The 288,358-nt window shown below is 45.7% G+C and overlaps 7 protein-coding genes, 1 long non-coding RNA gene and 2 pseudogenes across 9 annotated transcripts in view; 7 read left to right on the top strand and 3 right to left on the bottom strand.

Moving 5' to 3' along the window:
- The window catches only part of LOC135507544 (ninein-like), a 29,351-nt gene extending 28,966 nt beyond the window's left edge, over positions 1-385 (top strand). The window contains exon 15 of the mRNA XM_064927050.1: positions 1-385. This exon is cut by the window's left edge and continues 92 nt beyond it. Coding sequence (XP_064783122.1) covers positions 1-124 — 124 coding nt within the window. The 3' untranslated portion in view covers positions 125-385.
- An 18,174-nt stretch (positions 386-18,559) lies between these two features.
- Positions 18,560-36,452, top strand: LOC135507543 (protein salvador homolog 1-like; annotated as a pseudogene).
- A 14,568-nt stretch (positions 36,453-51,020) lies between these two features.
- On the bottom strand, positions 51,021-72,172 carry LOC135507445 (atlastin-1-like; annotated as a pseudogene).
- Positions 72,173-77,867: 5,695 nt separating this feature from the next.
- On the bottom strand, positions 77,868-82,415 carry LOC135507541 (atlastin-1-like). The gene is made up of 2 exons (XM_064927049.1): positions 82,382-82,415; positions 77,868-78,145 (listed from the first exon to the last, which is right to left on the bottom strand). Exons 1-2 carry the CDS (start codon positions 82,413-82,415, stop codon positions 77,868-77,870), a joined length of 312 nt encoding a protein of 103 aa, XP_064783121.1.
- Positions 82,416-87,366: 4,951 nt separating this feature from the next.
- On the top strand, positions 87,367-89,744 carry LOC135507444 (uncharacterized). The gene is made up of 5 exons (XR_010450667.1): positions 87,367-87,739; positions 87,818-87,853; positions 87,952-88,506; positions 88,788-88,899; positions 88,994-89,744. It is a non-coding gene; the product is annotated as an uncharacterized LOC135507444 (long non-coding RNA).
- An 8,942-nt stretch (positions 89,745-98,686) lies between these two features.
- map4k5 (mitogen-activated protein kinase kinase kinase kinase 5) lies at positions 98,687-213,297 on the top strand. Its single transcript, XM_064927048.1, is given in 33 exon segments — positions 98,687-98,858; positions 99,738-100,022; positions 105,271-105,328; positions 114,882-114,972; positions 119,398-119,462; positions 121,413-121,468; positions 122,155-122,202; positions 125,452-125,494; positions 125,602-125,674; positions 126,695-126,826; positions 127,417-127,479; positions 130,736-130,809; positions 131,168-131,292; positions 135,103-135,181; positions 140,381-140,439; positions 145,784-145,851; positions 155,157-155,201; positions 155,293-155,335; positions 155,499-155,633; positions 157,403-157,478; positions 162,690-162,778; positions 163,875-163,916; positions 168,108-168,192; positions 168,431-168,510; positions 172,258-172,318; positions 182,429-182,558; positions 183,707-183,821; positions 187,003-187,180; positions 188,544-188,612; positions 192,946-193,038; positions 194,451-194,521; positions 210,499-210,554; positions 212,054-213,297. Coding segments are annotated over 32 exon segments (2,598 nt in total). The 5' UTR covers positions 98,687-98,858; positions 99,738-99,914; the 3' UTR covers positions 212,142-213,297.
- Positions 212,450-220,332, top strand: LOC135507539 (uncharacterized). The gene is made up of 7 exons (XM_064927047.1): positions 212,450-212,471; positions 214,260-214,454; positions 214,598-215,036; positions 215,380-215,551; positions 215,683-215,986; positions 216,172-216,437; positions 220,075-220,332. Exons 1-7 carry the CDS (start codon positions 212,450-212,452, stop codon positions 220,330-220,332), a joined length of 1,656 nt encoding a protein of 551 aa, XP_064783119.1.
- A 1,273-nt stretch (positions 220,333-221,605) lies between these two features.
- Positions 221,606-248,972, top strand: cdkl1 (cyclin dependent kinase like 1 (CDC2 related kinase)). 2 transcript variants are annotated; one of them, XM_064928785.1, is made up of 11 exons: positions 221,606-221,736; positions 222,792-223,078; positions 233,092-233,213; positions 243,100-243,172; positions 244,288-244,378; positions 244,948-245,148; positions 246,736-246,818; positions 247,179-247,235; positions 247,401-247,553; positions 247,643-247,738; positions 247,873-248,972. In XM_064928785.1, the coding sequence occupies exons 2-11, from the start codon at positions 222,911-222,913 to the stop codon at positions 247,972-247,974; spliced, it is 1,146 nt and encodes a 381-aa protein (XP_064784857.1). In that variant the 5' UTR covers positions 221,606-221,736; positions 222,792-222,910; the 3' UTR covers positions 247,975-248,972. The 2 variants fall into 2 exon arrangements, with proteins under 2 accessions (XP_064784857.1, XP_064784858.1); XM_064928786.1 differs by lacking the exon at positions 247,643-247,738.
- A 1,358-nt stretch (positions 248,973-250,330) lies between these two features.
- Positions 250,331-253,610, bottom strand: dmac2l (distal membrane arm assembly component 2 like). The gene is made up of 5 exons (XM_064928787.1): positions 253,546-253,610; positions 252,981-253,100; positions 252,551-252,759; positions 251,475-251,646; positions 250,331-250,891 (listed from the first exon to the last, which is right to left on the bottom strand). The coding sequence occupies exons 2-5, from the start codon at positions 253,088-253,090 to the stop codon at positions 250,777-250,779; spliced, it is 606 nt and encodes a 201-aa protein (XP_064784859.1). The 5' UTR covers positions 253,091-253,100; positions 253,546-253,610; the 3' UTR covers positions 250,331-250,776.
- A 47-nt stretch (positions 253,611-253,657) lies between these two features.
- l2hgdh (L-2-hydroxyglutarate dehydrogenase) lies at positions 253,658-282,464 on the top strand. Its single transcript, XM_064928788.1, is given in 12 exon segments — positions 253,658-253,914; positions 268,396-268,511; positions 268,772-268,831; positions 268,834-268,940; positions 270,846-270,890; positions 270,893-270,967; positions 272,702-272,864; positions 272,966-273,000; positions 273,127-273,336; positions 274,443-274,600; positions 275,468-275,599; positions 278,902-282,464. Coding segments are annotated over 12 exon segments (1,386 nt in total). The 5' UTR covers positions 253,658-253,825; the 3' UTR covers positions 279,098-282,464.
- Positions 282,465-288,358: the final 5,894 nt, after the last annotated feature.

The following is a 288,358-nucleotide window of genomic DNA, read 5'->3' as shown; positions in this document are numbered from 1 at the left end:
ACAGGAAATATCAGAGAAGAAGAACTACCTACTGGAAGAGAAGATCTCCAGCCTCAACAAGATAGTCAGAGACCTGAGTCCCTCACCCCTAGCCCCCATGCCCTATCATTTCACCTGTTCCTAATACTACGCTTTGACCCCTGACCCCAGTAGCTGGACGGAACATGGATCTAATACTACACTTTGACCCCTGACCCCAGTAGCTGGACGGAACATGGATCTAATAATACACTTTGACCCCTGACGCCAGTAGCTGGAAGGAACATGGATCTAATACTACACTTTGACCCCTCACCCCAGTAGCTGGACGGAACATGGATCTAATACTACACTTTGACCCCTCACCCTAGTAGCTGGACGGAACATGGATCTAATACTTCACTTTGACCCCGTAACCCTAGTAGCCCTTTTCCCCCCTTGCCCTACATTAACATTCCACCTGAGCCCCGTAACCCTCAGTCCTCCCTACCACTAACAGTTGAGCCCCTTAACCCTCAGTCCTCCCTACCACTAACAGCTGAGCCCCTTAACCCTCAGTCCTCCCTACCACTAATAGTTGAGCCCCTTAACTCTCAGTCCTCCTACCACTAATAGTTGAGCCCCTTAACTCTCAGTCCTCCCTACCACTAATAGTTGAGCCCCTTAACTCTCAGTCCTCCATACCACTAATAGTTGAGCGCCTTGACCCTCAGTCCTCCCTACTACTAATAGTTGAGCCCCGTAACCCTCAGTCCTCCCTACCACTAATAGTTGAGCCCCCCTTAACCACTCCCCTTAACCCTCAGTCCTCCCTACCACTAATAGTTGAGCCCTGTAACCCTCAGTCCTCCCTACCACTAATAGTTGAGCCCCGTAACCCTCAGTCCTCCATACCACTAATAGTTGAGCCCCTTAACCCTCAGTCCTCCCTACCACTAATAGTTGAGCCCCTTAACCCTCAGTCCTCCCTACTACTAATAGCTGAGCCCCTTAACCCTCAGTCCTCCCTACTACTAATAGCTGAGCCCCTTAACCCTCAGTCCTCCCTACTACTAATAGTTGAGCCCCTTAACCCTCAGTCCTCCCTACTACTAATAGCTGAGCCCCTTAACCCTCAGTCCTCCCTACTACTAATAGTTGAGCCCCTTAACCCTCAGTCCTCCCTACTACTAATAGTTGAGCCCCTTAACCCTCAGTCCTCCCTACTACTAATAGCTGAGCCCCTTAACCCTCAGTCCTCCCTACCACTAATAGTTGAGCCCCTTAACCCTCAGTCCTCCCTACCACTAATAGTTGAGCCCCGTAACCCTCAGTCCTCCCTACCACTAATAGTTGAGCCCCTTAACCCTCAGTCCTCCCTACCACTAATAGTTGAGCCCCTTAACTCTCAGTCCTCCATACCACTAATAGTTGAGCCCCTTAACCCTCAGTCCTCCCTACTACTAATAGTTGAGCCCCTTAACTCTCAGTCCTCCCTACCACTAATAGTTGAGCCCCGTAACCCTCAGTCCTCCCTACTACTAATAGTTGAGCCCCGTAACCCTCAGTCCTCCCTACTACTAATAGCTGAGCCCCTTAACCCTCAGTCCTCCCTACTACTAATAGTTGAGCCCCTTAACCCTCAGTCCTCCCTACTACTAATAGCTGAGCCCCTTAACCCTCAGTCCTCCCTACTACTAATAGTTGAGCCCCGTAACCCTCAGTCCTCCCTACTACTAATAGCTGAGCCCCTTAACCCTCAGTCCTCCCTACTACTAATAGTTGAGCCCCTTAACCCTCAGTCCTCCCTACTACTAATAGCTGAGCCCCTTAACCCTCAGTCCTCCCTACTACTAATAGCTGAGCCCCTTAACACTCAGTCCTCCATACTACTAATAGCTGAGCCCCTTAACCCTCAGTCCTCCCTACTACTAATAGTTGAGCCCCGTAACCCTCAGTCCTCCCTACTACTAATAGCTGAGCCCCTTAACCCTCAGTCCTCCATACCACTAATAGTTGAGCCCCATAACCCTCAGTCCTCCCTACTACTAATAGCTGAGCCCCTTAACCCTCAGTCCTCACTACCACTAATAGTTGAGCCCCGTAACCCTCAGTCCTCCCTACCACTAATAGTTGAGCCCCTTAACCCTCAGTCCTCCCTACCACTAATAGTTGAGCCCCTTAACCCTCAGTCCTCCCTACTACTAATAGCTGAGCCCCTTAACCCTCAGTCCTCCCTACCACTAATAGTTGAGCCCCTTAACTCTCAGTCCTCCATACCACTAATAGTTGAGCCCCTTAACCCTCAGTCCTCCCTACCACTAATAGTTGAGCCCCTTAACCCTCAGTCCTCCCTACTACTAACAGCTGAGCCCCTTAACCCTCAGTCCTCCCTACTACTAACAGCTGAGCCCCTTAACTCTCAGTCCTCCCTACTACTAACAGATGAGCCCCTTAACCCTCAGTCCTCCCTACCACTAACAGCTGAGCCCCTTAACCCTCAGTCCTCAGTCCAAACCTCTACCCTACTGTCATACCCAACCACCAACACTGCTGTCTATGGTGACCTCTACCCTACTGTCATACCCAAACACCAAGACTACTGTCTATGGTGACCTCTACCCTACTGTCATACCCAAACACCAAGACTATTGTCTATGGTGACCTCTACCCTACTGTCATACCCCGAACACCAAGACTACTGTCTATGTTGACCTCTACCCTACTGTCATACCCAAACACCAAGACTACTGTCTATGGTGACCTCTACCCTACTGTCATACCCAAACACCAAGACTACTGTCTATGGTGACCTCTACCCTACTGTCATACCCAAACACCAGGACTACTGTCTATGGTGACCTCTACCCTACTGTCATACCCCGAACACCAGGACTACTGTCTATGGTGACCTCTATCCTACTGTCATACCCAAACACCAAGACTACTGTCTATGGTGACCTCTACCCTACTGTCATACCCAAACACCAAGACTACTGTCTATGGTGACCTCTACCCTACTGTCATACCCAAACACCAGGACTAGTGTCTATGGTGACCTCTACCCTACTGTCATACCCAAACACCAGGACTACTGTCTATGGTGACCTCTACCCTACTGTCTATGGTGACCTCTACCCTACTGTCATACCCAAACACCAGGACTACTGTCTATGGTGACCTCTACCCTACTGTCTATGGTGACCTCTACCCTACTGTCATACCCCGAACACCAAGACTACTGTCTATGGTGACCTCTACCCTACTGTCATACCCAAACACCAAAGTACCGGAGCAAGTTGATGACAAAAGTCGTCACTGATGAAGTGTTCTTTCTACCATGACATTAAACCAGAGAACATTCCTGATTCTGAAGTGCACTTCAGGGTTCGGGGTCAATTCCATTTCAGTTACATTTTCCAAATTGAAAAGCATTGAAGAGATTTGGAATGTCAGTGTACTTCATGAATGGATTGGAATTGATCCCAACCCTGATACAATTGGTTGTCTTTAAGCTCCCTGTTCAACACTATGGGAATCAATACTGTCACTTGTTTTGTTTTGTTATTATAGCCGGATAAAGAGGGTGTATTTAAATGCACAATAAATGGTATAATCATGTATACAAACCACTTTGTAAATTGAATAAACTGTGTGTGTTTTGTTACATATGGTTGTCAGTGTCACCAGTTTTATGTAACAGACAGAAAGGGAAGTATTGTGTCCAAAGTTACGTACTTAATTGTATATGAAGGACAACACATTTTTTATTTTACCTTTATTTAACTAGGCAAGTCAGTTCAGAACAAATTCTTATTTTCAATGACGGCCAAGGAACAGTGGGTTAGCTGCCTTGTTCAGGTGGTAGAACGACAGATTTGTACCTTGTCAGCTCGGGGGTTTGAACTTGCAACCTTACGGTTACTCGTCCAACGCTCTAACCACTAGGCTACCCTGTCGCCTCTACACTCTAACCACTAGGCTACCCTGCCTCCTCTACACTCTAACCACTAGGCTACCCTGTCGCCTCTACACTCTAACCACTAGGCTACCCTGCCGCCTCTACACTCTAACCACTAGGCTACCCTACCTCCTCTACACTCTAACCACTAGGCTACCCTGCCGCCTCTACACTCTAACCACTAGGCTACCCTACCTCCTCTACACTCTAACCACTAGGCTACCCTACCACCTCTACACTCTAACCACTAGGCTACCCTGCCGCCCCACATACTACTTATGTGAATGGAATAAAGGGTATTTCAACTGCTGCAATAACAGATACTTGGCTAAAGGGCTCATTCCCGGATAAGGATATTGACATTGCTGATTAGAACATCATCATTACAACATATGTTGAAATCAACTCTTGTGGCATCCCCCCAAAAATGTCAGATTTTGGATATAGATGTGACCATAAGCCAAAATACAATTTTTGGGCCTTACCACCCCCCCACCCCTCCCCAAGAAAAACTGACTCTGTAACTGAGTGGCAGTATTTCAGGCTATTGAGAAATAGATACACTTCCTCAATAACGAAATCTGAATCTAAAAATTGAAATATAGAAATATAAATATAGAATCTGAATCTAGAAATCTGAACCAAGACAGATAAATCTAGAAATCTGAATCTAGAAATCTGAATCTAAAAATCTACATCTAAAAATCTGAATCTAGAAATCTATCTAAATATAGAATCTGAATCTAGAAATCTGAATCAAGACAGATCTAAATCTAGAAATCTGAATCTAGAAATCTGAATCTAGAAATCTGATCTAGAAATCTGAATCTAAAAATCTGAATCTAGAAATCTGAATCTAATCTAAATCTGAATCTAAAGAAATCTGAAATCTGAATCAAGACAGATAAATCTAGAAATCTGAATCTAGAAATCTGAATCTAGAAATCTGAATCTAGAAATCTGAATCTAGAAATCTAGAAATCTGAATCTAGAAATCTGAATCTAGAAATCTGAATCTAGAAATCTACATCTAGAAATCTAAATCTAGAAATCTGAATCTAGAAATCTGAATCTAGAAATCTAAATCTATCTAAATCTAGAAATCTAGCTACTTTATAAGTTCTATCTCAGATTGCTGGTGATTGCTCTGTATGTTGGAAAAACCGTTAATGAAGTGTGGAAAATCCTCTGCTTTCCCTGCCAAAGCAAGTTGTGCCGAACTCTGGCATCATCACTGAGAAAAAATGAGAAGTGACGCTTTTAATCAGCATTTTATCTCGCCAGGGGTTTTATTTGAAAGAAATGGTGGTTTAACTGACCCTGGTCACAGCCAGTCGATTGCCTGCCCTGATTGTGGAATCATTAACATGTATTTTTAACCTTCAAATGAGTTCTGGTACCATCATGGGCATTAATATGCAGTTGGTCCCCCCCCTTTGCTGCTATAACAGCCTCCACTTTTCTGGGAAGGCGTTCCACTAGATGTTGGAACATTGCTGCGGGGACTTGCTTCCATTCAGCCACGAGCATTAGTGAGGTCGGGCACTGATGTTGGGCGATTGGGCCAGGCTCGCAATCGACGATCCAATTCATCCCAAAGGTGTTCGATGGGGTTGAGGTCAGGGCTCTGTCCAGGCCAGTCAAGTTCTTCCACACCGATCTCGACAAGCCATTCATGTATGGACCTTGCTTTGTACACTGGGGCATTGTCATGCTGATACATGAAAGGGCCTTCCCCAAACTGTTGCCACAAAGTAAGAAGCACATAATCATCTCGAATGTCATTGTATGCTGTAGCGTTAAGATTTCCCTTCACTGGAATAAGGGATATACATATACATACACATATATCTACTCACATATATACACACATGTGTCCATTTGTGTCCATTTAAATAACATCAAATTGATCAGAAATACATTGTAGACACTGTTAATGTAGTAAATTACTATTGTTGCTGGAAACGGCATATTTTTTATGGAATATCTACATAGGCGTACAGAGGCCCATTATCAGCAACCATCACTCCTGTGTTCCAATGGCACGTTGTGTTAACTAATCCAAGTTGATCACTTTAAAAGGCTAATTGATCATTAGGAACTCTTTTGCAATGATGTTAGCACAGCTGAAAACTGATGAAAAAAGCAATAAAACTGGCCTTTAGACTCGTTGAGTATCTGGAGCATCAGCATTTGTGGGTTTGATTACAGGCTAAAATGGCCAGAAACAAAGACCTTTTTTCTGAAACTCGCCAGTCTATTCTTGTTCTGAGAAATGAAGGCTATGCGAGAAATTGCCAAGAAAATGAAGATCTCGTAAAACCTTGTGTACTACTCCTTTCACAGAACAGTGCAAACGGTCTCTAACCAGAGAAGAAAGAGGAGTGGGAGGCCCCGGTGCACAACTGAGCAAGAGGACAAGTACATTAGAGTGTCTAGTTTGAGAAACAGACGCCTCACAATTCCTTAACAGGCACAGTCTCAATGTCAACAGTGCCTCCAGGATGCTGGCCTTCTAGGCAATCTCCTGAAGTGGCGAACAGGCAGCTTCATTAACGTAGTGACCCGGATGCAAAGGCAGAGTTCCAGTCTCAACGTCAACAGTGAAGAGGTGACTCCAGGATGCTGGCCTTCTAGGCAGAGTTCCTCTGTCCAGTCTCAACGTCAACAGTGAAGAGGCGACTCCAGGATGCTGGCCTTCTAGGCAGAGTTCCTCTGTCCAGTATCAACGTCAACAGTGAAGAGGCGACTCCAGGATGCTGGCCTTCTAGGCAGAGTTCCTCCGTCCAGTGTCTGTGTTCTTTTGCCCATCTTAATCTTTTCAAATCAAATCAAATTTTATGTCACATACACATGGTTAGCAGATGTTAATGCGAGTGTAGCGAAATGCTTGTGCTTCTAGTTCCGACAATGCAGTAATAACCAACAAGTAATCAACTAACTTCCTAAACTACTGTCTTATACACAGTGTAAGGGGATAAAGAATATGTACATAAGGATATATGAATGAGTGATGGTACAGGCAGCATAGGCAAGATACAGTAGATGGTATGAGTACAGTATATACATATGAGATGAGTATGTAAACAAAGTGGCATAGTTAAAGTGGCTAGTGATACATGTATTACATAAGGATGCAGTCGATGATATAGAGTACAGTATATACGTATGCATATGAGATGAATAATGTAGGTAAGTAACATTATATAAGGTAGCATTGTTTAAAGTGGCTAATATATTTACAATTTCCCATCAATTTTATTAAAGTGGCTGGAGTTGAGTCAGTGTCAGTGTGTTGGCAGCAGCCACTCAATGTTAGTGGTGGCTGTTTAACAGTCTGATGGCCTTGAGATAGAAGCTGTTTTTCAGTCTCTCGGTCCCAGCTTTGATGCACCTGTACTAACCAACGCCTTTTGGATGATAGCGGGGTGAACAGGCAGTGGCTCGGGTGGTTGATGTCCTTGATGATCTTTATGGCCTTCCTGTAACATCGGGTGGTGTAGGTGTCCTGGAGGGCAGGTAGTTTGCCCCCGGTGATGCGTTGTGCAGACCTCACTACCCTCTGGAGAGCCTTACGGTTGAGGGCGGAGCAGTTGCCGTACCAGGCGGTGATACAGCCTGCCAGGATGCTCTCGATTGTGCATCTGTAGAAGTTTGTGAGTGCTTTTGGTGACAAGCAAAGCCTCCTGAGGTTTGAAGAGGCTCTGCTGCGCCTTCTTCACGATGCTGTCTGTGTGAGTGGACCAATTCAGTTTGTCTGTGATGTGTATGCCGAGGAACTTAAAACTTGCTACCCTCTCCACTACTGTTCCATCGATGTGGATAGGGGGTGTTCCCTCTGCTGTTTCCTGAAGTCCACAATCATCTCCTTAGTTTTGTTGACGTTGAGTGTGAGGTTATTTTCCTGACACCCACTCCGAGGGCCCTCACCTCCTCCCTGTAGGCCGTCTGGAGTTGGTAATCAAGCCTACCACTGTTGTGTCGTCCGCAAACTTGATGATTGAGTTGGAGGCGTGTTTAACGCAGTCGTGGGTGAACAGGGAGTACAGGAGAGGGCTCAGAACGCACCCTTGTGGGGCCCCAGTGTTGAGGATCAGCAGGAGATGTTGTTACCTACCCTCACCACCTGGGGGCGGCCCGTCTGGAAGTCCAGTACCCAGTTGCACAGGGCGGGGTGAGACCCAGGGTCTCGAGCTTGATGACGAGCTTGGAGGGTACTATGGTGTTGAATGCCGAGCTGTAGTCGATGAACAGCATTCTCACATAGGTATTCCTCTTGTCCAGATGGGTTAGGGCAGTGTGCAGTGTGGTTGAGATTGCATCGTCTGTGAACCTATTTGGGCGGTGTGCAAATTGGAGTGGCTCTAGGGTGTCAGGTAGGGTGGAGGTGATATGGTCCTTGACTAGTCTCTCAAAGCACTTCATGATGACGGAAGTGAGTGCTACGGGGCGGTAGTCGTTTAGCTCAGTTACCTTAGCTTTCTTGGGAACAGGAACAATGGTGGCCCTCTTGAAGCATGTGGGAACAGCAGACTGGTATAGGGATTGATTGAATATGTCCGTAAACACACCAGCGGCCCGTCAGGAAGTCCAGTACCCAGTTGCACAGGGCGGGGTCGAGACCCAGGGTCTCGAGCTTGATGACGAGCTTGGAGGGTACTATGGTGTTGAATGCCGAGCTGTAGTCGATGAACAGCATTCTCACATAGGTATTCCTCTTGTCCAGATGGGTTAGGGCAGTGTGCAGTGTGGTTGAGATTGCATCGTCTGTGGACCTATTTGGGCGGTGTGCAAATTGGAGTGGCTCTAGGGTGTCAGGTAGGGTGGAGGTGATATGGTCCTTGACTAGTCTCTCAAAGCACTTCATGATGACGGAAGTGAGTGCTACGGGGCGGTAGTCGTTTAGCTCAGTTACCTTAGCTTTCTTGGGAACAGGAACAATGGTGGCCCTCTTGAAGCATGTGGGAACAGCAGACTGGTATAGGGATTGATTGAATATGTCCGTAAACACACCAGCCAGCTGGTCTGCGCATGCTCTGAGGGCGGCGGCTGGGGATGCCGCCTGGGCCTGCAGCCTTGCGAGGGTTAACACGTTTAAATGTTTTACTCACCTCGCTGCAGTGAAGGAGAGACCGCATGTTTCCGTTGCAGGCCGTGTCAGTGGCACTGTATTGTCCTCAAAGCGGGCAAAAGGTTATTTAGTCTGCCTGGGAGCAAGACATCCTAGTCCGTGACTGGGCTGGATTTCTTCCTGTAGTCCGTGATTGACTGTAGACCCTGCCACATGCCTCTTGTGTCTGAGACGTTGAATTGAGATTCTACTTTGTCTCTGTACTGACGCTTAGCTTGTTTGATAGCCTTGCGGAGGGAATAGCTGCACTGTTTGTACTCGGTCATGTTACCAGACACCTTGTCCTGATTAAAAGCAGTGGTTCGCGCTTTCAGTTTCACGCGAATGCTGCCATCAATCCACGGTTTCTCGTTAGGGAATGTTTTAATCGTTGCTATGGGAATGACATCTTCAACGCACGTTCTAATGAACTCGCACACCGAATCAGCGTATTCGTCAATGTTGTTATCTGACGCGAAACATGTCCCAGTCCATGTGATGGAAGCAGTCTTGGAGTGTGGAGTCAGCTTGGTCGGACCAGCGTTGGACAGACCTCAGCGTGGGAGCTTCTTGTTTCCGTTTCTGTCTGTAGGCAGGGATCAGCAAAATGGAGTCGTGGTCAGCTTTTCCGAAAGGGGGCGGGGCAGGGCCTTATATGCGTTTATGGAAGTTAGAGTAACAGTGATCCAAGGTTTTTCCACCCCTGGTTGCGCAATCGATATGCTGATAAAATTTAGGGAGTCTTGTTTTCAGATTAGCCTTGTTAAAACCTCTTGGAACTCCCCATCCCGGATCCGGGATCGTGACTAAAGCCTCAGGCTCATTAGCATAACGCAACGTTAACGATTTCTGAAAATCGCAAATAAAATGAAAATAATGCGTCTGCTCTCAAGCTTAGCCTTTTCTTAACAACACTGTCATCTCAGATTTTCAAAATATGCTTTTGAACCATAGAAATTGACTAATTTGTGTAAGAGTATGCAAAGCTAGCATAGCATTTTGAGTAGCATTTAGCACGCAACATTTTCACAAAAACCAGATAACCAAATAAATAAAATCATTTACCTTTGAAGAGCTTCTGATGTTTTCAATGAGGAGACTCTCAGTTACATACCAAATGCGCAGTTTTTCCTGAAAGCGTCTGTGTGTAGGAGAAATCGTTCCGTTTTCTACATTGCGTCTGGCTACCCGTTCAGTCACCTACAACGTAAAACTTTTTCCAAATTAACTACATAATATCGACCGAAACATGGCAAACGTTGTTTGGAATCAATCCTCAAGGTGTTTTTTCACATATCTCTTCATTGATATGCAGTTCGTGGAAGCTTGCTTTCCTCTCTGTATCCCATGGAAAAATACTGGCAGCTGAGTTTTGCGCACCAATTTCGGCGCAGGACACCGGGCGGACACCTGGTAAATGTGGTCTCTTATGGTCAATCTTCCAATGATCTGCCTACATATACGTCACAATGCTGCAGACACCTTGGGGAAACGACAGAAAGGGCAGGCTCATTCCTCTCGCATTCACAGCCATATAAGTAGACAATGGAAAACAGAGCCTCAAAAATCCTGCTCATTTCCTGGATGCCGTCTCATCTTGGTTTTGCCTGAAGCTCACGTTCTAGGGCACGCACAGAAAATATCTTGGTAGTTCTGGACACGTCAGAGTGTTTTCTTTCGAAAGCTATCAATTATATACATAGTCGAGCATCTTTTTGTGACAAAATATCTTGTTTAAAACGGGAACGTTTTTCATCCAAAAATGAAATAGCGCCCCCAGAGCATCAACAGGTTAAAATCCCCAGCAACAATGAATGCAGCCTCCGGATAAATGGTTTCCAGTTTGTAAAGAGTTAAATAACGTTCGTTCAGAGCCATTGATGTGTCTGCTTGGGGGGGATATATTCGGCTGTGATTATAATCGAAGAGAATTCTCTTGGTAGATAATGCGGTCTACATTTGATTGTGAGGAATTTTAAATCAGGTGAACAGAAGGATTTGAGTTCCTGTATGTTTCTTTCATCGCACCATGTCTCGTTAGCCATAAGGCATACGCCCCCACCCCTCTTCTTACCAGAAAGGTGTTTGTTTCTGTCGGCGCGATGCGTGGAGAAACCCGTTGGCTGCACCACTTCGGATAGCATCTCTCCAGTGAGCCATGTTTCCGTGAAGCACAGAACGTTACAGTCTCTGATGTCCCTCTGGAATGCTACCCTTGCTCGGATTTCATCAACCTTGTTGTCAAGAGACTGGACATTGGCAAGAAGAATGCTAGGGAGTGGTGCACGGTGTGCCCGTCTCCGGAGTCTGACCAGAAGACCGCCTCGTTTCCCTCTTTTTCGGAGTCGCTTTTTGGGTCGCTGCATGCGATCCATTCCGTTGTCCTGTTTGTAAGGCAGAACACAGGATCCGCGTCGCGAAAAACATATTCTTGGTCGTACTGATGGTGAGTTGACGCTGATCTTATATACAGTAGTTCTTCTCGACTGTATGTAATGAAACCTAAGATGACCTGGGGTACTAATGTAAGAAATAACACGTAAACAAAAAACTGCATAGTTTCCTAGGAACGCGAAGCGAGGTGGCCATCTCTGTCGGCGCCGGAAGTAGTGTTTTATTGTTATTGGCCAGTGTGAGATATGGCTTTTTCTTTGCAACTCATTATTCAACCACTCCACAAATTTCTTGCTAACAAACTATAGTTTGGGCAAGTCGGTTAGGACATCTACTTTGTGCATGACACAAGTAATTTGTCCAACAATTGTTTACAGACAGATAATTTCACTTATAATTCACTCTATCACAATTCCAGTGGGTCAGCAGTTTACATACACTACGTTGACTGTGCCTTTAAACAGCTTGGAAATTTCCAGAAAAGTATGTCATGGCTTTAGAAGCTTCTGATAAGCTAATTGACATAATTTGAGTCAATTGGAGGTGTGCCTGTGGATGTATTTCAAGGCCTACCATCAAAAAGCGTTCTGTCTCCTAGAGATGAACGTACTTTCGTGTGAAAAGTGCAACTCAATCCCAGAACAACAGAAAAGGTCCTTGTGAAGATGCTGGAGGAAACAGGTACAATAGTATCTATATCCACAGTAAAACGAGTCCTATATCAGCATAACTTGAAAGGCCGCTCAGCAAGGAAGAAGCCACTGCTCCAAAACCGCCATAAAAAGCCAGACTATGGTTTGCAACTGCACATGGGGACAAAGATTGTACTTTTGGAGAAATGTCCTCTGGTCTGATGAAATAAAAATAGAACTGTTTGGCCATAATGACCATCGTTATGTTTAGAGGAAAAAGGGGGGGGGGCACTTGTAAGCCGAAGAACCCAATACCAACCGTGAAGCACGAAGGTGGCAACGTCATGCTGTGGGGGTGCTTTGCTGCAGGAGGGACTGGTGCACTTCACAAAATAGATGGCATCATGAGGAATGGGAAAATTGGTGGATATATTGAAGCAACATCTCAAGACATCAGTCAGGAAGTTAAAGCTTGGTCGCAAATGGGTCTTCCAAATGGACAATGACTCCAAGCATACTTCCAAAGTTTTGGCAAAATAGCTTAAGGACAACAAAGTCAAGGTATTGGAGTGGCCATCACAAAGCCCTGACCATAATCCTATAGAAAATGTGTGGGCAGAACTTAAAAAGCGTGTGCGAGCACGGAGGCCCACAAGCCTGACTCAGCAACTGTTCTGCCTGTGGCTCTGGAAACCTTGTCCTGTTCACCGGACGTGCTACCTGTCCCAGACCTGCTGTTTTCAACTCTCTAAAGACAGCAGCAGCGGTAGAGATACTCTGAATGATCGGCTATGAAAGGCTAACTGACATTTACTCCTGAGGTGCTGACCTGTTGCACCCTCTACAACCACTGTGATTATTTTGTATTTGACCCTGCTGGTCATCTATGAACATTTGAACATCTTGGCCATGTTCTGTTATAATCTCCACTCGGCACAGCCAGAAGAGGACTGGTCACCCCTCATAGCCTGGTTCCTCTCTAGGTTTCATCCTAGGTTCTGGCCTTTCTAGGGAGTTTTTCCTAGCCACCGTGCTTCTACACCTGCATTGCTTGCTGTTTGGGGTTTTAGGCTGGGTTTCTGTACAGCACTTTGTGACATCAGCTGATGTAAGAAGGGCTTTATCAATACATTTGATTGATTTGATTGAGTTACATCAGCTCTGTCAGAAGGAATGGGCCAAAATTCACTCAACTGATTGTGTGAAGCTTGTGGAAGGCTACCTGAAACGTTTGACCCAAGTTAAACAATTTAAAGGCAATGCTACCAAATACTAATTGAGTGTATGTAAACTTCTGACCCACTGGGGATGTGATGAAATAAATAAAAACTGAAATAAATCCTTCTCTCTACTATTATTCTGACATTTCACATTCTTAAAATAAAGTGGTGATCATAACTGACCTAAAACAGGGAATTTTACTAGGATTAAATGTCAGGAATTGTGAACAATTGAGTTTAAATGTATTTACATTTACATTTAAGTCATTTAGCAGACGCTCTTATCCAGAGCGACTTACAAATTGGTGAATTTGGCTAAGGTTTATGTAAACTTCTGACTTCAGCTGTATATATACAAAGCAGTCAAAAAGTTTGGACGCACTTTAAGAAAGTTCTTGACATTTTCTGGATTGACTGACCTTCATGTCTTACTGTATTGATGGACTGTTTCTCTTTGCTTATTTGAGCTGTTCTTGCCATAATATGGACTTTGTCTTTTACCAAATAGGGCTGTCTTCTGTATACCACCTCTACCTTGTCACAACACAACTGATTGGTTCAAACGCATTAAGAAGGAAAGAAATTCCACAAATGAACTTTTATCAAGGCACACCTGTTAATTGAAATGCATTCCAGGTGACTATCTCATGAGGCTGGTTGAAAGAATGCCAAAGGTGTGCAAAGCTGTCATCAAGGCATATTGATAAGTTAGTTAGACATTAAGAATTAAAAGTTAGTTAAGGAGCAAGTCCTATAGAAGATAATCAAATGTTTTCAGTTTAAACTTAAATGATGATAAATGACAGATTTTGGGGGGGACAGGAAATAAAGGCATTTTGTGAATACAGGGAAGCTATTTGGTTTGAGTGAATCTCCTTTTCATATTCAGTGTTTGGTCGATGTTATATTGTTCCTGTACAGAGGTATGGTAGACTGTGGGCAAAGGCCCTGCGATGGACGAGCGTCATATCCAGGGGGTGTACTTGTACATCATGCTGCCTCGCACTGGAAACAGGAGATAGACCCCTGCTCCTATGAGCTGTTCTCATCAAGCTGCCTCAGTACAGAAACAGGAGATAGACCCCTGCTCCCATGAGCTGTTCTCATCAAGCTGCCTCAGTACAGAAACAGGAGATAGACCCCTGCTCCTATGAGCTGTTCTCATCAAGCTGCCTCAGTACAGAAACAGGAGATAGACCCTGCTCCTATGAGCTGTTCTCATATCCTCAGTACAGAAACAGGAGATAGACCCTGCTCCCATGAGCTGTTCTCATCACAGTCATAGACCCTGCTCCTATGAGCTGTTCTCATCAAGCTGCCTCACACTACAGAAACAGGAGATAGACCCCTGCTCCTATGAGCCTTTCTCATCAAGCTGCCTCACACTACAGAAACAGGAGATAGACCCCTGCTCCTATGAGCTGTTCTCATCAAGCTGCCTCACACTACAGAAACAGGAGATCCCCTGCTCCTAAGCTGCCTGCCTCAGTACAGAAACACTGTTTTTTTTCTATATCAAATTGGCCCTCATGTCAGATTACTGATTACTATGGAGACAGATTACTATGGAGGCAGATTACCATGGGGACAGATTACTATGGAGACAGATTACTATGGAGACAGATTACCATGGGGACAGATTACTATGGAGACAGATTACTATAGAGACAGATTACTATGGGGACAGATTACTATGGAGACAGATTACCATGGGGACAGAGTACTATGGAGACAGATTATGGGGACAGATACTATGGAGACAGATTATGGAGACAGATTATATAGAGACAGATTACTATGGGGACAGATTACAGATTACTATGGCAGACAGATTACTATAGGAGACAGATTACTATGGAGACAGATTACATGGAGACAAATTACTATGGACAGATTACTATGGAGACAGATTACTATGGAGACAGATTACTATGGATTACATACTATGGAGAGATTACTATGAAGACAGATTACTATGGAGACAGATTACTATGGAGACAGATTACGGAGACAGATTACTATGGAGGCAGATTACCATGGGGACAGATTACTATGGAGACAGATTACTATGGAGACAGATTACTATGGGGAGATTACCATGGGGACAGATTACTATGGAGACAGATTACTATGGAGGCAGATTACATGGGGACAGATTACAAGACAGATTACTATGGAGACAGATTACTTACTTATGGAGATTACTATGGAGGCAGATTACTATGGAGACATTACTATGGAGACAGATTACTATGGGGACAGATTACTATGGAGACAGATTACTATAGAGACATTATTTGGACATGCAAGCCATGTTATATAAATGCTTCTAGTCTATTTCATCATAGATCATGCTCAGTAAAATGTGTGAGAGCTTGGGAATCAAATCGCATATCGGCTGCTATCTGAACAGGTCTATCGAACAATCTTCTTGGGCCACTAAAACTAGAACTATTTTGACAATAGGATTGGTCCCCTCTACCACACGGAACCCCAATAATCTATTTACGGAAACGCACGGGGTGGCTAATAACAGACCTCCATCCTATGCTAGCTTGCTACCCATGGCCCGGCTAGCTGTCTGAGGTCTTTGAAAGCCAAGTTAAAAAACAGATCACCAACCATTTCGAATCCTACCGTACCTTCTCCGCTTTGCAATCTGGATTCAGAGCTGGTCATGGGTGCACCTCAGCCACGCTCAAGGTCCTAAACGATATCATAACCGCCATCGATAAGAAACATTACTGTGCAGCCGTATTCATTGTCCTGGCCAAGGCTTTCGACTCTGTCAATCACCACATCCTCATCGGCAGACTCAACAGCCTTGATTTCTCAAATGACTGCCTCACCTGGTTCACCAACTACTTCTCTTATAGAGTTCAGTGGGCCTGTTGTCCGGGCCTCTGGCAGCCTCTATGGGGGTGCCACAGGGTTAAATTCTTGGACCGACTCTCTTCTCTGTATACATCAATGATGTCGCTCTTGCTTGCTGGTAAGTCTCTGATCCACCTCTACGCAGACGACACCATTCTGTATACCTCTGGCCCTTCTTTGGACACTGCGTTAACAACCCTCCAGACAAGCTTCAATGCCATACAACTCTCCTTCCGTGGCCTCCAACTGCTCTTAAACGCAAGTAAAACTAAATGCATGCTTTTCAATCGATCGCTGCCCGCACCTGCTCGCCCGTCCAGCATCACTACTCTGGACGGCTCTGACTTAGAAAACGTGGACAACTACAAATACCTAGGTGTCTGGTTAGACTGTAAACTCTCCTTCCAGACTCACATTAAGCATCTCCAATCCAAAATTAAATCTAGAATTGGCTTCCTGTATCGCAACAAAGCATCCTTCACTCATGCTGCCAAACATACCCTTGTAAAACTGACCATCCTACCGATCCTTGACTTCGGTGATGTCATCTATAAAATAGCCTCCAATACTCTACTCAACAAACTGGATGTAGTCTATACAGTGCCATCTGTTTTGTCACCAAAGCCCCAATCACTACCCACCATTGCGACCTGTACGCTCTCGTTGGTTGGCCCTCGCTTTATACTCGTCGCCAAACACACTGGCTACAGGTTATCTACAAGTTTCTGCTAGGTAAAGCCCCACCTTATCTCAGCTCACTGGTCACCATAACAGCACCCACTCGTAGCACGCGCTCCAGTAGGTATATCGCACTGGTCACCCCCAAAGCCAATTCCTCCTTTGGTTGTCTTTTTTTCATGGGCAGCAGTTCTCTGCTGCCCATGACTGGAACGAATTGCAAAAATCTCTGAAGCTGGAGACTCACATCTTCCCTCACTAGCTTTAAGCACCAGCTGTCAGAGCATTTTACAGATCACTGCACCTGTACTTAGCCTATCTGTAAACAGCCCATCTATCTACCTACCTCATCCCCATACTAGTATTTATTTATTTTGCTCCTTTGCACCCCAGTATCTCTACTTGCACATTCATCTTCTGCCGATCTATCAATCCAGTGTTTAATTATTATATTGTAATTACTTCACCACCATGGCCTATTTATTTCCTTAACTTACCTCATTTGCACTCACTGTATATAGACTTTTTGTTTTCTTTTGTTCTACTGTATTATTGACTATATGTTTTGTTTATTCCATGTGTAACTCTGTGTTGTTGTATGTGTCGAATTGCTACGCTTTATCTTGGCCAGGTTGCAATTGCAAATGAGAACTTGTTCTCAACTAGCCTACCTGGTTAAATAAAGGTTAAATAAATTTTAAAAAGCAAGGGGAACAACTACTTCAAGGTCTCAGAGCGAGTGTAGTCACCAATTGAAACGCTATTAGCGCGCACACCCGCTAACTAGCTAGCTATTTCACATCGGTTACACCTTGCTCAAGAGCACATCGGCAGATGTTTCACCTAGTCGGCTCAGGGTTTCAAACCAGCAACCTTTCGGTTACAAGCCCGACAATCTTAACTGGATGTCTAAAGTAGTGCACTATATAGGGAATAGGGTTCCAGTAGTGCACTATATAGGGAATAGGGTTCCAGTAGAGCACTATATAGGGAATAGGGTGCCAGTAGAGCACTATAGGGAATATGCATAGGGAATAGGGTTCCAGTAAAGCACTATATAGGGAATAGGGTGCCAGTAGAGCACTATATAGGGAATAGGGTGCCAGTAGTGCACTATATAGGGAATAGGGTTCCAGTAGAGCACTATATAGGGAATAGGGTTCCAGTAGTGCACTATATAGGGAATAGGGTTCCAGTAAAGCACTATATAGGGAATAGGGTGCCAGTAGAGCACTATATAGGGAATAGGGTTCCAGTAAAGCACTATATAGGGAATAGGGTGCCAGTAGAGCACTTTATAGGGAATAGGGTGCCATTTCGGAATCACACTGTGTTTATATTATAACCTTTAGTTACCAAGAGCACACTTCTCACTCAGGTTACACACTAAGAATCAAAGCTGTATGGATTCATTGTGCACTTTCTTATGTTCAATGCATCTCAGTGTATGTTCAATGCATCTCAGCGTGTGTCCAAAATGGCACCCTATATAAGTCCTGGTCAAATGTTGTGTAGTATAAAAGGAGTAGGGTATCAGTTGACACATCCCTCAGCAATGATAGGAAGCAGAAATAAAACAACACAACAACCTTCCCATGCTAATCCAATGGGTCTTGACCTTGTGACTGTTTGTCCCAGCTTTGAATGACAGCCCAGTCTCATACGGTTGGATATTTTTAGGTTTGTTTTCAGAAGGGGAAATATCTTTTAAAACTAACTTTGAGAAGGGGTTGTTGGGCTTGCTTTGAACCACTGGTTAATTTGGAAATGCTTCAAATCACAGAAGAAGGGGACGAAGTTAGTAAGTAGTTTATATGTTTATTCAAATTTTTGTTCAAAATGTGAAACTCTACCCTTGACCATTCCCATCCCACAACCCTCGGCGGGCTGGCTAGAATGACTTGTAGAGGCGTTGAGCAGTTTTTGTGATGTGATGACATGGGCTGGGTGCTGAATAAACGCACTGAATAGGAAAAACAGCTGACTTCAAGTGCCTTGGAGACAATTTGTGAATATTTTTTTTAACTGGGCGAAAACAGTTTACTTCATAGTAACTGGCTAACGTTACATGATACACGCAATCGTTCTGTTTCGGGTTTTTTTGTCTAAATTACCAGAAAATAACAAGTGTGAAACTATCTAATCAAGTCCCTAACCAGCTAAAATGTACACGCTGCAGATTGGAAGGGCCTCTGGTAGTTTTGGGGGAACTTTGTACGAGTTTCTCACATTGCATTGATGTCTCCTTTTTTTGTTTTGAGTTATGCTTCCAAGAAAGAAACGTGAAGACGAAGCGTCGACACCAGCCGAGGCACATGGAAGATCTGTGAAGGAGACATTACCACCCCTGAAAAGTACGTTGGGTTAAGTAGCTAAATTCGCTAGACAGTTGGTTATCTAGCCAAATTGAAATTGTATTGGTCACATACACATATTTAGCAGATGTCATTGCGGGTGGGTATAATTTGTGGAACATTTCAACAGGAATCTGTTCCAAAACCGTTCGTAAAGTAAGGTTGTCAACAAACAAACGCATACAAAAGTGTCATGATTAATTCCCCTAACATGAGCTAAATAACGACCGAATAGACATCAACTCACCACGTAGTTAATTCTTAATGTTTGTCCATAGGCTCCCAGAGTAAACATGGGGAGTGAGAAACGTAGTTAATTACCCGATGTCTTATTCTGCCGCTATACAATTTTCTATATGCGTTATTTGTTGGAAATCTTGTTTTTGACCCAAGTTTTTTGGGGGGGAACTAATTCCTGTTGGAAAGTAACACACATTATACCCACCAGCGAAATGACTGTGTTCCTATTCTCAGCAGTGCAGAAGTATTACATATATAAATATTAGGATGAGCAATGTCGAAATTGTATAGACTAAAATACACTAACGTTATACATATGAAATGAGTAAAGCAGTAGGTAAACATTATTAAAGTGACCAGTGATTACATGTCTATGTAGATAGTATAGGGCAGCAGCCTCTAAGGTGCAGAGATGAGTCGCCGGGTGGAAGCCGGCTGCTGCTAGCAATGTCTCTTCATAAAAACACTTTATACAATTCACACGTTTTAGGTCATATGACGATACCCAAGCATAACATGTTTGGTAAACTGTATTCTACTATCTAATAGTTATTATGGCTGACTAGCATCTTGCTTGCTAGCATTAGCCAAAGTTGAGATGTAGCTAGTTCTGGTCCGGACTGTTACATGTCCATTGAGCCTTCTCAAAGCCCTGTAGCTCTACATTCATCCATCCATCCATCCATCCATCCATTGTGGATTCTCCCCCTGTAGCTCTACATTCATCCATCCATCCATTGTGGATTCTCCCCCTGTAGCTCTACATTCATCCATCCATTGTGGATTCTTCCCTGTAGCTCTACATTCATCCATCCATTGTGGATCTCCCCCTGTAGCTCTACATTCATCCATCCATTGTGGATCCCCCTGTAGCTCTACATTCATTCATCCATTGTGGATCCCCCCTGTAGCTCTACATTCATCCATCCATTGTGGATTCTCCCCCTGTAGCTCTACATTCATCCATCCATCCATTGTGGATCTCCCCCTGTAGCTGTACATTCATCCATCCATCCATTGTGGATCCCCATTGTGGATTCTCCCCTGTAGCTCTACATTCATCCATCCATCCATTGTGGATTCTCCCCCTGTAGCTCTACATTCATCCATCCATTGTGGATTCTCCCCTGTAGCTCTACATTCATCCATCCATTGTGGATCTCCCCTGTAGCTCTACATTCATCCATCCATTGTGGATCTCCCCTGTAGCTCTACATTCATCCATCCATTGTGGATCCCCCCTGTAGCTCTACATTCATCCATCATTGTGGATCCCCCCCTGTAGCTCTACATTCATCCATCCAATGTGGATCCCCCACCCTGTAGCTCTACATTCATCCATCCATTGTGGATCCCCCCTGTAGCTCTACATTCATCCATCCATCCATTGTGGATCCCCCCTGTAGCTCTACATTCATCCATCCATCCATGTGGATCCCCCACCCTGTAGCTCTACATTCATCCATCCATTGTGGATCCCCCCCTGTAGCTCTACATTCATCCATCCATTGTGGATCCCCCCTGTAGCTCTACATTCATCCATCCATTGTGGACCCCCACCCTGTAGCTCTACATTCATCCATCCATTGTGGATCCCCCCCCCTGTAGCTCTACATTCATCCATCCATTGTGGACCCCCCCCCCTGTAGCTCTACATTCATCCATCCATTGTGGATCCACCCCCCCCTGTAGCTCTACATTCATCCATCCATTGTGGATCCCCCCCCCCCCCTGATTTTGTTATGTGACAGGCTTCAATTTACTTTTGTTACCCACCAATGTAAAGATGTTGCTGGAGTGTTGAATAACCTTGTTGTTTCTCTATGTGCTAAGTGTTCATAGCATACTAGCCGTCTAAATGTCAAAATATGGTTTGTTGTGCTACATGCTAAGTTACCTGTAGAATAGATGTATTCTGAGTCAGTGTAGAGAACATGGACATATTTCTGGAAGGTTGCAATATTTTTCATTAAAATCAATAATCAGATTTGGTGTATTGGTCAGTTATTTTTTATTTATTTAACCAGGTAGGCCAGTTGAGAACAATTTCTCATTTACTATTGCGACCTGGCCAAGATAAAGCAAAGCAGTTCAACACAAACAACGACACAGAGTTACACATGGAGTAAACAAAACATACAGTCAATAATACAGTAGAGGAAAATCTATATACAGTGTGTGCAAATGAGTTAAGATACGGGAGGTAAAGGTAATAAATGGGCCATGGTGGCGAAGTTATTACAATATATTGTAGAATAATTAGTCATCTTTTGGACGATAGTTAGTAGCATCCTTTTGTCTTGACCTACAACTGTTGGTCCTGTTTCAGATCTCATGCCCTCATTCATCCGACATGGACCCACTATCCCCAGACGCCCCGAGGTCCCTCTGCCGGAGCCTGGCTCAGCCTATCCCGTGGGGCCTGTGTTGGCCGGCAACAAGAGCTTCCTACGCTCCCCCCCTGTGCAGAGGTCACCCCACGAGGCGGCTCTGCGGGAACACCATCGGATGTCAGCCCCGTCCTACCTGGACCTGGAAGCCACGAGTACGGAGGCTCCTCACAGTCCTTCCTCACAGAGGTGAACGCCGTGGCTGAGAATGAGGATGCTGGGCTCTACTACCACCCCCTGACTCCGGAGCCTTACTACGACAGCCAGCAGCAGCAGCAGCAGCAGAGACTGCCTCAGCCACACCAGCACCCCACAGCTCCTGACCACTTTCATGAGGGCTATAGATACTATGAACAGAGTGAACATCAAAGCCTACCACCACGACAACACACTCCCCCGGCCCCCAACAGACCGGCAGCAGGTGAAACATAAACCAGTCTTACTCAAGTCAATATCCGTAGTCAAATCAGTGGAATCAACTTTAATATGGACGAGGTGTTCTTATAAGAACTCATTAATTAGATGGAATGGAAGTTCAGTGAACAAACACAAAATGATGGCAAAAGGTTTGGAATTGTCTTTAGAATGTGGTTTTGTTAATGCCATGAAGGTGGTTCCGGTAGGGCTCTACACTTGTGCACTACGAGCCTTGGACAAAAGTAGTGGCCTATCAAATTTTAATAGTCACAGGCACCGAATGTGAAATGCTTATGAGCCCCTAAACAACAATGAAGTACGAATAGAAAATTAGAAGTAACAAGTTATTAAAGAGCAGCAGTAAAATAATAAGAGCGAGACTTTATACCAGGGGGTACCGGTACAATGTGGAGGCTATATACCAGGGGGTACCGGTACAATGTGGAGGCTATATACCAGGGGGTACCGGTACAGTGTGGAGGCTATATACAGGGGGTACCGGTACAGTGTGGAGGCTATATACAGGGGGTACCGGTACAGTGTGGAGGCTATATACAGGGGGTACCGGTACAGTGTGGAGGCTATATACAGGGGGTACCGGTACAGTGTGGAGGCTATATACAGGGGGTACCGGTACAGTGTGGAGGCTATATACAGGGGGTACCGGTACAGTGTGGAGGCTATATACAGGGGGTACCGGTACAGTGTGGAGGCTATATACAGGGGGTACCGGTACAGTGTGGAGGCTATATACAGGGGGTACCGGTACAGTGTGGAGGCTATATACAGGGGGTACCGGTACAGTGTGGAGGCTATATACCAGGGGGTACCGGTACAGTGTGGAGGCTATATACCAGGGGGTACCGGTACAGTGTGGAGGCTATATACCAGGGGGTACCGGTACAGTGTGGAGGCTATATACCAGGGGGTACCGGTACAGTGTGGAGGCTATATACCAGGGGGTACCGGTACAATGTGGAGGCTATATACCAGGGGGTACCGGTACAATGTGGAGGCTATATACCAGGGGGTACCGGTACAATGTGGAGGCTATATACAGGGGGTACCGGTACAATGTGGAGGCTATATACAGGGGGTACCGGTACAGAGTCAATGTGGAGGCTATATACAGGGTATTACGGTACAGAGTCAATGTGGAGGCTATATACAGGGGGTACCGGTACAGAGTCAATGTGGAGACTATATACAGGGTGTTACGGTACAGAGTCAATGTGGAGGCTATATACAGGGGGTACCGGTACAGAGTCAATGTGGAGGCTATATACAGGGGGTACCGGTACAGAGTCAATGTGCGGGGTCACCGGTTCGTCGAGGTAATTGAGGTAATATGTACATGTAGGTAGAGTTGGGGCTTTTATAGGTAAAACGTGGTGCCAATAGGGAGGTAGCCTTGCTTATTGGATGTGGTGACTAGGCTACATATCCACGGGTTCATTCCTGGACTGCTGCTCCTCGGTATGAGTATGAAATGCGTTGGCTATAGTTTAACCAGTTGAACTTCTCTTCGGAACCGGAGTTAAAAGGTGTTTGTTGCTACCCTGTTTCCGGCTACTCGACTAACAGATCCTTGTTTTTAGTTTGGATAGAGCCTTAGGCGAAAGGGGTGGTGCCGGTTCAATCCACCTCACTGTTTGTGTCTTCAAAAACAGTCTCGCTACAAACTAGTTATTGGAAGATGGGAGTGGGACTGCCTCAAGTCACATGACTAAATCCCCAGACTGGTTCATGTCATCTGTTGCCTTTTGCCTGTCTTCTGTGTTAAACACATGACATTATACACATGTTACTTCAATAGACTCTACAATGTGAGTCTTGATGTGAATTCCCACTGGTGCATCAGGAGGGATGTTGGTGGTGTTTTCAGTGTTGAGAACATGGACACATTTCTGCTAGAGCTGCCCTGGCCCTGCTAGAGCTGCCCTGGCCCTGCTAGAGCTGCCCTGGCCCTGCTAGAGCTGCCCTGGCCCTGCTAGAGCTGCCCTGCCCTAGAGCTGCCCTGCTAGAGCTGCCCTGGCCCTGCTAGAGCTGCCCTGGCCCTGCTGCCCTGCTAGAGCTGCCCTGCCCTAGAGCTGCCCTGGCCCTGCTAGAGCTGCCCTACTAGAGCTGCCCTGGCACTACTACTAGAGCTGCCCTGGTCCTGCTAGAGCTGCCCTGGTCCTCCTAGAGCTGCCCTGGTCCTACTAGAGCTGCCCTGGTCCTGTAAGTGCTGTTATTGTGAAGTGGAAACCTCTAGGAGTAATGACTCGGCCTCGAAGTGGTAGGTCACCCATGCTCACAGTACGAGACCGCTGCGCGCTAAAGAGTGTGAAAATCGTCTGTCCTCGGTTGCAACATTCACTATCGAGTTCCAAACTGCCTCTGGAAGCAACGTCAGCACAAGAACTGTTTGTCAGGAGCTTCATGAAATGGGTTTCCATGGCCGACCAGCCGCCCACAAGCCTCAGATCACCATGCGCAATGCCAAGCGTCAGCTGGAGTGTTGGAAAGCTCGCCGACATTGGACTTTGGAGCAGTGGAAATGGGTTCTCTGGAGTGATGAATCACGCTTCAACATCTTGGCAGTCCCACGGACAAATCTGGGTTTGGCGGATGCCAGGAAAACGCTACCTGCCCGACTGCATAGTGGCAACTGTAAAGTTTGGTGGAGGAGGAATAATTGTCTGGGGTTGTTTTCATGGTTCGGGCCCCTTAGATCCAGAGAACACTACAGCTTAAAATGACATTCTAGAAGATTCTGTGCTTTCAACTTTGTGGCAACAGTTTGGGAAAGGTCATGTTGGAACAGGAAATGACAAGACCTCCCACGTGCACAAAGCGAGGTCCGTATAGAAATGGTTTGTCGAGATCGGTGTGGGAAAAACTTGACTGGCCTGCACAGAGCCCTGACCTCAACCTCCATCGAGCACCTTTTGGGATGGCTCTGGGATGAAATGACTTAAATGTAAATGTAAATGAATCGAACGCCAACTGCAAGCCAAGTGTCCACATACTTTTGATAATGTATAAGTACTGTGGTGGGCCAACGTGGGCTTTTGGCCTATGCTTCCAACAACCCAATGTGTTTTTATTGTGTGGAAAGGCGTGCACACTTCAGGAGAAGGGACCGATGCTCCGGTTGAATTTGAGCTCAGATTTCTGCCCCCGCTTTCCTGTCCGTTTTCAGTACATGTACTCTCCCATTTCCTACCATTCATCAAGAGAGGTGGGTCACACATCGCCGCGTGTCAGAGAGGGAGTAGTACATCTAGAGCCGTGTTGTTAAAAAGGGATCAGCAGCAACGCTCTGTTTCAGTGTTTGTACAGTCGGTGTGTCAGAATGTCTCTTTTGTGAAATGGGAGTGGATGTGTGTCCTCCTGTAAATGGGCGCTGTCCCCAGAGGACGTGTGTCCTCCTGTAAATGGGCGCTGTCCCCAGAGGATGTGTGTCCTCCTGTAAATGGGCGCTGTCCCCAGAGGATGTGTGTCCTCCTGTAAATGGACGCTGTCCCCAGAGGACGTGTGTCCTCCTGTAAATGGGCGCTGTCCCCAGAGGACGTGTGTCCTCCTGTAAATGGGCGCTGTCCCCAGAGGACGTGTGTCCTCCTCTGTAAATGGGCGCTGTCCCCAGAGGACGTGTGTCCTCCTCTGTAAATGGACGCTGTCCCCAGAGGACGTGTGTCCTCCTCTGTAGATGGGCGCTGTCCCCAGAGGACGTGTGTCCTCCTGTAAATGGACGCTGTCCCCAGAGGACGTGTGTCCTCCTCTGTAAATGGACGCTGTCCCCAGAGGATGTGTGTCCTCCTGTAAATGGGCGCTGTCCCCAGAGGATCCTCCTGTAAATGGACGCTGTCCCCAGAGGACGTGTGTCCTCCTCGCTGTCCCCAGAGGACGTGTGTCCTCCTGTAAATGGACGCTGTCCCCAGAGGACGTGTGTCCTCCTCTGTAAATGGACGCTGTCCCCAGAGGACGTGTGTCCTCCTCTGTAAATGGGCGCTGTCCCCAGAGGACGTGTGTCCTCCTCTGTAAATGGGCGCTGTCCCCAGAGGACGCCTCCTGTAAATGGACGCTGTCCCCAGAGGACGTGTGTCCTCCTCTGTAAATGGACGCTGTCCCCAGAGGACGTGTGTCCTCCTCTGTAAATGGACGCTGTCCCCAGAGGACGTGTGTCCTCCTCTGTAAATGGGCGCTGTCCCCAGAGGACGTGTGTCCTCCTGTAAATGGGCGCTGTCCCCAGAGGACGTGTGTCCTCCTCTGTAAATGGACGCTGTCCCCAGAGGACGTGTGTCCTCCTCTGTAAATGGACGCTGTCCCCAGAGGACGTGTGTCCTCCTCTGTAAATGGACGCACTCCCCAGAGGACGTGTGTCCTCCTCTGTAAATGGACGCACTCCCCAGAGGACGTGTGTCCTCCTCTGTAAATGGACGCTGTCCCCAGAGGACGTGTGTCCTCCTGTAAATGGGCGCTGTCCCCAGAGGACGTGTGTCCTCCTCTGTAAATGGACGCTGTCCCCAGAGGACGTGTGTCGTCCTGTAAATGGACGCTGTCCCCAGAGGACGTGTGTCCTCCAGGAAGATGGATGCTGTCCCCAGAGGACGTGTGTCCTCCTCTGTAAATGGACGCTGTCCCCAGAGGACGTGTGTCCTCCTGTAGATGGACGCTGTCCCCAGAGGACGTGTGTCCTCCTCTGTAAATGGTGGCTGTCCCCAGAGGACGTGTTTCCTCAGAGGCATAGTGTATATAATAGCAAAGAATAGTCTAGAACAGACATGCAGACACCCTAGATGAGAGGCTGACCGCAGCACCGGGTCAGGTATGGGTCAGGCAATGAGAGTTGGCTATAGCCGTACCAGGGCCCGGCAGCAGGGTTTACTACAGGACGGTACCAGGGCCCGGCAGCAGGGTTTACTACAGGACGGTACCAGGGACCAGCAGCAGGGTTTACTACAGGACGGTACCAGGGCCCGGCAGCAGGTTTTACTACAGGACGGTACCAGGGACCAGCAGGGTTTACTACAGGACGGTACCAGGGACCAGCAGCAGGGTTTACTACAGGACGGTACCAGGGCCCGGCAGCAGGTTTTACTACAGGACGGTACCATGGCCCAGCATGGTTTACTACAGAACGGTACCAGGGCCCAGCAGGGTTTTACTACAGAACGGTACCAGGGCCCGGCAGCAGGGTTTACTACAGGACGGTACCAGGGCCCGGCAGCAGGGTTTACTACAGGACGGTACCAGGGCCCAGCAGGGTTTACTACAGGACGGTACCAGGGCCCAGCAGGGTTTACTACAGGACGGTACCAGGGCCCAGCAGGGTTTACTACAGGACGGTACCAGGGGCCCAGCAGGGTTTACTACAGGACGATACCAGGGACCGGCAGCAGGGTTTACTACAGGACGGTACCAGGGCCCGGCAGCAGGTTTTACTACAGGACGGTACCAGGGACCAGCAGGGTTTACTACAGGACGGTACCAGGGCCCGGCAGGTTTTACTACAGGACGGTACCATGGCCCAGCATGGGTTTACTACAGAACGGTACCAGGGCCCGGCAGCAGGGTTTACTACAGGACGGTACCAGGGCCCGGCAGCAGGGTTTACTACAGGATGGTACCAGGGCCCGGCAGCAGGGTTTACTACAGGACGGTACCAGGGCCCAGCAGGGTTTACTACAGGACGGTACAAGGGGCCCAGCAGGGTTTACTACAGGACGGTACCAGGGCCCGGCAGCAGGGTTTTACTACAGGGTCGGTACCAGGGCCCGGCAGCAGGGTTTACTACAGGACGGTACCAGGGCCCGGCAGCAGGGTTTACTACAGGACGGTACCAGGGACCGGCAGCAGGGTTTACTACAGGACGGTACCAGGGCCCGGCAGCAGGGTTTACTACAGGACGGTACCAGGGACCGGCAGCAGGGTTTACTACAGGACGGTACCAGGGCCCGGCAGGGTTTACTACAGGACGGTACCAGGGCCCGGCAGCAGGGTTTACTACAGGACGGTACCAGGGCCCGGCAGCAGGGTTTACTACAGGACGGTACCAGGGCCCGGCAGCAGGGTTTACTACAGGACGGTACCAGGGACCGGCAGCAGGGTTTACTACAGGACGGTACCAGGGACCAGCAGGGTTTACTACAGGACGGTACCAGGGACCGGCAGCAGGGTTTACTACAGGATGGTACCAGGGCCCGGCAGCAGGTTTTAATACAGGACGGTACCAGGGCCCGGCAGCTTGAAGGTTTAGTTTTTTTATATATATATTTTTTTTAATACATTTTAAATTTTACCCCCTTTTCTCCTCACAGCGGCATCCAACCCGGGAGCCGGCACCAATGTGGGAGGAAACACCGTGCACCTGGCAACCTTGGTACCAGGGCCCGGCAGCACAGGGTTTACGATGATACAATGACATCCCTACCGACCAAACCCTACCTAACCCGGACGACGCTGGGCCAATTTACGTGGCCCCGGTTGCGGCCGGCTGCGACAGGCCTGGGCGCGAACCCAGAGTCTCTGGTGGCACAGCTAGGCTGCGATGCAGTGCCCTAGACCACTGTGCCACCCGGGAGGCCAGGTTTAGGGTTTTTAAGGGTTTGTCCCAAGGGCACCCTATTCCCCATAGGGTTCTTGTCAAAAGTAGTGCACTACATGGGGAATATGGTGTCATTTGGGACTCAACCATTTGTTTGACCAGCCAGCCATCCTCTGAAGGTTTAAGGTATCTAACTCCTCCCCTCAGGTATCGGTCGAATGCAGTCCAAGTCTCTGGGGAACCTGTCCAGTCTGAGCTAGAGGACCTCTCCCTGCCCCGTGGTTGGACGGTAGACTGGGACCATCCGAGGCAGGAAGTACTACATCGACACAACACCAACACCACCCACTGGTCCCACCCCCTGGAGAGAGGGTCTGCCCCCTGGCTGGGAGAAGGTGGAGTCAGCCGTTTGGACCCTACTACGGGACCACGTCAACAAGAGGGCTCAGTATAGACACCCCTGTGCTCCTAGGGAAACTGTAGAGACAGAGATATTCCACCCCTGTGCTCCTAGGTAAACTGTAGACAGAGATACCCACCCCTGTGCTCCTAGGTAAACTGTAGACAGAGATACTCCACCCCTGTGCTCCTAGGTAAACTGTAGACAGAGATACTCCACCCCTGTGCTCCTAGGTAAACTGTAGACAGAGATACTCCACCCCTGTGCTCCTAGGTAAACTGTAGACAGAGATACTCCACCCCTGTGCTCCTAGGTAAACTGTAGACAGAGATACTCCACCCCTGTGCTCCTAGGTAAACTGTAGACAGAGATACTCCACCCTGTGCTCCTAGGTAAACTGTAGACAGAGATACTCCACCCCTGTGCTCCTAGGTAAACTGTAGAGACAGAGATACTCCACCCCTGTGCTCCTAGGTAAACTGTAGAGACAGAGACCTCCACCCCTGTGCTCCTAGGTAAACTGTAGAGACAGAGATACCCCACCCCTGTGCTCCTAGGTAAACTGTAGAGACAGAGATACTCCACCCCTGTGCTCCTAGGTAAACTGTAGAGACAGAGATACTCCACCCCTGTGCTCCTAGGTAAACTGTAGAGACAGATACTCCACCCCTGTGCTCCTAGGTAAACTGTAGAGACAGAGATACTCCGCCCCTGTGCCTGTAGACAGAGATACTCCACCCCTGTGCTCCTAGGTAAACTGTAGAGACAGATACCCACCCCTGTGCCCTAGGTAAACTGTAGACAGATACTCCACCCCTGTGCTCCTAGGTAAACTGTAGAGACAGATACCCACCCCTGTGCCCTAGGTAAACTGTAGAGACAGAGATTTGCTCCTAGGTAAACTGTAGAGACAGAGATACTCCACCCCTGTGCTCCTAGGTAAACTGTAGAGACAGAGATACTCCACCCCTGTGCTCCTAGGTAAACTGTAGAGACAGATACTCCACCCCTGTGCCCTAGGTAAACTGTAGAGACAGAGATTTGTGCCTGTAGACAGAGATACTCCACCCCTGTGCTCCTAGGTAAACTGTAGAGACAGATACTCCACCCCTGTGCTCCTAGGTAAACTGTAGAGACAGAGATACTCCACCCCTGTGCTCCTAGGTAAACTGTAGACAGAGATACTCCACCCCTGTGCTCCTAGGTAAACTGTAGACAGAGATACTCCACCCCTGTGCTCCTAGGTAAACTGTAGACAGAGATACTCCACCCCTGTGCTCCTAGGTAAACTGTAGACAGAGATACTCCACCCCTGTGCTCCTAGGTAAACTGTAGAGACAGATACTCCACCCCTGTGCTCCTAGGTAAACTGTAGAGACAGAGATACCCACCCCTGTGCTCCTAGGTAAACTGTAGAGACAGAGATACTCCACCCCTGTGCTCCTAGGTAAACTGTAGAGACAGAGATACCCCACCCCTGTGCTCCTAGGTAAACTGTAGAGACAGAGATACTCCACCCCTGTGCTCCTAGGTAAACTGTAGAGACAGAGATACTCCACCCCTGTGCTCCTAGGTAAACTGTAGAGACAGATACTCCACCCCTGTGCTCCTAGGTAAACTGTAGAGACAGAGATACTCCGTGCCTGTAGACAGAGATACTCCACCCCTGTGCTCCTAGGTAAACTGTAGAGACAGATACTCCACCCCTGTGCTCCTAGGTAAACTGTAGACAGATACTCCACCCCTGTGCTCCTAGGTAAACTGTAGAGACAGATACTCCACCCCTGTGCTCCTAGGTAAACTGTAGAGACAGAGATACTCCACCCCTGTGCTCCTAGGTAAACTGTAGAGACAGAGATACTCCACCCCTGTGCTCCTAGGTAAACTGTGAGACAGAGATACCCCACCCCTGTGCTCCTAGGTAAACTGTAGAGACAGAGATACTACCCCTGTGCTCCTAGGTAAACTGTAGAGACAGAGATACTCCACCCCTGTGCTTGAGACAGATCCCACCCCTGTGCTCCTAGGTAAACTGTAGAGACAGAGATACTCCGCCCCTGTGCCTGTAGACAGAGATACTCCACCCCTGGCTCCTAAAACTGTAGAGACAGATACTCCACCCCTGTGCTCCTAGGTAAACTGTAGAGACAGAGATTTGTGCTCCTAGGTAAACTGACAGAGATACTCCACCCCTGTGCTCCTAGGTAAACTGTAGAGACAGAGATACTCCACCCCTGTGCTCCTAGGTAAACTGTAGACAGAGATACAGTGCTCCTAGGTAAACTAGAGACAGAGATACCCCACCCCTGTGCTCCTAGGTAAACTGTAGACAGAGATACTCCACCCCTGTGCTCCTAGGTAAACTGTAGAGACAGAGATACCTCCTAGGTAAACTGGAACTCCACCCCTGTGCTCCTAGGTAAACTGTAGAGACTATGTGCTCCTAGGTAAACTGTAGAGACAGAGATACTCCACCCCTGTGCTCCTAGGTAAACTGTAGAGACAGAGATACCACCCCTGTGCTCCTAGGTAAACTGTAGAGACAGAGATACTCCACCCCTGTGCTCCTAGGTAAACTGTAGAGACAGAGATACCCACCCCTGTGCTCCTAGGTAAACTGTAGAGACAGATACTCCACCCCTGTGCTCCTAGGTAAACTGTAGAGACAGAGATACTCCGCCCTGTGCCTGTAGACAGAGATACTCCACCCCTGTGCTCCTAGGTAAACTGTAGAGACAGATACTCCACCCCTGTGCTCCTAGGTAAACTATAGACAGATACTCCACCCCTGTGCTCCTAGGTAAACTGTAGAGACAGAGATACTCCACCCCTGTGCTCCTAGGTAAACTGTAGACAGAGATACTCCACCCCTGTGCTCCTAGGTAAACTGTAGACAGAGATACTCCACCCCTGTGCTCCTAGGTAAACTGTAGAGACAGAGATACTCCACCCCTGTGCTCCTAGGTAAACTGTAGACAGAGATACTCCACCCCTGTGCTCCTAGGTAAACTGTAGAGACAGAGATACTCCACCCCTGTGCTCCTAGGTAAACTGTAGACAGAGATACTCCACCCCTGTGCTCCTAGGTAAACTGTAGACAGAGATACTCCACCCCTGTGCTCCTAGGTAAACTGTAGAGACAGAGATACTCCACCCTGTGCTCCTAGGTAAACTGTAGAGACAGAGATACTCCACCCCTGTGCTCCTAGGTAAACTGTAGAGACAGAGATACTCCACCCCTGTGCTCCTAGGTAAACTGTAGAGACAGAGATACTCCACCCCTGTGCTCCTAGGTAAACTGTAGAGACAGAGATACTCCACCCCTGTGCTCCTAGGTAAACTGTAGAGACAGAGATACTCCACCCCTGTGCTCCTAGGTAAACTGTAGAGACAGAGATACTCCACCACTGTGCTCCTAGGTAAACTTTTAGAGAGAGATACACCACCACTGTGCTCCTACAGAGAGATACACACACACACACACACACACACACAGTGTAAGATGAAGTTGCCCTTTAACTCTGATCTTGGGTCAGTTATTCACTAATGGTTAGGATTGGAGCAGGGGACACCTATCCTAGATCTGTGCCTAAGGGAAACTCACCCACATTTTGGTATTCAGTCTTTTTAAAAAGTGAGAATTTTGTTCAGTCGAATAACTTTATTCTGATATAGTAACTTGACTCCTAGCCTCTGCCAATACTACGCTGAACCAAAATATAAACGTGACATGTTGGTTTCATGAGATGAAATAAAAGATTTCAGAAATGTTCAATACGCACACAAAAAATATAAACAAACAAATTTGTTTACATCCCTGTTAGTGAGCATTTCTCATTTGCCAAGATATGCCACACCTGTCAAGTATAGAAGCTGATTAAACAGTATGATCATTTACACAGGGGAACCTTGTGCTGGGGACAAAAGGCCACTCTAAAATGTGCTGTTTTGTCACACAACACCATGCCAAAGATGTCTTAAGTTTTGAGGGAGAGCGCAATTGGCATGCTGACTGCAGGAATGTCCACCAGAGCTGTTAAGCCCCATTAGGGAATTTTGTAGTACGTCCAACTGGCTTCACAACCACAGACCGGCGTGTAACCACGCCAACCCAGGACCTCTACATCCGGCTTTTTCATCTACGGTCTGAGACCAGCCACCCGGACAGCTGATGAAACTGTGGGTTTTGCACAACCGAAGAATTTCTGCACAAACTGTCAGAAACCGTCTCAGGGAAGCTCCTGTGCGTGCTATGTCTTCCACTAGATGTCAACAGTCTTTAGAAACTTGTTTGAGGATTCTACTGTGAAGTGGGACCGAATGAGACCGGAATGAGTCAGATATCTGTCAGAAACCGTCTCAGGGAAGCTCCTCTGCGTGCTCGTCGTCCTCACCAGGGTCTTGACCCGACTGTAGTTCTGCATTGTAACTGACTTCAGTGAGAAAATGCTCACATTTGATGGCCATTGACCTCGCTGGAGAAGTGTCCTCTTTATGGATGAATCCACGTTTCAACAGTACCGGGCAGATGACAGACAGAGTGTATGGTGTTGTGTGGGTGAGCGGTTTGCTGATGTCAATGTTGTGAACAGAGTGCCCCATGGTGAGGTTATGGTATGGGGCAGGCATAAGCTACATCATTTTTTTTATATCAGTGACCAACAGATTCATATCTGTATTCCCAGTCATGTTTAATCCTTAGATTAAAGGGCCTAATGAATTTATTTCAATAGCCTGATTTACTGAACTGAAACTCAGTCAGACTTTTCTTCATTGTAACCCTCCTTCTATTCCAGTGTTCCTCACTATGACCAGCCCACTCCGGTTGTACACTGACAGTCCGTGAATTTGTAGTCCCTTTAAAAACAAAGAAGGGAATACATTTAAAAAATATATATAATTCTATTATTTGTACTTTTCCATTTCCAGCGTGCTCCAATATGACCAGCCCCCTCCCGTTGTATACCGGCCTCGCCCAGCCGAGCGGGACCATCCGGTACTGGTACCAGCCAACCCCTACCACACGGCAGAGATCCCTGACTGGCTACAGGTGTATGCCCGCGCCCCACTCAAGTGAGTAGGCCGTACCTGGCATTTCTCACATATACTGGCTCATAACTTCAGAGGTTTGATTGATTTGAAAAATAATGTAATAATATAAAAAATGAAAATAATGAACGGTATTGGAGACGGTGTTGCATTTTTAAATTAAAATGGACCTTTATTTAACCTTTATTTAACTACGCAAGTCAGTTAAGAACAAATTCTTATTTTCAATGACGGCCTAGGAACAGTGGGTTAACTGCCTGTTCAGGGGCAGAACGACAGATTTTGTACCTTGTCAGCTCGGGATTTGAACTTGCAACCTTTCGGTTACTAGTCCAACGCTCTAACCACTAGGCTACCCTGCCTCCTCTACACTCTAACCACTAGGCTACCCTGCCGCCTCTACACTCTAACCACCAGGCTACCTGCCGCCTCTACACTCTAACCACTAGGCTACCCTACCTCCTCTACACTCTAACCACTAGGCTACCCTACCTCCTCTACACTCTAACCACTAGGCTACCCTGCCGCCTCTACACTCCAACCACTAGGCTACCCTGCCGCCTCTACACTCTAACCACTAGGCTACCCTGCCTCCTCTACACTCTAACCACTAGGCTACCCTGCCTCCTCTACATTCTAACCACTAGGCTACCCTGCCTCCTCTACACTCTAACCACTAGGCTACCCTGCCTCCTCTACACTCTAACCACTAGGCTACCCTGCCGCCTCTACACTCTAACCACTAGGCCACCCTGCCTCCTCTCCACTCTAACCACTAGGCTACCCTGCCGCCTCTCCACTCTCACCACTAGGCCACCCTGCCGCCTCTCCACTCTAACCACTAGGCCACCCTGCCTCCTCTACACTCTAACCACTAGTCCACCGTGCCGCCTCAACACTCTAACCACTAGGCCACCCTGCCGCCTCTACACTCTAACCACTAGGCCACCCTGCCGCCTCTACACTCTAACCACTAGGCCACCCTGCCGCCTCTACACTCTAACCACTAGGCCACCCTGCCTCCTCTACACTCTAACCACTAGGCCACCCTGCCTCCTCTACACTCTAACCACTAGGCCACCCTGCCTCCTCTACACTCTAACCACTAGGCCACCCTGCCTCCTCTACACTCTAACCACTAGGCCACCCTGCCTCCTCTACACTCTAACCACTAGGCCACCCTGCCTCCTCTACACTCTAACCACTAGGCCACCCTGCCTCCTCTACACTCTAACCACTAGGCCACCCTGCCTCCTCTACACTCTAACCACTAGGCCACCCTGCCTCCTCTACACTCTGACCACTAGGCTACCCTGCCGCCTCTACACTCTGACCACTAGGCTACCCTGCCTCCTCTACACTCTGACCACTAGGCTACCCTGCCTCCTCTACACTCTGACCACTAGGCTACCCTGCCTCCTCTACACTCTGACCACTAGGCTACCCTGCCTCCTCTCCACTCTGACCACTAGGCTACCCTGCCTCCTCTACACTCTAACCACTAGGCTACCCTGCCTCCTCTACACTCTAACCACTAGGCTACCCTGCCTCCTCTCCACTCTAACCACTAGGCTACCCTGCCTCCTCTACACTCTAACCACTAGGCTACCCTGCCTCCTCTACACTCTAACCACTAGGCCACCCTGCCGCCCCTTATTAACGGTATAATAAGTGAATTGTTTCACCTCAGCCAAGATGCTTCGGTGTAACCTGCTAAAATAGTTTACAGATCTAAAGTATTTTGTTATCTACACTAGCTCTGTCGTGTCTCCAGTTTTTATATTTTACCATTGTGACATGCAGCCATGTTTGGTTGTAAAATAAACAAATCTGTCTTTCCTTTCTGCTCCAGGTATGACCACTTCCTGAAGTGGGCGCTGTTCCAGCTGGTGGATCTGGACACATACCAGGGCATGTTGAAGCTGCTCTTCATGAAGGAACTGGAGCGCATCGTCAAGTCCTACGAGGCCTACCGTCAGGCCCTGCTGTCTGAGGTGGACCAAAGGAAACCGCGGTAACAGTGGTACACTCAGGGGCCCAGCAGCACTCTGGGCCCAGGAGCACTCGGGCCCAGGAGCAGCCGGACAATAACTTCACAGGGAAGTAGGCCCTATTCACTAGGAAGCAAACAAGACAAAATGATGATGATGGTGGTGGTGGTGGGGGGGGGGTGGTTCCAGGAGCAGCCAGAGCACTCGGGGCCCAGGAGCAGCCAGAGCACTCGGGGCCCAGGAGCAGCTCAATAACTTCACAGGGAAGTAGGCCCTATTCACTAGGAAGCAAACAAGACAAATTGATGGTGGTGGGGGGGGGGGGTGTACACTAACCAATATGACCCTGAACTGACTGGACAGAGGAATGGAGCCTGTGCATAGCTGGACCTGGGACTTCAACTGTTCTCTTCCTACATTGTTCCTATGAAGTTCTCCCCCTGAAGCTGCTACAGGACAGAGCTCCACCCGTCTGAGGTTTCTACAACAAGGAAGTCCGCCCCTTTAGAGGTTTCCGCCCTGCCCCAGTAGGTCAGGGTTCATCTCCCCATGGACCTCCCGGTTGCGGACGGCTGCGACAGAGCCTGGGAGAGCACCCAGAGTCTCTGGTGGCACAGCTAGCGCTGCGATGCAGTGCCCTAGACCACTGTGCCACCAGGGAGGCCAGGTTTAGGGTTTTTAAGATGTCTCTTTTTATGATTGACCTCCTTATTGCCGTCTCCTCGTCACCCAAACGTCTTCGTCTCCCCAGTTTTTATATCAGCCAAATGTCCAGATGCTGTTCACATCATGTGGTCACGCAGGTCCCCCTCCCTTCGTGATGATTGGGACCGATGACGAGCCACTATGTGAACGCTCCAATGAAGAAAGAAAATGATTCTCCAGCTGGAGAGAGAGAGAGAGCGAGAGATGTTTACACTAAAGTTGCTTACAGAAAATGTCATCTGAGAACTGGGTCATGTTCATTAGGCAACAAATGGAAGAACAGACTGCAACATGGACTACCGGGACTCTTGTTTTTCCAGAAGGTTTTGCTACAGTGTGCCCCACTGAACACGTCCCTGGGTTGTTGTATGGAATCTGTTTTTTTTTATTTTATAGAGACTGAAGACGAACACAGGGTCTTATGGACATTCAAACAATAAACAGGTCTTTAAGTGATTCTAAGATTTACCTCACAGGAACAGCACCTGTTTTATATTGCGCTTTGTAAAATGATGTCACTTTTTTTTTTTTCTTAAGTTGGGAGAGAAGGACTGGCAGCTTCACCTTTTTTTTTTTAAAATAAATGTATGTTTCCAGATAACATTTATGGAGCAGAATTTATCATTGTATTTCTTTGTAAGCATTTGTAGCCCCTAAAACTGAAGATTTCTTTAACAATAAAAAATGTGATCCATTGTTTTTTGTTTTTTTTTCAACTTCATTATTTCTTTTAATAAGACAATCCTCTAAAATGTGTAATTCCTGAAATGTATATTTTTTGATGTGTACGGTCTTTTATTTTGAAGACTTGAAACTGTAGGAAAAATCATCGTATTTGATGGTAGTCATTGGTGTGACTCAGGGTTGTCTGCATCACTATACATAATAATAATAATAATAATATATCCCATTTAGCAGACGCTTTTGTCCAAAGCGACTTACAAGTCACTGGGGCCACTACTTTTACATATGGGTGGCCCTAGCGGGAATCGAACCCACGACGCTTGGCGTTGCAAGCGCCATGCTCTCCGACTGAGCCTACATCAGGAATATCTTTATTATAATGGGATTTGTTTATTTTTAACAGACGTCCTGGTCCAAAGACGTGTACTATATAGGGCTCTGGTCTAAAGTAGTGCACTATATAGGGCTCTGGTCTAAAGTAGTGCACTATATAGGGCTCTGGTCTAAAGTAGTGCACTATATAGGGCTCTGGTCTAAAGTAGTGCACTATATAGGGCTCTGGTCTAAAGTAGTGCACTATATAGGGCTCTGGTCTAAAGTAGTGCACTATATAGGGCTCTGGTCTAAAGTAGTGCACTATATAGGGCTCTGGTCTAAAGTAGTGCACTATATAGGGCCCTGGTCCAAAGAAGTGTACTATATAGGGCTCTGGTCTAAAGTAGTGTACTATATAGGGCTCTGGTCTAAAGTAGTGCACTATATAGGGCTCTGGTCTAAAGTAGTGCACTATATAGGGCCCTGGTCCAAAGAAGTGTACTATATAGGGCTCTGGTCTAAAGTAGTGCACTATATAGGGAATAGAACCCTGGTCCCTAGTGCACTATATAGGGAATAGGACCCTGGTCTAAAGTAGTGCACTATATAGTTAGGACCCTGGTCTAAAGTAGTGCACTATATAGGGCCCTGGTCCAAAGAAGTGTACTATATAGGGCTCTGGTCTAAAGTAGTGCACTATATAGGGCTCTGGTCTAAAGTAGTGCACTATATAGGGCTCTGGTCTAAAGTAGTGCACTATATAGGGCCCTGATCCAAAGAAGTGTACTATATAGGGCTCTGGTCTAAAGTAGTGCACTATATAGGGCTCTGGTCTAAAGTAGTGCACTATATAGGGCCCTGGTCCAAAGATGTGTACTATATAGGGCTCTGGTCTAAAGTAGTGCACTATATAGGGCTCTGGTCTAAAGTAGTGCACTATATAGGGCTCTGGTCTAAAGTAGTGCACTATATAGGGCTCTGGTCTAAAGTAGTGCACTATATAGGGCTCTGGTCTAAAGTAGTGCACTATATAGGGCTCTGGTCTAAAGTAGTGCACTATATAGGGCTCTGGTCTAAAGTAGTGCACTATATAGGGCTCTGGTCTAAAGTAGTGCACTATATAGGGCCCTGGTCCAAAGAAGTGTACTATATAGGGCTCTGGTCTAAAGTAGTGTACTAGATAGGGCATGGTTAAAGTAGTGCACTATATAGGGCTCTGGTCTAAAGTAGTGCACTATATAGGGCCCTGGTCCAAAGAAGTGTACTATATAGGGCTCTGGTCTAAAGTAGTGCACTATATAGGGAATAGAACCCTGGTCTAAAGTAGTGCACTATATAGGGAATAGGACCCTGGTCTAAAGTAGTGCACTATATAGAATAGGACCCTGGTCTAAAGTTTTATAGGGCCCTGGTCCAAAGAAGTGTACTATATAGGGCTCTGGTCTAAAGTAGTGCACTATTCAAACAATAGAACCCTGGTCTAAAGTAGTGCACTATATAGGGAATAGGACCCTGGTCTAAAGTAGTGCACTATATAGGGAATAGGACCCTGGTCTAAAGTAGTGCACTATATGGGCCCTGGTCCAAAAAGTGTACTATATAGGGCTCTGGTCTAAAGTAGTGCACTATATAGGAATAGGGCCCTGGTCTAAAGTAGTGCACTATATAGGGAATAGGACCCTGGTCTAAAGTAGTGCACTATATAGGGAATAGGACCCTGGTCTAAAGTAGTGCACTATATAGGGCCCTGGTCCAAAGAAGTGTACTAATAGGGCTCTGGTCTAAAGTAGTGCACTATATAGGGCTCTGGTCTAAAGTAGTGCACTATATAGGGCTCTGGTCTAAAGTAGTGCACTATATAGGGCTCTGGTCTAAAGTAGTGCACTATATAGGGCCCTGGTCCAAAGAAGTGTACTATATAGGGCTCTGGTCTAAAGTAGTGTACTATATAGGGCTCTGGTCTAAAGTAGTGCACTATATAGGGCTCTGGTCTAAAGTAGTGCACTATATAGGGCCCTGGTCCAAAGAAGTGTACTATATAGGGCTCTGGTCTAAAGTAGTGCACTATATAGGGAATAGAACCCTGGTCTAAAGTAGTGCACTATATAGGGAATAGGACCCTGGTCTAAAGTAGTGCACTATATAGGGAATAGGACCCTGGTCTAAAGTAGTGCACTATATAGGGCCCTGGTCCAAAGAAGTGTACTATATAGGGCTCTGGTCTAAAGTAGTGCACTATATAGGGCTCTGGTCTAAAGTAGTGCACTATATAGGGCTCTGGTCTAAAGTAGTGCACTATATAGGGCCCTGGTCCAAAGAAGTGTACTATATAGGGCTCTGGTCTAAAGTAGTGTACTATATAGGGCTCTGGTCTAAAGTAGTGCACTATAGGGCTCTGGTCTAAAGTAGTGCACTATATAGGGAATGGTCCAAAGAAGTGTACTATATAGGGCTCTGGTCTAAAGTAGTGCACTATATAGGGAATAGAACCCTGGTCTAAAGTAGTGCACTATATAGGGAATAGGACCCTGGTCTAAAGTAGTGCACTATATAGGGAATAGGACCCTGGTCTAAAGTAGTGCACTATATAGGGCCCTGGTCCAAAGAAGTGTACTATATAGGGCTCTGGTCTAAAGTAGTGCACTATATAGGGAATAGAACCCTGGTCTAAAGTAGTGCACTATATAGGGAATAGGACCCTGGTCTAAAGTAGTGCACTATATAGGGAATAGGACCCTGGTCTAAAGTAGTGCACTATATAGGGCCCTGGTCCAAAGAAGTGTACTATATAGGGCTCTGGTCTAAAGTAGTGCACTATATAGGGAATAGAACCCTGGTCTAAAGTAGTGCACTATATAGGGAATAGGACCCTGGTCTAAAGTAGTGCACTATATAGGGAATAGGACCCTGGTCTAAAGTAGTGCACTATATAGGGCCCTGGTCCAAAGAAGTGTACTATATAGGGCTCTGGTCTAAAGTAGTGCACTATATAGGGAATAGGGCCCTGGTCTAAAGTAGTGCACAATATAGGGCTCTGGTCTAAAGTAGTGCACTATATAGGGAATAGGGCCCTGGTCTAAAGTAGTGCACTATATAGGGCTCTGGTCTAAAGTAGTGCACTATATAGGGCCCTGGTCTAAAGTAGTGCACTATATAGGGAATAGAACCCTGGTCTAAAGTAGTGCACTATATAGGGAATAGGACCCTGGTCCAAAGAAGTGTACTATATAGGGCTCTGGTCCAAAGAAGTGTACTATATAGGGCTCTGGTCTAAAGTAGTGCACTATATAGGGAATAGGGTGCCATTTGGCGTAGTTTATATACAGTGCAAAGTATTCAGACCCCTTTCTCCACATTTTGTGAGGTTACAGCCCTATTCTAAAATGGATGGGGGTTTTTTTTCCCTCAATCTACACACTATTAAATAATGACAAGGCAAAAACAGTTTTTTATTTAACTGAAATATCATATTTACGTAAGTATTCAGACCCTTTTACTCAGTACTTTGTTGGACGCTCAAGTACATTCAGAGACTTGTCCCGAAGCCACTCCTGTGTTGTGGGACGTTACATAGACAGGTGTGTGCTTTTCCAAATCATGTACAATCAATTGAATTTACCACAGGTGGACTCCTCAAGTTGTAGAAACATCTCAAAGATGATCAATAGAAACAGGATGCACCTGAGCTCAATGTAGAGTCTCATAGCAAAGGGTCTGAATACTTAAATAAGTTCTGTTTTTTTTTTTTTTTTTTATTAAAACAAAACTTGCAAACATGTCTAAAACCTGTTTTTTGGTTTGTCATTATGTGGTATTGTTTGTAGGTTGATGAGGAAACAAATGTATTTATTCCATTTTAGAATAAGGCTGTAACTGAAGCAAATGTGGGAAAACGTCCAGGGGTCTGAATGCACTGTACATCACTAATGGTTCAGATGCCTTATCTTTTCCAAACAACCGAAGTGCATTTTCCTCTGTATGTAGATGGACTCTGGTTACGTCCCACATGACACCCTATCCCATAGTGCACTAGTCCCATAGAGTTAGTATAAAGTAGTGCACTATGTATGGAATAGGGTGCCTATTGGGATGAACGCTCCGATAACTGGTTATTTTCTTGTTGCGGATTTTTGTAATGCCTTGTTTTTAATGGACTGATAATGTCTCAGCTCTGTTCCTGGTGTGACCGTCGCTACTAAGCGGCGTAAGAACGGCTAGCTCCAACCCATCGGTTCAGAATGACGTCACCGTAGGGCTAGCTCCAACCCATCTGTTCAGAATGACATCACCGTAGGGCTAGCTCCAACCCATCGGTTCAGAATGACATCACCGTAGGGCTAGCTCCAACCCATCTGTTCAGAATGACATCACCGTAGGGCTAGCTCCAACCCATCGGTTCAGAATGACATCACCGTAGGGCTAGCTCCAACCCATTGGTTCAGAATGACGTCACCATAGGGCTAGCTCCAACCCATCTGTTCAGAATGACATCACCGAATGTTCACATCACCGTAGGGCTAGCTCCAACCCATCGGTTCAGAATGACATCACCGTAGGGCTAGCTCCAACCCATCTGTTCAGAATGACATCACTCCAACCCATTGGTTCAGAATGACGTCACCGTAGCTCCCAACCCATCAGTTCAAAATGACGTCACCGTACGGCTGGTATTTAACCCTTTGTGGAGTGCATATCCAGGACAAACACAAAATCTGCTGTGAAAAAATAATAATATATGTTTCAAGCCTGTGAAGAGGGCCTAAAAATTTGACTTTTCCTTCAAAACCCCCAACTATGTAGCTACTCCTCAAACGATTCACACAAACCACTTATTGGCTGTTGTCATTTACTATTCTGTTCTTGTAAACATTTGCTTTTGGAAAAGCAACTATGAATAAATAATTTAATCCTCGTTTGGAGATGATCCTGGTTTCATAGTTGTTTGTAACACCATACTGGCAGGTACATGTACTAAAACTGACCAATATCTATTCGGGTTTTTTTTTTCTTCACAAGTCAATACGTGGGTCGTGCTCCGTAACGTTTTGCAACGGAAAACAACAATGAACATTTTCTTATTCGACAATTGCAGCCTGCAGGTCGCAGTTCCTCCCCTTCCTGGTTCAGGCACGGCCCCAGATGTACAGCAGGGATATTTTGACGTTCTCCTTTCATTATTCAATCACTGTGTATATTGAAGCTCAGACAACAGAGACAGTTTTTTTTTTGTTTGTTTTTTTATTTAAAAAAAATGATGCCGATGACTTGTTGTGAACGATGACGTTATACTGTAGTGTGGAAGAAACCACTGATGCTGCTGTGTGTTTGTCTGTGTCCGTCCCAAACGGCATCCCTACTCCCTATGGACCCTGGTCAAAAGTAGTGCACTGTCAAGGGAATAGGGGCCATTTTGGACTCAAACCTGGGCTAGCGTGTTCATGGCTCTCTGGGAGATTGTTACAGGACAAACCTCTTCGGTCAGACCTTTTATAGACATCCTGCTTGACACGTAACCATAACAACAACCTTACAGGTTACATAAAACATGGAAACAACTAAAATTACCCCGCCGAAAAATAAGCTGTTTTATATTTTTGCGTATACAATAACTTTTGATAGATTATCCTTCAAATGTAGTAATATACACATGCATCGTTGTTTTTCTCATCAAATTTAACACAATCTACACATTTTAACAGTCCACCAAGCCCACTGATATATTGTTTGGCGAACACGAAAAAGCGTTGCCAACAGCAACCAGATAACTTGCCTGAATACTCTAAAATATACTTCTATCTTAGGAAGATAACCTTGAAATGGTTAAGTCTAACTGACTCAACAACCAAAAACACATACTGTATTAGCTTTTCTTTGAATCAGTAAATCCAGTTATTTCTGTTTTGTTTATCGAAGTCCCTGGCTAACTCATTGATCCCGTGTTATAGTACACCCCTCTGGTTCTTTACCATGCAGTAGTACAGATAGACGCACAGTGTCACAGTGGCATGACATTGACCATGGGAGTTGGTAAGACCGCACAAATGGATCTAGGACCAGGCTAGTAAGAAGGGGGCCGACACACCTGAACATACTTAATAGGATAGAGGACAGAGAGAGTTTTGTTGATGCAGAGAACATAATGTATAGGTTTTTAAATAACATTCTTATAATGTACTTTGAGCATTACTAATGTTTTATTGTGTTTTTTTTATGGAAACGTTCTGAGAACATCATTTTAAATAGGACCATAATGAAGTACTGAAATTCCCACAGAAGAACGTTGTTTCTTAACGTTCTCTGAACGTATTGAGAACATAACTTTAAATAGAACCACGAGGAACCCTGTAGAAAATGTTATGCTGGGCCTCCTAACTGGCTCAGTGGTTCGAGTCCAGGCTCTGGCGGCGCACAATTGTCGTCCGGGTTAGGGGAGGGGTTTGGCCCGGCAGGGATGTTCTTGTCCCATCGCGCACTAGCGATTCCTGTGGCGGGCCGAGGCGCAGTGCACGCTGACACGGTCGCCAGGTATACGGTGTTTCCTCCGACACATTGGTGCGGCTGCCTTTCCGGGTTAAGCGAGCAGTGTGTCAAGAAGCAGTGAGGCTTGGCTGGGTTGTGTTTCGGGGGACACACGGCTCTCGACCTTCGCCTCTCCCCAGTCGGTACAGGAGTTGCAGCGATGGGACAAGACTGTAACAATTTGGATACCATGAAAAAGGGGTATAAAAAATAAAATAATGTTATGCTGATGTAATGACATTCCCACATAGGAAAATAGGGTTCTGGTTACTATGAGCTAGCTGGATACCCTGTACCATTCCCAGAACACTGTGGGAAGGTTTTATGCGAAATAATTAGGACAAGACAACGCTCTCACCAAGATCTAAGAAACATATGGTTCTCAGACCGTTATGTGCTAGCTGGGAATGGTCTCACTCTTCTTTCTGTACAATGGACTAACATCTATCCCCCAGCCCTCACTATCTACCAACATCTATTACCTCACTATCTACTAACATCTACCTCACTATCTACTAACATCTATTACATCACTATCTACTAACATCTATTACCTCACTATCTACTAACATCTATTACCTCACTATCTACTAACATCTACCTCACTATCTACTAACATCTATTACCTCACTATCTACTAACATCTATTACCTCACTATCTACTAACATCTATTACCTCACTATCTACTAACATCTATTACCTCACTATCTACTAACATCTATTACCTCACTATCTACTAACATCTATTACCTCACTATCTACTAACATCTATTACCTCACTATCTACTAACATCTATTACCTCACTATCTACTAACATCTATTACCTCACTATCTACTAACATCTATTACTCACTATCTACTAACATCACCTCACTATCTACTAACATCTATTACTCACTATCTAATAACATCTATTACCTCACTATCTACTAACATCTATTACCTCACCTACTCACGAGCCAGCCCGTCACACTCACCCAGCCAGCCCGTCACAACCTGCTCACCTAGCCAGCCCGTCACAACCTACTCACCTAGCCAGCCCGTCCAACCTTCTCACCTAGCCAGCCCGTCACAACCTACTCACCTAGCAAAGCCCGTCACAACCTACTCACCCAGCCAGCCCGTCACAATCTACTCACCTAGCCAGCCCGTCACAACCTGCCACCTAGCCAGCCCGTCACAACTACTCACCTAGCCAGCCCGTCACAACCTACTCACCTAGTCAGCCCGTCACAACCTGCTCACCTAGCCAGCCCGTCACAATCTACTCACCTAGCCAGCCCGTCACAATCTACTCACCTAGCCAGCCCGTTACAACCTACTCACCTAGTCAGCCCGTAGCTCACCCCAGCCCGTCACAACCTACTCGCCTAGCCAGCCCGTCACAACCTACTCACCTAGCAAAGCCTGTCACAACCTACTCACCTAGCAAAGCCCGTCACAACCTACTCACCTAGCAAAGCCCGTCACAACCTACTCACCTAGCAAAGCCCGTCCAACTCACAACCTACCCTACTCACCTAGCCAGCCCGTCACAACCTACTCACCCAGCCAGCCCGTCACAACCTGCTCACCTAGCCAGCCCGTCACAACCTACTCACCTAGCCAGCCCGTCACAACCTACTCACCTAGCCAGCCCGTCACAACCTACTCACCCAGCCAGCCCGTCAGCTCACCTAAGCCTGTCACAACCTACTCACCTAGCCAGCCCGTCACAACCTACTCACCTAGCAAAGCCCGTCACAACCTACTCACCTAGCCAGCCCGTCACAACCTACTCACCCAGCCAGCCTGTCACAACCTACTCACCTAGCAAAGCCCGTCACAACCTACTCACCTAGCAAGCCTCACCTAGCAAAGCCAGTCGACCACATCCAACTCACCTAGCCAGCCTACTCACCTAGCCAGCCCGTCACAACCTACTCACCTAGCAAAGCCCGTCACAACCTACTCACCTAGCCAGCCCGTCACAACCTACTCACCCAGCCAGCCTGTCACAACCTACTCACCTAGCAAAGCCCGTCACAACCTACTCACCTAGCAAAGCCCGTCACAACCTACTCACCTAGCAAAGCCCGTCACAACCTACTCACCTAGCAAAGCCAGTCGACCACATCCAACTCACCTAGCCAGCCCGTCTCACCCTACTCACCTAGCCAGCCCGTCACAACCTACTCACCCAGCCAGCCCGTCACAACCTGCTCACCTAGCCAGCCCGTCACAACCTACTCACCTAGCCAGCCCGTCACAACCTAGCAAAGCACCCTAGCCACCCAGCCAGCCCGTCACAATCTACTCACCTAGCCAGCCCGTCACAACCTGCTCACCTAGCCAGCCCGTCAACCTACTCACCTAGCAAAGCCCGTCACAATCTACTCACCTAGCCAGCCCGTCACAACCTGCTCACCTAGCCAGCCCGTCACAACCTACTCACCTAGCAAAGCCCGTCACAACCTACTCACCTAGCAAACCACCCAGCCAGCCCGTCACAATCTACTCACCTCCAGCCTCACAATCTACTCACCTAGCCAGCCCGTCACAATCTACTCACCTAGCAAAGCCCGTCACAACCTACTCACCTAGCCAGCCCGTCACAATCTACTCACCTAGCCAGCCCGTCACAATCTACTCACCTAGCCAGCCCGTCACAACCTACTCACTCACCTAGCAAAGCCCGTCACAACCTCACCTAGCAAAGCCCGTCACAACCTGCCACCTAGCCAGCCCGTCACAACCTACTCACCTAGCCAGCCCGTCACAACCTACTCACCTAGCCAGCCCGTCACAATCTACTCACCTACAACCTGCTCACCTAGCCAGCCCGTCAAATCTACTCACCTAGCCAGCCCGTCACCTACATCCAGCCCGTCACTCACCTAGCCAGCCCGTCACAATCTACTCACCTAGCCAGCCCGTCACAATCTACTCACCTAGCCAGCCCGTCACAATCTACTCACCTAGCAAAGCCCGTCACAACCTGCTCACCTAGCCAGCCCGTCACAATCTACTCACCTAGCCAGCCCGTCACAAGCTACTCACCTAGCAAAGCCCGTCACAACCTACTCACCTAGCAAAGCCCGTCACAACCTACTCACCTAGCAAAGCCCGTCACAACCTACTCGCCTAGCCAGCCCGTCACAACCTACTCGCCTAGCCACCCGTCAACCTACTCACCTAGCAAAGCCTGTCACAACCTACTCACCTAGCAAAGCCCGTCACAACCTACTCATCTAGTCACAATCCTACTCCACCTAGCAAAGCCCGTCACAACCTACTCACCTAGCAAAGCCTGTCACAACCTACTCACCTAGCCAGCCCGTCACAACCTACTCATCTAGCAAAGCCAGTAGCCAGCCCGTCTCACCCTACTCACCTAGCCAGCCCGTCACAACCTACTCACCTAGCAAAGCCTGTCACAACACTCACCTAGCAAAGCCCGTCACCCTAGCCATCCCCCTACTCACCTAGCATCCCGTCACAACCTACTCGCCTAGCCAGCCCGTCACAACCTACTCGCCTAGCCAGCCCGTCAACCCTACTCACCTAGCAAAGCCCATCACAACCTACTCGTCCAGCCCGTCACCCTACTCACCTAGCCAGCCCGTCACACCCTACTCACCTAGCAAAACCTACTCACCTAGCCCCGTCACAACCTGCTCACCTAGCCAGCCCGTCACAATCTACTCACCTAGCAAAATCCTCACCTAGCCAGCCCGTCACAACCTACTCACCTAGCAAAGCCTGTCACACCCCCGTACTCTACCACCTAGCCAGCCCGTCACAACCTACTCACCTAGCAAAGCCTGTCACAACCTACTCACCTAGCAAAGCCCGTCACAACCTACTCACCCTAGCAAAGCCGTCACAACCTACTCACCTAGCAAAGCCTGTCAACTCAACCTACCCTACTCACCTAGCCAGCCCGTCACAACCTACTCACCCAGCCAGCCCGTAGCTCAAGCCAGCCCGTCACAACCTACTCACCTAGCCAGCCCGTCACAACCTACTCACCTAGCCAGCCCGTCACAACCTACTCACCTAGCCAGCCCGTCACAACCTACTCCTAGCCAGCCCGTCACCCTAGCCAGCCCGTCACACCCTACTCACCTAGCCAGCCTGTCACAACCTACTCACCTAGCAAAGCCTGTCACAACCTACTCACCTAGCAAAGCCCGTCACACCCTACTCACCTAGCCAGCCTGTCACAAAAGCCTACTACCTAGCAAAGCCTGTCACAACCTACTCACCTAGCAAAGCCCGTCACAACCTACTCGCCTAGCAAAGCCCGTCACAACCTACTCAGCCAGCCCATCACAACCTACTCACCTAGCAAAGCCCGTCACAACCTACTCACCTAGCAAAGCCTGTCACAACCTACTCACCTAGCAAAGCCTGTCACAACCTACTCACCTAGCCCCGTCACAACCTACTCGCCCCAGTCACAACCTACTCACCTAGCAAAGCCCGTCACAACCTACTCACCTAGCAAAGCCAGTCGACCACATCCACTCACCTAGCCAGCCCGTCTCACCCTACACACCTAGCAAAGCCCGTCACAACCTACTCACCTAGCAAAGCCTGTCACAACCTACTCACCTAGCAAAGCCCGTCACAACCTACTCACCTAGCAAAGCCTGTCACAACCTACTCACCTAGCAAAGCCCGTCACACCCTACTCACCTAGCAAAGCCTGTCACAACCTACTCACCTAGCAAAGCCAGCCAACCTACTCACCTAGCCCTGTCACAACCTACTCACCTAGCAAAGCCTGTCACAACCTACTCGCCTAGCCTGCCCGTCACAACCTACTCACCTAGCAAAGCCTGTCACACCCTACTCACCTAGCAAAGCCCGTCACACCCTACTCACCTAGCAAAGCCTGTCACAACCTACTCACCTAGCCAGCCAGTCACAACCTACTCACCTAGCAAAGCCTGTCACACCCTACTCACCTAGCCATCCCGTCACAACCTACTCACCTAGCCAGCCCGTCACAACCTACTCACCTAGCCAGCCCGTCACAACCTACTCACTGGTCCATGTCTACTAAACTATCCAGTGACTTACTCTTAATCTCATCCCGGGTAGTCAATTTTGTTCCAGGCTAAATGTGTGACCATAGAGACACCATAGGCTATATCGGCCCGATTCAGAGAACATGGACTTAAATCAGCATATTTTTTTTATTTTTTTAAAGTCAACTTATCTCAAGTCTGAAATATAGGGTCCTATTTGAATCTGTGTGTATGACACTCTGACATCATGGACGCAGACTAAGGGAGCACAGACAGCTGACCCCACCTCCCCAAACCAAAACAGGGGTATGTTTTATAGACCATAGACAGTGGATGATTGCGTTCTGCTCAACGCGTGGCATCATTATGCAGCAAGACGTGTGAGTGCTGTCGTAGCTATATTAAACTGTAGTCACATGACATGGGCACGCAGTACCTATATTACAAAAAAAAAAAGTGCCAGGTCAAGGTCAAGCCCTAAACATGTGAAATGTCAAGAAATACAGCGCACTGAAGATAAGCTTGGAGAGCCTAAAATGGTAGACACTGATGATTTACCATGCTGACAAAAATAGGTATATTTAAACAAAGACTTTGCACGTGTCCCTAATGACATCCCATTCCCTATAGAGCACATTGGGCTCCTGAGTAGCACCGTGGTCTAAGGCACTGCATCTCAGTGCTAGAGGCGTCACGACAGTCCCTGGTTCGATTTCAGACTGTATCACAACCGACCGTGAGTCCCATAGGGCGGCGCACAATTGGCCCAGTGTCGTTAGGGTTTGGCCGGGGGTTAGACAGTCATTGTTAAAAATAATTTGTTCTTAACTGACTTGCCTAGTAAAATAAACTGACTTTTAACCAGAGCACTATGTGCCCTGGTAAAAGAAACAGTAGTGAACTATATAAGAAAGAGGGAGCCATTTGGGGCAAAACCATTGGTTTTGAAACATGGAATAATTTCCTTAGAGAAGCAGCACTTAACCTGATAATCAATATACATGGACCGCGATTCTGTTATAAGTCAAGAGGTCAATTTGATTTAAACTTCTCCTCAACGGCATACTCAGGAAATCTTCCATTCATGAAATCCGAAGCATTGTCTTCCGGAACACATAACATTCTAAAGTGATGGTGATGATGATGACCCGTCGGTGCTGACGGCCGTCACGCTATCTCACGTGACACAATGAAATCAGTGGTGAACTGTAACTTACTGCACCGCCGTCCAGACAAACTGCAGAGAGGAATTTGCATGGGGTGTGTGATCTGTACTCCTCCTTTCCTGCTGTTCTGCTGGAATTTACAGATGTCTTTTCTTACAAACAGATAGAAAAGGTTGAATGTGGTTTGTGAAAAACAATGATACGCGAAATGCCCATTATTTGAAGGCAACAGGCCAAGCAACCCAGTTCAAAGGGAGATTATGCCACTACCTCCGGGACATTACAGTTGTCCGCATATAGATTTAAAATAGTGAACGCGTCGCTGGAATGTTCCAGCCAATACCGTAGTAAAAAGAGTGTCCAACGGGTGAGGATGCCTCCCTCCTCCTTCCTGCTTCTCCTCCCTCTCCTCTATCCATCATGCTACTGAAAAGATACCCAGCAGTCCCTGCTGTGCTCTGGCCAATCAGGTCAGTTCCTCTTCCTGGTGGGTTCCTGGTGGGTATCGCTCGTCTCTCCAGGGGCCTGGGGGCCAGGGAACGCATGGTGGTACAGGTGCCTGTGACTGGCTGCAGCAGTATACAGCTTATATAGAGCCTGGAAAGGTGAAAGGTGAATAGGAGAGGAGAGGGGAAAAGAGGAGAGAGAGAGGGAGAGGGAGAGGGAGAGGGGTCGTCACTATCTGGCTAAAAAAAAGAGGGGTGGAATTCTACATATTAACCATTGTCAGAATGGTAAAGATAATTTGTTTCAAATGTGCAATATGGCGAAATACAGACAGGGTACATCCTAGGTCAAATGTAGACTTAGACAGAGCCTGAACAACAGCAGAGCAAGAGGTTGCATTTGGGACTTTAACCATTATTGGAATGCTAAAGATAGATAGGGAAACACACAATAGTCCTACATTGACACAACTCATCCCCCCGTGTACTTACCTCATTTGTGCTTCCCTGTTGCAAAACATATAGAGCAAAAACAACAACAACAAAAACACAGTCTTAGACAAATAATAAAAATATCAAGTGTAAAATAAATATGAAAACTCTAAAAAAGGCTTTGATCATTTCCAGACGTTGTATTGTTCAACGCGGTCATCTGGGTGTATGTCGCCACCTAGTGGTTTGGAGGCCCTATAAATACATGTCTCTAAGTCAGGGGGTCTTTTCTACCATGAGAGCTAAATTAACTGCTGATTTTTTTTTTATAACTTTCAAATAGGAACATTCTCTTCTCCCTGCAACTCTTCCCCTGGTCCTTAGTGTACAAGAGGAAGTAGTTCACTATGTTTTCTGTCAATATACCTGGTCAAATAATGGTTCATAAACAACTCTAAGAGGGGGGCTCTAAAATCTAAGATTTTTTTCACCAAATTATGTTTTATATTTTCCCAAATTATATTTTCTCAGATTTAAAATTACAATAATTCATAGAGAAACAACAAAATTGGATGTTCTGAGTCCATGTCAATGCTTAAATCACAACAGAATACCATTTTGGTCTGGAACAAAATGAACACATTGTATAATTCCCCCATAATTGTGCATCTAGCCCCTTAATTGCACATCTAGCAGGTGAGGAATGTTCTGTCTAATGTGCCAGTCTAACAATGGTTCTGTAATGCTGCTGCTCATTCCGTGGCTAAGCTTGCAAACAGGTAAGGTAAACCTACTATATAGTTAACATTGACGAGAGAAAGTGTTGGGGAAAGTATTTCTGTCAACCCACAAGACCGTTATCACATCAACTGACTACACACGGAGAGATCGACAAAACGCACGCACCACACAGACAGACGGGCAATATTCCTGGAAATGAATTGGCAATTATTGTGTTAAGTTTGGCTTTTTAAGCTAACCAGGGGTGGGATAATGTTGATTAGATAGTAGCTGAGTCTTAAACCTGTTCGTGACAGTTTGCAGTGGAACAAGTGAAAATTGCATGTACTTTCATAATGATCTGAGTGGGCATTCTATGTTGGATGTCTAGTTTGTCTATTTCTATGTCTGGCCTGATATGGTTCTCAATCAGAGGCAGGTGTTCGTCGTTGTCTCTGATTGGGAACCATATTTAGGTAGCCTGTTTTGTCATTGTGTGTGATTGTCTATGTTAGTTGCTTGTGTCAGCACAGTTCTTATTATAGCTTCACGGTCGTTTATTGTTTTGTATCCAGTTGCTTTCTTTAATTAAAATATCGTCATGAACACATACCACGCTGCATTTTGGTCCTCCGATCCTTCCAACTACTCTTCCTCAGACGAGGAGGACAACGATCGTGACACAGAACTGTTTGGCGAGCTACTCATAGTCTGCGTGCTACTGGTAGCAATCAACCTGTTGGAGTCCCCTGGTCTAGGTAAAACTGGGGCATTCCTTTGCCCTGAGATGTTTCTGGGTTACCATGTGGTCTAGGACTCTCCAAATCTTGAACCACTTTACCTGTATCTTTCCCGATACCCAAAAATCGTCTTTTCATTTATCGGCCTTTCATTCATCTGCAAGTCCAGCCCTTATATTTACCCTCACAATGAAGTGTTTAAAAAAAAAAGTACAAACAGTTGACTTCATGAGTTTTACTGACAAATGTCAATAACATAAGCTCTGCCAAAGCAACAAGCTGATAAAAATGAATTTACATGAACGCTGTAAGTACAGAAATTATTTGCTCAGTGAGAAATGAATATCCAACTAGTCAGTGACAACTGTGTGGAGTTTGTGACAGCAACAATGTAAGCTTATTACAGTATTATAGACACTATGACCTGGGATTTACTATGATCTTCTATGTAGAAAAACCCCTTACAGTATTATAGACACTATGACCTGGGATTTACTATGGTCTTCTATGTAGAAAAACCCCTTACGGTATTATAGACACTATGACCTGGGATTTACTATGATCTTCTTTGTAGAAAAACCCCTTACAGTATTATAGACACTATGACCTGGGATTTACTATGACACTATGTTCTACTATGATCTATGGAAAGAACCCCTTACAGTATTATAGACACTATGACCTGGGATTTACTATGATCTATGTAGAAGAACCCCTTACAGTATTATAGACACTATGTCCTGGGATTTACTATGATCTATGTAGAAGAACCCCTTACAGTATTATAGACACTGTGTCCTGGGATTTACTATGATCTATGTAGAAGAACCCCTTACAGTATTATAGACACTATGTTCTGGGATTTACTATGATCTATGTAGAAGAACCCCTTACAGTATTATAGACACTATGTTCTGGGATTTACTATGGTCTACTATATAGAAGAACCCCTTACAGTATTATAGACACTATGTTCTGGGATTTACTATGGTCTATGTAGAAGAACCCCTTCAATTTTTTTTTTTTACCTTTATTTAACCAGGCAAGTCAGTTAAGAACAAATTCTTATTTTCAATGACGGCCTAGGAACAGTGGGTTAACTGCCTGTTCAGGGGCAGAACGACAGATTTGTACCTTATCAGCTCGGGGGTTTGAACTTGCAACCTTCTGGTTACTAGTCCAACTAGGCTACCCTGCCGCCCCTAATCACTCTTGTGTAGCTTGTGAGTATCATAGAAATGTTATAATAATTTGTAGCTCTAACCAATCGGACTCTACGGTCTTTTCTGCAAAAAGACCCGCCCCCCGAGCCCTTTCGGGGTCCGCCCTTGTCACACAACCCTCTCTTGCTCAGCCACCATTAATCACACAGACTAATTGTTGGTATCTACGGATGCAGAAGAAATAGACGAATCCAACGCTATAAACCAATCACACAATGTTTAAAAAGAGGTTGGGTTAGGAGTCCAAAATGTGCCCGCCGTTATGGTGAGACTCATTGGGTTAAGGTACACATTTAAAAGATAACACCGTAGAGTATGTAACCGATGTGAAATGGCTAGCTAGGTAGCGGTGGTGCGCGCTAATAGCGTTTCAGTCGGTGACGTCACTCGCTCTGAGACCTTGAAGTAGTTGTTCCCCTTGCCCTGCAAGGGCCTCCACTTTTGTGGCGGGATGGGTAACGATGCTTCGAGGGTGGCTGTTGTTGATGTGTGCAGAGGGTCCCTGGTTCGAGCCCAGGTAGGGGCGAGGAGAGGGACGGAAGCTACACTGTTACAAGTGCATGGTCAGAAATAAAATACCGGATCGACTCAATTAGAGGTGGAGTAAGGTGACAATGTCCTAAAATGGACACCTTATCCATTTTGACACTGAACTTTCCCCTTGGTAGAGTTCTAGGATCAGCTTCCTTTCCCCCAATTGTAACTTTATCCATTAGTGGGGAAAACTATAAACTGAACCAAGATCAGGGTCTAGGCGCAACTTCACACTACTAATCCTGGCCATATATAAGGCCATATATAAAGTAAGTTCTGGGACTTACCTGGTCCCAGAGGGCTCCAGCCACCTGGTCAATGACCTGGCCCAGCTCTCGGTACTCCCCAGAGTAGCGTATGTAAGCCCAGGTACACAGGGTGATCAACGCCAGGCCCAGAATCATATTACACACGCTGGCGACGATGTCCACCCCCACGAAGCCTGTGATGCCCGCCACCACGTACATGCTGAAGATGACCACGAACAGCGTGGCCGGGGTGCGGGCAGCGTGGAAGATGTTCTTGGAGTCGTTGTGCTTGATGTATTGAACGAACACCTCGTCCACCTGAAACAAGGTTGGTTATGTTTAGATTTGCAAAAGTCGAGTAAATGTCCGGGTTTTTCAGAAATCTGCAATCCTTCAACCAGGATTTCTGGAAAACCGGAATTCTGGCAAAGCAACACGAGTTAAGGTGATTGGTTCCACTTCCCAACTAGCACATTTGGTTCCTAGGAAGTTGTGGGAATGTACGTTTTTGGTTTCTCATTGGTCCTGAGAACGAAAGACATTAGCTGACGGGTAAAACTGAACTTTTTTATATTCTGAGAACGGTAGTGAAAACTTTGCCTGTTCTGGGAACATACATTCTTAGGTTGCTGAGAGGTTCTGAGAATGTTTTACTATGGTTCCAGGGAGGTTCTGAGAATGTTTAACTATGGCTCCAGGGAGGTTCTGAGAATGTTTTACTATGGTTCCAGGGAGGTTCTGAGAATGTTTTACTATGGTTCCAGGGAGGTTCTGAGAATGTTTTACTATGGTTCCAGGGAGGTTCTGAGAATGTTTTACTATGGTTCCAGGGAGGTTCTGAGAATGTTTTACTATGGTTCCAGGGAGGTTCTGAGAATGTTTTACTATGGTTCCAGGGAGGTTCTGAGAATGTTTAACTATGGTTCCAGGGAGGTTCTGAGAATGTTTAACTATGGTTCCAGGGAGGTTCTGAGAATGTTTAACTATGGTTCCAGGGAGGTTTTGAGAATGTTTTACTATGGTTCCAGGGAGGTTCTGAGAATGTTTAACTATGGTTCCAGGGAGGTTCTGAGAATGTTTTAACTATGGTTCCAGGGAGGTTCTGAGAATGTTTAACTATGGTTCCAGGGAGGTTCTGAGAATGTTTAACTATGGTTCCAGGGAGGTTCTGAGAATGTTTAACTATGGTTCCAGGGAGGTTCTGAGAATGTTTAACTATGGTTCCAGGGAGGTTCTGAGAATGTTTAACTATGGTTCCAGGGAGGTTCTGAGAATGTTTTACTATGGTTCCAGGGAGGTTCTGAGAATGTTTTACTATGGTTCCAGGGAGGTTCTGAGAATGTTTTACTATGGTTCCAGGGAGGTTCTGAGAATGTTTTACTATGGTTCCAGGGAGGTTCTGAGAATGTTTTACTATGGTTCCAGGGAGGTTCTGAGAATGTTTTACTATGGTTCCAGGGAGGTTCTGAGAATGTTTTACTATGGTTCCAGGGAGGTTCTGAGAATGTTTAACTATGGTTCCAGGGAGGTTCTGAGAATGTTTTACTATGGTTCCAGGGAGGTTCTGAGAATGTTTTACTATGGTTCCAGGGAGGTTCTGAGAATGTTTTACTATGGTTCCAGGGAGGTTCTGAGAATGTTTAACTATGGTTCCAGGGAGGTTCTGAGAATGTTTAACTATGGTTCCAGGGAGGTTCTGAGAATGTTTTACTATGGTTCCAGGGAGGTTCTGAGAATGTTTTACTATGGTTCCAGGGAGGTTCTGAGAATGTTTTACTATGGTTCCAGGGAGGTTCTGAGAATGTTTTACTATGGTTCCAGGGAGGTTCTGAGAATGTTTAACTATGGTTCCAGGGAGGTTCTGAGAATGTTTTACTATGGTTCCAGGGAGGTTCTGAGAATGTTTAACTATGGTTCCAGGGAGGTTCTGAGAATGTTTAACTATGGTTCCAGGGAGGTTCTGAGAATGTTTAACTATGGTTCCAGGGAGGGTCTGAGAATGTTTTACTATGGTTCCAGGGAGGTTCTGAGAATGTTTAACTATGGTTCCAGGGAGGTTCTGAGAATGTTTAACTATGGTTCCAGGGAGGTTCTGAGAATGTTTAACTATGGTTCCAGGGAGGTTCTGAGAATGTTTTACTATGGTTCCAGGGAGGTTCTGAGAATGTTTTACTATGGTTCCAGGGAGGTTCTGAGAATGTTTTACTATGGTTCCAGGGAGGTTCTGAGAATGTTTAACTATGGTTCCAGGGAGGTTCTGAGAATGTTTTACTATGGTTCCAGGGAGGTTCTGAGAATGTTTTACTATGGTTCCAGGGAGGTTCTGAGAATGTTTTACTATGGTTCCAGGGAGGTTCTGAGAATGTTTAACTATGGTTCCAGGGAGGTTCTGAGAATGTTTTACTATGGTTCCAGGGAGGTTCTGAGAATGTTTTACTATGGTTCCAGGGAGGTTCTGAGAATGTTTTACTATGGTTCCAGGGAGGTTCTGAGAATGTTTTACTATGGCTCCAGGGAGGTTCTGAGAATGTTTTACTATGGTTCCAGGGAGGTTCTGAGAATGTTTAACTATGGTTCCAGGGAGGTTCTGAGAATGTTTAACTATGGTTCCAGGGAGGTTCTGAGAATGTTTTACTATGGTTCCAGGGAGGTTCTGAGAACGTTTTACTATGGTTCCAGGGAGGTTCTGAGAATGTTTAACTATGGCTCCAGGGAGGTTCTGAGAACATTTTACTATGGTTCCCTGAACGTTTTCCTGGGAGGTCTTATTAATGTTCTGAGAAGATAGTTAAATAATGTTCTGAGAACTTTTAATAACACTGCTAGCATAGGTTATCTGATTTAAACTCCAAGCACAGATAAAACATTCAATTGCGTTTCTTTTTTATTGTGGCATGGCATCAGTGAGATTCAAGACTATGATCTTCTGTTCTCTATCCATGGAATGAGTCATCTGTGCCGCCAGGATGAAGCGAGCTTGCAATGTTTTTTTTATTCATACAAATTTGAGTCTATTCAAACAGACCCCATTTCAAAGGAAAACAAGCACTCATTAATTAAGATGAGGTGTGGCCAACGCACTTGAACACGCTTAAAGAAAGATAGAGGATAGAGAGAGTTTTGTTGCTGCCTGAGAACAGAATATAACTGGGTATCTTGCAACAAATACCCATAGGCTTTCACCAAACTCTAAGAAAAATATGGTTCTCAGAACGTTATGTGCAAGCTGGGTTGCCACTTGCCAAATATGTATTTAACGGGCGGGTTCAGGGCACAGATTAAGTCCTTAGTCTAATCTGTGTCCGGGAAACCGCCCCTCAATGTTTATGTATTCAGGTTGATTGTTTGAAATGGCGAATGAAGCAGAGGTGACTCAAGACATACACTCTCGTGATGAGGGGAGAATGCTGGGCGAATGCTGGGACGAATGCTGGGACAAATGCTGGGGCGAATGTTGGGGCGAATGCTGGGGCGAATGCTGGGCGAATGCTGGGACGAATGCTGGGACAAATGCTGGGATTAATGTTGGGGCGAATGCTCGGGCGAATGCTGGGGCGAATGCTGGGGCGAATGTTCCCATCGACTCCGTAAGGCCAGCAGGCTTTTCTTCTTTCTTTTATGTAATGTTTTGTTTTTTTGTTTTCTTATTTCTTACTATTATTATTTTTATTGGTGCGTAACTGTTATGAAAGTTGCATTGTCCATTTTGTTTTGTATTTAAACGCCACTTTAAATGTGTACATGACACTGCACCAAAATGTCCCCATGGGGACAATATAGTCAGTAAGTGAGGTAGCCTTACTTCTTTGAGACTTAAAATCGGTGTCGCCTGACCCTCGACCCAGAGGGAATTTCCGTAATCGGACTAACGGTTATGAAAGATATTGGTTTCCCGAGCGGAGAGACCGCGGTGACGTACTTCTCCCTCCAGCTGTAGCAGGTACCGTCGGCTGAACTCCTCCCCTCCCATCTTCTTGACCCCCCGAAACACCTGGAGGGCTTCCTCTCTGATGTCACTCTGTCTGGCCTGGAGCTCTGCCGGGGCCAGGAAGGGCCGGTCCCCACCACACACCTGGAGAGGGAGGGAGGGAGGGTTATTTGATACCTTCACCATAGTGTGATAATAGAGCAGTGGTTCTTAAACACCTCCATGGGGGACACCCAGACGTTTCACAACATTGTTCTAGCCCTGAACTAGCTCACCTGGTTAACCTGGTCAAGGGCTTGATGATTAGTTGACAAGTTGAATCAGGTGCGCTAGCTCTGGAATAGATCAAATACATGGAACGGCTGGGTGTCCCCCGAGGAGAGGTTTGAAAAACGCCTGAAAACGAGTATTAACTCTTCCGGAGAACGACTATTGGCTGGGGGGGAATGACTATTGGGGGGGGGTGACTATTGGGGGGGATGACTATTGGCCGGGGGGGGGGGATGACTATTGGCTGGGGGGTGACTATTGGCCGGGGGGGGCCGGGGGGATGACTATTGGCCGGGGGGGGATGACTATTGGCCGGGGGAATGGGGGGGGGGGGGATGACTATTGGGGGGGGGATGACTATTGGCCGGGGGGGGAATGACTATTGGCCGGGAGGGGAGGGATGACTATTGGCCGGGGGGAAACAAAATTTCTGGATCCGGGAGGGACAACAGAAGCTCTCAATATGTCTCAGGAAGGCAACAGCATTTGAATTGGAGGTAAGTATAGAAACAACCTTCTTACAGTACCTGCTCCATCTTCCTGTTGTACAGGTCCCTGGCTGCTGCCACTGCTGCCAGGTTGTTGGCCTCTGCTGTGGCCTGAGGAAAGGCAACAAAACACAACAGAACACATGTTAAATCTTTGTCGGGTATATATATATATATATATATATGTGTATATATGTGTGTGTGTGTGTGTGTGTGTGTGGCATAATGCATTGTAATGTGGTAAGCCTTGGCTCATAGGAGCAGGGGTCGATCTCCTGTTTCTGTAGTGAGGCAGCATGATGAGAACAGCTCATAGGAGCAGGGGTCTATCTCCTGTTTCTGTAGTGAGGCAGCATGATGTTCAAGTACCAGCAGCATACCACTTTGCATCCCACTGTTGGTTTGCCTCTGAAGCTAAGCAGTGTAGGTCCTGATTGGTCCCTGTATGAGACCAGATGCTACTGGAAGTGGTGTTGGAGGGCCAGTGGGATGCACTCTTCCCTCTGGTTTAAAACAAATATCCCTATGCCCCAGGGTAGTGATTGGGGACATTGCCCTGTGTAGGGTGCCATCTTTCAGCTAGGACGTTAAACAGGTGTCCTGACTCTAACCTCGGTGTCCATGGCTAAATTCCCAATCTGGCCCTCATATCATCAAGGTCACCTAATCATCCCCAGCTTACAATTGGCTCATTCATCTCCCCTATAACTATTCCACCAGGTTGTTGATGTAAATGACAATGTGTTGTCAGTCAACTTACCGGGTAAAAAAACCACCAACTGGACATGACGCTAACCCTTTCTTTGTTCCACATTTTGTTGTGTTCACACCCCTGCTGTCCTATATACATAGACTTAGAATCACTGGTCACTTTAATAATGGAACACTGGTCACTTTAATAATGGAACACTGGTCACTTTAATAATGGAACACTGGTCACTTTTTAATAATGGAACACTGGTCACTATAATAATAGAACACTGGTCACTATAATAATGGAACACTGGTCACTTTAATAATGGAATCACTGGTCACTTTAATAATGGAACACTGGTCACTTTAATAATGGAACACTGGTCACTTTAATAATGGAACACTGGTCACTTTATTAATGGAACACTAGTCACTTTAATAATAGAACACTGGTCACTTTAATAATGGAACACTGGTCACTTTAATAATGGAACACTGGTCACTTTAATAATGGAACACTGGTCACTTTAATAATGGAACACTGGTCACTTGAATAATGGAACACTGGTCACTTTATTAATGGAACACTAGTCACTTTAATAATGGAACACTGGTCACTTTAATAATGGAACACTAGTCACTTTAATAATGTTTAAATTATGTTACATACTGCTTTACTCATCTCATATGTATATACTGTATTCTATTCTACTGTATTTTAGTCAATGCCACTCTGACATTGCTCAATCTAATATTTATATATTTCTTAATTCCAATTATTTTACTTTTAGATTTGTGCGTATTGTTGTTAATCGTTTTTTGATACTACTGCATTGTTGGAGCTAGGAACACAAGCATTTCACTACACCCGCAATAACATCTGCTAAATATGTGTATGACCAATAGAATTTGAGTTGATTAGTATTTGCTACATGTTAGAATCACCTTTGGTAGTGATTACAGCTGTGAGTCTTTCTGGGTAAATCTCTAAGAGTTTTGCAGACCTGGATTGTACAATATTTGCACATTATAATTATTGTCATTCGTCAAGCTCTATCAAGTTGGTTGTTGATTATTGCTAGACAGCCATTTTCAAGACATGCCATAAAGTTTCAAGCCGATTTAAGTCAAAACTAGGACACTCATGAACATTCAATGTCGTCTTGGTAAGCAACTCAAGTGTATATTTCGCCTTGTGTCCACACAACTACTGACCACTACTAAAACTACAACTACAACTCCCATGTCCACCGCAACATACTGTACACAATCTACTGAACCTGTTGTACACAACTACTGGTGTGATATTAAATTCTGTCAAAACTAATTGCATGGACTATATTAAAATAGAATACACACAACTATTAAAATCTTTCAGATCATTTCACAATTACACATACAACTACTATACATAACTATTGAATCAAACCATGTCACCACAACTAGCTTGAACCACACTAACTACTGACCACAACCACACTATTTCATCAAAAGTGACCACAGCTTACTTTGCTAGTACCACATGGGAACCACACCACTGTACATTATGATGTCCACAAAAGCACAATTGAATCTCAATGTAATACACACAACAAACACACAATCAATAATTCTGATCAGCCACAACCACACAACTACTGATGAGTTAAATCCACACAACCACTTACCCAACTACTGATAGCAACTACTGACCTGTTTATTTTCAGCCACACAACTACTGACCACAACCACACAACTACTGACCATCAACTCCGAGAGAGAAAGAAGGGAATCCTCCCACTTTGAACACAGCACACTGACCCAACTAAAGTAAGAAACTGACCACAACTACTGAAGCAACATACCATACAAAACTTTGAATTACCAAATGTTTTTGTTGGAATTGTGCTACTGACCACAAAACATTGTTGCTAATGAAGCCAGCCTCCCTGTTAATCCCTCGAACAAGCCATCGATCACAACTACTGTGTCTCATTTAACCACACAAAACATGACCACACAGGAAGGGCCACACAACTTTCTTTCTTTCTGACCACTACAAACCACAACTACAACTACTGACCACAACCACACAACTACTGACCACAACCACACAACTTCTGACCACAACTACTGACCACAACTACACACTACTGACCATAACCACACAACTACTGACCACAACCACACAACTACTGACCACAATCACACAACTACTGACCACAATCACACAACTACTGACCACAACCACACAACTACTGACCACAACCACACAACTACTGACCATAACCACACAACTACTGACCACAACCACACAACTACTGACCACAACCACACAACTACTGACCACAACCACACAACTACTGACCACAACCACACAACCACTGACCCAACTACTGATCACAACTACTGACCACAACCACACAACTACTGACCACAACCACAAACTACTGACCACAACTCACAACTGACCCAACTACTGACCACAACTACTGGCAACAACCATACAACCACACAACTACTGACCACAAACACACAACTACCAACCACAACTACTGACCACAACCACACAAAACGTGACCACACAACTACTGACCACAATCACAACCATAAAATACTGACCACAACCACACAACTACTGACCATAACTACTTGACCACAACCACACAACTACCACCACAACTACTGACCACAACCACACAACTACTGACCACAATCACACAACTACTGACCACAACCACACAACTACTGACCACAACCACACAACTACTGACCATAACCACACAACTACTGACCACAACCACACAACTACTGACCACAATCACACAACTACTGACCACAACCACACAACTACTGACCACAACCACACAACCACTGACCCAACTACTGATCAAACTACTGACCACAACCAACAACTACTGACACAACATTGTGCCCCCATTTTATGTCTTTAATATGACTCCAGTATTTACCACAACTATGACCACAAACACACAACTACCAACCACAACTTTCCAATCTCAGGGCAGACCACACAACTACTGCCACAACTACTGGCCACAACCATAAAACTACTGACACAACACTATAAGCTATAAGACAAGGACACAATTGTGTACAACTGCCCACAACCACACGATGGACAACCACACAACTGTGGCAGCTCCTCACCCAACTGGTAGATTTTGATACTGACCACAACCATACAACTACTGACCACAACCACACAACATCTGACCACAGCTACTGACCACAACCACACACTACTGACCATTCCAGGGTTTTTACTATATTTGTACTATTTTCCACACAACTTGTAGAATTAATAGTGAACAACCACATCAAAACTACTGATCACAAATAACACATATGGAATCATGTAGTAACCAAAAACTGTTAAACAAATCAAAATATATTTTATATTTTTCAAAACTACTGACCACAAACACACAACTGCCTACTGATGACAGCTTTGACACACTCTTGGAACTCTCTCAACCAGCTTCCATACAACTACTGACCACAACCACACAATGCATTTCAACCACACAAATACTGACCACAACTACACAACTACTGACCACAACTACTGACCACAACCACACACTTCTGACCACAACCATACAACTTTCCTTCTTAATGTGTTTGAGCCAATCAGTTGTGTTGTGACTAGGGTGGTGTCCACAACTACTGACCATCACAACTACCCCACATTTGTTAAACCACAAATACTGACCACAACCCATATTATGACAAAAACAACTCAAATAAGCTAAATAAAATACTGACAGTTCATCATTACTTTAAGACATGAAGGTCATACAACTACTGACCACAACCATACAACTACTGGCCACATTTCTTCAAACCACACAACTACTGACCAAAAACCATCAAGTGCTGACCATGACCACAACCACACTACTGACCATAACCACACAACTACTGTCCACAACTACTGACCACAATCACAACTACCAACCACAAATACTGATCACAACCACAAATTACTGACCACAACCACAAATCTGCTGCAGAGGATAAGTTCACAATTAACCACAATCAAATAAAATACAGCCCAACCAAATGCTCCATAACTTTACAACAGACACATGTCAACATCAACTGTTCAGAACCAGACTACTGAATCCACACAACTTTCATGGTAAAACTGGCTGCAAACCACACAACCACACACCTACTGACCACAACCACACAAATACTGAAGGGACTTGACCACAACTTGGGCCAACCAAAACTACTGACCAAACCAGACATTAGACCACAACTGGAAATCTGTCCTTTGGTCGGAAAACTGAGTGACAATAACTGCACAGCATTGTGTCCAAGATTTTTGGTTCCAACCGGCATGTCTTTAATATGACTCAGTATTTAGTATGACTCGGTGAACAGATTTTCTCCAGGGCATGTGTGTATCCACTGTTTGAACATGGAGGAGGAGGTAATTGTGATGGTGTGGGTGTGGCAGCTCCTCACCCTGGTGATTTTGACTGTCTGTGAAAGAAAAAAAGATAATTTACAATTCAAAAGGGACACACCTAACCATTCCATGGCTTTTCACAGCATTTTCTGCATTGTGGAATATCAAAACCATCCCATCTGGAATTAGTAACAAAAAGTGGGAAACAAATCAAAATATATTTTATTTTTTCAAAATAGGACAATGACCCAAAACTTTGCACACTGTGAAGGGACTATTTGGGATGAGCTTCATGCTGGTATGACAAAAAATGCATTTCAATTAACAAGTGCTCTTAAAATATGTGAGAACTTTCCTTCTTAATGACTGTTGGAAAATCAGTTTTTATTTTACTAGGTAAGTTCTCATTTGTTAAAAGACAACAACCTGGGGTAAATAAGTTAAGAGAAATGAGTCAATTACTTTAAGACATGAAGGATGATTACAGTGGATCACAATATATACAGTATCATATAGATGTAGATACAGATTATGAATTTAGCCAGGGCACTGGGCTTAATACACAGTATCATATGAAAGACAGCACCCTATCATTTGGCTGTGTACATACAATAATATAGGTTTTTTTTAATGGTCCAAGGAATGGGATACATCCTATCTGATATAGATACATACAGTATCCATACATTATCTATAGATACATACAGTATCATATAGATGTAGATACATCCAGGGACTGACCAGTATCACATACCCATACAGTATCACATAGATGTAGCAAGCCAGCAGTGGGGTGCAGGGTGGTATGCTGATACATACAGATCATATAGATGTAGATACAGTATCATTAGTACATATAGTATCATCTCTTCAATCAAAATCTCTGTCTAACCTTGAAGTACTCCAGCAGGCCTCTGCAGGTGATGTTGCTGCCGTTGATCTCCTTGACATCCAGGTTTCTGGGACTCAGCAGCCACGGGACCAGCACCTGCAGGTTGTTGATGAACTCACGGTCGATCTCTGCACACAGGTTAGGGAGAAGGTTGGATGGGTCGTTATGTATAACCGTAGTGCTGATAACCCTGAGCTGGGCGATAACCAGCGACCCTCTGCACACAGGTTAGGGAGAAGAATAGTCGGCCTATAGAAGAAAAAAAATCCTACTGGTGTCCTTCTTGTCATGGTGTGACAAATTCATAATTCCTTGAACCTTCTCTATAATATGGGGCGGCAGGGTAGCCTAGTGGTTAGATCGTTGGACTAGTAACCGAAAGGTTGCAAGTTCAAATCTCTGAGCTGACAAGGTACAAATCTGTCGTTCTGCCCGTGAACAGGCAGTTAACCCACCCGTTCCTAGGCCTAGGTCATTGAAAATAAGAATTTGTTCTTAATTGACTTGCCTAGTAAAATACAAAAAAAATGGAATTTGATCAGACAGTTACTGTATATTTTTTGTAGGAAACAAACTGCTGTGTGTATTAAGACCGGGTGATCGTGACGTATAGTTTACCTTTGAGTCTGCCGTCGAAGTTAGGGTTGGTGGCCACTTTGAGTCCGGGGTGGGGCATCAGGAAGCAGGAGATGTTGGTGAAGCAGGAGTGGATGTGTTTACGAACGTTCTGCAGCTCCTCATGCTGATTCTCAGAGATCTAGAACACAGACACACAACCAGACAGACCAACCACAGACAGACAACCACAGACACACACAGACAACCAGAGACACGTACAACCACCAATCAACCACAGACAGACACCCACAGACAACAACCACAGACAACAGACACACAACCACAGACAGACAGATAACCAACCACAGACAAGTACAGCCACAGACACACACGACCACAGACCAACCCCAGAAAGACACAGATACAACCACGGACACAGACAAACACAGACAGAGACACAACCAAACACAACCGCAGACCAACCCCAGAAAGACAGATACAACCACAGACAAACACAGACAGACACAACCACAGACACAAACACAACCGCAGACCAACCCCAGAAAGACACAGATACAAACACAGACAAACACAGACAGAGACTTAAATTGGGATTTTATTTTAGGAATAAGGCCTGTTTTTCTTTTGAAGCCAGAAGGAGGCGAGTCTGAGCTACATTTATGTCTTTACTAGACTATGGGGATGTTTTATATATGAATGCTTCCGCTCAGTGTTTGAGATCAATTGACACCCTTTACCAAGGCACCTTGAGATTTATTTTAAACTGCAAAACCCTTACGCACCACTGCACGTTGTGTACCAGGGTTGGCTGGCCTTCTCTAGTCACTCGTAGGCTCAGTCACTGGTATACTTTTATTGACAAAGCCATTTTGGGTTTACTACCTTTTTATGTGTGCATTTTAATTGTTCAGAAATGTGGTGGGTCGTCTCTTCGTTCGCTGGACTTTATCTGTTCTGTATGTTTCTTCGGATGAAAGCATCTGCTTATATTATTATTATTATTATTATTACAGCTTCCATAATTATGTAGAATAAATAGCATCCCTTTTAGTTTTCAATGAATGACAAACTGTTAATATAACTTGTTGTTGTTTTTATCTTTAGATGAACCACGAAAAATCATCTGTGACCTCTGACCTTGAGCCTCTTCTCCAAGAACTTCATGCCTCCTTCCTGTCCGTAGGCAAACTCGTAAGGGAAACTCCAATCCCGGACCAGGAATATCATGGACTGAAACGACACACAGGTTCACTAGGTTACCACGCAGTAGGAAGTAAACAGCAGGAGCTGATGTACCCCTTAAAAATGTATGTAGAGGTGCGCTGACTAACAGGGAGTAAAGTGTATCAAAATAAACACGGCAAGTTTGTGACAGCAAGATGCAACTGTAACGGATGTGAAACGGCGAGCTCAGTCAGCGGTGGTTGCAGCGCTAAATAGCGTTTCAATCGGTGACGTCACTCGCTCCGAGACCTCGAAGTCGTGGTTCCCCCTGTGCGCTGCGAGGGCCGTGGCTTTTGTGGCGCGATGGGAAACGATGCTTTGTTGGTGACTGTTGTTGTGTGCAGAGGGTCCCTGGTTCGCGCCAGGGTATGGGCGAGGGGACAGTTATACTGTTACACTACCAAAGTAGAGAGGATGTACAGTTTCTTCAGAATGTGTTCCCGCCCCTTGACTTAAAAATATATATTTTTTTCAAGATTAAATTGAGATTGTGTCACTGTCCTATACACAACACCCCATAATGTCAAAGTGGAATTATATTTTTAATAAATGTTTACACATTAATTAAAAATGAAAAGCTGAAATGTCTTGAGTCAACGAGTATTCAACCCTTTATGTCATGGAAAGCCTAAATACATTCAGGAGTTAAAATGTTCTTCACAAGTAACATGTTGCATGGACTCTGTGTGCAATAAGTGTTTAACATGATTTTTGAATAACTATCTCATCTCTGTACCCCACTGCTCAGTTTGGGCAGGTGGCCAGCTCTAGGATGAGTCTTGGTGGTTCCAAACTTCCATTTAAGAATGATGGAGGCCACTGTGTTCTTGGGGACCTTCAATGCTGCAGAAATGTTTTGGTACCTTTCCCCAGATCTGTGCGTCGGCACAATCCTGTCTCTGAGCTCTATGGACAGTTCCTTCGACCTCATGGCTTGGTTTTTGCTCTGACATGCACAGTCAACTGTGGGACCTTATATAGACAGGTGTGTGCCTTTCCAAATCATGCACAATCAATGGAATTTACCACAAGTGGACTCCAATCAAGTTGTAGAAACATCTCAAGGATGATCAATGGAAAAAGGATGCAACTTTGCTCAATTTAGTCTCATAGCAAAGGGTCTGAATACTTACGTAATTCAGTTTTTTATTTTTAATAGATTTGCAAACATTTAGTTTTTTGCACTATAAATGAGATATTTCCTTATTTCATCTTCAATAAATTAGCAAATGTTCTAAAAATATGTTTTAACTTTGTCATGTAAATGGATGAGAAGAAAAAACAACAACAATTTAATCTATTTTGTATTCAACACAACAAAATGTGAAATAGGTCAAAGGGGTCTGAATACTTTTGACGGAAATGTAAATAGTTCCTGCTCTGGAAAACTGAATTATTTTGTAAATAATTTGTTTTTGTTTAAGTAGGCAAGTCAGTTAAGAATGACAGCCTGGGAACAGTGGGTTAGGGGCAGAACAACAGGTTTTTACCTTGTCGGCTCGGGGATTCGATCTCGCAGCCTTTCGGTTACTGGCCCAATGCTCTAACCACTCGTCTACCTACCGAACGCCCCAGTTAGCCTTGTTAAACCAGCCTTATTGCGTAAGCTCATAATTCTGTTCCACAGCATTCAGCCTGGCTCATAGAGGTAGATAGAGGGCATTTCTTTGTATCTGTGTGATAATGGCTTCTGTGACAGGATGGGCAGTGCCATTAGGGGAATTCTCAATTTTAAAATAGTCAATTTCTTCTTCTACCACTTGTATGAGTCAGTAAACAAACCGAAAAGGTGCATACTGCCCCCTGGAGGGTGTTGTCTGAACAGGTATAAAGACAAGATTGGTGATTTACTTCATCCTGCAGTTATGGAATGTTTGCGCAGGAGTTACGTTCATTGGCTGATCTCTCCCGATGCGATCCATAGGAAGTCCCACTCAGTTGATTACTTCAAACTGGTGAAAGTCTTCAATGGCGCTGTCCGTGCTAAAACAGGCGTTTGGGTCACTAGAGATGTCTATCTAAGTCTATGGTCCGGTTGCACAAGGCCAGAACGGAAGAACAGGAAAGGGAAATGTCCTACCTGGAATGGCTTGAGGAATGTCTCCTCCATGGCCAGTCTACCATACTCAGTGAAGAGCTACAAACAGGAAAAGACAACATCGATCACAATCAGGAATTTAAAAGTAAAGTCAATTTATTGAACATGTTCGGAGAAACAGTTAATTTCTGTGGGGTGGGGGTGGGTGGGTGGGGGGGGGGGGCTGGGGGGGGTCATCCTCTATCTAAACGTCTCCACAGTAAAAGACCTCAGTGATACCGTAGGTGATGTAATCAATCCGTCTACTGTACCTGCAAGTGTTGAAGATCATCCTCCTGGACATTCTGGGAGATGTTGTACACCTGGGAAATATAACATAGTATATAAGAAGAAGAAGAATATAACATACAAGTGTTTGAAAGTTATTACATATTCTACATTTTAAAAAATGGGGGGGGCTAAGAAGGTAATCCTGGATAGCAGAGAAGATCTACCGTCGTCAAGGTCTCCAAGAAATGTCATTATTTATGTCTCTAAGAAATGTCATTATTTATGTCTCCAAGAAATTTCATTATTTATGTCTCTAAGAAACCCTCATTATTTAGGTCTCTAAGAAATGTCATTATTTAAGTTCGGGTCTCCAAGAAATGTCATTATTTATGTTCAGCTACCCTCGTCAAGGTCTCCAAGAAATGTCATTATTTATGTTCAGCTACCCTCGTCAAGGTCTCCAAGAAATGTCATTATTTATGTCTCTAAGAAATGTCATTATTTATGTTCAGCTACCCTCGTCAAGGTCTCCAAGAAATGTCATTATTTATGTCTCTAAGAAATGTCATTATTTATGTTCAGCTACCCTCGTCAAGGTCTCCAAGAAATGTCATTATTTATGTTCAGCTACCGTCGTCAAGGTCTCCAAGAAATGTCATTATTTATGTTCAGCTACCCTCATTAAGGTCTCCAAGAAATGTCATTATTTATGTTCAGCTACCCTCGTCAAGGTCTCCAAGAAATGTCATTATTTAAGTTTGGCTACCGTCGTCAAGGTCTTCAAGAAATGTCATTATTTAAGTCTCTCCAAGAAATGTCATTATTTATGTTCAGCTACCCTCGTCAAGGTCTCTAAGAAATGTCATTATTTATGTCTCTAAGAAATGTCATTATTTATGTCTCTAAGAAATGTCATTATTTATGTCTCTAAGAAGTGTCATTATTTATGTCTCCAAGAAATGTCATTATTTATGTCTCTAAGAAATGTCATTATTTATGTTCAGCTACCCTCGTCAAGGTCTCCAAGAAATGTCATTATTTATGTTCAGCTACCCTCGTCAAGGTCTCCAAGAAATGTCATTATTTATGTTCAGCTACCCTCGTCAAGGTCTCCATGAAATGTCATTATTTATGTTCAGCTACCCTCGTCAAGGTCTCCAAGAAATGTCATTATTTATGTTCAGCTACCCTCGTCAAGGTCTCCAAGAAATGTCATTATTTAAGTTCGGCTACCGTCGTCAAGGTCTCCAAGAAATGTCATTATTTATGTTCAGCTACCCTCGTCAAGGTCTCCAAGAAATGTCATTATTTATTCGTCTCTAAGAAATGTCATTATTTATGTTCAGCTACCCTCGTCATGGTCTCCAAGAAATGTCATTATTTATGTCTCTAAGAAATGTCATTATTTATGTTCAGCTACCCTCGTCAAGGTCTCCAAGAAATGTCATTATTTATGTTCAGCTTCAAAAAATGTCTGTCAATTTGGTCTCCAAGAAATGTCATTATTTATGTTCAGCTTAGTTTCCCTCAGTTCTGTGCTCTGTGTTTGTATGTTAGGTCTGTGTATTCCAAGAAATGTCATTATTTATGTTCATTCTACCACCTTTTGGATTTGCCATTTTTGTATTTAAGGTCTCCAAGAAATGTCATTATTTAAGTTTGGTTAAGTGACTGTTTCTCACTCCGGAGACCCAGGTTCGCAACGGGTCCTGACAGAAACAACATAAGGTCAAAAAGGTCTTCAAGAAATGTCATTATTTAAGTTCGGCTACCGTCGTCAAAGGTCTCTAAGAAATGTCATTATTTATGTCTCTAAGAAATGTCATTATTTATGTCTCTAAGAAATGTCATTATTTATGTCTCTAAGAAGTGTCATTATTTATGTCTCTAAGAAATGTCATTATGTCATTATTTATGTCTCTAAGAAATGTCATTATTTATGTCTCTAAGAAATGTCATTATTTATGTCTCTAAGAAATGTCATTATTTATGTCTCTAAGAAATGTCATTATTTATGTCTCTAAGAAATGTCATTATTTATGTCTCTAAGAAATGTCATTATTTATGTCTCTAAGAAATGTCATTATTTATGTCTATAAGAAATTTCATTATTTATGTCTCTAAGAAATGTCATTATTTATGTCTCTAAGAAATGTCATTATTTATGTCTCTAAGAAATGTCATTATTTATGTCTATAAGAAATTTCATTATTTATGTCTCTAAGAAATGTCATTATTTATGTCTCTAAGAAATGTCATTATTTATGTCTCTAAGAAATGTCATTATTTATGTTCAAATACAGTGGGCAAGAGCTATTGTACCTGCATGGAGCTGATCATGGTGCTGAGTGCGAACACGGTGGCCGAATCCCTCAACGTCGACTGGCTGTCGAACGTTCCCTGAGTGTCCATCAGTAGAACAGCCACCTGAGGGACGAGACCCGGAGAACGTTAAAGTCTTCACTCAACACCGGTTAGTGTCGTTGCAGTTTCACAGAGCTCACAGAGGATTTCACAAGGGATATTCTTTAAGAATCAGTCGGTGTGTACCAGGTAACTGCCAAAATGATGAACACACACACACACACACACACCGACATAAAGTGGCTTAGGAAAAGTGATGGGCCACCACGAGTCCTATATAGTGCACTATATAGGGCTCTGGTCTAAAGTAGTGCACTACGCCCTGGTCTAAAGTAGTGCACTACGCCCTGGTCTAATGTTGTGCACTATGCCCTGGTCTAAAGTAGTGCACTATATAGGGCTCTGGTCTAAAGTAGTGCACTATATGGGGCCCTGGTCTAAAGTAGTGCACTATGCCCTGGTCTAAAGTAGTGCACTACGCCCTGGTCTAAAGTAGTGCACTACGCCCTGGTCTAAAGTAGTGCACTACGCTCTGGTCTAAGTAGTGCACTACGCCCTGGTCTAATGTAGTGCACTATATAGGGCTCTGGTCTAAAGTAGTGCACTATATAGGGCCCTGGTCTAAATTAGTGCACTACGCCCTGGTCTAAAGTAGTGCACTACGCCACTGGTGCACTACGCTAATGTAGTGCACTATGCCCTGTCTAAAGTAGTGCAAAGTAGTGCACTACGCCCTGGTCTAATGTAGTGCACTATATAGGGTCTGATCTAAAGTAGTGCACTATATTGGGCCCTGGTCAAAAGTAAATTAGTGCACTACGCCCTGGTCTAAAGTAGTGCACTACACTCCTGGTCTAAAATAGGGTAGTGCCCTGACGGTCAAAGGTCCTGGTCCTAAAGTAGTGCACTGACGCCCTGGTCCACCCCTAGGAGAACCCAGTAGTCCTCTGCCTACCCCAGCCACTCTTCAGGTGCCTGGGGAATGTACAGTATAGCACTATGCCCTGGTCTAAAGTAGAGACACTACAGCCCCAATGGTCTAAAGTAGTGCACTATATAGGGCCCTGGTCTAAAGTAGTGCATTATATAGGGTCCTGGTCTAAAGTAGTGCACTATATTGGGAATAGGGCTCTGCTCTAAAGTAGTGATATAGACCAGCATATACATTACAGGGAATGATATAGGGAGACAATCATAGTCAAAAATGATATAGACCACATGAGTACATAGATACAGAGAATAGGGCTCTGGTCTAAAGTAGGGGCACTGATATAGACCAGCATGAGACAATAGGGCTCTGATCAATGAGACAATACATAGATACAGGCCAGCCAATGATAGAGAATAGACAATACATAGTGCCAGACAATTGGTACACAACCAAATATAGACCAGCAGGAGTGACAACAGGTCAAATACAGGTCCAGCATGAGACAATACATAGATACAGGCCAGCCAATGATCCATCATGGACAATACATGTCCACCAATGAAAGACCAGCATGAGATCTAGAATGCCAGACAATGAGTCTCAATCTCTACAGATCCACCAGCATGAGACAATCCATAGAACCCAGTCAATGAGACAATACGTAGATACAGGCCAGCCCCAATACATAGAGCCACTCTTCAGATGCCTGGGGAGTATGGACAGAGATATAGACCAGCATGAGTCAATACATAGATACAGGCCAGCCAATGAGACAATACGTAGATACAGGCCAGCCAATGAGACAATGAGACAATAGATACAGGCCAGCCAATGATATATACCAGCATGAGTCAATACATAGATACAGGCCAGCCAATGAGACAATGAGACAATAGATACAGGCCAGCCAATGAGACAAGCATAGATACAGGCCAGACAATGATATAGACCAGCATGAGTCAATACATAGATACAGGCCAGCCAATGAGAGACAATACGATACAGATACAGGCCAGACAATGATATAGACCAGCATGAGTCAATACATAGATACAGGCCAGCCAATGAGACAATACATAGATACAGGCCAGCCAATGATATAGACCAGCAGGAGTCAATACATAGATACAGGCCAGCCAATGAGACAATACATAGATACAGGCCAGACAATGATATAGACCAGCATGAGACAATACATAGATACAGGCCAGCCAATGATATAGACCAGCATGAGACAATACATAGATACAGGCCAGCCAATGATATAGACCAGCATGAGACAATACATAGATACAGGCCAGCCAATGATATAGACCAGCATGAGACAATACATAGATACAGGCCAGCCAATGATATATATATACACAGAAGAGTGAATTCAGAGACAAAATGCAGGGAAAGACAGCACAGTTAAATGCTTCTGGGAATGCACCAATACTCCCTAACCTAAATCACACATTATCCGATAATCTTAATCATGACATTATGTCACTGCAGGACGCTGATGGAAAGTTTACAGCATGTCGCTTTCATGCTGAGAGTTGGGTCCTAACCAGGTCAAAGGGACACGAACCCATGCCAGTCCCAAAAGCCAAGTATGACTGCTGGATCAAAGGGACACGAACCCATGCCTGTCCCAAAAGCCAAGTATGACTGCTGGATCAAAGGGACCCAAAAGCCAAGTAACCCATGCCAGTCATGACATCACTGTGTTCTCTGAACAATAACACTTCCTGTATCTCCAGCACTGGGTCTGGAGCTGAGCACCACTATCTCACAAATACATGTGACCCTCCCAAACGTTTAAGCCAGCTGCATCACCCAAAAAGCTGCCTGCTACTCTCCGTTTATCATATATGCATAGTCACTTTAACGAAACATTCATGTACATACTACCTCAATTGGCCCGACCAACCAGTGATCCCGCACATTGGCTAACCGGGCTATCTGCGTTGTGTCCCACCACCCGCCAACCCCTCGTTTACGCTACTGCTACTCTCTGTTCATCATATATGCATAGTCACTTTAACCATATCTACATGTACATACCACCTCAATCAGCCTGACTAACCAGTGTCTGTATGTAGCCTCACTACTGTATGTAGCCTCTCTACTGTATATAGCCTCCCTACTGTATATAGCCTGTCTACTATATAGCCTGTCTACTGTATATAGCCTCCCTACTGTATATAGCCTCCCTACTGTATATAGCCTGTCTACTGTATATAGCCTCGCTACTGTATATAGCCTCACTACTGTATATAGCCTCACTACTGTATATAGCCTCTCTACTACTGTATATAGCCTCACTACTGAATATAGCCTCTCTACTGTATATAGCCTCTCTACTGTATATAGACTCGCTACTGTATATAGCCCCTCCACTGTATATAGCCTCACTACTGTATATAGCCTCTCTACTGTATATAGCCTGTCTACTGTATATAGCCTCTCTACTGTATATAGCCTCTCTACTGTATATAGCCTCTCTACTGTATATAGCCTCTCTACTGTATATAGCCTCTCTATATAGCCTGTCTACTGTATATAGCCTCTACTGTATATAGCCTCTCTAGTGTATATAGCCTCTACTGTATATAGCCTCTCTATATAGCCTCTCTACTGTATATAGCCTCTCTACTGTATATAGCCTCTACTGTATATAGCCTCTACTGTATATAGCCTGTCTACTGTATATAGCCTCTCTACTGTATATAGCCCCTCTACTGTATATAGCCTCTCTACTGTATATAGCCTCACAACTGTAAATAGCCTCTCTACTGTATATAGCCTGTCTACTGTATATAGCCTGTCTACTGTATATAGCCTGTCTACTCTGTATATAGCCTCACTACTGTATATAGCCTGTCTACTGTATATAGCCTGTCTACTGTATATAGCCTCACTACTGTATATAGCCTGTCTACTGTATATAGCTTCTCTACTGTATATAGCCTCTCTACTGTATAGAGCCTCTACTGTATATAGCCTCTACTGTATATAGCCTCTCTACTGTATATAGCCTCTCTACTCTGTATATAGACTGTCTACTGTATATGGCTCTCTACTGTATGTAGCCTCTCTATATAGCCTGTCTACTGTATATAGCCTGTCTACTGTATATAGCCTCGCTACTGTATATAGCCTCTCTACTGTATATAGCCTCTCTACTGTATATAGCCTCTCTACTGTATATAGCCTCACAACTGTAAATAGCCTCTCTACTGTATATAGCCTGTCTACTGTATATAGCCGCTCTACTGTATATAGCCTGTCTACTCTGTATATAGCCTCACTACTGTATATAGCCTCCCTACTGTATATAGCCTCACTACTGTATATAGCCTGTCTACTGTATGTAGCCTCTCTACTGTATATAGCCTGTCTACTGTATATAGCCTCACTACTGTATATAGCCTCACTACTGTATATAGCCTCACTACTGTATATAGCTTCTCTACTGTATATAGCCTCACTACTGTATATAGCCTCCCTACTGTATATAGCCTCACTACTGTATATAGCCTCCCTACTGTATATAGCCTCTCTACTGTATATAGCCTCTCTACTGTATATAGCCTCGCTACTGTATATAGTCTCGCTACTGTATATAGCCTCTCTACTGTATATAGCCTCACTACTGTATATAGCCTCTCTACTGTATATAACCTCTCTACTCTAAGTAGCCTCTATACTGTATATAGCCTCTCTACTGTATATAGCCTCCTACTGTATATAGCCTCGCTACTGTATATAGCCTCTCTACTGTATATAGCCTCTCTACTGTATATAGCCCCTCTACTGTATATAGCCTCCCTACTGTATATAGACTCGCTACTGTATATAGCCTCGCTACTGTATATAGCCTCTCTACTGTATATAGCCTCACTACTGTATATAGCCTCTCTACTCTACTCTGTATAGCCTCTCTACTGTATAGAGCCTCTCTGCTGTATATAGCCCCTCTACTGTATTTAGCCTCCCTACTGTATATAGCCTCGCTACTGTATATAGCCTCACTACTGTATATAGCCTCTCTACTGTATATAGCCCCTCTACTGTATATAGCCCCTCTACTGTATATAGCTTCTACTGTATTTAGCCTCCCTACTGTATATAGACTCGCTACTGTATATAGACTCGCTACTGTATATAGCCTCACTACTGTATATAGCCTCTACATTTACTTTAAGTCATATATAGCCCCTCTACTGTATATAGCCACTTTACAATAGTGCATCTAAATCATTAAGGGGGAGGGGGGGGTGAGAAGGATTACTTATCCTACTGTATATTGAGAGGTGGGGTTTCTACTGTATATAGTCTATAGCCTCTCTACTGTATAGAGCCTCTCTACTGTATATGGCTCTCTACTGTATAGAGCCTCTCTACTGTATAGAGCCTCTCTACTGTATATAGCCTGTATTTTTACTGTTGTTTTATTTCTTTACTTTCCTATTGTTCACCTAATACACCTTTTTTTCACAATTGGTTAGAGTTGTATTATTTCACTGTAAGGTCTACACACCTGTTGTATTCAGCATTTCACTGTAAGGTCTATGACACCTGTTGTATTCAGCATTTCACTGTAAGGTCTACTACACCTGTTGTATTCAGCATTTCACTGTAAGGTCTACTACACCTGTTGTATTCAGCATTTCACTGTGAGGTCTACTACACCTGTTGTATTCAGCATTTCACTGTAAGGTCTACTACACCTGTTGTATTCAGCGCACGTGACAAATTAACTTTGAGTTGATTTGATCATTTGGCGGCGTGGGTGGAGACATTTCAACCTGGAGTGAGGTTACCAATCCCCATCATTTACACAAGCATGACCTTTGAACTCACCTGGCTGTACATGTAACGCAGCATGAAGTCCATGAGGAATGACTTGCCCTTGCGGAACGCCCCAGCCACAGATATGGCCACTACTTCCCTGTTCTGGACCTCTTCGGCCAATAGGATCCGGCTCAGCGCCGCCTCGTCCAGCTCGAAGGTGTGGTCGTCCTTGACAACCAGCACCTGGATGGGCCGCGCACTTCCATCAGGCTCCTCCTCCTCCGAGCTCCAGTCGTAGGTGGCTTTGTCTGTGAAGGACCCTGTCACATGATGTGGGATGTCACATGATGTGGGATGTCACATGATGGGGGATGTCACATGATGGGGGATGTCACATGATGGGGAGGGAATGTAAACATGAAAGAATGTTGCACATCCTATGTTTGTAACGTTCCCAAGTGCAGCTGTCCATTCCCTGTGTAATGAACAACTCTTGACCAGAGCCCGACTGACTGTATGTGGTGCCATTTAGGATGCTCTGTGCCCTGTCACACCATGATCTGCTTCACCTGTCTTTGTGATTGTCTCCACCCAACTCCAGGTATTGCCCATCTTCCCCAGTATCCCCTGTGTATTTATACCTGTGTTCTCTGTTTGTCTGTTGCCAGTTCTTCTTGTTTGTCAAGTCAACCCGCGGGTTTGTCTCAACGCCTGCTGCTCCCGAGTCTCATGGTTTTGAGCCTTGCCTGTCCTGGTCTTGAGCCCGCTTGCCTGACCACTCTGCCTGCCCCTGAGCCTGGCTGCCGTCCTGCACCTTTCCCCCCACTACTCTAGTTATCGACCCCTACCTGCCTTGACCTGTCGTTTTCCTGCCCTGTTGCCATAATAAACATTGTTACTCTGACACAGACTCCATCTGGGTCTCACCTTCAAAACCTGATAGTGCCCTGCAGGAAAATGGATGTCATTTCTGACACAACTGCACACTCTATAATACCCCCAGTTATCGATTGACCAATCAACATTAGGCACCCAATGCCTTCCTCTGAGGTATAGGGGAAATGGGGAAACACTTTATATCCTATAAACAGAGAAAGAAGAAGCAGCAAAGAGGTAGCCATCAAAAGCTTTACAAAATTGATCAATTTGATACTAATTTTATTTTAACTGATTTACAGCAGGAAACTCTACCCAAACAATAGACCATTCACAGTATACTGTGTGCGAATGTAATTAAAATACGGAAATGACCCCTTTTAGTAATGACAGGACGTGTTAGAGGCTTGTTAATACCATACTAGCTGTCTATCCAGTGTGGTTAACACATCGATATCATCTCAGCCCGTATAGTTTGTTTCCCAAAAGGCTCCCTCTTCCTTACCATCGTACACTACATTTGACCAGAGCCCCATGTGCCTTCGTCACAAGTAGTGTACTAAAGAGGGAATATAGTGCTATTTGGGATGAGAGAGAGAGAGAGAGAGAGAGAGAGAGGAGAGGAGAGGCAGGCAGGCAGGAGAGGCAGAGAGAGGCAGGCAGGCAGGCAGACAGACAGACAGACAGACAGACAGACAGACAGACAGACAGACAGACAGACAGAGACTCTTTCCTTTCCGGGAAGACAGTGACTCAGTCTGCCTACAATCTGCCTGCCTCTCCAGAGGCCTGGTGGTTATGTAGGCTGCAAAATCCTAGCTCGTCTAGTGTACTAACAGGGAGAAGACTGAGGGACATAGAGTCACGGTGTTGGTGGCTGTCCATCGGTGTGTGGGTGGTTGACAATAGCCAATATTTCATCATGTTCCTTCCTCGAAGTAATGTCTTGGGTTAGCATGAACAGGTAAGCTGGCTGCTAACACAGAGAAGTGTTGATAGATAGAACTCTCTCTCTCTGACAACAATCTCAGGATATCATCAAGCATGAACAGGTTAGCTGGCTGCTAACACAGAGAAGTGTTGATAGATAGAACTCTCTCTCTCTGACAACAATCTCAGGATATCATCAAGCATGAACAGGTTAGCTGGCTGCTAACACAGAGAAGTGTTGATAGATAGAACTACAACAATCAGATATCATCAAGAAGTGTGGCTGCTAACACAGAGAAGTGTTGATAGATAGAACTCTCTCTCTCTGACAACAATCTCAGGATATCATCAACCACTCCAAGCTCTAATTCTGCATTTGTAAGATCAGATGACGTGAGAGATGAGAGATTTGTATGACATAACAAACATAGTGAAGTGTGTCCCGAATGGCACCCTATTCCCTATGAAGTGCACTACATGACATACTAGCCCTATGGACCCTGGTCAAAAAGTAGTGCATTACATTACATACTAGCCCTATGGACCCTGGTCAAAAAGTAGCGCACTACATTACATACTAGCCCTATGGACCCTGGTCAAAAAGTAGTGCACTACATTACATACTAGCCCTATGGACCCTGGTCAAAAAGTAGTGCACTACATTACATACTAGCCCTATGGACCCTGGTCAAAAAGTAGTGCACTACATTACATACTAGCCCTATGGACCCTGGTCAAAAAGTAGTGCACTACATTACATACTAGCCCTATGGTCCCTGGTCAAAAAGTAGTGCACTACATTACATACTAGCCCTATGGACCCTGGTCAAAAAGTAGTGCACTACATTACATACTAGCCCTATGGATCCTGGTCAAAAAGTAGTGCACTACATTACATACTAGCCCTATGGTCCCTGGTCAAAAAGTAGTGCACTACATTACATACTAGCCCTATGGACCCTGGTCAAAAAGTAGTGCACTACATTACATACTAGCCCTATGGACCCTGGTCAAAAAGTAGTGCACTACATTACATACTAGCCCTATGGACCCTGGTCAAAAAGTAGTGCACTACATTACATACTAGCCCTATGGTCCCTGGTCAAAAAGTAGTGCACTACATTACATACTAGCCCTATGGACCCTGGTCAAAAAGTAGTGCACTACATTACATACTAGCCCTATGGACCCTGGTCAAAAAGTAGTGCACTACATTACATACTAGCCCTATGACCCTGGTCAAAAAGTAGTGCACTACATTACATACTAGCCCTATGGACCCTGGTCAAAAAGTAGTGCACTACATTACATACTAGCCCTATGGACCCTGGTCAAAAAGTAGTGCACTACATTACATACTAGCCCTATGGACCCTGGTCAAAAAGTAGTGCACTACATTACATACTAGCCCTATGGACCCTGGTCAAAAAGTAGTGCACTACATTACATACTAGCCCTATGGACCCTGGTCAAAAAGTAGTGCACTACATTACATACTAGCCCTATGGTCCCTGGTCAAAAAGTAGTGCACTACATTACATACTAGCCCTATGGACCCTGGTCAAAAAGTAGAGCACTACATTACATACTAGCCCTATGGACCCTGGTCAAAAAGTAGTGCACTACATTACATACTAGCCCTATGGACCCTGGTCAAAAAGTAGTGCACTACATTACATACTAGCCCTATGGACCCTGGTCAAAAAGTAGAGCACTACATTACATACTAGCCCTATGGACCCTGGTCAAAAAGTAGTGCACTACATTACATACTAGCCCTATGGACCCTGGTCAAAAAGTAGTGCACTACATTAAATACTAGCCCTATGGACCCTGGTCAAAAAGTAGTGCGCTACATCGGGAACAAGGTGCCAAACCCAACCTCCAGATGAGCTGCTCCTTGTCCTTCTTGTTTCAGCGCAGCCTCAGGCATCAGTCGAGCCAGAGTCTAGGTCTACTCTACGGTAAATGTAACTCGGTCCATGCTCATGGTTCCTCAGTTCTCTCGGATAATAAGCAATAGCATTTCATACCACCCTACGGTTTCCAACCCAGTCTTTTTAGCTATCATGATATGCTACATTATACCTGGGCAGCTCTTAGTCAGTCTAATGACGATGGTTATAACAAGCTCGTTTTTACTATGTGATAACAGACCCAAATGATGTGGCAAAATTGGTGTTTATCAAACAGATATGAGAAAAACATCAATATAAAAAACCAAAGATATACATGTCGATGGCTGTGAGTGAAATGTAACGGTAAGGACGATGTCATCTGTTTGCTTCAGGTCCACCCGTATCCCCTATCGCCTGTAGCATCGCCTTGACAGGTAATTTCATTATCCAATACTGGTTAATTCTAGAGTTGTGTTTGTACTGCTGCCGTTCGTTATTCTATGCCAGAATAATTCCAAAGGGTGCGTGGATCGGGATGCTTAGACAGACACTGCACTGGCCTGTAGAGTGAATATAGTAGACGCTTGGCTTGGGTTTATATTAGTTTATCAGTGGGACTTGGTTGGGTCTGGTCCAGGCCAGCGTTTCCGCTGTGGTTGAGAATTGAATAGATATATAATAACGATGTGTTCGGAGAACAACATGCAAACATGGCAACGACTGCTACATCATGATTCATACACAAACATCCATTCAGCGGCATTGCTGAGCCTCTCTGTAGCCTAGTGAACCGCTTATTATGCGGTCTGCAGATGACCAATTTAGTAGTCTTCATAATGATGAACCACTCACCCCAGCTGTCTCTGTCTTTACGGTTTCTCGCCATGGTGTTCCTTTCTGTTGACTGTATGTGCAATCCTAAACGGCTGTCATGGAGACACCGGAGCTATGGATGAGCCTATTAAATCCGACACGGAGGAGAAGGCTCATAAAGGGAGGATGCTGAAGCTGACGGGAGTTGGGTGTGCAGTATCTGTATCCGCCGCCAGTAGGTGCTGTTTCAATGGTTGTCGTTTTTGTGTGTGTGTGTGTGGGGGGGCGTTATAAAGATACTGCTAACTAAAAAAAAAACTATTTTTTTTTAAACAATATATATATACACTACCGTTCAAAAGTATTAGAACACCTGCTCATTCAAGGGTTTTTCTTTATTTGTACTATTTTCTACATAGAATAATAGTGAAGACATCAAAACTATGAAATAACGCATATGGAATCATGTAGTAACCGAAAAAGTGTTAAACAAATCAAAATACATTTTATATTTGAGATTCTTGATATAGCCACCCTTCGCTTTGATGACAGCTTTGCACACACTTGGCATTCTCTCAACCAGCTTCATGAGGTAGTCACATGGAATGCATTTCAATTAACAGGTGTAACTTCTTAAAAGTTCATTTTTGGAATTTCTTTCCTTCTTAATGCGTTTGAGCCAATCAGTTGTGTTGTGACAAGGTAGGTGGTATGCAGAAGATAGTCCTATTTGGTAACAGACCAAGTCAATATTATGGCAAGAACAGCTCATATAAACAAAGAGAAATGACAGTCCATCGTGACTTTAAAACATGAAGATCAGTCAATAACGGAACATTTCAGGAACTTTGAACATTTATTCAAGTGCAGTCGCAAAAACCATCAAGTGCTATGATGAAACTGGCTCTCATGAGGACCTCCACAGGAAAGGAAGACCCGGAGTTACCTCTGCTGCAGAGGATCAGTTCATTAGAGTTACCAGCCTCAGAAATTGCAGGCCAAATAAATGCTCCACAGAGTTCAAGTAACAGACACATCTCAACATCAACTGTTCAGAGGAGACTGTGTGAATCAGGTTTTCATGGTTGAATTGCTGCAAAGAAACCATGACACCAGTAAGGAGAAGAGACTTGCTTGGGTCAAGAAACACGAGTAATGGACATTAGACTGGTGGAAATCTGTCCTTTGGTCTGGAGTCCAAATTGGAGATTTTTGGTTCAAACCACTGTTTCCTTTGTGAGATGCGGTGTGGGTGAACGGATGATCTCTGCATGTGTATTTCCCACCGTGAAGCATGGAGGAGGAGGTGTTGTGGTGTGGGGGGTGCTTTGCTGGTGACACTGTCTGGGATTTATTTAGAATTCAAGGCACACTTAAACAGCATAGCTATCACAGCATTAGGCAGTGATACACCATCCCATCTGGTTTGGCCTTAGTGGGACAATAACTTGTTTTTCAACAGGACAATGACCCAACACACCTCCAGGCTGTGTAAGGGCTATTTGACCATGAAGGAGAGTGGAGTGCTGCATCAGATGACCTGGCCTCCACAATCACCCGACCTCAACCCCATTGAGATGGTTTGGATGAGTTGGACTGAATGAGGAGGTGTTCTAAAACTTTTGACCGGTAGTGTGTGTATATATATATATATATACAATATATATATGTTTAAATTATTGCAGAAGAAAACAGTAAACAATACACACAAGAAGTATACAAACAGACAATATATGCAACAAATTATACAAAGACCTTTTTTTTTATTTAACCTGGCAAGTCAGTTAAGAACAAATTCTTATTTTTAATGACAGCCTAGGAACAGTGGGTTAACTGCCTGTTCAGGGGCAGAACGACAGGTTTGTATCTTGTCAGCTCGGGGGTTTGAACTTGCAACCTTCCGGTTACTAGTCCAACGCTCTAACCACTAGGTTACCCTACCTCCTCTACACTCTAACCACTAGGTTACCCTACCTCCTCTACACTCTAACCACTAGGCTACCCTGCCGCCTCTACACTCTAACCACTAGGCTACCCTGCCGCCTCTACACTCTAACCACTAGGCTACCCTGCCGCCTCTACACTCTAACCACAAGGCTACCCTGCCGCCTCTACACTCTAACCACTAGGCTACCCTGCCGCCTCTACACTCTAACCACTAGGTTACCCTGCCGCCCCTCCACTCTAACCACTAGGCTACCCTGCCTTCTCTACACTCTAACCACTAGGCTACCCTGCCGCCTCTACACTCTAACCACTAGGTTACCCTGCCGCCCCTCCACTCTAACCACTAGGCTACCCTGCCTTCTCTACACTCTAACCACTAGGCTACACTGCCGCCTCTACACTCTAACCACTAGGCTACCCTGCCTTCTCTACACTCTAACCACTAGGTTACCCTGCCGCCTCTACACTCTAACCACTAGGTTACCCTGCCGCCTCTACACTCTAACCACTAGGCTACCCTGCCGCCTCTACACTCTAACCACTAGGTTACCCTGCCGCCTCTACACTCTAACCACTAGGCTACCCTGCCTTCTCTACACTCTAACCATTAGGTTACCCTGCCTTCTCTACACTCTAACCACTAGGTTACCCTGCCTCCTCTACACTCTAACCACTAGGCTACCCTGCCTTCTCTACACTCTAACCACTAGGTTACCCTGCCGCCTCTACCCTAGGTTACCCTGCCTTCCTTCTCTACACTCTAACCACTAGGCTACCCTGCCGCCTCTACACTCTAACCACTAGGTTACCCTGCCTTCTCTACACTCTAACCACTAGGCCTTCTCTACACTCCCATGGTTACCCTGCCTTCCTCTACACTCTAACCACTAGGCTAACCACTAGGCTACCCTGCCGCCTCTACCTAACCACTAGGCTACCCTGCTTCTCTACACTCTAACCACTAGGTTACCCTGCCGCCTCTACACTCTAACCACTAGGCTACCCTGCCGCCTCTACACTCTAACCAATAGGTTACCCTGCCGCCTCTACACTCTAACCACTAGGCTACCCTGCCGCCTCTACACTCTAACCACTAGGCTAAACCACTAGGCACCCTGCCGCCTCTACACTCTAACCACTAGGCTACCCTGCCACCTTACACTCTAACCACTAGGTTACCCTGCCACCCCTCCACTCTAACCACTAGGCTACCCTGCCGCCTCTACACTCTAACCACTAGGCTACCCTGCCACCTCTACACTCTAACCACTAGGTTACCCTGCCACCCTGCCGACCTTAGCGGATGCACACATGTGGATTGTTTTAAGAGCTTTCTTATTCGACAATTTTTGAATGGTCTTAATGTACTGCTAGAATTCCTTACAGAAAACACGGAAGAGTGGTTTTACATGAGTGAATTTACATATATGAATATTACCTTTCACATTAGCATAATTAGATTTATGAGGTAAAATTGTTTTTCTATATCCTTTTTATAGTTAAGGAAACCGAGCAGCACATTTTCCCATAAAAACAAAAGTCATCAAGAATGTTAACAATTATAAATCTATGAATATCTTTCCATAGTTTCTTTAAATGTAGACAATGCCAAAATAAATGCTCAACTGTTTCTGGATGCTCAACACAAAAACTACAGTTAATGTTAATGTCTTTTTTTTGTTGAGTTTCTTCAGGTAATGATTCACAGGGTCATATACTTATGGATCATTCTGAAAGAGACCTCTTTCACCTTGTTAATTAACAAGCAGGTGTTTGTGTGGTAATAAACATGCTTTTTTCCCCCAACAGATATTATTGACAAATGTATTCCAGTAAGTTGTGACATAGAGGTCTGGTTACACCTCTAAACAACATGAGAGTTCCAGATGGAATAGCATCAAAGACTATGGCGAACTCTCTAGGTGTAACAGGGATATTGTAACGAGATTTTTTTTAAATCCTCATAATTGTGTAACAATCCTTCTGCATTAAAAAGTTGACTCACCAGCAGGATATGATTATTAAACCAGTTCTTTAAAAATCAAGACTTGTTTCTCTACAAAACATCGTTATTGTTACATATGAAAATACCTACGCAGGTGAAAATTAGGTTTATATATTAACAACCACGCTAAGAATATTAGCCTATGAAAAGCAGATCATCTCCAAAAATGCAGTTGTACTGTAATTATGAAACGGTTAAATTTTTAATTGAAATGCACTGCAGATATGAGTGAAATTGTGTAAAGTAACTCCATCACACTGTATAAAGCTATGATAAATTTTTTGATATTTTTACTGAAAACAAGACAAGAATACCAAGTAATTTTTTGCAGTGTGACTCCATTAAATGTGTGTGTGTGTGTGTGTGTGTGTGTGTGTGTGTGTGTGTGTGTGTGTGTGTGTGTGTGTGTGTGTGTGTAGATTAAACATGAACGGGCCAAAACGGACATGGCAGCAGGTCAAAATCAAATACAAGAACATTCTGCAGAATGGTATGGTCCCTGACTAATATTTAACAAAGCACAAGCATATATTGTACCCAGAAGGTGCCTGCTCACACATTGTCTGTACTGTTTTAGCAGTGAAAAAGAATACCCACAGACAAGGCACGGGTGGTGGGTCACCAAAGGCTGACCTTACCCCAGCAGAGGACATGGCCTTGGAGCTAAATAAAGGCAGGCCCGTCTTAGAGGGGATCCCTGGGGGAAAGAGACGAGCATAGGTTCCTCCCAAGATGCCACCCGCTTCATTCAAGGTATGTCCTTCCATCTCTACATGGGATACAACCACATTCATATTGAATCAATTTGGACTGTCTGACTTTGGTTTACCTATTGCCTTGCAGTGTCTGGCAGCACTGTGTTCCTGTTAGAGCCACCAGCACAAGCACCAGACGATGCTGATCCAGTGAGTACTCCATCAAAGGCATACTGTAGGCCTGGCATGTCTTGTCTACTAGCTTCAATATGAATCCGATTAAATGTGATAGGGTGAAGGCCCCAGTGCAGCAGCAACAGCACATGATGGAGACGATGATGAGGAGGAGACCATCTCTCTGGATTCCAGAAGGCATGAGGTATCATGTTAAGACTGTGAAAGTACTATTTACTCTACAATGGTGAGGAGTCCTCATCAAAATCAAAAAATCTAATTTATTTTACAGGACCCAGATGCTATACAGTGGGAAAACCAGCCTGGCAACATAGTGCGTATTAATAAAAGGACACCACATCCTGCCAAATTCCAGCTGCGCTAATTGTATTGTGTTCACAGAGCTCACAAGCTATCAGAAAGTTGTATGGCAACCACCTCCGGCGCCAAATAGAACTGGCAGACATAGACATTCAGTACAAGAAGAAAAAGATGGAAAATCTTGCACTGGAGTCCGAAATAAAAAAGAGGACAATTAGGAAACTGGACCTTGAAATAAAAAAACTTGAGAGGGAGGTGAGATATGCCTTCAATGTACACTGTATGCTAACTGTAACACAAATGTATTAATCATTATTTTTCTTTCCTCCCCAGCTCCAAGAAGATGACACAGCTCAAAATAAAAATTAGGTATATTCTCGTAAAGTCAAGTGAGCCATGACATATGAGCTCTTATTGTGAGCACACAGGACGGTGGCATCTTTCTAAGGTTTTTTTTATTTTCCCAGCAATCAGTACAACCAAGTCATCGTTATAAGGCATCGCCCTCTTTAGCCCACCCCCCCAGCACCAGGTGTGGCCACTAGCCTATATGAAGGCCCAAAATTGTGTGTTCCTTTCTGCTCTGACAATGGCATGCCCATTCGTGCGAGATGTGGTGGATGAAGAAGCACTTGTGCTGAGGAGAGCCTTCAGGCGAGAAAGGGTCTTCAGGGACCGGTTGGACCCACTGGCCTTCCCTGATGACCATCTATATGAAAGATACAGGTTTTCTGCAGATGGCATCAGGTATCTATGCAGACTACTGGGTCCCAGGATTAAGCACCGCACTGCACGGAGCCATGCACTGAGTGTGGAGCAAATGGTTTGTGTGGCCTTGCGCTTTTTTGCTAGTGGAGCCTTCCTGTACTCAGTGGGGGATGCAGAACAGCTGAACAAGGCCACAATTTGCCGCACAATAAGGAGTGTGTGTCTGGCTATCAAAGCATTAGCAGATGTCTTCATCTCCTTCCCTGGCCACAGAAGACTCTGTGACATCAAAGAGGAGTTCTATAGGATTGCAGGTAAGAGGATCTACAAATTACAGGACAACTGTTAACACATAGTAGGATACTCATTACTTTGTGTGACAGGTTTCCCCAATGTCATTGGTGCAGTGGACTGCACACACATAAGGATAAAAGCCCCCTCAGGTGCCCATGAGGCCGATTTTGTGAATAGGAAATCCTTTCACAGCATTAATGTTCAGGTGAACATAACTTTTTGATATTGTCCATTGACGAACACTCTGCATTGCCAGTGATGTGCATTGATTGGTGTAATATTCCTCATCTTATGATTTCAGATGGTCTGCAATGCTGACTGTGTGATCAGCAATGTTGTGGCAAAATGGCCTGGCTCAGTCCATGACTCCAGAATCTTTCGGGCCTCTGAAATCTATCAGTGCCTATCACAAGGTAAGCCACACAACCCCTATTTATAACCATCATGGCTGTGTCAAGAATATCACTGTGTTTATGAGGTAGTAATGATGAGATTTTGTGTTGACAGGTGAATTCTCTGGTGTGTTGCTGGGAGACAGGGGTATGGCTGCCAGCCTTTTCTCCTGACACCTTTCACAGACCCCCAGGAAGCACAGCAGGCCTACAACCATGCCCATGCCAGGACCAGGGCCAGAGTTGAAATGACCTTTGGCCTCCTGAAGGCACGCTTTCACTGCCTTCACAAATTAAGGGTCAGCCCTGTTAGGGCATGTGATATTACTGTGGCTTGTGCTGTCCTCCACAATGTGGCCTGCCTGAGGAAGGAGAGGGCCCCCAGAGTGCCACCAGCCATGGACTGGGACAATCCGGCAATCTTCACTGATGACGACAGTGGTCGGCTGCTGAGGGACCAATATGTGTTGAATTATTTTAGTTAGTATGTGTGCTTTCAATTTTGGTTAAATATGTCCTGCGGTGGCAGAGGAATTTGGGTTTTTTTGGGTTCGTTTTTTGACGAATTTGGCCTCTTATGATGTTTGTGCGGTATACTGTGTGTAATACAAGGCTGCAGGGAGGCTACTGCATCCATTCATTTGTCTGTTCAGTTGATGTGTATGGATTTGTCCTGCATTTATTTTAGTGTGCAGACATGCAGGGTGTGTTATATACAGACCTTTGAATGTGTATGTATCATTTTGTATAATATGCTTGGATTCTGTGCTTTCCATCTTGTAGAGTCACTGTGACTTCAGTTTCGAAAGGAGCTGATGGTTTACCTGCTTTGTTTTGTCCTTATTCAATAAAGGAACATAATGTTACACATTGTGTTTTTATATTCATATGGAATGTGTATTTGTTTATATGACAGAGTACTAGGGCCACACTGAAGAAAAAGGATAAAGTCATACATTTATGAGGCTGGTTCTTTCTGCAGAAAAGCTACATATTGTTTTTACAGTTTTGATACTTATGACAATGTGATACTTAATATTCTGGCACATCAGCATGTCTTTGTTTATGAAACCATACTGAAGTACAATTTCACGAAATGCCCCACATCTGTCATTTTAACAACTGTCCTCCTTTAAAACAACTGGTTACAATATTATGACTTGTGTTTTTTTCCCTCTGTGGCCCTAATATTCTATCATTTTATATATAGCCTTATAGTCTATGGGAAACTGTAAATTATCTAATGATAGCAACATCATCTAAAAATCATTTTTTATCCAAAATCATTGAAATTAATTCACAAACGTTTAAATAATAACAGTGGGTCTAGTTATATGTGATAACAATGTATAGTGAGCAGTGAAATAACTATTGGTTTCCATTTGTGGTGACTGCTGACTGACATTAGGGATGAGATTAAATAGATCCTGGAATTTAGCCTGGTCTGGAGCAGGCTAGCTCCACAGAATAAATCTCCATGGTAATTTATACCATAACATATCCTCCTGCCCCCTATCCATCTTTAGTGCAACCGGATTACAGATCAATTGAGCCAGGATCACCAAGATATCCTGGCTTAATCCCTTATCCTAGTTTTGTGCAACAGGCCCCAGGTAGGGCTGTGGTCTGGGTTTCCCCACTGGTTTTGTGTATTGGTCTATTTTCATCTTTATTAAAGATGTATCAAAAATAACCACGCTGCATTTTGGTCTGCCTCTCTTTCACCAGAAGAGAACCGTGACACTGAAAAGTATTATTCAAAGTAGGAAAATCAACAACAAAAAAATGTAGGCCACCATATTCATATGTGTTCATAACGACAGATTTCCTAATATGAAGTGTATGATTTTTCCAGATAAAGTTGAAAAGCATCTGGTCAACCGCTCTACCTATTTTATTGTGAAGATGTCGGGACTGGGCTGCGTGTAGGGACTGGGCTGCGTGTAGGGGACTGGGCTGTGTGTAGGGGACTGGGCTGTGTGTAGGGACTGGGCTGCATGTAGGGGACTGGGCTGTGTGTAGGGACTGGGCTGTATGTAGGGGACTGGGCTGTATGTGGGGACTGGGCTGTATGTAGGGGACTGGGCTGTATGTAGGGGACTGGGCTGTGTGTAGGGGACTGGGCTGTGTGTAGGGGACTGGGCTGTGTGTAGGGGACTGGGCTGTATGTAGGGGACTGGGCTGTGTGTAGGGACTGGGCTGTATGTCGGGACTGGGCTGCGTGTAGGGGACTGGGCTGCATGTAGGGGACTGGGCTGTGTGTAGGGGACTGGGCTGTGTGTAGGGGACTGGGCTGTGTGTAGGGGACTGGGCTGCATGTAGGGACTGGGCTGTGTGTAGGGACTGGGCTGTGTGTAGGGGACTGGGCTGTGTGTAGGGACTGGGCTGTGTGTAGGGACTGGGCTGTGTGTAGGGGACTGGGATGCATGTAGGGACTGGGCTGTGTGTAGGGACTGGGCTGTGTGTAGGGGACTGGGCTGCATGTAGGGACTGGGCTGTGTGTAGGGACTGGGCTGTATGTAGGGACTGGGCTGTGTGTAGGGACTGGGCTACATGTAGGGGACTGGGCTGTGTGTAGGGACTGGGCTGTGTGTAGGGGACTGGGCTGTATGTGGGGACTGGGCTGTGTGTAGGGACTGGGCTGCATGTATGGACTGGGCTGTATGTAGGGGACTGGGCTGCATGTAGGGACTGGGCTGTATGTAGGGGCTGGGCTGGGCTGTATGTAGGGACCGGGCTGTATGTAGGGACTGGGCTGCATGTATGGACTGGGCTGCATATAGGGACTGGGCTGTATGTAGGGGACTGGGCTGCATGTAGGGACTGGGCTGTATGTAGGGGACTGGGCTGTGTGTAGGGACTGGGCTGTATGTCGGGACTGGGCTGCGTGTAGGGGACTGGGCTGCATGTAGGGGACTGGGCTGTGTGTAGGGGACTGGGCTGTGTGTAGGGGACTGGGCTGTGTGTAGGGGACTGGGCTGCATGTAGGGACTGGGCTGTGTGTAGGGACTGGGCTGTGTGTAGGGGACTGGGCTGTGTGTAGGGACTGGGCTGTGTGTAGGGACTGGGCTGTGTGTAGGGGACTGGGATGCATGTAGGGACTGGGCTGTGTGTAGGGACTGGGCTGTGTGTAGGGGACAGGGCTGCATGTAGGGACTGGGCTGTGTGTAGGGACTGGGCTGTATGTAGGGACTGGGCTGTGTGTAGGGACTGGGCTACATGTAGGGGACTGGGCTGTGTGTAGGGACTGGGCTGTGTGTAGGGGACTGGGCTGTATGTGGGGACTGGGCTGTGTGTAGGGACTGGGCTGTGTGTAGGGGACTGGGCTGCATGTAGGGACTGGGCTGTGTGTAGGGACTGGGCTGTGTGTAGGGACTGGGCTGTGTGTAGGGGACTGGGCTGCATGTAGGGACTGGGCTGTGTGTAGGGACTGGGCTGTGTGTAGGGGACTGGGCTGCATGTAGGGACTGGGCTGTGTGTAGGGACTGGGCTGTATGTAGGGACTGGGCTGTGTGTAGGGACTGGGCTACATGTAGGGGACTGGGCTGTGTGTAGGGACTGGGCTGTGTGTAGGGGACTGGGCTGTGTGTAGGGGACTGGGCTGTATGTAGGGACTGGGCTGTGTGTAGGGGACTGGGCTGTATGTAGGGACTGGGCTGTGTGTCGGGACTGGGCTGTATGTAGGGGACTGGGCTGTATGTAGGGACTGGGCTGTGTGTAGGGGACTGGGCTGTGTGTAGGGGACTGGGCTGTATGTAGGGGACTGGGCTGTATGTAGGGACTGGTCTGTGTGTAGGGGACTGGGCTGTGTGTAGGGACTGGGCTGTGTTTAGGGGACTGGGCTGCATGTAGGGACTGGGCTGTGTGTAGGGACTGGGCTGTGTGTAGGGACTGGGCTACATGTAGGGGACTGGGCTGTGTGTAGGGTCTGGGCTGTGTGTAGGGGACTGGGCTGTATGTGGGGACTGGGCTGTGTGTAGGGACTGGGCTGTGTGTAGGGGACTGGGCTGCATGTAGGGACTGGGCTGTGTGTAGGGACTGGGCTGTGTGTAGGGACTGGGCTGAGTGTAGGGGACTGGGCTGCATGTAGGGACTGGGCTGTGTGTAGGGACTGGGCTGTGTGTAGGGGACTGGGCTGCATGTAGGGACTGGGCTGTGTGTAGGGACTGGGCTGTATGTAGGGACTGGGCTGTGTGTAGGGACTGGGCTGTGTGTAGGGACTGGGCTGTGTGTAGGGGACTGGGCTGTGTGTAGGGGACTGGGCTGTGTGTAGGGGACTGGGCTGTGTGTAGGGGACTGGGCTGTGTGTAGGGGACTGGGCTGTGTGTAGGGACTGGGCTGTGTGTAGGGGACTGGGCTGCATGTAGGGACTGGGCTGTGTGTAGGGACTGGGCTGTGTGTAGGGACTGGGCTGTGTGTAGGGACTGGGCTGTGTGTAGGGGACTGGGCTGCATGTAGGGACTGGGCTGTGTGTAGGGACTGGGCTGTGTGTACGGGACTGGGCTGCATGTAGGGACTGGGCTGTGTGTAGGGACTGGGCTGTATGTAGGGACTGGGCTGTGTGTAGGGACTGGGCTACATGTAGGGGACTGGGCTGTGTGTAGGGACTGGGCTGTGTGTAGGGGACTGGGCTGTGTGTAGGGGACTGGGCTGTGTGTAGGGGACTGGGCTGTGTGTAGGGGACTGGGCTACATGTAGGGGACTGGGCTGTATGTAGGGACTGGGCTGTGTGTAGGGACTGGGCTGTATGTAAGGGACTGGGCTGTGTGTAGGGGACTGGGCTGTGTGTAGGGGACTGGGCTGTGTGTATGGGACTGGGCTGTGTGTAGGGGACTGGGCTGCATAAGTAAGTCTGGAGATACCTTCAACTTTAGAAAGCAGTACTCGACCTTTCAAGGATAAATCCCTCTGCAACCAATAGTTGAACTTCTTTTAGTTGTTTTTCTTTCAATAATAGGTGACATTGAATGAACATCTTTCCTGTTGATCCTTACATATGGTTATCCCAAGGTATGTTACTTTTTCCTAGACTGGAATATTGCATATAGAGGGTATCACACTATCTTTAAGGGCAAACAATTCACACTTATTAAGGTTTAGACAAAGACCAGATGCTTTGGAAAAAATATTTATCACGTCGACTGCCCTAGGAATCTGGTCAGCATCTTTCAAAATGAGGGTGGTGTCACCTGTAAGCTGACTGATGATAATATCTCTGTCGGCAGTAGAGATCCCATTTAATATCTCTGTCTGCAATAGAGACCCCTTTTAATATCTCTGTCAGCAATAGAGACCCCTTTTAATACCTCTGTCAGCAATAGAGACCCCTTTCAATATATCTGTGTCACGTTCTGACCTTTATTTCCTTTGTTTTGTCATTATTTAGTATGGTCAGGGCGTGAGTTGGGGTGGGCAGTCTATGTTTGTTTTTCTATGATTTTGGGATTTCTATGTTTCGGCCTAGTATGGTTCTCAATCAGAGGCAGGTGTCATTAGTTGTCTCTGATTGAGAATCATACTTAGGTAGCCTGGGTTTCACTGTTTGTTTGTGGGTGATTGTCTATGTTAGTTTCTTGTGTCAGCACAGTTCTCATTATAGCTTCACGGTTGTTATTCGTTTATTGTTTTGTATAGTTTGTATTCAGTGTTTTCTTTAATTAAAAAAACATCATGAACACATACCACGCTGCATTTTGGTCCGCACCTTATGACGATCGTGACACACTGTCTGCAATAGAGATCCCTTTTAATATCTCTGTCAGCTATAGAGATCCCTTTTAATATCTCTGTCAGCTATAGAGATCCCTTTTAATATCTCTGTCAGCAATAGAGATCCCTTTTAATATCTCTGTCTGCAATAGAGATCCCTTTTAATATCTCTGTCTGCAATTGAGATCCCTTTTAATATCTCTGTCAGCTATAGAGATCCCTTTTAATATATCTGTCTGCAATAGAGATCCCTTTTAATATCTCTGTCTGCAATAGAGATCCCTTTTAATATCTCTGTCTGCAATAGAGATCCCTTTTAATATCTCTGTCTGCAATAGAGATCCCTTTTAATATCTGTGTCTGCAATAGAGATCCATTTTAATATCTCTGTCTGCAATAGTGATCCCTTTTAATATCTCTGTCTGCAATAGAGATCCCTTTTAATATCTCTGTCTGCAATAGAGATCCCTTTTAATATCTCTGTCTGCAATAGAGATCCCTTTTAATATCTCTGTCTGCAATAGAGATCCCTTTTAATATCTCTGTCTGCAATAGAGATCCCTTTTAATATCTCTGTCTGCAATAGAGATCCATTTTAATATCTCTGTCTGCAATAGAGATCCCTTTTAATATCTCTGTCTGCAATAGAGATCCCTTTTAATATCTCTGTCTGCAATAGAGATCCCTTTTAATATCTCTGTCAGCTATTGAGATCCCTTTTAATATCTCTGTCAGCTAATGAGATCCCTTTTAATATCTCTGTCAGCAATAGAGATCCCTTTTAATATCTCTGTCAGCAATAGAGATCCCTTTTAATATCTCTGTCAGCTATAGAGATCCATTTTAATATCTCTGTCAGCAATAGAGATCCCTTTTAATATCTCTGTCAGCAATAGAGATCCATTTTAATATCTCTGTCAGCAATAGAAATCCCTTTTAATATCTCTGTCAGGTATAGAGATCCCTTTTATATCACTTGATTTAACAAAACTTGTAAGAAGTTGGGTTGCAAGCAGGAAGAGGTAAGGCAAAATTGGGCACCCTTGCCTAATTCCTCTTTTCAAATCAAATCTAGGAGAAGTGCCATGCTTTAATTTAACGGAACTGTTCCCATTCATATAATGGATCACTGGGGGCAAACTACCTGCCCTCCATGACACCTATAACACCCGATGTCACAGGAAGGCAAAAAATATCATTAAGGACAACAACCACCCGAGCCAATGCCTGTTCACCCCGCTACCATCCAGAAGGAGAGGTCAGTACAGGTGCATCAAAGCTGGGACCGAGAGACTGAGAAACAGCTTCTATCTCAAGGCCATCAGACTGTTAAACAGCAATCACTGACTCAGAGAGGCTGCTTCCTACACTGAGACCCAATCACTGGCCACTTTAATAAATGGATCACGAGTCACTTTAAAAATGCCACTTTAATGCCACTTTAATACTGTTTACATATCTTACATTACTCATATATGTATATACTGTCTATGGTATAAAAAAATATAATCTATTGCACCTTGCCTATGCCGGTCAGCCATCACTCATCCATATATTTATATGTACATATATTCTCATTCACCCTTTAGATTTGTGTGTATTAGGTAGTTGTTGGGGAATTGTTAGATTACTTGTTAGATATTACTGCACTGGAGGAACTAGAAGCACAAGCATTTCGCTACACTTGCAATAACATCTGTTAACCATGTGTATGTGACCAATAACATATGTTAACCATGTGTATGTGACCAATAACATCTGTTAACCATGTGTATGTGACCAATAACATCTGTTAACCATGTGTATGTCGGGGCAGCAATGTAGCCTAGTGGTTAGAGCATTGGACTAGTAACCGAAAGGTTGCAAGCTCAAATCCCCGAGCTGACAAGGTACAAAACCTGTCGTTCTGCCCCTGAACAGGCAGTTAACCCACTGTTCCTAGGCCGTCATTAAAATAAGAATTTGTTCTTAACTGACTTGCCTGGTTAAATAAAGGTAAAAAAAAAAAAAATGTGACCAATAACATCTGCTAACCATGTGTATGTGACCAATAACATCTGTTAACCATGTGTATGTGACCAATAACATCTGTTAACCATGTGTATGTGACCAATAACATCTGTTAACCATGTGTATGTGACCAATAACATCTGTTAACCATGTGTATGTGACCAATAACATCTGTTAACCATGCGTATGTGACCAATAACATCTGTTAACCATGCGTATGTGACCAATAACATCTGTTAACCATGCGTATGTGACCAATAACATCTGTTAACCATGCGTATGTGACCAATAACATCTGTTAACCATGCGTATGTGACCAATAACATCTGTTAACCATGCGTATGTGACCAATAACATCTGTTAACCATGCGTATGTGACCAATAACATCTGTTAACCATGCGTATGTGACCAATAACATCTGTTAACCATGCGTATGTGACCAATAACATCTGTTAACCATGCGTATGTGACCAATAACATCTGTTAACCATGCGTATGTGACCAATAACATCTGTTAACCATGCGTATGTGACCAATAACATCTGTTAACCATGCGTATGTGACCAATAACATCTGTTAACCATGCGTATGTGACCAATAACATCTGTTAACCATGCGTATGTGACCAATAACATCTGCTAACCATGTGTATGTGACCAATAACATCTGCTAACCATGTGTATGTGACCAATAACATCTGTTAACCATGCGTATGTGACCAATAACATCTGTTAACCATGCGTATGTGACCAATAACATCTGTTAACCATGCGTATGTGACCAATAACATCTGTTAACCATGCGTATGTGACCAATAACATCTGCTAACCATGCGTATGTGACCAATAACATCTGCTAACCATGTGTATGTGACCAATAACATCTGTTAACCATGCGTATGTGACCAATAACATCTGCTAACCATGCGTATGTGACCAATAACATCTGTTAACCATGTGTATGTGACCAATAACATCTGTTAACCATGTGTATGTGACCAATAACATCACATTTCTCCAGGGAGAGAAATATAAACTCATGTTCCGCTGTATTCGAAGGCTTTATAGAAGTCTGTGAAGACAATAAAACTATCTTTGAAGATTAGATCAGAGTAGTCACCAGTCGGATATGATTAGATATATGTTTGTTCCTTGTGAAGCCAGATTGGGTCTCTTCTATAATTGAGTCCAATACTGCATTCATTCGTTTTGCAAATATAGAGGCTAATATTTTGTAGTCGTTATTGATCAGATAGATTGGACGGCAATTATCGGGGAGAAGCAAGTCTTTCTTGGGATTAGGTATTAATGTAATCAGACCTTGAGTCAAACTGGGAGAGAGAGCATTATTTGCAATGCTTTCAGAAAAGACCTCTAACAGAAATTGAGAAAACGTGTAAAACTCAGCAGACATACCATCAGTTCCAGGAGACATATTATTTTTAAGTTGTTCAATAGAATAAATGGTGTTCAAATATAATAGGGTCATTAAACTGTTCCCCCTCAGCCTCCCCAATTGATTTCACATCCCCCAGAGAGTCAAAAAAAGAAAGATTTGAGGACACCTCACAATACTTATAACTTTAAATGACAATTCATACAGTAATAACTGGGAGCTTTTTAAATATGAGGTTGGAAAATATTTATGAAAATATGTGAGTAGAGTAGAGAGCTGAAGAAGAAAGTGTAATTACCACTCTAAAAAATAATACAATTCAACGATTAAATATGAATGGTCTCATCACAGAAGATCCCAAATTAATTTCTAATTTTAGTTGTAATTTCTACAGGAATTTCTAGTTTTATTCTTCTCTGTTACAGTTGCTTGCTTGCATCACTCGGTGGCAGTAGTCGCACGTCATATATCAGAGTGACAGTCATTTCGTCTGGACAAAAACAATGCTTTCAAATAGATTTTTTTTGATCGATTCAATGATGTTAGTTGTTGTTATTCTTGTAATCTAGTTAGCGTTTACAGTTGAACGCATGGGTGACAATAAAATACATTTCTCCTCGTTAGTAGCAGCTCGTACTGTCAACAGGAGGAAATGACGTGATAACGTCGAAAACGTGAGGTTGGGACTTCCAGCCGAGATACGTTTTTTTTTGTGCCGTTGCTGAGTGAGCAGCCAGCAAGAAGTTTACACTTTCTCTGAGGAATAAATAATACTTTTATGTTTTATTGTTTTGTTTTTTTGGGGGGGGATGAAAAGGAATTGAACATATGACTTTTTGTATGTCAAACGTATATGGAGTAATTGGTAAGTGGAGCAGACGTTGGATTAACTAACGGCTAGTTAGCGCATGTTAGTTGCGGGGTATGCTAAATAGATAGCTAGCAAGGCTGACTATTCTTGGTCATGGAGTGGAAGGCCGAAACACTTGTTAGTTTCTACATGGTAGTTAATTGCACTCGTCTGGTGTCCCATTTTCTGAATTAGTCTTTTTATTCAAGAAGAAGGATGAAAACCAGACGTTTAGCTAACGTTACGTGTTTTGGAAAAAAGTTTAATAATATCGCTCCGGTAGCTATAGTAACCAGCTAATTTGATTAACTAACGTTGCAGAGGGTTAAGCAATTTTGTTGAACTATAACGTTATATACATTCAATGGTCAATCTATATTGTTTATCTGCTGACTTTTTTCCGTAAGCTAACGTTAGCCGTTTGGAAGTTAGTTACTGTTAGCTAGCTTGCTATCCTCCACCTAACCGGCTGGTCAGCAAATCAGTTGATTCTTGACGGTCTTTGTTGTGAAATTATACCTGTGGTTTGTAGCTACCTTTTTAAAGTTTCATTAGTAACGGTAGTATGTACAGGATACACATAGTATAACTTACTATACAACGTCCAACGAAATGCTTACTTGCACGTACCTTCTCAACAATGCAACAACAAAAATAAATGACAAAACATAAGAATACGAACATAAAGTAAATCTCAAAGTATAATGAACGTTATAACATTAGTACAATTTATAGTGTAATTTTAACGTGTTTGTGGGGGGGGGGGGGGGGCTGGTGGGAAAGTGATTAAATTGTGCAGTATTTAACAACTGTGTGTGTGTGTGTGCAGTTCAAGGCACCAAGCTATTAGCTCGAGGTTTCCTCATTAACTTTTCTTCTCTGTCTCATTGGCAGGAAATGGACCAGAGGCCAGATTTGGAAGCAACACTTCTGCAGCTTTAGAGAAGCAAGTTATCACAACTTGAAGTACTCCTCGAATGATAGTGACGTGTATTTTACACAAGCTAACTGGCTAGCTAAATGTAAAGTAGCTAGGTGTTGACAAGCTATCCAACCAATTAGCTCGCTGCTATGGATATCTTTCCAAGACCTAGTGGAGAAATTCAAAGAAAAAACCCACAGCAGGATTTCGAGCTTATTCAACGAGTTGGGAGCGGAACATATGGAGATGTGTACAAGGTATTTTTTTAAGCTACCATCAAACTGAATAAACAGTCTGTATTAGATTTGGGTGTTCTGAATTTAGATCTCTGTCTAACCAAAACAAGCGCGCACATCTGTTGGGAGCCACGAGATGCCTGTGCTTGACTGCTTCTATCCCCTATCCAATTCCTATTGAAATCTGGCCAGAGTTACTGACATGAAGTTGTCAAGGTAGGATTTCACTCCCCCAGGCCCGTAGTTCAGTTCTCTTTCTCTCAATGTGTTAAAGCTTTTATATCCAAGATGTTAGTAAAGTTGTGCGATGGCGGTGTGTATGTTGTATAGCCTACTAGCACCTCGATGCAAAGCACTGAACCTTTACTGTTGTCAGTTTGCCAGTAGTTAAAGGGACAGTTTAGTGTTTGAATGGAAACTAAAGTGAATGCTCATCTACATGGCATGTGAAGTATTTTGTTATCGGTTTTAAACTATGTTTTTGCCGCCTGACGTCAATAGGAAACATATACCTAGGTATGTTATCAAGCTCTTAGTTATCCATTTTTCTTAATTCACTTTTGCCTGTTTTGACGGGACCTGTCTTGTGAAGTTTTATAGAGCATTTATTTAGAGTGGTGAGTCGCCTACCACAAAGGCTTTCATTTACCTTTCATTTACCTTTCATTTACTCCTAATGCGTGTACCATCTGCCCACCATGTTATCGCTCTGGTGTTGTGGGTTCCAAATACAGTAGCTGAAGGACACGGCAGTCTCCCCCAGGGATCTTCCACTAGATTATTTTTCTTCTTCTTTTTTTTTCTTGAGCGGATAGTTGGAGGGTGAGTTGGGGCGGAACATAATTACAAATCATTTGTAGACTGCAAATTGACCGCAAGAAGCCACAAACAGATATAATATTTGACTAAAACAGTCATTTCAAACCTTGCTTACATTTGTACAATTTCACGTCGTGTATTTCTACTATTGCGTGGGAATACATGAACAGATTTCTTAAATTAAAAACATCACTTGGAGCTGATTTCCTGTTTTTGTTGTTGTTGTCTTTTATGTGCAACAAGGACAATCCCACACGTGATGTAGCAACGACATTGAATAGAAGTTTTTACATCTAACCTATTTTTATATCAGATAGTAGCTACACCGTTGGATTGAACCAATATCTTTACTCTGAAGGTCTTTCGTATGTTTCGATGATGTTGTCAGAACATTGCTTAGCAGTTCCACATACTTGGATGTACAGTCAGAAACCAGAATCATTCTATGGTAGCGATGATATACACAGTACACTGCTTTAGAACTGGGAAGAAGGATTCATTTGGGCAACCCTATGCCTTTCTGATGTTATTCGCTGCCAGAAAAACATTAACTTTGTCAGGTCATTTATCATAGTAACCCTGTGTTGTATTTAGTTTCCCCAGTATGGACCACCAGACTTATTTATTGTTGGATGCATCTGTAACCCATGGTTATTTCCCAAATGGCACCATATTCCCTATATAGTGCACTATTTCTCACCAGAGCACTTTGGGCCCTGGTAAAGTAGTGCACTATTTAGGGAATAGGGTCTTATTTCCCAAATGGCACCATATTCTCTATATAGTGCACTATTTCCGACCAGAGCACTTTGGGCCCTGGTAAAGTAGTGCACTATTTAGGGAATAGGGTGCCATTTGGGAAATGACCCATGTAATAAAGCATTGTACTGCAACCCCCCCCCACCTCAGTTATTGTTTGTTGGAGCATGTGGCTAAAGTAGAAGTTAGATGGATTGGTAGGGAAAGATAGGTGCGATCCAGCGCCAGTTTCTCATTTTCCTGGCAAAGCTATGAGGAGAGAGTATTAACAAAGGGACAATTTATTAGATTGGATTTGAGCCTTCCAATCTAGACATTTTCCTGTCTGTTCCCAAGTTCAAAATCACAAGTGTGCAGACAGTTGCATTTTAAACTTTTTTCCTCTTTTTTTTCTTTATTTTTTATTAAGTGTTCTTGTTTACCTCTTTGTAATGGATGACTTGGCTACCAATTTGCTCCAGTGTGTGATAGTTGAAGCAGCCAGTCTGTCAAGCCCTCGCCTCACAAAGTAATCTGTGGAAGGCTAGTCCCACCCCAGACACAGAGCCCCCACAGCCGAGGCAGGCCACTGGTGGAATGCAGTGCCTGGTATTTTCCCCAGAGCCGTGAACACGCAAGCCAAGTTCCAAATGGCACCCTATTCCCAATTTAGTGCACTATTTCTGACCAGGACACTTAGGGCTAAATTAGGGAATAGGGTACCATTTGACATGCAAACCGGGACTACGGCAGGCAGAGTGAAATACGACCAGGTCCTTGTCTAAACATGTGCCCAGAATGGGAGTGTTCTTAGCCATACTGACAGTGGGAAATACTTCAAATTTGAAAAGTCCTCCCCGTAAACAATGACCTTGGTCTGCTGTAGGGCACCGATTTGTTTAAAAAAAACTTTACCTTTATTTAACTAGGCATGTCAGTTAAGAACAAATTCTTATTTTCAATGACGGCCTAGTGGGTTAACTGCCTTGTTGAGGGGCAGAACGACTGATTTTGTACCTTCCGGTTAATAGTCCAACGCTCTAACCACTAGACTACCCTGCCGCCCCATGTGACAGAGATTATTCGTCAAATTGAGAGGACCAGGAAGTAAACCCATGAGGGTTGAGTTTGATTGGTTGTTTTGTTACTCGGCTCTTCTCTCTTTTGATGAAGAGTGTGTTTCATCCAGGGATGGACATTTTAAGCTCGCCCGAAGCTAGTACTTATCAGACCAGTTTTGTAGAAAATGTTCCCAACTGGTCTGCCAGACAGTACACTTGGGTCTTTTTAAGATATCTCATGGCACAGGTTTTTATAATGTAGATAACATTGTGGTCTACTAGCCAGGTTTGCCAGTGCCCAAAATCCTTCAATTCTATCCCTGGACTTTCATCTATCTCTGTCTGTTTATTGTCTCAAGTCTATAAATGTGTGTGTGGGGGGGGGGGGGGGGTGGGGGGTCAGTACTGAAGATTAAACCAACAATATTTTGCTCATTCAGATTTTGTTGTAATGTGCAAACTTCAATTTGAGAAATGTCACACCAGTTTGAAGAGGACGGTAGTTCCTGGACCTCTTGGAGCGATGGATCCTCCCTTTGTGGAAATTCAATGAAAGTAGACTGAGCATCTCTATCAGAGTGCAATACCAGTGAGGGAGATGTGTGCGGGGGGGGGGGGGACTTGGCTGTGTGGGGGTGGTGGGACTTGGCTGTGGGGGTGGTGGGACTGGCTGGCTGTGTGTGTGTGTGTGTGGGGGCGTGGTGGACTTGGCCGTGGTGGTGGCGGGGCATAGCCGTGGGGGTGGCGGGGCTTGGCCGTGTGGGTGGTGGAGCTTGGCTGTGGGGGTGGCGGGGCATGGCCGTGGGGGTGGCGGGACATAGCTTGTGTCAAGGCACAAGGGTACCAAAACATTTCTGTGCCATTTGAAGATCCCCAAGAAAAGTGGCGTTCATCATTGTTAAATGGAAGAAGTTTGAAACCACCACGACTCTTCCTAGAGCTGGCCAACCAGCCAAACTGAGCAATTGGGGGAGAAGGGCCTTGGTCAGGGACGTGACCAAGAACCCAATGGTCACTCTGACAGAGTTCCTTTGTGGAGATGTTTGTCCTTCTGGAAGGTTCTCCCATCTCTGCAGCACTCCACCAATCAGGCCTTTATGGTAGAGTAGCCAGACGGAAGCCACTTCTTTGTAAAAGGCACATGACAGCCCGCTTGGAGTTTGCCAGAAGGCACCTCAAGACTCTCAGACCATGAGAAACAAGATTCTCTGGTCTGATGAAACCAAGATTGAACTCTTTGACTTGAATGCAAGCATCACATCTAGAGGAAACCTGGCACCATCCCTATGGTGAATCTTGGTGGCAGCATCATGCTGTGGGGATGTTTTTCAGCGGCAGGGACTGAGAGACTAGTCAGGATCGAGGGAAAGAGGTACAGAGATCCTTGATGAAAAGCTTCTCCAGAGCACTCAGGACCTCTGAATGGGTCGAAGGTTAACCTTCCAACAGGAAAACGGCTCTAAGCACACAGCCATGACAACGCAGGAGTGGCTTCGGGACAAGTCTGAATGTCCTTGAGTGACCCAGCCAGAGCCCGGACTTGAACCCGATCAAACATCCCTGGAGAGACCTGAAAATAGCTTTGCAGCGACGCTCCCCATCCCAACCCGACAGAGCTTGAGAATCTGCAGAGAAGAAAGTGGAGACACTCCCCAAATCCAGGTGTGCCAAGCAGGTAGCGTCATACCCAAGAAGATGTGAGGCTAATCGCTGCCAAAGGTGCTTCAACAAAGTACTGAGTAAATGGGCTGAATACTTGTGTAAATGTGATCATTTGTAAAAAAAAACATAGATATATATATATATCTCTAAAAACCTGTTTTTGCTTCAGCATTATGAGGTATTGTGTGGATTGATGAAAAATAGGATTTAATCCATTTTAGAATAAGGTTGTAACGTAACAAAATGTGGAACTAGTTAATGGTTCTGAATACTTTCCCGAGTGCTCTGTACGAGGACGCCTTTTGGAGACCTAGCCTAGCCTAGCGTCTTGAGCTGGATGTGAGGTTGATGGCGACCTTCTTCCTCCAGATGGATACACTGAATCATGACCTAATGCTGGACTGTCTGGTGATGTCTCTCTGGTTTGGTCAGTACCGGTATGAAGAACCGCAGCCCCATTGAATGCTCTGTACGAGGACGCCTTTAGAATGCTCTGTGAACGAGGATGCCTTTTGGTCAGGAGACATAGCCTAGCCTAGCGTCTTGAGCTGGATTTGAGGTTGATGGCGACCTTCTTCCTCCAGATGGAAACACTGAATCATGACCTAATGCTGGACTGTCTGGTGATGTCTCTCTGGTTTGGTCAGTACCGGTATGAAGAACCGCAGCCCCATTGAATGCTCTGTACGAGGACGCCTTTAGGAGACATAGCCTAGCCTAGCGTTTTGAGCTGGATTTGAGGTTGATGGCGACCTACTTCCTCCAGATGGAAACACTGAATCATGACCTAATGCTGGACTGTCTGGTGATGTCTCTCTGGTTTGGTCAGTACCGGTATGAAGAACCGCAGCCCCATTTGAACCAAACTAACTAGTGACTAATAGATAGGGATATACAGTAACGTAATTTTACAGTTTGAACTATTTTTCACTTCCCACTCCCCAACAATGACTGGCTCCCCGGTCCACACTCTCTTCTCTCTCTTTCAGGCTCGAAACATCCAAACGGGAGAGCTTGCTGCTGTCAAGATTATTAAACTGGAGCCAGGTGAGTTGGATATAACTACAATTCCTCTCTACTTACTAATATGCATGAAAATGACCCTTTGAATTAACTCTGAAGGATATAAAGAAACTCAAAATATTAAACATTATTTAAGAACATTTATTGGTGGTTTACAGGATATTTTCTTTAAATGTGGCCTTTATTTAACTAGGCAAGTCAGTTAAGAACAAATTCTTCATTACAATGACGGCCTACCCCAGCCAAACCGGGATGATGCTGGGGCAACTGTGCGCCGCCCTATGTGACTCCCAATCACGGCCGGTTGTGATACAGCCTGGAATCGAACCAGGGTCTGTAGTGACGCCTCGAGCACTGACATGCAGTGCCTTAGACCTCTGCGCCACTCGGGAGCCCAATATCCACCAAAAAAAACTATATCCTGTATAAATATGACAGTGAATAGTTTAGTTTACCTTAGGTACAACTTAACTGACTTGCCTCGTTAAATGAAGGTTAAATAAAATGCATTAAGAAGGAAAGAAATACCACAAATTAACATTTTAAGGAGGCACACTTGATAATTGAAATACATTCCAGGTACCTTTTATAAAGCTGGTTGAGAGAATGCCAAGAGTGTGCAAAGCTGTCATCAAGGCAAAGGGGTGGCTATTTCAGGAATCTGAAATATAAAAATATACTTTTATATGTTTAACACTTGTTAGGTTACTACATGATTCCATATGTGTTATTTCATAGTTTTGATGTCTTCACTATTATTCTATGATATATAAAATATTATTCTACAATGTAGAAAATAGTACAAATAAAGAAATATCATTGAATGAGTAGATGTTGTAAAACTTTTGACCGGTTGTGTGTGTGTATGTGTATGTATACATACATATACATACATACATACATACATACATACATACATACATACATACATTCATTTACATTCATTTACATTCATTTACATTTACATTTAAGTCATTTAGCAGACGCTCTTATCCAGAGCGACTTACAAATTGGTGAATTCACCTTCTGACATACATACATACATACATACATACATACATACATACATACATACATATACACACATATATACACACATACATACTTACACACATATACATACATACAGTGGGGCAAAAACTATTTTGTCAGCCACCAATTGTGCAAGTTCTCCCACTTAAAAAGATGAGAGGCCTGTAATTTTCATCAAAGGTACACTTCAACTATGACAGATAAAATGAGAAAAAAAATCCTGAAAATTGTAGGATTTTTAATGAATTTATTTGCAAATTATGGTGGAAAATAAGTATTTGGTCAATAACAAAAGTTTCTCTCAATACTTTGTTATATACCCTATGTTGACAATGACAGAAGTCAAACGTTTTCTATAGGTCTTCACAAGGTTTTCACACACTGTTGCTGGTATTTTGGCACATTCCTCCATGCAGATCTCCTCGAGAGCAGTGATGTTTTAGGGCTGTTGCTGGGCAACACGGACTTTCAACTCCCTCCAAATATTTTCTATGGGTTGAGATCTGGAGACTGGCTAGGCCACACCAGGACCTTGAAATGCTTCTTACGAAGCCACCCTTTCGTTGCCCGGGCGGTGTGTTTGGGATCATTGTCATGCTGAAAGACCCAGCCACGTTTCATCTTCAATGCCCTTGCTGATGGTAGGCTTTGTTACTTTGGTCCCAGCAGGTCATTCACTAGGTCACTTCAGGTCTAAAACCTGAAGTAGTGGTTCCCCTTGCTCTGCGAGGGCCGCGGCTTTTGTGGAGCGATGGGTAACGATGCTTCGTGGATGACTGTTGTTGATGTGTGCAGAGGGTCCCTGGTTTGAGCCCGGGTAGGGGCGAGGGGACAGATGAAAGTTATACTGTTACATTGGTGTACATCGATAGGGCTGAGTTCAAAAACTACAAACCTCATATTTCCCACTTCCTACTTGGATTTTTTCTCAGGTTTTTGCCTGCGTAGTATCTGGGACTGAGGAGGAGGCCGTTTACTCTGGTCATGCTTTTCATCCAAAAGTGAAAATGCTGCCCCCTATCCCAAAGAAGTTAACTTCCTGACTGATGTCTTGAGATATTGCTCCAATATATCCACATACTTTCCCTTCCTCATGATGCCATCTATTTTGTGAAGTGCACCAGTCCCTCCTGCAGCAAAGCACCCACACAACATGATGCTGCCACCCCGTGCATCGCGGTTGGGATGGTGTTCTTCGGCTTGCAAGCGTCCCCCTTTTTCCTCCAAACATAACAATGGTCATTATGGCCAAACAGTTCTATTTTTGTTTCATCAGACCAGAGGACATTTCTCCAAAAAGTACGATCTTTGTCCCCATGTGCAGTTGCAAACTGTAGTCTGGCTTTAGTATGGCTGTTTTGGAGCAGTGGCTTCTTCCTTGCTGAGCGGCCTTTCAGGTTACGTCGATATTGGACTCGTTTTACTGTGGATATAGATACTTTTGTACATGTTTCCTCCAGCATCTTCACAAGGTCCTTTGCTGCTGTTCTGGGATTGATTTTCACTTTTCGCACCAAAGTATGTTCATCTCTAGGAAACAGAACGTGTCTCCTTCCTGAGCGGGATGACAGCTGCGTGGTCCCATGGTGTTTATACTTGCGTACTATTGTTTGTACAGATGAACGTGGTACCTTCAGCCATTTGGAAATTGCTCCTTAGGATGAAACTGACTTGTGGAGGTCTACCATTTTTTTCTGAGGTCTTGGCTGATTTCTTTTGATTTTCCCATGATGTCAAGCAAAGAGACACGGAGTTTGAAGGTAGGCCTTAAAATGCATCCACAGGTACACCTCCAATTGACTCAAATGATGTCAATTAGCCTGTCAGAAGCTTCTAAAGCCATGACATTTTTTTTGTAATTTTCCAAGCTGTTTAAAGGCACAGTCAATTTAGTGTATGTAAACTTCTGATCCACTGGAATTGTGATACAGTGAATTATAAGTGAAATAATCTGTCTGTTAACAATTGTTGTAAAAATGACTTGTGTTATGCATGTCCTAATCGACTTGCCAAAACTATGGTTTGTTAATTAACAAGAAATTTGTGGAGTGGTTGAAAAACGAGACTTAATGACTCCGACCTAAGTGTATGTGAACTTCTGACTTCAACTGTACATACACATAAATATATTTACATCTTAAAAAATAAAATAAAGTTTTCTCTATTACCCTCCAACCCTTCCCCCAATTTTCCCAACTAGTGAACATCAGTGCTGGGGCCTGTATTTTCAGCTCATCCGTACTTTATACATTTCATGGACAGTCTATTTTACAATAGTTCTATTTTGTTCATTTTTTTTCTCCTGTCCTTCCTCTACCATCAACCTCTCCCATCTATTTCCGATGTCCATCCGGTTTGATTTCTATTTGTCATATCTTTCAAACGGCTCTTTAAATTTTTAAATGAATTTTTTTAAATTTTTTAACCTGTATACAAAACTTTACCGATATACTGTTTTACAGTGGGGAAATTAGTGCCATTTCTCAAATTGCCATCCAAAAGCACAATTGTCCAAGAAATAATGCTTCAAGTGTTTTCTTACATTATGACCATAATGTCACATCATGAGATTGTCAGTAACCAAGGGAATCGTATGCTTCTGTTCAGATAAGGAGATTCTCTTTTCTTTCATTTTTTAAAAATGATTGAAAATTGCTTGTCGGTGAAACTTCCTCTGAAGCCGCCTAGAGGATTTCAATCTCCAGCATTTCAATGTTTTTATTTTATTGTAATGCCATTTGAAATTGAATTTGAAAAGCGCTATAAAAGTTTCAAATAATGTATCGTTTGTGTTCCTGCACAATCTACGCTGACGAGAGGTGTGAGAGAAACAACATGGTCTCTTAAAAGGTCATGTGGTTGGTGCGGAGGCAGAGCTGGTGCCTACGTCCAAAGACTGCACCCTATTCCCTATGTAGTGCACTACATAGGGAATAGGGTGCAGTCATTTGACCAGAGCCCCCATAGGTACTAGGGTGCCGTTTAAGACTCACAACTGGTTTCTTAATCTCTTAGGGAAGTGCTCATTCTGACAGGAAGTGACCTGTCTTTGAGGCTTCCAGCAACATGAGAACATTTGCGGGTCGTTTTACTTGTTGGTCGCTCTCTGCGTCTCCCTATTCCCTCTAGATGTGGTACTGTTTAAGAAATATATATATTATATTAGAGAGTAGGGTGCCATATGGAGGAAGACCTTGTTGTGCTCTTCGGCGTCTCCAATAACTCACTGAAATGGGCCTCTTGCTCAAATGTTTATGTTTCCCTGACCACTTATTTGCTCTAAATCTATAATGGCAGGGTCAACAGGTGATCTCTGCCCTGATAAAACAAGACATTTACAGTTCTGGGCAATAAGAACGGCTGTTGTATTGACATTAGGCTCTTACCTCTATTTGTAGGCCTATGGACTCACCTCCTATAAATGTAAGCCATCTCAGAAGTGCTTTATGTGAATGGTACTACTACATTAGCCCATTTCTAGCAGTTGTTATGCATGTTACTGGTTTCTGTAGAATTCCTCAGTTTCTGCCAGTAAAAACACTGAACTGTGAAGCCCCTCTTGTCTTGAGGATGGAGTAGTGTAGTAGATTTAGTGTATGTGTCTGTCTAGTGTCAGTAGAGACGAGAGCGTTACAGTACTGCTAAGAGGATTTAAAGCTTAGCGTTAAATTGAGCTTCGCCGGGTGATTCTCAGTAATGAGAGCTATTCATAAAGCTTGTTTGTTTCTCTAGCTCGCTAACGTAGATGGGCCATTCACACCACAGCTTTACCTTGCTCTCGCAGTTGTTTTTTTTTTAAATGGGTTTTTAACAAGGAATAGTGTGCTATTTGCCTGTCACAGAGCCCACAGGAGGACGTTTTCACTTCAATAGACAGGGCTGCTAATTTGTGAATTTTTACCCCTTTTTCTCCCCAATTTCGTGGTATCCAATTGTTTAGTAGCTACAATCTGGACTCATCGCTACAACTTCCGTACGGGCTCGGGAGAGACGAAGGTTGAAAGTCATGCGTCCTCCGATACACAACCCAACCTTAACACAGTGCGCATCCCAACCCGGAAGCCAGCCGCACCAATGTGTTGGAGGATACACCATGCACCTGGCAACCTTGGTTACCGCGCAGTGCGCCCGGCCCGCCACAGGATTTGCTGGTGCGCGATGAGACAAGGATTTCCCTACCTAACCCGGACGACGCTAGGCCAATTGTGCGTCGCCCCACGGACCTCCCGGTCACGGCCGGTTATGACAGAGCCTGGGCGCGAACCCAGAGTCTCTGTTGGCACAGGTGGTGCTACAGTACAGCGCCCTGAACCACTGCACCACCCGGGAGGCCCCAGACTCTCTTTTTTAAGTCATGTCCTCTTCTATTCAAAATGTTCCCCACTGGAACGTCAGTGCTGTATCCATAAAAGCATAGAGGGGTTATGAATACGATTATATGGACAGGAGGGGGGCTGATCCTAAATCAGCACTTCTCCTCTAAGACACTTTAATACTGGCCCAGCTCTTCATCTTCCCCATTTTCAAACCCACCCTGTCTGTGAACCGGTCCTCTTTATCTCCTTGGTGCCAGTCTGTTAGTGCTATCATACCAACTCCCTTGTCACTTGCTTGACAATGAGCAGCAAACAGATCTGGGACCAGGCTATAGAAGGAGAAAACAGATCTGGGACCAGGCTATAGAAGGAGACAACAGATCTGGTACCAGGCTATAGAAGGAGACAACAGATCTGGGACCAGGCTATAGAAGGAGACAACAGATCTGGGACCAGGCTATAGGAGACAATAGATCTGGGACCAGGCTATAGGAGACACCAGATCTGGGACCAGGCTATAGAAGGAGACACCAGATCTGGGACCAGGCTATAGAAGGAGACAACAGATCTGGGACCAGGCTATAGAAGGAGACAACAGATCTGGGACCAGGCTATAGAAGGAGACAACAGATCTGGGACCAGGCTATAGAAGGAGACAACACATCTGGGACCAGGCTATAGAAGGAGACAACACATCTGGGACCAGGCTATAGAAGGAGACAACACATCTGGGACCAGGCTATAGAAGGAGACAACACATCTGGGACCAGGCTATAGAAGGAGACAACACATCTGGGACCAGGCTATAGAAGGAGACAACACATCTGGGACCAGGCTATAGAAGGAGACAACACATCTGGGACCAGGCTATAGAAGGAGACAACACATCTGGGACCAGGCTATAGAAGGAGACAACACATCTGGGACCAGGCTATAGAAGGAGACAACACATCTGGGACCAGGCTATAGAAGGAGACAACACATCTGGGACCAGGCTATAGAAGGAGACAACACATCTGGGACCAGGCTATAGAAGGAGACAACACATCTGGGACCAGGCTATAGAAGGAGACAACACATCTGGGACCAGGCTATAGAAGGAGACAACACATCTGGGACCAGGCTATAGAAGGAGACAACACATCTGGGACCAGGCTATAGAAGGAGACAACACATCTGGGACCAGGCTATAGAAGGAGACAACACATCTGGGACCAGGCTATAGAAGGAGACAACACATCTGGGACCAGGCTATAGAAGGAGACAACACATCTGGGACCAGGCTATAGAAGGAGACAACAGATCTGGGACCAGGCTATAGAAGGAGACAACAGATCTGGGACCAGGCTATAGAAGGAGACAACAGATCTGGGACCAGGCTATAGGAGGAGACAACAGATCTGGGACCAGGCTAGACCTGTCCCTCTCCCCCCTGACCAAATCGAAAAAATGAAGGCAAAGTATCACTTCTGCAGCAGTAAATAGTGATTGTCTGTCACGGTAGAGTTGCTACACTCTCTTTGCTGGGCCAAGATTTTTATTTTTTTAATCTTTATTTAACTAGGGAAGTCAGTTAAGAACAAATTGTTATTTTCAATGCCGGCCTAGGAACAGTGGGTTAACTGCCTGTTTTGGGGCAGAACGACAGATTTGTACCTTGTCAGCTTGGGGATTTGAACCACTAGGCTACCCTGCCGCCCCTAAACAACAAGCTACACACGTGAAGGCTACCCAATCTTTTAATTTATTTTTCTCGGGCGGCAGGGCAGCCTAGTGGTTAACTACATTGGACAAGTTTGTTTTATTCAATTAATAATTTAAAATGTCAACGTACCGTATATCCATTGTAATGTAACAATGTCACATGGATATTTTTATTTATTTAATTTAGAATAAGCCTTTTCAGTGTTTTTAAATTAGGCCTATAATTTTTCACACTAGTATTCGAACACTGATATTCGTTTGAATATTCAACTAACCGTGCACACCCCCCTAGTCCAAAGGCAGCAAACTTTTTACTTGAGAAATGTACTCTCCCTTGAGCAAAGTCTACTGCAGCTTGTTGCTATGCTGCTCTTTTTACTGGTTGGTGTCCAACTAGCCCCCTGGTTGGTGTCCAACTAGCCTCCTGGTTGGTGTCCAACTAGCCCCCTGGTTGGTGTCCAACTAGCCCCCTGGTTGGTGTCCAACTAGCCCCCTGGTTGGTGTCCAACTAGCCCCCTGGTTGGTGTCCAACTAGCCCCCTGGTTGGTGTCCAACTAGCCCCCTGGTTGGTGTCCAACTAGCCCCCCGGTTGGTGTCCAACTAGCCCCCCGGTTGGTGTCCCACTAGCCCCCCGGTTGGTGTCCCACTAGCCCCCGGTTGGTATCCCACTAGCCCCCTGGTTGGTATCCCACTAGCCCCCGGTTGGTATCCCACTAGCCCCCGGTTGGTATCCCACTAGCCCCCGGTTGGTGTCCCACTAGGCCCCCGTTGGTGTGCCCCGGTTGGTATCCAACTAGCCCCCTGGTTGGTGTGCCCCGGTTGGTATGCCCTGGTTGGTATCCAACTAGCCCCCTGGTTGGTATCCAACTAGCCCCCTGGTTGGTATCCAACTAGCCCCCTGGTTGGTATCCCACTAGCCCCCCGGTTGGTATCCCACTAGCCCCCCGGTTGGTATCCCACTAGCCCCCCGGTTGGTATCCCACTAGCCCCCCGGTTGGTATCCCACTAGCCCCCCGGTTGGTATGCCCCGGTTGGTATCCCACTAGCTCCCCGGTTGGTATCCCACTAGCGCCCCGGTTGGTATCCCACTAGCGCCCCGGTTGGTATCCCACTAGCGCCCCGGTTGGTATCCCACTAGCTCCCTTGTTGGTATGTTCCAGGGCACGGTCTCTTAGCCAGAGACAGACCCAAGAAGGAGACTGTCACATGCCACCCTATTCCCTGTATCGTGCACTACTTTTGGCCAGAGCCCATAGGGAAGGGAATAAGGTGCCAGTTGAGATGCACACCTCTGTCTCACACGCCATCTTGAGAGCAGATGGTGTCGCTGCAGTGCGTAGTTTTAGACTCCTACTTCCTGTTACCGAAAGGGGTGAAATATGAATATGTGAATATAGAATTATATATTATAATAAATAAAGGGATGCATTAAGTCCACACAACTAAACCGATACCCAGTGTAGATGTTACAGTGGTAGTAGTGGTACTTTTATTATTTACAGCAGCTAGAAGCTAGCTAAACACTCTTTAAGTGTGTATTTCATGGAATTCAAGCGAGTCAGACTGTCTGCACTAGATATTACGTGAACACTGTACGTGATAGTATATAGGACATGGTTTTAGTTTAAATGCTGCGTGCTGTGCTATGATAAACCTGTACAAGTAGTCATTTGTCCAGTCATATTGAAACGGAGGAGTAAAATGGTCTGTGGTTTGGAGCTTGGCAAGGCAAGGGGAAAGATTTAGTGATCTGTCAAATATTGTGGGTGTCCAGTTCAACGTGTTTAACTTTTCCTCCACTGAGTATGAAGTCTAGAAGGATGTCAGAAGGTGAATTCACCAATTTGTAAGTCGCTCTGGATAAGAGCGTCTGCTAAATGACTTAAATGTAAATGTAAATAATATTTATGGTCTGATAGTCACTGTTGCAATATGAAGTCTAGAAGGATAGTCACTGTTGCAATATGAAGTCTAGAAGGATAGTCACTGTTGCAATATGAAGTCTAGAAGGATAGTCGCTGTTGCAATATGAAGTCTAGAAGGATAGTCACTGTTGCAATATGAAGTCTAGAAGGATAGTCACTGTTGCAATATGAAGTCTAGAAGGATATGAAGTCTAGAAGGATAGTCACTGTTGCAATATGAAGTCTAGAAGGATAGTCACTGTTGCAATATGAAGTCTAGAAGGATAGTCACTGTTGCAATATGAAGTCTAGAAGGATAGTCGCTGTTGCAATATGAAGTCTAGAAGGATAGTCGCTGTTGCAATATGAAGTCTAGAAGGATTGTCGCTGTTGCAATATGAAGTCTAGAAGGATAGTCGCTGTTGCAATATGAAGTCTAGAAGGATAGTCACTGTTGCAATATGAAGTCTAGAAGGATAACAGTATGGTTTGCTGTTGCTGTAGTTCTGTCAAGGCCTATCATTACTCAAATGGGAATATTATTGTCTTTCTCTCTGCGTGTCTCTCTGTCTGTGTGTTTTTGTACATCTGATTTGGCTGCGTTTGTCTCTCTGCTTCCAGGGGATGACTTTTCCATCATCCAGCAGGAGATCTTCATGGTGAAGGAATGCATGCACCACAACATAGTGGCCTACTTCGGGAGCTACCTCTGGTGAGAGCCAAGACCACACTCCAATAACAGGGGCCCAGAGTTACCTCTGGTAAGACCACCCTCAATACCAGGGGCCCAGAGCTACCTCTGGTGAGAGCCAAGACCACACTCCAATAACAGGGGCCCAGAGCTACCTCTGGTAAGAGCCAAGACCACACTCAATACCAGGGGCCCAGAGCCACCTCTGGTAAGAGCCAAGACCACACTCAATACCAGGGGCCCAGAGCCACCTCTGGTAAGAGCCAAGACCACACTCCAATACCAGGGGCCCAGAGCTACCTCTGGTAAGAGCCAAGACCACACTAAATACCAGGGGCCCAGAGCTACCTCTGTTAAGAGCCAAGATCACACTCCAATACCAAGGGCCCAGAGCTACCTCTGGTAAGACCACACTCAATACCAGGGGCCCAGAGCTACCTCTGGTAAGAGCCAAGACCACACTCCAATACCAAGGGCCCAGAGCTACCTCTGGTAAGACCACACTCAATACCAGGGGCCCAGAGCTACCTCTGGTAAGAGCCAAGACCACACTTAATACCAGGGGCCCAGAGCTACCTCTGGTAAGAGCCAAGACCACACTCAATACCAGGGGCCCAGAGCTACCTCTGGTAAGAGCCAAGACCACACTCCAATACCAAGGGCCCAGAGCTACCTCTGGTAAGAGCCAAGGCCACACTCAATACCAGGAGCCCAGAGCTACCTCAATACCTTCTAGCAGTCTGTAGCTGAGTGACGTCAGGGGGTGAAGGTCTGTAGCTGAGTGACGTCAGGGGGTGAAGGTCTGTAGCTGAGTGACGTCAGGGGGTGAAGGTCTGTAGCTGAGTGACGTCAGGGGGTGAAGGTCTGTAGCTGAGTGACGTCGGCAGGTGAAGGTCTGTAGCTGAGTGACTTCGGCAGGTGAAGGTCTGTAGCTGAGTGACGTCGGCAGGTGAAGGTCTGTAGCTGAGTGACGTCGGCAGGTGAAGGTCTGTAGCTGAGTGACGTCAGGGGGTGAAGGTCTGTGGCTGAGTGACGTCGGCAGGTGAAGGTCTGTAGCTGAGTGACGTCGGCAGGTGAAGGTCTGTAGCTGAGTGACATCAGGGGGTGAAGGTCTGTGGCTGAGTGACGTCAGGGGGTGAAGGTCTGTAGCTGAGTGACGTCGGCAGGTGAAGGTCTGTAGCTGAGTGACGTCAGGGGGTGAAGGTCTGTAGCTGAGTGACGTCAGGGGGTGAAGGTCTGTAGCTGAGTGACGTCAGGGGGTGAAGGTCTGTAGCGAGTGACGTCGGCAGGTGAAGGTCTGTAGCTGAGTGACGTCAGGGGGTGAAGGTCTGTAGCGAGTGACGTCGGCAGGTGAAGGTCTGTAGCTGAGTGACGTCGGCAGGTGAAGGTCTGTAGCTGAGTGACGTCGGCAGGTGAAGGTCTGTAGCTGAGTGACCTTAGTACAGCCCTGCCAAGTGGTGCCAGCCATGATGATAGACTTAACTAATTTACATAAGTATTCAGACCCTTTGCTATGAGACTCAAAATGGAGCTCAGGTGCATCCTGTTTCCATTGATCCTCCCTGAGATGTTTCTACAACTTGATTGGAGTCCACCTGTGGTAAATTCAATTGATTGGACTTGATTTGGAAAAGCACACACCTGTCTACATAAGGTCCCACAGTTGACAGTGCATGTCAGAGCAAATACCAAGCCATGAGGTCAAAAACGGAAGAACTTTGGAACCACCAAGACTCTTCCTTGAGATGGCCGCCCGGCTAAACTGAGCAATCGGGGGAGAAGGGCCTTGGTCAGGGAGGTAATCAAGAACCTGATGGTCTCTCTGACAAGTCATCAGAAGTGGCTTCGGGACAAGGTTCTGAGTGCCCTTGAGTAGCCCAGCCAGAGTCTGGACTTGAACCCAATTGAACAGCTCTGGAGAGACCTGAAAATAGCTGGGTAGCCATGCTCCCCATCCAACCTTAGAGCTTGAGAGGATCTGCAGAGAAGAATGTGAGAAACTCTCCAAATACAGGTGTGCCAAGCTTGTAGCCTCATACCGAAGAGGACTGGAGGCTGTAATCGTTGCCAATTGTGCTTCAACAAAGTACTGAGTAAAGGGTCTGAATACTTACAGTACCAGTCAAAAGTTTGGACACACTTACTCAATCAAGGGTTTTTCTTTATTTTTTTACGAATGTTTTACATTGTAGAATAATAGTGAAGACATCAAAACTATGAAATAACACACATGGAATCATGTAGTAACCAAAAGGGTATTAAACGAAAAATATATTTTAGATTCTTCAAAGTAGCCACCCTTTGCCTTGATGACAACCTTGCATTCTGTCAACCTGCTTCACCTGGAATGCTTTCCCAACGGTCCTGAAGGAGTTGCCACATATGCTGAGCACTTGTTGGCTGCTTTTCCTTCACTCTGCGGTCCAACTCATCCCAAACCATCTCAGTTGTGGAGGCCAGGTCATCTGATGCAGCACTCCATCACTCTCCTTCTTGGTCAAATAGCCCTTACACAGCCTGGAGGTGTGTTGGGTCATTGTCCAAACCAGATGGGATGGTGTATCACTGCAGAATGCTGTGGTAGTCATGCTGGTTAAGTGTGCCTTGAATTCTAAATAAATCACAGACAGTGGCACCAGCAAAGCCCCCCACACCATCACACCTCCTCCTCCTTGCTTCAAACCACACATGCGGAGATCATCCGTTCAGCTACTCTGCGTCTCGGAAAGACACGGCGGTTGGAACCATAAATCTAAAATTTGGACTCATGAGACCAAAGGACAGATTTCCACCAGTCTAATGTCCATTACTCGTGTTTTTTGGCCCAAGCAAGTCTTCTTCTTCTTGTTCCTTTAGTAGTGGTTTCTTTGCAGTAATTCGACCATTTAGGTCTGATTTCACACAGTCTCCTCTGAACAGTTGATGTTTGTCTGTTACTTGAACTCTGAAGCATTTTTTTGGGCTGCAATTAACAAGGCTTGTAACTCTAATAAACTTATCCTCTTCTACAGAGGTCATTATGGGTCTTCCTTTCCTGTGGCGGTCCTCATGAGAGCCAGTTTCATCATAGCACTGGATGGTTTTTGCGACTGCACTTGAAGAAATGTTCAAAGTTCTTGAAATGTTCCGTATTGACTGACCTTCTTGTCTTGAAGCAATGATGTACTGTTGTTTCTCTTTGCTTATTTGAGCTGTTTTTGCCATAATATGGACTTGGTCTTTTACCCAATAGTATACCACCCCTACCGTGTCACAACACAACTGATTGGTTCAAACGCATTAAGAAGGAAAGTCCACAAATTAACAAGGCACACCTCTTAATTGAAATGCATTCCAGGTGACTATCTCATGAAGCTGGTTGAGATAATGCCAAGCTGTCATCAAGGCAAAGGGTACTGGCTACTTTGAAGAATCTCAAATATAAAATATATTTTGATTTAACACTTTTTATTAGGGTTACTACATGATTCCATATGTGTTATTTCATAGTTTTGATGTCTTCACTATTATTCTACAATGTAGAAAATAGTAAAAAATAAAGAAAAACCTTGAATGAGTAGCTGTCTAAACTTTTGATTGGTACTGTATAAATAACAAAAATATTTCCACTATCCAGATATCTGACGACAAATTCATTATTCTATTTTAATAGTGAAATGATTACAATCCCCCTACTTTGGGTTTATGAGGAGGAAAAGCTGATTAAAACAATCTGTTGGAAAATGCTCAGCAGGAAGAGCATACTGGCTGTGTACATAGACCCAGCCCTGTACTGCCAGGAACTGGGGCCTCCAGCAGGTTTAACAGGACTTAAGAGCTTCTGATCTGGTTTATATGTCCATTTAGTCAGGAGGAAACCTAGGCTTTATCACAGCAGGCCAACCAGCAGAGCATAATAATGTAGCCTTACAGACCAGTCAGCTCCGAGAATAGTAAGACCAGGTCTTTCATAGCTACGTGGTTCCTACTGTCACAGGCCCGGCTCATAGCCTGTGGCAAAAATGAGGGGACACGAACGGGTATAGGCCAATCAAAAAGGTTCTTTATTGTAAACCAAAACTATTAACGTTAAACAAAAGAAAAGGAATGAGGTGTGAAAGTATCATAATGTAAGGTGTATGTAAAGTGCAGGGATGGGTGAATCTGTGTGTGAATGACTGAGTGAAAACAATGCACAACTACAAAGGAACAAACACAACAGGATCATACCTGAAGGAGCGGAGAGAGAGAGACGAGAGGTGAGTGAAACAGTTTAAAATACCCTGAGCCCAGGTGACTCCAATCACTAACGACCCTCCTCTGCCTGCAGGAGGAACTGCCCCTGCAATGCAGAGGAGGGGCCGTGACACTACCAATCGACTGTATAACACGTTCCTTTGTGTCTGTCTTCTACACACTAGTATTCTGAAGTCATTGTGAACTGTCTCCTCTCCCTCCCTGTATCAGCCGGGAGAAGCTGTGGATCTGTATGGAGTACTGTGGCGGAGGATCTCTACAGGACATATATCACGGTGTGTTGTGATTCTGCTCATATCGCTCTAGTTTCTTTTTTACGTTTTAATCATTTAGCAGACGCTCTTATTCAAAGCCACTTACAAGTAGCAAATTAGGGTTACGTGGATTGCTCGAGGGCCAAGTCGGCTCGGGGATTTGAACCAGCAAGTCTTTGGTTACTGGCCCAACGCTCTTAACCGCTGTCTCTCTCTCTCTCTCTCTCGTCTCTCTCTCTCTCTCTCTCTCTCTGTCTCTCTCTCTCTCTCTCTCTCTCTCTCTCTCTCTCTCTCTCTCTCTCTCTCTCTCTCTCTCTCTCTCTCTCTCTCTCTCTCTCGTTGTCTCTCTCTCTCTCTCTCTCGTTGTCTCTCTCTCTCTCTCGTTGTCTCTCTCTCTCTCTCTCTCTCTCGTTGTCTCTCTCTCTCTCTCTCTCTCTCTTGTCTCTCTCTCTCTCTCTCTCTCTCTCGTTGTCTCTCTCTCTCTCTCTCTCTCTCGTTGTCTCTCTCTCTCTCTCTCTCTCTCTTGTCTCTCTCTCTCTCTCTCTCTCTCTCGTTGTCTCTCTCTCTCGTTGTCTCTCTCTCTCTCTCTATCTCTCTCGTTGTCTCTCTCTCTCTCTCTCTCTCTCTCTCTCTTTCTCTCTCTCTCTCTCTCTCTCTCTCTCTCGTTGTCTCTCTCTCGTTGTCTCTCTCTCTCTCGTTGTCTCTCTCTCTCTCGTTGTCTCTCTCTCTTTGTCTCTCTCTCTCTCTCTCTCTCTCTCTCTCTCTCGTTGTCTCTCTCTCTCTCTCTCTCTCTCTCTCTCTCTCTCTCTCTCTCTCTCGTTGTCTCTCTCTCTCTCTCTCTCTCTCTCGTTGTCTCTCTCTCTCTCTCTCTCTTGTCTCTCTCTCTCTCTCGTTGTCTCTCTCTCTCTCTCGTTGTCTTTCGTTGTCTCTCTCTCTGTCTCTCGTTGTCTTTCGTTGTCTCTCTCTCTGTCTCTCGTTGTCTCTCGCTGTCTTGCAGGCCAGTCAAGTTCTTCCACACCGATCTCGACAAGCCATTTCTGTATGCACCTTGCTTTATGTATGATGGTATTGTCATTCTGAAACAGGAAAGCGACTTCCCCAAACTGTTGCCACAAAGTTGGAAGCACAGAATGTCATTGTGTTCTGAAGCATTAAGAGTTCCCTTCACTGGAACTAAGAGGCCTAGCCCGAACCATGAAAAACAGCCCCATACAATTATTCCTCCTCCACCAAACTTTACAGTTGGCACTGGTGCAGGTAGTGTTCTCCTTGGTATCTGCCAAACCCAGATTCGCCTGTCGGACTGCCAGGTGGTGAGGCGTGATTCATCACTCCAGAGAACGAATTGTTTCCACTGCTCCAGAGTCCAAATGGCGGCGAACTTTACACCACTCCAGCCGACGCTTGGCATTGCTTATGGTGATCCGAGGCTTGTGTGCGGCTGCTCAGCAATGGAAACCCATTTCATGAAGCTCCCGACGAACAGTTCTTGTGCTGATGTTCCTTCCAGAGGCAGTTTGGAACTCAGTAGTGAGTGTTGCAAACGAGGACAGACACATTTTTTTTACGCGTTTCATTCGGCGGTCCCTTTCTGTTAGCTTGTGGCCTACCACTTCACGGCTGAGCCGTTGTTGCTCCTAGACGATTCCACTTCACAATAACAGCACTTGATATTGAATGGGGGGGGGCAGCTCAAGCAGGACATAAATTTGTCTGACTCCGTGACTTTCAACGGTGCCACACTGGAAGTCAATGAACTCTTCAGTCAGGCCTCTCTGTCAATGTTTGTCTATGGAGATTGCATGGCTGTGTTGCTCGATCATTTTATACACCTGTCTGCAACGAGTGTGGCTGAAATAGCCGGGGGGAAAAACTAATTTTTAGGGGTGTCCACATACACTTGGTATATTCTGTGTATTATAATAAACTAGGAATGGCAGCAGAATAAGCATCATGTTTTTAATTTCCCAGTGATGGGGCCTCTGTCAGAGCCACAGATCGCCTACGTCTGCCGAGAGACCATACAGGTAATTACACTGAGTTCAACCCTCTTAGGGCCAGTTTCCTGGACATAGATTCAGCCTACTCCTGCAGCCCTCTCAGAGAAGCTGATTTTTAAGGATCAGAGTTTTTTTTCTTTTTTACATCACAATGAATGATGTTATATGGACAGGGATGATCTGATCCTAGATCAGCACTTTGATGCCTGATACATAAGAAATAGGTTATATGGACAGGGATGATCTGTTCCTAGATCAGCACTTTGATGCCTGATACATAAGAAATAGGTTATATGATGATCTGTTCCTAGATTATATAGGTTATATGGACAGGGATGATCTGGACAGGGATGATGCCTGATACATCCTATGGACAGGGATGATCCTGCCTGATACATAAGAAATAGGTTATATGGACCTGAGATCAGCACTTTGATGCCTGATACATAAGAAATAGGTTATATGGACAGGGATGATCTGATCCTAGATCAGCAATTTGATGCCTGATACATAAGAAATAGGTTATATGGACAGGGATGATCTGATCCTAGATCAGCAATTTGATGCCTGATACATAAGAAATAGACCTAGGTTTAATCTCGATCCAGGAAATCAGCCCTATAGTTACACACTAACTTGTCACTTTTACTCTTCTGGATGTGTCCAACGTTGGTCATTCCAACCCAGTCTCACGTGACTGTTTTCATTCACAGGGTTTGGGATACCTTCACAGCAAGGGGAAGATGCACCGTGACATCAAGGTTTGGCACCATACGCATTCCATCTGTCTTCTTTTAGACTGGCTCACTGAAACGTCGCCGCTAGTTCATGATGAAAAGGAAAGAAGACCCTGTCTGGCTGTTCTCGCACCTTCTTCTTCGCTTGTAGACAGAGGTGTGACTTACGTTGTCAGAACACAGGCTTCAATCTTAACCCCTTGTGCCGACGCTGCAATTATTATTTTTTTTTTAACCTTTTATTTAACTCGGGCAAAGTCAGTTAAGAACATATTCTTATTTTACGATGACGGTCGCCCAGGGAACAGTGGGGTTTAACTGCCTTTGTTCAGGGGCAGAACGACAGATTTTTTATTATTCTTTTTTTGTTACCTTGTCAGCTCGAGGATTTTTATCTTACAAACTTTCAGTTAGAACTCCCAACGCTCTGACCCTTCCTCCCACCCTGTCCTCTCCTCTCCTCTGACCCCTCCTCTCTCTACCTGAGAAGCATGGTGACATATAATGTCTGCAGACTGAGTAAAAACCACAGGAAGAATGAGTGGCTGGCTAACTGGGAGTATAGAGTAGTGTGGTTGCGTGTGACTGATTTTTGTCAGACAGCTCAGGAAGCTTCTCTATACAGGTTAGATGATGACTTGGTAATGAAATAATAATAATAATAATAGTCATCGAATAAAACAAATCTCATATTTTATTCATGTGAATAAATGATGGTTAATACCATTAGGGGACTTAATTGTATTAATTGTTTTATTCTGTGTTAACAGCATTCAACTCAATCAAAACCGACATCGGAAACAGATATATGTATGTGTGTGTGTGTGTGTGTGTGTGTGTGTGTGTGTGTGTTTTTTTTTTTTAAACAAATCGAACAGAAACCGAACCGACCTCCAAAATAGCCCTAATCACTCAGAACTATTAGAGTTCAAACGGTAGAGAGGGGACTGAAACACGGAGGCGTTTTACCTGGGCTTATCCAATAAGAAACACACTTTTACAAGTTGTGTTTCTGTGACCACCTGGCCACGTCCCAGTTCATGACTCTCGCCCCAAAGTGCCATAGCTGTTCTCTTGTGGTGGTGTTTAACAGAGGATCTCTCAGCTTTACCATCGTACACAGAGAAAGTTGTTTCCTGTTTCTGCTGTCTGTGCGCCCTCTCTCTCACACACACACACACACACACACACACACACACCCTGCCTGACTGTCTGGTCTTCACAGGGCTTTATTGGCATGAGAAACAAATGTTTAAATTGCCAAAGCAAGTAAACGTATTTCTGCTCTCTTTATACCAATCTTTCTCGCGCTCTGTTGCTCCTTTTGCTCCATCTCTCCTCTCTCGCTCTGTGCTCTCTCCTCCTCTCTCGCTCTGTGCTCTCTCCTCCTCTCACGCTCTGTGCTCTCTCCTCCTCTCTCGCTCTGTGCTCTCTCCTCCTCCTCACGCTCTGTGCTCTCTCCTCCTCTCTCGCTCTGTGCTCTCTCTCTCCTCTCACGCTCTGTGCTCTCTCCTCCTCCTCACGCTCTGTGCTCTCTCCTCCTCTCTCGCTCTGTGCTCTCTCCTCCTCTCACGCTCTGTGCTCTCTCCTCCTCTCTCGCTCTGTGCTCTCTCCTCCTCTCACGCTCTGTGCTCTCTCCTCCTCTCACGCTCTGTGCTCTCTCCTCCTCTCTCGCTCTGTGCTCTCTCTCTCCTCCTCTCTCGCTCTGTGCTCTCTCTCTCCTCGCTCCTCTCTCGCTCTGTGCTCTCTCTCTCTCCTCCTCTCTCGCTCTGTGCTCTCTCTCTCTCCTCCTCTCTCGCTCTGTGCTCTCTCTCTCTCTCTCTCCTCCTCTCGCTCTGTGCTCTCTCTCTCTCTCCTCTCTCGCTCTGTGCTCTCTCTCTCTCCTCCTCTCTCGCTCTGTGCTCTCTCTCTCTCCTCCTCTCTCGCTCTGTGCTCTCTCTCTCTCCTCCTCCTCTCTCGCTCTGTGCTCTCTCTCTCTCTCTCCTCTCTCGCTCTGTGCTCTCTCTCTCCCTCCTCTCTCGCTCTGTGCTCTCTCTCCTCCTCCTCTCTCGCTCTGTGCTCTCTCTCTCCTCCTCTCTCGCTCTGTGCTCTCTCTCTCTCCTCCTCTCTCGCTCTGTGCTCTCTCTCTCGCTCCTCCTCTCTCGCTCTGTGCTCTCTCTCTCTCCTCCTCTCTCGCTCTGTGCTCTCTCTCTCCCTCCTCTCTCGCTCTGTGCTCTCTCTCTCTCCCTCTCTCGCTCTGTGCTCTCTCTCTCTCCTCCTCTCTCCTCTCTGTGCTCTCTCTCTCTCCTCCTCTCTCGCTCTGTGCTCTCTCTCTCTCCTCCTCTCTCGCTCTGTGCTCTCTCTCTCTCCTCCTCTCTCGCTCTGTGCTCTCTCTCTCCTCCTCTCTCGCTCTGTGCTCTCTCTCTCCCTCTCGCTCTGTGCGCTCTGTGCTCTCTCTCTCCTCCTCTCGCTCTGTGCTCTCTCTCTCTCCTCCTCTCTCGCTCTGTGCTCTCTCTCTCTCCTCCTCTCTCGCTCTGTGCTCTCTCTCTCTCCTCCTCTCTCGCTCTGTGCTCTCTCTCTCTCCTCCTCTCTCGCTCTGTGCTCTCTCTCTCTCTCTCCTCTCTCGCTCTGTGCTCTCTCTCTCTCTCCTCTCTCGCTCTGTGCTCTCTCTCCTCTCTCGCTCCTCTCTCGCTCTGTGCTCTCTCTCTCTCTCTCTGTGCTCTCTCTCGCTCTGTGCTCTCTCTCTCTCTCCTCTCTCGCTCTGTGCTCTCTCTCCTCTCTCGCTCCTCTCTCTCTCCTCTGTCGCTCTGTGCTCTGTGCTCTCTCTCTCTCTCCTCTCTCGCTCTGTGCTCTCTCTCTCTCCCTCTCTCGCTCTGTGCTCTCTCCTCTCCTCCTCTCTCGCTCTGTGCTCTCTCCTTTCTCTCTGTGCTCTTGCCCTCTTGCCCTCACTTCTACTCTCTCTTCTGTGCTCACTCGTGCCTCTGCTCTCTCTCCTACTCTCTCTCTCCTCTTTCTCTCGCTGCAGAATGCATCCAGACACAGCTGTCAGTAAAAGCCAACCCCGTCACCACAATAACAACTCTCTCACAGTGGCCCCACAGTGAAAATACAATACCTGCTAGCTACGCAATTACAATCACTTTATCACAACCAGTCAAAGATGCAATAACACCACACATGTCCTCTTTCCACAAAATCACTATCTTGTTTGATCAGTAATTCAAGGAGGATAGGATCTTTGCTCTGCTGCTGAGAGACTTTAACGGTTTGTTGTTTTTGGTCTCTTTTCGTCAGGGTGCTAATATCCTCTTAACAGACAACGGGGATGTGAAACTAGGTGAGCTATTCATCCATGCTTGAAGACCCGCAAAGGTCGATCTCATGACCCTCAGCTGTGTGTATGTGTTTATATAATCTGAAAGGACATGTCACTTGTTGTTCCAGCTGATTTTGGAGTTGCAGCCAAAATAACAGCCACCATTGCCAAGAGGAAGTCCTTCATCGGGACTCCTTACTGGTGAGTCTTTCTCTGAGACAGTCCTCTGTCGGGACTCCTTACTGGTGAGTCTTTCTCTGAGACAGTCCTCTGTCGGGACTCCTTGCTGGTGAGTTTTTCTCCGAGACAGTCCTCTGTCGGGACTCCTTACTGCTGAGTCTTTCTCCGAGACAGTCCTCTGTCGGGACTCCTTACTGGTGAGTCTTTCTCTGAGACAGTCCTCTGTAGGGACTCCTTGCTGGTGAGTCTTTCTCTGAGACAGTCCTCTGTCGGGACTTTCTCTGAGACAGTTACTGGTGAGTCTTTCTCTGAGACAGCCCTCTGTCGGGACTCCTTACTGGTGAGTCTTTCTCTGAGGCTGTTCGTCCCAAATGGCTCCCTGTTCCCATTATAGTGAACGACTTTTATAGGGTGCCATTCGGGACACCTCCTTTCTCTCCATCCCTCCCCACCCACAGGGGGCAGCAGTGTAATAATTTAACTACCCCACAGGGGGCAGCATTGTAATAATTTAACTACCCCACAGGGGGCAGCAGTGTAATAATTTAACTACCCCACAGGGGGCAGCATTGTAATAATTTAACTACCCCACAGGGGGCAGCAGTGTAATAATTTAACTACCCCACAGGGGGCAGTAGTGTAATAATTTAACTACCCCACAGGGGGCAGTAGTGTGATAATTTAACTACCCCACAGGGGGCATTTAACTACCCCACAGGGGGCAGCAGTGTAATAATTTAACTACCCCACAGGGGGCAGCAGTGTAATAATTTAACTACCCCACAGGGGGCAGTAGTGTGATAATTTAACTACCCCACAGGGGGCAGTAGTGTGATAATTTAACTACCCCACAGGGGGCATTTAACTACCCCACAGGGGGCATTAACTACCCCACAGGGGGCAGTAGTGTGAATCTAACTACCCCACAGGGAGCAGTAGTTTGATAATTTAACTACCCCACAGGGGGCAGCAGTGTGATAATTTAACTACCCCACAGGGGGCAGCAGATTGAGATGTGTCATATGTGTGTTATCTGTGCAGGATGGCCCCAGAGGTAGCAGCAGTAGAGAAGAACGGGGGTTACAACCAGCTGTGTGACATCTGGGCCGTGGGCATCACCTCCATAGAACTGGCCGAGCTGCAGCCCCCTATGTTTGACCTGCACCCAATGAGGTACTGTTCTTTTTCCACTTCCTCATTTATCAGCCAATCGGGGAGCCAACTCTGCCATCCACTTCCTCATCAGCCTTGAAGGTGTTGGCAGAAAGCGGATGTTGCCTGTTTTCAGGGATACAATATTTTCCCCCTGAAACAGGAAGAGGAAACTCCCCTCAGACGTCTCTTTACGTCTGTTACATTAAGTTCTTCCTCGTCAGCCAATGAGTCACTGCCCTCCACTTCCATATACATATCATCCACCAATCAACCGCTGTATCTGCCCCAATTCCTCACCCATCTAATAATCAGCATCTGTCCCGGATTTTATCCAATTCCTGCTTTTGTATTCTGATAATGTTCCCTCTGATCTTTTCGTCACTAAGCCGTTCTCTGATCTGATGCAATTAAAAACGACCATGGGGTGTGAGTTTCCTAAAAATGTTGTAGCCCTGAGATCTCTGATGTCTACCATTGGCCCTTAAGACGAGCTTAATGCTAGGAAGGTTTCGGGAAACTCACCCCAGGACACTGTCTGAAAAGTCTCCGAACACTGGCGGCGAAGTAAGAGAATGTTATATAACATGATTTGACGTGTTGTTTTCCAGGGCCTTGTTTCTCATGTCAAAGAGCAGCTTTCAGCCTCCCAAGCTGAAAGATAAAATGAAGTGGTGAGTACAGTGTGCCAGTGTAACGGATGTGAAACGGCGAGCTCAGTCAGTGGTGGTGCAGCGCCAAATAGCGTTTCAATCGGTGACGTCACTCGCTCTGAGACCTCGAAGTCGTGGTTGCGAGGGCCCGGCTTTTGTGGAGCCATCTGCGAGGGGTGACTGTTATTGATGTGTGCAGAGGGTCCCTGGCTTTTATACTGTGGAGCCATGGGCAACGTGCGAGGGGTGACTGTTGTCATACTGCTGCAGTCAGTAACACCCCCCCCCCTGTTTGTTTATACTGCTGCAGTCAGTAACACCCCCCCCTGTTTGTTTATACTGCTGCAGTCAGTAACAGCCCCCCCCCCCCTGTTTGTTTATACTGCTGCAGTCAGTAACACCCCCCCCCCTGTTTGTTTATACTGCTGCAGTCAGTAACACCCCCCCCTGTTTGTTTATACTGCTGCAGTCAGTAACAGCCCCCCTGTTTGTTTATACTGCTGCAGTCAGTAACAGCCCCCCTGTTTATTTATACTGCTGCAGTCAGTAACACCCCCCCCTGTTTGTTTATACTGCTGCAGTCAGTAACACCCCCCCCTGTTTGTTTATACTGCTGCAGTCAGTAACACCCCCCCCTGTTTGTTTATACTGCTGCAGTCAGTAACACCCCCCCCCCTGTTTGTTTATACTGCTGCAGTCAGAAACACCCCCCCCTGTTTGTTTATACTGCTGCAGTCAGTAACACCCCCCCCCCTGTTTGTTTATACTGCTGCAGTCAGTAACACCCCCCTGTTTGTTTATACTGCTGCAGTCAGTAACACCCCCCCCCCCTGTTTGTTTATACTGCTGCAGTCAGTAACAGCCCCCCCCCCTGTTTGTTTATACTGCTGCAGTCAGTAACAGCCCCCCTGTTTGTTTATACTGCTGCAGTCAGTAACACCCCCCCCCCTGTTTGTTTATACTGCTGCAGTCAGTAACACCCCCCTGTTTGTTTATACTGCTGCAGTCAGTAACAGCCCCCCACCCCCCCCCTGTTTGTTTATACTGCTGCAGTCAGTAACAGCCCCCCCCTGTTTGTTTATACTGCTGCAGTCAGTAACACCCCCCCCCCTGTTTGTTTATACTGCTGCAGTCAGTAACACCCCCCCCCCCCCCTGTTTGTTTATACTGCTGCAGTCAGTAACACCCCCCCCCCCTGTTTGTTTATACTGCTGCAGTCAGTAACAGCCCCCCTGTTTGTTTATACTGCTGCAGTCAGTAACACCCCCCCTGCTGCAGTGTTTGTTTATACTGCTGCAGTCAGTAACAGCCCCCCTGCTGCAGTGTTTGTTTATACTGCTGCAGTCAGTAACACCCCCCCCCCCCTGTTTGTTTATACTGCTGCAGTCAGTAACAGCCCCCCCCCCCCCTGTTTGTTTATACTGCTGCAGTCAGTAACAGTTTGTTTATACCCCCCCCCCCCCTGTTTGTTTATACTGCTGCAGTCAGTAACACCCCCCCCCCCTGTTTGTTTATACTGCTGCAGTCAGTAACACCCCCCCCCCCCTGTTTGTTTATACTGCTGCAGTCAGTAACACCCCCCCTGTTTGTTTATACTGCTGCAGTCAGTAACACCCCCCCTGTTTGTTTATACTGCTGCAGTCAGTAACACCCCCCCCCTGTTTGTTTATACTGCTGCAGTCAGTAACACCCCCCCCCCCCTGTTTGTTTATACTGCTGCAGTCAGTAACACCCCCCTGTTTGTTTATACTGCTGCAGTCAGTAACAGCCCCCCCCCCTGTTTGTTTATACTGCTGCAGTCAGTAACAGCCCCCCTGTTTGTTTATCCTGCTGCAGTCAGTAACACCCCCCCCCCTGTTTGTTTATACTGCTGCAGTCAGTAACACCCCCCCCCCCCCCTGTTTGTTTATACTGCTGCAGTCAGTAACACCCCCCCCCCTGTTTGTTTATACTGCTGCAGTCAGAAACACCCCCCCCCCCTGTTTGTTTATACTGCTGCAGTCAGTAACAGCCCCCCCCCCTGTTTGTTTATACTGCTGCAGTCAGTAACAGCCCCCCCCCCCCCCCCCTGTTTGTTTATACTGCTGCAGTCAGTAACAGCCCCCCCTGTTTGTTTATACTGCTGCAGTCAGTAACAGCCCCCCCCCCCTGTTTGTTTATACTGCTGCAGTCAGTAACAGCCCCCCCCCCAGTGTTTGTTTATACTGCTGCAGTCAGTAACACCCCCCCCCCCCCTGTTTGTTTATCCTGTTATACTGCTGCAGTCAGTAACAGCCCCCCCCTGTTTGTTTATACTGCTGCAGTCAGTAACACCCCCCCCCCCCTGTTTGTTTATACTGCTGCAGTCAGTAACAGCCCCCCCCTGTTTGTTTATACTGCTGCAGTCAGTAACACCCCCCCCCCCTGTTTGTTTATACTGCTGCAGTCAGTAACACCCCCCCCCCTGTTTGTTTATACTGCTGCAGTCAGTAACACCCCCCCCCCCTCCCCTGTTTGTTTATCCTGTTATACTGCTGCAGTCAGTAACAGCCCCCCTGTTTGTTTATACTGCTGCAGTCAGTAACAGCCCCCCCCCCCCTGTTTGTTTATACTGCGCTGCAGTCAGTAACACCCCCCCCCCCCTGTTTGTTTATACTGCTGCAGTCAGTAACAGCCCCCCTGTTTGTTTATACTGCTGCAGTCAGTAACAGCCCCCCCCCCTGTTTGTTTATACTGCTGCAGTCAGTAACACCCCCCTGTTTGTTTATACTGCTGCAGTCAGTAACACCCCCCCCCCTGTTTGTTTATACTGCTGCAGTCAGTAACACCCCCCCCTGTTTGTTTATACTGCTGCAGTCAGTAACACCCCCCTGCTGCAGTCAGTAACACCCCCCCCCCTGTTTGTTTATACTGCTGCAGTCAGTAACACCCCCCCTGTTTGTTTATACTGCTGCAGTCAGTAACAGCCCCCCCCCAGCCCCCCTGTTTGTTTATCCTGCTGCAGTCAGTAACACCCCCCCCTGTTTGTCTATACTGCTGCAGTCAGTAACACCCCCCCCCTGTTTGTTTATACTGCTGCAGTCAGTAACAGCCCCCCCCCCCCTGTTTGTTTATCCTGCTGCAGTCAGTAACAGCCCCCCCTGTTTGTTTATACTGCTGCAGTCAGTAACAGCCCCCCCCTGTTTGTTTATACTGCTGCAGTCAGTAACACCCCCCCCCCCCTGTTTATACTGCTGCAGTCAGTAACCCCCCCCCCCCTGTTTATACTGCTGCAGTCAGTAACAGCCCCCCCCTCCAGGTCCACAGCCTTCCATAACTTTGTGAAAGTCTCTCTGACCAAGAACCCCAAGAAGAGACCAACAGCAGAGAAGCACCCCTACTGCTGCAGTCGGTTTGTTTACACAGCCTCATCGAAAGGGCTTCCTGGTTGAGGAACTGGGTCGGGGGAAACCAGCCCCCCCGTCTCTAGTTAATCAAGTTAATAATTACAAATGTTCTGGATCATTAGTGTTGACAAGACTAGGAAAAGTGTTCCATCTCTTTCTTTCTCGTGCTTCTGGACTGTCGGAGGTTGATCCTAGTTAATGGTTGTCCGTTCTTGAAAGCTGCTATTCAGAGCGTTAGTGTGCCGGCCATCTTGTGTTATTGTCACGAGATCACTAATGAAGTCTGTCTGTCTCCCCCGTCTGTCTGTCTCCCCCTCCACCTGTCTGTCACTCCCATCTGTCTGTGTTGCAGCATTTGTTTATAGATCAGACAGGGCTGACCAGGAGAGTAGCTGTGGAGCTGCTGGACAAGATGAACAACCCAGACAACCACCAACACTTCTCTGAGGTGGACGACGATGACCTGGAGGTAAATAACTAACCACAGCCCTGTCTGTCTGTCTGGGACTAAAACTAACCACAGCCCTGTCTGTCTGTCTGGGACTAAAACTAACCACAGCCCTGTCTGTCTGTCTGGGACTAAAACTACCCACAGCCCTCTGTCTGTCTGTCTGAAACTAACCACAGCCCTGTCTGTCTGTCTGGGACTAAAACTAACCACAGCCCTCTGTCTGTCTGTCTGGTACTAAAACTAACCACAGCCCTCTGTCTGTCTGTCTGAAACTAACCACAGCCTTCTGTCTGTCTGTCTGTCTGGTTCTGTAACTAACCACAGCCTTCTGTCTGTCTGTCTGTCTGGGACTAAAACTAACCACAGCCCTGTCTGTCTGTCTGGGACTAAAACTAACCACAGCCCTGTCTGTCTGTCTGGGACTAAAACTACCCACAGCCCTCTGTCTGTCTGTCTGTCTGTCTGAAACTAACCACAGCCCTGTCTGTCTGTCTGGGACTAAAACTAACCACAGCCCTCTGTCTGTCTGTCTGTCTGAAACTAACCACAGCCCTGTCTGTCTGTCTGGGACTAAAACTAACCACAGCCCTCCGTCTGTCTGTCTGTCTGTCTGTCTGTCTGTCTGTCTGTCTGTCTGTCTGGTTCTGTAACTAACCACAGCCCTCTGTCTGTCTGTCTGTCTGTCTGTCTGTCTGAAACTAACCACAGCCTTCTGTCTGTCTGTCTGTCTGAAACTAACCACAGCCTTCTGTCTGTCTGTCTGTCTGGTTCTGTAACTAACCACAGCCCTCTCTGTCTGTCTGTCTGGTTCTGAAACTAACCACAGCCCTCTCTGTCTGTCTGTCTGTCTGTCTGTCTGTCTGTCTGTCTGTCTGTCTGTCTGTCTGGTTCTGTAACTAACCACAGCCCTCTCTGTCTGTCTGTCTGGTTCTGAAACTAACCACAGCCCTCTGTCTGTCTGTCTGGTACTAAAACTAACCACAGCCCTCTGTCTGTCTGTCTGGTACTAAAACTAACCACAGCCCTCTGTCTGTCTGTCTGGTACTAAAACTAACCACAGCCCTCTCTGTCTGTCTGTCTGGTACTAAAACTAACCACAGCCCTCTGTCTGTCTGTCTGTCTGAAACTAACCACAGCCCTCTGTCTGTCTGTCTGGGACTAAAACTAACCACAGCCCTCTGTCTGTCTGTCTGTCTGGTACTAAAACTAACCACAGCCCTGTCTGTCTGTCTGTCTGGTTCTGAAACTAACCACAGCCCTGTCTGTCTGTCTGTCTGAAACTAACCACAGCCCTGTCTGTCTGTCTGGGACTAAAACTAACCACAGCCGTCTGTCTGTCTGTCTGTCTGGTTCTGAAACTAACCACAGCCCTCTGTCTGTCTGTCTGTCTGTCTGTCTGTCTGTAACTAACCACAGCCCTCTGTCTGTCTGTCTGTCTGGTACTGAAACTAACCACAGCCGTCTGTCTGTCTGTCTGTCTGAAACTAACCACAGCCCTCTGTCTGTCTGTCTGTCTGTCTGTCTGTCTGTCTGTCTGTCTGTCTGTCTGTCTGTCTGTCTGTCTGGTACTGAAACTAACCACAGCCCTCTGTCTGTCTGAAACTAACCACAGCCCTCTCTGTCTGTCTGTCTGTCTGGTTCTGAAACTAACCACAGCCCTCTGTCTGTCTGAAACTAACCACAGCCCTCTCTGTCTGTCTGTCTGTCTGGTTCTGAAACTAACCACAGCCCTCTGTCTGTCTGTCTGGTACTAAAACTAACCACAGCCCTCTGTCTGTCTGGTACTAAAACTAACCACAGCCCTCTGTCTGTCTGTCTGGTACTAAAACTAACCACAGTTCCCTATTCCCCATATACAGTGCATTCCAATAACGTTCTCTGTCTCTCTCACCGTTATGACATTGTTTCCTCTTGTGGTGTTATGTATTTACAGTGAAAGTATTCAGACCCTTTCACGTTTTCCACATTTTGGCCATCAATCAATCAAATGTATTGATAAAGCCCTTCTTACATCAGCTGATATCTCAAAGTGCTGTACAGAAACCCAGCCTAAAACCCCAAACAGCAAGCAATGCAGGTGTAGAAGCACGGTGGCTAGGACAAACTCCCTAGAAAGGCAGGAACCTAGGAAGAAACCTAGAGAGGAACCAGGCACTGAGGGGTGGCCAGTCCTCTTCTGGCTGTGCCGTTAAGTTAAGCTGTTAAGTTATAGCCTGTTTCTAAAATAGATTTTTTTTAAAAATGCTCAGCACTCTATAAACACAATACAATATCACAATACCACATAATGACAAAGCGAAACAATGTTTTTCGAATTGTTTTCAAATTTATAAAAAAATTGAAAACAGAAGTACCTTATTTACATAAGTATTCAGACCCTTTGCTATGAGACTAAATTGAGCTCAGGTGCATCCTGTTTCCATTGATCATCCTTGAGATGTTTCTACAACTTGGAGTCCACCTGTGGTAAATTCAATTGATTGGACATGATTTGGAAAAGCACACACCTGTCTACATAAGGTCCCACAGTTGACAGTGCATGTCAGAGCAAAAACCAAGCTATGAGGTCGAAGATTTGTCCGTAGAGCTCAGCGACAGGAGTGTGTCGACGCACATTATCTGGGGAAGGGTACCAAACAAATGTCTGCAGCATTGAAGGTCCCCAAGAACACAGTGGCCTCCGTCATTCTAAAATGGAAGAAGTTTGGAACCACCAAGACTTTTCCTGGAGCTGGCTGCCTGGCCAAACTGAGCAATCAGGTTTGAAGGGCCTTAGTCAGGGAGATGGTCACTCTGACAGAGCTCACGCTTCCTCTGTGGAGATGGGAGAACCTTCCAGAAGGGCAACCATCTCTGCAGCACTCCACCAATCTGGCCTTTATGTTAGTGACCAGATAGAAGCCACTCCTCAGTCAAAGGCTCATAACAGCCCGCTCTGTTTGCCAAAAGACACCTAAAGGACTCCCAGACGATGAAAAACAAGACTCTCTGGTCTGATGAAATCAAGATTAAACTCTGTGGCCTGAATGCCAAGCATCACGTATGGAGGAAACATGGCAACATCCCTACCCTGAAGCATGGTGGTGGTGGCAGCATCATGCTGTGAGGATGTTTTTCAGTGGCAGGGAATGGGAAACTAGTCGGGACTGAGGAAAAGATGAACAGAGAAAAGTTCAGAGAGATCCTTGATGAAAGTTTGCTCCAGAGCACTCAGGACCTCAAACTGGGGCCACAGGTTCACCTTCCAACAGGACAACGACCCGAAGCACACAGCCAAGACGATGCAGGAGTGACTTCGGGACAAGTCTCTGAATGTCCCTGAGTGGCCCAGCCAGAGCCCGGACTTGAACCCAAAACTGAAAATAGCTGTGCAGCGTCACTCCCCATCCAACCTGACAGAGCATGTGAGGATCTGTAGAGAAGAATGGGGAGAAAACTCTCCAAATACAGATGTGTCAAGCTTGTAGCATCATACCCAAGAAGACTCGAGGCTGTAATCACTGCCAAAGGTGCTTCAACAAAGTACTGCGTAAAGGGTCTGAATACTTAAATGTGAGTGTGATAGTTTGTTATAATTTCTAAAAACCTTTTTTGCTTTGACATTATGGGGTATTGTTTGTCGATTGATGGGGAAAAACATCCATTTTATACTAAGACTGTAATGTAACAAAATGTGGAGAAAGTCAAGGGGTCTGAGTAGTTTATTCCTTCACTTTGAAACATATCTAATTTTGAAAGTCTGTCTACTCTCTTTCTCCACCTCTTTCTTTTCTTGTTCTCTCTCTTCCCTTATTTTTCTCCCCCCTATTTCTTCCCCTCCCTCCTCAGTCTCTTTCAGTAGTGAGACACACCATCCGTTCCATCAACAAACACCCCAGACCAGAGAGAACTCACTCGGAGATCAGCTGTAAGTAACACCAGCCACTCTCTCCTCTCTTCTCCTACTCCTCTGGTCCTCTCCTCCTCCTCTGGTCCTCTCCTCCTCCTCTGGTCCTCTCCTCCTCTGGTCCTCTCCTCCTCCTCTGGTCCTCTCCTCCTCCTCTGGTCCTCTCCTCCTCCTCTGGTCCTCTTCTCCTGGTCCTCTTCTCCTGGTCCTCTTCTCCTGGTCCTCTTCTCCTGGTCCTCTTCTCCTGGTCCTCTTCTCCTGGTCCTCTTCTCCTGGTCCTCCTCCTCTGGTCCTCTTCTCCTGGTCCTCCTCCTCTGGTCCTCTCCTCCTCTGGTCCTCTCCTCCTCTGGTCCTCTCCTCCTCCTCTGGTCCTCTCCTCCTCTGGTCCTCTCCTCCTCCTCTGGTCCTCTCCACCTCCTCTGGTCCTCTCCTCCTCCTCTGGTCCTCTTCTCCTGGTCCTCCTCCTCTGGTCCTCTCCACCTCCTCTGGTCCTCTCCTCCTCTGGTCCTCTCCTCCTCCTCTGGTCCTCTCCTCCTCTGGTCCTCTCCTCCTCCTCTGGTCCTCTCCTCCTCCTCTGGTCCTCTCCTCCTCCTCTGGTCCTCTCCTCCTCCTCTGGTCCTCTCCTCCTCCTCTGGTCCTCTCCACCTCCTCTGGTCCTCTCCTCCTCCTCTGGTCCTCTTCTCCTGGTCCTCCTCCTCTGGTCCTCTTCTCCTGGTCCTCCTCATCTGGTCCTCTTCTCCTGGTCCTCCTCCTCTGGTCCTCTTCTCCTGGTCCTCCTCCTCTGGTCCTCTTCTCCTGGTCCTCCTCCTCTGGTCCTCTTCTCCTGGTCCTCCTCCTCTGGTCCTCTTCTCCTCTGTCCTCCTCGATCCTCCAGTGTCAGCCTCTCCTTTCTCCTCCTCCGTCAGTGATTATCTGTCAACATCCCACAGTATCTAGACAGGAAAACCCACCCCCTTGTCCCTAGTCGACCAGTTGAATTAGTCAGAGCTCTGAATCGCTCTCCCATTGGCTGGTCTGTCTCCTGCAGGGGCGGGCCATAGTGTTAATCCTGCAGGGTTGGCTCAGAGCCAGGACCCGTGGGAGAGCAGCGGACACGCTGGGTTCAAATACTATTCAATATCTTTCAAATCGTGTTGAACATTTGCTTGAAGCCTGCCGAGAGTGCCAGATGGGTGGGACGGTTCTCATTTGGGAAAAATTGGTTACTTTACACCAGACACACTGCAACAGATTTCTGTTTTAAAAATCTGTTGGGGGTGTTGATGACAGTCCAATACAGAAGCATGTCTGTTCTACCAAATTTATCTCCCAAATAAATTTATCTCCCAAATAAATATATCTCTGTTATGCTGTGGGTACTGAACTGATATGCATGATTGTTAGGACACTCCCATGTTCGTAGAAATGGAATTTCACACACAGTTTTGAGCAATAGCTTGAAATCAGAGTTTGATTATTTGTCACATTTTATTCATTTTTTCATTTGGTCCGGTATTGTTTCACATTTGACCCCCCCACCCCCCAAAAAACAAAACAAATCCTGAACATCATAACTACGTGTCCATGCAAGTCATTAGTTTATTGGACAAAAATGCACATTTATGATTATCATGAAGCTTCACTGTCCCGATCTGCATAACACTTTAGCTTTGGTTTCCAACAACATGAGGGAGGAAACGGCACAATAGCTGCTCTAACTGCAACGTGAATCCTCCATATTCAATGGTCTACAACCTTCTCCCCTAACCAAGAATAATCTATATTCAGTAGTCTATAACCCCTTATCCCTTGACCATGAATAATCTATATTCAGTAGTCTATAACCCCTTCTCCCCTGACCATGAATAATCTATATTCAATAGTCTATAACCCCTTCTCCCCTGACCATGAATAATCTATATTCAGTAGTCTATAACCCCTTCTCCCCTAACCATGAATAATCTATATTCAGTAGTCTATAACCCCTTCTCCCCTAACCATGAATAATCTATATTCAGTAGTCTATAACCCCTTCTCCCCTAACCATGAATAATCTATATTCAGTAGTCTATAACCCCTTCTCCCCTGACCATGAATAATCTATATTCAGTAGTCTATAACCCCTTCTCCCCTAACCATGAATAATCTATATTCAGTAGTCTATAACCCCTTCTCCCCTGACCATGAATAATCTATATTCAGTAGTTTATAACCCCTTCTCCCCTGACCATGAATAATCTATATTCAATAGTCTATAACCCCTTCTCTCCTAACCATGAATAATCTATATTCAATAGTCTATAACCCCTTCTCCCCTGACCATGAATAATCTATATTCAATAGTCTATAACCCCTTCTGCCCTGACCATGAATAATCTATATTCAATAGTCTATAACCCCTTCTCCCCTAACCATGAATAATCTATATTCAGTAGTCTATAACCCCTTCTCCCCTGACCATGAATAATCTATATTCAGTAGTCTATAACCCCTTCTCCCCTGACCATGAATAATCTATATTCAATAGTCTATAACCCCTTCTCCCCTGACCATGAATAATCTATATTCAATAGTCTATAACCCCTTCTCCCCTGACCATGAATAATCTATATTCAGTAGTCTATAACCCCTTCTCCCCTAACCATGAATAATCTATATTCAATAGTCTATAACCCCTTCTCCCCTGACCATGAATAATCTATATTCAGTAGTCTATAACCCCTTCTCCCCTGACCATGAATAATCTATATTCAATAGTCTATAACCCCTTCTCCCCTGACCATGAATAATCTATATTCAGTAGTCTATACCCCCTTCTCCCCTGACCATGAATAATCTATATTCAATAGTCTATAACCCCTTCTCCCCTAACCATGAATAATCTATATTCAGTAGTCTATAACCCTTCTCCCCTGACCATGAATAATCTATATTCTCCCCCTTCTCCCTCTTCCTAAAGAAAATACTGTACTTTTTGCTCCATATATTTACCCTGACACCTAAAAGTAGTCGTTACATTTTGGAATGCTTATCAGGACATGAAAATGGTCCAATCCCTTATCAAGAGAACCTCCCTGGTCATCCCTACTGCCTTTGACCTGGCGGACTCACTAAACACACATGCTTCGTTTTTATAAATGATGCCTTCGTGTTGGAGTGTGTCCCTGGCTATCCCCACATTTAAATAACAAGAAAACGGTGGTCTGGTTTGCTTAATATAAGGAATTTGAATTAAGTTATACTTTTTTATTTTGATACTTAAGTATATATTAAAACCAAATACTTTTAGACTTTTACTCAAGGTGTATTTTACTGGGTGACTTTCACTTTTACTTGAGTCATTTTCTATTAAGGGATCTTTTACTCAAGTATGACAATTGGGTACTTTTTCCACCATTGGTTCTATGCAAAATACATATTCCTCTCATTCAAGTTGCGAGAACCAAAGGAGGAGAAACGTATTCTGACAAGCAGTCAATGCACAACAATACTAAATGCAATCGCGGTAAAAAAAAAATTTTGAAAGCAGAGTTGTGGCCTTCTGTTTTAAAAAAAAAGACTGGCATCCCTCTTCAAGGAATACCTAGGATAGGATAAGTAATCCTTCTCACCCCCCCCCCTTAAATGATTTAGATGCACTATTGTAAAGTGGCTGTTCCACTGGATGTCAGAAGGTGAATTCACCAATTTGTAAGTCGCTCTGGATAAGTGCGTCTGCTAAAAGACTTAAATGTAATGTAAATGTAATCCCAACATTCCCTGCTGGCACGTTTACAGTATTTCTCTACTGTAATCCGTCAAATTGTTTTACAAATGCATCTTTACAACCAGAGTTTCAAGCTTGGTTTAGGCGCAACGGAGCTATTTTTAAAGGGCAACGGAGCACAGGCCACAGGGCGCCTTAACGGGAAAACGGGCGCCTTAACGGGAAAACGGGCGCCTTAACGGGAAAACGGGCGCCTTAACGGGAAAACGGGGCGCCTTAATGGGAAAAACGGGGCCCTTAATGGGAAAACGGGGCGCTTTAATGGGAAAACGGGCGCCTTAACGGGAAACGGGGCGCCTTAACGGGAAAACGGGCGCCTTAACGGGAAAACGGGGCGCCTTAACGGGAAAAACGGGGCGCCTTAACGGGAAAACGGGGCGCCTTAACGGGAAAAACGGGCGCCTTAACGGAAAACGGGGCGCCTTAACGGGAAAAACGGGCGCCTTAACGGAAAACGGGCGCCTTAACGGGAAAACGGGGCGCCTTAACGGGAAAACGGGCGCCTTAACGGGAAAACGGGCGCCTTAACGGGAAAACGGGGCGCCTTAACGGGAAAACGGGGCGCCTTAACGGGAAAACGGGCGCTTTAACGGGAAAACGGGGCGCCTTAATGGGAAAACGGGGCGCCTTAACGGAAAACGGGGCGCCTTAACGGGAAAACGGGGCGCCTTGAATGGGAAATCTGTCCTCCTGCCCCTGAGCAATGCAGTTAAACGTCCTGTTCCCTCGGGCACCGATGACGTGGATGTCGATTTAAAGCCAGCCCTCCTCCATGCACCTCTCTGATTCATTCAGAGGTGTTGGGTTAAAAGCGGAAGACACATTTCAGTTGAATGCATTCAGTTGTACAACTGACTAGATATGACCACTTTACCTTTATGTATCGCCACTACGCTGCATCAGTTGGGCTACAGGTGATGATGCTTGATGCTCTGATAATATAGAGTGGGGGGAAGGGGCCACAAAAATCTGAACTCATTAGGAGGGGCCACAGTGGGAAGGAAGGAAGGAAGGAAGGAAGGAAGGAAGGAAGGAAGGAAGGAAGGAAGCAGGAAGCATTCGAACAAGGCATGTCAGAAATGGATCTTTATTCTACCAGAGAACCTTGGTTAAAAGTGATGCTCTCTATCGGGTACCATTTTGGGACTCACATAGTGCCTGAATGTGAGATCCTAATTAACGGAGAGAGCCTGGCCTGCCCTTTGTGTTGATGGCTCTGGTTTGAATTTTCCCCAATGTGCAGATCTAGGATGAGTTTCTCCTCACCACAACCTAACCTCAACCATTATGTGGAGAAATGCGAAACTGGTCTAAGATCAGTCGGTGTCTTTAAGGATTTACTCAGTGTTGATGCATTAAGGATACTGGTATGGTTTGTTGTGATGGTTGGAGTGTTGGGATCTGGCTCCCCCTACTGACTGGAGTGTGTAATGTCTCAATGCCACTTCTTCAAAGCCTTCTTCTCTCTTCCACAGTTGATAAAGTGAAGTTTGAACCTCCACTGAGGAAGGAAACAGAGGCTCACACTGAAATGGTGAATATATTTAATATTACATAAGCAATTTCATTGGTTATTTGTGATTTTTGCTTATTTTTGACTAGCATATGGGGTGCCATTTCAGACTCGGCCTGCATTGACTCTGTACCGTAATACCCTGTATATAGCCTCCACATTGACTCTGTACTGGTACCCCCTGTATATAGCCTCCACATTGACTCTGTACCGGTACCCCCTGTATATAGCCTCCACATTGACTCTGTATCGGTACCCCCTGTATAAAGCCTCCACATTGACTCTGTACTGGTACCCCTGTATATAGCCTCCACATTGACTCTGTATCGGTACCCCCTGTATATAGCCTCCACATTGACTCTGTACTGGTACCACCTGTATATAGCCTCCACATTGACTCTGTACTGGTACCCCCTGTATATAGCCTCCACATTGACTCTGTACTGGTACCCCTGTATATAGCCTCCACATTGGCTCTGTATCGGTACCCCCTGTATATAGCCTCCACATTGACTCTGTATCGGCCTCCTGTATAAGCCTCCACATTGACTCTGTACCGTAATACTCTGTATATAGCCTCCACATTGACTCTGTATCGGTACCCCTGTATATAGCCTCCACATTGACTCTGTACTGGTACCCCCCTGTATATAGCCTCCACATTGACTCTGTACTGGTACCCCCTGTATATAGCCTCCACATTGACTCTGTACTGGTACCCCCTGTATATCATTTACATTTAAGTCATTTAGCAGACGCTCTTATCCAGAGCGACTTACAAATTGGTGAATTCACCTTCTGACATATAGCCTCCACATTGACTCTGTACTGGTACCCTCTGTATATAGCCTCCACATTGACTCTGTACCCCCTGTATATAGCCTCCACATTGACTCTGTACTGTAATACCCTGTATATAGCCTCCACATTGACTCTGTACTGTAATACCCTGTATATAGCCTCCACATTGACTCTGTACCGGTACCCCCTGTATATAGCCTCCACATTGACTCTGTACCGGTACCCCCTGTATATAGCCTCCACATTGACTCTGTACTGGTACCCCCTGTATATAGCCTCCACATTGACTCTGTACTGTAATACCCTGTATATAGCCTCCACATTGACTCTGTACTGTAATACCCTGTATATAGCCTCCACATTGACTCTGTATCGGTACCCCCTGTATATAGCCTCCACATTGACTCTGTACTGGTACCCCCTGTATATAGCCTCCACATTGACTCTGTACTGGTACCCCCTGTATATAGCCTCCACATTGACTCTGTACTGGTACCCCCTGTATATCATTTACATTTAAGTCATTTAGCAGACGCTCTTATCCAGAGCGACTTACAAATTGGTGAATTCACCTTCTGACATATAGCCTCCACATTGACTCTGTACTGGTACCCTCTGTATATAGCCTCCACATTGACTCTGTACCCCCTGTATATAGCCTCCACATTGACTCTGTACTGTAATACCCTGTATATAGCCTCCACATTGACTCTGTACTGTAATACCCTGTATATAGCCTCCACATTGACTCTGTACCGGTACCCCTGTATATAGCCTCCACATTGACTCTGTACCGGTACCCCTGTATATAGCCTCCACATTGACTCTGTACCGGTAACCCCTGTATATAGCCTCCACATTGACTCTGTACCGGTAACCCCTGTATATAGCCTCCACATTGACTCTGTACTGGTACCCCCTGTATATAGCCTCCACATTGACTCTGTACCGGTAACCCCTGTATATAGCCTCCACATTGACTCTGTACCGGTACCCCCTGTATATAGCCTCCACATTGACTCTGTACCGATACCCCCTGTATATAGCCTCCACATTGACTCTGTACCGGTAACCCCTGTATATAGCCTCCACATTGACTCTGTACCGGTACCCCCTGTATATAGCCTCCACATTGACTCTGTACCGGTACCCCCTGTATATAGCCTCCACATTGACTCTGTACCGGTAACCCCTGTATATAGCCTCCACATTGACTCTGTACCGGTAACCCCTGTATATAGCCTCCACATTGACTCTGTAATAACCCCTGTATATAGCCTCCACATTGACTCTGTACCGGTACCCCTGTATATAGCCTCCACATTGACTCTGTACCGATACCCCCTGTATATAGCCTCCACATTGACTCTGTACCGGTAACCCCTGTATATAGCCTCCACATTGACTCTGTACCGGTACCCCCTGTATATAGCCTCCACATTGACTCTGTACCGTACCCCCTGTATATAGCCTCCACATTGACTCTGTACCGGTAACCCCTGTATATAGCCTCCACATTGACTCTGTACCGGTAACCCCTGTATATAGCCTCCACATTGACTCTGTACCGGTAACCCCTGTATATAGCCTCCACATTGACTCTGTACCGTAATACCCTGTATATAGCCTCCACATTGACTCTGTACCGGTAACCCCTGTATATAGCCTCCACATTGACTCTGTACCGGTACCCCCTGTATATAGCCTCCACATTGACTCTGTACCGGTACCCCCTGTATATAGCCTCCACATTGACTCTGTACCGGTAACCCCTGTATATAGCCTCCACATTGACTCTGTACCGGTAACCCCTGTATATAGCCTCCACATTGACTCTGTACCGGTAACCCCTGTATATAGCCTCCACATTGACTCTGTACCGGTAACCCCTGTATATAGCCTCCACATTGACTCTGTACCGGTAACCCCTGTATATAGCCTCCACATTGACTCTGTACCGTAAAACCCTGTATATAGCCTCCACATTGACTCTGTACCGGTAACCCCTGTATATAGCCTCCACATTGACTCTGTACCGGTACCCCTGTATATAGCCTCCACATTGACTCTGTACCGGTACCCCTGTATATAGCCTCCACATTGACTCTGTACCGGTAACCCCTGTATATAGCCTCCACATTGACTCTGTACCGGTACCCCTGTATATAGCCTCCACATTGACTCTGTACTGGTACCCCCTGTATATAGCCTCCACATTGACTCTGTACTGGTACCCCCTGTATATAGCCTCCACATTGACTCTGTACTGGTACCCCCTGTATATCATTTACATTTAAGTCATTTAGCAGACGCTCTTATCCAGAGCGACTTACAAATTGGTGAATTCACCTTCTGACATATAGCCTCCACATTGACTCTGTACTGGTACCCTCTGTATATAGCCTCCACATTGACTCTGTACCCCCTGTATATAGCCTCCACATTGACTCTGTACTGTAATACCCTGTATATAGCCTCCACATTGACTATGTACTGTAATACCCTGTACATAGCCTCCACATTGACTCAGTACCGGTACCCCCTGTATATAGCCTCCACATTGACTCTGTACCGGTACCCCCTGTATATAGCCTCCACATTGACTCTGTACCGGTAACCCCTGTATATAGCCTCCACATTGACTCTGTACCGGTAACCCCTGTATATAGCCTCCACATTGACTCTGTACTGGTACCCCCTGTATATAGCCTCCACATTGACTCTGTACCGGTACCCCCTGTATATAGCCTCCACATTGACTCTGTACCGGTACCCCCTGTATATAGCCTCCACATTGACTCTGTACCGATACCCCCTGTATATAGCCTCCACATTGACTCTGTACCGGTAACCCCTGTATATAGCCTCCACATTGACTCTGTACCGGTACCCCTGTATATAGCCTCCACATTGACTCTGTACCGGTACCCCTGTATATAGCCTCCACATTGACTCTGTACCGGTAACCCCTGTATATAGCCTCCACATTGACTCTGTACCGGTAACCCCTGTATATAGCCTCCACATTGACTCTGTACCGTAACCCCTGTATATAGCCTCCACATTGACTCTGTACCGGTACCCCTGTATATAGCCTCCACATTGACTCTGTACCGATACCCCCTGTATATAGCCTCCACATTGACTCTGTACCGTAACCCCTGTATATAGCCTCCACATTGACTCTGTACCGGTACCCCCTGTATATAGCCTCCACATTGACTCTGTACCGGTACCCCTGTATATAGCCTCCACATTGACTCTGTACCGGTAACCCCTGTATATAGCCTCCACATTGACTCTGTACCGGTAACCCCTGTATATAGCCTCCACATTGACTCTGTACCGGTAACCCCTGTATATAGCCTCCACATTGACTCTGTACCGTAATACCCTGTATATAGCCTCCACATTGACTCTGTACCGGTAACCCCTGTATATAGCCTCCACATTGACTCTGTACCGATACCCCCTGTATATAGCCTCCACATTGACTCTGTACCGGTAACCCCTGTATATAGCCTCCACATTGACTCTGTACCGGTACCCCCTGTATATAGCCTCCACATTGACTCTGTACCGGTACCCCCTGTATATAGCCTCCACATTGACTCTGTACTGGTAACCCCTGTATATAGCCTCCACATTGACTCTGTACCGGTACCCCCTGTATATAGCCTCCACATTGACTCTGTACCGGTACCCCCTGTATATAGCCTCCACATTGACTCTGTACCGGTAACCCCTGTATATAGCCTCCACATTGACTCTGTACCGGTACCCCTGTATATAGCCTCCACATTGACTCTGTACCGGTACCCCTGTATATAGCCTCCACATTGACTCTGTACCGGTAACCCCTGTATATAGCCTCCACATTGACTCTGTACCGGTAACCCCTGTATATAGCCTCCACATTGACTCTGTACCGGTAACCCCTGTATATAGCCTCCACATTGACTCTGTACCGTAATACCCTGTATATAGCCTCCACATTGACTCTGTACCGGTAACCCCTGTATATAGCCTCCACATTGACTCTGTACCGGTACCCCCTGTATATAGCCTCCACATTGACTCTGTACCGGTACCCCTGTATATAGCCTCCACATTGACTCTGTACCGGTAACCCCTGTATATAGCCTCCACATTGACTCTGTACTGGTACCCCTGTATATAGCCTCCACATTGACTCTGTACCAGTAACCCCTGTATATAGCCTCCACATTGACTCTGTACCGTAATACCCTGTATATAGCCTCCACATTGACTCTGTACTGTAATACCCTGTATATAGCCTCGCTACTGTTATTTTACTGCTGCTCTTTAATTATTTCTTACTGTTATTGTTTTAAATGTTGTACTTATCTTATAACTGCATTGTTGGTTAAGGGCTTTTAAGTAAACATTTCGCTAAGGTCTACACCTGTTGTTTTAGTTTTTTTTTATACACAAGAGCCATTGTCGAAGGTTGTTCACTACTCTATAGGGTGCCATTTTCTACGCAGCCCCCTGGTGTTCTGGAACTAACTGTCTTGTTTGTTTATTGCCGTGGTCTTTCCAGGATGTGACTAAACAGAGCGATTTCCCCTCCCCCTGGAGCCCATTCGCAGAGGGAGGCATCACGGCCAGGTAAGAACCCCATGGTAACCGTCGTCACGGCAACGCCTCCGTTAATGGCTCCAGGCTTCTGTTTTTAGCTGGCTGGGGCTGTCTCCTGTCTTGTCTGGTCCAATGTGAGTCTGCCACGCGACTGTTGAATACCTCCATGGTTAAGACAAAATGGAATGTCTCCCTCCACACTTAAAAATGTCATAAAACTAGATAAACCAAAACAAGAGGTAATATGTATATATTTTTTAATGTGGACTCATGACATTTTTGGCTGGTTTTACGCACCCAACAACAATTTTTAAGAGAGTGGGATGGTTCCTCTCCATTAGACCATTGGTACACAGGACAGCACGAGAGCCCTGGCATTAGTCATCAATACCTTTTTGTAATCAATACCTTTTAGTAATCAATACCTTTTAGTAATCAATACCTTTTTAGTAATCAATACCTTTTAGTAATCAATACCTTTTAGTAATCAATACCTTTTTAGTAATCAATACCTTTTAGTAATCAATACCTTTTAGTAATCAATACCTTTTAGTAATCAATACCTTTTAGTAATCAATACATCTGTAAATCATCAACTCTGCTCAAGCTTTCTAGTTTTCCGTTTTGTCTTTTTATAGGTGTTGAGTAGGTTTTGAACATTTACTGAGTTTTGTTGTGTGAATAATTTTGTGAAACCTACCTGCATCACCTGGCTGTGAGACTTGCCCACACTACAGGGATCATTCCATGGAGGGTCAAGGGGGGGCGGCATGTTTTTACTTCTCCCTTGTATTTGATTTGATCAGGGACTGTACCCATAAAGCTTCTTACAGTAAGAGTGCTCATCTCGGACCAGTTTAACCCCTTTAGATCATAATGAGGTTATATGGACAGCGTTATCCTAGATCATAATGAGGTTATATGGACAGCGAGGACCTGATCCTAGATCATAATGAGGTTATATGGACAGCGTGGGACCTGATCCTAGATCATAATGAATGAGGTTATATGGACAGCGAGGACCTGATCCTAGATCATAATGAGGTTATATGGACAGCGAGGGACCTGATCCTAGATCATAATGAGGTTATATGGACAGCGAGGGACCTGATCCTAGATCATAATGAGGTTATATGGACAGCGAGGACCTGATCCTAGATCATAATGAGGTTATATGGACAGCGAGGGACCTGATCCTAGATCATAATGAGGTTATATGGACAGCGAGGACCTGATCCTAGATCATAATGAGGTTATATGGACAGCGTGGGACCTGATCCTAGATCATAATGAGGTTATATGGACAGCGTGGGACCTGATCCTAGATCATAATGAGGTTATATGGACAGCGAGGGACCTGATCCTAGATCATAATGAATGAGGTTATATGGACAGCAAGGGACCTGATCCTAGATCATAATGAGGTTATATGGACAGCGGGACCTTATATGGACAGCGAGGGACCTGATCCTAGATCATAATGAGGTTATATGGACAGCGAGGACCTGATCCTAGATCATAATGAGGTTATATGGACAGCGAGGGACCTGATCCTAGATCATAATGAGGTTATATGGACAGCGAGGGACCTGATCCTAGATCATAATGAGGTTATATGGACAGCGAGGGACCTGATCCTAGATCATAATGAGGTTATATGGACAGCGAGGGACCTGATCCTAGATCATAATGAGGTTATATGGACAGCGAGGGACCTGATCCTAGATCATAATGAGGTTATATGGACAGCGTGGGACCTGATCCTAGATCATAATGAATGAGGTTATATGGACAGCGTGGGACCTGATCCTAGATCATAATGAGGTTATATGGACAGCGAGGGACCTGATCCTAGATCATAATGAGGTTATATGGACAGTGTGGGACCTGATCCTAGATCATAATGAGGGTTATATGGACAGCGTGGGACCTGATCCTAGATCATAATGAGGTTATATGGACAGCGTGGGACCTGATCCTAGATCATAATGAGGTTATATGGACAGCAAGGGACCTGATCCTAGATCATAATGAGGTTAATGAATGAGGTTATATGGACAGCAAGGGACCTGATCCTAGATCATAATGAGGTTATATGGACAGCGAGGGACCTGATCCTAGATCATAATGAGGTTATATGGACAGCGAGGGACCTGATCCTAGATCATAATGAGGTTATATGGACAGCGAGGGACCTGATCCTAGATCATAATGAGGTTATATGGACAGCAAGGGACCTGATCCTAGATCATAATGAGGTTATATGGACAGCGTGGGACCTGATCCTAGATCATAATGAATGAGGTTATATGGACAGCGAGGGACCTGATCCTAGATCATAATGAGGAGGTTATATGGACAGCGAGGGACCTGATCCTAGATCATAATGAGGTTATATGGACAGCGAGGACCTGATCCTAGATCATAATGAGAGGTTATATGGACAGCGAGGGACCTGATCCTAGATCATAATGAATGAGGTTATATGGACAGCGAGGGACCTGATCCTAGATCATAATGAGGTTATATGGACAGCGAGGACCTGATCCTAGATCATAATGAATGGTTATATGGACAGCGAGGGACCTGATCCTAGATCATAATGAATGAGTTATATGGACAGCGTGGGACCTGATCCTAGATCATGATGAATGAGGTTATATGGACAGCAAGGGACCTGATCCTAGATCATAATGAATGAGGTTATATGGACAGCGAGGGACCTGATCCTAGATCATAATGAGGTTATATGGACAGCGTGGGACCTGATCCTAGATCATAGTGAGGTTATATGGACAGCAAGGGACCTGATCCTAGATCATAATGAGGTTATATGGACAGCGAGGGACCTGATCCTAGATCATAATGAGGTTATATGGACAGCGAGGGACCTGATCCTAGATCATAATGAATGAGGTTATATGGACAGCAAGGGACCTGATCCTAGATCAGCACTCCTACACTGAGACGCTTTATGACTCCAGGCACAGATCACTGATCAGTCCCCTCACCTTGTTGTCTAGATCTTAATTGGATCCAAAATAGAAAATAAATGACTAAATATACACTAGATAACTTCATGGGAATGAATTTGACACCCATGGACTGACCTGTTTCCGTTTCACCTTAGTTTGTGTGGAGCTAGCTACCCTGTTCTCTTCTCAAAGCATGACCTTTGACCCTACACGCCTACCTGTCTCCATGTAGTCTGGCGTGTTTGTACCAAGTTGTGAAAGAGCAAGGTTCTTGTCCGTCCACGTGCTTTGACTGTCCTTTTTGTTTTTTGTTTTCTTCTTCTCCTGTCCTTCCTCTCCGTTGCTTTCTTCTTCGCCTGTCCTTCCTCTCCGTTGCTCCTCTTCTTCGCCTGTCCTTCCGAAGGAGCCTTCTGAAAAGCGTTGAGGACGAGTTGTTCCAACGGTAACACTAACAACACCCTGTGTATGTTTTCTTCAATGGCACTCTATTCCCTACTATTCCTATTTCCCTACTTTTGACCAGAGCCAGTTTGAACCCAATAGGTCCCGGTCAAACGTAGTGCACTATATAGGGAAAAGGGTGCTGATGGGGCAGGCAACTTGAATGTCCTGTGGTAGGTTGCCATTGACCCACTCCACTCCACTATCTGTTGTGATGGCTGTCTTTGCCGATGGGGTTAAAGGCAGCCGCTGTGCTGCTGCCCGGCTGTGTGCCACCCTGCTCCGTTCATACCCATCCGGATGCCCTGCCGTGCTCTTAACGTAGCTGTAAAACCCACCAGGCTGTTGTGGACCTGTAAACCCAATTGTTTCAATTCAACAATGTTTTTGGTAACTTTTTCGTCAATCTAAATATGCTGCACCACCCGCGATTTCTGAAACATTGTCTTGTCTGTCTACTCAACAGAATGTTAAGTTAGTTACAGTGGTAGCCTACACACTTAGAACCAACAGAATGTAAAACTAGTTACAGTGGTAGCCTACAGACTTATAACCAACCGGATGTAAACTAGTAACAGTGGTAGCCTACACACTTAGAACCAACAGGATGTAAACTAGTCAGTGGTAGCCTACACGCTTAGAACCAACAGGATGTAAACTAGTAACAGTGGTAGCCTACACACTTAGAACCAACAGAATGTAAAACTAGTTACAGTGGTAGCCTACACACTTAGAACCAACAGGATGTAACACTTATAACCAACGTGTAAACAGTTAGGTAGCCTACACACTTAGAACCAACAGAATGTAAAACTAGTGGTAGCATACACACTTAGAACCAACAGAATATACAACGAGTTACAGTAGAACACAAACCAAAATGTAAAACTAGTTACAGTGGTAGCCTACACACTTAGAACCAATATGTAAAACTAGTTACAGTGGTAGCCTACAGACTTATAACCAACAGGATGTAAACTAGTTACAGTGGTAGTCTACACACTTAGAACCAACATGATGTAAATTAGTTACAGTGGTAGCCTACACACTTAGAACCAACAGGATGTAAACTAGTAACAGTGGTATCCTACAGACTTAGAACCAACAGAATGTAAACTAGTTACAGTGGTAGTCTACACACTTAGAACCAACAGGATGTAAACAAGTTACAGTGGTAGCCTACACACTTAGAACCAATATGTAAAACTAGTTACAATGGCAGCCTACACACTTATAACCAACGGGATGTAAACTAGTTAGTGGTAGCCTAAACACTTAGAACCAACAGAATGTTAAACCAGTTACAGTGGTATCCTACACACTTAAAACCAACAGAATGTACAACTAGTCACAGTGGTAGCCTACACACTTAGAACCAACAGGATGTAAACTAGTTACAGTGGTATCCTACAGACTTAGAACCAACAGAATATACAACTAGTTAGTGGTAGCCTACACACTTAGAACCAACAGGATGTTCAACTAGTTACAGTGGTAGTCTACACACTTAGAACCAACAGGATGTAAACAAGTTACAGTGGTAGCCTACACACTTAGAACCAATATGTAAAACTAGTTACAGTGGTAGCCTACACACTTAGAACCAACAGGATGTAAACTAGTAACAGTGGTAGCCTACACGCTTAGAACCAACAGGATGTAAACTAGTCAGTGGTAGCCTACACACTTAGAACCAACGGGATGTAAACTAGTAACAGTGGTAGCCTACACACTTAGAACCAACAGGATGTAAACTAGTAACAGTGGTAGCCTACACACTTAGAACCAACATGATGTAAACTAGTTACAGTGGTATCCTACACACTTAGAACCAACATGATGTAAACTAGTTACAGTGGTAGCCTACACACTTAGAACCAACAGGATGTAAACTAGTAACAGTGGTAGCCTACACACTTAGAACCAACAGGATGTAAACTAGTCAGTGGTAGCCTACACACTTAGAACCAACAGGATGTAAACTAGTTACAGTGGTAGCCTACACACTTAGAACCAACAGGATGTAAACTAGTCAGTGGTAGCCTACACACTTAGAACCAACAGGATGTAAACTAGTAACAGTGGTAGCCTACACACTTAGAACCAACAGGATGTAAACTAGTAACAGTGGTAGCCTACACACTTAGAACCAACAGGATGTTAAACTAGTAACAGTGGTAGCCTACACACTTAGAACCAAGATGTAAACAGTTACAGTGGTAGCCTATTAGAACATCTGTTAAACAGTGGTCTACTTAGAACCAACGGGATGTTAGTAACAGTGGTAGCCTCACACTTAGAACCAATTGAACTAGTCAGTGGTAGCCTATCTAATTAGAACCAACAGGATGTAAATAGAACAGTGGTAGCCTACACACTTAGAACCAACAGGATGTAAACTAGTCAGTGGTAGCCTACACACTTAGAACCAACGGGATGTAAAACTATAACAGTGGTAGCCTACACACTTAGAACCAACGGGATGTAAACTAGTAACAGTGGTAGCCTACACACTTAGAACCAACGGGATGTAAAATAACAGTGTATTATATTTAGAACCAAAGGATGTAAATAGTAACAGTGGTAGCCTACACACTTAGAACCAACAGGATGTTAAACTAGTTACAGTGGTAGCCTAACAAAACCAACAGGATGTTAAACTAGTTACAGTTTAGCCTACACACTAACTGTTAAACTAGTTACAGTGGTCCACACACTTAGAACCAACAGGATGTTAAACTAGTAACAGTGGTAGCACATTAGAACCACAGGATGTAAACTAGTAACAGTGGTAGCTACTTAGAACCAACAGGATGTAAACTAGTCAGTGGTAGCCTACACACTTAGAACCAACAGGATGTAAACTAGTAACAGTGGTAGCTACACACTTAGAACCAACAGGATGTAAAATAGTCAGTGGTAGCTACACACTTAGAACCAACGGGATGTAAAACTAGTAACAGTGGTAGCTACACACTTAGAACCAACGGCTGTAAACTAGTAACAGTGGTAGCCTACACACTTAGAACCAACAGGATGTAAACTAGTAACAGGCTACTTAGAACCAACAGGATGTAAACTAGTAACAGGCTGGTAGCCTACAGGCTTAGAACCAACAGGATGTTAAACTAGTTACAGTGGTAGCTACTTAGAACCAACAGGATGTAAACTAGTAACAGGCTCCTGCCAGGATGTAAACTAGTCAGGCTCCTGAACAACAGGATGTTAAACTAGTTACAGTGGTAGCCTACACACTTAGAACCAACAGGATGTTAAACTAGTTACAGTGGTAGCCTACACACTTAGAACCAACAGGATGTTAAACTAGTTACAGTGGTAGCCTACACACTTAGAACCAACAGGATGTTAAACTAGTTACAGTGGTAGCCTACACACTTAGAACCAACAGGATGTTAAACTAGTAACAGTGGTAGCCTACACACTTAGAACCAACAGGATGTAAACTACTAACAGGCTACTTAGAACCAACAGGATGTAAACTAGTAACAGTGGTAGCTACTTAGAACCAACAGGATGTAAACTAGTAACAGTGGTAGCCTACATACAAGATCAACTGTCTGTTCATCTGTTAAATTCTACTGTGTTTCAGAGTACTGAACAGTGCCCTATCTAATAGACCCCGTTTAAATGAGATGCTAAATTGTAGTAGGCTACTATGAATCCATCATGGCCAGAAAAGATGAGGAATTTATTCTGCAGTTATGAAAATATGTATATATTTCTAAAGAAATATTGTTTACTGAGACGGCTAAAGCAAAAATACTTGAAGTAGTTTTCTCTATTTACTACTGTAAAGTGGGTCCAATTAAATGAGCATGGCACTGCTATGCCTACAGGCTACTACAGGCTACTGCAGGCTACTACAGGCTACTATACAGGCTACTGCAGGCTACTGCAGGCTACTATACAGGCTACTGCAGGCTACTATACAGGCTACTGCAGACTGCTACTACAGACTGCTACTGCAGGCTACTGTACAGGCTACTGCAGGCTACTGCAGGCTACACAGGCTACTGCAGGCTACTATACAGGCTACTGCAGGCTACTGGCTACTGCAGGCTACTGCTACTACAGGCTACTGCAGGCTACTATACAGGCTCCTGCAGGCTACTACAGGCTACTGTACAGGCTACTACAGACTGCTACTACAGGCTACTATACAGGCTTCTGCAGGCTACTACAGGCTACTGCAGGCTGCTATACAGGCTTCTGCAGGCTACTATACAGGCTACTGCAGGCTACTATACAGGCTTCTGCAGGCTACTATACAGGCTCCTGCAGGCTACTACAGGCTACTGTACAGGCTTCTGCAGGCTACTACAGGCTACTACAGGCTACTGAAACCATACTATACAGGCTTCTGCAGGCTAATAATTTATGCAGGCTACAAGGCTCCTGCAAATGAAGGCTTCTGCAGGCTACTATAGATGCCTATATCCTAACTAGTTTAGAATGCAAAGATTTAAAACATGTATAAATAATCACTAATGACAAATTGTAAACAGGCTACTCCTTCCCTGTCAAAATAAAGGCTGAAAAAATAAATGTAAAAAATGATTGCATCTTGTTATATTTACCTGTTTTGTTTTATATGGCCACTTAGCTAACTGTAAATACTAGGCTACTAACTGCTATACAAACTGCTGCAGGCTACTGCAGGCTACTTCAGGCTACAAGACTGCTTCAGGCCACTGCAGGCTACTGCATATGCATGGTCTAAGACTGCTGCAGGCTACTATAAGGCTACATTCTCACCTCAAGTAAAACCATTTTTATAAATGAGATTAACTTTTATCTGCAATGAACTGGAAATGAAATGGGAAATGTTTTATCTAATATTTTGTAATGCGATTTAAAACATATGTAAATAATCACTAATGACAAATTGTAAAGGCTCCTTTCTGTCAAAACAAAGAGTCAAAAAAAAAGGCTCTTGTTATATTTACTCTTTTGAGGCACAGAGGGTCCAACTGTATTCTCTCTGACTCACAGAGGCCCCAGCTCCTATTCTGTGCTCATGGTCACAAAGAGGGTCCAGGCTCCTATTCTCACTGAGTCACAGAGGGTTATAAATGCCAATTTTCTCTCTGAGTCACATGTTTTGGGGTATAATATTTTCTGCTGAGTCACATGTAAATAAGGCTCCAGGCTCCTATTCTCTCTGAGTCACAGGGGGTCCAGGCTCCTATTCTCTCTGAGTCACAGAGGGTCCTGGCTCCTATTCTCTCTTGGGTCACAGAGTTTCCCCAGGCTCCTATTCTCTCTGAGTCACAGGGGGTCCAGGCTCCTATTCTCTCTGAGTCACAGAGGCCCCAGGCTCCTATTCTCTCTGAGTCACAGAGGCCCCAGGCTCCTATTCTCTCTGAGTCACAGAGGCCCCAGGCTCCTATTCTCTCTGAGTCAGAGGGTCCAGGCTCCTATTCTCTCTGAGTCACAGAGGGTCCAGGCTCCTATTCTCTCTGAGTCACAGAGGGTCCAGGCTCCTATTCTCTCTGAGGAACGAGTCATTTGCTTCATAAGCATCATCATGGAAACCAGGGTTGGGCTCAATTCCAGTCAGTTCAGGAAGTACACTGACATCCCAATTCTCTTCAATGCCTGTAGATTTGGAATGTGGTTTTCTTGCTGAATTGACTGGAATTGAAATAGAATTGACCACAACCCTGGTGGTAACATTACACCCCCCCCCCCAGCCCTGACCTCCCTGTTCCTCCCAGCCCTGACCTCCCTGTTCCTCCCAGCCCTGACCTCCCTGTTCGTCCCCTCTCTGACCTCCCTGTTCCTCCCAGCCCTGACCTCCCTGTTCCTCCCAGCCCTGACCTCCCTGTTCCTCCCAGCCCTGACCTCCCTGTTCTCTTCTCCTCCCTCTGATCTGTCATTCTCTCTGTCTTCCCCCAGGGGACATATGGCCCATCTGGAGGACGCCTTTGAAGACGTGGAGCTGTAAGTGCTGCTCACACACACACACACACACACACACACACACACACACCATACACACCCTGCCTGACTGTCTGGTCTTCTCCAATTCTAGGTCGACCCTGAAGCATGGAATCCCACCACCTCTACCGCCAAAGGTAAATCCTTATTCACTGCATATGCTGTGGTTTCAATATATGCTGGGGTTTCAATATATGCTGGGGTTTCAATATATACTGGGGTTTCATCACATACTACTTCCTCTATTCTCCGTCTCCCGTCTTCCTCTCTCTCCACTTCTCCCCCATCTCTCCCCCTCAGCCTCAACTGAACAGTTTGTCAGATGAGCTAGGTCTGACTGATGAGCGGTGTCTGACGGTGAGGAGGTTCCCGGGCTCAGAGAGCAGCCCAGGCCTGGGCCCCCGGAGACTGAGCACCCCAGAGCAGGGCAACAAGGTATGTGTTTATGTTTGATGGCTTTTTTTATTACAACGGTTGACAGTACAGCGCCTTCGGAAAGTATTCAGGCCCCACTTTTTCCACATTTTGTTACATTACAGACTTATTCTAAAATGGATTCTACACTCAATACCCCATAATGACATCACAATACCCCATAATGACATCACAATACCCCATAATGACATCACGATACCCCATAATGACATCACGATACCCCATAATGACATCACGATACCCCATAATGACATCACGATACCCCATAATGACATCACGATACCCCATAATGACAAAGCAAAAACAGTTTTGGGATTTTTTTTGCAAATGTATAAAAAATAAGAAATAAACATTTACATACGTATTCAGACCCTTTACTCAGTACTTTGTTGAAGCACTTTTGTCAGCGATTTATAGCCTCGAGTCTTCTTGGGTTTGACGCTACAAGCTTGGCACACCTGTATTAGGGGAGTATCTCCCCTTCTTCTCTGCAGATCCTCTCGAGCTCTGTCAGGTTGGATGGGGAGTGTCGCTGCACAGCTACTTTCTGGTCTCTCCAGAGACTTGTCCCGAAGCCATTCCTACGTTGTCTTGGCTGTGTGCTTAGGGTCGTTGTCTTGTTGAATTTTCACTCCAGTCGGAGGTCCTAAGTGCTCTTTTAGAAGGTTTTCATCTTGGATCTCTCTGTACTTTGCTCCGTTCATCTTTCCCTCAGTCCTGACAGGTTTCCCAGTCCCTGCCACTGAAAAACATCCTCACAGCCATGATGCTGCCACCATGTTTCACCGTAGGGATGGTGCCAGGTTTCCACCGGACGTGACGCTTGGCATTCAGGCCAAAGAGTTCAATCTTGATTTCAACAGACCAGAGAATCTTTAGGTGCCTTCTGGCAAACCCCAAGCGGGCTGTCATGTCTTTACTGAGGAGTGGCTCCCGTCTGGCCACTCTACCATAAGTGCCTGATTGGTGGTTTGCTGCGGAGATGGGACAACCTTCCAGAAGGACAACCATCTCCACTGAGGAACTCTGGAGCTCTGTCAGAGTGACCATCAGGTTCTTGGTCACCTCCCTGACCAAGGCCCTTCTCCCCTGATTGCTCAGTTTGGCCGGGCAGCCAGCTTTAGGAAAAAAAGTATTGGTGGTTCCAAACTTCTTCCTTTTAATGAATGATGGAGGCCACTGTGTTCTTGAGAACCTTCAATGTTGCAGAAATGTTTTGGTACCTTTCTCCAGATCTCCAGACGCAATCCTGTTTCGGAGCTCTATGGACAGTTCCTTCGACCTCTTGGCTTGGTTTTTGCTCTGACATGCACTGTCAACAGTGGGACCTTATATAGACAGGTGTGTGTCTTTCCAAATCATGTCCAATCAATTGAATTTACCAACAGGTGGACTCCAGTCAAGTTGTAGAAACATCTCAGGGATGATCAATGGAAACAGGATGCACCTGAGCTCCATTGAGTCTCATAGCAAAAGGGTCTGAATGTAAATAAGCTTTTTCTGTTTTTTTTATTTGTAATATATTTGCTAAAATAAAATAAAAACTGTTTTCGTTATGGGGTATTGTGTGTTGATTGAGGATTTTTTTGGTATTTAATCCATTTTTAGAATTTAGGCTGTATCAAAATGTAGAATAAGTCAAGGGGTCTGAATACTTTCTGAATGCACCGTACTCCATGATATTCTGTGTTTTCAACAATGTTGTGAAGCCTAAAAATGCTAAACAAATTTCCCCACCTTGAGTTAATGAAGGTAATTTTAATTGTAAGGTGGAGCATCCCTCTCCTGACTACCTGTCAGCCAGCGTTAGTAGTCCTGGTATATTGTCCACAGCCTCGGACCCTGGTGAGTTAAAACACACACACATCTTTACACCCGTACGCCCTATACTGGTTGAAAATGGCGGATTTTTGTTGTACTAACAAGCGCCTGAATTGTAAACGCAGCGGCTATCCAGCGTGCTACACGTGACTTCAGAGAGGTCTCCACCGCACAGAGCTGTATTGGTTTTGACTGACAGGCGTTGTGGACTTCATTGCCTTCACGCACTCTCGCTTAATTGGCCTACTTTCTTTTTTTCACCCCTCCTGAGTCAAGGGGAAGTGCTATAAATAAAAGAGGACTCGATGTGTTTTTGAAAGATGAGACGTCGAGGATTATAATAAATGTCGCTTCGACGTCATAGAAGCAAACCAAATGTGCGCTTCACATTTGCGTATTGTTACACTTATCGCATATAGTGTCAAAGTGTGTTATCACTCCTTGAGCGACAGTTACAAGATGACACAGTGGCATACCCTGGGTCATTCTGAATAGAAATGAGCATGTTTGTGATATTGTGAAGACATTCGTCAGGGAACAAGCAGCCCAATTCACTCCTGGCTCTATTCTACACTCACCTGAATTAAGTTTACGTTTCTCTGAATTGCCCTCGTTGGAAGCCTAATACTGTAAGACCAGATTTTTTTGTAACTTAGCAAATCATGTTGGCAATAGAACACGCTTTGAAATGCTGCCCTCCAGAACCAGATTGTGATTTATAATGGGCAGAGTTTGGAATGCAATGAACAACAACAGTAACTGTTGGCAGGGATGCAGGGCTGTGTTTAAAAACAACTACAAGTCTGCTTGCTGTAATTTCTCAAAAGCTCAGCTTTTTTGGAGAGCTTAAAATAGCACCATTTTTTCATAGTTGAAGTCATATAAATGTATTGAAATTATGCAGGAACTGTGTCCTACAATCTCCAAACTGTTTTGTTTTAATTGATAAAATGTTCTTGCTGTATTTCCGATTAGTCAAATATTTCTTCTCCAAACTGTAAGATAAAACATGTATATGTAGCCCTATTCCACTAGATCAATTCCCATATACGTTTTAAGGGTTAAATTGATTTAAGGTTAGCGTACTCTCTTCTAAATGAGGAAAACAACATCTCTTCTCTTCCAAGCTATCAGTTATTCAAACAACGTTTTCATCAGTAATTCAAACATATCCAAAGGTAAGAAGTTGCATCTAATTGTGTTTGTGGGTGTACTGTAGATGCATTCACTGGACTGTTTATTAGGTACACCTAATCTAGTGTCCGGGGTGTACTGTAGATGCATTAACTGGACTGTTTATTAGGTACACCTAATCTAGTGTCCGGGGGAGTACTGTAGATGCATTCACTGGACTGTTTATTAGGTACACCTAATCTAGTGTCCGGGGTGTACTGTAGATGCATTCACTGGACTGTTTATTAGGTACACCTAATCTAGTGTCCGGGGGTGTACTGTAGATGCATTCACTGGACTTTTTATTAGGTACACCTAATCTAGTGTCCTGGGTGTACTGTAGATGCATTCACTGGACTATTTATTAGGTACACCTAATCTAGTGTCCGGGGTGTACTGTAGATGCATTCACTGGACTGTTTATTAGGTACACCTAATCTAGTGTCCGGGTCGGACCCCGCTTTGCCAGCCAGAACAGCCTGAATTTTTCCACAGGGATGTTGGTCCATGCTGAAGCCTGAACTGTGCCAGGACAACATTTCTCCCAAACCACAGCCACCAGCCTGTACCGTTGACACCGGGCAGGATGGACTCATGCTGCTGACGACCAAATCCTGCCTGCCATCAGAATGACGCAAGAGGAACCGGGATTTGTTTACGGGGTGTTTTTGTTTTTATTTGTTTTGTCGCTCCGTCCTTGGTTAAAAACTCTAGATACCGTCGTGGGTCTAAAGCCCAGGAGGGCGGCCGTTTCTGAGATACTGGATACGCCTGGCACAGACGATCATACCACGCTCAAACTCGTTTAGGTTACTCGTTCCACCCATTCTAACGTTCAACCAAACAGTAACTGAATGCCTTGATACCAGTCTTCCTGCCATGGTCACGTGACTCACTGTCTGTAGGAGCGATCCATTGTTGTGTAGGAGGTGGTGTACCTAATAATAAACAGTCCGGTGTGTGTAGTTGTATTCACTATAGTGATTCAATACCCTCAGAGAAAATCCTATATGCTAGATACACTATATACTAAAGTATGTAGGACACCCAAGCTCACAGAATGGGACCGCCGAGTGCTGAAGCACTTTGAGTGTAAAAAAAAAAATAAAAAAATCATCTGTCCTGGGTTGGCAACATTCACTATCAAGTTCTAAACTGCCTCTGGAAGCAACGTCAGCACAAGAACTGTTCGTTAGGAGTTTTATGAAATGGGTTTCCATGGCCGAGCAGCCGCACAGAAGCCTCAGATCACCATGCACAATGCCAAGCGTCGGCTGGAGTGGTGTAAAGCTCTCCGCCATTTTGGATTTTGGAGCTGTGGAACTGTGTTCTCAGGAGGGATGCTTCACCACCTGGCAGTCCGACTAACAACTCTGGGTTTGGCAGATGCCAAGGAGAACACTACCTGCACCATAGCAGTGCCAACTGTAAAGTTTGGTGGAGGAGGAATAATGGTCTGGGGCTGTTTTTCATGGTTCGGGCTAGGCCCTTAGTTCCAGTGAAGGGAAATCTTAGAGAATTCTGTGCTTCCATCTTGGTGGCAACGGTTTGGGGAAGGCCCTTTCCTGTTTTAGCATGACAATGCCCCCGTGCACAAAGCGAGGTTCATACAGAAATGGTTTGTCGAGTGTGGAAGAACTTGACTGGCCTGCACACAGCCCTGACCTCAACCCCCATCGAACACCTTTGGGATGAATTGGAACGCCGACTGCAAGCCAGGCCTAATCGCCCAACATCAGTGCCCGACCTCACTAACTCTCGTGGCTGAATAGAAGCAAGTCCCCCGCAGCAATGTTCAAACATCTAGTGAAAAGCTTTCCTTGAAGAGTGGAGGCTGTTATAGCAAAGGGGGGCACCAACTCCATATTAATGCCCATGATTTAGGAATGAGATGTTTGACAAGCAGGTGTCCTCATACTTTTGGTAGTGTATAACCCTCAGAGACTAGATATAACCCTCCACTTCCCCCTGCTTGCAATGATGCTGATATGCAAATATTTGGGGCCAGGGAGATCCCTTTTGTGGTAGCAAATTCTTCAGGGGGCCCCCTTAACTTGAGTGAGAAAAAAACAAAAGCCCACCTATTTGCATCGGGGCGAGAGAGAATTTCAGTTTTCAAGCTAATTTCCTGCAATTTTACACATTTTGCCACGAGGCAGAAAAAATGTTGCAGTTTTAAAGCTTAAATTACAGTGCATTTCTATTAAACATTTTTTTTAAATACAAGAACTTGTAAAATGTACAATTGGTAATATTTTTTTTATTTTTTTATTACAGTGCATTCGGAAAGTATTCAGATGCCTTTTTCCATATTTTCTTTATTCTAAAATTAGATGATTAAATTAATGTAAACGCAATACCCCATAATGACAAAGTGAAAACAGATTTAATAGAAATGTTGGCAAATGTGTGTATATATATATATATATATATACATTCACTACACAGTGCAGACCTTATTGACATAAGTATTCAGACCCTTTGCTCTGAGACTTGAAAATTGAGCTCCAGTGCATCCTGTTTCCATTGATCATCCATGAGATGTTTCTACAACTTGATTGGCGTCCACCTGTGGTAAATTCAATTGATTGGACATGATTGGAAAGGCACACACGTGTCTATATAAGGTCACACAGTTCACAGTGCATGTCAGAGCAAAAATGAAGCCGTGAGGTCAAAGGAATTGTCCATAGAGCTCCGAGACAGGATTTCGTCGAGGGACAGATCTGGGGAAGGGTACCAAAAACGTTCTGCAAAATTGAATGTTCCCAAGAACACAGTGGCCTCCATCATTCTTCAATGGAAGAAGTTTGGAACCACCAAGACTCTTCCTAGAGCTGACCACCTGCCCAAACTGAGCAATTGGGGGAGAAGGACCGTGGTCAGGGAGGTGACCAAGAACCCGATGGTCTCTCTGACAGAGCTCCAGAGTTCCTCTGTGGAGATGGGAGAACCTGCCAGAAGGACAACTATCTCTGCAGCACTCCACCAATCAGGCCTTTATGGAAGTTGCCAGACGGAAGCCACTCCTCAGTAAAAGGAACTTGACAGCCCACTTGTAGTTTTCCAAAAGGCACCCAAAGACTCTGACCATGAGCAACAAGATTCTCTGGTCTGACAAAACCAAGATTGAACTCTTTGGCCTGAATGCTAAGCGTCACGGCTCGAGGAATGCTGGCACAATTTGTACGGTGAAGCATGGTGGTGGCAGCATCATGCTGTGGGGTTGTTTTTCAGTGGCAGGGACTGAGAGACTAGTCAGGGCCGAGGGAAAGATGAACAGAGCAAAGTACAGAGATACTTGATGAAAATCTGCTCCAGAGTTTCACCTTCCAACAGGACAATGACCCTAAGCACACCCCCAAGACAACGCAGGAGTGGCTTCAGGTCAAGTCTCAAAGTCCTTGAGTGGCCCAGCCAGAGCCCGGACTTGAATCCCATCGAACATCTCTGAAGAGACCTGAAAATAACTGCTCAGCGACGCTCCCCATCCAACCTGACAGAGCTTGAGAGGATATGCAGAGAAGAATGGGAGAAACTCTCCAAATACAGGTGTGCCAAGCTTGTAGCGTCATACCCAAGAAGACTCTAGGCTGTAATTGCTGCCAAAGGTGCTTCAACAAAGTACTGAGTAAAGGGTCTGAATACTTATGGAAATGTGATCCGTTTTATTTTTAATAAATTTGCAGAAAAATAGCTTTTGTGTATAGGTTGATCAATTAAAAAAATGATAATAATAATAATTCATCCATTTAAGAATAAGGCTGCTGCCAAAACAAAATGTGGAAAAGGTCAAAGGGCCGGAATATTTATTTATTTTTTATCTCTTGCCACTCACCCCCAGCAATAGCTCTGCGGAACCCCTAAATGACTGAAATATCAAATGTAACCCCCAGCAGTAGCTCTGCGGAACCCCTAAATTACTGAAATATCAAATGTAACCCCCAGCAGTAGCTCTGCGGAACCCCTAAATGACTGAAATATCAAATGTAACCCCAAGCAGTAGCTCTGCGGAACCCCTAAATGACTGAAATATCAAATGTAACTTGTCTCTGTCCCCAGAACTTGAAGACTCTGATGGAGGTGTGAACGGGGACAGTCCCAAGACTCCTCCCAGCCGACCACAGAGGAAGGAGAAGAAAGACTACCCCGTGAGGCTTTTTATCTATGTGATTGTATTTGCTATGTGACTATGTATATGAAAGAGCAATTGAAATATGTCAGTCATATAACCTCAGGTAACATACAGTGGGGCAAAAAAGTATTTAGTCAGCCACCAATTGTGCAAGTTCTCCCACTTAAAAAGATGAGAGGCCTGTAATTTTCATCAAAGGTCTGTCATAGTTGAAGTGTACCTATGATGAAAATTACAGGCCTCTCTCATCTTTTTAAGTGGGAGAACTTGCACAATTGGTGGCTGACTAAATACTTTTTTGCCCCACTGTATGCATGCATGCAGATATATAGGGAATAGGTTTCCATTTGGGACTGAGCCCGACTGTCTGTCCCCACACAGTGCTGAGGTTAGAGACAGTAGTTGGGTTTATAAAGCATTAAACACACCTAATATGACTGCTGACAGGTGCTTCTCTCTTGCTAGAATAAAACTGGTACCCTACTGCGTGCCGACCCGGTAGAGCCGAACCTACATATTTAATTTTTTCCTTTATTTAACCAGGCAAGTCAGTTAAGAACAAATTCTTATTTTCAATGACGGCCTGGGAACAGTGGGTTAACTGCCTGTTCAAGGGCAGAACGACAGATTTGTACCTTGTCAGCTCAGGGGTTTGAACTCACAACCTTTCGGTTACTAGTCCAACGCTCTAACCACTAGGCTACCCTGCCGCCCCATATTCTACTTGTAGTATCGCAATGCTCGTCAGTGGCCAACAATTTCAATCGAAGAGCACGCGCCCCTTACCTAGGGGAGCCAACGGGAGTGACAACAAAAAAACATTAAATGTCATGAACCAGTCTCACTCCATATGCAATGTAGGCTATGGTAGCTAGCTAAGCGTACCGACACAACACTCAATACTTCCTCCGCTAGCTAACCGCTGTATTGACATAATTAAATCACAATGGATTTTAATCACAACTTGCTTAAAAACAAAAAAAGGTTGCTTGAAGTCAACAGATGAACATTTTAAAACGGTGCTTGGCAAACCAGCTCGGATCAAAACCATAGTTGTTGTTTTCTTCGTATGTCCTCCGGTCTGATGTGTGGTTTATTTGTTTCTCCTACAGAAGCCAGCTATCAACGGCCTGCCCCCCACTCCTAAAGTCCTGGTGAGTGACCCACGTGGACGAGTCTCTCTGTGTCCCAAATGGCACCCCTATTCCCTTGATCAGTGCACTACTTTTGACCAGAGCCCTATGAAGTACAACACTACATAGGGAATAGGGTGCCATTTTGAACGCATACTTTGTCGTCCCTCGATCAAATTGTATTTTGTCACACACGTGGTTAGCAGATGGTATTGGTCACATGGTTAGCAGATGTTATTGGTCACATGGTTAGCAGATGTTATTGGTCACGTGGTTAGCAGATGGTATTGGTCACGTGGTTAGCAGATGGTATTGGTCACATGGTTAGCAGATGGTATTGGTCACATACACGTGGTTAGCAGATGTTATAGCGAGTGTAGCGAAATGCTTGTGCTTCTAGTTCCATCAGTGTAGTAATATCTAACAATTCCACAACAACTACCTAATACACACAAATCTAGGTAAAGGGATGGAATAAGAATATGTAAATATAAATATATGGATAAGCGATGGCTGACCGGCATAGACGAGATGCCATAGATGGTATAAAATCCATTTGTTTAGTGTCCAATGATTTCATGTCTGTTTGTAGGCAGCAGCCTCTCTGTGTTAGTGGTGATTGTTTAACAGTCTGATGGCCTTGTGATAGAAGCTGTTTTTCAGTCTCTCGGTCCCAGCTTTGATGTACCTGTACTGACCTCACCTTCTGGATGATAGCGGGGGAACAGGCAGTGGCTCGGGTGGTTGTTGTCCTTGATGATCTTTTTTATTTAGCTCCATTGTACCCCCAGCAGAACACATTCCTTCCTGGTGGATGGGTTAAACTATGTCTGATGTATTGATATGATAATCTATGTAGTCTGTGGTTCGACTGAACCGACTCCAACTGTGCGGCTGGTCGTCTCTGCTTGCTGGTCGTCTCTGCTTGCTGGTCGTCTCTGCTTGCTGGTCGCAATGGTCGTCTCTGCTTGCTGGTCGTCTCTGCTTGCTGGTCGTCTCTGCTTGCTGGTCGTCTCTGCTTGCTGGTCGTCTCTGCTTGCTGGTCGGCTGGTCGTCTCTGCTTGCTGGTCGCCTCTGCTTGCTGGTCGTCTCCGCTTGCTGGTCGTCTCCGCTTGCTGGTCGTCTCCGCTTGCTGGTCGTCTCTGGTTGCTGTGAGGCTGGTCGTCCCTGGTTGCTGTGAGGCTGGTCGTCTCTGGTTGCTGTGCGGCTGGTCGTCTCTGGTTGCTGGTCGTCTCTGGTTGCTGGTCGTCTCTAGTTGCTGGTCGTCTCTGCTTGCTGGTCGTCTCTGCTTGCTGTGCGGCTGGTCGTCTCTGCTTGCTGGTCGTCTCTGCTTGCTGGTCGTCTCTGCTTGCTGGTCGTCTCTGCTTGCTGGTCGTCTCTGCTTGCTGGTCGTCTCTGCTTGCTGGTCGTCTCTGCTTGCTGTGCGGCTGGTTGTCTCTGGTTGCTGTGCGGCTGGTTGTCTCTGGTTGCTGGTCGTCTCTAGTTGCTGGTCGTCTCTAGTTGCTGGTCGTCTCTGGTTGCTGTGCGGCTGGTCGTCTCTGGTTGCTGGTCGTCTCTGGTTGCTGTGCGGCTGGTCGTCTCTGGTTGCTGGTCGTCTCTGGTTGCTGTGCGGCTGGTCGTCTCTGGTTGCTGGTCGTCTCTGGTTGCTGGTCGTCTGGTCAGAATGTCGTCTCTGGTCAGAATGTCGTCTGTGGTTACTCTGGTCAGAATGTCGTCTGTGGTTGCTCTGGTCAGAATGTTGTCTCTGGTCAGAATGTTGTCTCTGGTCAGAATGTCGTCTGTGGTTACTCTGGTCAGAATGTTGTCTCTGGTCAGAATGTCGTCTGTGGTTTCTCTGGTCAGAATGTCTTCTCTGGTCAGAATGTCGTCTCTGGTCAGAATGACGTCTGTGGTTACTCTGGTCAGAATGTCGTCTGTGGTTACTCTGGTCAGAATGTCGTCTGTGGTTACTCTGGTCAGAATGTCGTCTGTGGTTACTCTGGTCAGAATGTCGTTTGTGGTCAGAATGTCGTTTGTGGTCAGAATGTCGTCTGTGGTCAGAATGTCGTCTCTGGTCAGAATGTCGTCTGTGGTCAGAATGTCGTCTGTGGTCAGAATGTCGTCTCTGGTCAGAATGTCGTCTGTGGTCAGAATGTCGTCTCTGGTCAGAATGTCGTCTGTGGTCAGAATGTCGTTTGTGGTCAGAATGTCGTCTGTGGTCAGAATGTCGTCTGTGGTCAGAATGTCGTCTGTGGTCAGAATGTCGTCTGTGGTCAGAATGTCGTCTGGTTACTCTGGTCAGAATGTCGTCTGTGGTTACTCTGGTCAGAATGTCGTCTGTGGTCAGAATGTCGTCTGTGGTTACTCTGGTCAGAATGTCGTCTGTGGTTACTCTGGTAAGAATGTCGTCTGTGGTTACTCTGGTCAGAATGTCGTCTGTGGTTACTCTGGTCAGAATGTCGTCTGTGGTTACTCTGGTCAGAATGTCGTCTCTGCTCAGAATGTCGTCTGTGGTTACTCTGGTCAGAATGTCGTCAGTGGTTGCTCTGGTCAGAATGTTGTCTCTGGTCAGAATGTTGTCTCTGGTCAGAATGTCGTCTGTGGTTACTCTGGTCAGAATGTTGTCTCTGGTCAGAATGTCGTCTGTGGTTACTCTGGTCAGAATGTCTTCTCTGGTCAGAATGTCGTCTCTGGTCAGAATGACGTCTGTGGTTACTCTGGTCAGAATGTCGTCTCTGGTCAGAATGTCGTCTGTGGTTACTCTGGTCAGAATGTCTTCTCTGGTCAGAATGTCGTCTCTGGTCAGAATGACGTCTGTGGTTACTCTGGTCAGAATGTCGTCTGTGGTTACTCTGGTCAGAATGTCGTCTCTGGTCAGAATGACGTCTGTGGTTACTCTGGTCAGAATGTCGCCTGTGGTTACTCTGGTCAGAATGTCGTCTGTGGTTACTCTGGTCAGAATGTTGTCTCTGGTCAGAATGTCGACTCTGGTCAGAATGTCGGGTCAGAATGTCGCCTGTGGTTACTCTGGTCAGAATGTTGTCTCTGGTCAGAATGTTGTCTGTGGTCAGAATGTCGTCTGTGGTTACTCTGGTCAGAATGTTGTCTCTGGTCAGAATGTTGTCTCTGGTCAGAATGTTGTCTCTGGTCAGAATGTCGTCTGTGGTTACTCTGGTCAGAATGTCGTCTGTGGTTACTCTGGTCAGAATGTTGTCTGTGGTCAGAATGTCGTCTGTGGTTACTCTGGTCAAAATGTCGTCTGTCGTTACTCTGGTCAAAATGTCGCGTGGTTACTCTGGTCAGAATGTTGTCTCTGGTCAGAATGTTGTCTCTGGTCAGAATGTTGTCTGTGGTTACTCTGGTTAGAATGTTGTCTCTGGTCAGAATGTCGTCTGTGGTTACTCTGGTCAGAATGTTGTCTGTGGTCAGAATGTCGTCTGTGGTTACTCTGGTCAGAATGTCGTCTCTGGTCAGAATGTCGTCTGTGGTTACTCTGGTCAGAATGTCGTCTCTGGTCAGAATGTCGTCTCTGGTCAGAATGTCGTCTGTGGTTGCTCTGGTCAGAATGTTGTCTGTGGTTACTCTGGTCAGAATGTCGTCTCTGGTCAGAATGTCGTCTGTGGTTACTCTGGTCAGAATGTCGTCTCTGGTCAGAATGTCGTCTCTGGTCAGAATGTCGTCTGTGGTTACTCTGGTCAGAATGTCGTCTGTGGTTACTCTGGTCAGAATGTCGTCTCTGGTCAGAATGTCATCTCTGGTCAGAATGTCGTCTGTTTACTCTGGTCAGAATGTCGTCTCTGGTCAGAATGTTGTCTCTGGTCAGAATGTCGTCTGTGGTTACTCTGGTCAGAATGTCGTCTCTGGTCAGAATGTCGTCTGTGGTTACTCTGGTCAGAATGTCGTCTCTGGTCAGAATGTCGTCTCTGGTCAGAATGTCGTCTCTGGTCAGAATGTCGCGTCTCTGGTCAGAATGACGTCTGTGGTCAGAATGACGTCTGTGGTCAGAATGACGTCTGTGGTCAGAATGACGTCTGTGGTCAGAATGTCGTCTGTTTACTCTGGTCAGAATGTCGTCTCTGGTCAGAATGTCGTCTCTGGTCAGAATGTCGTCTCTGGTCAGAATGTCGTCTCTGGTCAGAATGACGTCTGTGGTTACCATTTTCCAGACCAACTTTGGGTGGTGAACTCTCTCTGATCCCCAGTTTGTTGATATTTGTGTCATCACTACTCTAGATGGGAGCCTGTTTCTCCAAGGTGTTTGATGGCTGTCCACTGAAAATCAACTGTGCCACGTCGTGGATACACCCAGATACCAAAGGTAACACACACACACACACACACACACACACACACACACACACACACACACACACACACACACACACACACACACACACACACAAACTACTGTACACACACACAAACTACTGTACACACACACACACACAAACTACTGTACACACAAACTACTGTACACACAAACTACTGTACACACACACGTGTTAGAGAGAGTGAATGTGTCACAGACAATTCAATATGTTTCTACTGTTTTCCAGACCAATACCTTATATTTGGGACAGAGGATGGGATCTATACCCTCAACCTGAATGAGCTGCATGAAGCCACCATGGAACAGGTAGGAACACATGGGTTGCACATGTCGAGGATAACTTCCGTTTTGACACTAATAAAATACTTAAACATAAACATATAGGACCAAACTGATAACACATATTATCGTCTGTAGTCTTTAATGCGGTGGTAGGCACAGCACTAAGAAATATTAGGGAAGGAACGATTCACCCGATACGCATGGGTCCCCGATTCCTAAAGTTTAAGATACAAGTGTATTCCCAAAACCGATCCAAATGTAGCGTGCGTCGGTCAGAAAATGTTTTGAAACCGCCGATTCACTAAAAACGTTGAGCTCGTATATGACCCACCACTAGGCGGCAGGGTAGCCTAGTGGGTAGAGCGTTGGACTAGTAACCGGAAGGTTGCAAGTTCAAACCCCCGAGCTGACATGGTACAAATTTGTCGTTCTGCCCCTGAACAGGCAGTTAACCCACTGTTCCCAGGCCGTCATTGAAAATAAGAATTTGTTCTTAACTGACTTGCCTGGTTAAATAAAGGTAAAAAAAAAAAAAAAAAAAATTAAATAACTCTTCTTTCAGTGTGCTCACTGCATGTAACGCAAAAAAATAAAAGTCTGCAAACAAACAGACACCGGCCACGAACGACGTGTTCGGAATAGCACGTTGGTAATGAGGCATTATTTGTTAGACCGAATGGGGGAAAGGTCTGTGTGTGAGCATTTGAAATAAGATCAGGATCAAACAAGCAGGATTAAAAATGTTTGCAAAAATATCTTTTAATAAAGATGTTATTAGCAACTTCTGCGGCAGCTAACTAGCTTTAGCTTGGTAGCTTGCTTTAGCTTATCAGCTAGCGAGCTTTAGCTTGGTAGCTAACTAGGTTTCGTTTGGTAGCTAGCTAGCTAGGGAAAAGTCTGTGTGTGAGCATTTGAAGTCATCTGAAATTCCAATTTAAAAATGTTTCTCGTCGCTTTTCATCTTCCTGCTCCATTTTTTTTTACTGATATAGAACTGATCATCGCCCTGACGGACGATACAGATAAATGAATCTTACGAATCGTGGCGGCTGCTTGCAGTTGCGAGGCTCAATCTCCTGAGACTTGTTGAACAGAAAGTCTGAGAACTCCTTCTCACCCAGACTGCCCATCGGGTTCGGGTTCTCTCTTGACAAAACCCCGGGCGAAGTCAGTAGCCGAGTCAAACGGCGCGCTGTACCCCAGCTTTGCGGCGCTGAAATTATGTTGGTGTGCCCCTGGCTATCTGTCAATAATTATTTTTTAAATATACAAAAAATTGTACCGTCTGGTTTGCTTAATATAAGGAATTTGAAATGGTTTATTTTTTTACTTACTCAATTCCATTTACTTTTGATACTTAAAGTACATTTAAAACCAAATACTTTGAGACTTTTATTCAAGTAGTATTTTACTGGGTGACTTTCACTTGAGTCATTTCTATTAAGGGATCTTTAAGGGATCTTTTTTGAAACTGTTGTACTTTTCCCACCACGGCGTTGCAGTTCTTGACCGGTGCGCATGGCACCTACTACCGTAACCCGTTAAAAGGCACTTAAATATTTTGTCTTGCCCATTCACCCTCTGAAATGGCACGCATTCACAATTGTCACAATGCTTAAAAAAAAATATTCTTTAACCTGTCTCATCCCCTTCATCTACACTGATAGAAGTGGATTTAACAAGTGATATAAATAAGGGATCATATCTTTCACCTGGATTCACCTGGTCAGTCTGTCATGGAAAGAGCAGGTGTTCCTAATGTTTTATATACTCTGTAAATAATTATGGTCATTTTTAGATATACAGTGGGGAGAACAAGTATTTGATACACTGCCGATTTTGCAGGTTTTCCTACTTACAAAGCATGTAGAGGTCTGTAATTTTTATCATAGGTACACTTCAACTGTGAGAGACAGAATCTAAAACAAAAATCCTGAAAATCACATTGTATGATTTTTAAGTAATTAATTAGCATTTTATTGCATGACATAAGTATTTGATCACCTACCAACCAGTAAGAATTCCGGCTCTCACAGACCTGTTAGTTTTTATTTAAGAAGCCCTCCTGTTCTCCACTCAGTACCTGTATTATCTGCACCTGTTTGAACTCGTTACCTGTATAAAAGACACCTGTCCACACACTCAATCAAACAGACTCCAACCTCTCCACAATGGCCAAGACCAGAGAGCTGTGTTAGGACATCAGGGATAAAATTGTAGACCTGCACAAGGCTGGAATGGGCTACAGGAGAATAGGCAAGCAGCTTGGTGAGAAGGCAACAACTGTTGGCTCAATTATTAGAAAGTGGAAGAAGTTCAAGATAAAGGTCAATCACCCTCGGTCTTGGGCTCCATGCAAGATCTCACCTCGTGGGGCATCAATGATCATGAGGAAGGTGAGGGATCAGCCCAGAACTACACGGCAAGACCTGGTCAATGACCTGAAGAGAGCTGGGACCACCAAGAAAACCATTAGTAACACACTACGCCGTCATGGATTAAAATCCTGTAGCACACACAAGGTCCCCCTGCTCAAGCCAGCGCATGTCCAGGCCCGTCTGAAGTTTGCCAATGACCATCTGGATGATCCAGAGGAGGAATGGGAGAAGGTCATGTGGTCTGATGAGACAAAAATAGGGCTTTTTGGTCTGAACTCCACTCGCCGTGTTTGGAGGAAGAACGATGAGTACAACCCCAAGAACACCATCCCAACCGTGAAGCATGGAGGTGGAAACATCATTCTTTGGGGATGCTTTTCTGCAAAGGGGACAGGACGACTGCACTGTATTGAGGGGAGGATGGATGGGGCCATGTATCCCTCAGTAAGAGCATTGAAGATGGGTCTTCCAGCATAACAACGACCCAAAACACACAGCCAGGGCAACTAAGTGGCTCCATAAGAAGCATCTCATGGTCCTGGAATGGCCTAGCCAGTCTCCAGACCTACACCCAATAGAAAATCTTTGGAGGGAGCTGAAAGTCCGTATTGCCCAGCGACAGCCCCGAAACCTGAAGGTCTGTATGGAGGAGTGGGCCAAAATCCCTGCTGCAGTGTGTGCAAACCTGGTCAAGGACTACAGGAAACGTATGATCTCTGTAATTGCAAACAAAGGTTTCTGTAGCAAATATTAAGTTCTGCTTTTCTGATGTATCAAATACTAATGTCATGCAATAAAATGCAAATTAATTACTTAAAAATCCTACAATGTGATTTTCTGGGTTTTGTTTTAGACTCCGTTTCTCACCTTTGAAGTGTACCGATTTGATAAAAATTACAGACCTCTACATGCTTTGTCGGTAGGAAAGCCCGCAAAATCAGCAGTGTATCAAATACTTGTTCTACCCACTGTACAGGGTAAAAGTTGATAATTTCATAACGAGGACAGCGATTTACTTTTGGTGAGGCACACTGTATGGCCGAAGAGAAGATCACTCTGTAAAGAAAACTTGTCAAAACCATTTGATTTGGAGATGGGAGGTGAAAGACGAAGTTTTGCTGTATATTCATTGGCTATGGTCATAGCTGTTTTGTAAATTACGTTTCAAACTAAAACGTGTTATTGCTGTATCGTATCGGAGCTCGATACGAATCGTCTTGAAAGCGAAAGATGCCCCATCCTTAATCAATATAGCTATAAACATGGCTCCGCTCATTTTTAACCTCCTTAGTTACTGTAGATCTGAATCCGTGAAATTGTGTGCTGTCTACTGCCGAATCTATTTCAACGGTGAGTATTGAATGTCCTTTATTGTGTTATGTTCCCCTTCCAGCTGTTCCCCAGGAAGTGTACCTGGCTCTACATCATCAACAACAACCTGATGTCTCTGTCAGGTGAGTCAGTAGGACAGATACGAGTATCAACAACAACCTGCTGTCTCTGTCAGGTGAGTCAGTAGGACAGATACAGGTATCAACAACAACCTGCTGTCTCTGTCAGGTGAGTCAGTAGGACAGATACAGGTATCAACAACAACCTGCTGTCTCTGTCAGGTGAGTCAGTAGGACAGATACGGGTATCAACAACAACCTGCTGTCTCTGTCAGGTGAGTCAGTAGGACAGATACGGGTATCAACAACAACCTGCTGTCTCTGTCAGGTGAGTCAGTAGGACAGATACAGGTATCAACAACAACCTGCTGTCTCTGTCAGGTGAGTCGGTAGGACAGATACAGGTATCAACAACAACCTGTAGTCTTGAAAGGCCGGTATCAATCACAGCCAGCTGCTGGAGATGGTGCCATGTGATAACCTGCAGCTTAGTTTTGCTGTTATCTGACTGGAAATACCATTACCTCATAACTATTCCACAGGAACAATGCCATTACCTGGCATCTACACACCATACCGTAAATACAATCACCTCATAGCCATCTATAGACGCAGAAGTAGCAGGAAGGTTAGAAGCTTTTGGATTAAAAAACCCTTTATAAGAAGTGCTTGACTGCATATTATTGTGAGTCCTGTGTTTTATGGCCTACTGCTGTGTGGAATAAATATGGCGTTTTTTACATTGACCTGTGGTCGTGAAGAATCCTGGTTGCCGTAGAAATGTAGATAGTTTGGGCCGATGATACACCTCATGACCAAAAGTATGTGGACACCTACTCGTCTTAACATCTCATTCAGAAATCGTGGCCATTATAATATGGAGTTGGTCCCCCCCCCCACCCTTTGCTGCTAAAACAGCCTCCACTTGTCTGGGAAGGCTTTCCCCTAGATCAGGGGTGTCAAAGTCAAATGGACGGAGGGCCAAATAAAAAATTTAGCTATAAGCCGAGGGCCGGACTGTTCGAATGTTCATTGAAAAATTTTTAAATGACGCATATAGTCTAGTGAACCTAATTGAACCTACTGAAAACCTAACAAATATATTCCAATATGATCAGATAAATAAAGCAATATTTTCTTATGGCTCTGTCAGTAATCTTTAATTTTCAACAGACACAAAAGACAAATTTCCTTTATATAAAAATCCCCATAACATGAACATTAAATGAAAGAAACCGGTATTCAAGGCACCATCAGTAGCCTATATTTTCTATTTTAGCAAAAGTGGGCTAAATTTACTTCAAAGAAAAAAAAACAATAATAGCAATTTTCTATCATCCACTCAACTGAAATATTTTTAAAATATAATTGGATTGAAATACAATAAAATAAAGTGCAAAAATCTATTAATCAAAAACAACACTTTGTTTAAGGAGAAGTAACATGCCTCGTTTTAATTCCTCTGCCTTTTGTAGCCTTTGTTCCATGTCCATATTCTTGTTTTTGTCCGCGTGTTTCGTTTCATAATGTCGTCTCAGATTATACTCTTTCAGTACCGCCACACTTTCTCCACACAGAAGACACACAGGTTTTCCAGCTACCTCCGTGAACATATACTCCGACTCCCACCTTGTTTGAAACCCCGGTTCTCAGTGTCCACCTTCCGTTTTGCCATTTTTGATGGGTATCTGAAAGTTAATTTTACTGTGATGCTGACGACTGCTGTGCCAATAAATATTGAAATGAAGCAGCCTACTGCTCGGTGCGTCACCGTTGCATTGTGGGAAATGTAGTATTGGTGCGTGTAAAAGATCTTGGCTGCCGGCTTGCTGCGGTCTGCGGGCCGGTTCTAATAATAAATCAAGATCATCCCAGGGGCCGTAAAAAACCTTCTCGCGGGCCGGATGTGGCCCGCGGGCCTTGACTCTGACATATGTGCCCTAGATGTTGGAACATTGCTGCTATAACAGCCTCCACTCTTCTGGGAAGGCTTTCCACTAGATGTTGGAACATTGCTGCAATAACAGCCTCCACTCTTCTGGGAAGGCTTTCCACTAGATGTTGGAACATTGCTGCTATAACAGCCTCCACTCTTCTGGGAAGGCTTTCCACTAGATGTTGGAACATTGCTGCTATAACAGCCTCCACTCTTCTGGGAAGGCTTTCCACTAGATGTTGGAACATTGCTGCTATAACAGCCTCCACTCTTCTGGGAAGGCTTTCCACTAGATGTTGGAACATTGCTGCTATAACAGCCTCCACTCTTCTGGGAAGGCTTTCCACTAGATGTTGGAACATTGCTGTTGTAACAGCCTCCACTCTTCTGGGAAGGCTTTCCACTAGATGATGGAACATTGCTGCTATAACAGCATCCACTCTTCTGGGAAGGCTTTCCACTAGATGTTGGAACATTGCTGCTGTAACAGCCTCCACTCTTCTGGGAAGGCTTTCCACTAGATGTTGGAACATTGCTGCTGTAACAGCCTCCGCTCTTCTGGGAAGGCTTTCCACTAGATGTTGGAACATTGCTGCTGTAACAGCCTCCGCTCTTCTGGGAAGGCTTTCCACTAGATGTTGGAACATTGCTGCTATAACAGCCTCCACTCTTCTGGGAAGGCTTTCCACTAGATGTTGGAACATTGCTGCTATAACAGCCTCCACTCTTCTGGGAAGGCTTTCCACTAGATGTTGGAACATTGCTGCTATAACAGCCTCCACTCTTCTGGGAAGGCTTTCCACTAGATGTTGGAACATTGCTGCTATAACAGCCTCCACTCTTCTGGGAAGGCTTTCCACTCTAGATGTTGGAACATTGCTGCGGGGACTTGCTTCCATTCAGCCGCAAGAGCATTAGTGAGGTTGGACACTGATGTTTGGGAGATTAGGCCTGGTTCCTATTCATCCCAAAGGATGTTCGATGGGGTTGAGGTCACGGTTCTGTGCAGGCCAGTTAAGTTCCTCCACACCGATCTCAACAAACCATTTCTGTATGGACCTCGCTTTATGCACGGGGGCATTGTCATGCTGAAACAGGAAAGGGCCTTCCCCAAACTGTTGCTAGAAAGTTGGATGTACAGATTCATCTAGAATGTCATTGTATACTGGAGCATTAAGATTTCCCTTCACTGAAACTAAGGGGCCTTGCCCAAACCATGGAAAACAGGACAGATACAGACCGTTAATTCTTCCCCCACCAAACTTGACAGTTGGCACTGCATTGGGCCAGGTACCATTCTCCTGACACCCGCCAAACCCAGATTCATTCGTTGGACTGCCAGGTGGTGAAGCGTGATTCATCACTCCAGAGAACCCATTTCCAAGAGTCCGAAGCTTGGCATTGCGCGTGGTGATCTTAGGCTTGTGTGCGGCTGCTCGGCCATGGAAACCCATTTCATGAAGCTCCTGACGAACAGTTCTTGTGCTGACGTTGCTTCCAGAGGCTGTTTGGAACCCGGTAGTGAGTGTTGCAACCGAGGACAGATGATATGTTTACGCTTCAGCATTCGGCGGTCCCGTTCTGAGAGCTTGTGTGGCCTACCACTTTGCGGCTGAGCCGTTGTTGCTCCTAGACGTTTCCACTTCACAATAACAGCACTTACAGTTGACCGGGGGAGCTCGGGGGAGCAGGGCAGACATTTGATTAACTGACCTGTTGGAAAGGAATGTCACTGAGCCATTCTACTGCCAATGTTTGTCTGTGGAGATTGCATGGCTGTGTGCTCGATTTTATACATCTGTCAGCAACGATTGTGGCTGAAATGGCCGAATCCACTAATTTAAAGGGGTGTCCACATACTCTTGTGTATATATCGTGCAAGACCTGAAAGTAGAGTTGAACCACATTCTCTGAGAAAGACTCATTGTAGTTAGTTTATGCATGTCCCAATGTACAGTTGATGTCGGAAGTTTACATACACTTAGGTTGGAGTCATTAAAACTCGTTTTTCAACCACTCCACAAATTTCTTGTTAGCAAACTTTAGTTTGGGCAAGTCGGTTAGGACATCTAATTTGTGCATGACACAAGTCTTTTTTCCAACAATTGTTTACAGACAGATTATTTAACTTACAGTGAATTATATCACAATTCCAGTGGGTCAGAAGTTTACATACACTACGTTGACTGTGCCTTTAAACGGCTTGGAAAATTCCAGAAAATGATGTCATGGCTTTAGAAGCTTCTGATAGGCTATTTGACATAATTTGAGTCAATTGGAGGTGTACCTGTGGATGTATTTCAAGGCCAACCTTCAGACTCAGTGCCTCTTTGCTTGACATCATGGGAAAATCAAAAGAAATCAGCCAAGACCTCGGAAAACAAATTGTAGACCTCCGCGAGTCTGGTTCATCCTCGGGAGCAATTTCCAAACGCCTGAAGGTACCACGTTCATCTGTACAAACAATAGTACTTAAGTATAAACACCATGGGACCACGGAGCCGTCATACCGCTCAGCAAGGAGACACGTTCTGTCTCCTAGAGATGAACGTACTTTGGTGCGAATAGTGCAAATCAATCCCAGAACAACAGCAAAGGACCTTGTGAAGATGCTGGAGGAAACGGGTACAAAAGTATCTATATCCACAGTAAAACGAGTTCTATATCGATGTAACTTGAAAGGCCACTCAGCAAGGAAGAAGCCACTGCTCCAAAACCGCCATAAAAAAATGCCAGACTACAGTTTGCAACTACACATGGGGACAAAGATCATACTTTTTGCAGAAATGTCCTCTGGTCTGATGAAACAAAAATAGAACTGTTTGGCAATAATGACCATCGTTATGTTTCGATCGAAAAGGGGGAGGCTTGCAAGCCAAAGAACAACATTCCAACCGTGAAGCACGGGGGTGGCAGTATCATGTTGTGGGGGTGCTTTGCTGCAGGAGGGACTGGTGTACTTCACAAAATAGATGGCATCATGAGGGAAGAGGAAAATTATGTGGATATATTGAAGCAGCATCTCAAGACATCAGTCAGGAAGTTAAAGCTTGGTTGCAAATGGGTCTTCCAAATGGACAATGATCCCAAGCATACTTTCAAAGTTGTGGCGAAATGGCTTCAGTACAACAGCAACAAAGCCATGGTATTGGAGTGGCCATCGCAAAGCCCTGACCTCAATCCTATAGAAAATTTGTGGGCAGAATTGAGAAAGTGTGTGAGCAAGGAGGCCTACAAACCTGACTCAGTTACACCAGCTCTGTCAGGGGGAATGGGCCAAAATTCACCCAACTTATTGTGGGAAGCTTGTGGAGGGCTACCCAAAATGTTTGACCCAAGTTAAGCAGTTTAAAGGCAATGCTAACAAATACTAATTTAGTGTATGTAAACTTCTGACCCACTGGGAATGTGATTAAATAAATTTAAAGCTGAAATAATTAATTATTTCTACTATTATTCTGACATTCCACATTCTTCAAATAAAGTGGTGATCCTAACTGACCTGAGACAGGGAATCTTTACTAGGATTAAATGTCAGGAATTGTGAAAAACAGAGTTTAAATGTATTTGGCTAAGGTGTATGTAAACTTCCGACTTCAACTGTATATAGCTCATCTGTAGTAGAGGTCTTCACGCATCCACCTGTACCCGAGACCCGAGCAGATCCGGATACAGAATTGTAAAATAATATCACTGGTCTGGATCGGATCTGTCTCTCATGGGTATGTGTAATTTATGCCGCTAACTCTTGCGTTTCACGAGAGTGGCACGTGTAACGTTTTCTTGGTCAATCACAAGTCAGACTACAGTCATAGAGCCTCCGTGTGGGGCAAAAGTTAGGAGATATCTAATCAATGGAAGATGGAATGAAAATTATGGAATTAAAAGTTAGGCTAGAATGACCAAGAGCCAACAGGTAGACTGCTACTTTATATTCTGAATGGAGTCGTTGTTTGTTTGTAACTGTGTCGGACCAGAAAGTACATGCAACCTCAATTAGCCTAGCTAGCTAGTTAGCTTAACTAGCTTCTCCCAGTTTGATCCAGGCAAGACAGGTACTACGTAATCATATTGCATGATAAATAACCTAGCTATGGAAGCTGTAGCGTAAGTCGGCTCTGTTGCTGTCTCTTCCTCCCTCCCCTGTTCCTCGTGTCACTTGCTCACACTCACGGTAGCTTAAACACAGCACGACCCCAGCCTCACCACTTTCTACTTCCTCCCATCTCACAGCACGACCCCAGCCTCACCACTTTCTACTTCCTCCCATCTCACAGCACCACCCCAGCCTCACCACTTTCTACTTCCTCCCATCTCACAGCACGACCCCAGCCTCACCACTTTCTACTTCCTCCCATCTCACAGCACGACCCCAGCCTCACCACTTTCTACTTCCTCCCATCTCACAGCACGACCCCAGCCTCACCACTTTCTACTTCCTCCCATCTCACAGCACGACCCCAGCCTCACCACTTTCTACTTCCTCCCATCTCACAGCACGACCCCAGCCTCACCACTTTCTACTTCCTCCCATCTCACAGCACGACCCCAGCCTCACCACTTTCTACTTCCTCCCATCCCACAGCACGACCCCAGCCTCACCACTTTCTACTTCCTCCCATCTCACAGCACGACCCCAGCCTCACCACTTTCTACTTCCTCCCATCCCACAGCACGACCCCAGCCTCACCACTTTCTACTTCCTCCCATCCCACAGCACGACCCCAGCCTCACCACTTTCTACTTCCTCCCATCCCACAGCACGACCCCAGCCTCACCACTTTCTACTTCCTCCCATCTCACAGCACGACCCCAGCCTCACCACTTTCTACTTCCTCCCATCCCACAGCACGACCCCAGCCTCACCACTTTCTACTTCCTCCCATCCCACAGCACGACCCCAGCCTCACCACTTTCTACTTCCTCCCATCTCACAGCACGACCCCAGCCTCACCACTTTCTACTTCCTCCCATCTCACAGCACGACCCCAGCCTCACCACTTTCTACTTCCTCCCATCTCACAGCACGACCCCAGCCTCACCACTTTCTACTTCCTCCCATCTCACACCAGCCTCACCACTTCTACTTCCTCCCATCTCACAGCACGACCCCAGCCTCACCACTTTCTACTTCCTCCCATCTCACAGCACGACCCCAGCCTCACCACTTTCTACTTCCTCCCATCTCACAGCACGACCCCAGCCTCACCACTTTCTACTTCCTCCCATCTCACAGCACGACCCCAGCATCACCACTTTCTACTTCCTCCCATCCCACAGCACGACCCCAGCCTCACCACTTTCTACTTCCTCCCATCTCACAGCACGACCCCAGCCTCACCACTTTCTACTTCCTCCCATCTCACAGCACGACCCCAGCCTCACCACTTTCTACTTCCTCCCATCTCACAGCACGACCCCAGCCTCACCACTTTCTACTTCCTCCCATCTCACAGCACGACCCCAGCCTCACCACTTTCTACTTCCTCCCATCTCACAGCACGACCCCAGCCTCACCACTTTCTACTTCCTCCCATCTCACAGCACGACCCCAGCCTCACCACTTTCTACTTCCTCCCATCTCACAGCACGACCCCAGCCTCACCACTTTCTACTTCCTCCCATCTCACAGCACGACCCCAGCCTCACCACTTTCTACTTCCTCCCATCTCACAGCACGACCCCAGCCTCACCACTTTCTACTTCCTCCCATCTCACAGCACGACCCCAGCCTCACCACTTTCTACTTCCTCCCATCTCACTTTATCAGCTCCGGTAAATAAAGTAGCCTAAAAGAAATTGGCTTTTCTGCTGCTTCCCTCACAAATCTCTCTCACATCCGACCAGGTCTATACTGGAACGGGCCTCGTTGTCCGTTGGGAACGGGGTTTCTATATAAAACATTTATAGTAATTATGCATATTGGGTCTGGAGGGAAAGCCCCAGGTTAATTTATTTTATGGGCCCGTGAAGGCCTCTACTCTGTACCATGTGTGTTATATCTGTGTTTTAACCACTGTTGAATTTCTCTACACGCCGCTCTGTTGTAAGAAAGTGAAAGTAAGCGTTTCTTTCTTATTGTAAATTACTACTAGGTAAACTTAATTGTACTGTTGTGTGTATCCTACCATAAAGTTTGTAAAGTAGGCCTATGCCTCGGCTCAGAGTAAATGTAATCTCTGATTTCTTGTCCTCTCTTCCTCTTGGACTCTGTCCCTCCTTTCTCACCTCCTCCTCTGCTCTCTTCTCTGGTCTGGCTTGATTTTGGTATTCTATTAACCCGGCTTCATCAGAAGGTAATCATCATCATTGTCACATTTACAACCCTGTATTGTATTTTACCCATAACTAGAGTTGCAAGATTACATCAAGTTTCTAAAAAATTCTGGCCTCCTGAGTGGCGAAGCATTCTGAGGCATCGCAGTGCTGAGGCGCCACTACAGCCTGGGGTTCGATCCCACCGTCCGGGTTAGGGGAGGGTTTGACCGGCGGGGTTTTCCTTGGCTCATCACGCTCTAGCAACTCCTTGTGGAAAGCCAGGCATCTGCAAGCTGACTTCCGGTCTTCAGTCAAACGGTGTTTCCACCTTCACATTGCCACAACGACTTCCCGGGTTAAATGAGTTGTGTGTTAAGAAGCAGCAAGTTTATCTTTCGGAGGACGCATGTCTCGACCTTCGCCCCTCTCTCTCTCTCTCTCTCTCTCTCTCTCCCAAGACTGTTGGGGAGTTGCAGCGACGAGACAAGAGCATAACTAGCAATTGGATGTCACAAAAAAATGGTGTAAAAATTACAAAGAAAAATAACCAAAAAATATGTACATTTCTCAAAATTCCCATGTTTTCCAGAAATCCTAGTTAGGAGATTCCTGGAATTAGAATGGGATAAACAGGAAGTCCAGGAATCTTCCAACTCGGATTTCAGGAAAACCTGGATATTTTGGGAAAGTTACAAAATGTTGTAACTCTTTACCCCTATCGAAACACCAAGCTAGCTCCCGTCCTAGCACTTTATATTAAGATTAAAAGTGCATATAATTTCACGCTGGCTCCTTAAAACTAATTTTCTGTTGGTGATGAATACATCTACACTTGTAAATAGCATGCGTCTGCCATAGATCGAAGGATGGAAAGAGGATATATCTCAGTGTTGTCTTTGGTTCGTTCCACTATAACGGGATGTCGTAAAACGCAGTGAGATGACTGCGAGCCCAGAAAGGACACCGTGTCTGTGAGCCCAGAAAGGACACCGTGTCTGTGACCCCCAGAAAGGACACCGTGTCTGTGACCCCCAGAAAGGACACCGTGTCTGTGACCCCCAGAAAGGACACCGTGTCTGTGACCCCCAGAAAGGACACCGTGTCTGTGACCCCCAGAAAGGACACCGTGTCTGTGACCCCCAGAAAGGACACCGTGTCTGTGACCCCCAGAAAGGACACCGTGTCTGTGACCCCCAGAAAGGACACCGTGTCTGTGACCCCCAGAAAGGACACCGTGTCTGTGACCCCCAGAAAGGACACCGTGTCTGTGACCCCCAGAAAGGACACCGTGTCTGTGACCCCCAGAAAGGACACCGTGTCTGTGACCCCCAGAAAGGACACCGTGTCTGTGACCCCCAGAAAGGACACCGTGTCTGTGACCCCCAGAAAGGACACCGTGTCTGTGACCCCCAGAAAGGACACAGTGTCTGTGACCCCCAGAAAGGACACAGTGTCTGTGACCCCCAGAAAGGACACCTGTGACCCCCAGAAAGGTCTGTCTGACCCCCAGAAAGGACACCGTGTCTGTGACCCCCAGAAAGGACACAGTGTCTGTGACCCCCAGAAAGGACACAGTGTCTGTGACCCCCAGAAAGGACACCGTGTCTGTGACCCCCAGAAAGGACACCGTGTCTGTGACCCCCAGAAAGGACACATTATTTATCATATAGTGCACTACTTCTGACCAGAGCCCTGTAGGGAATAGGGTGCCATTTGGGCCTAAGTAGTGCACTATATAGGGAATAGGGTTCCATTTGGTCTAAAGTAGTGCACTATATAGGGAATAGGGTGCCATTTGGGCCTAAGTAGTGCACTATATAGGGAATAGGGTTCCATTTGGTCTAAAGTAGTGCACTATATAGGGAATAGGGTGCCATTTGGTCTAAAGTAGTGCACTATATAGGGAATAGGGTTCCATTTGGGACTTATAAGTGTTAGTCTTATAATGTGATGCTAACTTGTTTCATATGTGATCACAGGAAAGACCTTCCAGCTTATAATGTACTCTCACATGTGACCTGGAAAGATTGGGCTGTTTGAGCAGCTGAAGAAACCTGGCCTCGCCTCTCAGTTCCAGACACACCGCTTCCCAGACAAGATCTTACCTAGGTGAGACACGCACACACTACATCCTCTGACTCACTTGTTTTAATTGGTTCCCCGGTGAGAGGGAGGGACCTATTCTATTGGTTCCCTGGTGAGAGAGAGGGACCTATTCTATTGGTTCCCCGGTGAGAGAGAGGGACCTATTCTATTGGATCCCCGGTGAGAGAGAGAGACCTATTGGATCTCCGGTGAGAGAGAGACCTATTCTATTGGTTCCCCGGTGAGAGAGAGGGACCTATTCTATTGGTTCCCAGTGAGAGAGAGTGACCTTTTCTATTGGTTCCCCGGTGAGAGAGGGGACCTATTCTATTGGTTCCCCGGTGAGAGGGGGCCTATTCTATTGGTTCCCCGGTGAGAGAGAGGGACCTATTGTATTGGATCCCCGGTGAGAGAGAGGGACCTATTCTATTGAATCCATGGTGAGAGGGAGGGACCTATTCTATTGGATCCCTGGTGAGAGAGAGGGACCTATTCTATTGGTTCCCCAGTAAGAGAGAGGGACCTATTCTATTGGTTCCCCGGTAAGAGAGAGGGACCTATTCTATTGGATCCTTGGTGAGAGGGAGGGACCTATTCTATTGGATCCATGGTGAGAGAGAGGGACCTATTCTATTGGTTCCCTGGTGAGAGAGAGGGACCTATTCTATTGGATCCCCGGTGAGAGAGAGGGACCTGTTCTATTGGATCCCCGGTGAGAGAGAGGGACCTATTCTATTGGATCCCCGGTGAGAGAGGGACCTATTCTATTGGACCCGGTGATTCTATTGGATCCCGGTGAGAGGAAGGGACCTATTCTATTGGATCCGGTGAGAGAGAGGGACCTATTCTATTGGTTCCCCGGTGAGAGAGAGGGACCTATTGGATCCCCGACCTATTCTATTGGATCCCCGGTGAGAGGGACCTATTCTATTGGTTCCCTGGTGAGAGGAAGGGACCTATTCTATTGGATCCCCGGTGAGAGAGAGGGACCTATTCTCTTCACCTTACAGATCACCACTAAAATTATAGAAATAATAATACGATCATGAGCCTCTAGTCAAACTGCAGTGGTCTGGGGGGGATGTTCCCGGTCTAGTCGTTCTATTTCTACACCACTCTCCAATCACCATATGACTGTGTGTTGATCCTGACTGGCTGTTTTCTCTCTGCAGGAGGTTTGCCTTGACCACCAAGATCCCGGACACAAAGGGCTGTCACAAGTGCTGCATTGGTACGTTTACTATACGCGAGCAGCTGTACCCCCTCAACCACTGTCTAGTTCCGAGAGTAGCTGTACCCCCTCAGCCACTGTCTAGTTCCTAGAGCAGCTGTACCCCCTCAACCACTGTCTAGTTCCTAGAGCAGCTGTACCCCCTCAGCCACTGTCTAGTTCCTAGAGCAGCTGTACCCCCTCAGCCACTGTCTAGTTCCTAGAGCAGCTGTACCCCCTCAACCACTGTCTAGTTCCTAGAGCAGCTGTACCCCCTCAACCACTGTCTAGGTCCTAGAGCAGCTGTACCCCCTCAACCACTGTCTAGGTCCTAGATCAGCTGTACCCCCTCAGCCACTGTCTAGGTCCTAGAGCAGCTGTACCCCTCAACCACTGTCTAGTTCCTAGAGCAGCTGTACCCCCTCAACCACTGTCTAGGTCCTAGAGCAGCTGTACCCCCTCAACCACTGTCTAGTTCCTAGAGCAGCTGTACCCCCTCAACCACTGTCTAGTTCCTAGAGCAGCTGTACCCCCTCAACCACTTGTTCTTGTTGCCTGTGAGCAGACTGATAAGAAACCCCCTCAACAGTGAGAGTCCTAAGCCATGCTGTTATCCCCTCATCCCTGTCCTACGGTCCAACCTTGTCCTTTTGTCTTTTATATCACTGTCTCACAGTGAGGAACCCCTAGAGCAGCTGTACCTGTGTGGAGCCACTGTCTGGGATTCCTGCTACAGTGGTACCCCATCAGACCACTGTCATCAAGGTCCTAGAGCAGCTGTCTGGCCCTCAGCCAGTCTGGCCCCGCCTAGAGCAATGGTCCCCCTCAGCCACTGTCTAGGTCCTAGAGCAATGGCCCCCCCTGTCTAGGTCGAGGCCCCGCCTGTCGTCGAATGGCCCCGCCTAGTAGTCAATGGCCCCCCAGCCACTGTCCCCGCCTGTCGCAGAATGGCCCCGCCTGTAGTCGAATGGCCCCGCCTGTAGCGAATGGCCCCGCCTCAATGGCCACTGTCTAGTTCCTAGAGCAGCTGTACCCCCTCAACCACTGCCTAGGTCCTAGGCAGCCTGTACCCCCAACCACTTGTTCTTGGCCCCGCCTGTGGTCAGTTTAGACTAGATAAGAAACTCCCCCGCCTTAACAGTGAAGGCCATGCTGTTATCCCCCCTTGTCCTACGTTGTCCAACCTTGTCCTTTTGTCTTTCAATGGCCCCGCTCTCACAGTGAATGGCCCCCACCTGTAGCTAGATTACCTTCAGCAGGGACTGCAGTTTTGGAATGTTCAGATAGAAATATGCTATGTAGAACAAACATGCCTCTGACATGTTGAATAAGGAATAACATTGGCTCTATTCATGGAATTTCTATTTTGCAACGCCTGAGAATGTTTTTCTAACTGAATGTGGCCCTGGCCCCCGGCTGTAGTCGAAAGAAAGGCAAAGCAAATAATGTATTGACTAAATTCCTCTTGTCTCTACATCTGACTGGATAAAGGACTTTTATTTTGACTTAATGTAAACTCAGTGACTCAGACTTGAGCGCGGGGAACAGGACTTGAGCGCGGGGAACAGGACTTGAGCCATAAGGACTCTTGAATCAAAGTCATCTCTTTCTCAGATGTGTATTCGAATAGTTAAAAAACATATTTTTGCCATGTTTGAGGATCTGTATTCAAATAGTTGTAGTCACCTCCAAAGGAACTATTTGTTCCCCCTGGAAAAAGTAACTTTCCACAAAGCAGAGTTTCAACTAGTTATCCCAGGTCTACAGTAGGTTGTACTCTGTGAACAACAGCATTGGTTTCCCAAATCAAGCAGTCATAATTAATATTATAGAAGGACTCTTTGAAACAAAACACATAAGAATGTTCCATTCAGGACACCTTAGAACCAAACACATAAGCAATGTTCCATTCAGGACTCCTTAGAACCAAACACATAAGCAATGTTCCATTCAGGACTTTCTATTTTGAACCAAACACATGAGCAATGTTTTCAGGACTCCTTAGAACCAAACACATAAGCAATGTTCCATTCAGGACTCCTTAGAACCAAACACATAAGTGTTCCATTCAGACTCCTTAGAACCAAACACATAAGCAATGTTCCATTCAGACTCCTAGAACTAAACACATTGTTCCATTCTAGGACTCCTTAGAACTGAATAAAGGAATTTTATTTTGACTTAAACCAAACACATCAGTGACTTCAGACTTGAACCAAACACATAACAATGTTCCATTCAGGACTCCTTAGAACCAAACACATAAGCAATGTTCCATTCAGACTCCTTAGAACCAAAAAACATAAGCAATGTTCCATTCAGGACTCTGTAGAACCAAACACATAAGCAATGTATTCAGGACCTCCAAAGAACTAAACACATTGTTCCATTCAGGACTCCTTAGAACTAAACACATAAGCAGATGTTTCATTCAGGACTCCTTAGAACTAAACACATAAGCAATGTTCCATTCAGGACTCCATTAGAACCAAACACATCATAATTAATATTCCATTCAGGACTCCTTAGAACCAAACACATAAGCAATGTTCCATTCAGGACTCCTTAGAACCAAACACATAAGCAATGTTCCATTCAGGACTCCTTAGAACCAAACACATAAGCAATGTTCCATTCAGGACTCCTTAGAACCAAACCAAACACATAAAGCAATGTTCCATTCAGGACTCCTTAGAACCAAACACATAAGCAATGTTCCATTCAGGACTCCTTAGAACCAAACACATAAGCAATGTTCCATTCAGGACTCCTTAGAACCAAACACATGAGCAATGTTCCATTCAGGACTCCTTAGAACCAAACACATGAGCAATGTTCCATTCAGGACTCCTTAGAACCAAACACATAAGCAATGTTCCATTCAGGACTCCTTAGAACCAAACACATGAGCAATGTTCCATTCAGGACTCCTTAGAACCAAACACATGAGCAATGTTCCATTCAGGACTCCTTAGAACCAAACACATAAGCAATGTTCCATTCAGGACTCCTTAGAACCAAACACATGAGCTTTGTTCCATTCAGCTAACGTCCATGCTCAGGAGCAGGCTAATGGAGAAGGAGAATGGGAGTTCTCTGTCTAGAAAATTGCTATAGCATCCATATGATTTAATTTACAAAATGACTGAAATACTGTGGTATTAGAACCCACTTTACGTCCTCAGCATTACTTTGAGACCCTCATCCTCTCTCTCTGTCTCTCTCTCTCTCTCTCTCTTTCTTTCTTTTGTCCCGTAGCACTTTGACTTCCCCCTACCCAGCCCTCTGAAGGTGTTTGAGATGTTAGTGGTTCCAGAGCAGGAATACCCCATGGTGTGTATCGCGGTCAGCCAGGCCACGGAGCCAGGCCAGGTGGTTCGCTTTGAGACCATCAACCTCAACTCCTGCTCTTCCTGGTTCACTGAGATGGGATCAAGTAAGGAACTAACACACACTACACAGAGACTATTGTCCTCACCTCTGGGCTCCCCCTGAGTGGTATGCTACGAAGCTAGCTAGAGCAGTGGAAACAACTCGTTCTCTGGAGTGATGAATCACGCTTCCCCATCTGGCAGTCCAACGAACTAATCTGGGTTTGGGGGATGCCAGAGAACGCTACCTGCCCCAATGCATAGTGCCAACTGTAAAGTTTGGCGGAGGAGGAATAATGGTCTGGGGCTGTTTTTCATAGTTCGGTACCCTTAGATCCAGTGAAGGGAAATCTTAACGCTACAGCGTACAATGACATTCTAGATGATTCTGTGCTCAAATCACTAATACTCTTGTGGCTGAATGGAAGTAAGTCCCCGCAGTAATGTTCCAACATTTAGTGGAAAACCTTCCCAGAAGATTGGAGGCTGTTTAAAGCAGCAAACGAGTACCAACTCCATATTAATGCCCATGATTTTAGAATGAGATGTTCGACGAGCTGGTGTCTACATACTTTTGGTCATGTAGTGTACCATCAACCTCAAGTTCTTCTCCTCCTGAGTGGAATACGAAGCTAGCTGGATCTACACAGAGACTATCGTCCTCAACTCTGGCTCCTCCTGAGTGGTACGCTACGAAGCTAGCTAGATCTACACAGAGACGATCGTCCTCAACTCTGGCTCCTCCTGAGTGGAATACGAAGCTAGCTGGATCTACACAGAGACGATCGTCCTCAACTCTGGCTCCTCCTGAGTGGTACGCTACGAAGCTAGCTAGATCTACACAGAGACTATCGTCCTCAACTCTGGCTCCTCCTGAGTGGTACGCTACAAAGCTAGCTAGATCTACACAGAGACTATCGTCCTCAACTCTGGCTCCTCCTGAGTGGTACGCTACGAAGCTAGCTGGATCTACACAGAGACTATCGTCCTCAACTCTGGCTCCTCCTGAGTGGTACGCTACGAAGCTAGCTGGATCTACACAGAGACTATCGTCCTCAACTCTGGCTCCTCCTGAGTGGTACGCTACGAAGCTAGCTGGATCTACACAGAGACTATCGTCCTCAACTCTGGCTCCTCCTGAGTGGTACGCTACGAAGCTAGCTAGATCTACACAGAGACGATCGTCCTTTCCCGGTTCACTGAGATGGGATCGATAGACACCAAACGGAAGAAAACGGAAACTTGGAGGGACTACCTTAAAATGCTTAATTTTCTGTCGCTTTAAAGCGTGTCGTTTTTAAAACCGTGAACACAACCCTGGATTCATACTGTATGTACACATTGAAACACCTCCTATGTTGATGTATTTTTGGATTCCAGTAGGGATGTCTTTATGGCAACCATTATTTTCTGTGCGTCTTTCCCTAGCTGGCCAAGCAGTGGATGCCATCCATGTGACCCAGCTGGAGAGGGACACCGTGCTCGTGTGCCTGGACAGTAAGTATTGACCTCTGACCCCCACAGAGGGTCAGACTTCCTGCACTTTGTTTGCATCCCAAATGGCACCCTATTCCCTATGTAGTGCACTACTTTTGATCAGGGCCCATAGGGCTGGTAGTGCACTACTTTTGATCAGGGCCCATAGGGCTGGTAGTGCACTACTTTTGATCAGGGCCCATAGGGCTGGTAGTGCACTACTTTTGATCAGGGCCCGTAGGAAAGTACACTACATAGGTTATAGTGAGCCATTTGGGACTCCCTTTCAGTCTAACTAGTCCCTGCACTGAGAAAGTAGACATGCTGTTAATTGTTTGCCCTTCAGTCACTATTTCATTTATTTAACCAGGAAAAGACCCTTGGTCTTCTTTTTTTTCTTTCCGAGGGGGACCTGGTAAGAGGTCAGCAGGAAGTTGTCAGTGTGTACACACAACACCAGTACAATATAATACAAGAATGCAATACAATACTTAAAGGGTAAGTCTCAACCCAAATATCAGCCTTCGCCCAACTATAAATATTCATTGTGGGCGTGGGTAAACATAGTGCACTACTTTTGACCAGGTCCTATAGGAAAGTGCACTCCATAGGTAATAGAAGCGCAGAGTTCCAATCCCCCATGGGGCACTAAAGTAAAGTAATCTTTGAAATGTGGACTCACATTTATTGCGATATTGTGTTGGGAAGAAAAGCGCAATCATCACCTTTTGAAAATGAAGATGAGGGGCTCAATTCAATCCAACCCAAATTGCAGTATTCACAGAGTAGCTCTTTTTCCAATGGTCAAATTAACTCATAGTTAAAAGCCACTACTACCAGGGCGACCCCTGACAGGCATGCTACCAGGGCGACCCCTGACAGGCATGCTACCAGGGCGACCCCTGACAGGCATGCTACCAGGGCGACCCCTGACAGGCATGCTACCAGGGCGACCCCTGACAGGCATGCTACCAGGGCGACCCCTGACAGGCATGCTACCAGGGCGACCCCTGACAGGCATGCTACCAGGGCGACCCCTGACAGGCATGCTACCAGGGCGACCCCTGACAGGCATGCTACCAGGGCGACCCCTGACAGGCATGCTACCAGGGCGACCCCTGACAGGCATGCTACCAGGGCGACCCCTGACAGGCATGCTACCAGGGCGACCCCTGACAGGCATGCTACCAGGGCGACCCCTGACAGGCATGCTACCAGGGCGACCCCTGACAGGCATGCTACCAGGGCGACCCCTGACAGGCATGACCCCTGACAGGCATGCTACCAGGGCGACCCCTGACAGGCATGCTACCAGGGCGACCCCTGACAGGCATGCTACCAGGGCGACCCCTGACAGGCATGCTACCAGGGCGACCCCTGACAGGCATGCTACCAGGGCGACCCCTGACATTCATGCTACCAGGGCGACCCCTCACAGGCATGCTACCACTTTTCAGAAAAGGATTTGATAAAGAGAAATAAAGATATCTGCCTCAACTTGGGACTGTGCCACCAATCAGTCATTTTTTAAAATGTATTTAACCTTTATTTATACAGGTTTATCTTAATGAGATAACATCTATTTTTTAAGACTTGGTCCAATAGCATCAGTGGGGAACAAAGTTTCAGACAAAACAACTTACATACACTAACACAACATTAAACAAAACTATGGACACACATACAGTACAACAATTACATACTATGTAAATAAAGTATATATATATACATATAAAAAATACACTAATGTCTTGAATAAAAAAACAGCTGTCCTGAAGAATATTACACTCTTCTATGATACAGTGGTGCAAAAAAATATTTAGTCAGCCACCAATTGTGCAAGTTCTCCCACTTAAAAAGATGAGAGAGGCCTGTAACTTTCATCATAGGTACCTTACTGCCTTGTTGAGTCATGTGTAAAGTCAGTCTTGTCAAGGAAGCAGCATGCTAAATATATTGGTATACTCCACTTACAGAGACCATTGTCAAATTAGGCTTGCTGTCACCTGCTTTCATAGTCAACCTTGAGGTGGTACCACCCAGCACATCTAGAAGGAAGGGAGTCGATTACATACTGAACCCCTCCCTTGAGGTGGTACCACCCAGCACATCTAGAAGGGAGGGAGTCGATTACATACTGAACCCCTCCCTTGAGGTGGTACCACCCAGCACATCTAGGTGGGAGGGAGTCGATTACATACTGAACCCCTCCCTTGAGGTGGTACCACCCAGCACATCTTGGTGGGAGGGAGTCGATTACATACTGAACCCCTCCCTTGAGGTGGTACCACCCAGCACATCTAGGTGGGAGGGAGTCGATTACATACTGAACCCCTCCCTTGAGGTGGTACCACCCAGCACATCTAGGTGGGAGGGAGTCGATTACATACTGAACCCCTCCCTTGAGGTGGTACCACCCAGCACATCTAGAAGGGAGTCGATTACATACTGAACCTCTACTTTGAGATGGCATAGTGCCTCTACATCACGATTTCAATGGTAGAGTTTAACTGCTAGGGGCTAAAAGAGATTTACTACTAAAAGACCAAAATATATCACTTTTGCATCGACTTGTCAAAATTAAGACCAGATTTGACGTTTCACTATAACGAAACCTAAAACATCTGGTTTTCCATTAAACATTTTTTTCTCATGAAAGTTCCTCTATAACAATCAAGACGGTCAACAACATTTTCCTCTCAGAGCTTTAATCTCAGACAGCAACACCCTCTCCTCTAGTTTTGGTCTCCTCTACCAGAGCTTTAATCTCAGACTGCGACACCCTCTCCTCTAGTTTTAGTCTCCTCTACCAGAGCTTTAATCTCAGACAGCGACACCCTCTCCTCTAGTTTTAGTCTCCTCTACCAGAGCTTTAATCTCAGACTGCGACACCCTCTCCTCTAGTTTTAGTCTCCTCTACCAGAGCTTTAATCTCAGACTGCGACACCCTCTCCTCTAGTTTTAGTCTCCTCTACCAGAGCTTTAATCTCACAGCGACACCCTCTCCTCTAGTTTTAGTCTCCTCTACCAGAGCTTTAATCTCACAGCGACACCCTCTCCTCTAGTTTTAGTCTCCTCTACCAGAGCTTTAATCTCACAGCGACACCCTCTCCTCTAGTTTTAGTCTCCTCTACCAGAGCTTTAATCTCAGACTGCGACACCCTCTCCTCTAGTTTTAGTCTCCTCTACCAGAGCTTTAATCTCAGACTGCGACACCCTCTCCTCTAGTTTTAGTCTCCTCTACCAGAGCTTTAATCTCAGACTGCGACACCCTCTCCTCTAGTTTTAGTCTCCTCTACCAGAGCTTTAATCTCAGACTGCGACACCCTCTCCTCTAGTTTTAGTCTCCTCTACCAGAGCTTTAATCTCAGACTGCGACACCCTCTCCTCTAGTTTTAGTCTCCTCTACCAGAGCTTTAATCTCAGATTGCGACACCCTCTCCTCTAGTTTTAGTCTCCTCTACCAGAGCTTTAATCTCACAGCGACACCCTCTCCTCTAGTTTTAGTCTCCTCTACCAGAGCTTTAATCTCAGACAGCGACACCCTCGCCTCTAGTTTTAGTCTCCTCTACCAGAGCTTTAATCTCACAGCGACACCCTCTCCTAGTTTTAGTCTCCTCTACCAGAGCTTTAATCTCAGACTGCGACACCCTCTCCTCTAGATTTAGTCTCCTCTACCAGAGCTTTAATCTCAGACAGCGACACCCTCTCCTCTAGATTTAGTCTCCTCTACCAGAGCTTTAATCTCACAGCGACACCCTCTCCTCTAGTTTTAGTCTCCTCTACCAGAGCTTTAATCTCAGACAGCGACACCCTCTCCTCTAGTTTTAGTCTCCTCTACCAGAGCTTTAATCTCAGACTGCGACACCCTCTCCTCGAGTTTTAGTCTCCTCTACCAGAGCTTTAATCTCACAGCGACACCCTCTCCTCGAGTTTTAGTCTCCTCTACCAGAGCTTTAATCTCAGACAGCGACACCCTCTCCTCTAGTTTTAGTCCCCTCTACCAGAGCTTTAATCTCAGACTGCGACACCCTCTCCTCTAGTTTTAGTCTCCTCTACCAGAGCTTTAATCTCAGACAGCGACACCCTCTCCTCTAGTTTTAGTCCCCTCTACCAGAGCTTTAATCTCAGACTGCGACACCCTCTCCTCTAGTTTGTCTTTTACAGCTCGTTCTAAAATCACTGAGCGTTATCAGGACAGTTATCTTTTACTAATTTCAGGAGCCGTGAAAGATCGTAGCGGCTGAGAACGGACACTGATATCCTTGTAAATGAAGAACTGTTGTTGTTTTGTTTTTTTTACAATCCGGCCACTATTCACAAAGCTCGATCCTATTTTTTTTTTTTTTTCTAGAAAATCTAAAGATCGTGAACCTCATGGGAAGATTAAAGTCTAACAAGAAGCTAGCCTCGGAGCTCAGCTTTGACTTCGCCATTGGATCCGTTGGTAAGATGAACTCTTTAATATGATTCACCTACTACTGTAACACCTGCCTCGTAACGCCAGTAGGTTACAGCTGTTTGTGAGGGGGAGGGGTTTGTAACATCAGTGGGTTACAGCTGTTTCTGAGGGGGAGGGGTTTGTAACATCAGTGGGTTACCGCTGTTTCTGAGGGGGAGGGGCTTGTAACATCAGTGGGTTACCGCTGTTTCTGAGGGGGAGGGGCTTGTAACATCAGTGGGTTACTACTGTTTCTGAGGGGGAGGGGCTTGTAACGTCAGTGGGTTACCGCTGTTTCTGAGGGGGAGGGGCTTGTAACATCAGTGGGTTACTGCTGTTTCTGAGGGGGAGGGGCTTGTAACATCAGTGGGTTACTGCTGTTTCTGAGGGGAGGGGCTTGTAACGTCAGTGGGTTACCGCTGTTTCTGAGGGGAGGGGCTTGTAACGTCAGTCGGTTACCGCTGTTTCTGAGGGGAGGGGCTTGTAACGTGTCAGTGTTATAATAGGGTTATGGTTTCCCCAGTATTCACATCCCACTACCCTTCAATACTGTGCGTCCTTTAATGTCAACGTCGACCAATGTGTACATTAATATGTATGATGATTGCTGACATCCTCCCTCTGTTTTATACAATCCTCTCCCTTCTCCTCCAGTGACTGTGTTCTACTTTTTGTAGAATAAACTGTGTAATAATGACACTTATTTTATTTTTATTATTTTATTTCACCTTTATTTAACCAGGTAGGCTAGTTGAGAACACCTTTATTTAACCAGGTAGGCTAGTTGAGAACACCTTTATTTAACCAGGTAGGCTAGTTGAGAACACCTTTATTGAACCAGGTTGGCTAGTTGAGAACACCTTTATTTAACCAGGTAGGCTAGTTGAGAACACCTTTATTTAACCAGGTTGGCTAGTTGAGAACACCTTTATTTAACCAGGTTGGCTAGTTGAGAACACCTTTATTTAACCAGGTAGGCTAGTTGAGAACACCTTTATTTAACCAGGTAGGCTAGTTGAGAACACCTTTATTTAACCAGGTTGGCTAGTTGAGAACACCTTTATTTAACCAGGTTGGCTAGTTGAGAACACCTTTATTTAACCAGGTTAGGCTAGTTGAGAACACCTTTATTTAACCAGGTTAGGCTAGTTGAGAACACCTTTATTTAACCAGGTAGGCTAGTTGAGAACACCTTTATTTAACCAGGTAGGCTAGTTGAGAACACCTTTATTTAACCAGGTAGGCTAGTTGAGAACAAGTTCTCATTTGCAACTGCGACCTGGCCAAGATAAAGCGTAGCAGTGTGAACAGACAACACAAGAGTTACACATGGAGTAAACAAACAATTAAACAAAGTAAACAATTAACAAGTCAATAACACGGTATGATAACTGACGTCTCCTCTCCTCTTGCTCCAGTGTGCCTTCAGGACAGTGTTCTGGCCTTCTGGAAGCACGGCATGCAGGGAAAAAGCTTCAAGTCCAACGAGGTAGGTGTTACCGTTTGTTGGGGGGGGGCAAACCATTCAGTCACAAACCATTCAGTCACGTCATCTGCAACCGTACTGTGACACACCCTAGTCAGGTCTATACAGGAGGGGGATTGGAAAGGCACTAGTCAGGTCTATACAGGTCTATACAGGAGGGGGATTGGAAAGGCACTAGTCAGGTCTATACAGGAGGGGGATTAGAAAGGCACCAGTCAGGTCTATACAGGAGGGGGATTGGAAAGGCACCAGTCAGGTCTATACAGGAGGGGGATTAGAAAGGCACTAGTCAGGTCTATACAGGAGGGGGATTGGAAAGACACCAGTCAGGTCTATACAGGAGGGGGATTAGAAAGGCACCAGTCAGGTCTATACAGGAGGGGGATTGGAAAGGCACCAGTCAGGTCTATACTGGAGGGGGATTAGAAAGGCACCAGTCAGGTCTATACAGGAGGGGGATTGGAAAGGCACCAGTCAGGTCTATACTGGAGGGGGATTGGAAAGGCACCAGTCAGGTCTATACAGGAGGGGGATTAGAAAGGCACTAGTCAGGTCTATACAGGAGGGGGATTGGAAAGGCACCAGTCAGGTCTATACAGGTCTATACAGGAGGGGGATTAGAAAGGCACTAGTCAGGTCTATACAGGAGGGGGATTAGAAAGGCACCAGTCAGGTCTATACAGGAGGGGGATTAGAAAGGCACCAGTCAGGTCTATACTGGAGGGGGATTGGAAAGGCACCAGTCAGGTCTATACAGGAGGGGGATTAGAAAGGCACTAGTCAGGTCTATACAGGAGGGGGATTAGAAAGGCACCAGTCAGGTCTATACAGGAGGGGGATTGGAAAGGCACCAGTCAGGTCTATACAGGAGGGTGATTGGAAAGGTTAACATTCAGGTCTATACAGAAAGGCTAGCGAGCTGACAAGCTTTTGTGTGCAGAGCGCCAGTATTAATGAATCCAAAGTGAAATGTGATAACTACAGTGTCCCTAACTAGCATTGAAAAGGTGAATCCATTCTTCTCTAATGAAACGTCTCTCTTCCTGTTTTCTAAATAACTCTTGTAACGTCAGTATGGGGAGGGGCTTGTAACGTCGGTAGGGGGAGGGGCTTGTAACGTCGGTAGGGGGAGGGGCTTGTAACGTCGGTAGGGGGAGGGGCTTGTAACGTCGGTAGGGGGAGGGGCTTGTAACGTCGGTAGGGGGAGGGGCTTGTAACGTCGGTATGGGGAGGGGCTTGTAACGTCGGTATGGGGAGGGGCTTGTAATGTCGGTATGGGGAGGGGCTTGTAACGTCGGTATGGGGAGGGGCTTGTAACGTCGGTATGGGGAGGGGCTTGTAACGTCGGTATGGGGAGGGGCTTGTATGTCGGTATGGGGAGGGGCTTGTACCGTCGGTATGGGGAGGGGCTTGTAACGTCGGTATGGGGAGGGGCTTGTAACGGACGGTGGGGGGGTGTAACGTCGGTGGGGGGGGGAGTAACGTCGGTGGGGGGAGGGGCGTGTAACGTCGGTGGGGGGGCTTGTAATGGCAGGAGGGGCTTGTAACGTCCGTGGGTTACCGCTGTTTCAGACTGGGAGGGGCAGGTATCCTGCACACACTGGCAAAGACTTCCAGCTGGTTCCATCCCCGAATCCATGTTGACATAATTATCTGTTGTTTTCCCTGACTGAGTTAGCTGCTAGCTAGGTGTTGGCTGTCTCCAGGGAAGTGTGGTAGTGTGTATGCTCCTATCTCTATGGTAGTGTGTATGCTCCTGTCTCTGTGGTAGTGTGTATGCTCCTGCCTCTGTGGTAGTGTGTATGCTCCTGCCTCTATGGTAGTGTGTATGCTCCTGCCTCTATGGTAGTGTGGTAGTGTGTATGCTCCTGCCTCTGTGGTAGTGTGTATGCTCCTGCCTCTGTGGTAGTGTGTATGCTCCTGCCTCTGTGGTAGTGTGTATGCTCCTGCCTCTGTGGTAGTGTGTATGCTCCTGCCTCTGTGGTAGTGTGTATGCTCCTGCCTCTGTGGTAGTGTGTATGCTCCTGCCTCTGTGGTAGTGTGTATGCTCCTGCCTCTGTGGTAGCTTTGACTGGATCCGTTGGTAAGATGAACTGTATGCTCCTGCCTCTGTGGTAGTGTGTATGCTCCTGTCTCTGTGGTAGTGTGTATGCTCCTGCCTCTGTGGTAGTGTGTATGCTCCTGCCTCTGTGGTAGTGTGTATGATCCTGCCTCTGTGGTAGTGTGTATGCTCCTGTCTCTGTGGTAGTGTGTATGCTCCTGTCTCTGTGGTAGTGTGTATGCTCCTGCCTCTGTGGTAGTGTGTATGCTCCTGTCTCTGTGGTAGTGTGTATGCTCCTGTCTCTGTGGTAGTGTGTATGCTCCTGTCTCTGTGGTAGTGTGTATGCTCCTGCCTCTGTGGTAGTGTGTATGCTCCTGTCTCTGTGGTAGTGTGTATGCTCCTGCCTCTGTGGTAGTGTGTATGCTCCTGCCTCTGTGGTAGTGTGTATGCTCCTGCCTCTGTGGTAGTGTGTATGCTCCTGCCTCTGTGGTAGTGTGTATGCTCCTGCCTCTGTGGTAGTGTGTATGCTCCTGTCTCTGTGGTAGTGTGTATGCTCCTGTCTCTGTGGTAGTGTGTATGCTCCTGCCTCTGTGGTAGTGTGTATACTCCTGTCTCTGTGGTAGTGTGTATGCTCCTGCCTCTGTGGTAGTGTGTATGCTCCTGTCTCTGTGGTAGTGTGTATGCTCCTGTCTCTGTGGTAGTGTCTATGCTCCTGCCTCTGTGGTAGTGTGTACGCTCCTGCCTCTGTGGTAGTGTGTATGCTCCTGCCTCTGTGGTAGTGTGTACGCTCCTGAAGTAGACCTATAGTCTACCTGGCCTGATTTCACATAGAAGTAGGTCTATAGACTACCTGATTACACATAGAAGTAGGCCTATAGACTACCTGATTACACATAGAAGTAGGTCTATAGACTACCTGATTACACATAGAAGTAGGTCTATAGACTACCTGATTACACATAGAAGTAGGTCTATAGACTACCTGATGACACATAGAAGTAGGCCTATAGACTACCTGATTACACATAGAAGTAGGTCTATAGACTACCTGGGGGGATTAGAAAGGCCTGATTACACATAGAAGTAGGCCTATAGACTACCTGATTACACATAGAAGTAGGTCTATAGACTACCTGATGACACATAGAAGTAGGTCTATAGACTACCTGATTACACATAGAAGTAGGCCTATAGACTACCTGATTACACATAGAAGTAGGTCTATAGGCTACCTGATTACACATAGAAGTAGGTCTATAGACTACCTGATTACACATAGAAGTAGGTCTATAGGCTACCTGATTACACACAGAAGTAGGCCTATAGACTACCTGATTACACATAGAAGTAGGTCTATAGACTACCTGATTACACATAGAAGTAGGTCTATAGACTACCTGATTACACATAGAAGTAGGCCTATAGACTACCTGATTACACATAGAAGTAGGCCTATAGACTACCTGATGACACATAGAAGTAGGCCTATAGACTACCTGATTACACATAGAAGTAGGTCTATAGACTACCTGATTACACATAGAAGTAGGCCTATAGACTACCTGATTACACATAGAAGTAGGCCTATAGACTACCTGATGACACATAGAAGTAGGTCTATAGACTACCTGATTACTCATAGAAGTAGACCTATAGACTACCTGATTACTCATAGAAGTAGACCTATAGACTACCTGATTACACATAGAAGTAGGCCTATAGACTACCTGGCCTGATTACACATAGAAGTAGGCCTATAGACTACCTGATTACACATAGAAGTAGGCCTATAGACTACCTGATTACACATAGAAGTAGGCCTATAGACTACCTGATGACACATAGAAGTAGGCCTATAGACTACCTGATTACACATAGAAGTAGGCCTATAGACTACCTGATAACACATAGAAGTAGGTCTATAGGCTACCTGATTACACATAGAAGTAGGCCTATAGACTACCTGATTACACATAGAAGTAGGCCTATAGACTACCTGATTACACATAGAAGTAGGTCTATAGACTACCTGATTACACATAGAAGTAGGCCTATAGACTACCTGATTACACATAGAAGTAGGCCTATAGACTACCTGATTACACATAGAAGTAGGTCTATAGGCTACCTGGGCTGATTACACATAGAAGTAGGCCTATAGACTACCTGATTACACATAGAAGTAGGTCTATAGACTACCTGATTACACATAGAAGTAGGCCTATAGACTACCTGATTACACATAGAAGTAGGCCTATAGACTACCTGATTACACATAGAAGTAGGCCTATAGACTACCTGATGACACATAGAAGTAGGCCTATAGACTACCTGATTACACATAGAAGTAGGTCTATAGACTACCTGATTACACATAGAAGTAGGCCTATAGACTACCTGATTACACATAGAAGTAGGCCTATAGACTACCTGATTACACATAGAAGTAGGCCTATAGACTACCTGATGACACATAGAAGTAGGCCTATAGACTACCTGATTACACATAGAAGTAGGTCTATAGACTACCTGATTACACATAGAAGTAGGCCTATAGACTACCTGATTACACATAGAAGTAGGCCTATAGACTACCTGATGACACATAGAAGTAGGTCTATAGACTACCTGATTACTCATAGAAGTAGACCTATAGACTACCTGATTACTCATAGAAGTAGACCTATAGACTACCTGATTACACATAGAAGTAGGCCTATAGACTACCTGGCCTGATTACACATAGAAGTAGGCCTATAGACTACCTGATTACACATAGAAGTAGGCCTATAGACTACCTGATTACACATAGAAGTAGGCCTATAGACTACCTGATTACACATAGAAGTAGGCCTATAGACTACCTGATGACACATAGAAGTAGGCCTATAGACTACCTGATTACACATAGAAGTAGGCCTATAGACTACCTGATAACACATAGAAGTAGGTCTATAGGCTACCTGATTACACATAGAAGTAGGCCTATAGACTACCTGATTACACATAGAAGTAGGCCTATAGACTACCTGATTACACATAGAAGTAGGTCTATAGACTACCTCTGATTACACATAGAAGTAGGCCTATAGACTACCTGATTACACATAGAAGTAGGCCTATAGACTACCTGATTACACATAGAAGTAGGTCTATAGGCTACCTGGGCTGATTACACATAGAAGTAGGCCTATAGACTACCTGATTACACATAGAAGTAGGTCTATAGACTACCTGATTACACATAGAAGTAGGCCTATAGACTACCTGATTACACATAGAAGTAGGCCTATAGACTACCTGATGACACATAGAAGTAGGCCTATAGACTACCTGATTACACATAGAAGTAGGTCTATAGACTACCTGATTACACATAGAAGTAGGCCTATAGACTACCTGATTACACATAGAAGTAGGCCTATAGACTACCTGATTACACATAGAAGTAGGCCTATAGACTACCTGATTACACATAGAAGTAGGCCTATAGACTACCTGATTACACATAGAAGTAGGCCTATAGACTACCTGGCCTGATTACACATAGAAGTAGGCCTATAGACTACCTGATTACACATAGAAGTAGGCCTATAGACTACCTGATTACACATAGAAGTAGGCCTATAGGCTACCTGATTACACATAGAAGTAGGCCTATAGACTACCTGATTACACATAGAAGTAGGCCTATAGACTACCTGATTACACATAGAAGTAGGCCTATAGGCTACCTGATTACACATAGAAGTAGGTCTATAGACTACCTGATTACACACAGAAGTAGGTCTATAGGCTACCTGATTACACATAGAAGTAGGCCTATAGACTACCTGATTACACATAGAAGTAGGTCTATAGGCTACCTGATTACACATAGAAGTAGGCCTATAGACTACCTGATTACACATAGAAGTAGGCCTATAGACTACCTGATTACACATAGAAGTAGGCCTATAGACTACCTGATTACACATAGAAGTAGGCCTATAGACTACCTGATGACACATAGAAGTAGGCCTATAGACTACCTGATTACACATAGAAGTAGGCCTATAGGCTACCTGGCCTGATTACACATAGAAGTAGGTCTATAGGCTACCTGATTACACATAGAAGTAGGCCTATAGACTACCTGATTACACATAGAAGTAGGCCTATAGACTACCTGATTACACATAGAAGTAGGCCTATAGGCTACCTGGCCTGATTACACAGAAGTAGGTCTATAGGCTACCTGATTACACATAGAAGTAGGTCTATAGACTACCTGATTACACTTAGAAGTAGACCTATAGACTACCTGATTACACATAGAAGTAGGCCTATAGACTACCTGATTACACATAGAAGTAGACCTATAGACTACCTGATTACACATAGAAGTAGGCCTATAGGCTACCTGATTACACATAGAAGTAGGTCTATAGACTACCTGATTACACACAGAAGTAGGTCTATAGGCTACCTGATTACACATAGAAGTAGGCCTATAGACTACCTGATTACACATAGAAGTAGGCCTATAGACTACCTGATTACACATAGAAGTAGGTCTATAGACTACCTGATTACACATAGAAGTAGGTCTATAGACTACCTGATAACACATAGAAGTAGGTCTATAGGCTACCTGATTACACATAGAAGTAGGCCTATAGACTACCTGATTACACATAGAAGTAGGTCTATAGGCTACCTGATTACACATAGAAGTAGGCCTATAGACTACCTGATTACACATAGAAGTAGGTCTATAGGCTACCTGATTACACATAGAAGTAGGTCTATAGACTACCTGATTACACATAGAAGTAGACCTATAGACTACCTGATTACACATAGAAGTAGGCCTATAGACTACCTGATTACACATAGAAGTAGACCTATAGACTACCTGATTACACATAGAAGTAGGCCTATAGGCTACCTGATTACACATAGAAGTAGGTCTATAGACTACCTGATTACACACAGAAGTAGGTCTATAGGCTACCTGATTACACATAGAAGTAGGCCTATAGACTACCTGATTACACATAGAAGTAGGCCTATAGACTACCTGATTACACATAGAAGTAGGTCTATAGACTACCTGATTACACATAGAAGTAGGTCTATAGACTACCTGATAACACATAGAAGTAGGTCTATAGGCTACCTGATTACACATAGAAGTAGGCCTATAGACTACCTGATTACACATAGAAGTAGGTCTATAGACTACCTGATTACACATAGAAGTAGGCCTATAGACTACCTGATTACACATAGAAGTAGGTCTATAGGCTACCTGATTACACATAGAAGTAGGCCTATAGACTACCTGATAACACATAGAAGTAGGCCTATAGGCTACCTGATTACACATAGAAGTAGGCCTATAGACTACCTGATTACACATAGAAGTAGGCCTATAGGCTACCTGATTACACATAGAAGTAGGCCTATAGACTACCTGATTACACATAGAAGTAGGCCTATAGACTACCTGATTACACATAGAAGTAGGTCTATAGGCTACCTGATTACACATAGAAGTAGGCCTATAGACTACCTGATTACACATAGAAGTAGGCCTATAGACTACCTGATTACACATAGAAGTAGGCCTATAGACTACCTGATTACACATAGAAGTAGGCCTATAGACTACCTGATTACACATAGAAGTAGGTCTATAGGCTACCTGATTACACATAGAAGTAGGCCTATAGACTACCTGATTACACATAGAAGTAGGCCTATAGACTACCTGATTATACATAGAAGTAGGCCTATAGACTACCTGATTACACATAGAAGTAGGTCTATAGACTACCTGATTACACATAGAAGTAGGCCTATAGACTACCTGATTACACATAGAAGTAGGCCTATAGACTACCTGATTACACATAGAAGTAGGCCTATAGACTACCTGATTACACATAGAAGTAGGCCTATAGACTACCTGGGCTGATTATACATAGAAGTAGGCCTATAGACTACCTGATTACACATAGAAGTAGGCCTATAGACTACCTGATTACACATAGAAGTAGGCCTATAGACTACCTGATTACACATAGAAGTAGGCCTATAGACTACCTGATTACACATAGAAGTAGGCCTATAGACTACCTGATTACACATAGAAGTAGGTCTATAGACTACCTGGCCTGATTACACATAGAAGTAGGCCTATAGACTACCTGATTACACATAGAAGTAGGCCTATAGACTACCTGATGACACATAGAAGTAGGTCTATAGACTACCTGATTACACATAGAAGTAGACCTGTAGACTACCTGATTACACATAGAAGTAGGCCTATAGACTACCTGATTACACACAGAAGTAGGTCTATAGGCTACCTGATTACACATAGAAGTAGGCCTATAGGCTACCTGATTACACATAGAAGTAGGTCTATAGACTACCTGATTACACATAGAAGTAGGTCTATAGACTACCTGATTACACATAGAAGTAGGCCTATAGGCTACCTGGCCTGATTACACAGAAGTAGGTCTATAGACTACCTGATTACACATAGAAGTAGGTCTATAGGCTACCTGATTACACATAGAAGTAGGTCTATAGACTACCTGATTACACATAGAAGTAGGTCTATAGACTACCTGATTACACATAGAAGTAAGCCTATAGACTACCTGATGACACATAGAAGTAGGCCTATAGACTACCTGATGACACATAGAAGTAGGCCTATAGACTACCTGATGACACATAGAAGTAGGCCTATAGACTACCTGATTACACATAGAAGTAGGTCTATAGACTACCTGATTACACATAGAAGTAGGCCTATAGACTACCTGATTACACATAGAAGTAGGCCTATAGACTACCTGGGCTGCGCGCAAATGTAGGCAGTTACAGTGCCTTAAGGAACTATTCAGACCCTTTTTCCACGTTTTGTTACAACCTTATTCTAAAATGGATTCAATTAAGATTGTCCCTCATCAATCGACACACAACAACATAATGACAAAAACAGGTTTTTAAAATGTATTGTATTTAAAATGTATTAAAATTTATTTAAAAATAAACTGAAATACCTTATTTATGTAAGTATTCAGACCCTTTGCGTTCTGTTTCCGTTGATAATCTTTGATGTTTCTACAACTTGATTGGAGTCCACCTGTGGTAAATTCAATTGATTTGTACATGATTTAAGGCACACACCTGTCTATATAAGGTCCCACAGTTGACAGTGCATGTCAGAGCAAAAACCAAGCCATGAGGTCGAAATAATTGTCCGTAGATCCCAGAGACAGGATTCTGTTGAAGCACAGATCTGGGGAAAGGTACCAAAAAAATGTGTGCGGCATTGAAGGTCCCCAAGAACACAGTGGCCTCCATCATTCTTAAATGGAAGAAGTTTGGAACCCCCAAGACAATCCCTAGAGCTGGCCGCCTTCCCAAACTGAGCAATCGGTGGAGAAGGGCCTTGGTCAGGGAGATGATCAAGAACCCGATGGTCTCTCTGACAGAGCTCCAGAGTTCCTCTGTGGAGATGGGAGAACCTTCCAGAAGGACAATCATCTCTGCAGCACTCCACCAATCAGGTCTTTGTGGTAGAGTTGCCAGGTCGAAGCCACTCCTCAGTAAAAGGCACGCGACAGCCCGCTTAGAGTTTGCCAAAAGGCACCTAAAGACTGGCCATGAGAAACAAGATTCTCCAGTCTGATGTAACCAACATTGGAACTCTTTGGCCTGAATGCCAAGCGTCACGTCTGGAGGAAACCTAGCACCATCCCTACTGTGAAGCATGGAGGTGGCAGCATCATGCTGTGGGGAAACCTGGCACCATCCCTACTGTGAAGCATGGTGGTGGTAACATCCCTACTGTGAAGCATGGTGGTGGCAGCATCATGCTGTGGGGATGTTTTTTAGCGGCAGGGACTGGGAGACTAGTCAGGATTGAGGGAAAGATGAACAGAGCGAAGTACAGAGATCCTTGATGAAAACCTGCTCCAGAGCGCTCAGGACCTCAGACTGGGTTGACGGTTCACCTTCCAACAAGACAACAATCCTAAGCACACAGGCAAGACAAAGCAGGAGTGGCTTCAGGACAAGTCTCTGCATGTCCTTGAGTGGCCCAGCCAGAGCCCGGACTTGAACCTGATCCAACATCTCTGAAGAGACCTGAAAATAGCTGTGCCGTGACGCTACCCATCCAACCTGACAGAGCTTGAGAGGATCTGCACAGAAGAATGGGAGAAACTCCCCAAATACAGGTGTGTCAAGCTTGTAGTGTCATACCCAAGATGACTTCAAGGCTGTAATCACTGCCAAAGGTGCTTCAACAAAGTACTGAGTGTCATATTTCAGTTTTTTTTAATATACATATATATATATATATATATATATATATATATATATACATACATACATACATACATACATACATACATACATACATACATACATACATACATACATACATACATACATACATACATACATACATTTGCAAAAATTTCTAAAATCTAGTTTTTGCTTTGTCATTATGGGGTATTGTGTGTCGATTTGATGAGGGGGAAATACGATTTCATCCATTTTAGAATAAGGCTGTAAAACGTAACAAAATGTGGGAAAAGTCGAGGGGGTTTGAATACTTTCCGAATGCGCCGTATATGTGTGTCCGTTTGGGGATCTGACAGTGTTTCTGATTGGCTTAACGCACCACCAATAATGAGCTGTGGACCTTTCTCAATGTAATCGTTTTCTTAATCTCAAACAACATGTAAACAAAATGTGTATTTTACATCCATTGAGAATGACAATAGTTCCTTAATGTATTTGAATAATATTTTACAGCCCTTTCTCCCTTTCGATTACCACTCAGCATGAAAGGGAAAAATGTCATGCTCTGATCTGGTGGAAATGTCATAGTACAGGCCTTCCTGATTGCTTCTTCTCATTGCTTCACTTGGACTGAAATATGTTCCAGTACTCATTTTGGGTGCTGGTACTGTTTACATTTTAGGTGGAGGAGCAGTAGAACATTTGAGATGCTGGTACTCCTGCCCAAGTCAAACACTGCTTCTCGTCCCTTGCCCAAATATCCTACAGTTGTGTCTGCCTTGAGCTCACTGGGACAGGAAATATTTGAATGGGCCCAGAATATTTTCTACAATGTTGCAAGGGACCCAAGTTAATAGTTGACACTGTCCTTCCAGACAGGCCATACATTTGATACAATGTTTCCAGTTTTCTAGCATGAGCTTTGGCTGGACTAAGTTGATAGTTGATACAATGTTTCCAGTTTTCTTTCATGAGCTTTGGCTGGACTAAGTTGATAGTTGATACAATGTTTCCAGTTCCTTCCAGACAGGCCATGCGTAACCAATGTGATTTATAGGATCATTATTTTCAGCAGGAGATTGTCTACCTGCAGGCTGCCATGTTTTTATTTGGTGGCTTTTATGTAGACTATTTTTACATCGTTGGTAACGGAAGATACTTTTTGGGTTTATCGTTTTCATTTGGATGTCATTTTGATGAACCACGTGACAATGATTTTGAGATACGAAGACGTTTTAAATTAAACTTTCATGAAAATGTACAGACGAAAACCATAACTGGCACGCAGATTGGTAGAAATGGTAAGATAAATTGGCATTCCACATGAGAAAGGTTACCGACTGCTCGTGTTGCCTTTTTACCAGAAACTTCAGGAGATGAATGGCAGAATCTGAAAAATCCAGCAGGAATGACCGGGAGGAAAATAGTTGGGTCAGGTTTTTTTATTTTTTCTGGTTATCTAGATTTCTGGCGCCCTCTTGAGGCATTTTGTCGTACTTCATCAAACCGTAAGCTTAAAGCATCAGACAAGCTCAATTACACATAGTCAAATTTTATTAAAACACATATCGTGTGTCTATATACAGTGCCTTGCGAAAGTATTCGGCCCCCTTGAACTTTGCGACCTTTTGCCACATTTCAGGCTTCAAACATAAAGATATAAAACTGTATTTTTTTGTGAAGAATCAACAACAAGTGGGACACAATCATGAAGTGGAACGACATTTATTGGATATTTCAAACTTTTTTAACAAATCAAAAACTGAAAAATTGGGCGTGCAAAATTATTCAGCCCCCTTAAGTTAATACTTTGGAGCGCCACCTTTTGCTGCGATTACAGCTGTAAGTCGCTTGGGGTATGTCTCTATCAGTTTTGCACATCGAGAGACTGACATTTTTTCCCATTCCTCCTTGCAAAACCGTGAGGTTGGATGGAGAGCATTTGAGCTCAGTGAGGTTGGATGGAGATTCAGGTCTGGACTTTGACTTGGCCATTCTAACACCTGGATATGTTTATTTTTTAACCATTCCATTGTAGATTTTGCTTTATGTTTTGGATCATTGTCTTGTTGGAAGACAAATCTCCGTCCCAGTCTCAGGTCTTTTGCAGACTCCATCCAGAATGGTCCTGTATTTGGCTCCATCCATCTTCCCATCAATTTCAACCATCTTCCCTGTCCCTGCTGAAGAAAAGCAGGCCCAAACCATGATGCTGCCACCACCATGTTTGACAGTGGGGATGGTGTGTTCAGGGTGATGAGCTGTGTTGCTTTTACTCCAAACATAACGTTTTGCATTGTTGCCAAAAAGTTCAATTTTGGTTTCATCTGACCAGAGCACCTTCTTCCACATGTTTGGTGTGTCTCCCAGGTGGCTTGTGGCAAACTTTAAACGACACTTTTTATGGATATCTTTAAGAAATGGCTTTCTTCTTGCCACTCTTCCATAAAGGCCAGATTTGTGCAATATACGACTGATTGTTGTCCTATGGACAGAGTCTCCCACCTCAGCTGTAGATCTCTGCAGTTCATCCAGAGTGATCATGGGCCTCTTGGCTGCATCTCTGATCAGTCTTCTCCTTGTATGAGCTGAAAGTTTAGAGGGACGGCCAGGTCTTGGTAGATTTGCAGTGGTCTGATACTCCTTCCATTTCAATATTATCGCTTGCACAGTGCTCCTTGGGATGTTTAAAGCTTGGGAAATATTTTTGTATCCAAATCCGGCTTTAAACTTCTTCACAACAGTATCTCGGACCTGCCTGGTGTGTTCCTTGTTCTTCATGATGCTCTCTGCGCTTTTAACGGACCTCTGAGACTATCACAGTGCAGGTGCATTTATACAGAGACTTGATTACACACAGGTGGATTGTATTTATCATCATTAGTCATTTAGGTTAACATTGGATCATTCAGAGATCCTCACTGAACTTCTGGAGAGAGTTTGCTGCACTGAAAGTAAAGGGGCTGAATAATTTTGCACGCCCAATTTTTCAGTTTTTGATTTGTTAAAAAAGTTTGAAATATCCAATAAATGTCGTTCCACTTCATGATTGTGTCCCACTTGTTGTTGATTCTTCACAAAAAAATACAGTTTTATATCTTTATGTTTGAAGCCTGAAATGTGGCAAAAGGTCGCAAAGTTCAAGGGGGCCGAATACTTTCGCAGGGCACTGTTTGAAAAAATACACGTTTTAAAAAATGTCGACCAAACTTCTCTCGGTCAACCAATACATTGTTTTTTGTAAAGACAGCCCAAGATCAGATAACTGTGTACTGGGAGGCATGACCACCAGTGACACATGCTAGGTGGGAGACCTTAGCCGGACAGAGACCCCCTCTGGTTAGGGTTACCCAGGGGTCCTGATGACGAGGAGAACAAGGCCTTCAGGTGGCTAGGAAAATGTACCCGCTGATGCGATCAGCCTACCAGGCATCATATCAATAGACTAATGTCCTGTCCCTCCTTCACTGCCTTCCTTCAAGGAGGCTTTTCAACTGAATCATACAGGAGACGGGAGCAGCTGAATAATTGATCAGCCCACCTTCACCCTCTGTTGTGCAGCTGTTTCATTTTCTGATGAACATGAATACTGCATGGTATCTGACATTTTGACAGGCTAACGTGTCGTGCTCCACCCTGGCACACACACACTGTACTGTAACGTGTGTGTGTGTGTGTGTGTGTGTGTGTGTGTGTGTGTGTGTGTGTGTGTGTGTGTGTGTGTGTGTGAAGCAGTGAAAAGACTACCCTGGGTATCCCCTATCATAAAAACAGAATGCCTCACCTCACAGTGATCTCTGGACTTTTATAGTGTGTGTGTGGCGTGCATGGTGATCAGGTTAACATGAGATCCGCTCTGTGAAAGGTTGACAACTTCATTACCTGCAGGTTAGACACAGAGACACAAACAGCCTAATGTAGCTTAGCCTCAGAGTGTGGTCCCAGAGGTTTTATCTCCTGGCCTCGTCTATGTAGGCAGGCAGCGAAACACTGAATCCATCTGAACTCTGATAGGCAGCGAAACCTACTGTTGGCATGGAGGGGCTACTGGGGTCATTGGGGGGGTCTACTGGGGTCATTGGGGGGTCTACTGGGGTCATTGGGGGGGGTCTACTGGGGTTATTGGGGGGGTCTACTGGGGTCATTGGGGGGTCTACTGGGGTCATTGGGGGGTCTACTGGGGTCATTGGGGGGGTCTACTGGGGTCATTGGGGGGGGGTCTACTGGGGTCATTGGGGGGGGTCTACTGGGGTCATTGGGGGGTCTACTGGGGTCATTGGGGAGGGGTCTACTGGGGTCATTGGGGGGGTCTACTGGGGTCATTGGGGGGTCTACTGGGGTCATTGGGGAGGGGTCTACTGGGGTCATTGGGGGGGGGTCTACTGGGGTCATTGGGGGGTCTACTGGGGTCATGGGTGGGGTCTACTGGGGTCATGGGAGGGGGGTCTACTGGGGTCATTGGGGAGGGGTCTACTGGGGTCATTGGGGGGTCTACTGGGGTCATGGGTGGGGTCTACTGGGGTTATGGGGGGTCTACTGAGGTATGTCTGTAGTCATGGGATGGACTATAATGGGGAAATATAAGATTGCTCACCATGAAAATGAAGACTCCTTGTAAAGTGTTACCAGTATTGGGGCAAAAGTACCAGTTTAATGTTCCATGTAGCTCCTCATCAATGTCCCTGTGTATGTTTCCATGTAGCTCCTCATTAATGCCCCTGTGTATGTTTCCATGTAGCTCCTCATTAATGCCCCTGTGTATGTTTCCATGTAGCTCCTCATTAATGCCCCTGTGTATGTTTCCATGTAGCTCCTCATCAATGTCCCTGTGTATGTTTCCGTGTTCATTAATGCCCCTGTGTATGTTTCCGTGTTCATTAATGCCCCTGTGTATGTTTCCGTGTTCATCAATGTCCCTGTGTATGTTTCCATGTAGCTCCTCATCAATGTCCCTGTGTATGTTTCCGTGTTCATCAATGTCCCTGTGTATGTTTCCGTGTTCATTAATGCCCCTGTGTATGTTTCCGTGTTCATTAATGCCCCTGTGTATGTTTCCTTGTTCATCAATGTCCCTGTGTATGTTTCCGTGTTCATCAATGTCCCTGTGTATGTTTCCGTGTTCATCAATGTCCCTGTGTATGTTTCCGTGTTCATTAATGTCCCTGTGTATGTTTCCGTGTTCATTAATGTCCCTGTGTATGTTTCCGTGTTCATCAATGCCCCTGTGTATGTTTCCTGTTATGTTTCCGTGTTCATCAATGCCCCTGTGTATGTTTCCGTGTTCATCAATGCCCCTGTGTATGTTTCCGTGTTCATTAATGTCCCTGTGTATGTTTCCGTGTTCATTAATGTCCCTGTGTATGTTTCCGTGTTCATCAATGCCCCTGTGTATGTTTCCGTGTTCATCAATGTCCCTGTGTATGTTTCCGTGTTCATTAATGTCCCTGTGTATGTTTCCGTGTTCATCAATGCCCCTGTGTATGTTTCCGTGTTCATCAATGTCCCTGTGTATGTTTCCGTGTTCATCAATGTCCCTGTGTATGTTTCCGTGTTCATTAATGTCCCTGTGTATGTTTCCATCTTGTTAATAAAGTGCTCCATTCCTTCGTTTAATCTACAGGTCACCCAGGAGATTTCTGATCCCAGCCGAGTCTTCCGTCTCCTCGGATCTGACAGGTTGGTGCTTGAAATTATTTTTTTTTAAACTCTTTTTTTCTCACTGACTGCCTCTCTCCAGATCTGATGGGTTGGTGCTTGAAATGATTGTGTGTTTAATTATTCACTTACCTGTCCTCATTCCTCCTCTTTTTCTCTTTACTTGTATCTTTCTGTCTCAACTTTTCGCTCTTTCTCTCACTCCCTTTACTTTTTGCGCTCTGCCTCCCCCATCTCTTTTCTCTTTCTAGTCGTATAGATGATTTATGTAGTGCCATTTGACCTCTATAAAGCCGTAGATGCAGGGCTGGTAGTTAGTGGTTGTCTCCAGGGAGCAAGTGTCCTCCCACAGGTCCCTGTGTTTAACCATCGCCTGGAAACCACCAAACATCCTACTTCTCTCTCTCTCCCCGTCTCTCTCTCCCCGTCTCTCTCTCTCAGTCTCTCCCCCCACTCTTACTCTGAGTCCTCTTCAGATCTCTCTATAGAGGAGAGGTCCCCAGCTCTGGTGACTCAGTCTCTCTCTCTCCATGTCTGCTTCCATTGCTATGACGAGGCATGTGCCCCAGATCACACAACCCTGTTTATAAATCAACAATCTTTGATCGTTCAGCATTCAACCACTTTGAGTCTGAGTGGGATACCTCATTGTAATCTCAATGCTATCAAGAAGAGGCTTTTAAACCATGTTCTCTATGTGACTCACATTACAGCTTCTGGTTGGTTACATGCTGCAGAGTGGGCAGTGTGGCAGGGCAGTCCCTTAGGCCTTCACACCAGTCCTCAACTATAGAAACCACTCAATGTGATTTAACTTCCTGGCTCAGACACATTTCCCACCCTGTGGTGGAAGATCGACAAGCAATAATGGTTCTCCCAGGACAGGGGGCCCCTCCCAGGACAGGGGGCCCCTCCCGGGACAGGGGGCCCCTCCCAGGACAGGGGGCCCCTCCCGGGACAGGGGGCCCCTCCCGGGACAGGGGGCCCCTCCCAGGACAGGAGGCCCCTCCCAGGACAGGGGGCCCCTCCCAGGACAGGAGGGCCCTGGTGCTTTAGGCTCAGCCCATTCTGATTCCCATGCGACAGCCTCTGCCCATCCAACCTGCATGTTTTATTCAGACTGGCACCTGGGCACTGCCACGCCAGCCTGGTTTGAGTGTCTCTCTGATCCTCTGTAATTCCATCTGATAGATCAGACACTATGGTCTTGGACTGTACCCTCTGTGGGCAGAGACACCCCTCATCTCGTCTGTCACTCTGCTGGAAGGATGGCACCACCCTGGACAACTCATGATCTCTAGTGTCATATTAACATAAATGTGCCATTTGAAATGTAGCCGGTCCTCTCTTGTCTAGCTGCCTGCTACTCCCTAAACCCACCAATTATATTCAATGAATTGTGTTCTATTCGGTGTGTTTTCTTCCGTCTTCAGATAAGGGACCTGGTTGGCAGCTGTAACCTGCAGTAGTGTTTATGTGTTACTGATGTGCTGCTGCTAACTGACATCTCTCTCTGACAGGGTGGTGGTTCTGGAGAGCCGGCCCACTGACAACCCCACAGCCCTCAGCAACCTCTACATCCTGGCCGGACATGAGAACAGTTACTAGCCCCTTAACCGTGTTACCAGCTCCTAGCTCTGACCCGGTGACTCCACACAGAGAGAGGGAGGGGGCACCTACAGACCCATTGGATAGGTGAAGAATTAACAGGAAGTGGATAAACTCACAGCAGTCCACTTCCCTCAGCAGGCTCTCATACCGCCTGGACTCATGGTACAACCACAGATAGAACAATGAGACCGATATTTCATTGGATGGATGAAATGTGAAGCTCCGGGGTTAGCGTTTTCACACACTACCAAATATGGTAGTGAGAGGAAGCCCACGAAGCGGTCGATGGGAGAAGATGGAACGAGATGGATTTTGACCGACATTCTTGTAATCTTCTCATCAATGAAACATTTGATCACAATACAGTAGTTTTCTGTTTCCAAAACTAGAATCTGTTACGATATGGAACAGATTCATTTACCTTTTTGCAAAAGTGTTTATTTTTTATTTTATATCATGCTGTTACAAGGAGTGCAAAGGTGAATTGGGTTATTGCACATTTCACAGAGTTAGGTGTTCCTAACGGAAATATGTAGATGTATACTAGAAGGCGCCAATAGGCTCCTGCTATCTCGTGCTTGGCTCTGCCCACCTCCCTTGCTCGTTCTGCCCCACTATGACTCATTTGTTCCCATTGGAAACGACCAAGCTGTGGTCTATCTTGGTTTAGTGATAAAAAATCTTTGATTGAACTGTGTCACCAAACCCAGGAAGTAGTTAGTGAATAGAGAAACAACGGGTCATCAACCAACAGGTCAGACAAGGGGACTGTGATGCTTCAAGCAAAACCACCTCCTTCCTCATCACAGATCTTCCAACGACCTTATGCTGAGCAGGCAAGCACCACCTCCTCCTCCCTCTACAGTCCTGTCCACCACCACCTCCTCCCTCTACAGTCCTGTCCACCACCACCTCCTCCCTCTACAGTCCTGTCCACCACCACCTCCTCCCTCTACAGTCCTGTCCTCCTCCTCCCTCTACAGTCCTGTCCTCCTCCTCCCTCTATAGTCCTGTCCTCCTCCTTCCTCTACAGTCCTTTCCACCTCCTCCTCCTCCCTCTACAGTCCTGTCCTCCTCCTCCCTCTACAGTCCTGTCCTCCTCCTTCCTCTACAGTCCTGTCCACCTCCTCCCTCTACAGTCCTGTCCACCTCCTTCCTCTACAGTCCTTTCCACCTCCTCCCTCCTCCCTCTACAGTCCTTCCACCTCCTCCTCCTCCCTCTACAGTCCTGTCCACCTCCTCCCTCTACAGTCCTTTCCACCTCCTCCTCCTCCCTCTACAGTCCTTTCCACCTCCTCCTCCTCCCTCTACAGTCCTTTCCACCTCCTCCTCCTCCCTCTACAGTCCTGTCCACCTCCTCCCTCCTCTACAACCCATCACAGCCTTCTCCCTCCCTCTGTAGCCCTGTGTGTCCCATATAGCACCTCATTCCAGGGCAACCTTGTTCCTGGCCTGCTGCAGGACTCGGTTCCAACTCGGCACCACACATGACCCATTGAGTTAATTGATCAGTTCAGTGATTAAATTCAACACACCTGGTCTTTCAGTGGGTTAAATCAAAAACATGTCCCTGCAGCCCTCCAGGACCAGGGTTGCCAAGCCCTTCCCTATTCCCTATATAGCACACTTAATTTGACCAGGACCCATAGGGTAAAGTAGTGTGATATGAAGGGAACCGGGTGAAATTTGGGCTGCAGAGACTGGACTGGATTGTGGAGGAACAGAATGTGTGCAGGAAAGGCTCAGACCAACAGACCCCCTCACCCAGCAGCCTCCTCTCCCACTCTCACCCCGCAGCCTCCTCTCCCACTCTCACCCCGCAGCCTCCTCTCACCCTGCAGCCTCCTCACCCCGCAGCCTCCTCTCCCACTCTCACCCCGCAGCCTCCTCTCCCACTCTCACCCCGCAGCCTCCTCTCCCACTCTCACCCCGCAGCCTCCTCTCCCACTCTCACCCCGCAGCCTCCTCTCCCACTCTCACCCCGCAGCCTCCTCTCCCACTCTCACCCCGCAGCCTCCTCTCCCACTCTCACCCCGCAGCCTCCTCTCCCACTCTCACCCCGCAGCCTCCTCTCCCACTCTCACCCCGCAGCCTCCTCTCCCACTCCCCCCGCAGCCTCCTCTCCCACTCTCACCCCGCAGCCTCCTCTCCCACTCTCACCCCGCAGCCTCCTCTCCCACTCTCACCCCGCAGCCTCCTCTCACCCTGCAGCCTCCTCTCCCACTCTCACCCTGCAGCCTCCTCTCACCCTGCAGCCTCCTCTCACCCCGCAGCCTCCTCTCCCACCCTCAGCCTCCTCTCACCCACCCTGCAGCCTCCTCTCCCCCACAGCCTCCTCTCATCCCGCAGCCTCCTCTCCCACTCTCACCCCGCAGCCTCCTCTCCCACTCTCACCCAGCAGCCTCCTCTCCCACTCTCACCCAGCAGCCTCCTCTCCCACTCTCACCCCGCAGCCTCCTCTCCCACTCTCACCCCGCAGCCTCCTCTCCCACTCTCACCCCGCAGCCTCCTCTCACCCTGCAGCCTCCTCTCCCACTCTCACCCTGCAGCCTCCTCTCCCACTCTCACCCCGCAGCCTCCTCTCACCCCGCAGCCTCCTCTCACCCTGCAGCCTCCTCTCCCACTCTCACCCCGCAGCCTCCTCTCCCACTCTCACCCCGCAGCCTCCTCTCCCCCGCAGCCCCCCAGCCTCCTCACCCTGCAGCCTCCTCTCCCACTCTCACCCCGCAGCCTCCTCTCACCCAGCAACCTCCTCTCCCACTCTCACCCTGCAGCCTCCTCTCCCACTCTCACCCTGCAGCCTCCTCTCCCACTCTCACCCCGCAGCCTCCTCTCACCCAGCAACCTCCTCTCCCACTCTCACCCTGCAGCCTCCTCTCCCACTCTCACCCTGCAGCCTCCTCTCCCACTCTCTCACCCTGCAGCCTCCTCTCCCACTCTCACCCCGCAGCCTCCTCTCCCCTCCACCCCGCATTCTCCTCTCCCACTCTCACCCTGCAGCCTCCTCTCCCCTGCAGCCTCCTCTCCCACTCTCACCCCGCAGCCTCCTCTCCCACTCTCACCCCGCAGCCTCCTCTCCCACTCTCACCCTGCAGCCTCCTCTCACCCTGCAGCCTCCTCTCCCACTCTCACCCTGCAGCCTCCTCTCCCACTCTCACCCTGCAGCCTCCTCTCACCCTGCAGCCTCCTCTCCCACTCTCACCCCGCAGCCTCCTCTCCCACTCTCACCCTGCAGCCTCCTCTCCCACTCTCACCCCGCAGCCTCCTCTCCCACTCTCACCCTGCAGCCTCCTCTCCCCCGCAGCCTCCTCACCCCGCAGCCTCCTCTCACCCCGCAGCCTCCTCTCACCCCGCAGCCTCCTCTCCCACTCTCACCCCGCAGCCTCCTCTCCCACTCTCACCCCGCAGCCTCCTCTCCCACTCTCACCCAGCAGCCTCCTCTCCCACTCTCACCCCGCAGCCTCCTCTCCCACTCTCACCCCGCAGCCTCCTCTCCCACTCTCACCCCGCAGCCTCCTCTCCCACTCTCACCCCGCAGCCTCCTCTCCCACTCTCACCCCGCAGCCTCCTCTCCCACTCTCACCCCGCAGCCTCCTCTCCCACTCTCACCCCGCAGCCTCCTCTCACCCTGCAGCCTCCTCTCCCACTCTCACCCCGCAGCCTCCTCTCCCACTCTCACCCTGCAGCCTCCTCTCACCCTGCAGCCTCCTCTCACCCTGCAGCCTCCTCTCACCCTGCAGCCTCCTCTCACCCTGCAGCCTCCTCTCACCCCGCAGCCTCCTCTCCCACTCTCACCCTGCAGCCTCCTCTCACCCTGCAGCCTCCTCTCCCACTCTCACCCTGCAGCCCCTCTCCCACCTCCTCTCCCACCCCCCGCAGCCTCCTCTCCCACTCTCACCCTGCAGCCTCCTCTCCCACTCTCACCCTGCAGCCTCCTCTCACCCCGCAGCCCCCTCTCCCACTCTCACCCCGCAGCCTCCTCTCCCACTCTCACCCAGCAGCCTCCTCTCCCACCCTCACCCCGCAGCCTCCTCTCCCACCCTCACCCTGCAGCCTCCTCTCCCACTCTCACCCCGCAGCCTCCTCTCCCACTCTCACCCTGCAGCCTCCTCTCACCCTGCATTCTCCTCTCCCACTCTCACCCAGCAGCCTCCTCTCCCACTCTCACCCCGCAGCCTCCTCTCCCACTCTCACCCTGCAGCCTCCTCTCCCACTCTCACCCAGCAGCCTCCTCTCCCACTCTCACCCAGCAGCCTCCTCTCCCACCCTCACCCTGCAGCCTCCTCTCACCCAGCAACCTCCTCTCCTACTCTCACCCCGCAGCCTCCTCTTCCACATGGATTACATATCAACTGAAATAGGGGGAGGTGTTACTGAAAACACGTGCCATAATAATTCAGACATTTAGGTCTGGTAGGGAGTGAATAAATGGGAGTTTCTTTGTGTGTATCAAAAAAGTCCTTTGTAACCAAGCAACTGCCTGTCACAGGTCTGGTTGACGATAAGCTTCAGGGCGGCTTGTAAACGCTGAGCCTTCAGTGTTAGCGAGCCGTCGTAACGCCTTGGACCGGGGTGGCAGAATAGCCTAGTGGGTAGAGCGTTGGACTAGTAACCGAGAAGGTTGCAAGTTCAAACCTCCGAGCTGACATGGTACAAATCTGTCGTTCTGCCCCTGACCACGCAGTTAACCCACTGTTCCTAGGCCGTCATTGAAAATAAGAATTTGTTCTTAACTGACTTTCCTGGTTAAATAAAGGTAAAATAAAAAATAAATTAAAAAACCAGAGCTAGCTGCCGACGAGCTAAGCCTTTCCTGCTCAAGTTGAACTAATATAGACTGGTTCAGATAGGAAGTCCATATATTTTGTTTGATGTGGGTAATTTAAACGTTATTTATTAATATCTAAGCAATATTGGGGCATGTTGGATTGACCGGCTTGTGAGGGATAGCTACTTTTTTTCTTCTTTTTTTAAAGTTTTATATTATTTTCAGTTTTCTTGATGTGTTGTCGTTTCATCCAAACCGTTTTAAATATTAATCTGTATCGATGGGTTGTTGTTTCTATGACAGTCTGGTGTAGGCCGCTTCCCAAATAGCCCCCTATTCCCTATTTAGTGCACTACTTTTGATCAGGGGCCCATAAGAGCTCTGGTTAAATATAGTGCACCAAAAATGGACCAGGGTTCCATTTGGGACGTTCCCATAATCCACCTCTCTTCCTCCCTCCTGCTTGGTAGCGTTTTAGAAAGTTGAAATATGTCAAATGTTTTGTTCCTCTTTTTTTTCCTTTTAAACTATGACTTTAATTCAGTATTTTTGCACCGTGGAAGAAGCACTTTTGTACATTTTATTTTTTATTTTACATTTTTATTTAAAATGACAAAACAAGGGAAATGCATTCGTTTTCTTTGTAACATTATTGGTCTTCCCTTCAAAAGTTTTTAATGTATGCAGTTATTGTAATAAAATAAAATAAAAAGAAGTTATTAACAATACATCTGCTGTCATTCTATGCTAACTGCCAGTAAACAGGCTGCTGTGGCGTGTGTCAACTCCTATATTTGGCTCGCTAACTCTTATGGTCATTGTCAAGGGGATACAAACAGACCTGGGAACAGGGAAAAAGCCATCTGTATGGAAAGAATTGATACAGTACTGTTGAGTCCCGGGGGTGGGGGTTGTTTTCCGTAACGAATAAGACTACCGTTCAGTCTGTCATTCCACTGCCGTGTTGCACCGCAGCGCTAATTGGCCTCCGTGGAACAAGAGTTAGAAACTGGAGCAGTCCCTGTCTGGTATTTACTGACGCAAAAAAAATAGGACGAATGATGTCACTGTCGGACAGATGATAATAGGGGCCAGTTCTGAATTCTCTTTAAGTTAGAGGGTCTTACGTTAAGTGAAAGCAAGCTACCTATTTCATTTGAAAGCTAATGCATCTGCGCGCGGGAGGGGAAAACAATAGCCGATCATTACAGAGAATGTGCACACTGTTTATGCACAGGGCACCTATCGCCAGGTCACAAGTGATTTGTTCTACGGCCCGTCAGAGAATGGAGTCCAGGACAGATCTCTGGCACGGTGGGGTCGTCTTCGATATTGGGTATTGCATCATCGATTCCTCTCGTCACGTCAGTCAATGCATACGGTTGCTGCTACCTTGTCAGACATGTCCAGATCAACTAGCCCATTTCAGATAACGGTTTGTTTTAGCTTGTTTTTGTTTTTTTTGCCCATAGATTTTGTAATGTTTGAGTCACTCATATCACATGAATACACATTAGATATGGCAAAATGTATAGAATTGCAATTAAATTAGCTTTAAAACTGCAAAAATCACCATCTGACCAACTGTACAGAATTGCAGGAAATGCGCTTTAAGGGGGGTGGAGTCTGTTCCTATGGGGACCAGGCTGAAGAGGGGGTGGAGTCAGTTCCTATGGGGACCAGGCTGAAAAGGCTGTATGTGAGGGGGTGGAGTCAGTTCCTATGGGGACCAGGCTGAAGAGGGGGTGGACTCTACCTATGGGGACCAGGCTGAAGAGGGGGTGTGTGAGGGGGTGGAGTCTGTTCCTATGGGGACCAGGCTGAAAAGGCTGTGTGTGAGGAGGTGGACTCTACCTATGGGGACCAGGCTGAAGAGGAGGTGGACTCTACCAGGCTAAGAGGGGGTGGGGACCAGGCTGAAGGGGTGGACTCTACCTATGGGGACCAGGCTGAAGAGGGGGTGGACTCTACCTGAAGAGGAGGTGGACTCTATGGGGACCAGGCTGAAGAGGAGGTGGACTCTACCTATGGGGACCAGGCTGAAGAGGAGGTGGACTCTACCTATGGGGACCAGACTCTACCTATGGGGACCAGGCTGAAGAGGAGGTGGACTGGGGACCAGGCTCTCTACCTATGGGGACCAGGCTGAAGAGGGGGTGGACTCTACCTATGGGGACCAGGCTGAAGAGGGGGTGGACTCTACCTATGGGGACCAGGCTGAAGAGGAGGTGGACTCTACCTATGGGGACCAGGCTGAAGAGGATGGACTCTACCTATGGGGACCAGGCTGAAGGGGGGTGGACTCTACCTATGGGGACCAGGCTGAAGAGGAGGTGGACTCTACCTATGGGGACCAGGCTGAAGAGGGTGGACTCTACCTATGTGAAGAGGGGTGGACTGTTATGGGGACCAGGCTGATGGACTCTACCTATGGGGACCAGGCTGAAGAGGGGTGGACTCTACCTATGGGGACCAGGCTGAAGAGGAGGTGGACTCTACCTATGGGGACCAGGCTGAAGAGGGGGTGGACTCACCTATGGGGACCAGGCTGAAGAGGAGGTGGACTCTACCTATGGGGACCAGGCTGAAGAGGAGGTGGACTCTACCTATGGGGACCAGGCTGTTCCTATGGGGACCAGGCTGAAAAGGCTGTACCTGTGAAGGGGGTGGAGTCTGTTCCTATGGGGACCAGGCTGAAGGCTGTATGTGGGGGGGTGGAGTCAGTTCCTATGGGGACCAGGCTGAAGAGGGGTGGAGTCTTCTTATGGGGATCAGGCTGAAAAGGTGGTGTGTGAGGGTGGAGTCTGTTCCTATGGGGACCAGGCTGAAGAGGGGGTGGAGTCAGTTCCTATGAGGACCAGGCTGAAGAGGGGGTGGAGTCTGTTCCTATGGGGACCAGGCTGAAAAGGCTGTGTGTGAGGGGGTGGAGTCTGTTCCTATGGGGACCAGGCTGAAGAGGGGGTGGAGTCAGTTCCTATGAGGACCAGGCTGAAGAGGGGTGGAGTCTGTTCCTATGGGGACCAGGCTGAAAAGGCTGTGTGTGAGGGGGTGGAGTCTGTTCCTATGGGGACCAGGCTGAAAAGGCTGTGTGTGAGGGGGTGGAGTCTGTTCCTAAGGGGACCAGGCTGAAGAGGGGGTGGAGTCTGTTCCTATGGGGACCAGGCTGAAGAGGAGGTGGGCCAGGCTGAAGAGGAGGTGGACTCTACCTATGGGGACCAGGCTGAAGAGGAGGTGGACTCTACCTATGGGGACCAGGCTGAAGAGGAGGTGGACTCTACCTATGGGGACCAGGCTGAAGAGGAGGTGGACTCTACCTATGGGGACCAGGCTGAAGAGGAGGTGGACTCTACCTTCCAGGCTGAAGGGGACCAGGGGACCAGGCTGAAGAGGGGTGGACTCTACCTATGGGGACCAGGCTGAAGAGGAGGTTCTACCTATGGGGACCAGGCTGAAGAGGGGGTGGAGTCTGTTCCTATGGGGACCAGGCTGAAAAGGCTGTATGTGAGGGGGGGTGGAGTCAGTTCCTATGGGGACCAGGCTGAAGAGGGGTGGAGTCAGTTCTTATGGGGATCAGGCTGAAAAGGTGGTGTGTGGGGGGTGGAGTCTGTTCCTATGGGGACCAGGCTGAAGAGGGGGTGGAGTCTTCCTATGAGGACCAGGCTGAAGAGGGGGTGGAGTCTGTTCTATGGGGACCAGGCTGAAAAGGCTGTGTGTGAGGGGGTGGAGTCTGTTCCTATGGGGACCAGGCTGAAGAGGGGGGGAGTCAGTTCCTATGGGGACCAGGCTGAAGAGGGGGTGGAGTCTGTTCCTATGGGGACCAGGCTGAAAAGGCTGTGTGTGAGGGGGTGGAGTCTGTTCCTATGGGGACCAGGCTGAAAAGGCTGTGTGTGAGGGGTGGAGTCTGTTCCTAAGGGGACCAGGCTGAAGAGGGGGTGGAGTCTGTTCCTATGGGGACCAGGCTGAAAAGGTGGTGTGTGAGGGGGTGGAGTCTGTTCCTATGGGGACCAGGCTGATGAGGGGGTGGAGTCTGTTCCTATGGGGACCAGGCTGAAAAGGCTTTGTGTGAGGGGGTGGAGTCTGTTCCAAGGGGACCAGGCTGAAGGCTGGAGTCTGTTCCTATGGGGACCAGGCTGAAGAGTGGAGTCTGTTCCTATGGGGACCAGGCTGAAGAGGGGGTGGAGTCTGTTCCTATGGGGACCAGGCTGAAAGGGGGAGGAGTCTGTTCCTATGGGGACCAGGCTGAAAAGGCTGTGTGTGAGGGGGTGGAGTCTGTTCCTAAGGGGACCAGGCTGAAGAGGGGGTGGAGTCTGTTCCTAAGGGGACCAGGCTGAAGAGGGGGGACCAGGCTGGAGTCTGTTCCTATGGGGACCAGGCTGAAGAGGGGGTGGAGTCTGTTCCTGGGGACCAGGCTGAAGAGGGGTGGAGTCTGTTCCTAAGGGGACCAGGCTGAAGAGGGGGTGGAGTCTGTTCCTATGGGGACCAGGCTGAAGAGGGGGTGGAGTCTGTTCCTATGGGGACCAGGCTGAAAAGGCTGTGTGTGTTCCTATGGGGACCAGGCTGGAGTCTGTTCCTAAGGGGACCAGGCTGAAGAGGGGGTGGAGTCTGTTCCTAAGGGGACCAGGCTGAAGAGGGGGTGGAGTCTGTTCCTATGGGGACCAGGCTGAAAGCGAAAGCCTTCTGAGAGAGAGAGAGAGAGAGAGCAGCTCGACCTACAGTTCCAACAACGTGTCCATCTCCGTTTAGCCTCAGTCGATGTATGCCAGGCGTTCTCTCCGCTCTGAGGTTCTTATTCGGCAATACTGTACATCCAAGCGACACCAGGACGTAAGTATAGCTTTGAATATGACCAATAACCATATTAGCTCATAATAAATGTATGTAGTGATGACATTTATAATTTGTTTTGTAAACATGCAATTTAATTTTGAGTACTCTATATTTTTATGGCGTGATCGTTTTTTCGCTTTTACTAATGTGTTGGCTTTATGACACAGTTATTTGAGTGAATGTGTTTTAATAGGTGGTGATCTGGCCGAGTTGACGGTTGTATAGTGAAGGACTTTGATTTTGTATTGCCTTTACAGAAGTTGAAAACACAATTGTTTTCTTCCCCTGTTTACCTTGAAAGACCTTTATATACTTTGCAATGCAAATGTTTTCGTTACGCAATCGAACTGTCCAAAGGTAGGTGTAAGGTTCCCACAAGCGAATAAATTAATCTTTAACTAGAATTAGATTTTAGGTTTATGTTTGGGGCTCCTATACACGTGATCTGATAGTTTTGTGATCCGTTTAGCCATTATTAAAAGCAAACACGTGTTTAATATACAGTACGGTAGGTTATGTTCTGTTTTCAGCTGGTGTTATTATACAAACCCGCCCCCCTTCTGGGTTTGTTTGTTTGTTCCAGGGGTGGGGGGGTGGGGGGTCCAGTTTTGTTTTTAGACCTTTATACCAGTCTTAAGTTGTTGTTTTTTTGACACTGTTGACAACAATAACTTGTTGTAGGCTAGACACCTTTAGGCAACGCAACAGTTTCTCTTGCCAGAGCTCTTACATCTCGTGACTTTTTCATGCCTGGTCCCATTCTCTTTGACATGTTTTGGGGACATGTGGGGAGACACACACACACAGTATTATAGAATATAATTTTCTTTGGCATCCCTACACAAGAATAAAAATGCATTCATTCAGCTCTACAGTTAAGTTAGTGTCAGGATACAAACATTTGAGTGAGAAAAGTAATAACACCAGAAAAAACGAATGTATCAGTATTTAATTCCCAAGGAAAACCTGATTTTAAAATAGAAATGAAAATGTGTATTGTTCTTTAAAATCGAAAACTTCTCACATGTACTGTGTACTGGTTTGCTTTGAAGATCTCAAGTCAAGGGCCAAACCATACGGCATTTCTTGAACCAAAACAAGTGTAAATCTGCTGGACCTGGTCGACTGCTCTGCGACTACGACCACTCCCAGTCAGTCCTCAGACATCACCATGGAGAAGTATGAGAAGATGGGGAAGATCGGGGAGGGGTCCTACGGTGTGGTGTTCAAGTGCAGGAACAGGGACACGGGACAGATCGTTGCCATCAAGAAGTTTGTGGAGTCTGAAGAAGATCCCGTCATTAAGAGGATCGCTCTGAGAGAGATTAGGATGCTGAAGGTAAATACCACTCAGCCTTGAGCCCTCTATTAAAACCACTCAGCCTTGAGCCCTCTTTATTAAAACCACTCAGCCTTGAGCCCTCTTTATTAAAACCACTCAGCCTTGAGCCCTCTTTATTAAAACCACTCAGCCTTGAGCCCTCTTTATTAAAACCACTCAGCCTTGAGCCCTCTTTATTAAAACCACTCAGCCTTGAGCCATCTATTAAAACCACTCAGCCTTGAGCCCTCTATATTAAAACCACCCAGCCTTGAGCCATATTTATTAAAACCACTCAGCCTTGAGCCATCTTTATTAAAACCACTCAGCCTTGAGCCATCTTTATTAAAACCACTCAGCCTTGAGCCATCTTTATTAAAACCACTCAGCCTTGAGCCCTCTTTATTAAAACCACTCAGCCTTGAGCCATCTTTATTAAAACCACTCAGCCTTGAGCCCTCTTTATTAAAACCACCCAGCCTTGAGCCCTCCACTTTATTAAAACCACTCAGCCTTGAGCCATCTTTATTAAAACCACTCAGCCTTGAGCCATCTTTATTAAAACCACTCAGCCTTGAGCCCTCTTTATTAAAACCACTCAGCCTTGAGCCCTCTTTATTAAAACCACTCAGCCTTGAGCCCTCTTTATTAAAACCACTCAGCCTTGAGCCCTCTTTATTAAAACCACTCAGCCTTGAGCCCTCTTTATTAAAACCACTCAGCCTTGAGCCCTCTTTATTAAAACCACTCAGCCTTGAGCCCTCTTTATTAAAACCACTCAGCCTTGAGCCCTCTTTATTAAAACCACTCAGCCTTGAGCCCTCTTTATTAAAACCACTCAGCCTTGAGCCCTCTTTATTAAAACCACTCAGCCTTGAGCCCTCTTTATTAAAACCACTCAGCCTTGAGCCCTCTTTATTAAAACCACTCAGCCTTGAGCCCTCTTTATTAAAACCACTCAGCCTTGAGCCCTCTTTATTAAAACCACTCAGCCTTGAGCCCTCTTTATTAAAACCACTCAGCCTTGAGCCCTCTTTATTAAAACCACTCAGCCTTGAGCCCTCTTTATTAAAACCACTCAGCCTTGAGCCCTCTTTATTAAAACCACTCAGCCTTGAGCCCTCTTTATTAAAACCACTCAGCCTTTTATTAAAACCACTCAGCCTTGAGCCCTCTTTATTAAAACCACTCAGCCTTGAGCCCTTTATTTTTGAGCCCTCTTTATTAAAACCACTCAGCCTTGAGCCCTCTTTATTAAAACCACTCAGCCTTGAGCCCTCTTTATTAAAACCACTCAGCCTTGAGCCCTCTTTATTAAAACCACTCAGCCTTGAGCCCTCTTTATTAAAACCACTCAGCCTTGAGCCCTCTTTATTAAAACCACTCAGCCTTGAGCCCTCTTTATTAAAACCACTCAGCCTTGAGCCCTCTTTATTAAAACCACTCAGCCTTGAGCCCCTCTTTATTAAAACCACTCAGCCTTGAGCCCTCTTTATTAAAACCACTCAGCCTTGAGCCCTCTTTATTAAAACCACTCAGCCTTGAGCCCTCTTTATTAAAACCACTCAGCCTTGAGCCATCTTTTATTAAAACCACTCAGCCTTGAGCCATCTATTAAAACCACTCAGCCTCTTTATTAAAACCACTCAGCCTTGAGCCCTCTTTATTAAAACCAGTCAGCCATGAGCCCTCTTTATTAAAACCACTCAGCCTTGAGCCCTCTTTATTGAAACCACTCAGCCTTGAGCCCTCTTTATTAAAACCACCCAGCCTTGAGCCCTCTTTATTAAAACCACCCAGCCTTGAGCCCTCTTTATTAAAACCACCCAGCCTTGAGCCATCCTTATTAACCCCCTGTAGACTTCACTGTTAACCCCCTGTAGACTTCACTGTTGTGCAGGACAAGATACATGCAGCGAGGCAGAGGAAGGTGGGTATGTTTTTGACACTAGTTAACATACAGTCCTGGGTATGTTTTTGACACTAGTCGAGGAAAATGTTTGGTGTAATTTTAGTTTAACAACTGGTTGCTGTATGATATTTGACTGTTGTGCATCTTAGATTCACTAACAACATTTACATACATTACATTGAAGTCATTTGGCAGACGCTCTTATCCAGAGCGACTTACAACAACCCTGACAGCTGGCTTGTGTTGGACTCAGCTTCTCCAGAATAAACATTCCTTTCCCATTAGTGTGTAGAATTAATTATTTACCTTTCAATCAGCCAGATGTGTTCAACAACAAACTAATTGCATATAATTGACATTAAGAATTAGCGATATTATACTGAACAAAAATATAAATGCAACATGTAAAAGTGTTGGTCCCTTGTTTCATGAGCTGAAATTAAAGATCCCAGAAATGTTCCAGACGTACAAAAAGCTAATTTCTCTCGTTTTGTGGACAAATTTGTTTACATCCCTGTTCGTGAGCATTTCTCAATTGCCAAGATAATCCATCCACCTGACAGGTGTGGCATATTAATAAGCTGATTAAACAGCATGATCATTACACAGGTGCACCTTGTGCTGGGGATAATAAAATGACCCCTCTAAAATGTACAGTTTTGTCAAAATAAAATGCCACAGAGATCTTAAGTTTTGAGGGAGAGGCCAATTGGCATGCTGACTGCAGGAATGTTCATTAGAGCTGCTGCCAGATAATTGAATGTTAAATTCTCTACCAAAAGCGTCGTTTTAGAGAATTTGTCAGTACGACCAACAAGCTTCACAACCGCAGACGAAGTGAAACCATGCCAGCCCAGGACCTCCACATCGTCTGAGACCAGCCATTTCTGTCTGTAATAAAGCCCTTTTGTGCGAAAAACTCATTCTGATTGGCTGGGCCTGGCTCCCCAGTGGGTGGGCCTTAGCCCTCCCAGACCCACCCATGGCTGCGCCCCTGCACAGTCATGTGAAATCCACAGATTAGGGCCTAATGAATTTATGTCAATTGACTGATTTCCTTACGTGAACTTTGAAAATTGTTACATGTTGTGTTTATATTTTTGTTCAGTATATACAGTACCAGTCAAAAGTTTGGACACACCTACTTATTCAAGGGTTTTTCTTTATTTTTACTATTTTCTACATTGTAGAATAATAGTGAAGACATAAAAACTATGAAATAACACAATATGGAATCATGTAGTAACCAAAACAATGTGGTATCGAAATATATTTGAGATTCTTCAGTGTAGCCACCCTTTGCCTTGATGACAGCTTTGCACACTCTTGGTATTCTCTCAACCAGCTTCATGAGGTAGTCACGTGGAATGCATTTCAATTAACTGGTTAACGTGCCTTGTTAAAAGTTAATTTGTGGAATTTCTATCGTTAATGCTTTTGAGCCAATTAGTTGTCTTGTGAAAAGGTAGGGGTGGTATACAGAAGATAGCCTAATTGGTAAAATACCAAGTCCATATTATGGAAAGAACAGCTTGAATAAGCAAAGAAAACGACAGTCCATCATTACTTTAAAACATGAAGGTCAGTCAATCCGGAACATGTAAAGTACTTTGAAAGTTTCTTCAATTGCAGTCGCAAAAACCATCAAGCGCTATGATGAAACTGGCTCTCATGAGGACCGCCACAGGAAAGGAAGACCCAGAGTTACCTCTGCTGCAGAGGATGAGTTCATTACAGTTACCTCTGCTGCAGAGCATCAGTTCATTAGAGTTACCAGACTCAGAAATTGCAGCCCAAATAAATGCTTCAAGTTCAAGTAACAGGCACATGTCAACATCAAATGTTCAGAGGAGACTGTGAATCAGGCCTAAATGGTCGAACTACTGCAAAGAAACAACTACTAAAGGACTCCAATAAGAAGAAGAGACTTGCTTGGGCAAAGAAACACGAGCAATGGACATTAGACCGGTGGAAATCTGTCATTTAGTCCGATGAGTCCAAATTTGCGATTTTTGGTTCCAACTGCTGTGTCTCTGTGAGACGTAGAGTAGGTGAACGGATGATCTCCACATGTGTGGTTCCCAACGTGAAGCATGGAGGTTCCCAACGTGAAGCATGGAGGAGGTGCGGTACTGGTGACACTGTCTGATTTATTTACAATTCAAGGCACACTTAACCAGCATGGCTACAACACCATTCTGCAGCGATACGCCATCCCATCTGGTTTGTTCTTATTGGGACTTTTCAACAGACTAATGACCCAACACACCTCCAGGCTGTGTAAGGGCTATTTGACCATGAAGGAGAGTGGAGTGCTGCATCAGATGACCTGGCCTCCACAATCATCTGACCTCAACCCAGTTGAGATGGTTTGGGATGAGTTGGACCACAGAGTGAAGGAAAAGCAGCCACCAAGTGCTCAGCATATGTGGGAACTCCGTCAAGACTGTTGGAAAAGCATTCCAGGTGAAGCTGGTTGAGAGAATGCCAAGAGTGTCCAAAGCTGTCATCAAGGCAAAGGGTGGCTACTTTGAGGAATCTCAAATATAAAATATATTTTGATTTGTTTTATACTTTTTTTGGCTACTACATGATTCCATATGTGTTATTTCATAGTTTTGATGTCTTCACTAATATTCTACAATGTAGAAAATAGCAAAAAGAAAAAGAAAACCCTTGAATGAGTAGATGTGTCCAAACGTTTGACTGGTACTGTATATACTAAAGTATGTGGACACCACTTCAAATGAGTGGATTGGACTATCTCAGTCACATCTGTACCGACAGGTGTATAACATTTAGCACACAGCCATGCAATCTCCATAGACAAACATTGGAAGTAGAATGGCCTTACTGAAGTGCTCAGTGACTTTCAATGTGGCACCGTCACAGATTGACACTTTTCCAACAAGTCAGTTCGTAAAATTTCTGCCCTGGTCAAGTGCTGTTTTTGTGAAGTGGAAACATCTAGGAGCAACAATGGCTCATCCACGAAGTGGTAGGCCACCCAAGCTCACAGAACGGGACCGACGACCGCTGAAGCACTTAAAAAATCATCTGTCCTTGGTTGCAACACTCACTACCGTCTTCCAAACTGCCTCTGGAAGCAACTTCAGCACAATAACTGTTTCATCAAGAGATACATGAAATGGGTTTCCATGGCCGAGCAGCTGCCCACAAGCCTAAGATCCCCATGCACAATGCCAAGCGTCAGCTGCAGTGGTGTAAAGCTCGCCACCATTGGACTTTCTGGAGTGATGAATCACCCTTCACCATCTGGCAGTCCAACGAACGAATCTGGGTTTGGGGGATGCCAGAAAACGCTACCTGCAACCAATGCATAGTGCCAACTGTAAAGTTTGGTGGAGGAATAATAATGGTCTGGGGCTGTTTTTCATGGTTCGGGCCCCTTAGTTCCAGTGAAGGGAACTCTTAATGCTACAGCATACAATGACATTCTAGAAGATTCTGTGCTTCCAACTTTGTGGCAACGGTTTGGCGAAGTCCCTTTCCTGTTTCAGCATGACCATGCCCCCGTGCATAAAGCAAGGTCCATACAGAAATGGTTTGTCGAGATCGGTGTGGAAGAACTTGACTGTCCTGCCCTGACCTCAACCACACCGATTGTGAGCCTGGCCTAATCGCCCAATATCAGTGCGCAACCTCACTAATGCTCTTGTGGCTGAATGGAAGCAAGTCCCCGCAGCAATGTTCTAACATCTAGTGGAAAGCCTTCCCAGAAGAGTGGAGGCTGTTATAGCAGCAATGTTCCAACATCTAGTGAAAAGCCTTCCCAGAAGAGTGGAGGCTGTTATAGCAGCAAAGGGAGGGACCAACTCCATATTAATGCCCATGATTTTGTTATGAGATGTTCGACGAGCAGGTGTCCACATACTTTTGGTCACGTTGTGTGTGTGTAATATATATATATATATATTGTGGCAGACCGTTTACACAGATCAGACACTGACAGAGTAGGATTAGCTCAGTTTCAAAGTTGTTAATTAAAAGAGAAGGTCTTCTCCAAGAGACCCTCTCCAGGATGCCGTCTCCTGGGCTCCGGATCTTACTGTATCCCCCAGGAGACCCTCTTCTGGGCTCCGGATCTTACTGTATCCCCCAGGAGACCCTCTTCTGGGCTCCGGATCTTACTGTATCCCCCAGGAGACCCTCTTCTGGGCTCCAGGTCTTAACTGTATCCCCCAGGAGACCCTCTTCTGGGCTCCGGATCTTACTGTATCCCCCAGGAGACCCTCTTCTGGGCTCCGGATCTTACTGTATCCCCCAGGAGACCCTCTTCTGGGCTCCGGATCTTACTGTATCCCCCAGGAGACCCTCTTCTGGGCTCCGGATCTTACTGTATCCCCCAGGAGACCCTCTTCTGGGCTCCGGATCTTACTGTATCCCCCAGGAGACCCTCTCCAGGATCCCCTCTTCTGGGCTCCGGATCTTACTGTATCCCCCAGGAGACCCTCTCCAGGATCCCGTCTTCTGGGCTCCGGGTCTTGCTGTATCCTGTGGGTATCAAAAACGGCACTCCCTCCTGTTTCCTCTGGTACAGTCCCCAACTATAAAGGCTAGTCCTTTCCTCCCCTCGTCTCTCCCCTGTGTGCTTCCCTTCTGGCAGCTTTATGGGCCTCACACGGCTGGTGAGCAATCAGCCCTTGATTTGATTCAGGCTCAATCCCCAATCAGCCCCAATTTCCTGGCCCGAGAGCCTGTCGAGACCTGGCACGGCCAGCAGATGGAGCCATTGCCTCGTGATGTATACTCCTTCTGTCACCAGGCCTCGACCCAGAGTCTCCCCTGGTGGCTGACCTGCTGTACGCCACTATATATATACATATATACATCCTGTGTTCCAATGGCACGTTGTGTTAGCTAATCCAAGTTTATCATTTTAAAAGGCTAATTGATCATTAGAAAACGCTTTTGCAATTATGTTAGCACATGTCTGTTACAACTGTTGTTCTGATTAAAGAAGCAAAAAAAATTGTCTTCTTTAGACTAATTGAATATCCGAGAGCATGTCGCATTTTGTGGGTTTGATTACAGGCTCAAAATGGCCAGAAACAAATAACTTTCTACTGATACCCAGTTGAGACTGGACAGAGGAACTCTGCCTAGAAGGCCAGCATCCCAGAGTGAGCCTCTTCACTGTTGACGTTGAGACTGGACAGAGGAACTCTGCCTAGAAGGCCAGCATCCCAGAGTCTCCTCTTCACTGTTGACGTGAGACTGGACAGAGGAACTCTGCCTAGAAGGCCAGCATCCCAGAGTCGCCTCTTCACTGTTGACGTTGAGACTGGACAGAGGAACTCTGCCTAGAAGGCCAGCATCCCAGAGTCGCCTCTTCACTGTTGACGTTGAGACTGGACAGAGAAACTCTGCCTAGAAGGCCAGCATCCCAGAGTCACCTCTTCACTGTTGACGTTGAGACTGGACAGAGGAACTCTGACTAGAAGGCCAGCATCCCGGAGTCACATCCCGGAGTCTCCTCTTCACTGTTGACGTTTAGGCCGTATCATCTTGTCATTGACATCTAGTCTGTTATAGACTGTATCATCTTGTTATTGAGACCATGTCTGTTATAGACTGTATCATCTTGTTATTGAGACCATGCCTGTTATAGACTGTATCATCTTGTCTGTTATAGACTGTATCATCTTGTTATTGAGACCATGTCTGTTATAGACTGTATCATCTTGTCTGTTATAGACTGTATCATCTTGTTATTGAGACCATGTCTGTTATAGACTGTATCATCTTGTCTGTTATAGACTGTATCATCTTGTCTGTTATAGACTGTATCATCTTGTCTGTTATAGACTGTATCATCTTGTCTGTTATATACTGTGTTATCCTGTCTGTTATAGACTGTGTCATCCTGTCTGTTATAGACTGTATCATCTTGCTTTGTTGTTGTGACATACTGTATGTTATAGACTGTATGTATCTTGCTGCATACTATCTCTTGGTCATTGACTGAATCAAGTAACTTCCATGTCTGTTTCCTCCTCATCTTGCTCCTTGTTGTGAATACTGTTCTTCCAAATGTGTCTTGCCATACCTCATTGCCTGAACAAGTTCTTCCAGCAGCTTCCTCATCCTCATCCTCATAAACTGTTCTTCCAGTAGCTTCCTCCTCCTCCTCGTCCTCCTCATAAACAGTTCTATAAAACCAGATGGGGACATACCGGTTGCCATGGGAGACCACAGCATGTTTATAACCGTTCCTCTTCCTGCGTGCTTCTGTTTTGATAAGACATGTGGGAGCTTGTCAGCTGCTCTGCACAAAGCAAACACAGATCCATTACTTTCTGTTATGTTATTATCTCTATATCCATATCACTGTGTACACCTACAGTGTATTGGGATCACTGTACAATTAAAAGATTACAAAAGTGTGTAGTTTACTGTGGTGTAGCAGAGGTGCTTTGTGACACAGTTGAAGTCAGAATTTTACATACACTTAGGTTGGAGTCATTAGGTTGGAGTCATTAAAACTCATTTTTAACCCCTCCACAAATTTCTTGTTAACAAACTATAGTTTTGTCAAGTCGGTTAGGACATCTACTTTGTGCATGACACAAGTCATTTTTACAAAAATTGTTTACAGAGAGATTATTTCCCTTATAATTCACTGTATCACAATTCCAGTGGGTCAGAAGTTTACATACACTAAGTTGACTGTGCCTTTAAACAGCTTGGAAAATTCCAGAAAATTATGTCATGGCTTTAGAAGCTTCTGATAGGCTAATTGACATCATTTGAGTCAATTGGAGGTGTACCTGTGGATGTATTTCAAGGCCCACCTTCAAAGTCAGTGCCTCTTTGCTTGACATCATGGGAAAATCAAAAGAAATCAGCCAAGACCTCAGAAAAAAATGGTAGACCTCCACAAGTCCGGTTCATCCTAAGGAGCAATTTCTAAACGCCTGAAGGTACCACGTTCATCTGTACAAACAATAGTACCCAAGTATAAACACCATGGGACCACACAACCGTCATACCGCTCAGGAAGGAGACACGTTCTGTCTCCTGGAAATGAACGTACTTTGGTGCGAAAAGTGCAAATCAATCCCAGAACAGCAGCAAAGGACCTTGTGAAGATGCTGGAGGAAACAGGTACAATAGTATCTATATCCACAGTAAAACGAGTCCAATATCGACATAACCTGAAAGGCCGCTCAGCAAGGAAGAAGCCACTGCTCCAAAACCGCCATAAAAAGACCAGACTACTGTTTGCAACTGCACATGGGGACAAAGATCGTACTTTTTGGAGAAATGTCCTCTGGTTTGATGAAACAAAAATAGAACTGTTTGTCCATAATGACCATTGTTATGTTTGGAGGCTTGCAAACCGAAGAACACCATCCCAACCGTGAAGCACAGGGGTGGCAGTATCATGTTGTGGGGGTGCTTTGCTACAGGTTTGGGACTGGTGCACTTCACAAAATAGATGGCATCATGAGGGAAGAGGAAAATTACGTGGATATATTGAAGCAACATCTCAAGACATCTGTCAGGAAGTTAAAGCTTGGTCGCAAATGGGTCTTCCAAATGGACAATGATCCCAAGCATACTTTCAAAGTTGTGGCAAAATGGCTTCAGGACAACAAAAAGTCAAGGTATTGGAGTGGCCATCACAAAGCTCTGACCTCAATCCTATAGAAAATTTGTGGGCAGAACTGAAAAAGCATGTGTGACCAAGTAGGCCTACAAACCTGACTCAGTTACACCAGCTCTGTCAGGAGGAATGGGCCAAAATTCACCCAATTTATTGTGGTAAGCTTGTGGAAGACTACCCGAAACGTTTGACCCAAGTTAAACAATTTAAAGTCAATGCTACCAAATACTAATTGAGTTTATGAGTTGAGTTTAACTTCTGACCATAATCATAATGTGATGAAAGAAATAAAAGCTGATTCTCTCTACTATTATTCTGACACGTCACATTCTTAAAATAAAGTGGTGATCCTAACTGACCCAAGACAGGGAATTTTTATTAGGATTAAATGTCAGGAATTGTGAAAATGGAGTTTAAATGTATTTGGCTAAGGTGTATGTAAACTTCTGACTTCAACTGTGTGTGTGTGTGTGTGTGTTATCCGAGCAGCAACTAAAGCACTCCAACCTTGTGAACCTGATTGAGGTGTTCAGGCGTAAACGTAAGCTACACCTGGTGTTTGAGTACTGTGATCACACCGTCCTCAACGAGCTGGACCGATACCCCAGAGGGTGAGTACTGGCTCTCTACACACACACGCTCTCTCTGTCTCACACACTGATAAATTCTATAGATTGTTTATTTGTCTCCCTGCTGTTTATCTACAACCTGTATATATTTTTTACGTTTTTATTTAACTAGGCATGTCAGTTAAGAACAAATAGGAACAGTGGGTTAACTGCCTTGTTCAGGGGCCGAACGACAGATTTTTACCTTGTCAGCTCGGGGATTCGATCTAGCAACCTTTAGGTTACTGGCGAAACGCCCTAACCACAAGGCTACCTGCCGCCCTTTATAGTGTCTCCCCTGCTGTTAATCTATGACCTGTATATAGTGTCTCCCCTGCTGATAGCCACAGTGTTTGGCTGTTACCACGGAGACTGACCTGCTCGTTGCGGAATGTTTACAGCGATGTAGTTCCAGAATGTTGGCTGACAGGGAGGGAGATGGAGTTGTAGGAACGCAGACACACACACACACCACACAACACACACACACACACACACACACACACACACACACAATTAATAGTGCCTGCCTCACTCCCATGGAGGGGCTCAGCCACAGGAAGGGAGATGGAGATTGTCTATGTCCCAAGTGGCACCCTCCCTATATAGTGCACTACTTTTGACCTGAGCCCTATTGGTTCCAGTCAAAAGTAGTGCACTATATTTAGGAAGACATTTAGGATGCATCCATGGCTATTAAATCACCAGTTGTAAGGCTGGATTTAGCCATCTCCATGGCAACACTGATGGATGGGCTTCTGGACTACAGTTTACAATAAGAGAGGGGAGGGAGGGAGAGGGGGAAAAGAGGGAGGGGAGAGAGAGGGAGGGGGAGAAAGAGGTGGAGAGAGGGAGAAGAGGGGGGGAGGGGGAGAGAGAGAGATACACACTTCCCACAGGGCCGTGGGGTGAGACAGGGATGCAGCGTGAGCCCCACCCTCTTCAACATATATATCAATGAATTGGTGAGGGCACAAGAACAGTCTGCAGCACCCGGCCTCACCCTACTAGAATCTGAAGTCAAATGTCTACTGTCTGCTGATGATCTGGTGTTTCTGTCACCAACCAAGGAGGGCCTACATCAGCACCAAGATCTTCTGCACAGATTCTGTCAGACCGGGGCCCTGACAGTAAATCTCAGTAAGACCAAAATAATGGTGTTCCAAAAAAGGTCCAGTCGCCAGGACCACAAATACAAATTCCATCTAGACACCGTTTCTCTAGAGCACACAAAAAACTATACATACCTTGGCCTAAACATCAGCGCCACAGGTAACTTCCACAAAGCTGTGAACGATCTGAGAGACAAGGCAGGAAGGGCCTTCTATGCCATCAAAAGGAACATAAAATTAGACATACCAATTAGGATCTGGCTAAAAACACTTGAATCAGTTATAGAGCCCATTGCCCTTTATGGTTGTGAAGTCTGGGATCCGCTCATCAACCAAGAATTCACAAAATGGGACAAACACCAGATTGAGACTCTGCATGCAGAATTCTGCAAAAATATCCTCTGTGTACAATTTAGAACACCAAATAATGCATGCAGAGTAGAATAAGGCCGATATCCGCTAATTATCCAAATCCAGAAAAGATCTGTTAAATTCTACAACCACCTAAAAGGAAGCGATTCCCCAACCTTCCATAACAAAGCCATCACCTACAGAGAGATGAACCTGGAGAAGAGTCCCCTAAGCAAGCTGGTCCTGGGGCTCTGTTCACAAACAAACCCCACAGAGCCCCAGGACAGAATTAGATCCAACCAAATCATGAGAAAACAAAAAGATAATTACTTGACACATTGGAAAGAATTAACAAGAATACTGAGCAAACTAGAATGCTATTTGGCCCTAAACAGAGAGTACACAGTGGCAGAATACCTGACCAGTGTGACTTAAAACCTTTATTTAACCAGGAATGGCTCATTGAGATTAAAATATCTTTTTCAAGAGCGCTCTGGCCAGGATAGGCAGCACCAAGTCATTACAAAAAAATTACAGACAAAACTACAAGTAATATAGTAAAAACCATTAAATTCATAAGAGTATAAAACAGCAAATTAAAAACATTGACAGGTCAGGGAATCAGCCTCAAAATCTTTAATCAGTGATTTAAAAACACCAATCGGGACAAGTTCTTCCAGTTTAAAAGTATTTTGTAAGGTGTTCCAAGATGATGGCGTAGAGGACATAAAAACCCTTTTACCAGATTCAGTTCGGACATTTGGAACAGTTAGCAGGATAAAGTCCAGCGAACGAAGAGACGACCCACCACATTTCTGAACAATAAAAATGCCCAAATAAAAAGGTAGTAAACCCCAAATGGCTTTGTAAATAAAAGTATACCAGTGACTGAGCCTACGAGTGACTAGAGAAGGCCAGCCAACCGTGGTACACAAAGTGTATCAGTGACTGAGCCTATGAGTGACTAGAGAAGGCCAGCCAACCCTGGTATACAAAGTGCAGTGGTGCGTAAGGGTTTTGCAGTTTAAAATAAATCTCAAAGTGCCATGGTAAAGGGTGTCAATTGATATCAAACACTGAGCGGAAGCATTCATATATAAAACACCCCCATAGTCTAGTAAAGGCATAAATGTAGCTGAGACTTGCCTCCTTCTGGCTTCAAAAGAAAAACAGGCCTTATTCCTAAAATAACATCCCAATTTCAGCTTCAATTATTTTGTAAGTTGTTGAATATGCAATTTAAAGAGAGGCCGTCATCAATTAAAATTCCAAGATATTTATATGAGGTTACAACCTCAATCTCCTTGCCCTGACAGGTAGTAATAGGTGAAAGGTTGAGAGGTCTTTTTCTTGCATGAGAAAACACCATTAGTTTAGTTTTGTCAGTATTGAGGATAACCTTCAATTGACACAAGGTATGTTAAACAGTATAAAAAGCAGTTTGCAAGTTCTGGAAAGCTTTTGTAAGAGATTAGGCACAACAGTAAATAACAGTATCATCAGCATAAAAATGAAGTTGTGCATTTTGGACATTTTTGTCTAAATCATTTATATAAATAGTGAATAAGAGAGGACCAAGTACAGAGCCTTGGGGCACACCATTAAAGACAGACAATTTAACAGACATAAGCCCATCAAATTGAGTGCACTGAGTTCTATCAGGCAGATAGTTAGCAAACCATGCAACTGCATGTTCTGAAAAACCTACACTCGACAATCTCTGCCTTAGTATAGCATGATCAACTGTATCAAAAGCCTTAGGGAGATCAATAAAAAGTGAGGCACAGTGCTGTTTTTTGTCAATGACTTCAGTGATATCATTTAAAACCTTCATGGCTGCTGTAATTGCGCTATGCTTCTTCCTGAAACCTAAATAGAGTTAGTAAATAAATACTATTTTAGCTGTTCACTTACAAGGGTTTCAAGTATTTTCACCAGAGGTGACAGCTTTGAGATTGGCCTATAATTATTTTAAAGAGTTGGATCTCCCTCTTTTAAAAGTGGTAGGACAAATGCTGATTTCCAGATCTTTGGAATTTCATTTACATTCCAGGGTTAGTTTGAACAGAGATGTAAGTGGTTCAGCTATGAAATCAGCTGCCAGATTTAAAAAGCATGGATCCAAAAGATCAGGACCTGCAGGCATTTCTCTGATCTAAGGATTTCAGGACTTTATGTACCTCCTGCACTGAGAATGGCAAAAAGCTAAAAGTTTGACCAGCTCTCAGTGGTTCATCCACACAGGGTTGTACAGAGACAGAGGACACTGGTTCATCCACACAGGGTTATACAGAGACAGAGGACACTGGTTCATCCACACAGGGTTGGACAGAGACAGAGGACACTGGTTCAACCACACAGGGTTGGACAGAGACAGAGGACACTGGGTCATCCACCACAGGGTTGGACAGAGACAGAGGACACAGGGTTGGACAGAGACAGAGGACACTGGTTCATCCACACAGGGTTGGACAGAGACAGAGGACACTGGTTCATCCACCACAGGGTTGGACAGAGACAGAGGACACTGGTTCATCCACACAGGGTTGGACAGAGACAGAGGACACTGGTTCATCTACACAGGGTTGAACAGAGACAGAGGACACTGGGTTGGACAGAGACAGAGGACACTGAATCAAACAGCCTACCAGATGATACAAAGTGCTCATTGAAACAATTCAGCATTTCAGTTTTGTCATATATAGCAACAGATTCCTTCAAAACACATGACACTGGTTCATTAACATTACTGTTACAGAGACAGAGACAATAGCCATCCAAAACTTTCTACATTTACATTTACATTTAAGGTCATTTAGACAGAGGCACTCTTATCCAGAGCACTGACTTACAAATTGAGGAATTCACCTTCTGACATCAGTGGAACAGACACTTTACAATAGTGCATCTAAATCATTTAAGGGGGACACTGTGAGAAGGATTGCTTTATCCTATCCAGGGTTCCAGAGACAGAGGTGGGGTTTCAGGTGTCTCCGGAAGGTGGTGATTGACTCCGCTGTCCTGGCGGACGTGAGGGAGTTTGTTCCACCATTGGGGGACAGAGACAGAGGACAGTTTTGACTGGGCTGAGAGACAGGGAACTGTACAGAGACAGAGGACACTCCTCAGTGGTAGGGAGAGACAGCAGAGCAGGCCAGAGGTGGATGAACGAGTTGGACAGTGCCCTTGTTTGGGTGTAGGGCCTGATCAGAGCCTGGAGGTACTGAGACAGAGGACACTGGTTCCCCACACAGCTCCGTAGGCAAGCACCATGGTCTTGTACACGGATGCAGAGACAGAGGACACTGGAAGCCAGAGGGACAGAGACGGAGGACACTGGTTCATCCACACAGGGTTGGACAGAGACAGGGAAGGTTGAACACCAGACAGGGCTGGACAGAGACGTTCTGGACACTGGTTGTAGGGGTTTAATGGCAGAGGCAGGGTTGCCCAGCCAACAGCGAGTGCAGTAATCCAGACGGGAGATGACAAGTGCCAGAGACAGAGGACACTGGTTCATCCACCTGTGTTGAGGACAGGGGACACTGGTTCATCTGCGGATGTTGTAGAGCATGAACCTACAGGAACGGGCCACCGCCTTGATGTTAGTTGAGAAGAGGACACTGGTGTTGTCCAGGATCACGCCACTGGTTCTTAGCGCTCTGGGAGGAGGAAACAATGGAGTTGTCAACCGTGATGGCTAGAGATCATGGAACGGGCAGTCCTTCCCCGGGAGGAAGAGCAGCTCCGTCTTGCCGAGGTTCAGCTTGGGTGGTGATCAGAGACAGAGGACACTGATATGTCTGCCAGACATGCAGAGATGAGGACACTGGTTCATCCACCTGGTCATCAGAACAGGGGAGTTGTAAGGAGACAGATTAATTGTGTTGGTCTGCATAGCAATGATAGGAGAGACCATGTGAGGTTATGACAGAGCCAAGTGACTTGGTGTGTAGCGAGAATAGGAGAGGGTTGGACAGAACAGAGCCTGGGGGACACCAGTGGTGAGGACACTGGGTTGGACAGAGACAGAGACACTGGTTCTCGCCACGCCACCTGGTAGGACACTGACCTGTCAGGTAGGACACTGGGTTGGACAATCCAGAGGACACTGGGCCGCACAGAGACAGATGCCCAGAGACAGAGACACTGGGTGGAGAGGAGGATCTGATGGTTCACAGTATCGAAGGACAGAGACACTAGGTCTAGAACAGGATGAGTTGCAGAGGAGAGACAGTTAGCTTTACAGAGACGGAGGCACTGGGTGATACAGAGAAGAGCAGTCTCAGTTGAATGACTAGTCTTGAAACCTGACTGATTTGGATCAGAGAAGGTCATTCTGAGAGAGACAGAGGGAGAGCTGGCCAAGAGACAGAGGACACGGTTCAAGAGTTTTGGAGAGAAAAGAAAGAAGGGATACTGGTCTGTAGTTCTAGGGTCATTCAGGTTATCAGTGGTAACAGACAGTAAATATTCAGACTTGGCCTTCCTGAGAAGAAAAGAACACTTGTTTCGTAAGTGCCTAAAAATAAGCCAATCAGCAGCAGAACATGATTTCCTTGCTTTAGCCCAGACTAGATTACGGTTGTGAATAATACAAGACAGCTCAGAAGAAAACCATGGATTATCCCGCCCTTTAACCCTGAACCTGCGGAATGGGGCATGTCTGTTTACTATTTGGAAAAAAACCATCGTGAAAGAATTTCCAGGCAGTTTTCACATCAGGGATAAACTCAATCTGCTCCAGTCAAAATAAAACAAATCACGAAAGAAAGCCTGCTCATTAAAACACTTCACATTTCTCTTACGAATAAAACGGGGGTTTGTTTTAGGAGCCTTAGTATTTCTGACAGCAACAGCAGCACAATGGTCACTTAAATCATTACGAAAAACACCAACCGCAGAATAATTATGTGGTACATTTGTCAATATCAAATCAATCAGGGTCAATTTATCTGGGCATTTAAGATTTGGGCGAGTGGGTGAGTTAATCAACTGGGTAAGATTCATAGAATTACAAAACATTTTTAAATCATCAGACACCGGCTTTAACCAACACCAGGTGAGATCACCAATCAAGATCATTTCACTGAAAAGAAGTTTAGACACAAGGTGCGTCAAAGAAGAAAATGCATCACTGAGAGCAGAGGGGGGGTCTGTAAGCCAATCACAGTTCTAGAGAGCAGAGAGGGGGTCTATAACAGCCAATCAAAGTTATAGAGAGCAGAGGGGGGTCTATAACAGTCAATCACAGTTATAGAGAGCAGAGGGGGGTCTATAACAGCCAATCACAGTTATAGAGAGCAGAGGGGGGTCTATAACAGCCAATCAAAGTTATAGAGAGCAGAGGGGTGGTCTATAACAGCCAATCAAAGTTATAGAGAGCAGAGGGGGGGTCTATAACAGCCAATCAAAGTTATAGAGAGCAGAGGGGGGTCTGTAACAGCCAATCACAGTTATAGAGAGCAGAGGGGGGTCTGTAACAGCCAATCACAGTTATAGAGAGCAGAGGGGAGTCTGTAACAGCCAATCACAGTTATGGTGAGAGCAGAGGGGGGTCTGTAACAGCCAATCACAGTTATAGAGAGCAGAGGGGGGTCTGTAACAGCCAATCACAGTTATAGAGAGCAGCGGGGGGTCTGTAACAGCCAATCACAGTTATAGAGAACAGAGGGGGGTCTATAACAGCCAATCACAGTTATAGAGAGCAGAGGGGGATCGGTTCTAACAGCCAATCACAGTTATAGAGAGCAGAGGGGGATCTGTAACAGCCAATCAAAGTTGTAGAGAGCAGAGGGGATCTGTAACAGCCAATCACAGTTGTAGAGAGCAGAGGGGATCTGTAACAGCCAATCACAGTTGTAGAGAGCAGAGGGGGATCTGTAACAGCCAATCACAGTTGTAGAGAGCAGAGGGGGATCTGTAACAGCCAATCACAGTTGTAGAGAGCAGAGGGGGATCTGTAACAGCCAATCACAGTTGTAGAGAGCAGAGGGGGGTCTATAACAGCCAATCACAGTTATAGAGAGCAGAGGGGGGGTCTATAACAGCCAATCATAGTTGTAGAGAGCAGAGGGGGATCTGTAACAGCCAATCACAGTTGTAGAGAGCAGAGGGGGGTCTATAACAGCCAATCACAGTTGTAGAGAGCAGAGGGGGATCTGTAACAGCCAATCACAGTTATAAAGAGCAGAGGGGGATCTATAACAGCCAATCACAGTTATAGAGAGCAGAGGGGGATCGGTAACAGCCAATCACAGTTATAGAGAGCAGAGGGGGATCTGTAACAGCCAATCATAGTTGTAGAGAGCAGAGGGGGATCTGTAACAGCCAATCACAGTTGTAGAGAGCAGAGGGGGATCTGTAACAGCCAATCACAGTTGTAGAGAGCAGAGGGGGATCTGTAACAGCCAATCACAGTTGTAGAGAGCAGAGGGGGATCTGTAACAGCCAATCACAGTTGTAGAGAGCAGAGGAGGATCTGTAACAGCCAATCACAGTTATGGAAAAACTATAGGGAGTTTTTAACAGCCACCATCACAGTTACTAGGCTGGGTTTCTGTACAGCACTTCGAATATCAGCTGAGAGAAGGGCTATATAAATACATTTGATTTGATTTGATGGAGAGCAGAGGGGGATCTGTAACGGCCAATCACAGTTATAGAGAGCAGAGGGGGATCGGTAACAGCCAATCACAGTTATAGAGAGCAGAGGGGGATCTGTAACAGCCAATCACAGTTGTAGAGAGCAGAGGGGGATCTGTAACAGCCAATCACAGTTGTAGAGAGCAGAGGGGGATCTGTAACAGCCAATCACAGTTATAGAGAGCAGAGGGGGATCTGTAACAGCCAATCACAGTTGTAGAGAGCAGAGGGGGATCAGTAACAGCCAATCACAGTTGTAGAGAGCAGAGGGGGATCTGTAACAGCCAATCACAGTTTTAGCGAGCAGAGGGGGATCTGTAACAGCCAATCACAGTTGTAGAGAGCAGAGGGGGATCTGTAACAGCCAATCACAGTTATAGAGAGCAGAGGGGGATCTGTAACAGCCAATCATAGTTATAGAGAGCAGAGGGGGATCTGTAACAGCCAATCACAGTTATAGAGAGCAGAGGGGGATCTGTAACAGCCAATCACAGTTGTAGAGAGCAGAGGGGGATCTGTAACAGCCAATCACAGTTATAGAGAGCAGAGGGGGATCTGTAACAGCCAATCACAGTTGTAGAGAGCAGAGGGGGATCTGTAACAGCCAATCACAGTTGTAGAGAGGCCCTTTGAAACCTCAATATTCAAAGCAAGAAATTCCAACTGTTTACAAATAGTTTCAGACTTTGCCTCACTTACAAGGAATCTAGTTTTTACATATGTAGCCACACCCCCACCTTTCTTAACCCGATCAGTGCGATAAACATTGTAACCACTTATATGAATAAGACTGACTGACCCAAACTTAAGGAAAGCTTTGACTCAGTGAGCATAGCCTTGCTATTGAGAGCCGTAGACAGACCTGGCTCTCAAGAGAAGACAGGCTATGTGCTCACTGTCCACAAAATGAGGTGGAAACTGAGCTGCACTTCCTAACCTCCTGCCCCAATGTATGACCATATTAGAGAGACATATTTCCCTCAGATTACACAGATCCACAAAGAATTAGAAAACAAACCCAATTTTGATAAACTCCCATATCTAACTGGGTGAAATACCACAGTGTAACATCACAGCAGCAAGATTTGTGACCTGTTACATTTTACATTTACATTTAAGTCATTTAGCAGACGCTCTTATCCAGAGCGACTTACAAATTGGTGAATTCACCTTCTGACATCCAGTGGAACAGCCACTTTACAATAGTGCATCTAAAAGAAAAGGGCAACCAGTGAAGAACAAACACCATTGTAAATACAACCCATATTTCTGTTTATTTATTTCCCCTTTAGTACTTTAACCAGTTACAACACTGTATACAGACATCATGTGACATTTTTCCTTTGGAACTTTTGTGAATGTAATGTTTACCTTTCATTTTATTTTTTATTTTTTTTAAATCTCACTTTTGTTTGTCTATTTCACTTGCTTTGGCAATGTTAACATATGTTTCCCGATGTCAATAAAACCCTTTTGAATTGAATTGCATTATATAATAACAATCAGCCACTACAAACTTCAGCTGACTTTAGCCACAGCGAGCTAACAATCAGTGGAAGTCACAGAGGCAACCGAGCAAACCTTTTATTTTTTAAATGACAGGTTGCCTTAAACTGCAGTCAGAGATTAGCGCCAGCAATCTGATGATCTGTACCTGGCTTTGTGTTTACTGGTCACAGAATTACATACATACAGTCCTGAAAATTATATAATAGAATTAAATGAAATCTATAGTGTAAAAATATATCTGTGTTATGTGGTTGTCTCCTCTTGACTTCCAGTGTTCCAGAACATCTGGTAAAAAGCATCACCTGGCAGACACTCCAGGCTGTCAACTTCTGCCATAAACAGAACGTAAGCGGTGTTCCTTACTTTTTCTCCGTCGTTCCTCCACCCAAACCGCTGTTTCACTAGCATTCCAGTCTCCTGGCTGCCCAGACGGCACTCTTTCACTGAGACACAACAAACCGCCACGGGGCCCCTTTTAACAGTCAAACTGCACAGCCAAAGTCCGGATATGGAGTGTGTTCATTATTGCACACCGTTGCAAAATGTTTTAGAACAGAAAAAAAAAAAGTGTTTCTCATTGGACAAATTCGGGTAGTTCCCTACCACTTTTGGCCCGTTTTGTTTCTGTTTCGTTCCTAGTGAATATACCTGCCTGATCTGCTGCATGTCTTCTCTAGCCTGGCAAAGTCCTGTCTTCTCTTGCCTGGCAAAGTCCTGTCTTCTCTTGCCTGGCAAAGTCCTGTCTTCTCTAGCCTGGCAAAGTCCTGTCTTCTCTTGCCTGGCAAAGTCCTGTCTTCTCTTGCCTGGCAAAGTCCTGTCTTCTCTTGCCTGGCAAAGTCCTGTCTTCTCTTGCCTGGCAAAGTCCTGTCTTCTCTTGCCTGGCAAAGTCCTGTCTTCTCTTGCCTGGCAAAGTCCTGTCTTCTCTAGCCTGGCAAAGTCCTGTCTTCTCTTGCCTGGCAAAGTCCTGTCTTCTCTTGCCTGGCAAAGTCCTGTCTTCTCTTGCCTGGCAAAGTCCTGTCTTCTCTAGCCTGGCAAAGTACCGTCTGCTCTAGCCTGGCAAAGTACCATCTTCTCTAGCCTGGCAAAGCCCCGGATCTGTTTGTGTTGTCTTGTCACATCGTAACAGTGTAACATAGCCTGGTCCCAGGTCTGTTTGTGTTGTCTTGTCACATCGTAACAGTGTAACATAGCCTGGTCCCAGGTCTGTTTGTGTTGTCTTGTCACATCGTAACAGTGTAACATAGCCTGGTCCCAGGTCTGTTTGTGTTGTCTTGTTAATGATTTGCTTGACAATGACCATAGGAGTTGGCAAGATGGGACACAACAGCCTGGAAACCTCTTCTCGCGTATAGATCAACAACCGTACAAGACCACCACATGATCAGCTGTAGTTGAATGAAAAGTCCGCCCTGGGTGGCACTGTTAAACGACTGGTTGTTGTTGGTTGTTGTCTCCTGCAGTGTATCCACAGAGACGTGAAGCCCGAGAATATCCTCATCACTAAACAGCAGGTCATTAAGCTCTGTGACTTCGGATTCGCCAGGATCCTCAGTAAGTCATGTCCCAAATGGCATCCTAATCACTATGATGTGCTAAACATGTTTACTATGATCCATAGGGTTCTGGTCAAATGTAGTGCACCATGTAGGGAATATAATATTATTTGGTACACCGTCATTATGAGACTCCTTCACCTGTATGTTGTAGTGCTACTGTACTGTTACTGTTGGTCTACTGCCACCTGGTGGACTCCTGTTGTAATACCACTGTCTTAACTTTCTGCCATCACGTCACCATTGAAATCAACACTCATTCTGTCTTACCAAGTCTTTCCTCCTAAACAGAGTCTTGTATCTAACAGCTTCCAGACTCGTGTGTGTTTTTTTGGGGGGGAGGAGTAACACAAGACAGTAAAAATATGAATTTTTGATTCACTTTGAATGATGAAGTGATATTTATTCTGTTCTGTTCTATCCTATACCATTATATTCAAACTATCTGTCTATGTTGTGTAAAGCCTGCTTATAATGCATTATAACCATATTATATTAAATGCATTATACCATGCAGGCTTTAAGTCTTGTTTCTAAACAGAGATGTGTATCGATCTGTCCCTGCAGCCGGTCCATGTGACTACTACACAGACTATGTGGCAACGCGATGGTACCGGGCCCCTGAGCTGCTAGTGGGTGATACTCAGTATGGAGCCCCTGTTGATGTCTGGGCGCTGGGCTGTGTCTTCTCTGAGCTGCTCTCTGGCATCCCGCTCTGGCCCGGCAAGTCAGACATGGATCAGCTCTACCTTATTAGGAAGACACTGGGTAAGTGGGATTAATATAGCTAGGGTGTCCAAAATGTCACCCTATTCCCTTCATAGTGCACTACTGTTGGCACCCTATTCCCTTCATAGTGCACTACTGTTGGCACCCTATTCCCTTCATAGTGCACTACTGTTGGCACCCTATTCCCTTCATAGTGCACTACTGTTGGCACCCTATTCCCTTCATAGTGCACTACTGTTGGCACCCTATTCCCTTCATAGTGCACTACTGTTGGCACCCTATTCCCTTCATAGTGCACTACTGTTGGCACCCTATTCCCTTCATAGTGCACTACTTTTGGCACCCTACTCCCTTCATAGTGCCCTACTGTTGACAACGAGCACCTCCCATATGACCAACGAGCACCTCCCATATGACCAACGAGCACCTCCCATATGACCAAAGAGCACCTCCCATATGACCAACAAGCACCTCCCATATTGACCAACGAGCACCTCCCATATGACCAACGAGCACCTCCCATATGACCAACGAGCACCTCCCATATGACCAACGAGCACCTCCCATATGACCAACGAGCACCTCCCATATGACCAACGAGCACCTCCCATATGACCAACGAGCACTTCCCATATGACCAACGAGCACCTCCCATATTGACCAACGAGCACCTCCCATATGACCAACGAGCATCTCCCATATGACCAACGAACACCTCCCATATGACCAACGAGCACCTCCCATATGACCAACGAGCACCTCCCATATGACCAACGAGCACCTCCCATATGACCAACGAGCACCTCTTATAGGACCAACAAGCACCTCCCATATGACCAACAAACCCCTGCCATATGACCAACAAGCCCCTCCCATATGACCAACAAGCCCCTCCCATATGACCAACGAACACCTCCCATATGACCAACGAGCACCTCCCATATGACCAACGAGCACCTCCCATATGACCAACGAGCACCTCCCATATGACCAACGAGCACCTCTTATAGGACCAACAAGCACCTCCCATATGACCAACAAACCCCTGCCATATGACCAACAAGCCCCTCCCATATGACCAACAAGCACCTCCCAAATGACCAATAAGCCCATCCCATATGACCAGCAAGCCCCTCCCACATTGCCAACAAGCCCCTCCCATATGACCAACAAGCCCCTCCCACATTGCCAAAGCCCCTCAAGCCCAAGCTCCCCCATATGACCAACAATGTCAAATGTAATGTAAAATACAAGGCTGTCGTCAGTGTCACATTACGTTCACCTGTTCCGGTGTGTTAGGTAATGGAGAGAAGTAAGAGCTTCTCTGTCTGTCTGTCTGTCTGTCTGTCTGTCTGTCTGTCTGTCTGTTTGTGTGGCTGTCTGGCTGTCTGTGTGTCTGTCTGGCTGTCTGTGTGTCTGTCTGTCTGTCTGTTTGTCTGTTTGTGTGTCTGTCTGTCTGTCTGTCTGTCTGTCTGTCTGTCTGGCTGTCTGTGTGTCTGTCTGTCTGTCTGTCTGTCTGTCTGTCTGTCTGTCTGTCTGTCTGTCTGTCTGTCTGTCTGTCTGTCTGTGTGTCTGTCTGTCTGTCTGTCTGTCTGTCTGTCTGTGTGTCTGTCTGTGTGTCTGCAGGAGACCTGATCCCCCGCCACCAGCAGGTATTCAGTAAGAACCAGTTCTTCAGTGGAGTCTGCATCCCAGAGCCTCAGGAAATGGTGAGAACAAACATATAATGGTGATTCATCTACCAAAACATTAAAACAAATCAGTGTAAAACATCTTGAGGAGCATACTGTATTTCAGGGTTCCCTACTGCCGGCCCGTTTGAGCTTCCCGTGGTCAATTTGCAGTCTACAAATAATTTGTAATTATGTTCCTGCCCTCTAACCATCCTCTCGGCTGAATCGAGTTGATGATCCCTGCCGTATATCTATCAAATCAATTGTTTATTTGTTATATACAGCGGAGTATAAACTGTGCAATGAAATGCTTACTCTCTGTCTCAAAACACTGCGTGAATTATCAAAAGGGTAAACAAATGATACACAATAAGGCCATCCTTTATCATCCAATAGGAAACTCTGGAACTGAAGAACCCCAACCTGTCATATCAAGCACTGAGTCTGATGAAGGTATGACTGTCTATCCAGCCATTCACCTGCTGGCAATTTGTGTGGTAAAAATATCTGGTTCTCTTATGAAATGAACGATCTCTCATTTAATGGTCTCTGATGTTTTATCAGCAAATATGCATTCCCTCATCCCTTCCCCGAATGACCTTTGCCCCCTGACCCCAGGGCTGCCTGCGTATGGACCCATCAGAGCGGCTGGCCTGTGAGCAGCTCCTGGAGCACCCGTACTTCGACAGCCAACGGGAGGAGAGCGAGAGCACCGACCGCTCCACCAAGAAGAGGTCACGCCTCCTGCCCCGTAAACACCTCCCACCTGGGGTCAGTATGTTTCTGCACGTTAACACAGCCGGTCCCGATTCACTCCCTACCCTCTTTCCTCTTGGCTCTAACCCTTCGATGTCTGTTAGATCTGTAAGGTGGAACTTGGAAGCAATAAGGTGGAAGCTCCATGCAAATTGGGACCAGCTGTCAGAGATGGCAAAATGCTGTACAAACAATTGAAGGTGTCTACACGATGCAGTACATCCTCTGTCATTTTTGTATTCTCTTCCTCGATTTAAATTCTTGCCCATGAAGACGATATATTGTCGCTCTTCCAACTGCATTAACACACCCTTGTTTCCTTTCCTCTCTCTAGTATTTGCCTCAGCTCACCAGCAGCAGTATCTTCCCAGCTCTGGACAACAAGAAGTACTATACCAACCTGAGGAAATTCAACTACCACTTCCCTAACATTTAAACCAAACGTTTTTAGATCTGAATGGTCCAGTCGCACATTCATCAACATTTACCGTGTTCACGGTGCTAGTTAGAACTAGGAAACTGAAAATGTCCAACTTGCTGTAGTTTTAGACGTGTCGCGTACCATGAATCAACAAGTGGGACATTTCTGAATTTCCTAGTTCCGACTAGCATGTGAACACGGCAATATTCTGGTCAGCTCAGGAACCAGGAAGTGAATCACAGCGTGGAAGGACCAAGGAGAAGTCCTCGTGTCTTGTGATGTCATTCTATGCACTTATGTCAACTTTTTTTTCCCTTCTTTTTTTTCTACTGAAAGACAATTTTATTATGTGGTGTTGCCTCCATTGAAGGCGTATTTTGTACATCTATATAATGACAAGGAGCAGCCGAGTGCTCAGCTGGTAGATTGAGGTTGTCTTTCAGGCAGACTACGTTGCATGTTGTCACGTCAACGACTGTGCCGGTCGGGCACCAGATTGCTATAACATATGTGGTTGATCTGATACGTAAAATGCCTATCCAGACATTGTGAGATCTGGCATCCTTCTGTAACGTAGTCAACCTGGGAACACAGCCAGATACTTGTGTGGAACAGAGGGAGTACCATAGCCTACTGCCTTGACTGCTTTTGCCAAATGTTATTTGTTTGTGTTTAAAAAAATAATAATGAGCGAGACATTTTTCGGTAGTGAATTGATTTGCATTTTGTTAATAATATTGATTGATTTTCTCAGAAGTAGGTTTGAGTCATTTGTAAAGAGGAGAAATGTAACAGAAGGTGAAAGGTCAGCTCGGCTTTATTTTATTGGACAGAAATTGTTTATAAGCAATTGTCTGAAATGGTCAGATTAGCCTCAACGTACCTGTGGATTAAATATAGTAAGGGTTCTATTCAGTCTAGATCTCTGAAGCGATGTGCACTGAACAAAAATAAACATGTAAAGTGTTGGTCCCATGTTTCATGAGCTGAAATAAAAGATCCCAGAAATGTTCCATACGCACAAAAAGCTTATTTCTCTCCAATTTTGGGCACAAATCTGTTTACATACCTCTTAGTGAGCATTTCTCCTTTGCCAAGATAACCCAACATGATCATTACACAGGTGCACCTTGTGCTGGGGAGAACAAAAGACCACTCTAAAGGTTTGTCAAAACACAATGCCACAGATGTCTCAAGTTGCGGGAGCAATTGGCATGCTGACTGCAAGAATGTCTGTTGCCAGAGAATTGAATGTTAATTTCTTTACCTCCGTCGTTTTAGAGAATTTGGAAGTACGGCCAACCGCAGACCATGTGAGTGACAATGTTGTGACCAGAGTTCCCCATGATAGCGGTGAGGTTATGGTATGGGCAGGCATAAGCTATGAACATAATTGCAATGTGAATACACAGAAATAGCGTGACAAGAGTCTGAGGCCCGTTGTTGTGCCATTCATCCACCCCCATCACCTCATGTTAATGCACGGCTATATGTCACAAGGATCTGTACACAATTCCTGGAGGCTGAGATTGTCTCAGTTCTTCCATGGCCTGCATACTAACCAGACATGTCACCCACTGAGCATGTTTGGGATGCTCTGGAACGACGTGTACGACAGCGTGTTCCAGTTCCCGCCAATATCCAGCAACTTCACACAGCCATTGAAGAGGAGTGGGACAACATTCCACAGGCCACAATCAACAGCCTGATCAACTCTATGTGAAGGAGATGTGTCACACTGCATGAGGTAAATGATGGTCACACCAGATACTGACTGGTTTTCATGAGGTAAATGGTGGTCACACCAGATACTGACTGGTTTTCATGAGGTAAATGGGGGTCACACCAGATAATGACTGGTTTTCATGAGGTAAATGGTGGTCACACCAGATACTGACTGGTTTTCATGAGGTAAATGGGGGTCACACCAGGTTTCTGACCCAATTCCCAACCTTTATTTTAAAGGTTTCGGTGACCACCAGTCATATTTAATCCATAGATTAGAGCCTAATTAATTAATTTAAATTGACTGATTTCCTTATGTGAACTGTAACTAAAATTGTTGCGTTCAGTATAAATGTAATTTCTGATGGAGCTGAATTCGGCAGCTCTTACTGAGGATGCAGTCGCCGCAAACATCTCCTTCTGAATTTAAATCCCACTGTAACGCTGAAATTCCCCCTTACGGATTGAATAGAGGCCGAAGACATTTACATTTAAACATAGTAATGATTAAAATCATATACACTGCTGTCAGAAGACCAGAAGAGCTAAGGACTTCTCGGTGTCTAACTCTTGGACATGTTACAAAATGCCAAATTAAATAAATAATTTATAAAACGAATGAATCAATTCAATGAAATCCTCAGCCTTGTTACAGTCTATATGTACTTTTTTAATGAAGTCATAATTTAATAAACATTAAGGAAAACAATTCCTGTCAATGCCAATAAAGTCCAGTTGAAAACATGTTGCGATTGTAATCTCATTTGTCCCGTGTCCCACCAGCCTGGTCCCAGATGTGTTGGTGCAGTCTTGCCAATGACCATAACCCATAGGAGGCCATGGCGAGACGGCACTAACAGATCTGGGACCAGGGTCGTAGTCACTAGAAACCAAACGAGGTAAAGAGAAAAAAAAAGGGGGGAAACAAAACGGCGAGTCAAATTTTCGTTGCAAAACACTTTACTATGTGCTACAATGTGTTGCTACGAGACAACGTGCATCTTCTGGTCGTCATGACACTACCCACTGTGCCGGACTGGTCCTCTGTGTCGGCCAGTCACAGCCTGTGGTTGTGGGTCCATCCGCAGTCTGTCAGACCAGGTCCAGCTCTATGTCCAGCCCAGGTAGAGCTGTCTGGAGTCTCTCTACGGTCTTCTCCTTCTCTACCACGCCTGGCAGATCGCTGAGGTACAGATGCTCTAGACTCCTGGGAGATAGTGTGTATATTTAGTTTGACTAATATAGTCAAGTCACCATGGAGACCGGTCATGAGAAAAGCCTTGTGCCGGAACGTCAACATGAAAACAGCCTCCGCCTATAACCCCACCTTGTGGTTTGTTTCTATAGCTTCAGGGGATCAATATCCTCAGATTTCTAACTCTTTGGCATATAGTACAGCCACACTACCATAACGATGTTCCCAGGCACTGTAGCAGACCCACCTGAGTTTATGCAGGGCGATGACACCCTTGGCATATAGTACAGCCACACTACCATAACGATGTTCCCAGGCACTGTAGCAGACCCACCTGAGTTTATGCAGGGCGATGACACCCTTGGCATATAGTACAGCCACACTACCATAACGATGTTCCCAGACACTGTAGCAGACCCACCTGAGTTTATGCAGGGCGATGACACCCTTGGCATATAGTACAGCCACACTACCATAACGATGTTCCCAGGCACTGTAGCAGACCCACCTGAGTTTATGCAGGGCGATGACACCCTTGGCATATAGTACAGCCACACTACCATAACGATGTTCCCAGGCACTGTAGCAGACCCACCTGAGTTTATGCAGGGCGATGACACCCTTGTCAGTTACGTTCCCACAGGAGACCACCTCCATCTTGTACAGGCTGGCCTGTAGGTTCTCTATGGTGCTTATTCTCTCCAAGCAGGCATCCTCTATGTACATACTCTTGTTGAGTTTGAGCTCTTCGACATGCTCTAGTCCATCTAGGGAAGGGAAACATTGAATTCAACGTACTTCTAAATTTTAGCAGCTTGGTCCCAGATCTGATTGTGCTATATTGCCAACTCTTATGGTCAGTATGGAGCAGGCAGAAAGCCTAGTGGTTAGAGCGTTGGGCCAGTAACCGAAAGGTTGCTAGATCGAATCCCCCGAGCTGACAAGGTAATAATCTGTCGTTTTGCCCCTGAACAAGGCAGTTAACCCACTGTTCCTAGGTCGTCATGGTAAATAAGAATTTGTTCTTAACCGACTTGCCTAGTTAAATCAATGGTTAAATCAATAAAATGTCATGACAACAAGTCACAGAATGTTGCAATACAGCATAAACATGCCATAGAGGTTTCTCTGAGCCCAGTGCTTAGCATGCCAGACCAGGCCGGGCAGGGTGACAGACAGTGTTCTCAGTCTCTCTTTCTGGTGTAAAACATCCTGCTCTCTTGCGTCACTCATCAGGTAAACAGTCTGGAAGACACTAACTTTCACCCTCACCTCCTCCTAACACGCCCAGGTGTCGGATTGTATGGGACTAGCTGAACATTATTAGAGTCAGCCATTTGGAATTGAAATCTTTTCTTGTTAAAAATACAGAATTCTATTCACCCCCCCCCTGATTTAATGCTTAAATTAAAAGTGAATAATTGATATAATAGAAGACTGTCTTTTAATAAATTGATTTGTATTTAGTCAAAGTCACTAGAACAGACATTTGTGTCTTGTGTCAGATTGTAAACACAAAATTGAGTTGCTGCTCAGCACAATCATGATATCTGGTTCTGAGAATAGCGAGACCTCTGCCACAGGGTTTCACCTCACCGTCGAGGGGATAGAGAGACACCAACACCAAACAAAAAGGTTTTGGAGATCGGAAGGCTGCATTGGATAACGTACCCAGGTGATCGAAGCCTTTGTACATGATGCAAGAGTCTGTGGCGTCGATGCCCTGGATCTTGTATCGTCCCAGAGGGCCGGTGGGCAGGCCGTTGTAGTCGTGTTGCCAACGGTCGAACCCCTGGAACCTCACCTTAGCCCCGCACCTTGTCAGCCACTCTGCAGCAGCACGGTCTGGGCCCACCGCCTTGATACGCTCATAGTCAACTCTGGTGACGAGAATGCAACTACTGGTACTACATTATTACAAGTACATAATGAATATAGTCATTACTACCTCCCGCTATATTGTGGTCCACTGAGTAAACTCTTAGTACATTACTAATCTATCACTCTGGATTGAGAGTGTCTGATAAAATGGAACATATTCTGTTAGCTAAAGTGTAATATTAGATGCTGTTGATCAAAGACTGATGATTGTATCACTCACTTGTTGAAGACGGCATTGAGCCATCCCCAGAACGGTCTGCTGCCCTCGTGTGACAGAGTTTTCTGCGAGGAGAGAACGGCCTGCAGTGCTGGCTTGGACAGCAGCCTCATATCTTCAGGTCTGAAAGACATTACATATTATTATTATTATTATATATTATTATTATTATTATATATTACTGCGACAGCAGCTTCATTCCATGTAATGTCTTTCAGACCTGAACATATACGTTGAGGGGTGTCATCTCCAATGTAAGACTGATGGGCTTTTTAAAATGCGTGTCAAATTTTTTTTACCATCGAAACACTAATTTAGAATGATGTCTAAACACTGAATCACGTTGCTTTGATCCAGACAGACAGATTAGCTAAATTAAGCCTAGATCAACTGTGTTACAAAGCATTACTTAATAGCTGCAGACAGTAACCAATGGACGTAGACTATGCAGCACCACGCAAGACACAAATAAAGACAATTTGCTTAAAACACAAAAAGTTCTAAGCAATCAAGATGTGTGAGATTTTATTCGTTCAGGTATTTGTTAACAAACTGATAATTCACTTACCTTGTCAGTTCGCTATTGTATTTACGTGATGAACATGTCTGCAGTGTTCTGACCTTTAACTCGTTACGTACGAGAGACGCGCCTTGCCATTGGCTCATCAAAGTGGGTGAAGGGTCAAAGGGGCCGAGCTTCGTGTCAAGCAAGGAGTTTGATTATGACTTCCATAGCAAGAGAAACCTTGTGGACAACTGCTGTTTAAAACATATTCACGCAATATGTGTGCACGGCGATTGATGTTCCTGTCAAAGCGAGTATAGGTTGCTATTCAATCTCTGTCGAAATGATACGGACACTAAACAGCGCGTCATTTGCTGCCTTATTTGCAACGGTGCCAAAGTCCGTGACATGCAGAACAGCTAGAATACACAGGTGAGTGGAGAGACACGGGTGAGTGTTTGTGCAGAGGTAGGAAAGTACCAAATTGTCTAGCCTAGGCAACTGCTCGTGGGCTTTACGGATCTCCACTAACGAGACTATGATCTGGGCTTGATGTGTACAGCCGGTATGTTCGCCGGCGACAGGGTCTATATTGAAGTTGAATTAAATAAAGACTGACTGCCTTTTTAAAAGAACAACGAATCCATTTGAAAACGGCCTATGTGCCATCGATATGAGTCGGAGACAGTTATTCGATTGTCAAAGTTGACTATAAAATGTAAATAGGACAACTTTGGTCATAAAGTCAGTCTCGTCTAAAAACGGAGTTTGGAACATCCGTGCGTCACAACGGGTAAATGAAGGCTGTGTTTTGATTTGATAATGTACATTTGCCCACTAACATGGAGTGAACAGCTGCAGTGATTCGTCTCTATACACTAGAGTCCCACAGTGGAGGTGTCATAATACCCATAAAACCTAGCGGTCAAACAGGGAAATGGTTCCAATCGTTTGTCCACAATTCATTTTCCCCCATTGGGAGTTTTAGAAACACTTTAAATAAGGGGTGTTTCTATTAGGTTTACCATGGTTTGACGTTTTGATAACCTTGTAAATCTCTCTCGGACAAGGTGACTTTAATCAATACATTTGGCTCTTTACTTTGTTTTGAAAATGCTAATTAGCATCAAAGTAGACAGAATGCAAGACTACAAATCCCTGCAAGCTCCTGACACCTTTGCAAACAGTGGGTCTGTCAACAACAACGACCAAAACAATCTTGGTCAACTGAAAGTCGTCAGTTCTTTTGACCAATCGATAGACAAACCCTATGTGTTTTAATAAAATCAACAAAACGCATTGAGCTTGTCTGACTCATTACGTTTTGATGAATCAAGACAAATGCCTCACGAAGGCGCCAGAGATCTAGATAACCAAAAAGAAAAAAAACATTAACCTGACCCAACTATTCTCCTCCCACTCCTTCCTGCTGACTTTCGCAGATTTGCCATTCCTCTCCTGAAGTTGCCGTGGTAAAAGGCAACACGAGGAATCCGCAACCTTTCTCATGTTGAATGCCAATTTCTACCAATCCGCTTGCTAGTTATGGTTTTCATCAAATCTAATAAAATGTCATTGGTCACATGCGATGTTATTACCGGTGTAACGAAATGGTTGCATTCCTAGCTCCAACAGTGCAGTAATATCTAACTAAATGCTTGTGTTCCTAGCTCCAACAGTGCAGTAATATCTAACTAAATGCTTGTGTTCCTAGCTCCAACAGTGCAGTAATATCTAACTAAATGCTTGTGTTCCTAGCTCCAACAGTGCAGTAATATCTAACTAAATGCTTGTGTTCCTAGCTCCAACAGTTCAGTAATATCTAACTAAATGTGTTCTTGTGTTCCTAACTAAATGCTTGTGTTCCTAGCTCCAACAGTGCAGTAATATCTAACTAAATGCTTGTGTTCCCAGCTCCAACAGTGCAGTAATATCTAACTAAATGCTTGTGTTCCCAGCTCCAACAGTGCAGTAATATCTAACTAAATGCTTGTGTTCACAGCTCCAACAGTGCAGTAATATCTAACTAAATGCTTGTGTTCCTAGCTCCAACAGTGCAGTAATATCTAACTAAATGCTTGTGTTCCTAGCTCCAACAGTGCAGTAGTATCTAACTAAATGCTTGCGTTCCGAGCTCCAACTGTGCAGTAATATCTAACAATTCACAACAATACACACAAATCTAAAGTAAAAGAATGGAATTAAGAAATACTTAAATATTATGACGAGCAACGTCGATGTCAGAGTGGCATTGACAATAACACAGTAGCATAGAATACAGTGTATACATACGAGATGAGTATTGCAGTATGTGAACATTATTAAAGTGGACAGTGATTCCATGTCTATAGGGCAGCAGCCTCTAATGTGCAGGGTTGAGTAGCCGGGTGGTAACCGGTTAGTGATGGCTATTTAATAGCCTGAAGACCTTCAGATTGAAGCTTTTGTCCCATTATTAAAGTGGCTGGAGTTGAGTCAGTGTGTAGGTAGCAGCCACTCAATGTTAGTGGTGGCTGTTTAACAGTCTGATGGCCTTGAGATAGAAGCTGTTTTTCAGTCTCTCTGTCCCAGCTTTGAATCACCTGTACTGACCGCCTTTTGGATGGTAACGGGGTGAACAGGCCGTGGCTCGGGTGGTTGATGTCCTTGATGATCTTTTTAGCATTCCTGTGGCATCGGGTGCTGTAGGTGTCCTGGGGGGCAGGCAGTGTGCTCCAGGTGATGCGTTGGGCAGACCACACCAGCCATTGGAGAGACTTGCGGTTGCGGGCGGTGCAGTTGCCGTACCAGGTGGTGATTACAGCCCGACAGGATGCTCTCAATTGTTCATCTGTAAAAGGTTGTGAGGGTCTTTGGGCTCAAGCTGAATTTCTTCAGCCTCCTGAGGTTGAAGAGGCTCTGTTACGCCTTCTTCACCACACTGTCTGTGTGGGTGGACCATTCCAAATGGTCAGTGGCGCGTACCTCGAGGAAGCTTTCCACCTTTTCCACTGCGGCCTCATTGAAGCATAGCACTGTGTCGTCTACAAACTTGATGATTGATTGAGCCACGCAGTCATGGGTGAACAGGGAGTACCAGAGTGGGCTGAGCACGCACCCTTGTGGGGCCTCTGTGTTGAGGATCAGCAAAGTGGGAGGTGTTGTTTCCGACCTTCAGCAACTGGGGGCGGCCTGTCAGGAAGTCCAGGGCCCTGAGCTTAATGATGAGCTTGGAGGGTACTATGGTGTTAAATGCTGAGCTGTTGTCAATGAACAGCATTACATAGGTATTCCTCTTGTCCAGATGGGATAGGGCAGTGTGCAGTGCGATTGCATCGTCTGTGGATCTATTGGGGCGGTAATCCAACTGAAGTGGGTCTAGGGTGTGATAAGGTAGAGGTGATATGCTCCTTATCTAGCCTCTCAAAGCACTTTATGATGACAGAAGTGAGTGCTACGGGGCGATAGTCATTTAATTCAGTTACCTTTGCTTTCTTGGGTACAGGAACAATGGTGGACATCTTGAAGCAAGTGGGGACAGCAGACTGGGATAGAGAGAGATTGAATATGTCCGTAAACACTCCAGCCAGCTGGTCTGCGCATGCTCTGACGACGCGGCTCGGGATCCCGTCTGGGCTAACTCGCTTAAAATGTCTTGTTCAAGATGGCCACAGAGAACGAGAGCCCACAGTCCTTGAGACTGTAGACCCTGCCACATACGTCTCATGTCTGAGCTGTTGAATTGCGACTCCACTTTGTCTCTGTACTGACATTTTGCCTGTTTTTTTTTGCCTTACGGAGGGAATAACTACACTGTTTGTAGTCAACCATATTCCCAGTCACCTTGCCATGGTACCACTGGTGATCTATGTAATGGGGAATTAATATAGACTAACAATCAAATGATCAAAATCATCAAATCAAATTTTATTTGTCACATACACATGGTTCGCAGATGTTAATGCGAGTGTTAGAGAAATGCTTGTGCTTCTAGTTCCGACAATGCAGTAATAACCAACAAGTAATCTAACTAACAATTCCTAAACTACTGTCTTATACACAGTGTTAGGGGATAAAGAATATGTACATAAAGATATATGAATGAGTGATGGTACAGAGCAGCATAGGCAAGATACAGTAGATGGTATCGAGTACAGTATATACATATGAGATGAGTATGTAAACAAAGTGGCATAGTGTTTATTTGTCACATACGCCGAATACAACAAGTGTTGACCTTACAGTGAAATGCTAACTTTCAAGCCCTTAACCAACAATACAGTTTTAAGAAAAATAAGTGTCAAGTAAAAAAAATAGATAAGTATCAAATAATTAAAGAGCAGCAGTAAAATAACAACAATAGGGAGGCTATATATATATATATATATATATATATGTCGTGTATGTCGTGTGTGTGTGTGTGTGTGTGTGTATATGACTTCTTAGGGCCTTCCTCTGACACCGCCTGGTATCGAGGTCCTGGATGGCAGGATGCTTGACCCCGGTGATGTACTGGGCCGTACGCACTACCCTCTGTAGTGCTTTGCGGTCGGAGGCCGAGCAGTTGCCGTACCAGGCAGTGATGCAACCAGTCAGGATGCTCTCCATGGTACAGCTGTAGAACCTTTTGAGGATCTGAGGACCCATGCCAAATCTTTTCAGTCTCCTGAGGGGGAATAGGTGTTGTCGTGCCCTCTTTATGACTGTCTTAGTGTGTTTGGACCATGTTAGTTTATTGTTGATGTGTACACTGAGGAACTTTACTAACAACATGCTGAGTAAATCCAGAGTGTCTGTGTAATGGGGATGACTCGACACTAAACAAGTCAGCTACTACAGCAACTGAAATGACAAACACTTACAGCTGCAGTTAGTTTCAGAATGGGTGGCAAGGAATAAGTTAGCCTGAAATATTTCTAAAACTAAAAGCATTGTATTTGGAACAAAACGCTCACTAAACCCTAAACCTCAACTAAATCTTGTCATGAATAATGTGGTAATTGAGCAAGTTGAGGAGACTAAACTGCTTGAAGTAACCCTGGATACTGTCATGGTCAACACATGTTGATACAACAGTAGCTAAGATGGGGAGAAGTCTGTCCATAATAAAGCGCTACTCTACCTTCTTAACAGCACTATCAACAAGGCAGGTCCTACAGGCCCTAGTTTCTACCTTCTTAACAACACTATCAACAAGGCAGGTCCTACAGGTCCTAGTTTCTACCTTCTTAACAACACTGTCAACAAGGCAGGTCCTAGTTTCTACCTTAACACTGTCAACAAGGCAGGTCCTACAGGTCCTAGTTTCTACCTTCTTAACAGCACTATCAACAAGGCAGGTCCTACAGGTCCTAGTTTCTACCTTCTTAACAACACTATCAACAAGGCAGGTCCTACAGGCCCTAGTTTCTACCTTCTTAACAACACTATCAACAAGGCAGGTCCTACAGGCCCTAGTTTCTACCTTCTTAACAACACTGTCAACAAGGCAGGTCCTACAGGCCCTAGTTTCTACCTTCTTAACAACACTATCAACAAGGTTTCTACTTAACAACAATATCAACAAGGCAGGTCCTACAGGCCCTAGTTTCTACCTTCTTAACAACACTATCAACAAGGCAGGTCCTACAGGACCTAGTTTCTACCTTCTTAACAACACTATCAACAAGGCAGGTCCAACAGGCCCTAGTTTCTACCTTCTTCTTAACAACACTATCAACAAGGCAGCGGGTATTGTGTATTGGAAGAGATTTCTGAATGTTCTTCGCCCAGCATACACAGGCCCTAGTTTCTACCTTCTTAACAACACCATCAACAAGGCAGGTCCTACAGGCCCTAGTTTAGTGGATTTAGGAAAATTGCAAATTTCTTCTTAACAACACTATCAACAAGGCAGGTCCTCCTGGCTGAAAGGCCATCCAGTTTCTGTTGAATGCACCTTCTTCTTAACAACACTATCAACAAGGCAGGTCCTTCACAGGTCCAGACTATGGGAGTTTCTACCTGACAAACACTATCAACATAGAGCCATGACTACATGGAACTCTATTCACAGTACTACATAGAGCCATGACTACATGTTTACAGTGGATTTAGGAAAATTGCAAATGGACCTCTCCAGAACAGGCCCTGTACATGGAACTCTACCACAGTACTACATAGAGCCCTTACATGGATGTACACAGTCCTACATAGAGCCATAATAACTCTATTCCACAGTAATATGAGACATGTCAATCTCTCCTGGCTGAAATGGAGGACTACATGGAGAGTCCTATTGACTTGGAACATTCACAGTACTTATAGATGAGGAACTCTATTCCACAGTACTACATGGTCTATTCCACAGTACTACATAGAGCCATGACTACATGGAACTCTATTCCACAGTACTACATAGACATGTACATGAACTCTATTCCACAGTACTACAGAGCCATGACTACATAGAGCTGTACATGTCTATTCCAAACTACAGGCACACATGGAACTCTATTCCACAGACACCCATGTATACCCCACAAGACATGACACGAGGTCTCTTCACAGTACTACAGGTCAGAACAGACTATAGAGCCATGACTACATGCTCTATTCAGTACTACATAGAGCCATGACTACATGGAACTCTATTCCACAGTACTACATAGAGCCATGACTACATGGACCTCTATTCCACAGTACTACATAGAGCCATGACTACATGGAACTCTATTCCACAGTACTACATAGAGCCATGACTACATGGAACTCTATTCCACAGTCCTACATAGAGCCATGACTACATGGAACTCTATTCCACAGTACTACATAGAGCCATGACTACATGGAACTCTATTCCACAGTACTACATAGAGCCATGACTACATGGAACTCTATTCCACAGTACTACATAGAGACTACATGGAACTCTATTCCACAGTACTACATAGAGACATGACTACATGGAACTCTATTCCACAGTCCTACATAGAGCCATGACTACATGGACCTCTATTCCACAGTACTACATGACTACATGGAACTCTATTCCACAGTACTACATAGAGCCATGACTACATGAAACTCTATTCCACAGTACTACATAGACCATGACTACATGGAACTCTATTCCACAGTACTACATAGAGCCATGACTACATGGAACTCTATTCCACAGTCCTACATAGAGCCATGACTACATGGAACTCTATTCCACAGTACTACATAGAGCCATGACTACATGGAACTCTATTCCACAGTACTACATAGAGCCATGACTACATGGAACTCTATTCCACAGTCCTACATAGAGCCATGACTACATGGAACTCTATTCCACAGTACTACATAGAGCCATGACTACATGGAACTCTATTCCACAGTACTACATAGAGCCATGACTACATGGAACTCTATTCCACAGTACTACATGACTACATGGACCTCTATTCCACAGTACTACATACTAGCCATGACTACATGGCCATGACTACATGGAACTCTATTCCACAGTACTACATAGAGCCATGACTACATGGAACTCTATTCCACAGTACTACATGAGAGCCATGACTACATGGACCTCTATTCCACAGTACTACATAGAGACCATGACTACATGGACCTCTATTCCACAGTACTACATAGAGCCATGACTACATGGATCTATTCCACAGTACTACATAGAGCCATGACTACATGGAACTCTATTCCACAGTACTACATAGAGCCATGACTACATGGAACTCTATTCCACAGTACTACATAGAGCCATGACTACATGGAACTCTATTCCACAGTACTACATAGAGCCATGACTACATGGAACTCTATTCCACAGTATTCCACAGTACACATAGAGCCATGACTACATGGAACTCTATTCCACAGTACTACATAGAGCCATGACTACATGGACCTCTATTCCACAGTACTACATAGAGAGCCATGACTACATGGACCTCTATTCCACAGTACTACATAGAGCCATGACTACATGGACTATTCCACAGTACACATGAGAACTACATGGAACTTATTCCACATCAAGTAACTGATGCAAACAGTAAAATTAGATTTAAAAAATATCAAAAACACCTTCTGGAACAGCAGGGACTGTGAAGCAACACACACAGACACACACACCACACACACACAATAACATGCGCACTATACACACACATACACATGGATTTAGTACTGTAGATATGTGGTAGTGGTGGAGTAGGGACCTGAGGGCACACAGTGTGTTGTGAATAGGATTGCAAATGGTCGGAATAGTTTCGTTCATCAAAACAGTTAGCTTTATAACACAACCTTTTTTTGTGGGATACACTTAAGGAGATTCAAGGTCTTGTGGCATATTTTGGTTAAACTATCCACAATTCAATGAAATTGCAACCCTCTGCATGCACAGTGCATTCTTCCATCACATGTGCAGCTGATTCTCAAGATCTTGCACACTAATGAGATACTATTGAGCCCACCCTACTACACTGTCTGAGACAAGGACTACATGCTTTCTGGTAAGTTTTGATTACAATACTGGGTGGGGTGAATATATTTTATATGACATACATAATGTTTTTGTTAACTAGTAAATAGAAGCATGTTTAAATCTAACTCGTTAACAATTTCTGCTAGTTAGTTTTTGCTACCATGTGGGTTTTATCTTGCTTGAACCAGCTAACTGAGGAGTGTTAATTCACCTGTTTCCATACATGTTTCATTTTAAAACATGTAACTTACAGAGGAGTTGTTTAATCTAACTGCTTAGCTATTTATCTGTACATGGAATTCTATTTATTGTTTTTGTTTACTAATTTCTTTCCCAAATCTTTACAGGAAAAGGCCACGAGCACTGTCTGTGTGGAGACATTCCACTGCAGCTAATGTAGAAGGAAACGCTGTGTACATTTAGCTAATACTGTGCCAAATCATATGTGAAGAATGCAACAAAGATGCAGAATCATCTGGCCAAGTGCATAAAGTTCCCTCAGCGCTCACAACAAGCAACCTCTGACAAAAGACCCTCTACTTCTATTCGAAGTGGAAAATTATGAATCAGACACCTTATCGATAGCAACAGCTCATGGTCCTCCTGGAATCAGAAGTTTTTTTTTGACTCAATGGAGGAACTCAGTCAGAGAAATGCTGATGAATGTATTGCTCGAGCTGTGTATTGGTGCTCTGTGAGCACCTCTGATGTTCACAGGCGATGTGTATTGGAAGAGATTTCTGAATGTTCTTCGCCCAGCATACACCCAGCCAACCAGACATGCTTTATCTATACGATGTGGAGTTCAGAGTTCAAGTGAAGGTCAAGCAAATCATAATGAAAGCAGACTGTATTGCAATCATCTCTGATGGGTGGTCAATTGTTTGAAGGCAAGGAATAATTAACTACATCATCTCCACCACTCAACCAGGATTCTACAAGAGCACAGACACAAGGGACACACCGGTCTTTACATTACAGATGAGCTGAAAGCAGTCCTCAATGACCTTGGACCACAGAAGGTATTTGCACTGGTGACAGACAATGCTGTGAACATGAAGACTGCTTGGTCTAAAGAGGAGGAGTCCTACCCTCACATCTCACCCATTGGCTGTGCTGCTCATGCATTGAATCTGCTCTTCAAGGACATCATGACACTGAAAACAATGGATACACTCTACAAGAGAGCCAAGGAAATGGTTTGGTATGTGAAGGGTCATCAAGTTATAGCAGCAATCTACCTCACCAAGCAAAGTGAGAAGAATAAGAGCACCACATTGGAGCTGCCCAGCAACACCTGTTGTGGTGGTGTTGATATCATGTTTGACAGTCTCCTGGAGGGGAAGGAGTCTCTCCAAGAAATGGCCATATCACAGTCTGCCGATATGGACAGCACCATCAAGAGGATCCTCCTGGATGATGTATTTTGGGAGAGAGTGGTAAGTAGCCTGAAACCTATAGCAGTAGCCATTGTACGGATTGTGGGAGACAATGCCACCCTGTCTGATGTTCAGACTCTGCTTGCAGATGTAAGAGAAGAAATCCGTACTGCCCTGCCCACTTCACTGTTGCTCAAAGCAGAGGAAACTGCAGTTCTGAAATACATCAAAAAGCGTGAAGACTTCTGCCTGAAGCCCATACACACTGCAGCGTACATGTTGGACCCTAACTATGCTGGCAAGAGCATCCTGTCTGGTGCAGAGATTAACAAGGCCTATGGTGTCATCACTACCGTGTCTCGCCACCTTGGCCTGGATGAGGGCAAGGTTCTTGGCAGTCTGGCGAAGTACACTTCCAAGCAAGGGCTTTGGGATGGAGATGCAATACGGCAGTCGTGCCGACATATCTCATCAGCCACCTGGTGGACGGGACATTGTGGCTCTGAGGCTCTTTCCCTGTTGCCTCCATCATTCTCCAAATCCCACCAACATCAGCCTTAGAGCACAACTGGTCCTTGTTTGGGAACACACACACCAAAGCACGCAACAGGCTGACCAATACAAGGGTTGAAAAATTGGTGGCCAACCAGGGCAAATTTGAGCCTTTTTGAGCCTGATGACGAGCCATCCTCAATAAGGTTGGAAAGTGACAGTGAAGATGAGGCCTCAATCTGATGTTCAAGAGGTGGACATTGAGAAGGTCCAGGGAGAAGACATGGAATCCTGAGAGGAAGACAACCAAAGCTTTAGTTTCTAGACTATCATTTTACAGATTTAAGTTGAAAACATTTTCAGAAGATGCGATGGATCATTTGGGGATCATTCAATATCCCTTTTCTTTTGTTGTTCAGTGAAATCATCCCATGTGAAGAGTCAACTCATTTTATTAAAGTTTAATTCGTAACTAAATTATTTGTATTGGAAGAATTTAATCATTTGCAATTGTCTACTTATGATAAGGTAAAAGGTTTGTTTGTCTCCATATGATATGGTAAATATATCCAATGCAAAAAAATCTACATTTTAAGTGGTATTAATATTAATTTGCAAATATTCCTGTTAATTCTCATGGAATATTTCCACCTCCTGAATATTCTCGAAGATGTGCAACCCTTGTTGTGAAATCTGTGAATGTAATGTTTTTAAAATTGTATAAACAACCTTAATTTTGCTGGACTCCAGGAAGTCTGCCGTTGGCAGAAGCTAATGGGGATGCATAATAAATAAATAATAATATACATACATAATAAATACAAACTTAACTCTCAACCTGCCCCACTGCAGCCCTGTCGATGAGAATGGGGCTGTGCTCAGTCCTCCTTTTCCTGTAGTCCACAATCAACTCTGTTGTCTTGATCACATTGAGGGAGAGGTTGTCCTGCCACCACATGGCTAGGCCTCTAACCTCCTCCCTCCAGGCTGTCTCATCGTTGTCGGTGATCAGGCCTACCACTGTTGTGTCACTGGCAAACTTAATGATGGTGTTGGAGTCGTGCCTGGCCATGCAGTCATGAGTGAACAGGGAGTACAGGAGGGGACTTAGCACGCACCCCTGAGGGGCCCCCGTGTTGAGGATCAGACCTGGGGGCGGCCTGTCAGGAAGTCCAGGATCCAGTTGCAGAGGTAGGTGTTTATTCCCAGGGTCCTTAGCTTAGTGGTGAGCTTTGAGGGCACTATGGTGTTGAACGCTGAGCTGTAATCATTAAATAGCATTCTCACACAGGTGTTCCTTTTGTCCAGGTGGGAAAGGGCAGTATGGAGTGCAATAGAGATTGCATCATCTGTGGATATGTTGGGGCGGAATGCAAATTAGAGTGGGTCTAGGGTTTCTGGGATAATGGTGTTGTGAGCTATGACCAGCCTTTCAAAGCACTTCATGGCTACAGATGTGAGTGCTACTGAGCGGTAGTCATTTAGGCAGGTTACCTCCCTGTGCCCAAGAACACTATGGTGGTCTGCTTGAAGCATGTTGGTCTTAGACTCACAGAGAGAGGTTGAAAATGTCAGTGAAGACACTTGCCAGTTGGTCAGCGCATGCTCTGAGAACACATCCTGATAATCCATCTGGCCCTGCGGCCTTGTGTATGTTGACCTGTTTAAAGGTCTTACTCACATCGGCTGCGGAGAGTGTGATCACACAGTCGTCTGGAACAGCTGATGCTCTCATGCATGTTTCAGTGTTACTTACCTCGAAGCGAGCATAGAAGTAATTTAGCTCGTCTGGTAGGCTTGTGTCACTGCAGCTCGTGGCTGTGCTTTCCTTTGTAGTCTGTAATAGTTTGCAAGTCCTGCCACATCCGACGAGCGTCGGTGCCAGTGCAGTACGATTCAATCTTAGTCCTGTATTGACACTCTGCCTGTTTGATGGTTCGTCGGAGGGCATAGCGGGATTTCTTATAAGCTTCCGGGTTAGTCATGCTCCTTGAAAGCGGCAGCTCTACCCATTAACTCAGTGCAGATGTTGCCTGTAATCCATGGCTTCTGGTTGGGGTATGTACGTACAGTCACTGTGGGGAAGACTTCATCGATGCACTTATTGATGAAGCCGGTGACTGATGTGGTGTACTCCTCAATGCCATCGGAAGAATCCCACAAAATATTCCAGTTTGATAGCAAAACAGTCCTGTAGTTTAGCGTCTGCTTCATCTCACCACTTTTTTTAGAGACCGAATCTCTGGTGTTTCCTGCTTTCATTTTTGCTTGGAAGCAGGAATCGGGAGGATAGAATTATGGTCAGATTTGCCAAATGGATGGCAAGGGAGAGGTTTGTACACGTCTGTGTGTGGAGTAAATGTGGTCTAGAGATTTGTTTTTTTCCCGTCTGGTTGCACAATTAACATGTTGGTAGAAATGAGGTCAAATGGATTTAAGTTTCCCTGCATTAAAGTCCCGGCTACTAGGAGCGCCGCGTTTTGGATGAGCATTTTCTGGTTTGCTGATGGCCGTATACAGCTCATTGAGTGCGGTCCTAGTGCCAGCATCGGTTTGTGGTGATAAATAGACAGCTATGAAGAATATAGATAAACTCTCTTGGTAAATGGTCTACAGCTTATCATGAGATACTCTACCTCCGGTGAGCAAAACTGAGACTTCCTTAAACTTTGTGCACCAGCTGTTGTTTACAAATATACAAAGACCTCAACCCCTTGTCTTACCAGGCCGCTGTTCTATCCTACCAAAAAAGCATAAAACCCGCCAGCTGTATCTTATTTGTGTTGTCGTTCAGCCACGACTCGGTGTAAAAGTAAGATATTAAAGTTTTTAATGTCCCGTTGGAAGGATATACGTGCTCATAGTTTGTTTTTATTTTTTTATTACATTGGCTAATATTACTGATGGTAGAGGCAGATGACCCACTCGCCGTCTGATGCTTACAAGGCCCCCAGACCTACGTCTCCGATATCGGTCTCTTTATCCTTTGAATGACGGGGATGTGGGCCTTGTCGGGTGAAGTAAATCCTTTGCATCTGACTCGTCGAAGAAAACATTTTCCTCCGACACATCGGTGCAGCTGGCTTCCGGGTTAAGCGGGCGGGTTTTAAGAAGCACGGTTTGGCGGGTCATGTTTCGGATGACGCATGCCTCGACCTCCGCCTCCCGAGTTCGTTGGGTTGCAGCGACGAAAACAAGATCATAATTGATTAATTAATAATATCGGTATAAGCTTTGTTTTACTATTGACAGTTACAGGTGATTTCAGGATTGTATATCGATCCGCTCTCAAATATTTGTATTCGTTTCAGTCTCTAAATTGAACTTTCCGCTGTCAGCACCTGATATTAGGACAGAAACTACAATCTGTCTCCTGAATGAACCAAGTGCGCATGTACACCCATCTATATCCAGTCCCCAAGCTCCTCGTTTTCCCTGGCGAAACTAGCTGAACTATGCTAGTTTACATCCTCATTGTCAAACTTCATAAATACTGCACCCTCAACTTCAACTCCTTTGGCGAGTTATACTATCATGTAAACTAAGACATTTTGCTGGAAATAAACGTACAATTATTTATTGTTTTGTTGAATAGTCGTGTCGTAAGACAACGGTGGCGAAGGATATCATCTACTGAACGCGGATCCAGTGTCAGTTTTGAGATCATTTTGGCGTAGGGTTCGCCCGATATTTCTGACTGGTCTGTAACGACGGGCAGCTTCTCCCCACTTGGCTCAATGGGATATGTAGTGATTTTTACCAACATAACCAGATATGTACACCGTCTTGTACCCTTTAACCTTCAAAAAAATAACGTCATATTTGTTTATTTAAAAAAAAAAAAAAATCTGACTTTATTAGTATAATGAGTAACCCAGGAATGTCACAAGTTAATTGTCACGAGAAAATGGGAACTCTACAGGAGTGCCAATGGCTACAATGAATCACTCATTTACTTCCGGGTACGACGGGTCCACTCCACGGCGCTCCTGAATAACATGGAACCACAGCACTCGTATCCACGTCTGTAACTTCAGGAATACAAGCTCTGTCACCTTGGAGTGACTTAGTGTCTGACTAGTATGAATACGAAGTGATGACTTCTTTATGGACCTTTTTATTACGATGATGTTAGGCAAAGGTAGGATTCTGTTTCTCACTGGATAGTGCCTCGATTCGATGAGGATGTGAGCCTGATGGTAGAAACTATTGGAAAGTGGTGTGCAGTGTCCTGGATGTGCATTAAGGGGATGACTGCTGTCCCTTAATGCTGATGAACCCTCACCTAACGCATTAAGGGGATGACCCTGTCTAATGTCCCTTAATGCTGACCACTAATGAACCCTCACATGTCTCTTAACGCTGACCACTAATGAACCCTCACCTGTCCCTTAACGCTGACCACTAATGAACCCTCACCTGTCTCTTAACGCTGACCACTAATGAACCCTCACCTGTCTCTTAACGCTGACCACTAATGAACCCTCACCTGTCTCTTAACGCTGACCACTAATGAACCCTCACCTGTCTCTTAACGTTGACCACTAATGAACCTGCCCCTGATGACATGCCTTTGTGTTGCAGTTCGTATGATGTGGCTGTGGTGGGTGGAGGCATCGTGGGCCTGGCCTCAGCCAGAGAGCTCATCCTCAGACACCCCATGCTTAGCTTCATTCTGCTGGAGAAGGAGAAGGACCTGGGTACGTGGTGGGCAGGGAGGGAGGAGGTCACTAACTTGACGTTCATGTTAACCCGGGGTGCATTCATTAGTCGGACACCGTTGCAAAAAAAACATTTTGCACTGTTCCAATCGGAAAACATTTTCTAAACCGTTTCTTTTGTGCCACTCTGTCCTGGTCTTAGCCGTCAGCCAATCACGTTTCTTATGTTATCACCACAGTGCTTCTTTTACCCTACAACCTTATTGGGGAATTAACGCTGTTCCGTGTCCCATCCTCAGCCATCCACCAAAGCGGCCACAACAGTGGTGTGATCCACAGTGGGATTTACTACACCCCGGGTCTCTGAAGGCCCGTCTCTGTGGCAAAGGGGCCGCTATGGCCTACGAATACCTGGACAAGAAAGGACTCCCCTATAAGCGGTGTGGAAAGGTGAGTTCTCTCAAATGCGTCTAATCAACATCGGGTTTGGCCTTAGGGCTGTAGATGTTGTTGTTTACAGTGGTTTAGTAAATATTGACGAGGAGACGCATCGCTCGGATGTGGACCTCAGGAGTATTTTGTTTCCCTAAAGCTCCTATATTATATCCTATATTGTCGTTGTAGCTGGATTTAGTACGATCTTCTATCCAGGTCCTCCCCCCCCCTCGCAAACGGAGGATTCTAACCTCGAGGTTGAGTAGTGGTTAAAAGGTTATACTAAGGTTAAATAAATAAAAACGTTGTAGTATTTGCTAGTGTCGTTTCACAGTTCGTGCATGACACGTTTCACCATAACCGGTATACCATTTACAGTATATCAGGGGGTGTGTCAATGCTAATCAGATCATTTGGGGGGGGTTTTGATGGCGCTCGGGGTGCGATTTTGTATTTATGGTCTAATTTCATTGTGTTTACCTGCAGCAACTGGCTTACAGGGTCGTGGCTTCTTGCTTAGCGGTTAGAGCGTTCGGCCAGGGTTGTGGCTTCTTGCTTAGTGGTTAGAGCGTTCGGCCAGGGTCGTGGCTTCTTGACTAGCGGTTAGAGCGTTGGGCCAGGGTCGTGGCTTCTTGACTAGCGGTTAGAGCGTTGGGCCAGGGTCGTGGCTTCTTGACTAGCGGTTAGAGCGTTCGGCCAGGGTCGTGGCTTCTTGACTGGCGGTTAAAGCGTTCGGCCAGGGTCGTGGCTTCTTGCCTGGCGGTTAGAGCGTTGGGCCAGGGTCGTGGCTTCTTCCCTGGCGGTTAGAGCGTTGGGCCAGGGTCGTGGCTTCTTGACTTGGCGGTTAGAGCGTTCGGCTAGGGTCGTGGCTTCTTGCTTAGCGGTTAGAGCGTTGGGCCAGGGTCGTGGCTTCTTGCTTAGCGGTTAGAGCATTGGGCCAGAAACCGAAAGGTCGCTGGTTTGAACACCCAGAGACGACAAAATGAAAAGAAATCTGTCTGTGCCCTTGAGTAAAGCACTTCACCCTAATTTGCTCCAGAGGTCGCTGTAATACTATGCCTGACCCTGTAAAACAACACATTTCACTGCATCTATCCGGTGTATGTGACAATGGAAAACATTTAGTTTAACTTATAGAACTGTGCAATACGGTCTCTTCCTGTGTAGTACCGGTCTCTTCCTGTGTAGTACGGGTCTCTTCCTGTGTAATACGGTCTCTTCCTGTGTAATACGGTCTCTTCCTGTGTAGTACGGTGGCTTCCTGTGTAGTACGGGCTTCCTGTCTTCCTGTGTGTACGGTGGCTTCCTGTGTAGTACGGTGGCTTCCTGTGTAGTACGGTGGTGGCTTCCTGTGTAGTACCGGTGGCTTCCTGTGTAATACGGTGGCTTCCTGTGTAGTACCGGTGGCTTCCTGTGTAGTACCGGTGGCTTCCTGTGTAGTACGGTGGCTTCCTGTGTATTCATTCCTGACTCCTTTGGTGGCTTCCTGTTGTTCTTTGAAAAATGGCTTCCTGTGTAAAAAGGTGGCTTCCTGTGTAATACGGTGGCTTCCTGTGTAATAGGGCTGATCTTCCTGTGTAGCGACGGTGGCTTCCTGTGTAATACGGTGGCTTCCTGTGTAATACGGTCTCTTCCTGTGACCTCACCATGGCTTCCTGGGGATCGGTGGCTTCCTGTGGTACGGTGGCTTCCTGCAGGGTGAGGTGGCTTCCTGTGGGTACGGTGGCCCTGTGCGGTGGGTGTGTAGTACGGTGGCCCTCCTGTGTAGTACCGGTGGCTTCCTGTGTAGTACCGGTGGCTTCCTGTGTATTCATTCCGACTCCTTTGTGGGTTTTCTGAGAGCCCTCTTTGAAAAATAAATGAAAAAGTTGATCACACAACTATGTGCTGGTCATGTCCTACTGCAGGGTGAGTGTTGGCAGCTGATCCCTACTGCAGGGTGAGTGAGAGGAGATTCCCAGGCTCAAAGCCCTGTACGAGGGTGAGGACAGAAGAACAGCAGTGCGTGACCCACCATGATAGACGCCAAGGGGATCCGAGAGAGAGAGCCCTACTGCAGGGTGAGTGAGAGAGAGCAGGGTGAGCCCTACTGCAGGGTGAGTGAGAGAGAGAGGGTGAGTGAGAGCCCTACTGCAGGGTGAGTGAGAGAGAGAGCCCTACTGCAGGGTGAGTGAGAGAGAGCCCTACTGCAGGGTGAGTGAGAGAGCGAGCCCTACTGCAGGGTGAGTGAGAGAGAGCGCCCCTACTGCAGGGTGAGTGAGTGAGAGCAGGGCGCGAGCCCTACTGCAGGGTGAGTGAGAGAGAGCAGGGTGCGAGCCCCCCCACTGCAGGGTGAGTGAGAGAGCCCCCAGCAGGGTGAGTGAGAGCCCTACTGCAGGGTGAGTGAGAGAGAGCGCAGAGCCCTACTGCAGGGTGAGTGAGAGAGCCCCCCCACTGCAGGGTGAGTGAGAGAGCCCTACTGCGGGTGAGTGAGAGAGCCCCCCCACTGCGGGTGAGTGAGAGCCCTACTGCAGGGGTGAGTGAGAGAGCGAGAGCCCCCCACTGCAGGGTGAGTGAGAGAGCCCCCCCACTGCGAGAGCCCTACTGCAGGGTGAGTGAGAGAGCGAGAGCCCCCACTGCGGGGTGAGTGAGCCCCCCACTGAGGGCGAGAGCCCCCCCACTGCAGGGGAGTGAGTGACTGCAGGGTGAGTGAGAGAGCCCCCCCACTGCAGGGTGAGTGAGAGAGCCCCCCACTGCGGGTGAGTGAGCCCCCCCACTGCAGGGTGAGTGAGAGAGCGAGAGCCCTACTGCAGGGTGAGTGAGAGAGCCCCCCTACTGCAGGGGTGAGTGAGAGAGCGAGAGCCCTACTGCAGGGGTGAGTGAGAGAGAGCGAGAGCCCTACTGCAGGGTGAGTGAGAGAGCCCCCCACTGCGGGTGAGTGAGAGCCCCCCCCCTGCAGGGTGAGTGAGAGAGCGAGAGCCCTACTGCTTTACTAAGGTGAGTGAGAGAGGATTGAGCGAAAGCCCTACTGCGGGGTGAGTGATTCCCCGGTGAGTGCGGCGAGCCCTGTACTGCGGGGTGAGTGAGAGAGTGCGGAGCGAGTCCCTACTGCGGGGTGAGTGAGAGAGTGCGTGACATGGCCATGGTGAGAGCCCTACTGCATTGGGTGAGTGAGATGAAAAGGTGCGATTGCGGTGAGTTTTTATTCAAAACATTTCAGAGGTAGGTGTGTGTGTGAGCCCTACTGCGGGGTGAGTGAGAGAGTGCGGCGAGAGCCCTACTGCGGGGTGAGTGAGAGAGCGGGTAGCGAGAGCCCTTAAGCTGTAACTACTGCGGGGTGAGTGAGAGAGCGTGCGAGGCCCTCCTGCAGGGGTGAGTGAGAGAGGTGCGGTATGCGACCTGAGCCCTGTACTGCGGGGTGAGTGAGTCCCCTTCAGAGGAGATTACCTGGTCGAGCGAGAGCCCTACTGCGGGGTGAGTGAGAGTCTAGTAGCCTCTAGAACACTGCGAGAGCCCTACTGCTACCCCGGTGAGTGAGAGAGTAAGTCCTCTAGCACTGAGAGCCCTACACTGCGGGTGAGAGAAGAAGGGCGGAGAGTGTGAACCTCTAAACGGCATTGAACTCTCTTTACTAAGGTGCTTCATAGTGAAAGTCCTGGATTGAGTCTGAAATTACACCCTATTGCCTATACAGAGCACTACTTATGGCCTGGTTTATTCCCCGGTGAAAAATAGTGCTCTTTTTATAGGAACAGGGTGCCATTTGGAACACAGCCCCAGTGTAAACGGCTTTATGGTTAAACTCTTCCGTTCAGGGTCTGATGGCCCTCGACTCTCCTTACACTGGCATCGTGGACTGGAGGCTGGTGTCACTGGCATATGGCAAGGACTTCCAGGAGGCAGGAGGGACCGTGGTTACTGAATATGAGGCTAGTGACATGGCCATGGTGAAGGAAAGCCCTGGTGGTAACACTGACGGTATTTGTTCCATACTTTCCTCACCTCAGAACACTCATAGATTTGATGAAAAGGTGGGATTGCACTTGTGAATGTATTTTTTTTTATTCAAAACATTTCAGGAATGAAATATCCCATCGCTATCAGAGATTCAAAGGTAGGTGTGTGTGTGTGTGTGTGTGTGTGTGTGTGTTAAATTAGTAAAATGCATTTTACTATCAGAATGTTTTTTTGTTTGTTTTGTTTTTAAGCTGTAACTAACGTGTGTGTGTGGTCTCCTCAGGGTACGGAGGTAAGGTGTCGGTATGTGCTGACCTGTGGTGGTCTGTACTCTGACCGCCTACGCTCAGATCTCTGGCTGTCCAGACCCGCATTGTCCCCTTCAGAGGAGATTACCTGTCCAGACCCTCGCATTGTCCCCTTCAGAGGAGATTACCTGGTCCTGAAGCCTGTCCTCTAGAAACACTACCTGGTCCGGGGCAACATCTACCCCGTAAGTCCTCTAGAACACCGTCTACCCCCGTATGTCCTCTAGAACACCGTCCACCCCCTAGAACACCGTCTACCCCGTAAGTCCTCTAGAACACCGTCTACCCCCCTCTAGAACACCGTCTACCCCCTAGAACACCGTCTACCCCCTAGAACACCGTCTACCCCCTAGAACACCGTCTACCCCTCTAGAACACCGTCTACCCCCTAGAACACAGTCTACCCCCTAGAACACAGTCTACCCCCTAGAACACAGTCTACCCCCTAGAACACCGTCTACCCCGTAAGTCCCCTAGAACACCGTCTACCCCCGTATGTCCTCTATCTTCTCCTTGTATCTCAACCCTTTAGCCCCTAATGGCACTTAGATCTGAAAGGATTAGATAAGTTGATAGCATTGTCACAATTGTATAGCTACCTGGCCTGTCACACCTATACAAGATTTACATTCTAGTCATTTAGCAGACGCTCATATCCAGAGTCGACTTACAGCAGGGGGTGCATGCATTTTTTCTTACTGGTCTACACAAGTGCCTTGGCTACAAGGGCTAAGGTTTGGGATTCAAGGAATGTCAGATGGTTAAGTGCTGTTAGAGAAATGCACTAATACAGAGAAGGATGTCTCGAGCTTCCTGGGTTGTTGTACTGACGGACGGATGTCTCGAGCTTCCTGGTTGTTGTACTGACGGACGGATGTCTCGAGCTTCCTGGTTGTTGTACTGACAGACGTATGTCTCTAGCTTCCTGGTTGTTGTACTGACGGACGGACGTCTCTAGCTTCCTGGTTGTTGTACTGATGGACGGATGTCTCTAGCTTCCTGGTTGTTGTACTGACGGACGGATGTCTCTAGCTTCCTGGTTGTTGTACTGACGGACGGATGTCTCTAGCTTCCTGGTTGTTGTACTGACGGACGGATGTCTCGAGCTTCCTGGATGTTGTACTGATGGACGGATTTCTCTAGCTTCCTGGTTGTTGTACTGATGGACGGATTTCTCTAGCTTCCTGGATGTTGTACTGATGGACGGATGTCTCGAGCTTCCTGGCTGTTGTACTGATGGACGGATGTCTCGAGCTTCCTGGTTGTTGTACTGATAGACGGATTTCTCTAGGTTCCTGACCCTAGGTTCCCCTTCCTGGGGGTCCACTTCACCCCGCGGATGGACGGCAGTGTTTGGCTGGGTCCCAACGCCGTCCTGGCCTTTAAACGAGAGGGATACAAGCTGTACGACTTCGATGCCCGGGACTTTGGAGATGCACTTTCATTCAGGTATAGTACTTAGAAGTTAGGAAGCAATGTCATTTAGGTGTCACATTTGGAAGGTTGGTTAAATATCATCTCTTACTTATCGTTCCCCTCAACTTTTCAGTCTAGTAGAGAGCTTCCCCTTTTACGTGCCATTTAATTTCAGTCTAGTAGAGCTTCCCCTTTTACGTGCCATTTAATTTCAGTCTAGTGGAGCTTCCCCTTTTACGTGCCATTTAATTTCAATCTAGTAGAGAGCTTCCCCTTTACATTCCATTCCAGTCTAGTAGGGAGGTTCCCCTTTACATTCCATTCCAGTCTAGTAGGGAGGTTCCCCTTTACATTCCATTCCAGTCTAGTAGGGAGGTTCCCCTTTACATTCCATTCCAGTCTAGTAGGGAGGTTCCCCTTTACATTCCATTTGTCTAGTAGGGAGGTTCCCCTTTACATTCCATTTCAGTCTAGTAGAGAGGTTCCCCTTTACATTCCATTTGTCTAGTAGGGAGGTTCCCCTTTACATTCCATTTCAGTCTAGTAGAGAGGTTCCCCTTTACATTCCATTTGTCTAGTAGGGAGGTTCCCCTTTACATTCCAGTCCAGTAGGGAGGTTCCCCTTTACATTCCAGTCCAGTAGGGAGGTTCCCCTTTACATTCCAGTCCATTCCAGTCTAGTAGGGAGGTTCCCCTTTACATTCCAGTCCAGTAGGGAGGTTCCCCATGAGGGCTAAATCCAACTGGTATCCAAGTTAATTTAGATTTCCATGGAACCTCTGGACTTGTTTCCCTTGATAAATGACTCTGCTGGATGACCGAAGCAGACATGTATCTCTGCTGTTTCTCTCTCTCTCTCTGTATCTCTCTGTAAAATGTCTCTCTTTCTGTGTGTTCCAGAGGTCTGCAGAAACTGGTGATGAATAACCTAGTGTATGGTGTTGGAGAGATGTACAGAGGGGTGTTCATCGGGGCTCAGGTCAAGATCTTAAAGAAGTTCATCCCAGAGCTCTCTCTAAGCGACGTACTCAGGTACATCGGATTCTGAATGTTCATCCCAGAGCTCTCTCTAAGCGACGTACTCAGGTACATCGGATTCTGAATGTTCATTCCAGAGCTCTCTCTAAGCGACGTACTGGGTACATCGGATTCTGAATGTTCATTCCATTCCGAGCTCTCTCTAGAGCTCTCTCTAAGCGACGTTAGATTCATTCTCGGGTACATCGGATTCTGAATGTTCATTCCAGAGCTCTCTCTAAGCGACGTACTCGGTACATCGGATTCTGAATGTTCATTCCAGAGCTCTCTCTAGCGACGTACTCGGTACATCGGATTCTGAATGTTCATTCCAGAGCTCTCTCTAAGAGCGGCGTACTCAGGTACATCGGATTCTGAATGTTCATTCCAGAGCTCTCTCTAAGCGACGTACTCAGGTACATCGGATTCTGAATGTTCATTCCAGAGCTCTCTCTAAGCGACGTACTCAGGTACATCGGATTCTGAATGTTCATCCCAGAGCTCTCTCTAAGCGACGTACTCGGTACATCGGATTCTGAATGTTCATCCCAGAGCTCTCTCTAAGCGACGTACTCGGGTACATCGGATTCTGAATGTTCATCCCAGAGCTCTCTCTAAGCGACGTACTCGGGTACATCGGATTCTGAATGTTCATTCCAGAGCTCTCTCTAAGCGACGTACTCAGGTACATCGGATTCTGAATGTTCATTGCAGAGCTCTCTCTAAGCGACGTACTCAGGTACATCGGATTCTGAATGTTCATTGCAGAGCTCTCTCTAAGCGACGTACTCAGGTACATCGGATTCTGAATGTTCATTCCAGAGCTCTCTCTAAGCGACGTACTCGAATAGTTCGCCTAATTTCAGTGTGACAAAACAAAAAACGAGAATCATTGTACCATATAAACCTGCTGTGAAATCTATTTTAAATAACCAAAAATATTGTATTTTCAGATGTTTTGAAACTGTGGTACAAAACCAAAAGTAAAACAAATTTAAGAACGGAAGCAAAAAATGTTTTTGCTCACATAGAACAGATCTACCGCTTGTTAGACTTGCTTTTGATGAGAATGACAGATCTATAACTCTCATTTCTATGTGAATTTCATTGGTCGCCCAAAATGTGACATATCGCAGCTTTTGATAAGATTCTCTGTTTCTATCCGGTTTGAGGGACCAATATTGAATGAACTGATTTCCATAAACATTTATCCACAGCCTTTTGTACAGAAATGGTTATTTTTCTCTTCCCATTACAGAACTAGTGTTGCCAGTGATTTATGTTAATGTAGGCTCTAGTGTTATTTATTTTTGGGGGGGATATGTGTTTCCATCTACAGTACATTTGGAAAGGATTCAGACCTCTTGACTTTTTCCACATTTTGTTATTCCACATTTATTTATTCTAAAATGGATTTAAATGGTATTTTCCCCTCAATCTACACACAATACACCATAATGACAAAGCAAAAATGGGTTTAGACATTTTTGCTAATTTATTCAAAATAAAAAACTGATATCACATTTAAATAAGTATTCAGACCCTTTACTCAGTACTTTGTTGAAGTACCTTTGGCAGTGATTACAGCCTCAAGTCTTCTTGGGTTTGATGCTACAAGCTTGGCTCACCTGTATTTGGGGAGTATCTCCCATTCTTCTCTGCAGATCCTCTCAAGCTCTGTCAGGTTGGATGGGGAGTGTCGCTGCACAGCTACTTTCAGGTCGGGTTCTCGTCTGGGTGAGTGGGCCACTCAAGGAGATTCAGAGACTTGTCCCATGTTTTTAATCAAGGATCTCTCTGTATTTTACTCCATTCATCTATCCCTCAATCCTGACTAGTCTCCCAGTCCTTGACGCTGAAAAACATCCCCACAGCATGATGCTGCCACCACCATGCTTCACCGTAGGGATGGTGCCAGGTTTCCCCACAGCATGATGCTGCCACCACCATGCTTCACCGTAGGGATGGTGCCAGATTTCCTCCAGAAGTGACGCTTGGCATTTGGGCCAAAGAGTTCAATCTTGGTTGCATCCAGAGATTCCAGAGAATCTTGTTCCTCCTGGTCTGATGTGCCTTTTGGCAAACTCCAAGCGGACTGTCATGTGCCTTTTACTGAGGAGTGGCTTCCGTCTGGCCACTCTACCATAAAGGCCTGATTTGGTGGAGTGCTGCAGAGATGGTTTTCCTTCTGGAATGTTCTCCCATCTCCACAGAGGAGCTCTGTCAGAGTGACCATCGGGTTCTTGTTCACTTCCCTGACCAAGGCCCTTCTCCCCCAATTGCTCAGTTTGGCAGAACCGCCAGCTCTAGGAAGAGTCTTGATGGTTCCAAAATTCTTCCATTTTAGAATGATGGAGGCCACTGTGTTCTTGTGGACCTTCAATGCTGCAGACATTTTTTGGTACACTTCCCCATCTGTGCCTCAACACAGTCCTGAGGTCTACGAACAATTATTTCGACCTCATGGCTTGGTTTTTGCTCTGACATGCACTGTCAACTGTGGGACCTTATATAGACAGGTGTGTCTTTCCAAATCATGTCCAATCAATATCATTTACCACCGGTGGACTCCAATCAAGTTGTGGAAACATCTCAAGGATGATCAATGGAAACAGGATGCACCTGAGCTCAATTTCGAGTGTCATAGCAAAAGGTCTGAATACTTAAGTAAATAAGGTATGCTTTTATATTTAATGAACTTGCAAAAATGTCTAAACCTGTTTTCGCTTTGTCGTTATGAGGTATTGTGTGTAGATTGAGGATGGGGGGGTATCAATTTTAGAATAAGGCTGTAACGTAACAAAATGTGTATAAAGGAACGGGGTCTGGATACTTTCTGAATGTGCTGTAGGGCTGACTGAGGACTTGTGAAGAGCAGAATTAACAACCTTTGCACCAAGACAGTTCTTTGTGAGAAGGCGTTAACCCATGTTTCACAGTTAGTCGTTATGTAAATGCCGGAGGAAAAAATGGCACTGGGGTCACGGCCCCAGTGGGGCACTGGGGTCACGGCCCCAGTGGGGCACTGGGGTCACGGCCCCAGTGGGGCACTGGGGTCACGGCCCCAGTGGGGCACTGGGGTCACGGCCCCAGTGGGGCACTGGGGTCACGGCCCCAGTGGGGCACTGGGGTCACGGCCCCAGTGGGGCACTGGGGTCACGGCCCCAGTGGGGCACTGGGGTCACTGGAGCCGGACTGTGGAGGTGGAAACACCAAAGTCTGAGCCTTTTTTGTTGTTGTTGGTGAAACACTGGCGCAAGTCCATAGTGGAAGTACGACATAACAGTGTTGTGTGTGTGTGTTTTTGTCTGTTGCAGGGGTCCAGCAGGGGTGAGGGCCCAGGCTCTGGACCGCGATGGGAACCTGGTAGATGACTTTGTGTTTGACGTTGGTGTCGGGGATGTGGGCAGCAGGGTACTCCATGTACGCAACGCTCCCTCGCCCGCCGCCACCTCTTCCCTGGCCATAGCAGAGATGGTAGCAGACGAGGTGGCGAGACGTTTCAGCCTCTAAAAACTCTTCGGATACTTACCAAATGGCATCCTATTCCCTACTTTTTGACTTCTGTACACAACTTTTGACCAGAGCCCACAGGGAATAGGGTGGCATTTGGGTTGTACTTTACACTTCCCCAGTGGAAAGAAGTAACAACATGGATCCATCTGATCCAGCTGCAGGTCCATCTAGTGATCTAGTGAAGCGGTGATGACGCTGATCTCAGGTCAGTTCTGCATTTTTCCCCAATGGTTAGTTTGGAGTGGGGGTGAGTGTAAGCTGATCCTGGATCTGCGCCAAGGGTGAAACTTCACCAGGAAATGATCCATCCAATCTGTTAACTACTGCTCACTGGTCCAGCATCTATCTGCGTCAGCAGAGTGAGGTTACAAAAATCCGGTGACTCTCCAAAATTCCCAGGTTTTCCAGGTTGGAGTATTCCAGGATTATCTGCTTAGTTCCTCCCTTAATTGCAGGAATATTCCAACAGGGATTTCTGGAAAACTCGGGAGGTTTGTTAAAGCTACTGGAATTTGAAACCCTACAGCAGAGTGGTCAGGCCAGAATGGAGTAGACAGAGCAGCATGTACTGAATGGAGCATGTAAAGTGCATTTGGAAAATATTCAGATTCCTTGATCTCTTTCCCACACACACACACACACACACACACACATTTTGTTTTGTTACAGCCTTATTTTACTCAACACACAATACCTTACAATGACTAAAGGAAAACAGGTTTTTATAAATGTTTGCTAATTTATTTAAAATAAAAAAAGGCACAGATCCTGGTAAGTGTACCAAAACATTTCTGCAGCATTAAACTCCACCAATCAGGTAGTGGCCAGACGGAAGCCACTCTTCAGTAAAAGGCACATGACAGCCTGCTTGGAGTTTGCCAAAAGTCAATTTAAAGACTCAGACCATGAGAAACAAGATTATCTGGTCTGATGAAACCAAGATTAAACTCTGTGACCTGAATGCCAAGTGTCATGTCTGGAGGAAACTTGGTAACATCCCTATGGTGAAGCATGGTGGTGGCAGCAGCATCAGGCTGTGGGGATGTTTTTCAATGGCAGGGAGTGGGAGACTAGTCAGGCTCGAGGGGAAAGATGAACGGAGCCAAATATAGAGAGATCTTTGATCAAAACCTGCTCCAGAGCGCTCAGGGCCTCAGACTGCGTTGTCATTCTGGGGTATTGTGTGTAGATTGATGGGGGAGAATGTAATTTTAATTAATTTTAGAATAAGGCTTTAATGTAACAAAATGTGAAAAAGTCAGGGGGGGCTGAATACTTTTCCGAATGCATTGTAGATGAGAAGATTAGAGGGTAATTGTGGTCTATAGGATCCCTTAAGCAAAGGGCCTAGACTAGGGTTGAATATTTTCCCAGTATTTTAAATGTTCCATCCCGAGAATAAATCACTTTTCTTACCCAGTATTTTCCATCAAAACCGTAAGTGTCATTCAAAAGCATTATAAAGCATATAAATAGGTCCATGTCTGGATTTGAATTGCACAATTGGCCCAGCGTCGTTCGGGGAGGGTTTACTTGGCTCATCGCGATCTTGCGACTCCTCGTGGTGGGCCAGGTGCCTGCAGGATGACGTCAGTTCAATGGTGTTTCCTCCGACTCATTGGTGCAGCTGTCTTCCGGGTTAAGCAGGCGGGTGTTAAGAAGCGCAGCTTGGTGGGTCATGTTTCGGAGGACGTATGACTCGACCTTCGCATCTCCAAAGCTCGTTGGAGAGTTGCAGCAATGAGACAAGATCGCAATTGGGGAGAAAATGGGGGTAAAATACCAAAAAAATAACTAAAATATGAAGAAAATTCAAGCCTGATGCTACCTGAGCCTGATGGGTCCTACATTAATAAAGACATTTAATGAGCCCAATCCCAAATAAGTTTTTCAATAGATATGACATAGGCTACTGCACATTACACACGACAGAGCAACATAAATTCCCATAGATGGAGCTAGCTATATGCTCTCTTGGGTAAATAAAACTAGCTCCAGTAGGCTAATCTGTTTGAGTGTGAACTGTATTACTGTACTGTATTATATTATATGGACTAGAATTACGTACGTCATTCGAACCGTGATAAGCAGGGAGAGAGCACAAGCGATTCTGGTGCAGCACATACGGCCTAAAAAGTTACAAGTATAGGCTAGCGATTTTGATTTATAATTTTGAAATAATAATAGTGCCTATTTGCATAATTAGTAGGCTGACTCATATGTTGCTTTCATATTTCCCCATATGTCATTAGCCTACGTCCTCTCTCTATTGTTGCTTCATTCCGTGCCTCGTTTTCAACAGTTAAATGAAATGTTTCGTGTCCTAAATCAATTTAATGACATCCTTGAATAATATAGGACTAGAATTCGATGCAGAAGGCTTTCTCTTCACGAAGATTGAATGGTTCTGGGTCTGAATAAATAACTGCTATAGTCTACCGCCATCACTCTTTCAAACGATGTGGATGATAGGTCTACGTGCATTGTGAACTGCGTTCCAGACTGAGCAGGGCTGCATGATGGATGAATCAACGAGCAGGGTGGGGACAGAGGCCGTAGAGAAGACACATTTAGACATCGCATATCATTTAACAGTTCCATTTCACCACATGCTGTTAATATAAATAATGTATTATAATTTATGGGGTTCTCACAGTTATTTATCCGGGGGGAAATGAGTGGTTTTGGCCAATAAATCTCAGTAACCGTGTTCCCGCCGTACAACCCATGTCCATGCTACCGAGGACCAGTTTTCCAGACACAGATTAAACCTAATCTTGGACTAAAAAGCAAATAAAATGGAGAATCTCCGTAGAAATAGCTTTTATACCGACCCCTTAACGTTTGAAATGTAGTTGGATGCCCCAAAAATGAGTTGGTTGCACAGATGATGCCAAGAATTCACCAAGAATGTTCTAAATTAAAGACCTGCTCCACTGTGGTCCTGTATTCTCATGTGATCCCTCTCATTGCTTTGGTTTTGGATAATGACAATGTACAGTAGTGCTAAAAATATGTTGGTGTTCTCCACCATTTCTGCTTTCTGATATTTTTTTTGTTAACGCACTGATTTTAGGATGTTTAAAACCATTTATTTTATAACAAACTGAAAATATTTATCAAAGTTTTGCGGTAAGAATACTGCCATTTTTCATTTTGCCGCAGTCACATTCTTTGATAGTGATTGTTTTTGAAAACGGTGTGATTTTTGTTAGCCTGTTTATTGAGATGATATGAAACGGTTTAATGAATTTGTCTTCTAATTATAATTCTCTCATTTTGAGATGTGTGAGGTGTACAAGTCCAGAGACAAACGTTTATTACAGAAATTCGATGTATTTTAAATAAATGATTTTTCCCATTATTGTTGGTGCAGTATATTGGGAATCGTGTACGAATATGTAGGATAAAGATATTGACTTGGTCGTAAGAATTACATAATGTACAAAACATTAGGAACACCTCTTTCCATGACACAGACCTTGTCAGCTCGGGGGTTTGAACTTGCAACCTTCCGGTTACTAGTCCAAAGCTCTAACCACTAGGCTACCCTGCCGCCCCAATATCAGAAGAAGAGGAATATTGCGACATTGAAACAAAGGTGGATTTCTGAGGGAGGAGGAATGGTGGAGGGGGGGGGGGGAGAAGAGGATGGAGATGGCATGTCGAAGAAGATTCATGCCAAGCACGAACGGACCGCGTGCCAGACTGAGTTCTGGCGGTGAAATGGAAGTGAATGAGGGCGAGATGAGGCGTGGAAAAAAGCTCGGAGTCCTAGCCTGCCGTCCGTGGGCCATGATAAAGAAGAATCTGTTCCAGTAGAACTTTCATTTTTGTAGAAAGTGGATCCTTGACCTTTTGGTGGATCCATGTGTGGTTTCAGGGTGGGTGGGGATGGAGTTTTAGTAACCTGTAGTGGATTTGTGGTATTTGTATTGTGTTTCTTTCTGACCAGAGGGAGCGGGCGCTCCGTGTCACACAACCTCAAGATCATTTTCTTGCTTTGTGTTTAGGAATAGAGCACCATTGTCAAGGAGTGATTCCCGAGGTACCTTTACATGTGCAGGTGGAGAAATTGAAGTGTTTGTGGCGCCTGCCGTTTGGTGCCACGCAGACCCGGTGGTGAAACAGCAGTCACTGTCTGTCCTTTTTGAGTCTTGAGTTTTTTAGCTGACAAAGTCATGTCAACTGTACGGGTTGCCCATGTTGCTGGGGATCAGAAGTGTACGGTGCGAGAGAGGCAGGTGGAGGTGGTCAGAGTAGTGCAGAAGGTGTCGTATGCTGAGGCAGTGAAATAGAGGATGGGTCAAGGGTGAGTAGTGAATCTGTGCCAACACAAAGGGTTTGGCCAAAGAGTGATATATGCTTCAGTAAGGTTGGCTTCATAGCAACTGTTATGACGCACCTCTCTGAGAGGGGTGAAATGCGGAAGGTTGAAAGCATTCAGTTGTACAACTGACTAGGTATCCCCCCTTTCCCTGTACAACTGACTAGGTATCCCCCTTTCCCTGTACAACTGACTAGGTATCCCCCCCCCCTTTCCCTGTACAACATTTTACATTTAAGTCATTTGGCAGACGCTCTTATCCAGAACTTACAAATTGGAATTCACCTTATGACATCCAGTGGAACAGCCACTTTACAATAGTGCATCTAAATAATTTAAGGGGGGTGAGAAGGATTCTTTTTATCCTAGGTATTCCTTAAAGAGTGGGGTTTCAGGAGTCTCCGGAAGGTGGTGATTGACTCCGTGTCCTGGCGTCGTGAGGGAGTTTGTTCCACCATGGGTGGCCAGAGGCGAACAGTTTTGACTGGGCTGAGGGGAACTGTACTTCCTCAATGGTAAGCAGGCCAGAGGTGGATGAACGCAGTGCCCTTGTTTGGGTGTAGGGCCTGATCAGAGCCTGGAGGTACTGCGGTGCCGTTCCCCTCACAGCTCCGTAGGCAAGCACCATGGTCTGTACAACTGACTAGGTATCCCCCCTTTCCCTGTACAACTGACTAGGTATCCCCCCTTTCCCTGTACAACTGACTAGGTATCCCCCCTTTCCCTGTACAACTGACTAGGTATCCCCCTTTCCCTGTACAACTGACTAGTCCCCCTTTCCCTGTACAACTGACTAGGTATCCCCCCCCTTCCCCCCTTTCCCTGTACAACTGACTTTATCTCCCCCTTTCCCTGTACAACTGACTGACTAGGTATCCACAACTGACTAGACTAGGTATCCCCCTTTCCCTGTACAACTGACTAGCGTATCCCCCTTTCTCTGTACAACTGACTAGGATCTTTTCTTGACTAGGTTCCCCCTTTCTCTGTACAACTGACTAGGTATCCCCCTTTCCCTGTACAACTGACTAGGTATCCCCCTTTCCCTGTACAACTGACTAGGTATCTCCCCTTTCTCTGTACAACTGACTAGGTATCCCCCTTTCTCTGTACAACTGACTAGGTATCTCCCCCTTTCCCTGTACAACTGACTAGGTATCCCCCCTTTCCCTGTACAACTGACTAGGTATCCCCCTTTCCCTGTACAACTGACTAGGTATTTTCCCTGTACAACTGACTAGGTATCCCCCCTTTCCCTGTACAACTGACTAGGTATCTCCCCCTTTCCCTGTACAACTGACTGCAGACTAGGGAGAATCCCCCCTTTCCCTGTACAACTGACTAGTATCTCCCCCTTTCCCTTACAACTGACCCCCCCTGCCCTGTACAACTGACTTTGGTCCCTGTACAACTGACTAGGTATCCCCCCTTTCCCTGTACAACTGACTAGGTATCCCCCTTTCCCTGTACAACTGACTAGGTATCCCCCTTTCCCTGTACAACTGACTAGGTATCCCCCTTCCCTGTACAACTGACTAGGTATCCCCCCTTTCCCTGTACAACTGACTAGGTATCCCCCCCTTTCCCTTTACAACTGACTAGGTATCCCCCCCCCTTTCCCTTTACAACTGACTAGGTATCTCCCCCTTTCCCTGTACAACTGACTAGGTATCCCCCCTTTCCCTGTACAACTGACTAGGTATCCCTCCTTTCCCTGTACAACTGTAGGTATCCCCCCTTTCCCTGTACAACTGACTAGGTATCCCCCCTTTCCCTGTACAACTGACTAGGTATCCCCCTTTCCCTGTACAACTGACTAGGTATCCCCCTTTCCCTGTACAACTGACTGGTATCCCTCCCCCTTTCCCTGTACAGACTAGGTATCTCCCCCTTTCCCTGTACAACTGACTAGGTATCCTCCCCTTTCCCTGTACAACTGACTAGGTATCCCCCCCTTTCCCTGTACAACTGACTAGGTATCTCCCCCTTTCCCTGTACAACTGACTAGGTATCCCCCTTCCCTGTACAACTGACTAGGTATCCCCCTTTCCCTGTACAACTGACTAGGTATCCCCCTTTCTCTGTACAACTGACTAGGTATCCCCCCCTTTCCCTGTACAACTGACTAGGTATCTCCCCCTTTCCCTGTACAACTGACTGATCCCCCCTTTCCCTGTACAACTGACTAGGTATCACAACTGTAGATCCCCCCTTTCCCTGTAACTAGGTATCTCCCCCTTTCCCTGTACAACTGACTAGGTATCCCCCTTTCCCTGTACAACTGACTAGGTATCCCCCCTTTCCCTGTACAACTGACTAGGTATCTCCCCCTTTCCCTGTACAACTGACTAGGTATCCCTCCTTTCCCTGTACAACTGACAGGTATCCCCCTTTCCCTGTACAACTGACTAGGTATCCCCCTTTCCCTGTACAACTGACTAGGTATCTCCCCCTTTCCCTGTACAACTGACTAGGTATCCCCCCTTTCCCTGTACAACTGACTAGGTATCCCCCCTTTCCCTGTACAACTGACTAGGTATCCCCCCCCTTCCCTGTGACTTCAGGTATCCCCCCTTTCCCTGTAGACTAGTATCCCCCTTTCCCTGTACAACTGACTAGGTATCCCCCTTTCCCTGTACAACTGACAGTATCCCCCTTTCCCTGTACAACTGACTAGGTATCCCCCTTTCCCTGTACAACTGACTAGGTATCCCCCTTTCCCTGTACAACTGACTAGGTATCCCCCTTTCCCTGTACAACTGACTAGGTATCCCCCCTTTCCCTGTACAACTCTAGGTATCCCCCCTTTCCCTGTACAACTGACTAGGTATCCCCCCCTTTCCCTGTACAACTGAGGGTACAACTTGGGTATCCCCCCCTTTCTCTGTACAAACTAGGTATCCCCCCTTCCCTGTACAACTGACTAGGTATCCCCCTTTCCCTGTACAACTGACTAGGTATCCCCCTTCTGAGTATCCCCCCCTTTCCCTGTACAACTGACTAGGTATCCCCCTTTCCCTGTACAACTGACTAGGTATCCCCCCTTTCTCTGTACAACTGACTAGGTATCCCCCCTTTCCCTGTACAACTGACTAGGTATCCCCCTTTCCCTTTACAACTGACTAGGTATCCCTCCTTTCCCTGTACAACTGACTAGGTATCCCCCTTTCCCTGTACAACTGACTAGGTATCCCCCTTTCCCTTTACAACTGACTAGGTATCCCTCCTTTCCCTGTACAACTGACTAGGTATCCCCCTTTCCCTGTACAACTAGGTATCCCCCCTTTCCCTTTACAACTGACTAGGTATCTCCCCCTTTCCCTTTACAACTGACTAGGTATCCCCCCTTTCCCTGTACAACTGACTAGATATCCCCCCTTTCCCTGTACAACTGACTAGGTATCTCCCCCTTTCCCTGTACAACTGACTAGGTATCCCCCCTTTCCCTGTACAACTGACTAGGTATCCCCCCCTTTCCCTGTACAACTGACTAGGTATCCCCCCCTTTCCCTTTACAACTGACTAGGTATCCCCCCTTTCCCTGTACAACTGACTAGGTATCCCCCCTTTCCCTGTACAACTGACTAGGTATCCCCCCTTTCCCTTTACAACTGACTAGGTATCTCCCCCTTTCCCTGTACAACTGACTAGGTATCCCCCCTTTCCCTGTACAACTGACTAGGTATCCCCCCCCTTTCCCTTTACAACTGACTAGGTATCTCCCCCTTTCCCTGTACAACTGACTAGGTATCCCCCTTTCCCTTTACAACTGACTAGGTATCCCCCCTTTCCCTTTACAACTGACTAGGTATCTCCCCCTTTCCCTGTACAACTGACTAGGTATCCCCCCCTTTCCCTGTACAACTGACTAGGTATCCCCCCCCTTTCCCTGTACAACTGACTAGGTATCCCCCCTTTCCCTGTACAACTGACTAGGTATCCCCCCTTTCCCTGTACAACTGACTAGGTATCCCCCCTTTCCCTGTACAACTGACTAGGTATCCCCCCTTTCTCTGTACAACTGACTAGGTATCCCCCCCCCCCTTGTCCCTTTCTCAACTGTATTGCAGAAATGGAACCCAAAGGACATCCACTCATCCAACAAACTTGACAACTGTGGGAAGCGTTGGGAGTTTTTATTTTTTTATTTCACCTTTATTTAACCAGGTCGGCTAGTTGTGAACAAGTTCTCATTTACAACTGCGACCTGGCCAAGATAAAGCAAAGCAGTGGGACACAAACAAAAACAACAACACAGAGTTACACATGGAATAAACAAACATGCAGTCAATAATGGGCCAGCGTCCCTGTGGAATGCTTTCAGACTCCCTTGAAGTCCATGTTCCTGATGAATAGAGGATGTTCTGAGGGAAAAAGTGGGTGCAACTCAATATTAGGAAGGTGTTCCTGATGGTTTTGTACACGAAGTGGATATTATTTCTCTCATCATTCCCCTGAATGTGTGAGCACGGGTCCTTTTATGTCCACGTGGGGGCAGGATCTTACAGTACAGTAACCGAACTGCACAATGGTGGAAGCTGACTCACAGTGAAATCATGTAAGCCTATTTTATTACAGCCACTACTGTTCAAACATAGTCATATGTTAAATATGTTCCCATGAAGTATGTTTTAAAATTAAATGTTATTTTCGGTTTCTGAGTTACTTCATTTAAAAAGGTGGATCCAATTGAAATCATGCAAAAACAATCTGAGGCTGTCTTTTAATGTCATAAGCAATAATGATAAACTAACAAGGTATACTTATTTTGTTAAACTATAAATAAAGTGAGGTACATAAACTTGTGGTCCTTCTCCACCCCACACTCTTTCCCTGGACCAAAGTGGGTTTTCCCCTCCACGCACCCTGTGTTTACGCAAACTCACTGCCTGTCTACGCAGGACGCAAAGTGAACTGGCCGAGATTCGGGC

This window comes from Oncorhynchus masou, chromosome 21 (genome assembly GCF_036934945.1).
Source record: "Oncorhynchus masou masou isolate Uvic2021 chromosome 21, UVic_Omas_1.1, whole genome shotgun sequence".
NCBI lineage: Eukaryota > Metazoa > Chordata > Actinopteri > Salmoniformes > Salmonidae > Oncorhynchus > Oncorhynchus masou.
Note: the sequence above shows the minus strand (reverse complement) of the source record. Positions and strands in the feature narration are given on the sequence as shown.

Excerpts from the sequence above, each read along its gene's own strand:
- cdkl1 (XM_064928785.1), top strand. The coding sequence starts at position 222,911 with ATGGAGAAGTATGAGAAGATGGGGAAGATCGGGGAGGGGTCCTACGGT. Across the intron at positions 223,079-233,091 it reads GAGAGATTAGGATGCTGAAG|CAACTAAAGCACTCCAACCT; the intron begins GTAAATACCACT and ends TTATCCGAGCAG. Across the intron at positions 247,554-247,642 it reads GTAAACACCTCCCACCTGGG|ATCTGTAAGGTGGAACTTGG; the intron begins GTCAGTATGTTT and ends GATGTCTGTTAG.
- LOC135507539 (XM_064927047.1), top strand. The coding sequence starts at position 212,450 with ATGGATTTTGACCGACATTCTT. Across the intron at positions 212,472-214,259 it reads GGATTTTGACCGACATTCTT|CCTCCTCTCCCACTCTCACC; the intron begins GTAATCTTCTCA and ends CTCCCCCCGCAG. Across the intron at positions 216,438-220,074 it reads CTGCAGCCTCCTCTCACCCA|GCTGAAGAGGAGGTGGGCCA; the intron begins GCAACCTCCTCT and ends TATGGGGACCAG.
- LOC135507541 (XM_064927049.1), bottom strand. The coding sequence starts at position 82,415 with ATGGCGAGAAACCGTAAAGACAGAGACAGCTGGG. Across the intron at positions 78,146-82,381 it reads TAAAGACAGAGACAGCTGGG|GGTCCTTCACAGACAAAGCC; the intron begins GTGAGTGGTTCA and ends ATCATGTGACAG.
- dmac2l (XM_064928787.1), bottom strand. The coding sequence starts at position 253,090 with ATGAGGCTGCTGTCCAAGCCAGCACTGCAGGCCGTTCTCTCCTCGCAG. Across the intron at positions 252,760-252,980 it reads CTCAATGCCGTCTTCAACAA|AGTTGACTATGAGCGTATCA; the intron begins GTGAGTGATACA and ends TCTCGTCACCAG. Across the intron at positions 250,892-251,474 it reads ATCGCCCTGCATAAACTCAG|GAGTCTAGAGCATCTGTACC; the intron begins GTGGGTCTGCTA and ends ACTATCTCCCAG.